Source organism: Rhinolophus ferrumequinum (assembly GCF_004115265.2).
Source record: "Rhinolophus ferrumequinum isolate MPI-CBG mRhiFer1 chromosome 5 unlocalized genomic scaffold, mRhiFer1_v1.p scaffold_110_arrow_ctg1, whole genome shotgun sequence".
Classification (NCBI taxonomy): Eukaryota; Metazoa; Chordata; class Mammalia; order Chiroptera; family Rhinolophidae; genus Rhinolophus; species Rhinolophus ferrumequinum.
Window position 1 is genome coordinate 1,638,180 of NW_022680355.1, and position 288,358 is coordinate 1,926,537.

The 288,358-nt window shown below is 42.2% G+C and overlaps 2 protein-coding genes across 3 annotated transcripts in view; both read right to left on the minus strand.

Moving 5' to 3' along the window:
* Positions 1-26,351: 26,351 nt before the first annotated feature.
* On the minus strand, positions 26,352-142,537 carry FAM171A1 (family with sequence similarity 171 member A1). Its single transcript, XM_033100772.1, has 8 exons — positions 142,308-142,537; positions 77,124-77,351; positions 71,491-71,583; positions 59,741-59,899; positions 55,234-55,410; positions 31,766-31,882; positions 28,835-28,949; positions 26,352-28,270 (listed from the first exon to the last, which is right to left on the minus strand). Exons 1-8 carry the CDS (start codon positions 142,402-142,404, stop codon positions 26,569-26,571), a joined length of 2,688 nt encoding a protein of 895 aa, XP_032956663.1. The 5' UTR covers positions 142,405-142,537; the 3' UTR covers positions 26,352-26,568.
* Positions 142,538-241,585: 99,048 nt separating this feature from the next.
* The window catches only part of ITGA8 (integrin subunit alpha 8), a 193,911-nt gene continuing 147,138 nt past the window's right edge, over positions 241,586-288,358 (minus strand). For both annotated transcript variants that reach the window (XM_033100690.1, XM_033100689.1), the window contains exons 24-30: positions 280,304-280,409; positions 277,889-278,047; positions 266,834-266,962; positions 262,472-262,585; positions 255,283-255,384; positions 246,476-246,598; positions 241,586-244,802 (exon numbers count right to left, since the gene is read on the minus strand). In XM_033100690.1, the coding sequence (XP_032956581.1) occupies positions 244,716-244,802; positions 246,476-246,598; positions 255,283-255,384; positions 262,472-262,585; positions 266,834-266,962; positions 277,889-278,047; positions 280,304-280,409 (820 nt within the window). In that variant the 3' untranslated portion in view covers positions 241,586-244,715. The remainder of the gene's footprint in view (positions 244,803-246,475; positions 246,599-255,282; positions 255,385-262,471; positions 262,586-266,833; positions 266,963-277,888; positions 278,048-280,303; positions 280,410-288,358) is intronic.

The following is a 288,358-nucleotide window of genomic DNA, read 5'->3' on the forward strand; positions in this document are numbered from 1 at the left end:
TACGTGTTGTGTATTTTCTCTGTAGGTGACCGGGAGGGTGAAACAAAGGTGTGTTTGCTGTACATCAGATATACAGCAGAGACCTTTAAATATTTTATTTAGTATTAATCTCTACAATAGCTCTGTGATGTAGAGATTACTCTCATTTTCCATGTAGGAATCTGAGTCTCAAAGAGGTTATGTAACTTATCCACTACAGTGTCTTAGCAAATTCTTATAGCACTTAAGGTACTGTGTGGCAGTGGCTTGTTTTCTTGTTAGAGCAGACGCTGTCTACACAATGTGCCAGCCTCTACCTGTCATGAGAACCCACTGGGCCCTGTCAACATTGCAAACGCCAGCTACTCCTCACTCTTGTCGCCTCTCTCGCAGCGAGAGGTGGCACTATGACCTCGTTTTGTCAATTAGACATACAGGTGCCTCCTGGGAGCCGTCGGGGGAATTTTAAGATGTGCTGCATTCATTGACCTGCAGCAATATGATCCAGCCACTTGGCAGAGGGGAAAGATTTGAATGACCTGGTCCTCAGGGGTCACAGAGCCTCTGAGCTCTCGGCTTCTTGTTGGGGGAGGAAAATGATCTCCTAGTGTTTGGATTCCTTGTATTTGGGTATTGTCTTACTTGCAGCTGAGAGCATTCCACTAATAGAGATAAGACAGTCTTACTTGGGTGCCTGAATTCTCACCAAGCACTTGTGGGGAGAGGTCACTGCCCACAGGTCACCCTGCACGGAAGTGATCCCTAAAAGAGGGTGTGAAGACCAAGTTAGGTTCTCTCTTTCGGGAATTTGACCTGGAAGTAGAGGAAGATGGCCGTGCATTTGGCAGAGAAAAGAGACATGAAAACAGAACAAAGAGAAAACAAAAATCAAACAGAGGCTGATAGGAAAGCTGAGTCGTGCCAAGGTGGATCTGTCCATTTGAGTGAATATCATCCGTAAACGCGCGATGCCCGAGGGAGGATGAATAACCAGAGGGGAGGGATCACAGCGTGAACCACTTACCCCCATTCACTTCGCACTCTATGATGCTGAGGTCAGTGCGACCCCAGGAGACGGACTCAGGGAAGTCAGAGCAGCCTAGGGCCTCTCCACCATCAGTACCGTGCTGTTTCCTTGCCAAGTCTGCAAACAGACCAGCACATTCTTAAGTCACTTCAGACTTCCATGTCATTCATTGTCCCAACCACCCCCTCAACCTGTACCTAGGGTGCTGCCAGTGTCCTAAGCCAAAGCAGCGCCCCGTTCTCCAGTCATCTCTGTGCCGCCTGGCAGTAAGGCCTATTCTTTCTGGGTTGTTTGCTTGCTTCGCTGTCACAAGTAGTTGTAGAGGAAGCTTCCACCAACCTGATATAGGCCGAGACATGTCCTGCAAACAAAACAGCCTGCCTAACACAACCCATCTGCCTCTTGTACTAAACCCCTCTCTCCTTATGTAATAATCTGCTCAGGCTGCCATAACAAACGAAGTGGCTTAAACAACTGAAATTTATTTTCTCACAGTTCTGGAGGCTGGAAGTCCATGATCAAGGTGCCAGCAGGGTTGGTTTCTGGTGAGGCCTCTCTTTCTTGGTTGTAGACAGTCATCGTCTCGCTATGACCTCACATGGCTTTTCCTTGGGGGTTATGCAGAGAGAGAGGGAGCAAGAGTGAGCTCTGGTGTCTCTTCTTATAAGGACACTAATTCTATTGGATCAGGGCCCCACCCTTTTGACCTCATTTAACCTTAATTACTTCCTTAGAGCCACCATCTCCAAATATATATATATACACACATATATGCATATATGCATATGTGTGTGTGTGTGTGTGTATATGTGTGTATATATGTATATATATATGTGTATATATATATATATACATAGTGCCATATATATATATATATATATATATATATATATATGGCACTATGGACTGAATTGTGTCCACAATTCAGTCCATAGTGCCATATCTGGTTCAGCTTTTAATCTTCCATCAGAGCACAGTCCTGACGTACCGTATTTTCCAATAAATGCTAGTTCAGGGAAGTCATGAATGAAATGACAGAGCTGGGATTTTAATTCAGGTCCTCTAACCACCAAATCAAATGCTGGACACCCACAGAGAGTTAAAGGAAGAATAAGACATGATTTGCTCTCTGGGAACTTAACCTTGTTATGGTGGCAGGCCAAACAATTTAAATCAATTATATTATGATGAATCATGCCATGCTGAGTGGGCCCAGCTGGAAAATATGGAGGGGGTTTCGGGAGGGGTGGGGCATGAGCTGGCCCTAAGAGGCTGGTTTGCTTTGGGACTTTGGGGAGCAGACAGGAGGAAAAGGAAGGGCACTCCAGCCAGAAAACCTTAGGATCTGAGATCTGAGATGGAGGTCCGAGATTCAGCATGATAGTCCAGGATAGAGGGAGGAGACCAGCTGGGCTGGACAGAAGTGCACTCTGGGGTGAGAGTTCAAGAATAATTGGGGTGGGAGGGACCAGACAGGAGGACAAAGATGTGGAGAGTTTTCGAAGATTCTGAATGAGAGGATGACATCTTACAGTCTAAAGCAGAAGTGTCCAAACTTTTTTCAACGTTTTTCACCAAGGGCCATATGCGGTAAAATACACAAACAGCCGGGCCACTCACTCGAGGTGAAGTACGTATTGCCTCACCTGGTTTATTTAAGTCAACTAAATATAGTTTTGGAATTTGCCGCGGGCCAATTAAAAATGGATTGCGGGCCGCAGTTGGCCCGCAGGCCGGTTTGGACACCCCTGGTCTAAAGGAACATTTCTACTCAGACCAATAGTTCTGATATTTTAACCAACCCTTTAAAAATAACTAGAAATATGTAATCCTTTTCTCAGTAAAAGGAATTACTTCATGGCTATGATAATCAATGGTGAATAACTTAGGGAAGACTTTTTTCATCATATGGATTATTGATGTGGCTGCGATTTTAAAGGTGGAAGTGCATTCAATATTCACGACGAAATTTCAGGTGAATTCTTTATACCACTAAATACAGCTTGTCACGTTTTTTTTCAATCAGTATATTGGATTGTATAATACCTGCAAGTCATGCTTTATGCTGTAACTTGCTCATGTTTCTAAAAGCATTTATTCTTCTAAAATTATGTATGCCAAGTGAACTCATGGACGTGTATTTCAGCGATCAAGCCCAACTCCAGAATTTTCACATATATTTCAGGAGACAACTCTAAGAATACAATATTTTTCAAAAGAGAATAACATGAAAGACTGCATGTTCAGCTACATGCGATTCCTTAGCAAAACTATTGAAAACCACACCTACTCTTGGGAAAATATCCAGACAGTGTGATAAAATGAACAACTCTTTAAATGTTAAGAAATTCAAAGCCTGAAGGGCGCTACACTCCCACTCTCCACTGTCTACAATGTGTCATCATGTCCCCAACACCCACCAAGGATCTGCCCATGGAGACAGTGATGTCTGAAAATTATTGTGAGACATTTAGAGCTTTTAATCCAAATTTAAGTAAGTCAGAAGCTTTTAGGAAGTGTGGGTATTTAAGAGAGCGCCTTCCTATGTGTGTGTATGTGTATGTCTGCGACTCTTTTAATGATGTCACCTTAAAAGAAGTTGGTGTTTTTAGTTTTTACAAATGCTTTAAGAAGATCCTTTTGGATGATATCACACAACTTTCCATATTTAGTTGGAATATTCATTCTTCTATTTATTCTTTCAACATCTGAATGTATACCATTACCCCAACTTTGGGAATATTTAGGGCTTAGGAAAATATCTATTGGGACTGTATGAGTCAAGCTAGATGCCCCCTCAGTGTTCAGTTTAACAGTTAATTTTGGATCATATGGTCTGCACCCCCATTATTTCACACGAAGTCATTTCTTGCTTTCACTATTTTTCCTCATTCACATCAGCATTCACATCAGTTGCCCTATATGCCAGTCTCGGCCCTTCTCCCTCTTTCTTTCTCTCTCTCCCTTTGGGGAATGTAAAAACAAATGATGACAGGTGTCACTCTACCTTTTGGAGATCCTTCAGGAAGTAGCCCTCCCTGGAGGGCAAATACAGTGTAATAGAAAGTGAAGGTAAAGTTGACTGTGAAGCTCAGGCTTTTGTTTGGCTGTCCTATGGGTTCTTCTGCTGTGGCCCAGAGCCTTTGGCTGCTGCAGCTTCTAGCAGATGAAGAACAACCTGGTACTTACAAGTCCTTCTGCTGCTTTCAACACAGACCAGCCTGAAGGAAGGGACAAAGAGAACACGTGTGGGTTCAGGGAAGCAGAATTTCCAGTTCCCTTTCAGACTTCTGGTGAGCCATCCTTCATTCTTAGATAAGTACAAGTGACACTGAGTGGCTGAGGGTAGACAAAAATGCTGGCTCCAACTCACCACCTGTCTCCTGCCTGAGCATTCATGTTCCCCAGCCAGGCCCTGGCTCTGATTTGACACCTTGAATCTGGACCGTTCAGTCAGGCTCATTTAATCCCTGGCTCTGAACTGCCTGCTTCTTCGCTTACCCTTGTCTGGCGTCTTACCTCTGGCTTTGATCCTAGATTTCAGAACCTGATACTGCTTCCTTCCTTCTGATCTTCTAGCCTAGATTTATTCCCTTTGCTGTTCTGGATTCTCAACCTTGGTTTCTGACAGAACGGGGCTGGGAATCATAACCGGGTCCTTGGTGCGTATGTGGGTCCGCGGCTCTCTGTGCAATCAGCCATTGGACCCAGCCAAGCTGATGCATTTTGGGTCTTACGCTCCAATATCCTCCAGTCCTTTAGGCGAGGCACCCCCTAAGTAGCTGCAGTTGGTCACAGGCTGTACAAAGTCTCAAAGGAGCCCTTCGTGGGGATTATCAGCAGAAGCCTGGGCAGAGAGAAAGTGTCAAACAGGTGGCAGAATGCCTGCTGCTTCCCTGGTGGCATCAGCCCTGAAGGCCATCTTTCTGTTTCCACGTTCCGATCAGGAGTGATAAACAATGGCTCCTCTTGCTTGTGGCGCCCCCTGGCGTTAGGCTTATGCAAAGAAGGGACAGCCTGAGCCTGCATTGGCCCCTTCCCACTCCTGGCATCCGGGGTTTCCCTCTTTGGATGTTATGCCACCACCATCCCAAGTTTCTACAGTCCCTGAAGACTTTTCATTTCAACTCAGCTTTACAAAATAATGCCCTCTACCCACAGAGTGCCCCCATGCTCCATCTCTACCCCCATAAGACATGATATACAGGAGAAGGTCTGACCTGTCCCCCTCTCTCAGCCCTTCTGTTGCCCACTATGGCCGGAATCTCAGGACGCTGACTCACCTGTCCCACCCCATCTTGCTGAACGGGTGGTCAGACGTGGAGCTGGAGAAGGTTTCAGCATCCCTTGGAAGATGGTTACTAAGAACAGAACTCTCTGTTCCCACAGGTGCCCTGTGGGAATTCTGTTCTGCCGTCAATGGGAAGGGTCTATCTACACTTGTGGTTCTCCCAGGCAACCCTGTCCCCGGGAGAGATTCTGTGACTTCATGGACAGAACCACTCCTGCTTTGATTTCCCCGTTGACTCATAGCAGTGGCCTACTCCCTGGTCTCATTTCTTTCCGTCCTCACGGTCATTTTGTTTCAGAGATCTTATAGACCTTTCTTTCCATGTGGATTTTGGTTTTCTTTTCCCTGTAGCTAACAGGCCCTTCCACAGAGCTCCCTAACTTTAAGTACTGCGGCGAACGGATTGGGTGTGAGTCTCCACCCAAAAGGCCCTAAGCACCTTATGTAGATGAACCCAGGAAGACAATTTGCCAAGCCAAAGGTAAAACGTCCTACTAGACCCTTCTCCCAGGCCAGTGGCAGCCACTTGCCTTACATTTATGCAACTTACATGATTCTTCCAAGAATTAAAGAGGTCTAGCTAGGTCTCTACCTCCAGTCATTGCAAGTAAATAGGAAATTTAAATAACATGTTCGGCCTTCATAAAAATTTAGGTATAATGCCTTTCTTTCTGCAGCTTACCAGGGAAGGGACACCAGAGAACCTATGAGATCTATATTCCTATTTTTATGTTCAAGTCCTCTCTCTTTTAACAATGTAAAAACTGTTCTCCTTGTCTGCCTGTGAGTAGAATAAATCCTTTGTGCTGTGGGTAATTAGAGATGAGGAAAGAAGGTTTACTTTCATCAAAATTTTCTAAATTACCTGTTGTACTGATAGCTCTAATCACACCTCACTTTCTTTTTAAATAATTGTGACAGTGTGAGCTATCACATAGCATATTCTGCACACCTCTATTGTGGCATTTCTCCGAGTCGTAATGCATCACGGTGACTTCTGGGGACTCACGTGGATAATCCACAGACGTTCAATTTCAGTTCGCTCTCCCACACCCAGCGACTGAATCAAATGAAGTGTTTTTAATACGAGGCTTTAGACACATAAAAAGCCTATTTACGAGGATGTGAACAAAAGGACAAGATAAAAATTGCAAATGAAAAACACTGGTCCAACTCTAATTTCATAACCCCGGCTCCACCAGAGAAGGGTCTCAGGGGCTGGACATTTCTCCTCAGGAAAGATTTGGTGGGAGAAGAATGCAATTACGTGAATGACTTTCTTAAGCCAGGACTTGGCTGCCCCAACTTCCACTCTCTGCTACTGTTTTTGTTCTTATGGAAGGTTGAGTTGGATCAAGTTGGCTCTCAAAATATCATCTGAATAAGCAAGACGTCACTGCAGCAGCCCCCACACGGGTTCAGCTCTCTTAAAGAATTCTTTTCCCAGCCCAGGTTTCAGAGCATCCCACTGGCCCTTCTTCCCTCAGGCTAGTACAGTAGGTGGGAAGCCCTTGTCTTTTATTGCCCCATTTATTTTTACACAGAGGTACAATATTTATCAATACCAGACCTCAATACATCTCTCTGTACCACGTGTGCTGACCAGTGCGTTCTATGGGATGTCCTAAAGCCTTTCTGCAAGAATGAGCTTTGTGGACAGACTCTTGTCACCTTTATCTCTGTATCCCAGGACATCCCTCTGTATTGTTTGGTGTTTATTGCATAATTGGTACTGGAGAAATAACTGCTAAGCAGTCAATGACATTGCATGGATGAAAACAACACACTGTTATTAGGAATGTATCTTCTACTCCTTCAGCCTTTGAGGGGGTAGCTATGTGCCAGAGGAATCATTAGAAAAGCTGGAGATACAGATGGACCAAATCTAAGTCTTATTCGATAGGAAATGATTATTTAACAGATTTTACCCACCTTCTCCAATGAAGGAGGGAACAAGGAATAGTCAATGCAAATTCAAATTAAAAATAGGAAAGTGTAATTTACGCATAGATACTTTTCAGAGCTCATTCCCCCAAATATCTTCAGTGTTGAATGCTCTGGAGAGATTATGTCAGGGAATCCATATGAGGGGCAAATAGCACGGGGAAAATTGTACCAGCTATTCCAAGTTCCTGACATACTGTTTTTGAAGGTCCTTAAATAATTCTATCTTTAGAGTAGAATAACCATTTTTAAAGGGCTCACCTTGGGCTGGTTGGTCACTGTTGCTGTTCACAGCTGTAAGTTGCCTATATGTGGACAGTGAAACCAGCCTCAGTCTAACCATTCATCAAATCTGCAAATGAGGAGATTGGACCAAGTGACCTCTGAGCACCTTTTGCCTCCTTGTTCTGTGCCAATCAGACTAGATCTGGAAACAGTGATTCTCTCTGCATGTTTTTCTTCTGTTCTTCTGAGTTACAGCTTGGAGGGCTGTTGCTGAGGTTAAGCTTTTAAATCCCTTAAACGGCTCAATTTTGGCAACTCTTGTTCTCCCTCATCCTGACCTTGAGAGCCAAAGTAGATATCTTGCTGTCACCCCAGAAGACGCTGAGGGATGCAGGCTCCCCGTGTCTTTTCTTCTTTGGATGTGAGCCCCACTCTGCATGCGGTGTAATACCCTCCTGTTTTAGGATTGCTGTTGTTATCCTCCACTTCCTCCTTCTTCCCAGTTCTCTCCTTCTGATACTTTTTCTTTTTAAAGCATAACAGAACAACTACTAGCACAGAACAAATCCTTGTTGCCACTGTCTAGGACAATCGTTTTCAAACATTATTGTTTTTTTGTAAAAAACGAAACCATTTTTGAAACAGTAATTGCACCAGGCCCCTAATATCTAAGTCGGTAAAGACTGGAATATCCTCTTTTGCCTTTCTAACTCACGAAACGTCGGCACACTTCTGAATAATTTTGACACCAATTCTTAAGGTATCGAACAAACGGAAATTATGAAAAAACATAAGCATCAGTAAAGACACTTTTCTTGCTTCCTTCGCTGTTATGAGTGGATGGTAAGGAAACAAGGACAATGTATGCCTACTTTTAAGAGTTTTCTTTGGGTTCCTCTGTTTTCCCATTCATATGTACGGAGGCTTCGTGACCCAGGTCAATCAAATAAAGAAAAAAGAAAATTGGAGTAAGAAGCCAAGGACCGAGTCATATAGAGTGCTCTGTTTATGAGAATTAGACCCAATTAAAAGACTGATGAACAGGAAATGTCCAACATTACACCAGGAGGTTGAAGTTAAAGAAACAAACTCTACTGAAGTATAACAAGAATAGAGTCAACATCATGAGCTTGTAACCAAAGCCAGAGAGCACGTCTAGCATAGTCTTTCAGTCTGGAACTTTCTTTCTGTGAATTAATGGCCATGCTTCCATCTTGGCTTCTGCCCCAGGGGAATTCAAAATAACGACCTAGGATGAGGAGGCCAGTTATTCTGTGCCCTGCTCCTATGCTACAACCCACCATCTATGCAATGAGATTTTGACTCTCTCCGATACCTGTGTTTAGGAGAAGCATGCCTCCCGGGAACCCTGCTTATCTCTTCTGCAACATTTCCTCTGCTGATTTGAAGTGAAGAGTTTGACTTTTCCTACCATGTCAGACTCCAGATTTTGACACTGTCAGATATCTTGAATTACAAGCTCTTTAAAACATTTGCTGACCTCCCATTTTAGCAAAATATTATTTCCTTTCTCTGGTAGCCTGAGCATGTCTCTTTCTTATGGGATTTTATGGAAAGCTGCAATAACCAAACAATATACTCCAATGTCTTGAATTTTCCTGGACGTTGTGTTAGATCTTGGCAGGCACATCTTCTGAGTTCCAATTTATTGCCACTACGTAGAAGGACTGCCAACTTCCTAGCTCACTATAGAGTTGTTCTCACTATTTTCCACTTTGCTTACTTAGCCAATTTCAAATTTTAGGCTCTCTAACTTGTAATTCCCTTCTTCATGGAAAACATGTTTTACACATCAAGATGGAGCAGAAGACACAGTTTAAACAGTCTTAAATAATAAAAGGAATGTATTAGGAATGCATTAGATCACATTTCAAAAGTCCAATGGCATTGGAAGGCTTCAATCAGGTTTGGTTTGATCCAATTACATTTCTCTGTGATTCTTTTGGCTTATTGCCCTCCTGCTTTTTGTCAGTTGCATCCTCTGACTTCCTTTCTGGTAGCAAAAAGACTCTAGCAGTTTCTGCTTTCACTGTGCAGAAAGAGAGTTTAACTCCAGTCGGTGAACAAGAGCCCTTAATTTCATTTTCATCAGACCAATTTAGACCACATGCTCATTCCTCAACAAATCACTTGGCAAGAAGGATGTGTTTATGCTCATTATTTTGGGCCCAACGAGGGGGTCACATCTGCAGTCGCGCATACTGCTCAGCTGCTACGTGAGGTTTGTAGAGGAATGGAAGCAGGAAGGCCACCAACCACGTGCACTATACCCCTTGGAGAATCTGTGGATTAACCAACTGCTGGGGATAGTGTTGTGTTCCACACTGTGGCTGCCAGAAGGCCACTCTTGTGACCTCGTGATAGTGTGGGATGGGAGAGCAGAGTCCAGAGAGCGGGACCTAGCAGGCAAGCCCAGGGGTGTCCATTACACCATGAGAAACACACATTCTCTTGCTTCGCCTAAAGGGCACCTAAAAACACCATGTCTGCCAGCCAAACAGGTACTGAGTATTACTGTGAAAAACATCCTCGGAAGAAAACAAAAATCTTTTAAAATAGTACAAAAACCTAAATATTGGAACTTGAAATCATAATTTGGTGGAAATCTCAGTCTGCTGCCTGCCGGCTGATCATTTCTTTGACTGTTCATCAGAGCTTAAGGCCAAAGGTTTTCTAGATTGTGATGAATATGGATCTCAGTCTAGATGCTGATAGAAGGGACCTCTATTTCTTTATTTTCGAGGGTACCCAGATGTGATTCTGAGACCCAGACCCCTGGATTAGTGGAAATTCAATCTCAGTCTTTATGAGACCACTTCCTCTCCCTCAAGGTTGTGCAAAGATGCCCAAGGGTCTTAACCAGCACCTGCACAGTAAGGTGCTAGGTAGACTCCTCTGGTGTATCTTTCCTCACAGGTTTCTCCTGGACACTTGGGGTCCAGGTTTACACGGCCTCTCGTGATCTAGTTGCTGTACTGCCTCCAAGTCTTGCCAGGACAGGGGTGTCTTGAGCAACACTGGCCACTCTGGAGTTCAGGCCCAGAGTCTTTGCACGTACCCCAGCCATTCCTTGTCTTGTCACACACTTCGGCCTCCTTCACCGCTTCTCCCGACTGTCAATCTTTTAGTCCCTAAAAATATCATCCCTCCTCCTTATCACCGTCAAAGTCAGTCTTTTTTAAAATTTTTCATTTTTTTTATTGGGGAACAGTGTGCTTTTTCAGGGCCCATCAGCTCCAAGTCAAGTTGTTCTCTTCAATCTAGTTGTGGAGGGTGCAGCTCACTGGTCCATGTAGGAATCGAACCGGCGACCTTGGTGTTATGAGCACCGCGCTCTAACCAACTGAGCCAACTGGCCCGCCCTCAAAGACACTCTTAACACAATGTTTTTACATTAGCTGATGCCTTTACACAAGATAGGAGCCCAGGTGCGCCAAAGAAATGGAAGAGATTCTGCTACATGGGCGGAGAGTGGAGGAGAAAATATAGGTCACAGCAGTGTAACCAGGATGCCAAAGGAATCTGACTTGTCACACAATCAAACACACCTTAACCTTGCTTTCTCTCCTGCTATCCTTTGATGAGGGTAGAGGCAGTTTCCTTTGTTCATTCGTTAAAAACGGTCAGGTTGGTGACATTTCTGGTCACTCTTCAAGTAACCACCATTCATATAGACCCCTCGGTGACAAAATGAGTTTCCACTTATTCATCAGAATGCTCAGTCCTGTGAACAATCGGAAGTTCTGCTGTTTTTTTCCATGAAATCTTTTCCCTTCTCCCGAGGTGGGGCTGGCCATAAAGAACATGTGGTCAGAGAGGAAGGTCCTGGTCCGCGCCTCTTCTCTTTGGACTCCAGCCTCTTTTCCTTCATAGACGTTTCTGCCTTTCCCCAGGGTCTGGCCCTGGGCATGGGTACAGGTGGCTGGAGTTCATGGCACCGCTTTGTCTAAAGAAATCCTCGAAAATGCTCCTCCCCCTCTCGCATGCCCCTTTGATAAGTGGCCTAAGAGTCGTGGGACCAGTTCCCAGCCATTTCCTTTGGAAGTCCTGCATACCCATACCCTGCTACCCTGGCATCAACTTCTGGCGAAGTCCTTGCCCTTTCTGATTCATTCAACGCATTCTTCACAAAATGAACTCATTCTTCTTTTTTCAATTACAGTTGACATTCAATATTATATTAGTTTCAGGTGTACAGTCTAGTGGTTAGACATTTCTATAACAACAAACTCATTCTTAAGAGAGTAAAAGCAGAAGTCTATAGGTTAATCTGCACTGGACCCCAGGATGTCTCTCCACCTCTGCCACATGTGGCTGCCACATCATTTAGCAAGAGGCGTCCCTCCTCTGTGCTGCCACGTACGAGGTTATCCAATTGTCCGCAAATTCATCCTAGAAAAAGTGTTACATACCTCACTACTGAATATCACTACAGTCACCTTCGAAGTACTCCCCTTGGGAAGCTATGCACCGACGCTAGTGCCTAGTTCACCGTTCAGAGCAATTTTGGAACTCTTTTTCTGGAATGGCCATCAGTGCTGTTGTCGTATTACCCTTGATGTCCTGAATGTCGTCAAAATGTCTTCCTTTCAATATTTCCTTTATCTTCGGGTAAAGAAAGAAGTCATTGGGGGCCAGATCAGGTGAGTAGGGAGGGTGTTCCAATACAGTGATTTGTTTACTGGCTAAAAACTCCCTCACAGACAGTGCCCTGTGAGCTGGTGCAATGTCGTGATGCAAGAGCCATGAAATATTGGCGAAAAGTTCAGGTCGTCTAACTTTTTCACGCAGCCTTTTCAGCACTTCCAAATAGTAAACTTGGTTAACTGTTTGTCCAGTTGGTACAAATTCATAATGAATTATCCCTCTGATATAAAACAAAGGTTAGCAACATCATGGCAACAAGTTCACGAACCTAATTGTCAGACCTCGTTACAGGCAGCTGATGTTCCACGTTAAAAAATCCCACAGCATCATTTTCTCCAATGGCCAGAATTCGTTTTTCAAAGATGCTCTCTTTGATCACGACTGTAAGATCTCAGGCAGTTCTAAGGGTGAAGCATGTTGACTGTACCTATTAGTACCTATTAACCACACCCCCGATCTTCAAGGGGTCCAGGGCTTCCATCTCGCGTGAAACCTGTATTGCTTTTTCCCCTGTAGTTTTTCCCTGTAAATTAGCCTAAATTCAGTCACCCTCAGGGTGGAACAGTTTCATATAGAGACATCAATGTCTTACTTCCATCCTGTCTAGTTACACAGTTAATATCTCCAATATGTGTACTTGTGTCCTCAACAAACCTGTAAGTTCTTAGGAGAAACAAGGTGGGCGCTCTGCCTTCCGTAGGAAGGAGCCCCAACTCTCTGGGTCACCTAAGTTTTATGGGTAAAGTGACTGGAGCACCTTCCCCAGAAGCAACTGCTACAGCCACAGGACTTGGGGGTCCTTGGACTGGTCAGGAGTCCCTCAGTCTGAAGCAAGAATGGAAATTTCCTATTCACGTCCATTTTAAAGAACTTCAAAACCATATCGAGGCCGATTACACTTGGAAGGGGGAGCCAGATAGAGTCATCATCCTGTTATTTATCTCTGTTATCAGCAGACTAGGTATGAAGAGAGGACAGAAGATTTCATCTGCAGATTCACACATTGAAACAATCAGGAGTGACTTTATCCAAGGACACAGATAACGGATAATCAGACCCGTGAGTAATCTCACCGAGAATGTACTGACCTAATCCAGCAAGGGTTTCTGGAATCCTCAATTCCAGGGCAGGTCCATGTTATTATAGGCCTCAGAGGACAGAGGGAGAAAAAAAATATTGAGTCATATGGAGGCATTTTTCTAATGATTCCAAAGGTTATTCTCAAATCAAAAAAGTTATTGTTACTATGGTGTTCCTGAAAACCAAGAGATTCAGACTTACCATAGATGCCATCATCTGACAGCTAATGTCCCTAGGATAAAGTTAAAACTTTTTTTGTGAAAAGATTCCTACCATTTAGTTAATTAACACACCCATCACTTTTTTTTTTTTTTTGGAGTGAGAACATTTAAGTTTTACTCTCTAAGTAAATTTCAATGATATAATACAGTGTTATCAACTATCACTACACTTCCCATTAGATTCTCAGACCTTATTCATCTTATAACTGAAAGTTTGTACCTGTTTACCAACTTCTATTCCCCCTATTTCCTGTTTCTATGAGTTTGACTCTTTCTTTCTTCCTTTCTTTTTTTAGATTCCACATATAAGTGATACCATGCAGTATTTGTCTTTCTCTGTCTGGGTGATTTCACTTAGCATAATGCCCTCAAGGTCCATTCGTGTTGTCACAAATGGTAGGATTAAATTGTTTTATTCAATTAAAATCAATAATTAAGGTACAGCTGACAAATTCAAACTGTTATGAGGTGGTCAGCTCAGCTCTACATCTTCCAGGTGTATCTATCTGGAGGCTCAGGCATGAACAAAAAACATCCAAAGAAATGCAGCTTGGGAATCTGGAGTTGGATGCTGGCAAACAGACGGAAAGCCAGCCTCCTTCTGGCCTGATTTCTGTTGCCTCCTCTCCTCTTTTCTCTGAAAACTCTCTCTTTTGCCGTTCTAAACTGAGTGCAAGTCTCACTTCCTCCTTGGACCTTCCAGGCTCCCCTTACCATCTTAGCCTTTATCTACTTAACCTTTCGATTTTGGTTAAGTCTACTGGGCTTTGTCTCAGCAGAAAAGGCACCTGTTCCTAAGATGACAGCTGTAATTGACATTGACATAAAAGCTTGGGTCAGGTGAGTTGGTGGTGTATTTATTTTCTGTCCTTTGGGCTTATTTTATGGGTATGTGTTAAGGCAATAGGCAATCATAAAATCAGTCACAAATGGATTTGTCTCCATGCAAATTCATGGATGTATCTGCCAACGCGTTTAGAAGGCTTGATGCAGGGCTTAAAAGAAATGCCAAAGCTGAGTTAGTTAAGAAAAAAAGGGAGATTTAAAAAAAACTAATTAAAAAGGCAATTAAATCAATAAAACCATGGGATTTAAAAGACAAGTAAATCAATCTAAATACTGACTGTTAATCAATTTCTTTATCTTTGCTTTGATGGAAATCTCTGTTCTCATTCCCTCCTTACTATCAAAAGCAGAAAATGTGTTTTTTGTGAACTGAGTTAGAGAACGATTTTGATTACCATTCACAAAATTCATGATTCTTATGTACCATTTCTGTATTCACCATGGGACAATACCACACTTCAGAGGTAGGGGAAGTCAGTTCTCATCTAAATACAGAACACAGAGAGCATCTAAAATCCAGCAACATGAGAATTTGTTGCTTTGTCCTGGTGACTAATAATTGCGATCGTGATGACTTATGAGTGTAATAATTGGGTAGTATGAGTTATCTAGGACTTTATGATGAAAATTTTCGTGTACTTCAATGCAAGCCAAGTTAAAAACTTCTGGAAGTATATATATCCCAGTTTATTTATGTTTTCAAACACTGGCATGCCTTCAAAGGTCTCAGTTGTAATGTGTCTGCATAATTTAATGCAAATAGAGATCCCAATTTCACTGACTAGGTTATTTCAAGAGCTGAGCTGCCAGGTGTGGAGGCGCTCAATTAAGACCACAAGCCAAACTGAAAGTAACAGTCAAGTCTTTCATCACTTACTGTGACAGTATAAGCAAGAGGCTGAACAGGAAGAAGCACCAGCTCCCGCCAGGAGAAGGTCAATGGATCGGGACTGACTCAGAGGTCATCGTACTGCAGAGGGTCTGGCATTTCATGGACCCAGGAGCCGGTGGGAGGACAGTGCACCAAGGTTGGTGTGGGGAGGGCAGCATCCCCATGAGTCCTGCTGTGTAAAGCTTTGTAACCGCCTATGGTTGGACCTGAAAAAAAAATCACACATTGATTTTTAACCAGGAGCAGGACCTCTCAGTTTATTGGGCTACGCGTCTGGCCTCTAGGATGTTTCATTTCTGGGTTCTGTTAATAGTGACAAAGCAGCTTGATCTAGCTAAAAACAAAGGGGGAATTTCCTGGAAGGGTATTGGGACATTTTAAATAATAGAAGGAAGGGGATGAATAATAAGATTATGGGAATGACCGTGATACAGTTTAGTTTTGGAATCAACCAGAATCAGTCTTGAATATCGCCAGGACTCTCCTCTCAGCTCTTCTCCGTGTCAAGTTCATTCTCTCTTATTGTGGCCTGGCTGCCTTAGGCAAAATGGAGACTTCATTGGAAAGTTACTGGGGTGGCTCATTTAATGAAAATAATATGACTAATAACAACATCAGAGTTTCATATATTTTAGCTTTACCACTAGCCCTACTTTTCCTAGTTCCAGTTTTTTTTTTTTAAAAAAAAAAAGCCATAGGAGAACTCTGATTGGCCCCTATTTGGATCAATCACTGTGGATGTGGACCAATCACTCTACTCTGATAGTAGAGATGTGACCATTGGGCTCCACCCTATTTATTGGGCATCATTCCTAAAGAAGAAGGAATATATTAGCCAAATAGAGGCATATGTCTTTCAACACATGAAAATAAATGTCATTTGGTACTATGTCTAAAAATGTAAAGGAAGAAGGATTCTTGAGAAAACTTAGCAGTTTTCGTCTGCCAAAATACCTATTTTATAAATAGAGAAAACACCAAAAGTCACTACATGGTTCAGTAACTTCGTTTTTATAACTTTTTACTGAATTCATGTATCAGCCAGTGGGTTTTTTTTGTTTGTTTGTTTGAGCTCTTACATACACTCTCTCTTCCCCTTTACACACACACACACACACACACACACACACTACTGTGTACATGTGTCTCTGGAAGTAAACATGCCTTTTCCAACCATAAGACTTTCTTGAAGGTCCAAATTTCATTCTATATGTTCAATGAGAAAGTCAAGTTTAAAACAGTGTGTGGTATTCTTAATAGACCAGACGGAATGACTGTCGTTCTAGTTATATTAAAGGACAGCGGATGCTTACGGGCTTAAAACTTCACTGCAGTTCACCTTGGCTATTTATTGATATACTGTCTCATCCCAATAATAACTCAAGAGGAATGAACTATGGAATAATAATCTCTCAAAAAAACAACTGTCTTTCCTATGAATCCCTCCAAGTGTTCTACCACCAAGCATCCTCTCTGCTCTGTTGTTCTTTCTCTGAAGATGCCTCTCTCTCCAGCTTTCTTTTACCTCCAATCCTCTTCTCTCATGCAAGACAATGAAAACCTGTCTTTCTGGCCTCTTTCAACATAAAATGTAATTGATCTCCAATACAATTTGAGCTATTCTCTATTTCCAAGTAGTTATTTTATATTCATCATCATTTATGCTCCTTTTGTGTGTCTCCTGATAGCAAACATGAAATTTTCCACTACTAGGCATTTGATCTCACGTTAACCTACTTTCCCTACCTTCTCTGGCCTGTAAGGGGTGACAAATGTCATAGAAATCCAATATATCCCACCTTGGGGAGTAGGTATCAAGTTATCTTTCTAAGGCTCACAGGATCACTTAGGATATCAGTGACCACCACCATGTTCCTTGAAGGAATTTATAATGATGTTATGCTATTTATCAAATCATTAGCATTCCAGGAAACAAAATTTTTAGCTTTCCATAAGAAAATAACACTATCTCATAAGCATTTCAGACTGGCCAGGTACTCTGTCTCTCTAGTTTCGTTGCCTGTGAAATGACAGAAGTACTGATCTCACAGGTTATGGTGGGGATTAAACGAGCTGATCCATGGGAAGTGCTTAGAAACACCCTTGAAACATCTGAGTACTCACTGGTTGCTGCTGTTCCCATGCCTGCAGTTAATCTCTGTGACGCAGGGTGCAGTGGGGACAATACCTCACTTCTGGGCAAAGCATCTGGGTTTCCATTCCATTCTGGTCTTTACCACTATTTGGGCCGTACACTTAATTTCAGTCTTTGTATGCAAAAGTGGATTAACATCACCTGCTTGAGTGATAGGTAGAGCAGAGAAGTTGTGAGACTCAAAACAACATAACACATTATGAAAGCAGTCTATAAACATGAAACCTGCATGGGTTCTTATTACTTGGTCTTTTCTAGTTTGGTTCCCTTGTACAATTCTGACAGCGTTTCCAAGGTGTGGGTTTTCCAACACCACCAAGCAATTTTCCAACACCACCTGGGTGTCTTCCAGTTTAACTCAATTCCGACACTATCTACCTGGAAACAGCACAGGATCTCACAGGTTAAGGGCTCGGTTCCACAGGCCACCTCCACTTCAGATGCCAATTGCAAATCCAGGTTGTTACTTGTGCTTCTGAATAGATAGATGGCTATAAATCAGAGGCCATAAACCCCCTCCTTGGGTTCCATAAATTTACTAGAGTGGCCCACAGAACCCAAAGAAACATTTTACTTACTAGATCACCAGTTTATTATGAAAGGATGTAACTCAGGAACAGCCAGATGGAAGAGATGCCGAGGGCGGGATGTGGGGAGGGGCCTGGAGCTTCCACGCTTTCTCCAGACACGCCACTCTCCCCAAATCTCCATGCGGTCACCAATCCAGAAGCTATTTGAAACTCCCTTCTTTTGGGTTTTTGTGGAGGCTTCATTACATAGGCACGATTGACTAAATCATCGGTTACTCTGTATGGATTTGACCTCCAGCCCCCTCGCCTCTCCTGAGGTCACGAGGTGTGACTGAAAATTCCAACCCTTTGATCACGTGGTTGCTTTCCCTGGCACCCAACCCCTATTCTTAGGTGCTTTCCAAAGTCACCTCATTAATATAAACTCCGGTGTGGTTGAAAGGGGTTTGTTGTGAATATGAAGACACCTTTGTCACACTCATCACTTAGGAAAACTCCAAGGGTTCAAATTTTCTGCATGGAAATTTGGTGAAGACAAAACCTCGATGTTCCCAATGAAAGGTGCTGGATGAAGACAAAACATATTATTTCTTATCGTAAATCACAATATCATACCTGGTTTCACCTGCCTCCCAAATCTCCCTTAACTATGAAGTTCCTCACTTAATTTATGCTAGTTTGAGTTTGGGTTCTGTCATTCGCATCCACAAGAACATTGCCAACTGTAGATAGTGACATGACTGGATGGTGCATTGCGTGTGGGTGTGGATGGTGAGACCGAGGTGGGAGACAGTGAGGGCTGTGACAGCAGAGCGGCTTAGAAACGGGGTGGGGACAGAAGGGACAGGTCCGGGAGGTATTTAGCATATGGTTAAGTCTTTATGTAAGTATTTATTTTACCTTACAGCAAACACAAGATTTCTAGATCAAAGGCAGACCAACATTTACTTACAAAGTATCTTCACGGTATTTCCTGATCCCCATTTTGTCCCTTGTAAATACAAAGGCATACAATGAAGGCAGATATTCTTTTGCACATATAACGGGCATCCTTGGTACATGAAAGGAACCTCCAAACTATGAATTTTGAGGCTAGCGTAGGTACTACAGCACAGCTGCCATCCTGCCCTCCAGAGAGGGAGAGAAACCTTAACTTTTCAAACAAATCCTCTCTGGGAAGAGAAGGGAAAGGTCCCTATGTATTACTACGATTGTACATGAAGATAAACGAGTGGCAATTGAATGGCTCTGGGGGAGATAAACCTGTAAACCTCACTGGAGTAATCCACTATCTGTCTTCCAAGAAACGGTCACCCTTCACTCACCCTTTAATTGCCAGTGAATTTTGCTCAGAAAGTCCTGGCCTGTCAGGTACATGAAACAGCCGGCTTGTTTCCCAACAGCACTGGAACTGATAGGAAGTGGTGACTGAATTGGGGTGGGAAGGTTGACATTGGTTTGTTGGGTGACCCTGAGGTTTCCGGCTGAGGAAAACATGTATGGGGGGCTATTGACTGGGGTAGCAGATATGGGAGGAAGGTAGAGCTGGGCTGGGAGGGACGGAGAGAGATGCACAGGATGTCGGATGACTCCATCTTGGGACAAATTGCGTTTGACATGCTTAAAGGTCATATGGACAGAGATGCAGAATCAGCAGTTGGAAACTCAAGTCTGAATTTCAACAGCGGATCTGGGCTGCAGACACATCCCTGGGTGTCCTTCACAGAGTGTCGTGTGAGACACGGGGACTGTGCACTACGTGAACAGGACACAGGACAGAACCCAGGGTTTGTCAGCATTCAGGTATCAGCAGGCAGCGTGAGCGCAGCGGATGGCCCCGGTCACGTCTGCCAGGCACATGCCCCTTGGCGTGGGGGGCTGTTATTGACTATGGTTGTCGCCTCCCCACCCCTGGCTGCAAATCTAGGGCAGTGCACCTAACCCTAACCCTGGAAACAAAGGGGAAGTCCATCATTCCTCGAGGTTCCCAATGAAAGGTGCTACCAACCTGTAAAGTATCTTCCGCTTTTCTAAAGCAGTGGTTTACAAGCCTGTGTGCCAGAATCAGCTGGGGGAGTGCTTTTGAAAATATCCCAGTGCCAGGTTTCACCTGCAGATTCGGATTCTGACATGTCTGTGGGGGCCCCACCGACTTCAGTATTTTTTCGACCTCCCCAGGTGATGCCGATGTGTCTCTGGGTTTGAGCACCGCTGTTCTGCAGGGACAAGCGTATGAGCTTCCTACAAGAGCAACTAAATAAGGACCGAAGAGGCTCCTGTGGCGTTTTACAAAGGAATTTACGGTTGCAGTCAGTAGCCAATCAGTAGCCAATCAGTAGCCACGGCTGTGGGGCGCCTGCCCTAACCCGAACGCCTGTGAGTGGCGCCTCATACAGGGTTCTAGAGCAACTTGTAAGGCTGCACCTTCACGGAGTCCCGTGCTTAGCACTGAACACTTCATGAAACACCCTGCTAGCAGAAAGGGAGAGGCTTGTAGAAGGCAGGTAGGCACCGGAAAGAGATTCTGTTGTTTTGTCTCCATGTTCCTACAAAGCCATGGAGAAGCAGCTGGTGTAACAAAAGCTGACCTTGGTTACACGGTAGCAACAGGATTAGGGAGCTGCAAAATACAAAGAATGATTCAGAGGAGCCACGAATTAGAGTTGTGCCACAGTTTCCAGTTTCCGAGGAACTTGAATGTTCATTCATTTGAACTCAACCTACGCAGGTAGGTGAGCTGAGCAGAAGCCTCCAACCTCTTCTACAGCCGTAGAAATTAGTCACGTGTCTGATCGCTGGAGGCAGGTCTGATGCCCTGGTGATCCGAGTCCAGGGAACCATCCAGGTCCAGGGTTCTTCCCAGAGCCCTCGAGTTTTAATAATTAGGGTGGCTTACAATGCCTTATCCTCTGTTATTTACTGTACACACACTGTGAACAGGTGGAAGAGGGTGTGGGAGAGCTGGCCAAAAGTGCAGGGGACAAAGAGGCCGCATGAGGTGTTGGACACATACAGACCCAGGTGTCAGGAGATAGGGCCCTGTCTTGTGCTATGGCCTGAACGCTTGTGCCCCCCCACCCCCCCCCCCAATTCCTACGTTGGAATCCTAATGCCCAAGGTGATGGCATTAGGAGTGGGGCCAGGAGGAGGTGCTTAGGTCACAGGGTGGCGCCCTCACCAATGGCTTCATGCCCTTGAAAGAGGCCTCACAGTGCTCCCGTCCCTTCCACCAGGTGAGGATACAAGGCGAGGCGACACGGATGAGGGCTCTCACACTGGCTCCCTCACCCTGGACTTCCAGCCTCCGGGACTGTGAGAAATAAATGTTGGTTGTTTATAAGCTGCCCCATTTATGGCATTTTTATTATAGCAACCCAAAGAGACTAAGACGCTCCATGTGGTCACTCACTGGCCCTGGCGGGAGGTCATCTCAACACTTTGACTTCATTTTCTTCCTGTGTGAGATTATCAAGGCTTCTTCATGTTCTATGCACCTTCTCCGATGCTTTAATTCCTCTTCAACCTGCGGAGGTGTAAATGGTCTTACAGGAACGATTAGCCACTTTACAGGAACCCAACTACCAGCATTACACAGGTCAGTCACTGTGAAGAATAACAAAAAATTTACCAGGTATCTTGGTATGTATTTATATCCACAACTTTGAAAAGACAGTTTTCGGGAGCAGGTTGGGGGGACGCTTGCAAATCTACTTCCCCTAAATATCTTAGCTGGCGCTCTCCTATGGCTATTATGTCCTTCTCCATCGCTCACCTTCTTCTAATTACTCTTTGGAAGAGGTTCTCCGTGAGGTTTAGGGTTGTCATAAAAGTCCCAAAACGTAATTGCAACTTGCTTTAATTACGGTGTCAACATAGCAAACCAGAAGTCGTGGAATTTCAAAATCGTTGCAAAATCCCTACGCATGACTGTCACTGCATACTCATTTTGATCCCCTTGTCTTCAGATTATAGAGGTCCGCAAAACTAAAATCTAAAAGATGATGAACACGAGAAAGCGTACAGAGTTTATCATACTTGTGGCCTGATTATTTTTAGCTTTACGGTCTATTTCCTTTTTGGTACTGGTCTCGTTTTCTTGGGCGCTTTGCTTCACTGTTTTAGCGTTTATGTCTGTTCGTTTATACTAAGTAAACTCACAAAGCACAGACAGGGTCTTTGTCATTTAAGTGATGCTGCCTATCCCCTGGCCGGGTGGAGGGCACACTCTGTCATCGATTCCTCCCAATTCTGAACCACGAGAAGGCAGGTGGTCGCCCCAGAAAACAGCGCTGGTCTTGCACCCGGAGTCACGATACAGTCTGGCGAGCGATGTCCACTAGATGTTTCTGTTCTAATTAGGGGTTCCACGTGAAGCTTCAAATAGCAAGAGACCAGGTTTTGGAGTCAGGCAGACCTTTGTACACATGCTGCTACCGTGTTGCTAGTGGTTTTCTGGAAATGCCAGGAATTTTGCGAGTCAGTTGGTAGAAAAAGCCATTACGAAAAATTAAATTTTCCCAGCTTACAATGAAAGAATTGTATTAAAAACAAAGGTGTTAATTACTTAAAAGTCATCAGATCCTGATTATTTACTATCCTTGATTCTCATTATTCACAGTAGTTATGTTCTTTAAAGTGGCGTGAACGCTGAACGAGGGAATACAATGCGAGAAGCACTCCTGGTTCCTGGGGAAATACAGGGTTAGGTGCCTGAGAGCTTCTGGTCACATGATTTGCATCAATCCATCAATACACAACCTTGTTTTATGTACATTTCTATTTAATGACACCTATTTAACACATACTGTTGATACTGTGACAGTGAACTCAACAGCCAACAGCGCTCTACCTCACGCCTGAATGACGCTGATCTAACACGTGTCTTCTCTCCGTGGGGCCCATCACAGCCTTCCTGTCCTCAGGAACACCAGACGGCACTTCAGTACTATGCTTGCGGGCCACCGCAAACAGCAAAACCACCAACAAAAGCACAAAAATGCAGGAAATGTGGCAATGAATAGACTGCAAAACAGGATACTTGTTCACAGTCTGAGAGCTGAAACAAGAAGACAGAGTGTTGCTGGTTCAGCCTCAGCTGGGATCAAGCGTGTTTGGGCAACTCAAATGTTTCGTTGCTCTGCACGGCTGTGAATGACTGCGAAAACATGGCAAGGATTGACTTTGGGGTTACAAATGAATTTTAGCAAGTAGGATTTGCACATAGGGAATCCACAAACAATATCTCTTGAGGTTATTGATCTTTATTGTATCTGTTTGGTGGAAACCTAACTGTGTGCTACAATGTGTCTCTTCCCAAGTCTTGAGTGCAGTGATGTCACTCTAGTTGTTTGAAACTGGCCACATGGGAGTATTTACACCATGGAAACTGGCACTGCCACAGACCGAGGCTGGATGTGTTGATTGTCTAGATTTAAGATACTGATGGAGAAAATGTCAATGCAGATTAAACTTAAAACTGTACAATGTCTAGACCCATTGCATGGCAAGTAGAACAAAAAGTTGAGGAAATATTCTTCCAGTATTCAGAAACTATTATCTGACTCAGCAAAGAAGGCACACCCTGATGGTTGAATGGGTGACGTTCTGACATGTTGTTTGTTTGTTTCATTTGTTGTTTGTTTCATCTTAATCTTTCATGTACAAAAATATCCACCAATGTTCATGTCAAAGCTAAAACCTTTTGTCAAGTGCCATAAAAGGTATGACAAAAATCAACACGAGCATTCTGTGAGAACAACTCTCAAATGGAATTTACAATTATGTATTTTATTAAGATTTGTCAGTTGTGTCCTTCCCATCCTTTACCAGGGACATTTATAACTTCAATGTGTCCATTTCCAGAGAGCTGGCTGTTTAAGCAGCATAATCCTGCTCCTAGTGACGTGGCCTCAATTACTTAACCCCAGGCCTCAATTGAGCTAGATGTAAAACAAAGATAAATAAATACACCTTCCTCATACAGTTTTGAGCATTGAATGCATCATGGCTCCCAATATATCCTTTACAGGGCAGATACTTGACAAATTGCCCGTCCCCATCTCCTTACCTGGAGGACAGAAGCGGGTCCGATCACCCCTGGGCACACCCATCCTGTATTCCCAGAGCTCGCCCTGGACAGCTGTTTGTCCACACTGAAGTCTCCTTAATTAACAGGCAGGTGAAAACTCACCACTAGGTGGCATAAGCAAGATGCCTTTGATGGCTTTAGTGCTTCAGACAACAGAATTGATTTGGAACACTGTACATACGTAACCCTCACCAGGCTAGAGCACAGATCAATGAAATGTTTACAGTCTGCAGTCATGGCATTCCATGCAGATAATTCGAGTCTGGTGATCCATGCCGGCACCCTGAACGAAAATGTTAACCTCCCAGCCTCATTTTGACAAGTGTAAATAAAACGAGTTAAGCTCCGCTGGCAGAACCAAATTCCCTTTGGCAAACCTAGGTTCACAGTGTCGTCTGACCACGACTGGCTGCTCTGCACTTTCCATACTCATGGCAGGTATGTCCAGCTTAAGGTGGAGTCAGAAAAGTCCTCCAGCCCCCAATCTTCTTGCCAGATCTCCCATAAGCAGTACTGACGTGTTATTCTGGAAACTGATGCTGGAAGGAGGTGACGCACTGGCAGCAAGTGTAGGCAGAGCTGCAAAGAGCTGAGGAGCTCCAGCATTCCCCTCCTCACCTCGGTCTGGACCTGGGGACTCTCGGAGAGGCCACTTACCTTTCCTTTGGAGGGTAGGTGACAAAGGGTCCCTCCCTGAAGTCTCAGTGAAGTCTGCAAGGGTTCACCTGCCACCTGTCAGTGAGAATGTTCAATTCCAAACGGTTCTCACCTGTTCAACCACACACTTCCATCCACTTAGACGCCCCAGCACTGTGGGGGAATCTCTCAACCAGTTTCCCACTTAAAAACAAAACACTAAACATCAACATTTTAGAACTAAAATACTAAAAATACGCCTTATTAGTTTTCTGTCGACATGAAATTCACAAATAAAGATTTTGTAAGAAAGGTGTTACAGTATCATAGCTAGCTTGATTTATTTCCACCAATTTCTTCTCTGTTCCAACATCTCCATTAATGATTTTGATGAATAGTTTTACACATCTGGGGTGGTCCTGGTCATTCTAATGAGGTCTCTCTGAAGCTGTTCCAAGGTGGATCAATACTGAACATAAAAGAAAACATCGCTTTCTCGTGAAGTACAGATATCGCTCTCTATCTGAACACAACACAATGTTACTTTGTGTTCTTGAATGAAACTAAATGCAGAAGTGGGTTTTAAGGACTTTAACCATAGCATACATTCCTGGGTGTCTGTGTGGTGGTCTTTGGATATAAGTCTGACAAGGAATGAACCTCAAATTCTTAACAACTTTGAAACACATAATGGCTCAGAATGAATGAAAAGGACCACAAGGAAGCCTTTTTTTTTTTTTTTCTTCAGAGTTTATTTTGAACTTTCATTTTTGGATAACCAAGCAGCTCTTTAAGGAGAATGCACAGAAGAGTCATTCTGGCACTTTTGGATAGCACATAAGATTTTTTTTAATAGTCACATTCAGTCCACTTGCTCAGTCCTTACTCCGTGTTGGGAGAGCAAGATTAGCCCATAGGATTCCAGAGTTAATATGTAACCGTATATACAAACAGCCAATAAAACCATAATGTTGGCTCGTGGCCAAAGGGATGGAGTAGGGGGGAATCTTTAAAGTGTCCTCTAGTCTATCTTAGCTAAACAGAATCCACATCACACAGGAGAACTAGAGAGTACACCGCACTGGAATGAGAATTCTGCACATAAACGGGCACTTGGCAGCATGCAGGTTAAAGAAAAGGGGTATCACTTAATAACTTTATAAAATCCAGGCAGTTCCATTACAGGAATTAAGAAAAACAAAGAGGAAAAAGTGAGGGACTATCTGTGGTCACTGTAAAAAAGGCACTTGGAGTTTATGGGACCAGAGTTGAAGGATTCTCAGCTGATAAAAAATTTCAGTATGATTTCTTTAAAAGGCTTGGATGTTAGGAGGTGACACGCAGGAGTTTCTGAAAGAAGACACCGAAATAAACCACCGAGAAGCAGAACAGATGAAAACAAAGGAATAAAATCTTGATAACCAAACTGGGTTTAAAAAAAAAAAAAAAGAAAAAGAAAAAAAAAGAACCCCCCCACCCCCACCTTCCGAAACAAAACCCAAGCAAAGCAGAAATCTAAGCAAAGTAAGAGCACGAAGAGCGATGCATAGCTTTCCTTTGAGGTGATGCATACCTGGAGACACTAAGTGCCAAGCTATTTTCTCAATCGTAACTTCACAGGAGCGTTATCGTGTTAAAACTGATTCAAGCAATGCAAAGAGTTTCATCTGTTCCCGGAATCTGAAGGAGAACCGAGGTTAGCGTCAGAACCCAGCAACCTCACTTGTGGTTTTTCAGTGTCCTGGGGGGGACACATCAAGCTCGCGGAAGGACGCTGACACACTGCGTTCGGCCTCTTCCCTGGCGGTGCGGCACCCATCACCATCATGCTTTCTTTGGAGTCCTGTCTGTAATTCCTTTCTCAGCAAATGGTGACGCAGGAAACGTCCACGGCCACTGGCTGTCGTTGTTCAACTTCTTCCACAAACGCGGAAGTGCTTTTTGGCAATTTTGTTAGATTCCACGGCAGGGTGGCTCTGCAGTCACTCATTTAATGTTAAACGCCATCAGGGGTCGCTCCTCCCGCTTCTGCCACGGGCTCTTCTTGTCCTCTCCTTGGTCGTCGTCATCATCGTCATCGTCGTCCTCGGGAGCAGGTCTTCTCTGATCGGGGCTGGCTAAGGGCTCTGGGGGGGCGTCCGCAGTTCGTTTGGTCGTCTCCTCCTGCAGGCTGGGCAGCTGGCCGCCGCTTCTCCGGCTGGAGCTGTCCAACAAGCATCGCAGGGCACTGTCGTCGGGGGTGCAGACGGTGGTGCCACACTCACTGCCGCTTTGGTCCATGTCGTCCAGATACACGAGCTGCGTGTAGGTGGTGCTGTCCGCCGCCCTCAGCTCCTTCTGTGGATGCTCCTGGACGGGCGGGTGGTTCTGCGGGAGAGACAAGGGATCTCCTCTTCCCTTCCGGGCAGATTTTGGTTCGTTCATATCCACGCCCGAGTCCAAGCTGGCATCGTTACTGCCGTTCCTTCCAGCTCTTTGGAGATCAATGTAGGAATGTCTAACGTGGGCGTTGGACCTGCCGTCCAGGGAGACGAACCAGGCCCGGGGGTGTGGGAGTGGCTTCCCGCCACCGAGTTCCATCAGAGCCTTTTCCGTCAGGAGCTGGACCTCGCTGTTCATCTGGGCCAAAGCCGCATCGTTCAGGGAAGCTGGGATGGACAGAGACTCCGACATGGACGCGTTCTGCGCGCTCCACTCCCGGCTGCCCGCATCCTGCAAATGCTGCTGAGAGATGGCCTGGCAGGATAAGGGCTGGGCTTGGATCTGAGAGGAGGGGTGCGGGAAGATCCCTGTGTGAGGACTGGCGAGCTCAGCCTGTAGCCTTCCGATTTCCAGCTGCTGGTCTGCGGGGACGACCAGGGGCTGGCCCACATAGGACTGCTCCCCGGGGAGTTTCATATAATGAGCGGGGATGACCAAGGCGGGCAACACTTTCCTGTAAACGCTGTCATTGACCTGATCCACGGAGCTACAGCAGATCAACTGGCCGGGCCGCGGAAAAGACGTGGGTCTTTCCAGGTGGTCTACGGAGCGCGACATCATACATTCAGTAGGTCTGCGGTCCAGCAGCTGTTCTTTTTCGGGAGATGAAGGCGCGGGGTACATGTGTTCCTGAATGGTGATCTTACTTCCTGTGGAGATATGGTTGACGGAGGCCTGACCATCTCTGTCTTGCTTCTCGAATAAAGGCTGTGACAACATGGCATTGTAACTCCTCCTGTAGTCACTGTGGCCAGGGGACTCATAGCCTTCTCTTTCCATAGATTTCCTGGACTTTAAGGGAAAAATCTCCACGGACTTACGGTAGTCTTTTCCCAACGTCCCACTTGGTGTCAGGTTATCAAAGGAGATTTGGCTTTTATCCTCTTCCTTATGAGAGAGGAGTTCCTCCCGAGAACTGAATTCTTGGGAGGTGCTGTAGGAAAGCTTCAGCATGGGGGTGTGCATGTCCACTTCTCCATTGGAAGACATAATTTCTAAATGGACCCCACTCATCAGCTCCTTTGTGCCTGGGGCGTCTGGGCGGCCGTGGCTGGTGACAGAGAGTGGGCCCGGGAATTCCGACTCCCGACGGGAAAACAGCAAGTTGATGTGTGACATGGAAGTGGACTGATCTCTTTTGGAACTCTCCAGGGCTGCAGGAAGCTGCAGTTTCCTATGGTGCTGACGAGGTTTCAAGCACTTCCGCCTGCGATCAAAGAGACAATCCAAACCCAAAGATTAAAGAGTCTCGTCATAGTCAAGTTTCAAGTAAAACCCTAATTCTCAATTTCCATAGGAAGAAACAAGACACAACAACGAATTGGCAGCCAGAAGCCTGCTAACCCCACCCGTCACCAGAGCAGCACAATCCGCAGATTTCACCCTCAGGCTCTTGTAAGTATATTCTGCGGTCTTCATTCAACAGTGGTTAACCAAGAATTGACAATAACATTCTCACAAACCGAAGAGAGGAGGCGTCACAGATAGAATACTTCTGCTTTGTCCTTGAGAATATCATCTCTTAATCAGTGTTTAGGAATATTCTGAATGAATCATAGGACAACTGTCAAACTTTATTTTATAACTCTCTTTCTAAGCAACGTTGTACACAGCATGCCTCACGTGTCCTGTTCATTCTTTTCCAAGTTAGATGACAAGTGCTCTCAGTTCTTAGACCTTTTCTCGTGAGAGAGAAAAAAGACCTCCATATCAAAGCTTGCACAAGAAATTCCAAATGAAGAAAGATACTGCCAAAATGGCAAAACGTTACCTGCAATAATATAAAAGGAGACACAGCAGCACTAAAAGTATGAAAGCCATTCCTCCTAAAATGGCCAAAAGAAACACCGTGTGATACGTGGTAATGTCCTGGGTGACAACGGGACCTAAAAGGTCAGAAAAGAGTATTTTAGATTTGCAAAAATCTTTCAATATAAAGAGGGATAATGAATGACAACATAATGTTTTGCTTAACTCTTTCCGCCTGGGGCCTGGAGCAAGGGCCAGATGAGAAAACCCTTTAGATGATCATCACCATGTCACTCAGTGAGCAGGGATGACCGTTACCATAGCAGCAGTGGCCAGCAGCGCTCTGAGGACGCAAACACTACATGCAGTGTGTCACGGGTCCCTCCTTAGCCGAGAGCCACATTTGTTCAGCATGCTAAACACGTGCTTCTTAATTTTTTTAAAAAATGCATGCATGATACTATAAGGAGTGGGATTCTTCCTCTCAGAGAGATGGCCTGACTATCAGGAGATTTTATACTGCGGGAGAAAAAAAGAAAATCCCAAGGTTTTATGCTCACTTTCCCTAGGTAGTCATTATGACCGTGTGGAGAGCCCTTTGCCGAAAAACATCAGTTGAGGTGTATGAAAGAAATGTACTATGACAAAAAACATCCCCAGCTTGTTCCAGGGGTGTCAAGTATTTCTCAAATGCCTTCCTCTACAATATCTTTTCAAAGTGACTAACCTGACGTGGCCACCAAGGGGGTTATCAGAGATAAACAGACTTTCTTTTTCATTTACATTGTAAAGAATCCCAGGAGGTACTTTAACTTAAGACTGTTTGTGTTCAATAGTTGTAAGAATGTATCTTAATGTCACTGGAAACAGATCGATAGTGACAACGGAAACCTCCGCAAATTACGGTATTTGGGCTCTTCCTGGTGTCCAGGTAACCCGTCAGTGCCCGAAGGTGGGAAGGAAGGAATGCGGTTTTTCTGTTGTTCCAGGGTAGCATGGTTCTGATTACTGTATACCGTAAACACCCATTTCCTTATTGATTGTTGAAATTCTAAGGGATAGATTTCTTCAAAAATTTTTGGAAGGAGACACATTTCGTTAAGACCTTGATAAACCCAAGGAGGTTTACTAGTTTTTCAAAAATAGTGAAATAAGTTCAAAAGATATTTTGAACTACTCTCTCCCAAATATAATTCACTACAGTGGGGTGGACTTAATATTTACAAAAGTTGGAAAAATATCTGACAGCTATATCCTGCCTTAATCATTCAGAGAAACAATTTTTTACTCAACCTCCAGAGGCATAGGCAAAGCCTTGGCAGGGATCACCAAGAAATCTGGGGTACACATAAAAATCATTTCCAAATAACTGAAGCTCATTTCCTTTACATACTTAAAATGTTGCTATTTTAACTTATGCCAATGGAAATCTTTACAAAATTCACAGCCATACTTCATTTCCTTTTTGACCAGAGAATTAAAGAGGAAAGCCCTAATTATTTTCTTGGTGGTCTTGGGCTCATTGAGAGCACAGCATCACTGTAATTTGTTTTAATAAAAACGATGGCTGTGAGGTTACCAACGTGTGTGTTTCTACATGAAATGCCATCAGGGGGGCCCTGCAATGTATACTTTTCACAGCTTTTTTTCCTCTTCCCTCACTGCTAGGAAGCTTGCGGACCCACACCCAGGAGTTCTTTCTCACCTCTTTACAAAAGTACCTATTTATCTGTTGCACGGTGGGAAAACTGAGAGCCAAGGTTTCTGAAACAGTTAACTTTAATGCATGGGCTTTGTGGCCTCTGCTTCGGTAGTGAAGGAATTTCTTTTCTTTCCTTCCTTACTCTTCGTCATTTTGTAGATATTTCAGATTTGGAGACTGAGCCATTTCTGTACCTGGTTCATGCCTATCTTGCTACAAGAATACCATAAAGGAAGACGCATACTCTCCAAACACAGACTAATGTGTACATTTTCTGAGTAGGGGAATATAAAGCAAATGGTGACAGATTTTTCAACACCCATCTAGGAATGGCCTCCATCAAATTAGTTACTTTGGGAATCTCAGTGTTCATTCCAGTGACAAGTCCATGGCTAAAACACTTTGGACTCCCATTTTGGAACTGCCTTTATGGTTAATTTATGAGACACCTTTTAATCGTAGCACATTTTGACCTAGGCTCAATCATATACTTTATTCACCAGGCTGGGACTCTTAGACGTACCTAAGACAAATCAAAGGGACCCCTCGGAGCCTAAAAATTTGCCACCAGTGAAAAGTTTTACTAATGAAGGCAGTCCGAGTGATACAGATTTAAAAGACATTCTAAGCAACGGCAGCCATCAAGGGAAGAAATTCTCCCTAGGTGACTATTTTGAAAAACAATTCTGGAATACTCCCTGGGATAAACTAGGGCACGCAGGTTAAAAAGAAATAAACTTCCAGTCACACTTTGAAATATACAAGTTCATTCACATTTCCTGAATGGAGATGAATTTTCTTCTAGACACAAAGCAACTGATTGGCTTTGAAGCCTTTGGGAAATGCCAAATCGAGCTTTTTGCCCCAAGGAGCCGTCCATGATGACTTTCCGTGAGTCCCTGTGTCGAATGCCTTTCCCTACATGTTCTCTTACATCCGGCCACAGCTGTTTTCAGGAATTAGGGAGGAGGTCTGTATCGCCTCTGAGGGCTTTAGATTAAGAATTTCCTAGGGCAGCTGTCTGAGAAAAACAGAGACCCAAGACAAGATGATTTTCTACGCATTATTCTTATCCTAGATGGGAAAGTTCCAACCAGAACTCCTCCCCCATGAAATACCTTAGTTTCATCATTTGGCTTTTCGGACTCTTCAACCATTTTTGAGTTAAGATGTCATGTCCCCGTAGAAGTTATTTTCAAAGTGTACTCAGCCGGATCCCTCAAACACATCCTGCCCCATCACGGGTGTTACCTGGGTTGGGAGGAGACATGGCTGCCACCCAGTACCCCAACTGAGGGGCAATGTATGTCCACGTCAGCTGGCTTCCTTCCTGATGCACCAGGCCCAGACCGCTCTTCAGCCACGTTCCTGTGGGTGCAGAAGAAAACCCAAAACTTCAGCTGTAGGCATGCTCAACTCCTATTTAAGATTTCAGCATATTGTACGAGTCCCCTTAAATGGCATCTTTACAACCCGTTAGACAGTCAAAAGGGTCTGGTGGACACCTAGAGGCTGCACACAGCTTTCTGTAGAGGTTCTTTTCAACTCCCTTCAGGGGCAACTTTCGCTTTTCAGTTTTTCTTGGCCTTCCCCATTAAATTCCCTTTAGCCACTTTATCAAACATCCCTGCTTCCACACACACAGAATTTCGGCACAAGCTTTTGGAGTTTAATAGGAGAATAAAGGTAGCATGATTGAGGTCGGCGTAAGTGGAAAGAGGAGGGGGAAATCCAGCGCTGTTTATACTCTTTACGTTCAAGCAAGAGAATTTCCTCTCCGGAATCAGACTGGCTACGTAAGGATTAATTAGGCCAGGGTTTTTTGTTTTGTTTTGTTTTGTTTTTTTTAAATATCGATTCCTCGGTCCCACCTTTGCAAATTCTGACCCAGTAAACCTTACCTAGGTATTTTTAAAGGCTTCCAGTTGGTGCTGATGCTGGGAATACATCCAGGTGTGTACCCTGTCTTCAAGTTAGTAGTTTAACTAGTCTGTACCATTAATGAGCCCCTACTATGCACTGCCCAGTCACACACAGTAGGTGTGTTTATATACAGTCATTCCTTTGTATGCACAGGGGATTGGTTCCAGGATCCCCTGTGGATACCAAAACCCGCGGCTACAGAGGGCCGACTGTACATTATCTATAATTCCCACAACAACCCTTACAGAGCTGGACTTCCTTTCCCTTTCTGCATGAGGACACTGAAGACGGGTGAGCTGTATAACATTTCCGAGGCCTCCCAGGGGTGAGGGGCAGAGCAGGGGACCCGAGGTAGATCTGTCCTCAAGGCGGGTGCTCTTTCTTCCACTCTCCCGTGCTGCATCTCCTATAAACCTTCCAGGCATTTGAGGACTTCTGCACTTTGCACGGTTTCTAGGAGCAGACCCACTGCCCAAGGCCATTTGGCTGTCACCTGTCTCACGCGCTTAGAGACAACCTTGCTTTGAGGCCCATGACGCAGGCTGGCAGCAGAGCCAAGGGAGAGCGCTGGCCAGGCCCTCCACGGCCGTGTCCACACCCGCCCGACCCACCAACCAGCATGGAGACATCGGTCACTTACTGCTCTGCCTCAGGGCCCACAATGCTCCTGCCCGACTCAGCTGGCTCCTCCGGTCATCCACCGGAAATGGCCATGTGGATAGCCCAGTCCACTTGGGAACGAAATGCACCAACTGTGCCCTAAATATTCTACCCTCCAGGCTCCAAATCTTTGCCTTGCCTGTGTACACACATCACTGAGGTAGCAATCGTGGATTTTTTTCTTCCACCATAAGAAAGAAACAATAGTGGGGGCTGCTTCTAAGGCCTATCAGTTGCCATAGCAACATTTAAATGTAACGGGTGGAAAGGTGCGTGGTAATGTCTCCAAGCTCGCACACCTCCTCCTCTGCTCAGACAGCAGCTGAACAAAGGAGGAAGACGAGAAGCTGGGCGTCAGCATGCGCCTTGCAGCATCTGACATTCCCATGCAACAGGCTGAATCATGGCTCCAGACGGTTTCAGTTCAAGTTAGACGAAAATACAAGTTAGATGAACATAACTCTAAACTGAGTATGAGAGCCAGGGTGCCTAATTCCGACTCTTTTCTGAAGAACACGAACCCAGAAATGATTCAGCCACTCAGAGCTTCACTTACTTCTCCAGGGCTCTGGAGGGAACAAGAGACATTTGACACAGGAAGTGAAAGGGTTTCTATGTTAGGTAAAAAAGTTTCCCTGAAGGGAGAGAAAGGGATTTTGTGCAACCAGCCCTTGGGGACCCAGTACAGTTTAGCTCATGACTTGCACACCACACCCCACTCCCACACATGCTCTCTCCCACAATAAGAACCCTGCCAGGATCTCCACATCGGCCAGGAAGTGGCCTTGCATTCTTTGGTTTACAGTTCTCCCCAGATTAGAGCCTTGAGTCACTGCTCTTTGAATGGAGCGGATGCTGGGTTAGGCTAAAGGGGACCCAGAGGGAAAGAGCTGGAAGCTCAGAGTCCTCATTCCTGCTCATTCAAGGGCAAACCACCTAAGTGGACCACTAAGTTGCTTCTGCCTTCTGTAACACAAGCTCATCAATTGGAAATACTTTTAAAAACACTCCCCGTTACACTGGGGACAAGCCTAGCAGGTGGACACACACACACTCGACCCAGCTAACAAATCCCAATGCCCAGCCTCCAGGGTCCTCTGTCTGACACAGTGGTGGCCATGCTGGTGGCAGCCAGAAAGGCCAGTGACTGAAGGACACGCAGCTGCTCTGGGAGCACGGGGAGGAAAGAATGCCACCTGAGGTGGGTGGGCCAGGATTCTGGATGAGTCGAACTTTGATGAACAGGCAGGACTGTCAGTTGGGGGGTAGGGGTAGGGTGGGGGGAGCACAGAGAAAGAGGAGGAAGGAATCACGTGGACAAGGGCTTGTAAAATGAAGGGGGGGTGGGATGGAGGCACAGGGTGGAAGGGAGGGAGGGAGCAGCTGGGTGGGAGCTGGAAAGGAGTGTAGTGTCTGCCTGCCAAGGGCTGGGCAGGGCTTCCAGCGCCATCAGCATTGGGAGGCCACTGGGACCTGTAAGTGGAGGTGCCACTGGACAGAGCTTGGCTCACCACCTGCCCCTCTGCCAGGCCCCACCCCCAGCCCCTCACTTCTTCCCACGTCAGTCCTCATCCTGCACTTTGACCAAAGCCTGCAACTTTGCCGGTGATTGTGGTTCCCACCTCACAGTTTCTCTCTCTTCCAAAAAGAATCTAGCCATCTTTCAAGATTCAAGTCACGCCACGTGTTTTCCCAAGTTCCTCCAGCACTCAAGCATCTTCCACACCCGGGCACTCCTAGGCCACAGGTTCCTGCATCGTCGATTTTCCAGAAACATCCATTGCCTCAGTTGCTAACCTGTTGTCCTGTCTTACCTCCTCTATCAGACTGCAGGCTCTGCAAGGGCGGGCCCGGTCTGACAGTCCTTTGTCTCCTTGGTGTAGGAACTCAGTAGTACTTAAGAATGAGACACAGCCAGATGTGCAACCCCCACAATACCAGATGACCTTCTGTGAAAAGCTGGATGTGGCCGGCAGGAAAGACCTGACGGAAGTGTGGTTCAGATCAGGCTACTGCCCTTCCCAACGAAAGGGAACAGAGCCAGGGGGGAAAGAGGCATTTATTTTGGCCTAAGTTTTCCGTAAAATGTACCCATATTCAGCGAATAAAGGATGCTGCTGCCTTGGGATTCAACAGTCATGCTGTTATTGGCAAAAGCCATTTCCAAGCGTTCTGTGCTTTGTGAGAGGAAATAAGCTACAGGGAACACAAGAATGTATGAATTGTGTACTAGAAACATGCTTCTCATGACTGAAATCCTGATGCTGCAGGATGAGGACACTTTCCCCACCTGAGGAGCTGGCACACATAAGGAGTTCGTTGTACTCACGGCTTGGGAACTAGTGCTGGAATGTTCCTTGGTGATGCTGACAGCAAACAGGTCTCTATACAGTTTCTTCTGTTGGGTGAGGTTATGTGACTAGTGGACCTGTGGCCAGGGTGCTAAGTGGGGGCCCCTCTCATCCCCCTGGGGGCCCCAGGCACCGCTCAGACAGAACAGGGGAGGGACCAGACTGCTTCTGCTGTGTGGACAAAGGGAAGCTCCAGCTGGGAGGCCTCTGCTTGTTCTCCTCATCTGCCCCTGGCGTCCTGGCTGGGGCTGCCTCTGCACACTCCTAGGTCAGAACAACTGCCCGAAGGGATGTCCTGGGTAAGCCCATCTGTGGGGACAGAGCCCCAAAAAGCAGTTTCCAGGCTCTCGGCCTCACATAGAAAGGTGCTGGCTCAGGTAGTAAATGGCCATCGACTGTGATCAAATGGCCATCAGCTGTGGCTAGTTGGCCGTCAGCTGTAACCAGTGAGCCACTGGCCACTAATATAACTGCCGTGGCTACACTAGCAGCAAATAGGGTTGAGAATTGTGTGGCTCCTGGTTCCTGTGTCTCCAACCCAGCTGCCAGTGAGAGTATAGTGGTGTGACTCCACTACCTATGGCTTTGTGGGTGTTCCTTTTTGGCCTCACCGTGTCCTGCGTTCTTATGTGGGGAGCAGGAGCAGAGACCCCACAGGCCGCCCTGCATGACACCATCTCCTCTGTGGTCCACACACAGAGCAGCCCTGGCAGCTGCTCCCTCCGTCCCCCTGCACCCGTGCCTCTCTCCTTGTTTCAGCCCAGCCCTTCCTCATCTCTTCATCCCCTTTGGAGGGCTTCCTACTGACCCACTCCACGTCCTCTACACAGGTGGGCAGTGGAGGCAGCTGCTGGCACATGTGCTGTCCAGCTGGGTCACCTGATGAAGGTGCGCGGGGAGGACCTTGCACTTCCTCGTGCCCCTGCCCCCCCAACTAGGTTTCCTTCATGCACAGCTGCTCCTGCACAGAGTGGGGGTGGTCAGCTGTTAAGTGGGTCTGTGGGGAGTAGGCTGGTGGCCACGAGCGCCCCTTTGCTCTGTCCAAGGCCTGTGGGGTGTCTGTTACTGGGACTGTATGTGAGTGACGGTTATATAGCTATCCTTCAGGAGTCACTAAAGAGTGAAATTCTGCATTACTGAAATTTCTAGAACGTTCATTTTTCAAATAATTTTTAAAGCATTTGAACTCTTTAATGGGATCTTCAGCAGAAATTAACATTTAAAACAGATAAAAGACAAGCTGCATCAAGGTGAAAAGGAATCCCCTCTTCCCCTATGGCAACCCCCAAGACATCTGAACACGGTTTGGAAGCAATTCTGTCTGTAACTTGGGTCTTATTTGCAAATTGGGAAGGGCAGTTTCATGGAACTCTAAAAAGGATTATTCACTCCTGCCTTATACACGAGAATGTAATTTTGATTTTTCCTAACTCAGGGTCACGTTACGATTAAGTACAATGCTAGACTCTAAAATACTGATGGCGTTTGGGCCTCACGGAATGGGTGGCTCTTACACTCAATCCCCCCACCCACGCCCACGTGTGTCTCCCTTTTTGTGCTGTTATCAGTGCGTCTGTTATCAGCTCTGCTCCCTCACCCCCAGTAACTAACTCCCCAACTCCCCACCTGGGGAGACAGGCTATTGGGAATTAGATAACCCACCTCATTAAAACTGTCTCGGGGAGAATGTCCACAGGCAGTGCGAGGGGTTGGGAACAAAACCAGACATGGAACAGTGGTATTCTGAGTCCAAGGTCAGTATTTTCCTTTTTTTCCTTCAACGCGACACTCACAGATCGGTTTTTGTCGGAATGGTCACTCTCTAGAGGGAAACCTTACACAATGGAAAGATTTAGAGATATTTTCAAGAATAAATACTTTGTTGAACAATCATCCTGATCTCTTGAAAATGAGTTATGTATTCAGCTGGCAAGGTTCGTTGTGTACAAAGCACTGTGAGTTCTTCTCTTGGAAGCTCCCTTTCACTACAGTGATTATTACACTCCATAATTGACAGGCAGAAAGGATGCGCCTTACACTGCTCTGTACGAGCTGATGGGGTCTCTCAGCAGTCACCAAGGGTCCTGCTTTCTTGCTTGGTTACCAAGCAGTAACGAGATCAGCTTTTATTTGCAAAATATAAAGAAAAGTGAGTTTAAAAATGTAACAAATGGCTACCAAAATGGAAAAGGACTCTAAAATACAGAAAAGGGCCAAAAACGCCCTGTCTAATTTCATTATGACCTAAAGGGCTCAGATTTACCTGGCTTTTCCTGCCTGGAAGTCCCTATTTTAGCAGCCAGGCTACCTCATCTCAGCATTTGGTAACAAGCAGAAAAATCTGTTATTAGGAGCACGATTGATTTTGAAAAGAAAAGGGCAAGTGAAGACCCACACTTTACTAGATTACAGATGGAAGTTGGCACTTTGCACAGCAGCCAATGTACAGGGACACAAGTTATTGCTCTTAAACTGAGATTTGTTACCATGTCGGACGGACCTCAGAACACTGGGCAGATAAAAAGGGTTATACACTGGGCTATAAACACCAGGCTATAAAGGGTTAAGTGGTTGCAGGGAAGACTTCCCTGGATGCAAATTCTAGCTTTGCCACTTTCTGGCTGTGTGAACTGAGGACTTGCCAAGGGTGGCACAGGAGAGAACATGAGGGTCCCTGACGACATCACTAAGCTCCAGGGCGTCCTGGAGCCCTGTTTCACATCCCTTTTGCCATGTAAACAGTGGACATCCTCCAGGTCCAAGCACTTGTAGTTGGGTGTTCTATTTCGTGCAGCCAAAAGAGGATGGCGTGAGTTGTACTAGATCCATAAACTGGGACACCTGAAGACATTCCACAGCCACCCAGAAAACCCGTCTCAAAAAAGTTCTGTTGAGCCAAAGGTGAATATTCACCCTGTGAAATCTAGATAGCCATTGCTACCTACATTTTCACTGTGAAATAATCTGGAACATTTACGGTGAGAAGTGAGACACATACATGCATGACACAGGCATGAACTCAGACAGTAGGAGCCTATGGCTCTTGCCTCTCAGCAGTTGGCTATGGCCGGTAACCATCTCCTCGCTAGAGCTGTGGTGACTCTGAATAATCAGCATGGCACAGGATGGGCACTGGAACGCTCCTCTTAAGACGTATGCCCCTCTCAGATCCATAGATAATAATAGGTAGTTATTATTATTATTATTATTATTATTGTTAATTTTAATCGTAGGGTCTTTTCAGATCGCTGCATATGCTGAATTTCTCTACAAACCAGATGACTTACTTTTCTGGGCTTTCGTCTGTATTATCTTAAGCTATAATCTCTACTATACTTGTCTACCAGCTGTACCTACAGACGTGTCAAGGTCGAAGTCTTTTTGATCGCATGCTTGAACAAAACTGGGACAGTATCACTCACTAAAATCAGATTATAAGAACCCATCGGCCCTAAGCCACATTCCTCAGTGTAACAGAAACAGTGGCCATTTCTACTTCGGTATTGTAGAGTAGCCTTTTCCCCCCAAATTAAAGTCTATGCCTTTGAATAGCTATGCTTCCTTCTTTGGAATTACTTTTCCATGAAATCTGTGTGGAAGAAACATTCCTTTTTAACTACATAGCACAGCATTTACCTGCTGGTCAATTACCTACTCAATCCTGGGCAAGGAATCAAACCGGAGAGAAAAAGTTATGTACAGATGGATGGATTCTTACAGATTCAGGCAAGTACATGTCAGGACTGGTTTAAACAAGAATAAAATTAAGGGCAACTTGCTATAACCAGTGATCTTCTGTTAGAAGCATAAAATCACAGCTATGTTGAATTATTAGAAATTAAAACAAGAAACGAATCAGTCTTCAGCTACACCATGTTCCCTGGGTATTTTTAGGCTAATTTTTGAGAAACAGATCCTTAAAAATAAATGTAATCTAAGCAATCGACCCCCTTCCCCACCCCTTTTAGGTTTTAGCTGAGTTATCACAAGACGCACTAAAACAAGTTTTAGGAGAGAACAAATTCTGGCCGAGTTATAGAAAGCGTATGCCTTAAATCGGTAGCCAGAGGTAGTAGGATATATAATAGTATTAATAAAATTTAATGAGAGAATGCTGAACTTAGAATAGGTATATATAAATTTTCCAGCAAGTAGTATCAGAGTCCAGGCTAATTTAGGCCCATATGGAGGGAAATTTTGTTCATTACCCACTAAATCCCATATCCATTCTGCAATTACACCTCAGAAGGGACGGGGTGGGGAAGCAGACCAGGATTCCAGGAGGCACGGCCACAAATCCCCAGCATTAGAGAACTCGCTCAAAATGAGGGGTAGTGTAGTTCTCTAATGCAACAGAGAAGTTTGCAAACGTCTGCACAGATGCGGCAGGGTGCTCTAAGTCAGTGCTTGTTAAAGAGCTTGTTACAGTGGGGATCTGGTTAAAACACAGGTTCTGATTCAGTGGGTCTGATTCAGTGAGTAAAGTAGAAGATTCTGTGGTTCCCACAGCCTCCCCATCTGCTGACCACACTTGGAGTGGCAAAGCTCTAACTTATGTGCGTCTGTGGGTGTGGTGATTCTTCACAAAACCCTGAGACCATTTCCCGTTGTGTTGCCCTGGTGTATCAACTGGACGGCCCGCACTTGAAGCAACTTGGGAAATATTTCTACTATATTTAAAAGAAATGTCCTAGTCACTCGTCTGACCACAGGCCAGGAGTTGGCAAATGAAATTACAGCAGGTTCTCGAAGAACGTCGGCTGTTTCCATGTCTAACGTTGTTGAGATGCTGGAGGAACTTAACTCTTGTTTCTGTCACTCAGCCTCTTGGTACAATTGGTTTCAGTCAATGTCCTTTTGCTTACGTTGCAGTTTCCAAGAACCTATGGAGGATGGCATTAGGGGAGAACTTATCGTACCTACAAATGTCACAGGTAGGGCTCTGAGTGAGGAGCCGCATCTCTGAGTGAACTGGATGCCTCAGGTGTGCTCAGATTGGTTCTCACCTTACCACCTTTGTGTTGAATATTTTTTCTGCCCAGAACGTTGTGCCCCAAGACATTCCCATGTTAGGTACCTTATTTAGGATCTCAGCCCCAATGTCACCTCTCCAAAGGCTCTGACCAGCCCATCACTCCCTCTGGCGTCACTCTGTTGAATTGTCTTACAGTATTTATGCCATCTGAAGCAAGCTGGCTCATGGAATCCATTTAGAACAAAAGCTTCAAAATGACATGGACCTTCCCTGACTTGTTTTGTCGTTGTTTTATCCCAAGACCCTGAAACAAAATAACATCTGGGCCAAAGAAGATGGTCAATAAATACTGGCTGAAATGAGTGTATTGTTCGATTTTTTAAAAAAGAGAAGCCTAGCATTCCACAGCAAATCTTCCCAACTTTTAAATGTTGGCAGTAAATTAAAACACAACCAACAAACAAATGCCCCCAAATCAAGCGTGTGGGCCAAACTGGACACATGTGGGAATGGGTGGTTGGTCTGCACTCCCAGATTTTGTCCATTATTCTATTAAAGCCGCATTAAGTCTTGGCACAGAAGCAGGAATGCACGAAAATCTGATCTACTAGAAAGGGAAGGGGAGTTGAAGCTGAAGGAAGTCGGGTTCTGTGTCTCCCCTTCTCCACTCCCCAGCATCTGTGAGTACGCACTGAGGGCTGCCCTGGGCTGGGGCTCAGCTTCCTTGTGATGAAGGAAGACTGTAGCCCCTCCTACCTCCCAGGTTGTATTGAGAATAGTGATGAAAACGGTTGGTTTACAGTAACACCTGTTTTGCTAATAGACAAGCTCAGCTGGAATGAGTAGACAAAAAAATGCTTTTGCCAAATGACCCACTTCCCACCCCACCCCCTTCATTTAGGCACCCTTCACACAGCACGTTTGAAACAGCCGGGCTGCTGCGTACAGCTATCGCAGAGCAAGCAAGAACGAAGCATGTTCTGTGCAGACTGGGTTTGTACTATGTGTGTGTTATGTGTATGTGTGTGTACACAAGTCATTTTAAAGGGGTGATTCAAGGGATGGGGCAATGTGGGGACAGAGCCAGGAGTGCAGTTTCCAGGCTCTCGGCCTCACGTGGAAAGGTGCTGGCTCAGGTAGTAAATGGTCATCAACTGTGATTGGATGGCCGTCAGCTGTAACCAGTGAGCCATTAGCCACTAATATAACTGCTGTGGCTAAGCTAGCAGTAAGTGGGGGCTAGCAAGAAGATGGTGGCTGGCTGGCAAGCGCGGATTGCAGTTAGGATGGCGGGTTGCGGACAGTGTGGCTCCTGCTTCCTGTGTCTCCAACCCAGCCGCCAGCGAGAACATAGTGGTATGACTCCCCTACCTATGGCTCCGTGGGTGTTCCTGTTTGGCCTCACCATATCCTGCGTTCTTATGTGGGGAGCGGGACCAGAGACCCCGCCTGACACCCTGCATGACAGGCAAATAGAAACAAAATATTCAGAACTTAAACACGCCTGGCAGTTTGTTAGATGCTTTAGGTACATTATCTCTCTTCAGTTTCACACAACCCTGAAAGGCAGGTATTCTAAGATCTCCTTTTTGAGGCTAGAAATGTCAGGTGCGGAGAAGTTAGTGAGGTGCCCCAGGACAGGCCCACCCCTAACATTTGCAGAACTCAAGGCAAGAGTTCAAACGGAGTCCATATCCATTAAATCTAAATAGTAAGAGTTATAAAACAAGCGACCACACTGTTAAATAATGTGTCCTCTCCTCCCACCAAAACTTTCTAAGTTCCAGTGTAGAGTTCTTAGATTCCTCAGAGTACATGCGAAAGCGGCGTTCATTAGCTTACAACGGACCCTGCTTCTCAAGTCACCCCCAGCCACATGACGCCCAGCTCACATGTCCAAGCTCATTTCCCAGCCAGCAGCCACTCCTTGACCATGGCTCTGGCCTGGGGGTGTGCACATGTGGAGAAATCGGCCCTTGGGAGGTGGACTTGGGGGAGAGGGTCTGGAAGCTAGCTTAGGCCTGTTTGGGCAGGGAATCCTGGGCTCTTAGGTACCAAGAGGGTATTCTAGAAAGGGAGAACTTTCTAGAACTTTCTAGAAATTTCAGCTTCCAGGTGGCCACATCCCTTTGGATCAGTGGACCCCTCATCCCAGGGGGAAAGGGTACAGCTGGATGAGAGCCAGAGTGAGGCCCTCTAAAATGAGGGTCTTAGGGCCGGGTCCCTCTTGCTTTTGTCCAAAGGGCAGAGCCACTAAGAGGTGAAATGTTATTCTAAAAGATAAAACGAACTATCTTAAAGGTTTTTACAGTAATGTATATTTTTCCAAGATTAAAATCTTGAGTGTTGACGAAACTTTGCCTAAACTAGGTTCCAGGCCAGGACTACCTTTCATACCAATGATTTCCAGACCTGATTAATGTATGAAACCACTTTTAAAAGAAAAAAAAAAAAAAGAAATTCCCACACAATGTGTTGAGCTTATTTAAAAAAAAAAATCATAATGGGTTAAAGATGCCCTAATATAAAAGAGCTTAGCTCATACAAAAGTATAAAACCAAAACAAAGTGGTAAAAGAAACAGGCTGTAAAATTTCAAAATAAAATTCAAATTAAAAACATCCATTCAATGTACTACCTGATGACATGGAAGTGAAGAGAACTTGTCATTTGCAACATAAATTTTCCTCTTTGAACACACTTTGATTTCGCATTTCCTTACTAGGTGAAGGTTGTATCCTTTATGTACGACATTTACCGCTGCTCAGTTCGTATTAGTCCTATTCTATCAATAATCTATTCATAAAAGGAAATGCACGCTACAAAAGTATCTGATGGTTTTTAAATTCTGTATTGAGAGGGCGTGGGGGAAGGGGAACTGGCTGAGGGTGGTAAAGGTACAAAGTTCCCCTCCACAACTAGATTGAAAACAACCACTTGACTTGGAGCTGATGGGTCCTGGAAAAACACACTGTTCCCCAATATCCCCCAATTTAAAAAAATAAAAAAGAAAGAAAAGGTACAAAGTTCCGGTTGTAAGATAAGTAGTGAGGGTGCAATGTCCAGCGTGGTGAGTATAGTTAACGCTGCTCTATGGTACATATGAAAGTTGTTAGAGACTGCAGCCTAAGCCTAAGAGTTCTCATCACAAGGAAAACCCTTTTTTTCTCTTCTTTTTTTGGAGTGGTATCTGTATGAGATGACGGATGTTAAATAAAGTTATTGTGATAAGCATTTCATAGTATATGTAAGTCATTATGCTGTACACCTTGAACTTACACAATGTTGTATGTTAATTATATCTCAGTAAGACTGGAAAAAACTCTGTGTTGAATCCAGATGATGCAGAATATTTCTCATGTTGAGTTTTAAAAGATTTTTATCAAACCCCGAACCCCAGATTTAGAAATCCTGGTGAGCAATTCCCAGATTCCAAAGAAGCCCTCGGGGTCTGCAGGCCTCCAATGGAGAAACACGGGACCTTACTCAGGAGAGCCGGGACATCGGGCCCTTTGTCCATCCCAAGTCCCTATCCTTGATTTCCTCCCTTGTCAAGTGAGGACACCACCACCAGTTGCTATGAAGTCCAAGGGCGCTGGGTTGTGACCAAGGACAAAAGCAGAGTGGGTTCAATTCAGACGGACAACCAGCTGATCTCCCTTCCTAGTGAAACACCAGCTCTGCATACCAGCGGACTAACAATCCTACTTTATTCCAGTTAAAAGGCATCACTTATTCTGAAGCGTAAGAGTCATTTGGAAATAGGGAAACAGCAATGTCGTTCAAAATATGGAACAACTGATACAGCATGGGTATCACCCCGTCAGACTGGATGCCTGGGACATAGCAGGTACACGGCAGTCCTGGCTGAGACTGGCAGATTCAATTCAAAGCCACGAGGATGTCACTGTACCTGTACTTCTCTTTTATATCAGGCTCCACCAAAAACGCACCAACTAAATATGGGTGATGACGATTAGAATGATGACGGCTAACATTTATGGAGCCCTTTACTGAGTGCCAGGCACCGTGGTACATGCTCTCCATCCATAATAATTCTATGAGTTAGGGACATTGACTATTATTATTCCCATTTTAGAGGTGAGAAAACAGAGGCCCCCAGAGGTTAAAAGACTTGCTCAAGATCACACAGCTAGTAACCTGGGGACAAGCCAGGATTCAAGTCCAAGCTGTCTCAATGGCTGGGCTCCATGCTGCCTATCTCCTGTACACCCCTGCTACACGCAGTATAACCCGTGCAATATTCAAATCTATCAAAAATACTTTTGCCTTTTAACCACCCATGTCAGTGGAGATAGCTGAAAACAGAAGACATTTAAAAAGTATTGGGTTCTGAAGTCCATCATGGCAACTTTATTTTCCTAGTTGTTTTCCACCCAGGCTGATGTCAGAATGAGCATGTTAGTTGCAGTACTTAAAACCCAAACCAAGTAGTGGCAAAGCAAGAGGGCTCTGCAGCAGCCACAGGCTGGGGCATCCGACAGGTGGATGCCAACTTGCCACAGGTAACCCACAAAGTGAATATGCCGTACGTGGTGGTTCAGAGCTGACTGTTGTAACACAAGACGCATTTTCTTTCAGGAGGAACATATTGATCCACACACTCTAAGACCACAGAGCAGGCAACAGTCATTTGTAAGGCTTGCCAAAAATGGTTTCAGTTCGAGTCAGGCATGAGAAGTTCCAGTGCTATACGATATGACACTTTAGGAAAATGACGTCTCTAAAAATAGGGTTTCAAAACAAAAGGGGCCCTGAACGACAACCACAATACAGTAAATGTGATGGTATTATTCTCTACAAATTCTCATTTTTGGGGGGGAGGGGGCTACAAACACAAAAGGCTTAACAGTTCTTAGGAATGGATTGATATTACAAGATTGGTTTTTTGAGTTGCTAGGCAACATCAGAAAACAAATGTCTGTGGTCTGAGATCACGCTTGCATTCGTCCTCCCCACGGGCAGCGCATGCGTTCCGCGGCCTCACTCCAGTCCTTGGACAATGGGAATGGAACGTCGCAACTGTAATGCTAATGGTCCATCGTGGCAAAAAGATACCAATCTGTGTCTCGAAAACAAGTCATGGTTTGTTGGGCACCTGGCAGCCAACGTCTCTGGCAAGACAATGTTTTCACTGGACTGTCATCATTTACCCAAATTAAGTCCTACGCCTTCAGTGTTCTCTTCTGTTCATCACTTCAATCAGCTTTCTTTGCAGGTAAATTTCCCCCTCCTTCATATCTAATAGAAGCCCGATTCACTTTTACGGGCAATTTTAATATCCGGGGAAAAGAACGTAGAGACTTTTCCTGAGAGTTATTTCTTTGTTTCTAAGAAATAGCCTTCACTGTGAGAAGACCTATTTCAGATCATCTTTCTTAAGGATATAAGTGTAACCACTTAGATAGGTAAGTCTGCTTCCTTCTTTGTTTAATACCCTTAACTATCAAGTCTGTTCTTTTTGAAAAAAATTAAGGATAATGCGTATGGTTCTAAAATTAATATCACAGTGTAAATACATATTTGTTAGAGAAATGAACTCCCTTCTTTTGTTCTAACTTTTGCCCAGCCAATATAAGACAGTTCATCCTTATAATTTAATCACTACACCTCAGTATTGCAATGTCACCTTCTATCTGGACACATGCTGATGATATGTAGGGAAAAAGATAAGCTAGTGATATTTTCATTTTCTTACAGTTACAAACATAATTTAGTGCTTTAAGAACTCCCGCCCTTTCCTCCCTCCAAAACACAATGAAATGGAACAAAATCTGAGATCTATATTTTAAATCAATCTCCACCTTCAAGGGCAGGCTGGCTATGACTTACCTAAAAGGACTAGTTCAGTGAGCCCAGCATCAGCAGAAATGTTCACCATCAAAAGCAGAGACAAATCCACTACAGGCCAATTATGAGTGAGTACCCCTAGTGCCTGATACATATGCGCCATACATGATAAGAAGCTGGTTCAGTAACCACCATTTCTATAGCAACCCACGCGCACTCTGCAGGCTGTTTCGGGAAGGCAGTTCAAACTGGATTCTAAAATGCAGCTTCACTTAGAACATGCTTTTATTCCTGTCATCTCATTAGAATGAGAGGATTCAAATCGAGTAACCTAAGTTATCGTTAAATGGCAGAAACTCTTCACATACAGAATCTTAAATCTTGATTGCTTTGCTAGTCGATGTCCATCGGTCACTTTAAATGCAAACCACTGACCTGGTTTGCTTGTTCATAAGGGACCATTCCCCAGGGCAACAAGTCAGATAGCAGTCTGACAACCCGGAACATCGTACAGCCATCTGCTGTCCCAGTTACAGGAGAAAGAAAGTAAATGCTTATAAAAGCAAGCTGACATAATCCTCTCTTACTGTCCAGAAAGCCTCAGCTAAGATGCATTCACTATGACCAACAGAACTTCCTTTGGGTCGTACTGGCCCCCTGGACACGACTGGTAAGAAGGTGTGTATGTCCACTTTGTCCCATCCCCTTAGGCACGGTGACACCCGGGACACAAGAACTGGCATTGTATCACTTTTCAAAGGAGAGAGTACCATTAGAGGATCACACACGAGAGATATCTACTGAAAGGAAAAGACACAGAGACTCACTAACTCATGTCCTCTCTCACACTACAAATGAAGTGGCATTTTAGCACGATGGCCCCAGCACTGCATGTGAATGCAGCAAAAGTTTCCATTCTAGCACGCAAGTTGCACTTCTTAAACAAACAAACAAACAAACAAATAAACCGAAACCATTTTTCCTGAGGGTACACGTTATAATCAGCCAATTCGTATTATTGTAACATACTAGACAAAATCCAACTTTATGTTCTAAGAGAGTGTTAAATCTATTAGATCACCCTCCAATGAACATATGAGCTGAAATATGGAGATGCTAATTTTTATAATGGGAAATTCTTCTCCTGGTCCAACAGAAAAAATTAAAAGACAACTGTAGCCATTAAAAAAAAAAAAGACGACTGCGATAAATGGGTACATCAAATACTGACTCCACGCTAACGGTGCTTGGAAGGGAACACCTCTCTGTTTCTCTCCTGAGAGTAAACGTTCACTTATCCAGTAGTCATGGATTGATGTATTCCAATTAGTGTTAAAGTGTGGATTTATTTTTCAAATAGACGTCCCATGGAAATGAAAGAACTTTATCTTTCTTTCCAGAGTTTGAAATCTTGCCATATAAAGAAGGTGTTATCACTATGAGCATCAAGAGTCACTCTGGCTAAATGCTGGAGGGCCAACCTGGGTAACAGGAAAGTACGAATTGTGACTGAGTCAGGCCCCCAGTTTGGCCCTACAGAGTGTAATGTATTATACAACCGCATTCTTATACTAGAATGGTAAGAAGTTCCCTGTTGAATGCATTTTAGATCAAGGATCACAACATTTTTCTGTAATAGACCAGAGAGTAAATGTTTTCCACTTGTAGGGACATACAGAGTGTGCCAAAAAAGTGTATATATATTTTAAGAAAGAAAAACTGTACTAAAATTATAATACTCAATATATACCAATAACAGAAGATGAATACAAGTCACGTTTGACTTCTGCAATGACAAGAGGTGCTCAAAGTGGTTACCATCAGTGTCCAGACACTTCTGATTATGGCGAACTACTGCTTGAGCAACACTGACCAATGTGTCCACTTGTATACATTTTTTTGGCACGCCTGGTACAGTCTGTCACAACCACTCCACTCCGTGGGTGTAGCGAGAAAGCACTCATATAGCCCATACGCAAACAAATGGGCATGGCTGTGATTCAATATCTTAGTCCCTTTGGGCTGCTACAAAAAAAATATCATAGACTGGATGGCTTATAAACAACAGAAATTCATTTCTGGAGGCTGGGAAGTCCAAGAGCAAGGTGCCATCTGATTCAGTGTCTGGTAGGGATCTGCTTTCTGGTTCATGGATGACACCTTCTCACTATGTCTTCATGTGGCGGTAGGGGCGTGGGAGCTCTCTGGGGTCCCTTTTATAAGGGCACTAATCCCATTCATGAGGGGTAATCGCCTCCCAAATGCTCCACCTCCAAACACTATTACATTGGGGATTAGGTTTCAACATACAAATTTTGTGGGGGGGATAAAAACATTCAGTCCATAGCATCCAATAAAATGTTATTAGGGAAGTTTACATTTGAATTTCACTTAAACTTTTTTGTGTCATGAAATTCTCTTCTTTCGATTCTGTCTTCAACCATTTAAAAATGTAAAAATCATTCTTAGCTTTCAGGTCATTGTTTGCTTACACAGGTGAAAATTTTTAACAGATTCACAAATTGCTATATCTGGCTGTTAAACACTTTGAAGTTGCAATTACTTAAACTTGTCTCAAAGTAGATAATTTAAAGTGTTAAACCGGTTTGAAGTGATTATTGTATTTGAGTTAATCATAAATAGCAGTTATTAGGTTGCACAGCCATGCTCATTTGTTTGCGGTTTAACTGCGGTTTCAAAGGTTAAAAATAACTGCAAAAGCCGCAATTACATTTGCACCAACCTCATAGTTTGTTATATGCTTAAGACATGTTCCGATTTTTCCCCTAATCTGATAATATTGCCTTGGAACTTTTCATTTCACTGAAATAATTTAATTTTTACTTAAATAATATTATTAATTAAATATAATAATAATAAAAAAACCCCGTATGAAATTATATATATAGGTTTCTATTGAGTTTAGTAAGTTAAAGAACATATGGTTTCTTTGAAATGTCCATCCAATCTTAAAGTTTTCAGAAAACATATTTTAAATCATTTGATTATTTTTGAATGACTATCCAAACGCTGGCTTTTTCTCTGTACACATGCAATCTGTTTCAGCCGGAAATTTGGCAGTTATATTTTTCACAGTAGATGCTAAGTTAAAAAGACCATTTCAATGGAACTAGATCAACTACACAATGAAGATTTCCAATGCAAAAAGGCTGAATGCCATGCAGATTATTTCCAAGGAGAAAACAGAAAATTGGATAACTTCCGAGCCTTCACTGATTTGTATTTTGTGTTAGTTTCCTGTTGCTGCTGTAACAAATTACCACAAACATAGGGACTTAAACAACACAAATGTATTCCCTTATAGTTCTGGAGCTCAGAAGTTTGATTTCATTGGGCTAAAGACAAAGTGTAGGCAGGACTGGTTCCTTCTGGAGGCTCTTAAGAGAGAACCCATTTCCTTGCCCTTTTCCGCTGCTCACGGCTGCCTGTTATTTCTTAGCTTGTGGCCACTTCCTCAGTTTTCAAAGTGCATCATTCCAATTTCTGCTTCTGTCACCACACTGCTGTCTCCTCTGATTCTGACTCCTCCTGCGCCCCCTCTGACAAGGACCGTTGTGATGACAGTGGGCCCATCTGGACAATCCAGGAGAATGTCCTATCTCCAGAGTGTTAACTTAATCACATCTATACAATCCCTTTACCACACAAAGTAATAGTCACAGGGTCCAGGGATTGGGATGTAGAGATGTTTGGGAGGCCACATATATCAAAAAAAAATTTTTTTAAATACATGTGTGTTATTTGTGAGCTGTATACAAATAAAATAATGAGAGCAGGCTGCCCCTTCTCCAGACCTGTGCCATACGGTTATGACATGTGCACGTATGAATCCCTAGATCAGAGGAGTCCAAACTTTTTTCAATGGTTTTCACCAAGGGCCATATGCGGTAAAACACACAAACAGCCGGGCCACTCACCCGAGGTGAAGTACGTATTGCCTCACCTGGTTTATTTAAGTAAACTAAATATATTTTTGGAATTTGCTGTGGGCCAATTAACAATGGATTGCGGGCCGCAGTTGGCCCGCGGGCCGCAGTTTGGACACCCCTGCCCTAGAGAAAGCTTCACTGAACAGTTGATCCTTGAACAACTCGGGGAATTAGGGGTGCTGATCCACTGCAGAGTCAAGAATCCTCGTATGACTTTTGGGTCCCACAAAACTTAGTAGTCCCTCGGGATCTACAGGGGATTGGTCCGAGGACCCATTCAGTTACCAAAATCCGTGGATGCTCAAGTCTGTTACATGACATGACGGAGATCAATGCATTCAGTTGGCCTGCCACATCCGCCGAGTCCCCACTACGGACTGAAAATATGGTTTTCAATCCATGGTTGGCTGAATCCACAGATGTGAAACCCAGGGGTACGGAGGGCCGACTGTGTATTTACTGAAAAAAAATCTCCATGTAAGTACACCCATGCAGTTCAAACCCAGGTTGTTCAAGGGTCAACTGTATTAGGAACATAACCTTTTATACGCCAACCCTATTCATCCATATTCAAATACAGTCATTCAAAAAAGAGGTGGTAGGAAGGAACAGAGGAATAATAGCAGCAACGATGGGGAACATCCATCATAACTGTCCATTCTCGGAACAAAAGAGCTCAAAGCATCTTCCTTTTATTAAACACACACACACACACATACACATATATGAAGATAAATTATTTGTATGCAGTCTTCTTAAGTACAAACATTACATTGTAATATCTTAAACTACCTTGATTTTGAAAACATCTAAATGATCCTCGTCTGATGCAATCATTCGAGGAACATTTTAGTTGGGTACCTAGTATGTGCCAGGAACAGTTCTTGATGATCAGGATTCAAAAATATTGAAGTAAGACCCAGTGAGGACACAGATAATAATAACTAGGAAACGGCAGGACCGCGTCCTTCTACGCTCCTAGGACCCCTGCAATACGGACACTGGGCCGAAATGACTGCATATAAGGGATGGAGCAAGAGACTTGAAAGGAGAGATTCTGCTCACACGAAGCGCCAAGCTATGAGGGAGGCCTCAGCAACCCCAGGGGAGGGTAAATAGTGTGGTGCGGTAGACGAGAGGGTGTGCAGAGGACAGTGGCCGGCAGTGAGACGGATAGGCAGGCAGGGCAGCTCTGAGGACAGGGGTGCCATGCGGGGAGGGTGGACTGCCTCACACTGAGCCCCTCCCTCTGAGACATTCTCCCATGGGGCAGTGGGCTGGGGTTTTGAAAGATAACTCAAGTAGCAACACAGAAGCACTAGTGGGGAGGAGAGGAAGAAGGCAGCCAGGCAGTTGTGGGAACTGGCCAGGAAAGAGGGAAGTCTCTTAACCGAGGCAGAGGTACCGCAAAGATGGGTGAGCTGGAGAAACCCTGATGTGACATCAACACGACTTTGCGAGGGGCCAGGCATGGCTGCAGCTGAGGTGCGGAGGGGAAACAAAAAGAATACACTGGAGATAATGCTGAGGCGTCTATTGCGAAGGTCTGGAAGATGACACCCTCAGCCAAGAGAGGAAACAGAAATGAACCGGAGGACAGGCTGGATGAGGGAGGCGATGAGTCTGTTTCAGTCATGTTGAATCTGAGTTTCCAGTGAAACAGACGTCTACTAGACAGCGAGACACACAGATAATACGGCTTGGGAGCACAGGTAGTTGTGGGGTGTGGGAAGCAGTCAGGTGCCCCAGCGACTGCATAGAAAGTGAGCCAGGGGCTGGGTGCAGGGCAGAGCCCAGGGGCTGGCAGACTAGGAAGACCCAGGGGGACACTGAATCTAAGAGCCAAGGGAGGAAGGCCCTCGACAGAGGAAGGAAAACCATCAAATGCTGCAGAGACGTCCAAGAGGACGAGGAGGTCACCTGCTTTCACGATCACGCAGCTGCTGATTTTAAGAGAGTGGGGAGGCAGAAGCGGGACTGCAGAGGGTCAAGAAAAGCAGGCGGCCCGTGGGGAACAATTCTTCAAATAATCCAGGCTCAGGGGGATCTGGGAAAGCGGCCTGGAGGGGAAGCCTTCACCAGACCATGCACTTAATAAACTCTTAGGGCATACTTGCTACGTATACCAGGCACTGTACTAAGCTTCTTACAAATATTAACTCATTTACTCCTTCGTGTGGTTAATGTGTCAACTTGGCTAAGCTGGCGTCCCCAGCTATCCGTTCAAACACATCAGGATGTTGCCATGAAGGTATTTTTAACATGAAATGAACATTTAAATCAGTAGACTGGGTAACACAGATTACTGTTCATAAAATGGGTGGGCCTCACCTAATCAGTTGAAGGCCTTAAGAAAAAGACTGACCTCCCCCAAGGAGGTCTGCCAGCAGACTACCTTTGGACTCCAACTGCAACATCAACTCTTCCTTGGGTCTCCAGCCTGCTGGTACACCCTGCAGATACTGGACTTACCAGCCTCCCCAATTGCACAAGCCAACCCAATTCCTTCGATCAATCAATCAATTTCTCTCTCTCTCTCCCTCCCCCGATACACACAAACACATACACATATATACACAATGTATCATGTGTTCTACACACATCCTATTGGTTCTGTTTCTCTGGAGAACTCTAATATGCTCTTCAAAAAAAAACATTAAGTCCTATTATTATCCCCATTTCACAGTTGAGGAAACCATGGCACAGAGAGGTTAAGTAACTTGGCCAGGGCCAAACAGCCAATGGGTAGCAGAACTGGAATCCCAATCTAGTGTGCCCCCAGAGTCCCTGCTCTTAACCACACTCTAGACTGCCTCTCCACAGCACTGACCCAAGGGTGTTTGGGACCAACAGGATGGGCCCATGGAGACAGGTACAATATACATGACAATGAAAATTAACAAGTGCAGCCTTGTACAAACGAGAAAACAGGCACAAGTGATTCTCCTAGATGGGACTTACAGTTTTACAAGTAGCAGAACCCAAGTTTTCAGGATACAACATGCAAGATTTCCCCTTTTTCTTTCCTGCTTTCTCTCCATTCTTCTTTATCCAGGTCCTTTCCTCCTGTCAGAATTCCCATGCTCTTCAGAGATTCTCTCAGTCACACTCCCTTCAAATTGCTTTCTCCTGGGAGGCCCAGGGCTCTTTATGTCCTGACCGTGACCACAATGCCTCAGAAAATCACAGAGAACACACACCAACGACCAAGTGCCCTTCTTACTTCGTGCAGGATATGTTAATGTGGCAGAACAATCCATTTAACAACGTCAAGTTTAATACATCTGGTAAAATCGATGGATCCCACACAATTATGGAATCTGTTAGTAATTATTCAGAGAGTAAAACAAAACAACCCCTTCCACCCCTAAACCCCAGGCATTTAGTTCCAAATATAAATTCCTATAATTTGACTACTCAAGGAATTAGGTCTCTTTGAAAATACATTATATATATAAAGGCTCTCAATAATTCAAATTGCGTTATTTGAAAACTGGTATTTTCCAGTTTTGACTTTCACGGGATGGGAACCAAAGTGGTACAGGAACCAACGTGCCAGCAGAATCCTAAGCGTAAGCATGTACTCCCGTATTGTTATTATGAGTGTCAGCTATAAAACTTACCGGAGAAAAATCTGGAAATATGTATTAACAGTTTTAGAACTTTATGCATTTTTAAACCAGCAATTCCACTTCTTCTAAAATTTTATCCTAAGGAAATACTCATGGCCGTGCATAAAGATTCAGCTACAAAGATATTTATCACCGCATTGTTAAGAATAGTAATGTTTTCCCTAATTGTAAGAACATATCCATATAATGGAATACTATGCACTCATTAATATTAACATTGCAGAATAATAGCTAATGCTATGGAACGACGTTCATGATAGACAAACGCGTTTTTTTTTTAAAAGCAGATACAGAACTGTACATAACACATGGCCCCGTTCCTGTTACCCATAAATTTTGTGGAAGGCGGCCTCTAAGCGGGCCCCAATGACACGCACCTCCTGGTGTTCACACACCCGTGCACTCCACCCCGCACTGCCAGCACTGGGCTGTGTGATCAACAGCATATGGAAAGAAGTGATGCTATACCACTCTGACATTAGGTTATAAAAGACTGTGACATTCATTGTGCCCACTTGTGCTTTTTTTCATTTTTAGCTTTATTTTTTATGTTCTCTTGGATCACTTACTCTGGTGGAAGCAAGCTGCCATGTTGTGTACAGCCCTATGGAAAGGCCCATGGGGCAAGGAAGGAAAGTCTGTGCCCAACAGCCTGTGAGGAGTGGAAGCCTCCAACAACCTGGGAGTGAGACGGAGAGTGTGCTCGCTAGCCCTGGCTGAACCTTGAGATGAACGGAGCCCTGGCGGTCAGCCTGTCTGCAGCCTTGCCAGAGACCCTGACCCAGAACCACCCTGCGAGGTTGTGCCTGGGCTCCTGACCCTTCCAAATGGTGAGATAACAGGTATTCACTGCTGTTTAAAGAGGATGAGTTAGGGGGCAATTTGTTACACAGCAATCGATAACGAATACATCTGTGCATAGCAGATGACCAGAAGGACATAATCCAAAATACTATAGTGGTCTTCTCTAGGTGGTGGTTTTTCTTTTCTTTTTCTTTGGGTGGTTTTTCTTTTTTTTTGTATAATGGTGGCAATGTTTTTCTTTTTTCAGAAAACAGAAAAAGAAAACCACAGGACCAAGAGAGATCATATGACCTTCTAAAGAACAAAAGGATACAGAAGAGCCAATTTTAGCTCTAATAACTTTTAAAGATTCTTTTCAAGTAAATTAGCTTAAATGTGCAAAAAAAAAAAAAAAAGAAAAGGAAAGAAAACAAACCAAAAAGAACTCCACAGAACATGCCTGAATGTCACGGTAGAGTTAGCTTTACCCACCAGAAACCACGCAATGCTGTGGGAGCAACCGGATTCAATACCTTCAAGAAAAGGAGACTTGCACAGCACAAGCCTCTTGATAGGAAAGTCAAAGAGTAATGAAGTAATCTGTTAGCCAGTGTCGGCTCAGGATTCGGGCTTACCCAGCTTCTGGTCAAAGCGCCATGCTGCAACATAGGCATTGTGCCTCAGGCTGCTCTGTGTGGCCAGGGGCACGGTGACATAAATGGGACCATCCACCAACACCGGTGTTCCATCGCTGCTGAGCAAGTGGACGCTGAGGGCTGTGACTGGGGTCAGGTCATACCTGGTGCCGTTTCCTGGAAGCAAGAGGCATTTTTCCATCACATGCACACCAAGGAACTACATGGGGCTGCAGAAACTGCTCTTGAAAAAACAGGAGTAGCTACGACCATTTACCGAGCACCACACTTCCCACGGGCCCGGGACTGCATGAAGCACCACACACATAATCCTCCCCACCACCTTCCAAAGGTGGGTAAAAATCCCCATTTTGCACATAAAGAAACTGAGGCTCCGGGAGGGTAGTCCTGGGGGCCGGTCTGAGGGGGTTGGTCATAGGGCTGGGATTCAAGTTCAGGTTGCCATTCTAACTACTGTGCTTTGTTCTCAAAAAGGGCCTCAAAAGGGAAGGAATCGTCTACAACGTGACAGGGAGCTAGGTGTGTGTAGAAATCCCTAAAATGGATTCCTATACAGGCTGGGCTCCATGTACATGTTAAGTGCTTGGCAGGTTACCAAAATGAAACCCAATATTTGCAATTAGAGACTACTGAAAAAAAAAAACACGGAGATTTCTTCAAGAAGTGCCTGAAAATATTACTTAACTTCTACTAAAAAAAGTACACTATTGCAAACTTGGGCTTAAAATATTTATGAGTTGTTTTAGCTACCATTGTTATTTTGATCTGTTTAAAAGGAATTTAATATACCAATTATTCTGCATTAGAGGCCTTTTATCCAAGCCAATGCTTTAATGCCTGCCGACTTTACAGATAAATTAGGGCATGCTTATGAGAGAGATATTATATTTATACACATACTCATAAGCTATCCATTTTAAAACAAAAACTTTTCTCCAGTGAAATATAATATCCCATAAAATGTATTCTGTCATAATTTAAAATCTTTCCTTGACAAAATGACAAAAATGCAGTGATAAAAAAATTTAAGCTACATTAGAACACAATCAATAGGATTTCTTATTAAGCTACTTATATACTTACCTACCCATCCACTACCTGAGCTAATGCGAACCTCCAATTAGGACTAAATTTAAACATTTAAAGCAAACCTAGTCAATTTTAGAGATTCAATAACAAATTATAGCTACGAGTAAACCCTTCATAGAGCAATTTCTATACAGCTCATGACAGTACTACCCTTTATCATTTGTACCTGTCTCTGTTTTCCAATGTAGGGAAAGGCATGGAAATGGGGATTTGATCCAAAGAGGTCCATAGATTCAAGTTCTTAAACCTTTTAGTCTGGCCACTTCCTTTTAAGGTAAAGAAAATCCAAACCCAGAAGTTACCCTACTTCTGGTCAAAACATCTTGTGGATGGAGACCTAAATGTGCTCACTGCCCAAAGGTAACACAGAAGCAAAGCAAGGTGCACAATGCACCTGTCTAGGGTTCTGTTATACATTCCAGGTGAGATAAAACTTAAAACCAAGCGAGACTGAGTAACTCACGAGACGTTGTATAAACAACTTAGAAATGACATTTCAGTTAGGTAGTGCTGCCTGTTTCATCGAACCTGAGACAGGAAGTCTGAGGAGGGGAGCAGCAGGCAAAGTACCTAGGAGAGCACCCCAGACTCGTCATGCATCCTCTCCTCCTACTTCACTCCGCCTCCTGATTCCCAGAAGTGGCAACCCTGTCGTCCCCACTCATCACCGTTCGATTCTCCCTTCCTATTATCTTGCACACTCCTGGCCCAGGCAGTCAGGGTTCCGGTACCAGATCCATCACTAACTGCTTATGTGGCCTTAGGCAAGTGATGTCACTCCTGGGCCGTTTGTTTTACTTATCTGCAAAACTAAGGAGGTTGGTTGGACTAGGTGCTTTCCAGTGAGTCTATGGAAAGAAACCGACTCAGCTCTAAACATTCAGAAGGAAGAACAGCCCTGCAGGAAAGGGCCAATTAACTTAAAGCAACATGCATGAGGTTCATGTGATATAATGTTCTTCTAAAAAGTCCTCGGTTTGAAGACACTGCAGGCAATTCTACCTGCTTGCTGAGGCTTCTCCTTTCTCAACGCCCCACTAAATGCCTTCCAAATGACTTTCCCTCTGCCCTCCTACTTTCTTTACTCTGGGAAGATTTCATACTTTGAAGGGCTAAATTGTTTTCCCTGCAGTCCTTGTTATGAGACTGGAACTCTGCACAAAACAATGAGCTCTGTGTGTAAAGAAGTCTTTCCTTTCTTTTCCACCCTGGCTCCCGTCATGTCTGAATAAAGATAGGTGTCAGGCCAAAGCAACAGGATGGGGGCGGAGAGGCGGCACCACTGGCCTGCGCTCGCTCGGAGGCCTCCAGCTCGTCACTTCTAACAGGAGGGGTTTTGCTCAGATTGCATGTAGGGTTCTGTATGGCTTGGCACTCTGTTATATTACCGACTTTTCTGCACTTCAGGGAAATTTCACCCATGAGTCATTTTACTGACTCCTCTCCGTCTTCCTGGAGTTACAAGCAGAAGTAATTTCTAGAAAACAGTCCTGGGCTTTCTTAGCAGCCAGAGGGGAGAGGGAGATGCTGAGCAGGCACCGTGTGGGCGGGGCTTCCCCGAGTGATGCCAGGAAAAGTACAGAACGCGGCTGCAGCCTCCACGTGGCTGCGCCCCTGTATTTACGACACTGGAAGCTCCCTCTAAACTGAACACAGCTGCCCTTGGGATGCTCCACGGAAACGGAAGCACTTTGGTCTCCAATCCCCTTCACTGAACTCCAGCTATGACCTGTCATCTCACACAGGCACATGTGGTCCAGGCTCTCACTCCAAGCTGAGATCTCTCCGATGCGGTTTACAAAACAGGAGGCAAACAAGAGTGGGGCACAAGAGCAACTGCACAAAGTGACCCGGACATGGGGACCTCGCTGATGAGCTGCTGGGGTGCAACACGGAGTTCATGCCCCCACACCCTCGTGGGTGCGAGCAAACAGCACGCCAAGAATTCTTCCTAGGCCAACTTATCAGTTAATGTGGTGGAGAAGTGGAAAACAACCTTCCAAAGACCTTCTCTCTTCCCTCTGAAATAACAGTGACTTTAAAAAAAACCAAATGCTTCTAAAATCAATAGTCCTATGTCTCGGCGTTCTTCCCCGTCATCTCAGATTTCATTACTTATTCAAGAGCTCTTGGAAATGGGGCACAGAAAAAATGAATGAGCTCCAGCAATGAGGTCGTCCCTCCAAGTTGGGGTTTCACAGTTGTGTACCATTTTGCTGGGGAGACTGGGTGGAGGTTTCACAGTGGTCTCAGGTTGTACTTTATCAGATTCCCAGAAACACGCCTTTCTCCCAGCGCTGTACATTTAAAGCAAAAGTTAACACTTTTCCCCAATATTGTTTACTTAAGATGACCACCATGCATCTGTCCAATGGCCAATCGCTGACTAGTCATTGCATCATCCCATAAAAATTAAAGAAAGAAGAAATATTTCTGAAAACAGGTACTGCAGAAGGGGAAAAGGCGAACGACAAATCACCAGGTCACCTTGATCTGCGACCAGTCATTTATTAATATTCTGCAAAATAGATCAGACATTTCAGGTTTAAAAGCTTTTTCAGAATGATCCGTTTATTTAAAGCACAGGACCATTAAGCGGTGGTCAATGAAAGTGTCCCTGGGAAATGCAGTAACTCCCTCAGCCATCAGGATTTAATCCACAACAGCCTCTGGTTTTCCAGTTCATGTTGCGACTAGTCCAATGTATCCGAGAAAAGAAGGGGACACGAAAAAGACTCAGGACTTTAGAATCCACCATTCTCCGGTCCCCAGAAGGGCCGCGGTCTGTGCCAGCGCCGAGTGCACTGAGGAATGGTGCTGCTGGGCGCGAATGGAGGCGGGAGGCTCAGAACCTCAGGTCTCTACCGATGAGGCTTTATTACATTGTTCTGGCTGTTGGCATTTAGTTTCTCTATCTTTTGGGGGTGGAGAGCACTGGATTGCTCATCTCGAATCAGCCCCACTGCTACCTTCCCTCCCAGCTGTGACATGTTGGTGGGCGGGGCTGTGCCTCTCTGCACATGTTCCAGGGGCAAGTGGGAAAAGGCCAAGGACAGAGGGCAGAAAAAACTCTAACTCTGATTTCACGTAAAAAAAAAAAAATACAACTCCAATTAAAAAAAAAAAAAAAGGAACTTCTCTGAATTAAATATATTTAGTCCACCAAAGGAGAGCCCAGAAAAGGTGCTTCAGGCAGTTGGTACCAGCAGAAAGGCTCGAGGAGACAGTGACTAGAACTGAACTCTGCGGTGGTACAGAATTCCTGAAAGAACAGTTTCAATGCACTTGAACTTGTAGAAAGAGCTCCCCATTCTGCAACTTCGGGTCTCCCATTTAGTACGAACCCTTCCAGCCACATATAAAGATTCAAACACAAAAGAGAAGAGACTCGAATTACCTGTTCCGTTTCCATCTAATCCTCGCAAATACGGGAAACTGTCCACCTCGGAAGGGGAGCCGGCTGCAGTAAGGAAAGCTGTCAGGTCACTGTAGCTGGTGTTCTCAGGCAAGCGCAGAGCTCTCCTTTGGAAATGGACACGAGGCTGCGGCCGAGCACCTGCAGAAATTAACCTCTGAGTTACCCCCCCAAGGAGCAGTTTGTTTTTAGAAGATGCAAAACCAGGAAGTGCTTCTCTAAGTTTTCGGCAAGGCTCCTCTGCCCCAGCACCCAGCCCTCCCCACTCTCCTCCCATCCCCCATTCACACAGGACACTGAATGGACAAGGGGCTATTATAGGGATAGAAATAATAGCCCATTGTCACATTTGTTTTGACACAGGATGTTATTTAGGTTTTTAACAAAAAGCTTCCCAAATGCTCTTTGTGGGCAGTCTTTTCACTGCACAGGATTTGCCTATGGATAGGGGTAACATTTGGGGAAGCAGAGTCCATGTGAGTAAAACAAGTAGATGGCAATCTCTTTACACCACCAAGGCAAGAGAGCCCCTTGGACACTGTTGCAAACACATCCTTCTCTATGTGGTTAAACTCCACAGACCCAACTGACGCAGACCCAGGGGATTAAATGTGCAGCCTGGACAAGAGTTGCAAACAAGAGTCCAACAGTAGCGAACGCTTTTCTTCCTGCAGAAGCTGCCATGTGGCTGGCATCCAGTCAGTTCTGACGGGTGTATCCTACTTGTGGGAGGTTACGTGGCGGATTTTATCACGAGACTCTTGCAAGGATGTGCAGGGCTATTCCCTTCAGCAAACCCCACTCCTTTGTGCAGAAGGACGGCTGAGCCGACCGGCCCCACTCCTACTTGTGACGTCATCCGTCGTTTGACTTTGCTCTGCATGTTGTTTTCATTGTAAAACCTGAACTTGTTTTCACCCAATGCTGGGGCGACAGTCACAAGACGTAAAGGTGCTCAGTCCTTTTGCACAAACCCAGCAAAACATCATCAAGTCAAAAATTCATTGAAATGGAAGTTGTGGCATTTATTAACAACAGTACGCATTTCTCCTGATTAAAATAAAGTGGTTCTGCAGAGACAGTGGTCTGCCCTGCCACGGTCGTCATCCTGTGTCCTACCCCAGGCTGAGGCAGACCGGGTGCTTGGCTGGGGTCTCCCTCTCTCCAAGCCATGTGGTCTGGCCCAACAGGCCGGCCCACTGATGGTCTTTCTGTCTGTTCCAGGGTTCCTTTTCACTCAGGACCAGAAACCTTTAAGGAGGCGGGGTGGGTGCATGCACCTATCTAGAAGCGCTCTAGAATAAGGGAATTTTAGAGCCAGAGGATCGACTAGCCCACATCTCCTCCTACAGCTGAGGTCAGAGAAGCCCAATGGCCTGACCACCCCCCACACACACGTGTGGGGCAGGTTGCCTTGACCACGCACAACTGAGGTGGTCATGATGCTCCCCAAGTCCCTAACAATCACTGATGACGTTGCTCAAATGACGGGTCCTCCATTCCACACACACAGGCCCAGCTTCAGGGCCATGCGAGCCAGCGGCCCAAAGTCACGTCAGTCCTGTCTAACCTCAGTCACCTGCACTGACACTCACTGGACACATACATCAATCCAGACCCCCGGTGCCCTTTTCGTCACCCCTAAAACAAACCTTGGTGATGTACCAGCATCCACAGATCTCTACCTTTTGAACGTCCAAGTCTCCACTGTCCAGTCCTCTTTTCCTCTGATTTCTTAGAATGCTGCTGTCTTCCTGCTGTCGTCTCCGTGGTTTGCACCGAGTTCAAACCCTCACGCTTCCCAGGAGCGCTCCATCCCAGGCTAGGAGCACGTGGCATGTCCTAAGCCCTTCCCTCCACTCCCACACGTGCTGTTTGCCTCTTCTGTGCTGCTTCTCTGTGTTGTCCTTGGACACGGAAAGCCAAAGCCTACCCTTGCATGTTCTTCTCCTCGTCCCCAATGACATAACACCGTTCATTGCTTGTGTTGTATTATTTTTCTCAGTGATAGTGAACTTTTTGAGACTTAATTTCCCTTTCTCCACTGTGCTCCAATCTAAAAATGCTGCTGATGCCTGGTTCTCCCTCAGCGGGCGGGGAGACAAAGACGTCACTGAGACAAAGAAAAGAACAGTTCAGCGTGTCAAGTGTAACAGGGCAAAAAGGGGATTTGTCCTCACGAGGGCCGAGGCAGAACGCAGAGTCCAGGCTGGTTACCCTGGAACTGGGGGGGACACGTGCACCCTTCCAGGCCTTAGGGAAAGGCCCTGTGAGATAAGAGGGTTGAGATCTTCGTGTAGGCTCCCTCGGCAGGAAGGAACAGAAACCTCCTCACACCAGACCAGGGAAAAGGGAGGTTGCTGAAAGGTGAAGAGGAGTCATGCTGAACCTAAGGATAACAGCCCAGCCTGGCCTTACGGGGACTGGTCTGGGGCCTGGACACCACAAACCAAGGCTGCTCCCCAGCTCTCCGGGGCCATTGGCCGTCTTGTCCCAATTCTGTGTCTGTCTCTCACGTACCTTCTCTCATTCTCTAGCATGCCACACATCTCAGTGGGAGATGCCCTCCTCTCCCCACCTCTGTTCCCTCTCTCTTCCTGCTGCCTCTCTTCCCGTTTTGTGCAGGAGAGCTTGGTCCCTGGCGGGATATCCGGTTCTATCTGCTGTGGCTGGGGGTGGGAGGGCACCAAGGGGCCGTGCTACAAGCGGATGTGGCCGGCCCAGCTGATGTGACACACGCTGTGACCTGGACCTGGATACCTGTCCCCTGAAGGACCAAACATGCTCCCCCACTGAGCTCAGGCAAGACGTCTTCCTGGTAAAATGACCAAGGACACACCTGAGGAATCTAAGGGTCAAGGCTCTTCTAAGCTGTGGTGAAAATAAAATTGAAAGTGGGTATGTGTGGGGTCGGGGAGCGGTTACATCCTTAAACCTATCTTCATGTATTAAAGCTGCTAAACCCCCTACCTTTCAGGAAGGGAGGTGACTGGATGGAGTGTGGACAGTGTGTTGGTCGTTGCTGGAAGCCTCCCTCCCACATTCCCCACAGCAGCTGTTTCAAACTTCCTCTGCTCTTCTCAAACTTAGGGCTCCACCACCAACTCCCAACATGCTCAGACCCTACTCTACTGAAAATCCCGGGGCCACCACATCCTTTCTCCGCACTTTAAAATTGTTCTTCCCTCTTCTCTTCTGTCCCTGCTCTCCTCTGAGGGCAACCCAAGTACCCTAACTTTTACTTGTTTTATTGCAAGCCTTGGCTCAGCCAACTATTTTTGTCTCCGTCAACAATCTACAGGCTTTTCCTCCCCAGCCAACAAACACACCCATGCCTTGCTCATCTAGAAAAATAATAAAACATGACTTTAACTCTGTATTCCCATAAGCGAATGCCTTCTCTCCTTCTACTCAAGCCCCAGTGATGCAGCCTCTACCCCCAACACACACTGCCCTTGGAAATGTCAGCTGATGACTGTATAATCTGCAGACCCCATGACCACATCTTAGCCTTTGTCCTCACTGACCTCTTCACAATGGTCAGTTCTGTTCCCGGCCCCCGCCTGGGAACCCTCCTTGGCATTCATGGTCCCGAAATCTGCTCTCTCCAGACTCCGCCCCCTTTTTCTTCTGCAAGTACTTTTCTCTTCCTACCACGATGCCGCAGTTCCTCAAAGGCTGCCACAGATGTCTCTGCTGTTTCTGGGCTCCCTCCTTCCTGACTCCCTTCCAGTGTCGCCACCTCAACTGTGACCTTCCTCTCTGGCCTCTCTGCCGAGCTCCACATCTGTGTTTCCTCTGCCTTTTAGACACCAACCTGGATGCCCACGGGCACTCTAAAATCATCATCTGCCTTCTCTCATAGTTAACGACACCCCACTTCCCCCAACACCCAGGTGTGATTCCAGGTTGTCACCATCATTTTCCTTGTTATTCTGCAGACTCGCTCACGTGCCAGGACTGGCCAGTCTTCCCTCATCAGCATTTCCAGCATCATCTTTCCCTCGCCTGCTGCCTTTACCCTTCACTACCCTATGTTACCCCTTGCTTTAACTACTGTAAAAGCCTCCGTATTGGCTCTGTGCTTCAGAGTTACCCCTTTTCATCTTCTTCCACAATGACTGTTCTAAAATTCCACTCTGATCACGTCCTTTCGCGGCCCAGAAACCTTCCATGGATCACCACCACTTCCCAAATTAACAATGAGAGATCAATGTGGACCCAAACTACTATTCCACCTGTGCCATGAGAGGCATAGTTCAGTGCTTAGAATTTACAAAGTTCATATATATAATGTTATTTAGTATTTACAACAATCCTATGAAGAAGGAACTCTATCCTTTTTGGGTAAGGAAACTGAGGCACAGAGGTTAAGTGGCTTGCCCAAAGTAATTGTTTGTAAAAGGCAGAAACGAATTCTTTTCATTCTAACCTCCATATCCCTTCCTGGTGCACCATGCCTACCGCAGAAGAGATGCTCTACTTACCGCCAAGCAATCAGCTCCCATCCTCTGGCTAAGCGTGACTGTACCGCTTTCTGCTTCTACACACACGCCCAGCTCTTCTCCACGTCGGAAGCTTCTTCCCATCCTCTATTTGCACATCCTACCCCTCTTCTACACAGGGGTGCATCCCAAATGCCACCTCTTCTATGTAGCCTTTCTTGATCCTACCCCAAGCTCTAAACTCTATCTGTATCTCTCTGACAGCACTGATCTTTCTGTGCCCTGTATTTTGTTTACTTGCATAGGTGCACATTTGCCTGATCAGAGAACCATGAGAAGAGAACACGGGCGGCGGAATCGCTTAGCTCTATGTTTCCATCTTTCCTCTGCCACCTTCTAGTTGAGTGATTCAGGGCTTTGGGTTCTTTATCTTTAACATGGGTATGACTGATGCCCGTCTCACAACACGATTGTGTGGTGCTAGATCAGAACATGTGTGGATGACGCTTCACGGTGCCTCCTGGTACATACCAGGTGCAGGATAAGCAACGATTTCCCATCTCCTCTCCTCTTTTAGACTGAAGATCCTTAATAGCAGGTATTCTGTGAAACACAGGACACCGTGTCTGTAGATAGTTTGCCCTCTACAAAGGTCATAGAATGGAATGTAAAGCTGAGTTATACTGGGCAAGGCCTATGCCCTAGTAAAGGTCTGTCTCAATTCTGACAAGGTCAGGGTTCCTCAGTCTCGGCGCTATTAACGTTTCGGGCCAGGTGGTTCTCTGTTGGGGGACAGGGCTGTCCTGTGCATTGCGGCATGTCCAACAGCATCTCCGGCCTCTACTCACTAGATGCCAGAGCAGCTCCCAAGCTGTGACAACCCAAAATGCCTCCAGACATTGCCGAACGTCCCTGAGGGGCAAAACTGCACCATACACACTTAGTGGACACCAATGCAAACGACACATACGGAGACGTGAAGAGGAAAGGCCAGATGCCCTGCCATCTGGAACTCAAGAGCACAGAAGGTAGTCCTGGAAGCAGATTAATTATCATAGCGTTTGCAGCGCTCACATGAGAGAGCCATGCTAAAAAGTACGGGAGAAACTTTAAGAGAAAGCCAGCCACCAACTGCCCAGGAGAAAAGAACTTCAGTAGGAGCTCCCTGTGAGCTGTGTCTGAGGCCGTACGGAGGCAGATGGAAGAGACTGCACATCTGAAAGCAGGTCTCATGTGTCCGGAAGCCTGAGGACTTCTGTGCGAGCCAAGTACAGGTTACGTGGGTTCCCGGGGCAAAGGAGGGGGATGGGAACAGCCCGGGACATCCTGGTCACTCAAGAGTCTGGACTTGAAGTGGCCGGCAGGGGAGAATCTCCGGGGGTTACTGGTATGGGAACAACATGACCCCGCTTGTTTTTACCCAGTTTGATAGCCAGGTGGGAAATGCCCGTAGGTGGAGAGAGTCAGTGTGATCAGCTAGGAAGGTCAAGTGAGAAATGATAGAGTTCCAAAAACAGACAGTGGCCTTTGGGATCGAAACCGAAGAGGTGGCTGGAGGTGAAGGCCGTTGTTGGAATAAGGGAGAGGCAGAACAGTAAGAACCTGGGAAGGAGACTGAGGAACCATGAAGAAGAGATGGGCGGTGGGAGTCCATGAGGAAGCAGAGAGATTCAACGGGAAGGAAGGCTTAGTTTACAGAGCGGAGAAGGCAGGCAGGACGAGGACCAGAAAGCAGCCACCGCAGCTGGAAACTTGGCCCCTGCTGCCCTCAGCATGAGAAATTTCTAAATAACGGAGAGGCCACGCAAAAGGGAGCTAAAGGTGTGCGTTGCTGAGGGCTGACCTCTCCAAAGTTTGGGTGGGCAGGGGAAATGAGGCAACTGGAAGAAGAAATAGGGATTAAGAAGGGTTTCTCTTGGAATGGCAGACCTCACAATTTTGGGAGCCGAGAAAGAACTAGAAAGAAAGATGACAGATTCGGCACACGTGGAGGGAGATGTGAGAGGAGGAGATAAGGACAGGAGCCCGCGTGAGTGAGAAGGGGCTCCTGGTGGGGGCAGGAACCCCAGGCAGGAATGTCACAGTGTCCGCTTAAAGAGGGCAGAAGGAAAGCCACCGAAGGCATCTTTCCCTGTGAACAACTGGCAAGGTCATTGCTAAGCGGCAGGGTATGAGGTGGGGAGGGGATGAAGCAAGTGGTGTGAGCGACTTACAGCAGCTGCCCTGGGGAACAGAAGGGGCGTCTAGGGGGCAGTAAAGAGAGCAGGAAGATGCCCAGCAGATGGAGACCACCGATTTGGGGCGTGCCAGTTGGCGTGAGCACAGCGCGGCCAGGCGCTGCCCAGGGCGTCTTTATGGCACCTTCTTATTTACCGTCATCACATTCTGAGTGGACAACATGCCCTTTTCTCATGAGATAGCATGAAGGTCTGCAAGACGCTCTGGGAGCCACAGCTGCAGGCTGGCTCTAATCCCCCCTGTCTAGTCCCCAGCATTCCACCAACTCCAGCTTTAATTCACACCTTGTAATTAACCACCTTGAGGTTTAAATGTTGGCATCACCACCTAACGCCTCCCCACAAGGTTCCAGCGTGAATGTATTTCTCGGCAAAGTCCAAAACACTCCCAGAGGAAATGATTCTTCTAAAACAATTCGCAGGTGTTCTCTCCACGCTCACCGCAAAGTCTATAAGCAATCTGCAAGTATTTTGCAACAACCTGTGCATTTTCAGATACAGCCTCTTTGGGGAAAAATCCCTGCAGGTAACCAAGGGCCTTGCCCTTCACCACCCTGTCATCATATGACTGCTCCAGGCTTTCTTTACAAAGCCATGCCACCCATAACCACACAGATTTCCTTATTTTTAATATGAAAGGATCACTGACCACTAAGGCCACTTCCCCTGGAAACATGCATTTATTATGTCCTCGTATGTCTGAAGGCATCTACATAATCCTACCTAGTCTGATGGGAGAAGAATTTCAGGGTGTGTGTGGTCAGCATTCAGATTCCATACACACAAAGAAGGAAACAGGTGGGCAGGCTTTTTATTTTTTATTGTTTAAGGAAAACTCCCATCAATCATGAGTTTGTTCAATTTAGTTGTACACATTTCAAAACAAAAACTTCAACGGAAGCATCAGGCATCTGACTGATGAGAATTACGGGCTCCGTTCTCTCCTATCTGGTCTCCATTTCCCACCCCGTGGCCTTCATTCAAATCTCTGACTTTCGTGTCAAATAAACCCAACGGTAGGGCATCTAAAACGATGCACACGTGTGCAAAGCGTCACCACGGAACGGCTACCATACAACCTCCTCTGTTTCTCAGGAGAGTTTGACATATTATGCCATCTGAGCAACACACTAAAAATTCAAATGGCTTATAGTACTTCCATTTCTCATCAGGCGGGAATTCCTTTTTTTTCCCTCCTCTGAATCCATTAAAGAAAATAAATGCACCTACACTTGACCAGTTTGAGAACAAAAATTTAATGCATCATTCATAAATTCAGTTTTATATTGGTTTTAGAGAACAGAACTGCAAAGACCAAAAACGACCTACATACAGATAGCTTTCCTTCCAACTGGTAAGAGAACTTGAAACAAAATCGTCCAGTATTATCCTTGGCAAGTCTCACCTTGACTGAAACAAGGAAAAGCACAGCGAACAAGAAGCCAACCCATAAAGTAGGATTAAGTTACAAAACTAACAAAATTCCTGTAATTTTCAAAACGTGGAATGGATGAGATTTTAGAAAGGGAGAAATGGTTCTCAGTTTCTGGTTATATACAGGAGGGAGTGATACACGAGACTGAATACATTAACTGTCACCAAAACTACCTGAATGATTTATAAGTCCTTGGGCTTATGAGGTGACCAAGCTCCTTGCTCCTTAGAGAGAGAAAGAGAGAAGCAAGTGCTCAGACCCTGTGTGTGCGTCTACATGTGAACTGTACTTGTACGAGCAGCCACCACAAAGAAAACAACTGGCCGTGACATGAGTAATCTAGATAGGGAGGGCAAAAAGCAGTGAGATTTGGCTGTTTTCAAAAATGCTTATTTCCGCAATCATTCAGTAAATTGCTCATTGGGTACCTATCACAAGGCAGGTGTGGGGCCAGGCCCTGCGCGTGCTACGATGACAAAGACACACCCCCTGCCCTTCAGGTTTTAAATTTTAGCTAGGGAGATAAGGTATTATAGCACCAAGGATGGCAGAAAGGGATCTATCTTAATAAGACACAGAAGCTCCCGCTGGAGGGTTGTTTGAATCCACTCTTCTGGTCACTGAGAAGGGCGTCGGGGGCAATCGGGGAGAGAGAGACGTGTGGGATCCAAGGGTGGGAGTCAGCGGGATGGAAGGTGCAGGAGGGCCTGGTTCTGGGCTCGGGCAGCGCTGGGACGATGAGCCAGGACTCTGTGGTTTTCACTCACATGCTGTGTCAGTGACACGATGGCATTAATCCCCCGTCTGCTTCTCTCTGATCTGCTGCTACCAAACGGCTCCCTTTTCTTACTCATACTTTCTGTTCCCTTCTCACTTGGGCTCGTGGGTGGCCTGGCATGGTCACTGATCCACTGCACCCCAGGACCACTCAGCTGAGCTTCTCACCTCTTCTAGGTTCTTAGTTCAATCCCAGGAAAAGGAAGAGAGAGAGAAGAGCTGATGGCTGCTCTTTTCTCTCCCAACCGGGTCCCAGCCCCTAGCCAGACTGTGGACTGGGTGCCCCTGAGTCAGGGTCATTTGGCATAAGCCCGTTGTCAGCTGAGGCTGCAGGGCAGGCCACCAGCATGACTCACATCTCCTGGGAAGACACAGGAAAGACCTCCTATACACGGAAAAAAGTGCGTAAGTGTAGCTTGTCTGTAGCAGAGACATTAATTACAACTGCCAGTCTCTTGTTCCCAGTGGAAAATGATGGCAAGAGACGAACAGTTCCTGTTTTAGTGATGAACATGAGAAGGAAGCAAAATCTTTCCCTCACTCCAAAATAAAAAACAAAAAACAAAAAAACCCAACCACGATCACACCCCCATGTTCATTTCTCACAGTAGCCAAGACATGGAAACAACCTGAAGGTCCATTGGTCCATTGATGGGATGAACAGATAAAGAAAATGTGGTACATATATAAAATGGAATAGTATTCAGCCATAAAAAGTAGAGCCTGCCATTTGTGACATTATGGAGGGACTCTGAGCACATTATGCGAAGTAAAATAAGTCAGACAGACAAAGACAAACCCTGTGTGATCTCACTTATATGTAGAGTCTAAAAAAACCAAACTCATAGCTATAGAGAACAGATCCCTAGTTAACAGAGGTGGAGGGGTGGGGCGGGGTGCAAAATGGGTGAAAGTAGTCAAACGGTACAAACTTCCAGTTTATAAGGTAAGTTCTGGGGGTGTCATGTACAGCATTACAGGAGACTACAGTTAATAATACTGTATTGTGTATTTGAAAGTTGCTAAGACAGTGGATCTGAAAAGCTCTCATCATAAGAAAACAATTTGCAACTATGTTAAACTGAACCTACCACAGTGATCCGTTCACAGTATATACAGATATCATCACATCACTATGTTGTACACCTAAAACTAATACAGTGGGAGCTGTCAATGATATCACAATAAAGCTGGGAAAAAAGAAAACCATTCTCTTTTAGTTGAGAAACAATAAAAGCAAAGATTATCAAAGAAAAATTGGAGGTACCACAGCCAACAGGCTTATTAGGCCGCGGTGTGGCTCTAAGGTGAAAGAAGGCGGAGGCCTCAGGTCTAGCTCTGCTGTCTTAGGGGCAGAATGAAGATAACTTAGGGCTCTCACTCTGCAGATGACATGAACATCTGTATTTCCATTCCTGTTCCCTCTTCCCAACTGAAGCCGCATATGCTGCTAGATGCTTCTCCTTATTTTCAGTAAATAAGGAGAAGCATCTCCTCAGAGCAGTGGCTGCATGTTCACCTCCTCCTTGTACGTTCCCACGGCTACTCAATAAAAAAGGAATAAATGACTTCACCTCATTTGCAAATGGCACATGCATATGGTTAGGTTAGGTCAAGAATGAAAGTGTGCAAAATGGCATTAAAATAAAGGAGTAAAGGAAATAAAAACTAATCTGGTGAAGCACGAAAGGCCAAGAAACTGCATGCTCAAGGACCATGATTTAGGTGGCAGAGAATGACCTCAGCACAGAAATATGGTTGACATAAGCGTTATTCCCAAGTCTACCCCCAACACCAACTGTAGGGCAAGTCCCTCAGGCTTCCTGACGAGTGTCTGCAGGGGAGATTAGAAGGGGTGAGGCCACATTTACACACATCGCTGCACGTGACAGGGTTAAAAAAATGAGGGGACAAGAGAGACGAAAAAGCCACTCTCGAATGCTCATGAACTTTTTTTCCCTTTCATGTTTTTCAGGGGGTGGTTTTTGGGGTGAAAAACTCCTAACGTTATATTTACCATCCTAACCATTTTTAAGTGTGCAGTTCAGTAAGGTTACGCATACGGACATGGTTGTGTGACAGATCTCTAGAACCTCTTCATCCTGCAAAACTGAAATTCTAGACACTCGAATGCTTCCAATCCTTTAAAGGGTGACCCTGTCCACTGATCAGTGAGGCCCACACAGGGTCCCGGCTCTGACCTCACGAGTTGAATATTCTCTCCTTTGGAGAAGAGAAAGATGTGGTATGGACAGATTGGTGGAGCCCCTTCTTTTCTCTCACACCCTTAAAGGCTGGGCCAACCAGAAACAAGATCACAGCCAATATTGGGTTGAACCCAAATTCCAATGTATGGTGCAGTCATGGAGACAATGGATATTATGCCCCAACGGTGGATAAATGTGCTGCCATCACTACCTGACAATAAGCCATCCCTCACAAGAGTTTAGTAGTCGGCCCCAAAGTTACTGTCGCTTCTCTTTTTATTTCTTTTTTTTTTTGCTACTTATTTTATTTTTTTAACTGAACTTTACTTTTCAACTGTAGTTGACATTCAGTATTATTTTACATTAGCTTCAGGTGTACAACATAGTGGTTAGACATGTATACAACTTACAAAGTGATCACCCTGAGAAGTCTAGTACCCATCTGGCACCATACATCGTTATTACAATATGATTGACTATATTCCCTATGCTGTACCTTACATCCCTGTAAGAATGAAATCTTACTATGTGTGACAACGTGGATACAGGGTATTGTGCTAAGTCAAATAAGGCACACAGAGAAAGACAAATACCATATGATTTAGCCTCTCTTTTTAAATATTCAACATACCTTGGAATCCTGAGACTATCTGGACAACATCTTCATACACCATCAGAGTAGCAGACCGTTCCGGAAGCAGGCCAAGGCTCAGGGAAGAAAACACTGCGGAAACAAAAATGGATGTAAGGGTATTCTGACATTGAAGTCAAAATACCCACTCTAATTTTGGTATCCCCTGATTTCAAATCAATCAACAATATTGATTTTTCATACTGTGACATGATAAGAAATATATATTTGGTCTTTGCCTCCAGTTCCTCACATAGAATTCCTAAATCCCTTGGAATTTCCTGAGTGATGGAGGTGATAGAAGCATCTTTTGTTCCAAGGGGACGACTCTGGGTGGGCTCCTGGATGGGGGCTGGTCACCATGATTGGAAGCTTGGCTTTCAGCCTCACCTCCCGTCTCTAGGAATGGGAGAGGGGCTGGAGATTGAATTAATGATCAATCATGCCTGTGTGATGGAGCCGCCATGAAAAGCCCAACCCTTCTGGGTTGGTGAACACATCTACATGCCAGGAGGGTAGTGTACCCCCGCTCCACAGGGACAGAAGCACCTGCGATCAGGTAGCTTCAAGACCTCACCCCATGTATTTCTTCATCTGGCTGTTTATCTGGGTCCTTTACAATAGCCTTTATAATAAACTGGCAAATGTTTATTTGAGACACAGTTTCCCTGAGTTCTGTGAACCATTATAGCAAATTATGAAACCTGAGGTAAGGTCATGGAAACCCGATTTATAGCCAGTCGGTCAGAAGTACAGGAGACAACCTGGGACTTACATCGGAAGGAGACAGTGACTTTGGGGACTGTGGCTTACCTTTGGGGTCTGCGCTAACTCCGGGGAGGTAATGTTGGAGCTGAACTGAATTGTAGGACATCGAGGAGTTGTCCAGAGAGTTGGAGAATTGATTGATTTGAGAAGAGAAAACCCCACTCATTTGGTGGTAGAAGGGTGAGTAGAGAAAAACGGTTTTTCCTTGAAGCATGATTAGCAAGACTTTCAACATGTCACCAGTGTACTACAATCGCTCACATAAAAATGGCTTACCCTGCAATTGTCAGCTATTTTTATTCAGTAAAAGTTTCTAGTACGAGTAAAGCATCTGAACCTCTTCATATAGGAATATATTAAAAGTTATAATTACACACTATAAAAACGTAAATATGTAACATTAGATATTAACATTAAGAAAGACTTCAAAAATATGTGCGTAGGTTATTGTGTTTCTGATGGTAAAAGAATATCCTCCCCCCATCCCTGCCATTCTGGGAACTAATAAGATGACAGAACTTGTGCTATTTTAAAATACTGGCTTAAGTACCTCCTGTACTTCCAATTAAAAAATTCACAAAGCTTACAAGTTTCTGGGTAAAACATGAATTTATGAGAAAGCCAATAAAAATATTATGGAATAATAGTAATCACTGACATTAATGAACCCTTCCTAACGTGTCAGACATTATTCTAAGTGCTTTAATTTGAGTAATTTATTTAAATCTCAAAACAACTCTATGAAATGTACGTATTATTAACATGCCCATCTGACAAGTAAGCAAACAAGTTTATGGATAAGGAATCAACGTGTCCAAGATCCCACAGCTGAGTCTGTCCTCAGCCACCATGCTCGGTGGACTGAAATTCAAAATCCAAGCCTTTAAGTTTAAAGAGGAGACAAGTGAGTCCTAGGAAGGTAAAGTGACTTCCTGGGAAACTATTAGGAACCAGAAACATCAAGTAGTAAGAATATCAATTCCTTAGCACTGATGGCTCTTAACTAACAGTGCCCGAAGGAACCAGGGAGCTGGCCTGGAACATGACCCTCTAGGCAGTCAATTTATTGAGCTGCCACTATCTACAAGGCCCAGGGCTAGATCTGTGGAGTAGATCAACGCTGGAGGCAGAGTGTGCCCTCAAGGGTTGTACATTAGAAGGGGATGAGGACACACAGCAAAGTGCTGTAGGACAAGCAGAATGTGGCAAGTGCCATGAGAAAGCCAGGAAGGTACCCTGGCACTGTGGAAAACAGCCTGGCAGTACCTCCAGCGATTAAACACAGTTTACCATGGGTGCTGGCAACTCCATTCCTAGGTATATACTCAAGGGAACTGAAAATATATGTTCCCACAAAAACTTATGTATGAATGTCCAGAGCAGCATCAGTCGTAATAGCCCCAAAGTGGAAACAACCCAGTATCCGTCAACTGATGAAAAGAAAACCAGAATGTGTTCTGGCCACACAATGGAGTATTGTTCACCCATAAAAAGGAATGAAGTGCCGATTCAGGCTACAGCACGAATGGACCTTGAAAACATTACGCTCAGTGCAAGATGCCAACACAAAAGGACACGTATTATGGGGTTCCATCTATCTGCAGTGTTCCTAGAGGCAGAGGGGAGGTCAGCGGTGGCCAGGATCGGGAGGGAGTGGGAAGTAGCAAGTGGATGGTAATGGGTACGAGCATTTTTGAGGGTGAAGAAAATATTCTGGGATTAGACAGGGGTGGTGGTGATACAACCTTGTGAACTGCACACTTCAAAATGGTGAATTTTACGGTATACGAATTCTATTCCAAATACAAAAACAAACAAACAAAATTTGTTTTTTAAAGAATTCATCTTAGGGGTTCAAAGCTGGCAGAAAAATCCACACCGGGTTGGGGGAATTGGGGCGCTATCGGGTCACGCATGTGAGCCACTCCCCTCCATTCTTTGGGTGGGCGCATGGTTTTGACTCTCACCACAATACTGCTCAAGACCCCAAATTACACCTCCACCTCCCAACGCCTTGAGTTCCAAACTCATTTCAAACGAAAGGCCAAACACACATGGCCTCCCAGAGGCAGTTCAAATCCAATCAGCGCTAAGCTAACTTCTCATCAACGCTGACCCCAACACTCATCCTTTCCTCCCATCTCCCTGCCCCCTCCACTACCACCCACATGCAACATGCGTCTTGCCTGAGTCCAAGCTTAGGGAGAGGGAGGGATGCATACAGGGAAGGAGGAAGGGGGTTTCTTTTAACCAACTGCATCAGTTCAGTCAACTTTAGGGAACCACAGTGCGTGCGGCAAGTTTCCGAACCCCATCTCCCCAACGGCTCTATCCACTCAATCATCAGCCAGAACCCTACGATTCAACTGACATTTATTCTAATTTGTCCTTTCCCTTCCCTCTCTCCCTCCATTCCTCAAGGCTTTACGGAGTTTGGCCTGCTAAGTATTTCTCAGGTTTGTCCCCTTTTCTCTAAAATGTTCCTAAACGATCTCTTCAGTTATAACTCTGTCGAATCCACTTTTCATAGTTCACAAAGCAGTGGTCTCAACCTGTAGTGAACACGTTTATCCGTAAGTATCTGGGGGTTGGGAAGACTGTAGGAGTTGCTTGCTAAAATGTAGATTCCTGAATCAACATCCCCGATTCAACAGTTGAGTCCTGGAATCTAAGTTTTTATAAGAACCCTCTGAAGCTACTACCTAGTCATTCTCAAGACTCAGCTCCCCTCTCACCTCCTCCCATAAGTCTTCATTTATTCATCTAAATGAAGGCTCCCTCCTCAGCAGCCCCTACCTACATATACACGTCTATGTATCAATATTTATCCTCTTCGACAGAAATGGTTTCAGTGGCTGACTTCACAACTAAATTATAAACTTCCTACGGGTAAGTTCTGTGTCTCTAGAGCTGTCTTCTTTGTGCCCTGGGCAGTGCCTGGCACACAGTAGGTGCTTAATAAAGGTAAGTTGAACTAAAGAGAACTTTGTGAATAAGGGTGGACATCAGCGCTTGATAACACAGATCCAGCCATGCTTAGCTCCCGTGTGTCCCCGGGGCAGAGGCGACCCTGATGGAGTGTGACTGGGGTGCTGAGGCGTGGAGATGAGCACTGACAGTGGTGTTTCACCAGGCACTGTGCTGGGTGCTACATACATATTTACCGAGCACCTACTGTGTTGTAAGCAGTGTTAAGTTAGTTAGCGTATGTTCACTGCTTTTTGAACAGAACAACTCTCTAGGAGGTGGGATTAGCTCATTTTACAGAGATTGGCATCAAAGCTAGAGGGGCTCAAGCACAGACTGGGCACCAGAACCCAGGTCAGTTGGTTTTCAAAACCCACCCTGGTTTTCAGCATCTCCTGCCAACTGTCAGCCCATCCTTGTTGCTCACCTAACGTTGCCAACATGTAATGTGGTTCAGGCACTAGATGGAGCGTTAGGGGAGAGGCCAGAAGAGCCCTAACTGCTGTTCCCCACCGACCGTATCCCCAGCTGAACCTGTCAGGCACCATCCTGCCACTTGAGGTGGACCGACTACTCTGAAGTGCTGAGTGGCAAAATGATACTGTGATTTAAAATAAGAAAGATGTATTTGGTGTCGGCCCCCATTTCTGGTACAAAGCCCCTAAAATCTTTGGAATTTCCTCAGTGTGATGAGAGCAATAAAGGTGTCTTTTGTTATGTATAATAAGCCCCCTTTCAACCATGTTAAAGTTTATGTGAATATAGTGGTTTTTGAAAAGCCCCTAGACAACCTACGGAGGGGGCTGGTTGCCAGGGGAACCAACCACGTGATAAGAGGATTGGAACTTTCAGCCCCACCCCGACCTCTAGGAAGGGGAGAGGGGTTGGAAGTTGAACCAATTACCAATGGCCAATGATTTAATCAATCATGGCTCTGTAATGAAGCCTCCATAAAACCCCCAAAGCATGGGGCTTGGAGAGCTTCTGGGTTAGTGAACACGTGGAGGTGGTGGGAAGATGGCACACCTGGAGGGCATGAGAGTTCTGTGCCCCTTCCCATATATTTTGCCCTAGGCATCTCTTCCAGCTGACTGTTTCTTTAATTGCCTTTCTAATAAATTGGTAATCTAGTAAGTAAACTGTTTCTCTGAGTTCTATGAACCACTGCAGCAAATTAACTGACCCCAAGGAGAAGGTCCTGGGAAACTGTGATCTACAGCTGGTCAGTCAGAATCACAGGTGACAACCTGGACTTGCGATTGGCATCTGAATTGGGGTGGGGTGCGAGGGCAGTCTTGTGGGACTGAGCACTTAGCCTGTGGGACCTGACGCTGTCTCCAGATAGTGTCAGAATTGAGTTCAATTGTATGACACCTGGCTAGTGTCTGTGAATCTGTGAATTGTTTGGTGATCCACATATTTGGGGAGCAGAAGAACCTGAAGTGAAGGAGAGTACTGAGAGCAGAGGAAACACACAGGAGTGTTCTTCCCTTGGCAGGTAAGATGCGGCAAAGAGAAGGACAGTCTCACCATGACTCCCCTCGTCTTTGGCCAGCTTTGCCCTGAAATCCAGGAAGCAGAGCGAGGAAGCTCCATGCCAGAGCACTGGCCCATTCATCTGGCTAGTAATAATCAATAAGGCTCAGAACGGAACGCTGCGGAAGTGAGCAGAAGACATTCCACGGCTTTGAGCCCATGGTGTGCATTTAATATGGTGGAGCCCCAACCAGCTTCATACGTGATCCCACCTGGTCTCCACATAAGGGGACTCACAGGTAAAGTAGAGACTCAATAAATATTTTCCTGTCTGACTTCCACTTTCAAAATGGTTTCTGGGTGTGGCTCCATCACTAGCTGGACCATGAGCTCATTTCAGAGAAAGGTTAAGACCATCTTACCTGGTAATCGTATCGGCTTCCACGGGGCAGAGTTTGGCACGTAGGCGTGCTTTGTGGCGGTGACGATCAACTGGCTGCCCAGCTTATACTGGAACTTGATGAAGGCGACGCCATCTGTTCCCGAGCTGCCAGAAGCGATGGAGACCTGGTTGGTGAAAATCTCAATGAGTGCATCCGGCACAGGCTGATGGGTGCTGGCGTCACTGATGTGAACCTTCAGCGTAACCTCTGGATGAGGAAAAAGCAACACAGAACAACGGCTGTTAACTGGGCGACTTCAACAGCGATTCTGCTGTAACTGCGATAAGAGGTGGAAAGTGCGGTATGATAAGGAAACCTAGATCTACGTCCAAAATATGAGTCATTTTAACCGGGGAAAATTTTCTTCTTAGAGATCCTGTTTTAGTTTACACGGTTTCCTATTTTGTTCAAAACCAGTGATCCTCATAAGCTGCTTTCTCTTCCTTCCACCCTGCTCGTACCAATAAATAACTGACATCAAAATCCTATCCCTTTAAGACATTGCGCAACAGACAGAATACTCTTATCCTTCCCAGCACTGCCTGCAAACACAGCCCCAGGAGGCTCCAGCTGTTACAGAAGATGCTAAGATTGGCAGCCATATTCTTCAATGTCCCAGTGAACATGGATACAGGCAGCCCAGGACTGCTGTGCTGGTAACCATAAAGACTAGACTGAAACAGAACCCACAGAGCGGAAGATGAGAAGTGTAGAAGGAGAAAAAAAATTAAAAAGTAAACGTTTGAAAAGATCGATCAAGCTGAGTTATGAATCCTGGCAAACAACAGATAACGATGTGAGCAATGGACAGATTCAAATTAATGTTAAAAAATCAAAGTGGAATGGATCATTTTCATTTATTTATGCAAGAGATGTTTATGAAGGCTGCTACTCTGTGCCTAGAATTGTGAATAATTGCAAAATACAGCCGTGAAGAAACGGAGTAGGTAGGCAAGTGCTATGCCAGAGGGACATTTGGTGCAGGCACAGGGGGCACTGACAGAACAGCATATGCAAAGGCTCAGAGGCAAGAAAAAGCCATGCTTCCTGGAGAAATGGAAACAGGTTCTGAAAGCTGGATGGAGAGTGCGAGCGATCTGCGGCCCAGCAAGAGACAAGGCTAGAGAGGTAAATGGGGGCCAGATCACTCATGGCTCCATGAGCAACCTGAAAAGATCATTCTTTATCCCAAGGGCAATGGGAAGTCAATCTGGCTCTGGGTGAAGGATGAACTGGGGGAGAGGTGAGACAAGACTGAGCAACTGGTGAAGAGGCCTCCGTAATCAGGAAGAGATGACAAACCAGATTCCAGCATCACAGGGGACATCAATGAAAGGATTATATTCCAGCACAATCAGAAGTGTATCCTGCTCCAATAAACCCCTGTCCCTTAGGTGTAAAGGGAGTGGATGGTACCCACTGACATAAGTGGCCTGACAGTAAGGGGAGGGCGGCATGTGGGAGCTGCCCCAGTGGGAAGTGCCCAGTGGTCCATGCTCCAGAGTTCTACTGCGATCCACACTCTGGTTTTCAGTCTTAGCTCTACCAAGTTGTAGCCACGTGACCTCGGGCAAGTTACTCATCCTGTCCAGATCTCAGTTTCCTCATCTCTAAACTGGAGATGATAACAAAACACATTGCGACATACAGGTGGAAACATGTATCTCAGCGCCTTACTGAGCAAGCCTAAACACAAGCGATTACCATTTTGTTATGCCAATCACTATGCTTGAAAGCATAGAGTCTGAGGGTGTCAGGCCGGGGCACAGACAAAGGAGCTGTAGGGAGAAAGGTATGAAACAAAGTAGAGGGACAAGACAACTCTCCCAGGGGTTAACTTTATATAAAAGCTCTTCCTCAACGGGCAACCACATTGCGAAGAATTTCTTTTGCTTTGAGGACCTCTGCCCTGGTAACTTGCCAGCTAATGATACTAGAGCATCCTTTTCAACATTGCGAATTTCAGTCAATCATTATCTCACCCTCTTATTCACATACTGACTTAATACATATCTTGACTAGACAACAGGCAAAGAATTCTAGACCTAGGTGCTATAGATTTGTACAAAGTAAATGTCTCAAATCCTTTCAGAGAGAAAAAAAAGTGCTACAGAAACTGAACTATAGGAAGAGAAAACTAATGCCAAGGAGGATAAACTCAACATCATGATAATCAAGGTTATGACATTACGAAACCTATTCAGTTAATTCCCTCCAATCTTCTCAGTGTCATCTATCTTGATGCAGATTTGCAGGATGTACTCCACTCCTGTGCTTTCTTATTTAACTCCATCTTCCTCATCCCCAGGAGGTACTCGAAGTTGTTACATAAATTAACTCAGCTTTCATTAAAATGCACATAGAAATCTTCTAGAACAGCAAGAGTGGGAAGGTGGTTTTGTAGGGCTGCATTGATGATTTATGTAATTTTATGGTAATGCAACATTTACTAACAATTGGGATTGCAAGGGTTCTGCTCTCTCTGCACTGTTTGCTTAGATGGCAAAAGCAGCTGAGATTTGGGAAAAGCTAAAGGATTCCTATGTAAACAGAGAAAGTAGGAGTTCTACTGTAATCAACATTCTAAAGTTTACCACTTGAATTTTTTCTCATACAGGAAGCCTAGTTTATATTCTGCAATTTGTATACTTTGGAAGAGATTATTTAGCTACTTCTTTTGGGGTGAAAGGACTTAAAAAAAAATCAATATGGCTAGGTAATTATTACAGACCGCTGGGGTATAATTTTTTTCTTTTGTTTTGCAATTCACCTTATTCATATGATAATATATGATGAAAAGTCCTCCAGTTCAATAGCTCTAGATCTAGTTCATTGTTAAAAAAAAAAATAGATTTTCTTTTTAGAGCAGTTTTAGGTTCACCGCAATATCGAGCAGAAGTTATAGAAATTTCCCATTGGGGTATCGTTTTTCTAGAGTAACACTTAGAAGTAGATTATCCATTCAACAGCGAACAAAATTATCCCTACCAGGGGAGTGACCTTAGGACTAGGTGAGTGAGTCACTATTTAGGAACACTACTGGTATTTTGCAGATAAAAGGAAGACCCTATAAATGGCCCCAGACCTAAATCGCATTAAGATGTTTCTTTGTTGGCCAGTGAGAGCTTTGGGAGCCTGCTGAGCTGAGGGACCGGGTAACTAAATCGAAGCTGGAACATCATCCCTTGACTCCTTACGATACACACCCATCGCCAAGTTCTGATTTTAATTCCAGAATACATGTCTCAAAGCAGGCCTTTCTCTCCCAGCCTCGTTAACAGTGCCCTATTTCAGGCCCTCGCCATGTATCGGACCGCCACTCAAGCTCTTCACAGAAGCTGCCACTGTCCTCTGACCCCTGAAATCCCACTGAAGCCGGAGCGAGGTATCTGAAATATTGATCTGACCACTTCCTGTCCCCCTTCAAATCCTTTTGTGACCCCACCAAATGTGGCTGAGGGCCAGATGTAGCTGGCTACCTGTTTCAGTATGGTCCGTGAGCTAAGAATGGTTTTCACACTTTTAAATGATTTATTTTAATCCGAAGAATAGTAGTTCATGTCACATGAAGACTACTTGGAATTCGAATTTCAGTGTCTATAAAGTTTTACTGGGACACACCCACACCCAGTCATCTACATACTGCTTAAGGCTGTTTTCGCGATGCAGTGGTGGCCTTCAGAAGTTTTGACAGAGACGATATGGCCTGCAAAGCCTGAATTATTTACTTTCGGTCCTTTAAAGAAAAACACCTGCCAGCCCCTCACTAACCGTTACACAGGAGAGCATAATGGAGAGGGGTCCTACTTTCAATGGGGTGGTCAGAGAAGGCCTTTCGAGGAGGTACCCCTGAAGCTCAGGCCTGAAGGATGCACAGGAACCAGCCCCAAAGGCGCAGACAGAGCTGCGGCGCCCAGGTAGGAATGACCTGGTTGCCTGAACGGTGAAACTCAGCGTGGGGAGAGCTCATGGCAGAGGCCCTCCCGCCTCGGATGGGTGGTTCAGACCACGCACTTCCCACTGCCTCCCAGCGTCTCGTGTGGTTGCTGGGCCCCTCAAGTGTAGTGGCTCTCGTTTCGTAAAAATCATTTTGATAACCTCAAGGCTGGGCCTGGTACCTAGAGCCAGCAGGTATCAATAAACATTTGCACAAGGAATGAAAGACTGTGGAGTGAAACCAACCATGCCCCAATACAGCATGGCCAGTAGCCACCTGTGGCTGCTCAGTACCTGAAATGTGTCTAGTGTGACTGCAGAGCTCAATTCTTCATTTAATTTTAATTAATTTCAATGTATAGGCCCACATATGGCTCGTGGCTCCCATATTGGACAGACAGAATGTTTCCATCCCTGGAAAAGGTTCTATTGGACGGTGGGGACCATGCATTCATTCCACACTCTCATCTCAGAGTCTGAGTAAAGAAATTCAGGGGATGAGAAGAGTTCAACAAATTCCCAAATAAAATACGTCTGAGTGTCCTGTGCGGCCGAGTTTTGGCGGCCCTCACGGATTTGACCTTCCCTTGAGGTCCTTGCAGTGACTTAAAAGGCTCTCTGTGACCTCTCCCCACCCAAACTACATCACCTCCAGCCTTCACGCCCTCCCCCACCACCCCCACCGCCATCCATGCAGCTCACTCCCTCGCCTCCTTCAGTCACTGCTGAAATGTCACCTCCTGAATGAGGTCTATACTGACCACTAGCTAAGTTTTTAAACTTTTATGATGAAATTTTTAGAACACAGATAAAGACAGAAAGACTAGTATGGGGAAACCCTCTTCACGGATAAACATATTTCAAATAATGTGTTTCCCCGAAAATAAGACCTAGCTGGACAATCAGCTCTAATGTGTCTTTTGAAGCAAAAATTAAAATAAGACATGGTCTTATTTTACTATAATATAATATAAGACCAGGTCTTTTATATAATATAATATAATATAATATAATAACACAACATAACATAACATAATATAATAAGACTGGGTCTTATATTAACTTTTGCTCCAAAAGACACATTAGAGCTGATTCTCTGGCTAGGTCTTATTTTCAGGGAAACACGGTACCAACTTTCTACCGTTTTTGTTTCATCTACTCAACTTTCCACCCTCCCTCCATCCCTCCCTTTTCAATTTTTTTACTGGAACATTTTGAAGCAAATCTCAGATATCATATTTGGTCACATTATTTCCCCATAAATATTTCAGTTTACAACAGATAAGGACTTTAAAAAAAATATCCAAAATGACATTATCATACCCAATTCACTTAACAACCTCTTTATATCATCTCATACCTAGTAAGCATTCAATTTTCTGTGTAAAAAAATTTTTTTAACAATTCTGACCATCCTATCTAAAATGTCAATCCAACCCCACCCTACATGTCTGATCTTATCCTGCTCTACTTTTTCTTTTATGCATGACACTTATCAATTGTAGTATGATTATAGTTTGTGTCTTTATTAACTCTCTGATTACCAGAATGCAAGATTTTTTTTAAAAATGGCATCTCATTGTTCTTTCATTTTTTTATTTATTCATTTATTCACAATTTAATTTAATTTTTTTTTAAGGAGGGCACAGCTCACAGTGGCCCACGTGGGTCTCTAACCGGAAACCTGGTTTTATTAGCACCACACTCTAACCAACTGAGCTAACTGGCCACCCCCAGAATACAAGCTTTGAGAGAGTTGTTTTGTCTGTTTCTTTTTTCTTCTTTATTCATATATCCCAAGCACATATAATAGTGTCTGACACATAGTAGGTACTCAATATATATGCCGAATGATCAACTAAAACTTACAGGCATTTCTGGATATCATGTAGTATGTGACCTAAATATCCCTGGGTTTCTTTGTTGTTGTTGCTCAATTTATTTCTTATTCATTATTGTTTTAAATAGATACTATCAAAATTCATTTGAAAAGCATTAATCAATTCAGATAACTAATTAATTATAATTAATCAGAAAATATTTCTTGATTAGCTACTGTATGCTTAGCATGATACTAGGTATCATGGGAGATTAAAAAAAAGAAAAACGATATGGTTCTTGTTTTGAAGGCGTTTACAGTTTTTTGGAGATAGACAGAGTTAGGACCAACCCATGTGCCAGAGAGCAAAAGGAGTGAAATTGGGTAAGACAGAGTTAAAAACATAGTTAAGAAGCAACTAATGAGGCCTGGAATTTATAAACAAAAACAAAAACAAAGAAAGTAAAAAGATCTGAGAGTAGCCTAGAGGTCGAGGTGATATAGAGATGATATTTAAAAATTTAAAAAAGGGTTCCCATGCGCCATACTGTTGAACTGGAAAGGGCACTAGCTGTACAGGTACATACGACATGACTATTGGTTCTGATTGTGGGTGATCGAGTTCACTTGGGGAATGCTTCTTGGAAGAGATGAAAATGGAAGCTGAGACTGGAGGGAGAGGTAGCCCGGGAAGATGAGTCTTGGCGGCCAATCCAGCATCTTCTGAACAGCCGTCCTTCATGTGAGTATGTTCCCACATCACACATTTAGCCAAGGCAGAAGACAGAAACTTGTTTGCCCAGCCTCCCTGGTAGCTAAAACGCAGGGAGGCTGGGCTCCGCCACTCTGATACCTTCATGCTGCATTCTGATTTGGAAAACAGCAACATAAAGCAGCAGTTGCTTTTTCTGGCCAAAGGGGACCGTGGAGGAGGCATCTGGTTTGGGGACTGCTGTGCAAGCTGCCGTATCTCAGCAGGAGGGAGGGAGGCTGTCCCTGGCTCAGTCTCACCATATGGCTGAGGCATGGTTTTGGCTGTGAGCCTCGTCCTCCCAGAAGTTCTATGAGCTAACCAAAAGCTTTAATATTTTCTAGTTAAACCAGCTCGAATGGATACTGGTGTTGCACTCCCCAGGTTCTGTGCTATCCTGGCATGGCACTAGATGGCTGAGGACCTTTTCCCTGAAATTGCACCACCTGGTTCTCCCATCCCATGGTCTTCCTCTTCAGTATCTGATGGTCCACCTCCCTGGGCCACGAGGTGCCCAGAAATTTGGTCAAACATTACTCTGGGCCTTTCTGTGTTTGGGGATAACATGAACATTTCAATCAGCAGACTGAGTAAAGCAGATTGCCCTCCCTCATGTGGGTGGGCCTCATCCAATCAGTTGAAGGCCTGAATAGAACAAAAAAGGCTGACCTTCCTCTGAGTAAGAGAATTCCTTCTGACTGACAGCCTTTGAACTGGGACATCAGCTTCTTCCTGCTCTCAGACTCGAACTGGAAGATCAGCTCTTCCTGGGTCTCCAGCTTGCTGAGTCACCCTGTAGATTTTGGGACTTGTCGGCCCCCATCATTGCATGAGTCTATTCGTTATAATAAATCTCTTTCTATAAATGCATTTATGCATCCTATCGGTCCCGTTTCTCTGGAGAACACTGAATTACAGAGTCCCCATCATGGGTTCCAATTTTGTCTCGGTGGTTGGAGTGTGTGCTCAGACCTCTTCTCCTTACACACTGTCACTCAGCCCATGTTTTCCTGATCAGGAATTCAGTCACCGCCTCTAGATCATTCTCAAATTTCCTTCAGTCCGTGGTCGACTCAAGAAGGAAGAAACAAGTGCTCAGGAATTCTTCCTCCAGCATGAGTCAGGACTCCTTTGCTCTTGGCAAACGTGAAGTGTTTGGCTCTGTGGGCACAAACTAGTCCATTCTAAGTGGTACAAAGAACATCTGCTTTGTGGGTAGAAAACTAAACATTGTCGTTTAACCCAGCATTATCTTTTAGTCGTTTCCTTTCTACCTGCCAGATTTAGAACTAAATGCAACAAGGCAGTTTCAAATTGTTGCTTGAGAAAGAGCGCCTCTAAATACCAAGTTTAGAGCAAACATAATGGCAGGGCCATGAGGAAGGAATGACAGTCCATACTCCACAGGCGCACGGAACGACTCCCCTCAGTATGGAATAAAACTGCCTGCAAACACAGGCCACTGAGAAAGCATGCCTTGTTTTGCCTTCTCCCTCTTCATCTTCAAATAATTTATAGCTTGAGTTCTTTTTCTACAAATGACAGAATGTACTTATTTTGTAACTTCTCACCCAAGCTCCAAAACCTACAATTCTCAATGTCTCTCTTACACTGTTCCTATGATCTCACCTAAAAAAGTTATCTGATACAATCCCAGTCCTCATGATGGGTGGTAGCCGGAACCACTCAGACGTAGATTTAAAGTACAAAATGAAAACATGATTACTCATCTTGGAGGAAACGTCTCCAAAAAATTCTAACCAGTTTAAACTAAAAGAATGCTTTAGAACTGTTCAAAAAAAGTAAGAGTTGAAGCAATTACTGGACATCAAAATGATGCTAAATACAGCTAGACCAAAAAGAAAAAAGGAAAAAAAAAAAAGAGCCGTGGTTCCAACTTTCAAGAATTTTTCCACAAAAATCAATGAATACATATAAACCTAACAATGTCCTCATTTCAGTCAGATCTAGTAAAGTATATAGCAACTATAACATGGAAATGTAAATATGGTAAATGTTTTTATAAGCATCACACAATATCCTCCATAATTAAACAAGAAAATTATGATGAGGCTAACACTGTGGTGACAAGAAAACCCACAAGTATTTGTAAGAAAATCACTAAAAGAAACCATTTTTAAAAGGCTTCTGTTCTGTTGGTGGTATAAAACTTTCACAAAGGCACAAAGCGCCCTTAGGAGAACTTGGAAGAATCTGGAGCTGTGAAGTTAATGAGCAATATTAAGTACATCTATAAAATTAATATACACACTTTAGCCAAGCTCTAAAGATCTATTGGAAGATGCTAGTGAAATGGTTGCCAAGAGAATCTGGTGAAGGAAAAATTCTACGTATGTGTGTGTTTCCAGATCTTCTATCTACAAATATGCATTTTTAATTTTTAATAGATTTTTGTCTAGGGCTAGGTCAAGTGCAAAATTACATGGCATTTCATCGGAATTAAAAAACCCTCAGATATTCACTTTTTTTTTTTTTTTTTTTTTTTTTAGGCAAGTCATTTTTCTCTCTAGGAAGAGACCAGAAAGAAAGTGCTAAGTGGGAGCTAGTAGTGAGGAGGCTGACTCATTAGTGGCTTTTAGAATTAAAGGGGAAAACCAGGTCAGAGGCAGGGCTTGCTGGAAGGCTGTGAATGGCCCAAGTGTGTGAGGCTGTCCGGCCCTAGGAGTTGTATGAAAGAAGATGAAGGTCCTTAAAGCAGCTGAAGCTTAGTTAATGTGGTGAGTAAATTATACATATGTGTTTATCTTTTCAAAGAAAGAGATAGTTAACTATAGTGCACCTATTATTAACATTTTCTTTTCCGTTTCAGAAAACGCTGCAGTATTGGAGGGTACTTCAGGGTCTTCGACAGGAGTGCCCATGACGACTGGGGAGTGGGTACGGAATGATTCATGGCCATACTCTGGACCTGGCTGCCCGGCTCCCCACGTATTTGTTGTGTGGTCTCAGCCAAGTGCATCAGTCTCTTTAAGCCGCCATTCCTTCATCCAAAAAAACAGGGATTCCAACTTCTTTGAAAATATTGTAGGATCTCTTGGAGGACTGGCAATCATGTTTGTAAGGGATCTGCTAGCACAAGGTTTTTCCTGATCTTGCCTCCTGGCCCTCACGCCTCTAAATTTCCCTGGTGACACCAAACCACAAATCACCACCATCTCTCAAGGGGAAAAGCCTCTCAATGGAAGAGAAATGAAAAAGGAACGCTAGTGTGCTTTTTGGAGCACAGGGCTGTGGACAACCTGTATTTGAGCCTCATGTCTCCACTTCCTGCTTAATGCCCTTAACTAGTTTCTCATCTATTAAAAAAAAAAAGGAGGTAATTCTCCCCCCGCTCACCACCAACCATCTCAGAGAGCTAAAGTGAGATAGTGACATGCTTCGCATACAGGACAGCACACAGGGAAGGTTTAATACCTGTTCGCCATTTTAGCATTAGCTTATTGCTTCCCAATATTTGACTCAAACGAGGATCACCAAAGGTCTTTAGAAAGTTTATAAAGGCCTCCTGAGGGGTGGACCGCACATGACTACATACAGTTCATGGAAAATACGTCTTTCTCTTTCATACCCACCACTGACACAGGGACACAGGGAGCTGGGGGAACAGCAGAAGCCATTGTTAGGAGAGACTTCTCCATGGGTCTCTGCATTTCTGCACGTTCTGTGAACAAGGCACTGACTAACCTTTGGGGTGGACTCTCTTCAAGAATGTTTGTTTAGTGAATATCCATGCAAAAAAGGTAGAGAGCCTCCCTCGGAAGCAAAATATAAGTCTTATCACAATTTCAGTGTGTGTGTGTGTGTGTGTGTGTGTGTGTGTGTGTGTGTGTGTGTTGTTGGCCACCAGCTGGATATCCTACAATTCAATTCAATTCTGACACTAGCTCCTTGGAAACAGTGTCAGATCCCACAGAGGAAGGGGTCAGTCCTACCAGACTGCTGTCCGCTTCAAACGCCAATCGCAAAGTCCAGGTTGGCACTGGTGCTTCCAACTGACAGGCTATAGATCAGAGGTTCCCACAACACCTTCCCTGGGTTGGATTAATTTACTAAAGTGGCTCACAGAAGTCAGGAAACATTTTACTTACTAGATCACTGGCTTATTATTAAAAGGCTCAGGAACAGTCAGATGGAAGAGACGCATAGGGCAAGGCGTGGGGAAAGGCATGGAACTTCCATGCTTTCTCCAGACACGCCACCTGCCCCAAATCTTCAAATGTTCACCAACCCGGAAGCTCTCCAAACCCACCCACCCCCTTTTTTGGGTTTTTATGGAGGCTTCATTACATAGGTACGATTGATTAAATCATTGGCCAGTGGGGACTGATTCAACCTCCCCTCTCAGGAAGTCTCTGGGGTAGAACTGAAAATTCCAACCCTCTAATTACGTGGTTGGTTCCTCTGCTGACCAGCCCCCATCTTGAGCTGTGGTCCAAAGGTCACTTCATTAACCTAACACAAGACACCTTTACTATTCTCGATCATTTTGGAAATTCAAAGGGTTTCAAGAGCTCTGTGCCAGAAATGAGGACAAAAACCAAATATATATTTCTTCTTATAAATCACAATATCATCGACAGGCATGCCTATTGCCCATTATAAAAGATTTGGTTTCCCAAGCTCAGAGTTTGTCTCCTGTAATGTAACCCATTGCATATGCAGTCGTCAGGTGGCCCATTTTGAGTTGCCCTATGGGAAATGGGGCTCAAGGAACTGGGGTAAGAATGCCGGTATTCTGATTACCGATATTCTAGCTACTTTGCTTGTCTTTAGACAAGTAAAGAGTTGACAGGAGCGGGCTTGTGAGCTGGCTTGTGAGCTGGCAGGACGGGACAGGCAAAGATTTAACAGGAGCGAGCTTGTGGGCTAACAGGAATGAGTTTACACATTAACCGCTTGGCTCTGACTCCCCAGGCCAGCACTGCACCTGACGAGCACCTTACATCCATCATAGGTAGGAACAGAACAGGTCCCAATCACAAGGGCCACCCCCTGCACACTAACAAATACCCATCATAGATGGGAACAGAACAGTTCCCAGGAGAAGACAATCATAATGGCAGCCCCCCTGCAAGCTGACAAGCACCTACATCCTGCATGGAAAAATATAAAACCCCAGCACTTCTTCTCATTGGGGCAGCTCTCCCTATCGGGCTCTATCCTGGCAAAACTCCATTTGCCAGTATCTCTCTCTTACTCCTCTGTCTCTGCAGCTGTCTTCATCAAACTGCTCTGGCAAACTTCTGCCAATATCTCCCTTACCCCTCTGTCTCCGCAGCTCTCCCTCTCAGACTGCTCTGGCAAAACTTCTGCCAGTTCCAAACAGAACTCTCTTTCCCCCTTTTTAACTTTCAATGGATCTTTTCTTTGGATACTCTTGTAGAGTCTCGTAAATTCTTTTTACATTTGTGAATAACCAGGGGTTAAGGCTACATCAGGACAGCTCCCGCTACTGCTGTGAATAATAAACAGTACTTTCTCTTTGACCCAGAAGTATTGTGTCTTCTACCATCGTCTATATAACTGTGGCAAGCTGACTTATTAGCTGGCTTACAAGTAGGGCAGAATTTCAGACCCTTCAAAAGTTTCTAACAGCCTCCAAGGACCTCAAGAAGTCCAGGAATTAGGAAAGCATTGAGGCAGGAAAAAAGTACAGTAGGGTCCTCGGAGAAGGGCCGAGAGCCCGAGGGAAAAAAACCAAGAGACAAGGCAAGTCCCAAGATTTGGGTAATGCCTTGGGGCTCGTGAGGGTTCTTTTTACAAGTGGACTTCTAAATTCTGAAATAACCCTCTATCAGGGATGAGCAAACTTCCCTTTTTCTCTTGGCAAATTCTAACCATTCTTACTGCTCATACCATAATTACCCTCCCAACCCCCAAACACATACACACCAGCCACTCTGTTCTACTAACTTAACATGGTCATTCCAGTATGTTTCACATGGGCCCAGCCCCACAGGACAATAGGGATAAAAAAATGCTTCCACTCCAAGCACTAGTGAGCATTTTGTTTGTTTTTAAAGCACTGATTATTTTAGTTCCCTTTCAAATCTTAAGAGTTGAATGGCCATATTTAGGTCATCACATGCAAAGCCTGATGAGTAGAATTAAAATTATATGCTAATTGGGTTGGTAGTTGCTATTCATTTAACATTTGAAAATGTATATTTGTTTAGTGAAATACCATTTCTCCTTTTTTTCAGCTGTTTGATTAAATTCTGTATTAACGAGAAACCACTGTAAAGTATGCGCACTCCTTCCTACATGTTACAAAACCTTATAATGTTCTGATTACCACCAATATTTATGAAATCCAATTTATAGGTTTTCCAAGAAATTTAAAACTTCACAACACAATTTAAATTTCCTGCTTCATCTGAGGAGGGGAAAATCTGACTATTCTGAACAACAAAGCACTGTTCCTTGTGATTTTTTTTTTCCATGTTGAACACCAACATACAATAGTTTCCAGGCTGTTTAAGTTTATAGACTGATCATTATTTTTTGCCAAATGGATTAATATTTCACTTTCCAAACTTTATAGCTCATATACAAACATCAGTGTCAATAAAGGGATTTGATTTTCCGCTCTTGTCTTGAAAAATGAGCTCCACATTCCTCTTTATTGCCAACTCGACTAATACTTGTGCAACATAGAATGGAGATTTACTTTTCCAAGTTGCAGTAGAGAAGGTCTGCCATGCTTCGTCTTACGCGTGTAAGTCAAGGCTATTTTTAGCTCTCTTTCACAAGGGCATTATTAAATGTCACCTGTCAAGTGGGTCACAGACATATATTCTACACTGAATAATCATTTGGCTTAGACCAAGAACTCAAAAGCTATTAGAGTGGCAGGGCCAATGATTACATCCCAAAGAGAGCCCACTGGCCAAAGTGTAGACAGAAAAGTCCACATATGAAAGAGATAAAAGTGAAGTCTCAGGGCGGCCAACTGCTGATCGGCCTAGCCTCCCTGGTTCATTGGGCAGGGACAGTTCACCGGTGCACTCAGGGACATTTCCTGGGACTGAAAAGCGCACCTTCCCACTGGGAACGTGAACCGAAAGAACCTGAGAATGGGGGAAGAAGTCCTGGGAAGTGTCAGAGGCTGCTTCCCCACAAATAAGCAGTGGGCTGGCTCTGGGCTGTGCTATAATCTTTCATCCTTCACTTTAGAGACGAGGAACACAAGGTTGTCATTCAAGGTTACACAGCTATATAGTTTGTAACTGGGACGGGGCTGTAAGGGTGAGTAGGTCTATTAACCGTGTCTTTCCATTCGGGATGTCTGGGGCTTTGACAGTTCAGGGCTTTGCTGACCTTGGAGGGACTGCCCTTCCCAGAACTAGTGAATTCTTAGGATAGCAAGCTATTACCTGTGAGGGCTCTGCTGTAAGCATGCCTTCATATGCAAAGTGACCCATAGTTTCCACACCCCAACACCTGCTCAATGGGGCTCTCTCCCTCAGGACCACTGTCCCCCTGCCCTAATCCCCTCAGGGCAAGATACTAGACAATTACCACAGCTCCGATGCCCCAGAGCCTGCTGAAATTATTCCAAGTAGCCAGTCCTAAGCCACCTAGCCTGCTTACCCTGCCTCAGCCATAAGAAACGCTCTCGCCCACCTGTCCCCTGCTCCCTTTGCCTCCTAACCCACCCTGGTACTTCCCCATGTGCCCTCCATGCCACGCCCTGTCCTCCAGGGAACAAATTGTCTTTTCAATGACAGCTGTCTCCTGATCTGCTGGCCTCGCCATCCCCGAATCCTAATAAAATCTGTTTTAAAACAGTAGAGGACTCCAAGTTTTCCTGGCTGAGGATAAGATATGAACAAAGTATTGGTACACACCTAGTTCGAGTTATACTTGCTCTGAGGAAGAACTTTCTAAATGTCTTGGCTGTATGAATAAACAGTATGTTGCACATCAGAGAAAATACTTCAGCAGTGGGAGGAGAAAATGACTTGTGAGCGAGGACCAAGAGGGGCTCAGACCAGACCCGAAGAATCTCTGTGTTACCTTCCAGACTCTGACAGGCGTAAAATGACCTAATGTAGCAGAGCAGTGAATGAGACATCACAGACTTTCAACAGCAGAGGATCACTGAAGATTTCTGGGCAAGGGAGTGAAGCGATTCATCTTAAAACAGTATGCAAAATGGACTGCCACAGAGGGAGGCCGCAGGCAGAAGGAATAATGAGGAGATTCCTGTTGAAGTTCAGTCCCAAGACTTCAGTGAGGGCTTCTTCGTGCATATGTACATATGTGGGATGGTAAGGACAGAAATAGGAAAAAGGGTAAACTTGAACTTGAACCGGCTGCCTGACAAGCATGGACATTAACCTGCAAAGGACCCACCTAAGCAGTGTACAGTCCAGACATAATATGATAAATATATCGTGGGTGTCACGTTAGTGTGTAACTTTACTGTACATTTCTTGCTGGGGCCAACCTCCACATTGGGATAAAGCCCATTTATCCGAATTATTTGATTCAAAAAAGACTACACTATGGAATTAAGTGCAGGTGTTTCACTGAGGCTACAAGTATAGTATTTTTGGTTTTCCTTTGAAAAAGTCATATTCAAAATATTTTCATGCAGAGGAAAAAAATGTTTAAATCATGCTGTCATTGATACCAGTCAATTTAATTTATTTAGCTTTTCCAGGATGAAATGTTCTTTTTTTTTTTTTTAATTTTATTGGGGAATATTGGGGAACAGTGTGTTTCTCCAGGACCCATCAGCTCCAAGCTGTTGTCCTTCAATCTAGCTGTGGAGGGCACAGCTCAGCTCCAAGTCCAGTTGCCGCCCCCAATCTCCAGTTGCAGGGGGTGCAGCCCACCATCCCAAGCAGGAACTGAAACGGCAACTTTGTTGTCGAGAGTCTGCGCTCCAACCAACCGAGCCATCTGGCCATCCGGCTGCCCTTCCGGAAGCTCAGCGACAGCTCGCTGTCCTCAATCCAGCTGTGGAGGGCGCAGCCCACTGGCCCATGTGGGAATCGAACCAGGAATCCTGTCATTCAGAGCTTGTGCTCCAACCAACTGAGCTACCCGGCCGCCTGAGATGTTCTTTTGAAGTCCACTGTCAAGACCATCTGATTTGGGGTGAACACTCTTAAGGATGAACAACCCCAAAAAAAGAAATGAAGGCAGTCGTAGGAAACTGCAAGCTAAACAGAACAATCTGCACACACAGAGTAAGCAATGACTTCCGGATTTCCATTTTTTTGCCCAATTAGGTCACATCTATCTTCTCATGAGAACTGAATTCAGCAAACATCCACCATGGCTACATTCCCGCTAGGTCAAGCTTTCTAGAACAAGGCTTTCCCATCACGCCACAGGGACTCTGGAGTGAACCTGGAGACCCTTTCCAAGGCCTCGTGTTGTGACATTTTGTGGGTGCAGACACTGAGATCCAATGTACTGTTGAGATGGTCTTTGTTGGGTGATCTTAATTCTGGCTTCCAGGAGTGTAAGGAAGACCCCGCCCTCATACCCTCAAGAGGCAAATACTTTGACTTGTTTTTCAGGAAGCTGAGAATCAGCATAAACTCTACAACTTCCCACTCGCTTGTCTGGAGCTGTTGGATGCCATATACCTGGGCTGTATGGGGGATGAACCTATGACCTTGGTGGAACACAAATGGGGTTCTAAAACGCTTGAGCTAATGGGCCACACACAGAATTAAACAGTTAAAACTTCATTCTAAAATAGGAAGGGACTTGCGACCCCAAAACAATAACATCCACCATCACAAAATGTGAATATATTCTTCCAATACTGTGACGGTTCCTTTCAATCAACCAACCAGTGAATTTTGATGCTTATTTAGGAGCACAGAGACAATGGGGGAAAATGAAAACTTTTACATTTAATGGAGTAAACATTTTTGTCATTTTCATGCTGTCTATATTTGCACATTAATCTTTCAAAATCATTGCTTATTATGCACACAATCCATTATACACTATGTCCAAGTATACAGAGTAATTACGATTTACTTAGGAAGGGTGTGTACTGTATTTAACCAGAAAGCAAAACTGTTACCTCATTGTAAAAGCTAATAAATGTTAGGGAGATAAAGTCTTGTAAATAGACAAACATCTGCTAACATTTAGATTTTAAAAGCAGAGAGTTAGTTTTTAAAGATATGGAACAGTTCAGACATGCTATCTCAACAAAGTCTATTTTGATCAATATTTTCATAAGTAACTGCTTTAGCTTTTCAACTTTAAAAAAGCAAATATAATCTTAACACAAATAGCTATTCCTTATTGCAAACCTAGTCCTACTTTAAAGTCTGAACATTCTGTTTTCTTGCTCATTTCTTAGTATTATGTAATTTGTAAATAATAAATTAATGGATGGAGAAAACTGACACACAAATATAATACCCATCAGAGGGAAGCAGAAACCAAGTTTACCTTATTGCCTAATGCACATATTTACTAAAATAACCAATACTCATAGCACGTGAATTTAAATCCACAAAGAAAACAAAGTATTTGGAAGGGAAGAATTTAACACGTAAAATCTCATTTTAGGACTTGAAGAAAATCAGCATTTTTTGTGCCTTCTTTTCTGCAAGGTGAAAAACCACTTAGTAATTAAAAACACAGGAAAACAGAAAATACTGCGAACACTTTAATGTAGAAAACTTTCAGTGACCATTAAGTTATTTTTGCTTAATGACAGAGTCAATCTTTAATTAGGAGGAAAGAAGAATATAAAAGGTACGTGTAATTTCTAAACTCCGATCTCTAACTTTGGCAGGTCTCTGGGGTTAGTTCTTAAGTGATAGGTTTAAGTTGTCTTTTGGATTTAGGACCCACCAGCCTGCCAGTAAAAGAGAGTTGAGCTTAACTAGCCAATTGCACTTGATAGTTAAAGATTTTTTCTGGCCTTGAATGACCCAATGCATAAAAGAATGACCAGCTGCCAATTTCTGTTGCAATGTTTGCAATGGGGGTAGGTGTGGATTGAGAAAAAGAATTTGGTGCGAGAGGAAATTGGTGGGAAAGAGTAACATAAAATTGCTAATTAAAAAAAACGAACCTCTTATACATGTACAGTTTTATATATTACAGTCTTCAAATAACTAGCACATAAGTTCTATTATTTGATCTCAGTAATAATCTCATGACATAGAGCAGGTAATGTCCTTGGTTTATAGTAAAGGGTAGTATGACTAAAAAGCTTAAAGATGCCCTAAAGATGGCAGAGAGTTGAGATGTCAACTGGTCTGGCCTTGTGGCCCAGCAGTGCAGCACCATGGGACATCCCCCCACCGTGCCCCCCGCCCCCCAGGCTAGCAGCCTGACCCCTCTCAGCTACACCCTACTCTAAAAGCTCTCCCCAGCTGGCCTGTCTTTACAAGAAAACTTCCTTCCTGTATAGAAATCTGTTGGGTCTAAGCATGGATCCTCCAAAGGTCTTCTCCTTCCCTCTCTGCTTCCCTGTGCCTGGAAAGCAGCTGTGGCCGGATGGACCTTAACCACCAGGGGCGAGAGGGGAGGGAGAGAGTCCCTGAGAAGGGACAGAGCTGGGCCTGGGGACCAGAGGGATGCAGGGAGGTCGGGAGGAAGCTGCCCTGAACTATTTCTCTTCTGAGCCTCACCTCTGCTTTTCATGTAGGTATAGCCCACAAGGTTCTCCCCAGACCGCCAAACAACGCACCTTACAATTACGGCCTTCCTTTCTGTAAAAGGGGCCACTTCTATTACATCCAGAGACGAAGCATTTCTGTTTGAAGACTGAGCAGGAGTTTGCGTTTTTCTAAGCACCACAGGGGACTTGGGTGCGCCTTCTGCCAGCACAGGTATAAACATCTCAACGTGTGGTTTCAAAATTTTCCACGTGCAGTTAATATTTCAGTGAAACGGAGTGGAGGGAGAAGACAGAAAAGGAAGTTCAACCCATACTCCCTTTTAAATTATGTTGACCCACTTGGTGCAAATGTAGGTAATGTTTAAAGAACCCGTCTGCACGAAGTAACCTTGCCTTCTCCGTATGATTTTGTTTCCTCCTTTAAACGGATCTGATCTCCCTCCTGCCATTAAGAACGAGGAGTAAATATGGCTTAATCTCCATCCATCCTGGGACTCCCTTAAATGAGCTCTAAGACACTGCTCTGGGGGTGCGTAGGCTGAATTCCTAGGCACTGATTTCTTCCTCCTCTAGGAGGAATGGAAATACTTGATACCAGGGAGAGGAGACTGTGTATAAGACACTCCTAGCTCTCCTCTGTTCTAGCCTTTCCCATGGAGTCAGGGGAGTCACTTCCAAGCATTTCTCATGTGTAGGAAATATGGCCTGATAACAGCTGAATCTAATGGTGTCCGGACAGTGCTGGGCTAAGGAGGTATGGGTACCCCGGGGACACCTAAACGTATCATCCTCCACAGCTTACCGAGCACGATCACACATATCACCTCACTCTATCACTTATCTGTATTGTGAGGTATGCGGTATGCACCCCATTCTTACAGACAAGGCAATGCACAGAGAGGTTAAGTCAGCTGCTTGAGGCGTGCAGCCGTACACGGCAGAGCTGGGATTCAAGCTCCACTGGCTAAGTCGGGTGCACTTCCTGTTACACCAAAGCCACCTGAGATTCAAGTCTAGGCTCTGCCTTTCAAATCCCACCCAACCAGAAAGTTACCCCAAAAGGAGACAGAAAGCCCCTTGCTGACAGAAGTGTGCCTAAAAGAAGAATGGGAAAGAGTGTTTGCAAGTTGCACACTGAGCAGCAAGGTTAGAAACGGCGGCCATGCTCTTACTGATATGTCACCCTCACCCCAAAACCCTCATTGTCACCTTGCTGCTGAACTCTGAAATTAGTCCGTTGCTACGTGGGGAGGTTTCCAATATGTTTTGGCCTTAGAGCCCTGTCTTTACAATGCGATGCTGGAGCTAAGTAACGGTGGAACTTGCTCTGGCTGGAGCTAGTGGGGTGAGGGTGGGGAGAGCAGGTGGCCCTGACTGCCACCTTTTCTCACATCGCCTGCCTTGCCACACCTGGAGGGCTGTACCACTCAGGCTGAGGGCCACAGAAGTGCCCTCTGCAAATTGAACTGTGACTTTGTTTTTTTTAAAATTTGGCACCAGGATGTAAATCAACTACGAATCCAAGTTTGGCACTGATTTCGTCCTGGCATGGCTCTGTCTCTCTACCTGCAGGGGAGAAGGCTCTGGTCTAGGGAAGCAGCCCCAAGAGTTCTGGAGCCTGACTGCACTTGAGGCGAACGCTTCTTCCTCTGTGGAAACACCTGGAATTCTTACTCCGAACAGCAGGAGCACCTCCTCTACGCTGCTTTGCAGCCGTGGCACCTTCTCTCTGTCCCAGCATTCAGCAGCTGGGGCACGGGAATCAGGGAGACCCCAAAGCCTCAGGTGGGAGAGCTCCAGCATCCGTGGCTGAAATGCCCCCAAGTGTCCGCCACTAGCTTCCCAGCCCCGGGCAGCGGCCTGTTCCATGACTGGGCAGTGCTGAATACAGAAAATCCTTCTTTGTCCTGACCTAAAATGTTCCCTTCTGTAACTTCTCTCTCCCTGCTGTGCTCAGTGGGGCCTCGGGAGGCAAAGATGAACACTTAGCCTCCCTCCGAAAGCCCCAGCCTGGCAAGAATTGGGATATGACCATATCTAACCCACAGACTGCCTCTAAATCAACAAGATATACTGGTGAGGGTTAGCTTTGTCATAATAAAGGAACTGACCAATTTCAAAACGCAGGAGACCTGGGCACCTGCAGATCTGCACTTGTGTGGTTTTTGCATATTTCTAGTCTTTTATGATTAAAACACATCCAAACTAAAAGGAAAATTAAGGTGCATAAATCAACATTCCCAGGCTAAAGAAAAATATAGGCTCCCGGGGTAAAGATCTCCATTCACAATTTACATTGTCATCCTTAATTTGGAAAAAAATTTGCATACAGTGTATTTCTGGGAGCCACTTCAGGATTTGCAGGAGTGTGGGATCCCAGGAAAGCCTCCACGTTCCTGAAAGAGGACGATTCGTTTCCTGCCGGAACAGAGGAGAACTTTGCTGAGTCCACAGTCTGAGCAAGAGGGAACTGCTGCTGTCCTCTGTCCTCGGTCCCCAGAGTTCAATACAATGTCACACGGGGATCTCGTCTCTCTTCCCTTTATCTTTCCTGAAGTCTTTTCTGTCTCCTGCAGATATTTCCTGTGGACAATGTGCTTCCCCGATCAGACCCAGAGAAGCCCATTTCCACCGCCAAAACCCCATGATGGAGGGGTGGCATGCCAAGAGTCTGATCACATGGTATATGGCAGGACAAACCACCACCCTATGCTTGGAAAGGATTTCAAAATAGGAGGCCGCATACAATGGGATAAAAACACAGCCCTGAAGGCACGCCATCATAACTCGGATCTTGACATTGGCAAAGAAAAAAAAAAATAGGAAAGAGAAAGAGAAGTCCATTTGGCATGTTTTGGAATTATTTTATTTAGCTGATTAACCAAATATTCATTTTTTAAAAAATAGTAGACCTCGGCACTTGCAGATTTTAACTTTTATAGTTTTGACTGTTTGCAAGTCTTTCTGAGGCAGGCACTGTGGGGAAAACTATCATTTCCCTGGGACAGGAATCATGCTCTCTGTATAAGGAAGACGGTTTCTGGCCAACTACACAACCCCACGGGCGTCATGTGGCACGGAGTTCTCTGTGAGTACCAAGTGATTTCTGGAGGAAACAGTTCAAGGGACCCCGGCACCCCTCTTCATTTCTGGGGCCAGGCAAAGAATTTCACCCTGACCCACAGAGGGTGAGTGAGGCCCCAAATGGCCTGCCTTGGTGGTGTGGCTGGGGTAAAGGTCAGGGAGCACCTCGTGCAATGTTTCACTCTCCTGTTGTATGAGCACAGGTAGGACAGGCCGGAAGCTCCTGAGAGCTGGCCCATGGCCCAGCCTGCAAGGCTGCAGCAGCAGGAGGCTGGACCAGCTCCGTTCGGGCCCACCTCTCTCTCCTTCCTCTGGAGTCAGAGGGCGTGCTGGGGATTGAACTTGCCTTTCCTCATATAACAATGGAAAATTCTGACTCCAGTTTGGAATTAGGAAAGAGGCCTTTTTTTTCTCTCTCTCTTTAAATCAGCTTTATTGAGATAAAATTTAGATGCAAAAAAGTCCACCCATCTTAAGTGTGGCGTTGGATGAATTTTGACAGATGGGTACATACACCACAATGGAACCACCACCGCGATGCCTAGAAACATAGAACGTTTCCATTACCTCCCAAATTGCCCTGGTCTCCTGGCCTGTTGTGACCCATTAGATCCACCTCAAAAAGAAAGGCAGAACGGTTTCTACCCTGGAGCTAAGCAGCGCTGCCGTTTACTCGCTGTGTGATGGGGGCCAGGCGTCTAATCTCTCTTTGTCTCGGTTTGTCCATCTGTAAAACGGGAACAGTAAAGATATGCACAGCACTGTACTTTGTGTGTGAATGAGATGACGGGTAAGTGCAGAGTATGTGGATGTGTGTCTGGCTAGACTTCCCTACGTGTCAGCTGCTGTCACATTCATCGTCACCATCCTCACTGTTATCATCATCAGAAATGGAGGAGCTGACTTCTTACGACTGATTTTCCCTCTTTGGGAGGGCGCTTGTGACAGGCCCCTGGAGCAATCACGTTGTAATACTGAATTATCCCACGCTTCCAACAGACTTAGCACATAGGCAAATACATATTTAGTCACAAAGGTCTTAGGAAACACTCCTCTCACATAAGAGTTTATTCCAACTAATCAAGATTGCTGAGACCTTGATCACAACAGGCAACCATCCTTATTTATTTCCCTCAGACTATCCTGGGGTTCCCCCTCAGGCCCAAGCTCAGGTCTTAAGAAGCTCTCATACTCTTAAGGGGATAAGGAGGAAATAATATTCAAAACATTGGACTATGTGTGTCAATTATATGGTGTGGTAAGTACAAAGCACTTAGATTTGTGTCTGGCATAGAGCAGAGGGCTGAGGATTGCACCTTTTCCCCCGACGATCAATATAAGGTAGAAAACGAATACAGAAAAAATATAAAGCAGCAGAAAGAGAAAAAAATCCCACACATGAAACCCCACCTCCAAGAGGCAACTAAGTGTACATTTTGGTTTCTTTTCTCTCGGGTTTATTTTGTTTTTGATTTTTAGCCATTTTTCTCTACATAGCAGGAAGCTTATAGTATATGTACATTTTTATTTTTTACAGGTAAATCAGCATATACCTATTTCCCTTGTCACTAAAAATCTGTGTTAAAGATTACATAACATTCCATCTTATGGATTATGCCACAGAATTATTCCCTAATTTGGACCTGTAGTTTGTTTCCAGTTTTCATTCCTATAAATAATGCTACCAAAAATTTACCTGTTTTGAACAACAGACATGTTTTGGTTTATTGAAAAGCTGTATTTTCTGTGTAGACCGTCTGGGCTGCCTGTGGAATGTGCAGGTACCACAAGGCCCAGAGGACGGCTTCCTTTCTCACCAGGCCGCTCACTCTCCAGGCTTTGCAAGGACAAGCTTTGGTGTCCTTCCAAATGGCAAAGTTAGTATTTGTGAAGTGAGGGGCTTCTTATGGCCCTGTTCTTGGCACCAGAGCTTCCCGCTAAGTGATGCAGCGCATCCGACACCTTTCACTCATCCCAGCCTTTAGGACGGGCTATCTCGATGCTAAGTGACTGAGGCAGGATGGATACCTCCATCCAAAGAGGAACTTTTCACTTCTTAACACCCAATCGCTGTCTTTTCCAACCCTCAATACGACGGAAGGTCTAACCAGAACCACAGGAAAAGCTCCAGCTATGAGATACCATTTTTTACCTAAAACTTTTGATTTTCTGGTAAAAATCAGTTAAGGTTGATGACACACAATGTGGGTATAATTCTGGCAAAATCGGTACTCAACGCTCATTCCTTGATGGGAACCAAAAATTAGTATAACCCCGGTGGCAGTATCCCTCAAAATCACAATCGCACACACGCTTTGACAGAAAATTTGACTTTCAGGAATTTCTTCCACAGACACACTCATGCATTCCCTGACACAACGTAAAAGAAAAGGTGCCCGCCTGGGGGACACAAATATTCCACCACCATTTGAGATACTCAGTGTCTAGTCTAAAGAGAGCTGTCTAAACAGATTTCTTCTGGGGGAAACTGAAGAAAAATTCCAAGGTGTTGACAGTTGTGTCGGGAGGAAAACCAGGCCTCTAAGACTCAAGGAAGCAGGAGAGAGGAAGGTTATGCCAGACAAAACGAGGAATGTGTAGAAAGAAAGATATACATGCAACAGGAAGGCCTGGGCAGAGGCCGCACGAATGGCGGGGACGGAGAGCAGAGCAAGATTCTGTCTAGAGAGGTGAGGCTATGGCCCACGGCAGAGCATCTTAATGCCACAGCTAAGGTCTGCAGTTACCCTGGGGGCCTGTGCTCACCAAAGTGAAGTGTGAAAACCGCTTACATACACTTCTATCTAAAAAAGAAATCCGGTTGTACTAATATTTTATACCGATACTTAAGACACGATTTATACATACACACACACACACAACACAGTTTCAGGGCACATGCTCCATCGTATTGTGAGAGGGATGCAACCAAAGAAGGGCAGAGACACATGATCTCGGTGACGGGGAGACTGGAACTTTCCGAGCAGGAAAGTGACATGATTCAGTTTGTCATTAGCAAGGACACCAAAGAGCTCGAGACTCCTCCTCCTGAATTCCCAGAGCAATGAGTCTGGAGAAAGAAAGGGATCAGGGACTCCTCCCGGTGGAGCTGAGGTCTAGCGTGGCCCTTCTGAGATGGGCACGGTGACGTACATCAGTGACCAAATCCCACAGCCACGCAGAGACGGGTCATGAAGCTGGTTGTGTATCTGTGGGCAGCAGGTCTACACAGGAAAAACAGCTAACTCCAGCATTTGGTGCCCAGAAATCCTTTCACCTTCTTTCAAGCAGACCTGTCACTCAAGACAGTCCTCCTGTGGAAAAAGGTGAATGGATTCCTTTACAAGAGGCTGGCATTAACTCCCATCAAGTGCTAAAACAGGTTCCTATCAGGGCTTTCAGAGTATCAGCTCCGTCAGGTATTCTGAGGAGTTCTGAAGTGCATTATTCTTCCTCTGTTAGAGTGTGCTTAAGTTTACGTCCTTCATTTTCTTCTAAGTGTGCTTAGTATTTTAATTCTCTTCCCATCCCTTTAAGACTTTCTAGGGGTCTAAGTGTGGCTACTGGGGGAGCACAGCACCCTAACCCTTACCCTGGGGTGCGTTGAAACCCTTACTGTTTTAAGATCACACTTGTATTCTCTCTCTTGCTAAAAGCAAAAGATAAAGGCAGTCCCAAGCTATTCCTGAGAAAAGAGTGACATCCTGATTTTGACGGTCATAAGGGGACAATTCAGAGTCTTCTCGGTGGTTCCAGGAAAGACAAAAGGCTGCCGTGGGGACAAGAGGGAAAGAAGAACAAGAAGATCCACAGAATCACCAGTGGACATCCACGCCCACTCTCACTTCCGTTTAAAGGAGACAAGGTGTTCAGAGAACAACCAGGAAGGCTGACAGGAGGGTGACATGTCTTCAGGGATACAGCTAGGTTCAAAAGGATGGTGGAGACTTCTGGAAACAGCACACACACTCATTTCTATATTCAAGCCTGTGAAGGGGGCATATATTGAGCTGAGTTGCAGCATCTCTGTGTCTCTTTTCTGTCACTTTTTCATTCCAGTAGAAAGCCCAGGTCTGCCAAAAAAGAAAAAGGATACATCTCCCCCTGAAGGAAAAAAAAATAAGACACGGCTGGAGATTTTGAATGCATATGAGGGAGACTCTCAAAAGTGGGATGGGGGAGACCAACAAAAGCGAAAACAATTCCTTAATCCAAGAACTCAAGGAAGGCACAGAACATATACAAAATTTGTTTTACAACACTCTTCACCATCTGTAGCCCTTTTGATTAAAGAAATGGGAACAGCAGGTAAGAATACTTAAGTTTTCATATTAGACAGACCATGGTAGGCCATACATCAGGAATCCTCTTCTCCTAGTTCTACCTAAATAGTTACAGTAATATTGTGCCGTGTGTGGAAAATTATCACTGAAAGCTATGAAAGAGTTTAGGTAATTCAGTCAACTTTTTGTTTGTCTAAATCTAACGGTTTCTAGGTAACATATTTGAAAAGAGCGTTTAATCGTGATGTGATGTGGTCGGATTTCTGTGTTGATCTTGGCATTCCAAGTTGGCATCACGGTCACGGCCACGCTCGTTTCCCATCTGATTGTTTTGTGGCCTGACTCAAGGTCATCATATAAAAGAATGTCCTTGTATGTTCAAGTTTGCTACTTGGGAAAGGAAGTTCAGCAAGTGCATATTCTTTCAAATATATGAAACACAATATTAAGTGCTTTAAATAAGAGATAAGGTAGCTCATGTGATTTCCGGGTAGGACAGTTTCTCCTTAGCTAGAAAATGAGGGTAATCTGAAACTCCGGCAGGACCCAGGCCCTCATTTCATAACAACAAACACAGATCTGTGTCCAGGGGTCTTAAGCAACAAGCTCTTCTTAGGTGGGTTGTCTCTCAGCTCACATTCCTAAAAGGACGCTGCTCAGAAGGACTTCTTACAAACCCAAGAAAGCCACAATTTCAGTTTCAAGTCTTAGAAGCCACCAAATAGGTTGTTTGTTTTCCCTTTTTTGCACTAAAACTATGACGCGATTTCACAAACAGTGGATGTTGTACAACTTCCACTAAAATAAAGACTGTTTCTGCAAACATTAAACCACAAAGAAAAAACACAAACATTCTGAATTCCCTAAGTCTAAAAGTTAGATATATTCAAATCCTAGCATTCCCCATCAGAAACCCAAACCCTTTAATGAAAATGGGGGGGGTGGGGGAGGGAAGAGGCTTCAAAATCAAAATGGTTTGTGCTTCAAGTCCAAAAGAAAGACCATGTTGACTGTATTTCATATCATCATCAGCTCATAAAACTACACAGACCCAGCCTCTCTAGAAGATGAATGTTTAGAATAGAAATTGACCTGATAGTCGCTTCCAGTTCTGTAATTATGCAAGGAATACATATAGCTGATTTTTATCATGCATTATTTAGCATGTCAATGAGAAACAAATAATAGACACTGCGGCTGACTATCAGCCAAGACAGCTATATATATATGCCAAGGTGCAAAATTTTGCAGGAAATAAAACTCTAATGGTTATAATTCCTTTCACATAAACATTAACTGTGTCTCTTTATGCTCCAGTGGTAACCTGAGGTCTGAGACAAGCATGGGTTATTAGATCTTTTAAAACCTTCACAGAGATTAGAAGGCTGCAGAAAAATACCACTGGGGGTTAAAACCAGCTTTCTGAAATTGTTCTAAATGGACAAATAATGCTTTGCTGTCTTTGACAGCTGTTCAATAACAGAATACAGCTGGAGAGAGAGTCAGCTGCCAAGAGATTTCTATTTGGTTCGCTACCAGGTTTTCTTTTCCAGAATGCTTTCCAATACTCGAACAAGTCCTGTTTATCTTCAGTGCGTTATAAAAGATAATTCTTATTTTAATTCTTTTCCATCACGCTTCCCCCATACTAGATAACGTAAACTGGGTAGTGAAAGGAGATAGCCTTTGGGTGAAGGGTAGTCCACTCACTCAAACTTTAGCTGGACAGAGGAGGAGACAGGCTGTCTACCTTTCAGTTACCTCCACTAGGACACGGCACTGATTCAAACGCTGATCCCTGTTTGACACAATTAGTCATTATTACTGTTCATGTTTCCACTGAAAAGCATGAGGATGGCAGAACTCTACCAGAAGCAGCAAGTAAGCTATCTGCCGAGTGGTCTCCCACGGTGGAGTCACGCTGGCAAATGCATCTCAGTGTCTGGGGCTGGTCTTCAGCCCAGAGAGAGATGTTGCCCCAGACAGACCCACCTTTAACAGGCTGATAAGAGACTGGTGTATGAAAACAAAATACCAAGGTCGTAATTTGCAATGCAAAAATAGACCTCTCCTAAAAATGGCAATCTTCTCATCAGATAACGAGTACGTTCTCTCCCTTGAAAGCAGACCAACCCAAGAAGTCGTTTATAATCAGAAATTTACTAGGCAGGCCACACAGAATTTAAAAAAGGAAGAGCTAACTACAGGATTCAAAGGCGAATGGCATCAGGCTAACTAACCCTGCTGCATACACCTCCGCAATCCAAATACACCACGGTATCATCTACCCTCTGTGCGATGATGTTACTTAAAGTGAAAGGGAAGGAGTAATACAGCTGGAAGGAAAGAACACGGTAGCAGGATTGCAGTGTGATACAGTACCTAGTCTAGTTTCGGCAATTAAAAAAATTCTTAAACACAGTGCCAAGAGTTGAAAAGGGATAGCCATGCACTTGCCAGGAAAAGCGTCTACTTTCAATATTACCAAAATATAAAGGTGGAAAAGTCCACACACACAGCATAAACCATTTCAAAAACTGACAGGATGGCAGTTAACCAGTTTTGCAGGAGTGCCGTCACGTAACGTTGAGCTTGAATTCTTGAAATTCATAAATAAATGGCAAAGTGAATGACAGCAAGATAAAGCTGATTTTTAGTCTCCACCCCAAGATGCGTAAGAGTTGAGCTGGAAATTGACATACATAATGTCTGCTTTGCGTTAACAGGGAATTTAACACCTAGGCGTCGACTTGTCACATGTCCAACTGAGACCCACCTAAAGTTATTTAAGCAGAGGAGCCCAGCCCACGCAAGGCAGGAATGGGAGACCATCCCAGGGCAAGGCAGATCCTTCTGTAGCTCTCAAATGGCACACTCCTCTTTCCATCTTTGGGGGAAACATTCTTTATACATTGTAACCAAATATATTTGATTCTCATAGCCTAACATATTGTTACTATTCCAAACTTTAATCATAGTCTCCTGGCAGCCAGCCATCTCTGCTCTGCACTAAAGCGTTTGTGGCGGCATTAACCCCAGTCAAGCTCTGGTCTCATGCACCACCCTCTATGCGCACACCCAGCTGTGAAGTACTGTTTGTTTGCAGTGGTGGTTTCACTCACATTACACACATCCACCCAAGGAATAGTGAAGAGGTTTCCAATCTACGTAACCACCAGTGTCTATTAAAGACTTCATGCAAGAGGGAGGGGGGAGAAAAAGGAGTCCACAAAAAAGAATAACAAAAACACCAAACCAGCCCATTAATATCCTTGCTGTCATGATAGGAACCACAATTTAGTCATGGATTTAGTAACAAATTTGCAGGCAGACCAACCCGAACTAAATAAAGGCCTTTCCACTTCTAATTGCTCTCTGAGTAAAATCTGTACAGATGCATTCCATCCAGCATTTGTCCTCCACATCCAAGGACTCAGAACAAAACGGAACAGCAATGGAAGTGACAAGACATGAGAAAAGTTGTAAGTACATCACATAACACATCTGTCTAAAGGGTCAACGACTAACGGGAAAACACTGGTTAAAACTAAATAACAAGATGTGCTCGTCTCTCCTTTCCTCCCCTTCTGACAGCTGGTGGAGTCTCGTGTCACCTTTCTTACAAAATGCAAATCCAGACAGCACTCGCCACAATTGCCAGTTTCTCTGTAAGCGGAGAGGGAATTTTTGAAGACACTTGAAAACCAATCTGATGCAGAATCCTTCTAGCTTTTAATGACTGCCCCCCCACAATCTTTTTTACAATTATTACACCCAAACCTGTCTTCAGTGGCCGGCCTTGATTGCATCTTTCCAAAACTTCAACTTAGTTTCACAAAAAGATAACTTTCTTTTCACATACTTACATGGTTTACGGAATATTTAATTAAAATCAACCAATGACAAATAAGTTCAACTGGTGGTAACAGAGAACAAAATTCTCTCTACAAGCCCTGAGTTTCCAGGCCAGCACCGGGTGATGAGCTATATGGGGGGGCAGGGGCCCTGCTGGCTAGGCATCAGGCAGCCTCGTGTTCCCTTGGGGACACCGGTGAATCTGAGCGTTCGTAACATCCAAATCTACCACTGGACAGGGTAAAGATGATTGCTTTCTAAGGCAAAATGCCTCGTGTTTCTTTCCAGAGATGTCACCAGCTCATCCTTCTGCTCAAGACCCCACAGCAGGTAACTTGTCTCCTGCATCGTGTTTAAACCGCTTCCTTTGGCTCCCAGACCCCCAGACTCTGACCCGATCGGCTTCAGTCCCCCCCTCTCAGGCACTCTCCTCTCCCCACCTCCATTCCAACTTCCCTGACTGCCCCTAGTGGGCTGTGCCTTGGCTCCAGCCCTTCTCCTGGCCTTTCCTCTCCATTTTGTCCATCCCACCCCCACTGCCCTTCAAGGCCTGGCCCAGTTCCATCTTCTCTTTGCCCCCTTTCCAGGTTCTCCTTCCCCCAACACTGTGTACCCCAAATGCTTAGTCTATGTCAGGGTTTTCCACATGGAGCTAGAACTCAGGGTTCCCAAAAGCTTACTGTGTTCGGTGGGAGCCATTGAGTAGAATTAACCCATACGGCTGGCTTAGTCCCTGAATGTATCCCTTTTCTTTTCCTCCTCTCCAAATAACATGCTCACTTTCGCCCATGGCAGGGCTCGGCTTCCACGTCCAACCCGTGGGAAGTGAATGTCCGGGACGGACGCTGAGCGTACATGCTGAGTGTACAAGCTGAGTGTACATGCTGACCGGGCAGAGAGGAGTCACGGAACGGAAAGAGGAATTGCTCTGACAGTCCCATCCTTCTGTCTTCTCACATTCATTTTCACCTAGTTATTACTTCAGACTCCTACCTGTAAACTACCTTACTGATGAGACATATCTAAATCAAATTGCATTATTAAATACTCTAAGGATGTCCATGATTAGGAAATCTATGATGAACTGGTTCAGTTAAAAAAAAAGAATCATTTTCCACTGTAGCTAATTACCCTCTAATTTATCTGTTGGGCAAGTTTAGGTTCTTCTATTTTATGTTCTACCAGTAACTGGTACGAGTTACCTGGTCTTACTTCTCCCGGCCTCTCCTGTAACCCGCAATTTCATTCATGGTTGGTTTGTTCAAGTCGGCACAGTAGGTAATTCAAAGTAAGTCTCAAATGACTGCCTCCGGTGGAATTGAGAGTTTCCTACTATTCTTGGTTTTTTGGTCAGGATGACACAACCACACACGGTGGTTTTTCACCACTAAAATGTGGCAACAAAGGTGTATGAAATGATTGACCATCTCTCTCTTCTCTGAAGTTCCGATCAAAAATTAATGGAAGCTCTAAGTTTCAGATGAAGCATTATTAAAATTGTAGCATTGTATGGTGGTCAAAAGCACTGCAACCAGAATACCTGGGTTCCAATCCCAGCTCTGCCCCTTGCCAGATAAGTAACCTGGGACAAGTTACCTGTCCTTCCCAGACCACCTACCTCACAGGTGCTAGGGGACACACAGCACTCAGCACAGAGGCTGGCACGCCCTCGGTGCCCACTGGGTCCTAGCGCCTACCATTAGTTCTATGAGGATAGCCAAGATTATTACCTATGGCCGTTCCCTCTACCTTAGTAAGGAAACTTGCCTCAGAACAGCCCAGATCAGGATAACTATGTGTGCACTGCTGAATTCTACCAGTACTTCGGCACCCTGTAAGAAAATCTTTTTCAAAACAATAAATATTAAGTTATTGGTTTCCATCAGGAAGTGGGCTGTTCCAAACAAGAGGAGGCAGGTATCTTAGAGTTGAATCCTTTGAGCACAGAAACGCTGATGCCCCTAAGAACTGCTGGAGTGGCTTTCTTTGTCTGTACCTCACCCCTCTCATAGAAGGCAGCAGCATAAGCCTGCTGTTCTCGCACTGCAGTGCTGTAGGAGTCTGGCTGCTTCCACTCGGTTGAGGTCATTATTCTTCTTTCATCGGCTTCCTGAATTTCCTCACTGATTTGTGTCCACAGTTCCTGTCTAGCCCCAGGGATTTGGAAACCTGGTTTACAAACCAGGCCCCGGCTTTGGCACGCATCTCCACCACACGTTCTAGAATCTGGCAACTGCACGTATATCCCCAGGGCACCAGCAGACGTGGCCACCGACTCCCATGGCTGAGCTGCTCCTGGTGAGAGATACGTCATCTGGAAAATATCCAAAATCTCCCTGTAAAGAAGGTCAGTTACACAAAGAACCTGTGGCACAGAGGTTAAGGACTTCGCCCTTGGGCACGCAACAAATAAGAAGCCTTGGCAAAGCCACTGCTGCCGTGAGGCAGCGTGACCGAGACTGATAATGGTTCCAGGTGGAAGGAAGTCCTCAAGTGCAGTGAAACAGGAAGAAAGGCTGAGCATCACGTTTCAAGGGTACAGAATGAAGCGAAAACCCAATTACGACGTTTTTTTTTAATAGGTAATCCTTTGTGAGTTTAAAATATATGTATAGTTACTCAAATTAGTAAGAGTGTATCAATAGGAGTCCTGACCAACGAGCCATAATGAACAGATGGGGACCTCTGTTGACTGAGAGTCCCCGATTTCCAGTAGGGGCTCTATTTGGCTCCAGGGGTGACATCCATGAACTAGGTCAAGCCAACCAGCACAGCCCATCCACTTTTGCCACCGTGATTTCTCTCGGGCACATACCTGAGCAAATCCAGTAAGAACAAACGGCAGAGCTTTTTCTGGGGATGCTGGGAAGAACAGGGCTACATATGGCTCTATGACCTACTAGAAGCCATTTTAGGATCACAAGGGGGGAATCCTTAAAGTTGACCGCATGGAAAGCAAAGCAGGTGGAGAAAAGAAAGCAGGACCTCGATGGTATTACCAAACCATATCAAGATTGGCCTGATGCCAGCCGTGTGCCATTGGGCGTTTACATTTCACAAACCAAATACTCCCTTTATCGTTTAAGCCAACCTTGAGTTGTGCTTCTGATTACTTGCAATCTAAAGAGTCCTGTCTCAGGATGCATTTAAGATAGGCACTTTTCTTTACTGCTTGGGATGGCATTGCAACTCACTGAGCATGTTCTGTAGGTTTAATTCACTTAGTCAACATTTTCCCTCCCTCAGAGATGGTTGGTATAAACAATAAGCTTCGATCTCTTCCAGTTGAATTATTTTTCTATATTATGAAAATCACAATTCCCTAATATTTCTAAAGTACACAAAGCCATTTCTATGGGAGCCATGGAACGAGCACACGGAAAGGAAAGAGAAAAAGCAGAAAAGCTTCTGTGTAAGAGTCCAGGGGAGAGAGTTGACAGATATTCAGATTCCACAGATTAGCACAGAAACTTCGTCATTCTTAATAAGATCACCCTAATAATAAAACAAGAGCAGTATACCCATCGAAAGCTTTTCAGTTAATTCCTTCTGGCACAAATATGAATGCCACCCACAGGCGGTCTTTTATGAGCCTTCTCCAACTGTTGCCTGTGGCAGTGTGTAAGCCTCTACAGCAGGATTTCACAGACATGATTGTACGGACCAGGGTGTTCATATCGAAAATGAAGAGACTGAGGTCTCCAAAAGGTGAGTGCTTTCCTCAAGATCCGGGTCTTCCACCGCAAATGCAAAGGACCTACCATACGACCTTGCCTCTCTTAAACAGTTTTCGAAGTATCCCGACTATGAAACAGAACAGACAGACACCAAAGAAATTATCCGCAGACATCGTAGAACAACAGATTAAGAAACAGGCACTCTCGACAACCCACAAACAGACTAGCCAACACCTGAGTATTAAAAATGGGCTCTAGAAACACCATCCTACATCACACTCCCAGCGATCATTCCTTATCCCCAGAGGGCACAGGGCTTGGGTTGGTGCCCGGAATACCCCACACTCAATAGTCAAAGAGATGTCGATCCCAGCACTGATTTTAAATTTTTTGAAAAAACACTATTAAGATTCAAGAGCTCCAGTAATCTGATCTGTTTTAATTTAGAATACCTAAATACCTAAATTATCTGTTAATAATTTAGAATACCTAAAACCCAGTACTAGCCTTTGTATTTTAAGCTCACCTCTTTAGAGACGTCACCAAGCTTTAGAGACATCTGCTGTGTTCCTTTCTAGGACATGAGAGCCAATGCTTGGCTTACTTAGAACTTCCTCAGCTTCAGTGATGCCTAACGGTTGGTTCCCTTTTATTCTTTTTAAGCCAGAGAGTATTAAAACTTCTCTGCGCTGCCTGGATGCCGTAGAAAAAAGGTCACATTCCTGCATGGAACAACATTCTGAGGAGGGGACTGCTGGCACAAAGCTCTCTTTTCTGTGACATATAAATGGTTGTCCAGTCTTATCGCATGCAAGGAGTGATACAGCTGTAAAGTCTTCATACGCTAGACAGGACTTAGCATCCTGGAATAACTAACGTCACTAAGTAACTAATAAATCACGTCCCGGGGGTCCTGAGCATTCCAACTGCTCTGTGTCTTCTCCCCCTGCGATCTGACTCCATTTGTCCTCTCCCTCTGACCCCCTGCAAACAGGTTTTCTCCAAGTTCATCCGAGGACTGGGTAGGCTACGAGCAATAAACTTCAGCTAATCTGTCCGGATATAAGTAGGAAAAAACAGTGTGGGGTCGGTCATTTAGCAATCTTACGGTATTTATGTTTTTTTGGTTTTTGTTTTTAAATGAACAGAATGTATTCAAGGATGCTCCACGCAAGCTGATCTAACCCTGCCTGACATCTGTAACGCAGAGCTGATCACAGAGCTTGCGCACCGTACATTTTTCATTTTATTATTGGAAGCCCCACATGAGACAAGCAATGCATGTCACCATTCGGTTCTCTTCCTGCAGCCCCAGCGGCTCACCTCACAGCCCTTAAACCCCCACACTGAGCTCCCGCGAGAACTCGGTCCGCTCCCAGCATCACCTTCCTTCCGGGGCTCCCAGCCCCTGGCATCTGGGACCTGGGGCCGCTCATGGTTTTAAAACTCTGTCCCCTGGCTCCTCCTATAGCGTTTCAACCTATCTTGTCACCCTTTCTCTGCTCTCTGGGAAATCCATTTCCAAGCTCAAGGTTGGAGAATCACTAGCCCAGGTTTCCAAATCTGCCCCCTGGACCCCCAAAGCCTTTTCTCAGCTCCTGATTTTCCAGTGTGTTCCCAACCCTAAACACAGACATACGACTTAACTCACCCAGATGTTCCAGCTCCGTGATTCTGGCCTCGGCAAGATGAAGGTTTCTCCTTACAGAAGCCTCTGAGGAGTGGCTTAACTGCAGTCAGGTTTATGTGCAGTGCCTCCCCCTTTAATGAGAAATACAGCTCTAGAAAAATGGAAAATATCCTCTAACCTTGGATTTTAGAACTTGGTTCTGTGACCAGAAAGGAGACACGACCACCTCCTTGCACACCATGTACTGGCTGGGAAATATATCTCCTCACCAACCCTGTTCTGGCAACAAGAAAGCTGAGGCTAGCATCTCTTAACCCTAAGTAACTGAGGTATAAAAACGCCAATGAATGAACATTTGGTGGTTAACTACTAAAGTTATTAACTTTACTTTTGTTTCTAATCTGCTGGAATAGTTCACTAAAATTAACCAATGCAACAGTGCATTTACAGAACATTCAAGATATATTTAAAGAAGCCAAACAAAAGTAAGATATCAAATTCTCTGAATGGTGTTTCCCAAACTGTGTTCATAAAACACCAGTGACTATTGGGGTTGGGGGCACGGGGTGCACAAATACATCTGGAGGACCTTGGGTTACACAAAGATCATTTTCTGGAAAGTGGCAACAAATTGAGCTGTGAAACCCTACGTCTTGACGCAGGCCCAAAGTGGTTCCCCCCATATCACTGTGTGTTTCCAGAAGGCTTTCGAAGGTGCCTCCTTCCCCAAATGCCGGAATACACTTTCTGCCACAGAACTGTTCCTGGAAGGCTGTATGACTGAGAATCCTCCACCCAGGAACAGTGCCTTCCAAGGTCCCTTGGGGGTTCTATCAGGTCCGATTTAGGATATACAAAAAAATAGGTTTCACCTCTGTCTCTGTGGTAAGAAATCAACACACACACTCAAACATGGGACCTTATTAACAGTCCTCGCATTTATTTTATGAGAAAATAATACAAATTTGAAGTAACAATAGGCCAAATGGGTGGTTGCTGGCTGAGGAGGGAAGGGGGCCCAAAATGAGTGAAGAGGGTATAAAGATAGAAACTTCCAGCTATAAAATAAGTCAGTCCTGGGATATAATGTACAGAATGGTGACTAAAGTTAATACTACTATATTATTAATATGCATTTGAAATTTGGGAAGAGAGCAGATCTTAGAAGTTCTCATCACAAGAAAAAAATTGTCACTAGGGTGATGGATGCTAAACTAGACTTACTGTGGTGATCATATGGCAAAGTGTACAGGTATCAAACCATTAGTTTTCACCTTAAACTAATACAATGTTATATGTCAATTATAGCTCAACTTTAAAAATATGTTAAAAATAACTTACACTAAAACATGCTGCTTCAAAAAAATCTATTTGCTTAATGGAAAGTTTTGTTGCTAAAAAAAAATGAATAAAAAGAAAATCATGATCCTTAAGTATCTCGTCAGAATTTTCACACACACAAGGAAAATAAAATATAGGATAAAAGAGATTATTAAACTTTAAACAGCAATTACACATCTACAAGATGTATGCTTCTATTTTAGCAACAAAGTGGAGATTTGAAAAATTAAAAGGCTAAACTTGTGTGAATCATTGCCTGAAAGTGAGGAGGGATTTTCAATCTCTTTTCATCTGTGCAAGAGACTCCAGAACATATTCTGTGTGTGTGAAGGTTTCAACAAAAGCTAACAGTGTGTTCAACTATACTTTATCTTTGTTTCCATCAAAACGGAGTCCAAAAATATGTACACATGTATAGATATACTGGTCTTTTCTCTAAGAGAGATTAAAAAGTGAAGGAGGAAGTAGGAATACATTCCTAAGATTGATAAAGGTTAAGTTCTGAGACTCAAGTTTCTGACTTGTTGAAGGTTTCACTATTTACCTGGACTGGTGAGAGAGAGAAATTCTTTTAATCTCCACAACTGCCCTCGGATTCTTACTCAACGATCAGGAACTTAATACAAAGCCTGGTGTCAGAGGTCCAAAGGAGTGACACCTGTGAAATAGCTTCCATTTATTTATACATGAGTCAACAACACAGCGTTCTCAGGGAGTGGGGGATAATGATGAAAGGACTTTATTCAGAGTATGGTACCCTTAAAAACAGAGTTAAGAGAGAGGGAGACGTACAGAGATAAACCAGAATGCAAGGCCACCATCTGGGGGGCCTCTGTCGCCCCCAGGTTGACTGGGGTCATTGCTGTTTTGTGTATGTCCCTCCTCAGGCAAGGCTGAGCTGAAAAAGACCCAGCCTCCTCCCTGTCAAAAAGAACGATGTAGTGCAGGGGATCCTGCCAACTTCGCCATGTGTCATGCAGGGTGTCAGGCAGGGTCTCTGGTCCCACTCCCCACATAAGAACGCAGGATATGGTGAGGCCAAAAAGGAACACCCATGGAGCCATAGGTAGGGGAGTCATACTACTATACTCTCACTGGTGACTGGGTTGGAGACACAGGAACCAGGAGCAACACAATTCTCAACCCTCACTGTGCCGCTTGCAGACTCAGCCACCATCTTCTTGCTAGCTCCCCCTTTTTTCTTTTTGCTACTAGCCTAGCCACGGCAGTTATATTCATGGCTAATGGCTCACTGGTTACAGCTGACGGCCAACTAGCCACAGCTGCTGGCCATTTGATCACAGTCGATGGCCATTTACTACCTGAGCCAGCACCTTTCTATGTGAGGCCGAGAGCCTGGAAACTGCTTTTTGGGGCTCTGTCCCCACAAACGAAAAGGAGGACCAACTACGGCAGTTTCAGCAGTAAAATATATTTGCTGCCCACATGCAAAAGGGAGAAAACTCTGGCCTGATACCCGAAGACCAGTGGCTGCCAGTACATGGGGGCTGTGGCGTCTGGAAGACTGCAAAGCCATATGCAGAAACACTTTTTGTGGACTGAAAAAAACCCGAGTCACATGTAGTTCTTTGATATTAAGACATAACTTTTCTACACCGTGTTACTATTTCTGAAACGGGGATGTGTTTTATAATCAACGTGGGCTCATGATGGGGTGGAGTCGGACCAGAATCAAGGAAACACTCCCATTATTTTCAGCTCTACAGGAAGAGGTTTTAGGTAACAGAACACCAATTAATGTAAGGTGTCAGAACACTCCCAGGACCAACACATTTTCTCTATTCAACGACACTATGTATGCAGTGGTTACGGGAGTATCTAGAAACCGTTTTGATAAAGGAAAAAAAAAAGGCTCTCAAATTCAAGGATCTGGGGCAGAATCACTGTCTGGGGCTGAATTTTCTAAACACGATGGAGACGGACAGAATCGCATCGACTTTCTCACTCCGCCCTTGAGCTCTGGTTGGATTTTCTCTGAACAGACCAAGCTGTGTCCTCCAGGGACATGCGCAGTCTGACTGCTCTAAAGGTCCATGCCCAGTGCACACCCACAGGCAAGGGGGGAAATTCATGCTGCAGGTAAAACCTTCCCCTGATTTTTTTTAAGAAGATACAATTTTTAAATCCCGTAGCTGACTATCCCGAGAACTGCAATCTTGGGTTCCCAAGTCAGCACCGAGCAATCTGAGGAGGGGTGTTCCAGAGGGGTGGCCGGTTGCTCTGAATAGATCTGAGTGTGGGTGCCAGGACCACATCCAGGCTTCCAAGTGTTAAGCTCAGAGACAACCCACCAGCACTGGGCTTGGCTAGAGAATTCCTGCAGCTTTTGTTTCTGGGTCCTTATATGGGTGTGTGCTATGGACTGACCTGTGTCCCCCAAAATTCAGATGTTGAAGTCCTAACCCCCAAATGTGGCTGTATTTGAAGGTAGGGCTTTGAAGAGGTGATTGATTAGGTTAACTGAGGTCTTAAGGGTGGGGTCCTAATCCAATAGGATCAGTGGCTTTGTAAGAAAAGGAAGAGAGACACAGATCTCTATCTTCACCCCACTACCTCCCTAACCCCTGTGAGGACAGCAAGAAGACTGTTCACAAGCTGGAATCAGCCCGAGTCTTGATCCTGGACTTCCAGGCTCCAGGGCTGTGAGAAGTAAACAGCTGTTGTTTCAGCCGGTCTGCGTCTGGTATTCAGTTATGGCCGCCCAAGCAGACCAGCTCAGTGTGCTAGCAGAATGTAATCATACTTGGGTAAGGTGAAGCCACAGCCCTGTGCAGGAAGAGAGTTCAGGTTCTAGAATACACTTCCCAGAGGCTACCACAAACACGCTGGAAATAGCTAGATTGAGGATCAGATTTGCTCCCAGTAGATCTGTCTTTGAGAAGGTTCAAAGCCCTACCTTGGAGGAAAGGCACACGTTAGAGGTTAAGTACACAGGGCGTGGGGACTGGGGCTGCATTCGAGTCGCAGCTCTGCCACTTAGATCATGCAACCCTGGGAGAGCCGGTGCCCCTCCGTAAGTCTTCCTTTTCTCAAAGGTGAAACTCGAACAACCCAGCAGCACCAGTTAAGGATGCTTTTGGCGGCAAGTAGTACACACCTTGGCTAGCAGTGGCTTAAACGAACGGGGGTTCGTATTTCTCAAAGAACAAGATGAAGCCTGGGGGCACTAGTTGCTGGCCGGGCTCAGGTGCTCAGCGGGGTTGTCAAAAATGGGGGTTTCGTTGAACCAGCCTCAGTGTGTTGGCTTCTGGGGGCTTCCTAGTCAAGAGGCTCCTAGCTGGAGCACGAGTCATCATCACAACAGTGGCCAGGAGGAAAGGAAGGGAGGGGGTGGCCCAGCTCCCTCTCCTCACTCCTCCTGCCACTTGTCAGGAAGCAGCCCCGGCTCTCACACCCCTGGACTGGTCCTGTGCCAGGGTGACACCCACCCTGACACCAGAACAAATCCAGGGTTCTGCGAGCAAAAAGAGGGAGAGCATAGACTTTCGTTAGTGTTCAAAGTGAAAAGTTACATGTAATATGCTCAACACAGTAAATGCTGACTATTAATAAGCTTCATTTTCCTCTTTTACTAGAACCCAACTTATCTGATAAACTAATTTCCCTCAGTGAGATTACTTGATATATAGTCTCTATACACAAAAAAATCCAGGTCTCTCTCTAGGAGTCAGAGTAGGACTAATGGGAGGATGAACTCAAAGGGAAAAAAATGTAAGCAAATGATATTTTATCTGTAGCTTTGTACTAGAACCTCAAACTTTTCTGACATTCCTAAACCATAGTTGATATCACCAGATCCCTTTTGGGTGGCCCCCAACTGAATGGGGTACCCAAAGAGTATCTTTAGTTTAAATACATCAAAGGCCTTTGGAAATTTGGGCGGAAAACCTAGCACTTTAATTAGCAGTGGGGGGGGGCACCCTCTTTCAAGGTTGTGATGGCTCACTTATCAGGGTTTTAAATAAACTTCTACTGAAAAAAGAAAACATTCTTCTTAGCAAGCATACCACATAAATGGTCCCATTAAACATCTTCATTGAAATACTCACTTTGGAATTAATCCTAAAGATCTGATTCAGATGAATATGATCTAATCGTGAAAGTTTCAGATCTACAGAAATGAAGTGTTTGCCTGGATCTCACGTGATCAAAAAATAAATTTAGTACAAGTGAAATGCTAACGGTTCTGTATTCCTAAAACTGGTATCTCTCCAAACACTAGCAGAATTTCATCTTGATCTAATTCAGACCTGGAACAGTTGAGAAAAGTCACTATTTCATATGCTCTTTCACAATAGGTATAAAAATAGACTTGCGATATGCATGTCAGACTGAAAAATGAATGCTGCTTTATAAACAAAAGCAATTAGCAAAATCATTAATTTTGGTGCTGCTTTTGCTTCTGTTGTCATGACTAATGGTCTGTTTTGACATCTTCTGCCTTTATTATACTTGTTAGTGCCTATAAATAAATAAATTCATAACAGAAACCTCATATTTCATATGCATTTTACCTGAAAATGCAATAAAGGAGACCAATGACATTTGTGAGGAATATAATCTGACAGAATTAAGATCCCTAGAATCCAAATGTGGCATACATTTTCTCCTATAAAACTTGTAGTTTCAGCTAACAAGCATCACCTCCTAAAACCACTTTACTTCCATTCCCAGCACCAGCAGTGACCTGCCTTCTTGCGATTATATATTTTAAAAAACATTTAATTTTAGAAGAGTTTTAGGTTTACAGAAAAACTGAAGATAGTATGGACAATTCCCAGTTTCCTCTATTATTAATCTCTCTAATATCTCACACTATTATAGAATGGTACATTTGTTACAATTAATGATCAATACATTGTGATTAACTAAAGCCCATACTTTATCCCGACGGCCTCAGTTTTCCCTAATGTTCTTTAACTGTCCCAGGATCCCCTCCAGGACACATCACATTTCGTTACCATATCTCCTCAGTCTTCTCTTAAACGTGACAGTTTCTCAGACTTCCCTTCTCTTCAATGACCTTGACGGTTTTGAGTACTAGTCAGGTATTTTGTAGAATGTTCCTTAATCTGGGTTTTTCTCATGGTGAGACTGGGGTTAGGTTTTGGGAGGAAGACCACAGAGGTGTCATTCTCGTCACATCGTATCCAGGGTACATAGTTTCGACATGGCTTAATCCTGTTGACGGTGACCTTGGTCATCTGCCTGTTTGTCAAGTTTCTCCACTGTAAAGTGACTTTCCCTTTTCCCAGTGTCCTCTTTGGAAGAAGCTGACGATGCACAGCACAGACTTAAGGGGTTCGGGGTTCTGATCCCCCTCCCCAAGGGCAGAGAATCAACATCAGTTCTTTGGAATTCTTCTATACAGGAGAGTTGTCTCTTCTTCTCCATTCATTCATTCATTCATTCACTCACTCATTCATTCATTCATTCCTTCGTTCCAGTGTGGACTCCTGGATACTCAGAGTTACTTTTTAGGAAGAGGCAGGAAGGGGTTCTATGGTTGCTTGTGCGTGTGCAGAGGCCAGGAAGGGCAGAGGCCATTGTGATGGACACAGGAGAGCCACCAGCGTCCCTCGTAACTACGAAGGCTTTCCTCACACACCAAACGTGGCCCACCATACTGAACTTCCTGCCGCAATAACATTATAAAATCCTGGGTGTTGCAGAACTGCGGACTCCATCTGAGCAACCAAACTGCAAATCCTGAGCCCAACGTCCAAAGTCCCCGCTGTCCCTGTTTGTGTCCACCCTTGCCTTTGTCCTCAACCCCCACATCCAAGCAACGTGCAAATCACACGTGTGACACTGAGTTGGTGTCCTATCAGGGGACTGGCTAGGACGGGCAGACTCATGTACACGGTGGTGCAGGCAATAAATGGGCTTTCAGACTGGACATTTAGGATAAATACTTCTGCAAGTCCCGACAGTGAGGACATCTGGACAGTGAGAACTGCGGAGGGAGGGGCATCTATCTAAGAAACATGGAGGTAACATAACGGAGGTTGTAGCGAGTGCTAAGTGAGCCCACAGAGGATGTCATTCAGAGGAGGTGACAGCTGAGACAGGGCTAGAATAACAAGGGCAGGCTGTGAGAAGAAGGGGGCTGGTTCTAATTCACAGCCATATCAACATTTTCAGTGTACATAAAGTCCCTGAAAAATAAAGCCTAATTTTGCGTATGCCAGTAGATCATAAACTTTTCAGGTAGCAGAACACCTAGGAGTGAGAGTGAAATTTGCACTGATTGTCTAGGTATGTCAAACTCAAAATAAGTTTACAATCTCAGGTAAGACATAATTCCTCTTAGAAAAGGTTCTAATGGAGATAAGCAAGCAGCATGGACTAGAAAAATGTATCGAAGGAAAAATTTTCAGCTATGGTATTTTCCAATACAAATGGGGAAAGTCCCCAGATATTCCATTTTTGTTATCAAAGCACTTCTGCTTAGCGCACAAAAAGTCCTATTTGGGAACTGCTGGCTTATCCTACTAATTTGTGTAACAAAGCCTGTTTTCAGCTAACTGAAGGATATACTTTAGAGGACACTCTCTAAATCACCACAAAATCCAAATTACCAAAAATTAAAGAGGCTTCACAAGATAAGTTTTAAAAACTTTATTCCAGAGTTTCCTTATTTTTTTCCCCAATTGCTGACAATAGCCATTGTTCTGGTTTTAGCTTGACTAAGCATTAATGGAGATTTACGATCAGATAGATACATGTAATTACTTATGATTTAAATGTGGGAGACTCTGCTCATAGTTTAAAAAAAAAAAAAAATCAATCTGCCTTCAAAGCAATGGGAAGAAAGTACCAAAGAGAGAAAAGTGATACCATTGCAGCAGAGCAGAAAGACAAGCTGTGCCCAAGTTAGGGCACAGACGTCACCACGCAGAGCTGGAGATAACCCCAGTGCTTCTGAGGATGCAGGCACATCACAGGGGCCAAGGGACCCTCTGCAAAGGCAAAGAGGTCAGGACCACTGCCCCAAACGGGAGGGGTCCACAAAAATAATGATGATGAAGAAGGGGGAGGAGGAGGAGGAAAAGGAGGAGAAGGAGAAGGAGAAGAAGGCACCCCTCTGCCCCAGTCTGGACTGCAGAGTCTGTCACTGTTAAAAGCAGCTCAGACAACACCTTGACCGCAGTGTTGAATCCCAGGGGTTATTTACTGGATCCATGGCCCCACCTCCAGAGAGCCTGGATCCCCTAGCTCGAGAGGGCCCAGGAATCTGCATAGTTAAGAAGCATCCCAGGATGTGGATGAAGGAGGTCCTCAATGACACTTGAGACACCCTGCCTTGGGGCTACACACTTGAGCTGACCTGCACCTCGACCCAGCCCACCCCATTCTAGGGGCTGCCCCTCACGACCTTTGGCAGCAGGACAAATCTGTTAACCTAATTAGGTGGCACTCTGACCGGGAGAGGTCTAAATCAGCAGCCTGGAGCTGCCATTTATGCAGGACCATTAGCAAGTGCCACCTCGCCAGGCTTCTATCCGTCAGCACTTACGCTTCATTATATTCAGCTCCACACTCATCATTCTAACCATCCCAGGTTGACACCACGAAAATGACACCAACAAACTGCACAGCAAGAAGGATTAATGACAAATGGAAAATTAGCATGAACACCCCTCCTGTAAAATTTTAACTCTAATCTGAGGCATTCCAGTAAGTCAGATCTGATCCCCAACCAGTCCCACTTCCTGGTGATTTTTAAAATGCAGGGGGCATACACGTGGGTTTCAGATCACTTGGGCCACTCCGGAAAGAGCTTGGCAGCCCCACCTTTGAGCCACGGCCCAGAATTAAACCTGCCTGTGTTTCCTCCATAAGCAAAGGTTCTGTCACTCACCACTCCTCGTCGGCCCTGGCACTCGGACAATACTTCCACCCAATACACAATGCGGACACTCAGCAGTCTCCACTCTCGCTGAATACCAGAATCCGAGGGAAAGCTCTGGAAAAGTTACCTGTGGTCAGGCCCCACCAGGCCCTGGACTCAGAATCCCTGAGGTGTGTCCTGGGCATCAGTGTGGCGTTAAAACACTCCCAGGTGATATTAAGGTCCACCCAGGACTAAAACCCATGGGGATACTTCTGTTCCTTCCAAGATGGGAGCACCTTGGAGGTGGACACGGTCCCCCCCCCCCCCCGCCCCATCCGCTTTGCCCTACAAATGGAACACTTCATAAACGGTTGCTGATCTGGACTGAACATATTTCCCTGTCAGGCAATTTCCATTTCTATACCAGGCACGGAACCTCAGGGATGGAAGACGGGGCTGCCATCTGTGATCTCATCTTCCCAACTGTACACTGTGACACTGGTGTCACAGCTGCAGGAGGTGCAGTGAAGGAGGGAGCCGAGCCGCCTTCTCCTCACTGTCCCTTCAGCTAAGGCAGAGATGGGCTCTAGAAGTGGGGCTGAGATTAAAGCTGGCAAAGGCAGCAGCTTTCAGCAAATACGGGGATGGCCCTTTGAGACATCACCGTGACTGAAAATGGAAGCTAAAAATGGGTCATCCCAACAACGGCCTTCTGCCAGTAATAGGGGTTGCCAGACGTAGCGAATAAAAATGCAGGATTCCCAATTACATTTGAATTTCAGATGAACAATAAATAATTGTTCATGTACTTATGTCTCGTGTAATATTTGGGCATACTTATACTAAAAATGTATTTCATGGTTTATCTGAAATGCCAGCTAACTGAGTGTCCTGTATTTTGTCTGGCAACTGTACCAGTCCTAACCTCAGAATCAATGGTCTAGCTTGGCTGCTTTGTGTCAGGAGAAACAGGGGGTGGTATCACAAGATAAAAACATGGGAAAACCTTGTGTTGGTCCCCAACAGCATACTTGGGTATTCACAGGAGCAGGGACTATCTAGAATAAGATGTAAGCAGAATATCCCCTTCTCTCAGTGACTTTCAAAGAACTGAGTTCTTCAGTTTTGAACAAAGGATGCAGCAGAGTGAAACTTTGGTTGTTGGCCACAGCTGAGCAAATTCATCCAACAAAGGAAGCATTCAACTCACTCTTTACATCACACACACACACACACACACACACACACACACACACACACACCCCCCAAAACATCAAGGAACTATCTGTACGAACCAGGAACAGTGATGAAATTTCATCCGGCAAATCTTGGAATGATGAAGCTCTAGTCTATAATGAAGTTTTTGGTCCTGGGAGAGAGGGAAGAAAGACACACAGTAGAAGAGGGAGAGGAGAGGAGAGAAGGAAGAAAAGTGGCGTAATCGAATTTGCTCTCTCAGCAAACACTGGCTGAGGACCAGAGCAGTGGGAGGCAGCTGTGGCCTCCAGGAGAAACAGATGGATTACGGATGGGTACCCACCACCTCTCAATACACGGCCATAAGCGTCCAGACAAACTTTCCTGCTATGCCCTCAGCAGTTAGAATAGTGCTTAGAAGCGCTCAATAAATATTGGGTGAATACACAACAAAGGTATCACACAGACTTGGGGAGGGGACAGGGGACCAGAGGTGGCCTCCCTGAAGGGGATGATGCCTGATTGCTTTAGGAAGAGTGAACATGAGTTCGTCGGCAGGAGGAACGGCCCGTGCCAAGGCACAGCAGTGAGGGTGCTGCTCTCCCACGAGCGAAGACAGCCCACAAACAGCTAAAGCACAGTCGGTGTTCAGGAGGGAGGTCTGGCCTGGGGCTGAGATCTGGACGTCCATCCAGAAGACAGCGGAAACTGCAGGCCCCAGGAAGAGAGGCTGCTCTACAGGGTTCAGGCATGGACTGCGAGGTCACATGCTCCTCTCAAAGGGAAGCAGAGGAGAGGAGGAACCCCCAGGCGACGAAGAAAGAGCTGGAAAGACAAGCGCTCATGCAGATCATCCTTCTCCTGGTTCCTCAAAGGTCTTCTGGGGCTCAGCAGGCAGCCAGGACTCTCCAGGGAGATACATTACAGCCCACTCAGGAATTCCGCTGCCTCAGCAGTGCCTGCACCGCCTTCCCACAGCGACCAAGCAGAAAAGGGAGCTGGGGCAGCGGGCAGAGCCTGCCGCTATTACCTGAGTGCGGTACAGAAGCCACGTCTTTTGAACAAAGCAACTCAAAGATCTAGTCGTTCGTTACTCCTTAGGAAAAAGAATGGAAAAATAAATCAGGGCCTTGACACCTATGAGTAACAATAGTGAACTAGTCAACTATTATTTCTTTAAACAAGCCCCCACGACCAGGCAATAAATGACTTATTCAAGATGCCAGGTGCCCAATACTAAAAACTACACTAACATAAACTGATGAAAAATGTGTACGCGTTACAGTTTATAACAGTCACACTCGACTGAAAAAGAAACAGAATAAAAAGGTAGTTCGTTATCAAGTGGAAACTGGAATCAGGGCAATAGCAATATTTCTGTTGCTCCCTGAAATAGTTGGTTTTTTTGGGGGGGTGGTGGCACAGCGACACATGCAGGGTGAGTGGAGGTGGCCCACAGGCAGATTAAAGACAAACAAACCAAAAGTCCACGATGAAGATGACCGAGGGCTTTGGAGAGTTTTTATTATGTACACAATAAATACATATTTTAATAGTATAAAGGTGCAACCAAGTGAAGACTTACCTAGAAAAAGACATGCAATATCACCTCCCAGTCCTGTGTCCACCCCAACACTTGAACGTATTCAACACGCTACCTCTCTTGAAGCTAGGCTTCGAATAAGGTGGGAATGAATGTTCTAGGTAGCTTTCTTAAGCTGAGAAGTTAAAAATCTTCACCTGTTGACGGGTCGCAGCAGCATAACCAGGGCACAATCCAGTAGCCAGATCCAATGGGACTGCCTCCCTCTGTCTCTAAACATTAGGATCTGATGTGCCGTGGGGGCGGGGGGGGCCCTTCCTGTTTCAAGTGTGGCCCACCGACCAGAAGCACGGCTAAGAGATGCAGCATCTTAGGGACCACATCAGACCCACAGAAGCAGAATCCACGTTGAACGAGACCCGCCAGGGACTCGTATCCAGGTGGAGGTTTGGGAAGCAGTGGTTAGGACAGCAAGCCCAGCGGGCTTTCTATAGGGCTGCCCCCCACCCAAGGCAATCTGGAGACCAGGCAAGTTATCAAGTGCTACTTTCATTATATTACATCTCGCTTTATAACATCTTTCAGTTTTATTTACCGTTTCTCTAGAGTAACAGCTGTTTCCCGTTTCTTTATCCACAAGCCTAAATTTTCAAAGTAATTTGGCTTCATGGTACCATCTAAAGAAACGTCAACTTTAAATTATGTACATAAACAGGGTAGGAGGAAATGGAAAATGTTTTTCAAGTTCGATGTTAGGTATAATAATAGGTAATTTTTTTTTTCTTTTTCTTTTGTGACAACTGTTAACTGGCTCATTCGCAAACCAGTGTTTTCACAGCAAATTATGAAGTGACCTAGCACATTATCTGGAAAGATGACATGGAATTAGGACCACACGGAAGGGGTGGGGATGGCGCCACAGAAAGCGCAGCGTAAGACCGCAGGCACACAGACAGGTGTTCTACAACAGGCCCAGGTACCTCTGCTTCCACCTGGAACAGCAGTCCCGCTAACTGCATCCCCTTCACTGCAAACTCTAGAAGAGCGGGGCTCATCCTGTATGACCTGACAGGTAGGAGGAGGTCTACGAAGATCCGCGAAGGAGTAAGTGAATACATGAATAGCCCATAAACCCCGGTTCCTCCTCCATCCCTCTGCCATTTTCCCTTTCCATCCCTGCAAAGGTGAGAGCATGAAAGAAACCTTCACTCCACTCCCGATGCCAAGATGCCTCTCCCACCAGAGATGTCTCCCCCGTGGCTTCCAGGAGGACCACAGACAGGAGGGGCTTTTTCCCTCGGAGAACTAAATCGGTCCCACCCGCACACTGCAGTGATTGGCACCCGCTTATCTCTAATACACTGTTAGGACACTTTTAGGACTTGGAAAGGTCAATGCTGTACATTCAACAACATTTACCTATGCTAAGATCTGGGTATAAGGGGTTATTTTCAACAGTTTTTCAGTCTCTTTCTTCTGCGGCTGAAATGGACTTTACAGAGGTTGAACTTTCTGTACCATGTTGGCTGCTGTGATGTGGACACTTTCCATTCACCCAAATGAAAAAGCAAGAACAAGAACGAGGGAAGAAAGTCAAGGAGATCGGTCACAACGACGGCAAATTGTGTTCTAAATAAATGACGTGAGATTAGTCGAGGAGGCTCGGGTTGGGGAAAGTTCTGCTGGGAAAGCCGGACCCTTTAATGTTGGAACATCTGGTTGAAGATTAACCAACCAAGCAGAATAAATGGGAAAAGAGGCTTGATAGGAATTTAGGCGAGGAAGATAGATCAGACATGGCAACCGGTTCACAGACTTAGAATAACACCCACGACTCATTACGCCCCAATGGTCTGAGCAAGCTCAGCAACTTCACTGATAATTTTGCAAAAAAAGGAAGGAAGGAAGGAAGGAAGGAGGAAGGAAGGAAGGAAGGAAGGAAGGAAGGAAGGAAGGAAGGAAGGAAAGAAAGAAAGAAAACGTAAAAGCTCTTTTTCCCCAAAATGCTTTAAAACTAAACTCTGGAGGCTCGGTGGTGGGTGATGTCATTATTCTCCTATGCCCCAAAAGCTACAATTCCCGTGGGAGGTGGTGTGCTGCAGGAAGCACCTTCCTCCCCTTCTCTGCATGATTAATTCTTAGCCTTCAAACCCCAGCTCGAAAGCCCTGTTAGCCTCCCCCACTGCCCCGTTAGTCATTCCCTCCTCTGCACCCCTACACGCTTTGCTTGACAGCGCTTTTTGTTTATCTGTGCTTCCCCCACAGGAGCCTGAGTTCCTGAAAAGCGGGGGCTGGGTCTTAATTATCTTTCGATCCCCATAACTTGGAAGCTGAAGAAGTGACTGATCATGCCCACTTTCCTTATAAACACATGAGCCGTGTTTGGTGGGCAGCTTCACTGCGGCGCAGGAACTGGGTGGCTCAGATTGGAGTTCCTGTGCAGAAATCAGGACTGAAACAATCAGTGTGACCGCCTGAAGCAACCGAGAGGCATGCTGAAAGGAGGAGGAGGAGGACGCGTGTGGATTTCCACTGCCACGCTGCACCAGCACAGGACTTCAAGCCGCAATGTTTTTTTTCATGCCTAAAAAGGAATCTCTCCAAAATACCTCTCAGGGTTATGAGGAGCAAAACAGATAATGGATCTGAAAGCACTTGAAAATCTATAATGGATCATACAAATTTGAGATAATAATATCAACATTGCAGTGGTGAAAGGTATGAAAAGCAGAGACTCTTTGTTGGATTTGTGTGTGCACATGGATGGCTAGATGGGTGATGGATGGATGGATGGATGGATGAAGGTCGTCTCATCAGCCATGAAGCAGCTAACGGGAAGATAAGGTTAGAAAGTGTCTAACTTCAACTCTTGGCAGTTCACTCTCTTGTGTAAACATCTTAAAGATTCTGAGTTTAGAAATGGGCAGGTAAGAGGAAGGAAAGCCACCCCCCAATGGACAAAATGTTATCTAACCAGTGCATATAAACAATACCCCTGGTCCGGAAGGTAGTAACTCCTTTTTCATGTTTACTTAGCATTTATGTAGGTAATTTAACATGAATTGATTTAGAATGCATGTTTAATATTTTATGCGACATCTAATAGATTTCCATCAAGACATCAAAAAAAACATCATTATAGGCAATGATTTTATTTTTCAATTTGAAGAGGCAAATGGGGTTCAAGACGGTAAAAAGAAAAACTGTTTTAAACAGTCGTGGGTAAGTATACAATAGGCGCCTTTTATCAATGTTAACTCCAACGAAAAACCTAAGTTACAGCAAAAAATCAATTCTAAAGAAACTACAAAGTGTGCCTTAAAAAACAGTTTAATAGTGGGCTCTGCCATGAGGTGAGTGAGCTCAAGGATCACTTTCTGAGTCTCCTTTCGCTAGGCCGTCTGTAAGTTTATAGGAAAGGGGAAAACGCATGCATGCAAGTATATGCCCTGTGTGCCCAGGGAAGTCTAGAAAGGAGAGACTTTATTTCGCTGCAGCCATACTGGTAACATTTGGACAATCCCCAGACTTAGGGTGCCTGGAGAGCAAAGCCACCTTTTAAAAGGGCTCCGTGTGCTCAAGCAGATGGGCTGTAAATTTGACCAGACTGCAGACACTTGTGCTCCACCCTCACCAGTTGAATGCATGAACTTTTCTCTCCCTTTCCCACATGCTCGATCACACACTTAGAAACATGTGCAGCAGATGGCAGGTAACAAAGAAAGAGACTGATCAGCCGAGCAAGAAGTGGAAAACCTTGTTCTAAAGGAGGCAGCTAAACACCAATCACCTCCAACCAGTGAGTAGATGGGAATATGTAAAATAATAAAATGATATTAAACACAAGTAACTTATTCTATGCCATTGTTTTAATTCATTTTCTTTTTATTTATTTTTTTTTTTTAGATTTTTATTGGGGAAGGGGAACAGGACTTTATTGGGGAACAGTGTGTATTTCCAGGACTTTCTCCAAGTGAAGTTGTTGTCCTTTCAGTCTTAGTTGTGGAGGATGCAGCTCAGCTCCAGGTCCAGTTGCCGTTGTTAGTTGCAGGGGGGCGCAGCCCCACCACCCCTTGTGGGAGTCAAACCGGCAGCAACCTTGTGGTTGAGAGGACGTGCTCCAACCAACTGAGCCATCTGGGAGCTCAGCGGCAGCTCAGCTCAAGGTGCCGTGTTCAATCTTAGTTGCAGGGGGTGCAGCCCACCATCCCTTGCAGGAGTCGAACTGGCAACTTTGTGGTTGAGAGCCCACTGGCCCATTGGGGAATCGAACCAGCAGCCTTCAGAATTAGGAGCACGGAGCTCCAACCTCCTGAGCCACCAGGCTGGCCCCTCTATGCCATTCTTAAGAAGCAGATAATGGCTTTCTGTATTACAATATTTGGAATAACAGACTTACATTTATCTTATGCTATTCTGTTTTCCTAGCTCAGAATAACCACAGATTTCCTTAATATACATATTTAAAAAATCGATACAATAATAGTGCAACCAATAAGTCCCAGAGGATGACTTTCTGACACATTAAACACAGAATAAATGTAAGGCTCTGAGGTTCCACCTTCAGGAATCAGACTGAACAAATGTATCTCATGAGCAGTAAAGCAAGAAAATGTTCTAAATTTGCAACAAACAAACAAAAACACCTGTCCTTTTATTAAATCTCTATTTTAATATAAAGAACAGAAGGGCTATTTATACTACTACTTCTGTCTGTGTAGAAGTCCAAAGAAGTCAGATAAAGGACCTGGGAGAAGTACTTCCAGTAAAAAGGTAACTGTATACAGCATGGCCACGTGGTGACTCAGAATTCATGCTAGCATCACCGGGCATTGCCCTCGTCAAGCCACTTCAGGTGTGTGCCTTCTGAGCAGGAAGGTAGAGTGGAAACGAGTGGGAGAGAGCCACCCCTGTCAGCATGAGCATACCTCACCTGCCAGGACATCTGTGTTCATGGAACAACAGCAGTGACAAACCCTGCCACATGTGTGTTCTGTCTCACACTGCTCCTAAGAGCTCAGCACAAGAATTAGAGGGCAGTGGCCTTCAGCGGCAATGAACCTGGCAACTGTCTCCTTACTAGTCTTAGGAAGAGGCCTAGGGAAATTCTGTGTCTAATACATCAGTTCTTTTTCCACCATAAAGAGAAACTGAGCGGCAAGCAACCGCTGAAACAGCACCACTGACCAATCAGAAATGCTGTCATTACCTTTTGTTCTACAACAGGTACTGCTACTCAAATACTCCTATCACTAAAACTTGCCAACAGCCAGCGCGTTAATGGCACAAGCAGAGGAAATAAGGAGACAATCATGTATCTTGTCTCAATTTCCAAATGGTGTGTATGTCCAGTCTTTAGGGGAGCTTCGTGTGTATGTCTAGTCTTTAGGGGAGCTTCGTAAGTCTCAAAGAATTTTTTTTTTTTTTTTTACAGTAGACCATCTCCTGGTATGCTCAACGCAGATTTGAATTTTCTGCCTTCCGTAATTGAGGTTTAGAACTTTATCATGTTTTTGAAAAGGCTATTAGAATACTTAGAGGAATTAATACACTCATGACTCAAATGGGTTAATGAAATGTCCCAAGTAACTTCTAGAAGCTTCTTAGTCCTTAAGAGATTCTGGCACTTGTTTAAGTGTATCAACTCTGGCACCTTCCAGTTGGCATATACATTTTGGTTTTCTTTAGGGAGAACAGACATTGCAACGGTCCTAAACGGCCTGTAGCTGTGCATCAGTAGTATGCAAATATTAGACTCTGAAAGGGTTATTTTTATTTCCTCTTCCCTTCCCATGCCTTCTCCACCTTCTCCACACATGCACAAGCATGCATCACACATCATGGCTTATCTGCTATGTGATAAAGTGGTTCTACCTGATCAGATAAGATATTCATTAAGGAAACAATGTGATTGACTATATTAAAGAAAAATAAAAGTCTGCATTAAAACATTGTTGTAAAAAACAAACATACTGATGAAACCTCAATTTTGATTTCTAAAAGTGTTGCAACACTCTTCAAAACCCAAAGCCATTTATAGCTGACAAGTAAAATGTATGCACTATATTGTCTGTCTGTCTGTCTATCATCCATCCATCCATCCGTAAATCTGCCCACCAAAATGGCTAACATTAAAAAGACTAACACCACCACAGGTTGATGAGAATGTGGAGTAATAGAAATTCTCACATATTTTTTGGTGAGAGTATAGAAAGATACAACCAATTTGGAAAAAGTTCTAGCAGTTTCTTATGAAACTAAACATTCACCTACCCTATCGGCCAGAAATTCCTCTCCTCAGTGTTTTCCCAAGAGCAATGACAACATATGTCCGCAGAACAACTGTAAAAATGTTCATAGCAGCTATATTTACAATAGCCAAACACCTGAAAAACCTGTGTGTCTATCAGTAGGAGAACAGATAGTGTAGAACAGCCATACCATGGAATACTATTCGGAATTAAGAAGAAACAATCTACTGATAAAGGCAACAAATGGATGGATTTCAAGAAACATTATGATGAATGAAAGAAGCTAGAGTATATACTGTATGGTTCCATTTATCTGAAGTTCTAGAACAGATAAAAAAAAAAAAAATCTATGGTGGGAAAAAGTCAGAATAGTGGTTGCCCCTAAGGGGTAGAAGGGGTTTACAGACAACAGGCACGAGCCAACTTTCTGGAACGATAGCAGTCTTCTATATCATGATGGGATTTGGGGTTGCACAGATGTACGTACGCATGTCAACACAAGATTTGTATATTTCCTTGTATGTAAATTTTCCTATGAGAAAAAAATCGTAAACAAATATTAAATACTAATTAATGACATGCATGCTGCAGTATTTGAAGAGCACTGACATTTGAGACATATTTTAAAATACATCAAAAAATAAGATGGATTAATGGATAGATAGAAGGATGAATAAATTACAGATAAGTATCATAATAAAGCAAGTTTAGTAAAATGTTAGTGGTAGAATGTAAGTGGTAGGTATGGGTATTCACTGTAAAATTCTTTCTCTTCTTTTATATGGTGGAACATTTTCATGAAATAAGTCAGAAAAAATTAATAACATAATAAGATCATTTAAAAATTATTTTTGGGATCACTGCATCAGCAAAGAGGAACTAACCAGCTTTTTTTTTTTTTTTTTTTTAAGCGTGAGAAAGATTAAACTTCTGCAAGTTCAAATACCAAATAAATACGAGGGAGTATATTTCACACTTACTTCAGAGTCAATAAAGCCCTTGCTTGATGCCAAAAGGAGAGCAAGGGCATCTCAGTATGCTTTACATGTCCAAACGGACGGTTTTACAAAGAACCACTTCCTTCCCTTGCCCCAACTCTCCAATGGATGGGTTCAAACAAGTTTCTCTTGTTATATAAACAGTTGGCAAATTACTAATGGACTTGAAACACAAGCCAGAAGATTCCCTCACTCTCAGCTGGCTGTAACCCTCAATCCCACCCTGTTCCATCAGACCTCCCTCAAGCTCATCGGAGCTACTTGTGCGAGCTTCTTATCCCCTCTGCACCTCTGCATGCCACAGCACCACGCAAAGAGCTGTGCTTAGGAGCTCTCGCTCAGCAAATAACTGTTCAAGGTTGCTTTCTATGGTTCAAATGCAAACAGGGGCCGCACGAGTGGGCATTTTTGCCTTTCTGCGTAAAAACATCCAGGCCCACTAAGAACCCACTTTTGATATTGGTAAAACGCCATGATGATTAAAATTGTGTGAAATTATAATTTAACCCTCCAAGTCGCCCTCTAGATCTAGTCTGAGGGTAAAGTCCAGGCAGCTTGGTGTCACACAGGTGGACTCTGCCACTTACTGTGTGACTTCGGGAGAGTGGTGCAACCTCTCTGAGCCTCACATGCCTCCTCTATAACGTGAGACGGGTATTTACACCTCACAGGATTGATGTGAGGGTTAAATAAAATAATCCATTCAGGTGCTTAGCATTGCCTTGGCACGTAGTGACGTGCCCAATACACGTTAGCTAATCGTTATTTTTTTCACATCTAGGTGAATGAAGCTGAGAGTGCCTGTCACAATTATACTGATTTAACATTAAGGGTAACAGAGACATCATTAATATTTACCATTCAAAAATGAAGTAAGTCACAGTCATCGAAATGTACTTCATTTCCAGGTTCTCAGGGTCAAAATACAAAACCTCAGGACCACTTCAAACACAGCGTGTGGTACTGCATAAGCTGCCTTAGGTCTTCCTTGCATGTGAGTCCCTAGAATTTAGAGTTTAGTCCAGAGAGTCCAGATCTGAAGTCTCAGGGCAGGAAGGGGCAGAGAAGGCCCTGGTCCAAACGCTTCTCAGGACTCCCCGAGAGGACACCCTCGCAGTTCTCTTCCCTGTTTTCCTCAGTCTCCCTGACGGGAGTAGATGTGCCCATTGGAGCCCGAGTGACCCCTTACTCTACATTACAGCAGCAGCAGGCAAAATGAGCCCCCCAAAGGCGTCCATGCCCCCTGGAACCTGAGAATACATTAAATGGAAGGGACTGCAGAGGTAACTCAAGTTATAGACTTTAAAATAGGGAGATGTTCCTGGATTATCCGGAAGGCCCAATCTAATCACATGAGCCCTTAAACGCAGAGAACATTCTCAGGTTGTAGTCAGAGAGACAAGGCACAGGGAGATATACAAAAGAAGTGATGGGTGAGGACGACGTGCTGTTGCTGTCTTAGCAATGGAAGGGACAAGGGGACAAAGAACACAGGTGGCCTTAAGGAGCCTTAAGAAGGTGGCCTTAAGAAGAAAGGCACCCACTGACGGCCCTCCCTCGGCAAGGACTGAATTCTGATAACCTGGGTGAGTCTGGAAGTGAATTCTTCCCCGGAACCTCCAAAAAGGAGCACGGCCCTGCTGAACCTTCATTTTGGTCCCGCGAGACCCTCAGCAGAGACTCAGCTGTGCTCAAACTTCCCACTCATTGGAAACCATGGGGCAGCAACGGGTGCTGCTTCAAAGCTGCTATATTTGGGGTCATTTGTGAAGGCAGCAATAGAAAACTAATGCAATGGCCCTTCAAATATTTGAGGTTCCCTAAACGGTCTCCCTATATCTTTTTTAGTCTAGAGCACACATTCTCTGGGATGGACCATCTTTCATAAACAAGACTGGGAAGCTACTTATTTGTCTGCCTTGCTTTTAAGAACGACAACAATGTGCATGGAATTCCTCCATCTGATGAACCCGGTTCAGCTCTTCTGGGGCTGAGCCCGTGATGACTGAGAAGGTGGTGCTAGAAGGGCCGTGTGAACACAGGGGCCTGTAGCTCCAGCCCAGCACTCACGAACGTCCTGGATGGATCATTTGAGGCCAAGAGACCTGGTTTGAAGCTCTCCTTTCATGTGCTGTGGAGGGTCAATCTTCAATTTGGTATCTAGGACCACACACAGTCCTTCGGCAGGACACAACAGGATTACCTCCTAACCTGCTTTCTAGAAACCACGCGTTCATCAGGACAGCCCAAGCTCACCCCAGCAATTTGGGTAACCAAGTCACACTCTCCATGCACTTTTTACTTAACGCATCTTGTAGTCACTTAAAAGGTCTAAGTCTTTTCCTTATTGATTAAAAACAGAGGTTTCTTCCTTGCTATTCTGTAACTTTGTTAACTTGAACCCGTATTTACTGCCTGCGGAGTTTTTGTTTTTACTCTAAATTTTGCAACCCCATGCTATAGACTGAATGTTGGTGTCGCCCCAAAATTCATATGTTGAAACCTCATCCTTCATGTTATCATATTTGAAGGTGGTGCCTTGGGAGGTGATTGTGTCATGAGTGGGGGGCCCTCATGAATGGGATTAGTGCCCTTACAAGAAGAGAGCCCACAGGGAGCTCCCTCGCCCCTTCGATGTGAGGCCACAGCAGAAAGACGGCTGTCTGGGAAGCAGGATGTGGACCCTGACCACACATGAAATCTGCCAGCACCTTGACCGTGGACCTCCCAGCCTTCAAGCCTGTGAGAAATAAATTTGTGTTTTCTAAGCCACCCAGTCTCTGGTATTCTGATATAGCAGCCCGAATGGACTAAGACACCCCCTTTCACTTTTATCTCATGAGGAACATATGATCAATTTCCCAGCAATGTACTCATCCAAATCCCTGACACAATATTATTAACAATAAACTATAAATTATAAATGTCTAATAATCAAATAATTAAATTAAGAATAAGCAAAAAAATAATAAAAAGTTAATATTAAAATATTAAGACCCAAGTTACATGTGCTTTAATTATTTCTGTTAAGATAAATTTCCATTAGAAAATACTTCTGGTTGACCCTTCTCTCCGAAAGGAGATACAAGCGATAACGGGTACAAACAAACCAAACCACAACCACTTTCCAATCCTACCAGTATAAAGAGGAAGAGAGAGAACCTCATCCACTAAGACTTTGCTATTAATTACTGTTTTGAAATCAGAAGTCGTACTCATCTGACTCACCTTATGGATTCAAGATAGCTTTCATGAGTGTTCAACATCTTTAATTCAGCTCAGTCAAAACTGCACTAAAAATTACATTACAAATCTTTTCCCCAATATGAATTTAATAATTTTTCTATTCAAATTCCCATCTCAAAAAGTAAGTCTAAGCAAACAAAATGTTCATCTGACTTGGAAATAGTCTTTCCTACACTAAGATTATGCTTTTCTAGCCCTGTGGGTTACAGCATAAAACAAAATAGTAAAACAAACCAATCTTTTATAAACTCAGTACTCACTTCCAAGGTATCTTTTCCTAAGCCAGCTTTTCCTACGCCATTTACCATTTCCCACAATTCCAAAAGATACTGCCAGTTCCGATATTTGAGAATGTGTTTCTATGTTTTATATAAAAGCAAGGGTTCGAAAGATTCGACGAACATATTAAATTCATATTTGATCATCAGATCTTCCCATTCAATTTAAGTAACATGCGTTTTAACCAATTGTTTCTGTAATTATTATTCAGAGCGTCAACTGACATCGGAAATCACCATAGAACCAATATTTTCCAATCCATGCGGTAACTGCTTCAATATCTGATCACTAAGAGGACATCTCTTACAACTTTAGGAGCACTAAGCGATGGGCTGAATAGGTATACTCTATGGAATAAAACTTCCTATGTCCACTAGGGATAAATCCTTGGAATAGCCAGAAATAAACATCCCAGACAACTGACAGCTGGACTGTAGTCCTTCACGTGTTCGTGGGTTTTAGCTTACTCAAGAAAACTCTTGCCTAATTACAGTGATGTCCTTCTGACTTTATGAATTTATTTTTCCATTTATTTTCCAATTGGAATGTAAAATATCATGGGGTATGGACTTCTAAATAATCAAGCTTACGGAAAAGTATATTGGCCCCCTCCACGGCACCCCTTTTTGTTTAATAAGTATTTAGCATACTGCCTTCATATAGCAGATACTCAATATTTAGGATTTCAAGAGCAGAAAAAAGGAACCTAGCTGTAGGTAAAGGGAAATGAGGATGTATAACAGTTATTCAGGGAACAATGGGTGGAATGTTCTGGCTGGAAAAGACGATTTATACGGGTGAAGTTTAGGAGATAAAGTTGGAAAAGGCACGGGAGAAAAGGCAGGAAGACTGTAAAGGCCAGACTTAGTAATTTAGACGGACTTTGAGCAACATGAAAATATTAAATGTTTTTCTGCAGGAAAGAAACATGAATAAAATGGTGTTTAAAGAGGGACATCATGGGAGAAAGCTTGAATTGAAAGAACAAACTAAAACAGAAAGGGGGAGGAGAGACCAGATGGCTCAGTTGGTTAGAGCTCGAGCTCTCAACAACAAGGTTGCCGGTTCAATTCCCTCACGGGATGGTGGGCTGCGCCCCCTGCAACTGGATTGTAAACGGCAACTGGACGTGGAGCTGAGCTGCACCCTCCACAACTAGACTGAAGGACAACAACTTGGAGCTGATGGGCCCTGGAAAAGATATACTGTTCCCCAACATTCCCCAATTAAAGAGAGAGAGAGATGCTATCTTCAACATCTACCTTACGCCCTGAGGACTAAGGTATGCGGGCTAAGGTATGCATGACAGCGAAAATGAAGAGAACTGAATACATGAATGTTTACGAGATATGCTGGGACGACAAGCATGATACCTTAACATGTGGTAAGGTCTTCAGCCATAAAACAACTGAGTGATTCCCTCCATTATTTATTTACCTCTTGGCCAAAGCCCTGAAATAGAGAAGGTTCAAGCTTCTCTCCATTCTTGGATTCATGTCCTTGGGAAGAGAATCGAGTAGGATACTTCCTTCTCCTTCTCCCAGCCCATGAGGTTTGAGTTCCACACTAGACCACTGTATTGCCAGTGACCCCTTCAGCTGCTGTTCTGGGACCTGCCCAAGTCTCACATACCTTCCCTGTCTGGATTACACTGAGCTTAAATCTTTTGCTCCCAGTGAGATGGAAAGTGCACAAGACCAAGCAGTTTCACTCTTCCTGTGTTCCTAATAGGTGTGGTGTCAAGGACGACCCAGGAGTTTCCGCAGCTTCTGCCCTCCGCCTGCACCGGAGGGTCTGCAGTTGTTCCTGTGGGCCTGGCCAGGTGCCGGTGGGGCTCATCTGCCTAAGAGAGGCAGAGCTCTCTATCAGAGGGCATGTGCTGAGCCTCCGAGAGGCCACTCCAAGTTGGGGGGAAGGTCCCCTACCATTTCACCAGATGAAGGCATTGGAGGCCTATGGTGACATCCAATCACAACACTCTTTTACCTCATTTAGTACCAATAGATATGTTTCACCAAAAATTAGAGCAAAGCTTAAAAGCAAGCAAGCAAGCTTTCTAAAAGTGGCTTTTGGCAGGGGCTTAGGCGCTCCACGGTCTCGCTGTAGGTGTGAATAATCCCAACTCTGGAAGGAACACAGACGACTCACACACATCGCTTTTAAATAAAAGTCACAGCTCACTGATCTCATCTGCAAAAATAGAAATACGTACTTTGGTGCTTGTGGTAAGGGTCCTCAAGGACCCACAACGTGGCTCCAATTTGGCAGAATTTTGTCGGAAAAGATGCAAAAGTTCCATGTTCTTCTCTAGCTGTTACCTTCAGTGGCTTGGTCCCAAACCATAGTCCACACTCTATCATTACTCTAACCGCACAGATGCACCTCTTTTCACAGTTCTCGGGTCTGTATGAGTTTTCTATTGTGACGATAACAAATCCCCGTAACATAGTGGCTTTAAATAACATGGAATGATGATTTTACAGTTTTGGAGCTCAGATCAGCATCATTGGGCTAAAAGTGAAGATGTTCGCAAAGGCAGCATTCCTTCCGGAAGCTCCAGGGAGTGGGGTCCATTTCCTCTCCTTTTCCAGCTTCTAGAAGCCGCTCTCATTCCTTGGCTCATGGCCTTTCCTCCACTTTCACAGCCATCCCTGAGGCATCTGTAATCTCTCTCTGACTCTGACTCTCCGCTTCTGTGGTCCCACTATCTCTGAGTCTGCCTCCCACTCGTAAAGATCCTTGTGATTACACTGAATAATCCAGAATGAATAATCCAGAACAATCTTCCCAGCTCAAGAACCTTAACATAATCAGTTCTGCAAAGTCCCTGTTGCCGTGTAAAGTAATATATTCAGAGGTTCCAGGGATTGGGATTAGGGCATGGACAGCATTGGGGGGCATTTTTCTAGCTGCCACAGGGTCTGTGTGGCTCGAAAGCACCCTTCTCTCAGGTCACCTCACTTCTCTCAGCCTGGGTTTCCTCGTCTCCATATCAAGGAGTATCAACTTGACCTCCAAGACCCTTCTGATACTATATAAGTACATCTATCTTCATTTCTAAGACATCTATATAAATGTGCTGCATAACTGCACCTGTAAGATTACCGACTACACAGATTATAAAGTAGAGAAAGGACACGCAGATTTCAAGTCTCGTTGACAGAGAACTTAAGGTGAGCTGGGCTGGAGAAGGAGGTTGAAAGATGAGGAGTTTGATATAAATCGATAGAGCTAGGATACAAGGTCAAGGAAAGAGAAAACGTGGAGTCGTCCACATAAAAGTGTTTAATGAACACAATCTGTAAGGATTAATAAATTCTATCAGGGGTACGTGAAGGAAAAAGGGTAGATATTTTCAGACCGACGAGAATCTGAGAGAGGAAGAGGAGATGGCAAATCATTTCAAGCAGAGGCTTGATCACAGGAAGGTGGAATCTTCTTAAATACGCTGATGGAACTGTTTAAGGGAAATTATTATAAACTACTTTCTAAAGGGGCTGACTGTGTCAAATTTTACCTATTTACAAATTCCATTTTACAAAAATCATGCTTTTTTTAAAATGTAGGACATACTATTGTATCATATTGCAGACTTCCTTTTTAAAAGCAATTATTTCATATAATTAATTGGTATCTTAGAGTGCTGACGCTTAATTTTAAAAATACGTTCGGTTCCATGTTTGCTGGTCCTGAACAATTTAGGTAGGGCTGTAGTCTCTAAAAATTCTGAAGTCATATTTGGTGATATCAAGAGAAAATGACTTGTATGTAATATTTCTCTATGACTTGATCAAACTACAACAGCATTATTGAAGTATATTATAATTTCCATTAAACATGTTTCACAAAAGGTACAAAAGGTAGTTATCACAGGACAAATTCTTCCAACCAACTAGATTTCTGAAAAAAATTTTACCCAATTTTTCCTTCAGTATACAGCATTGTACAGGTATGCTGGTGTCTGTCCAACTTATTTCCATGTGCTTTTCTAGTAAGCAGTGTTTACTAAAATTACTAAATTAGTATTTCTTAACAATAAGAACGATGTACGGTTAGATTTACAGAGCTATCATCACTAATTTGTTCAAAATGAAGAGTTCATTAAAACTTAGAAAGTACTTTCATTTTGCAAGCTATTAGTTTAGAAATCTAGGCAATGGCTTCTTTCTTTTGGTTAGGATTTTTCAGCTAATGAAATACAAACTTTCTTTGCTGTAAATCACAACATATTATAAGACAAGTAGAAACAGGATACAAAAATAATTCATAGTCATTTCCAGGACTTTGCCAGAAATTCCCTAAGCTTTGCTGTTGCTTCTGCATAGGGTTGTCATACCTGGCTTGCGAAGACACCCAGCCACCTCTGCGAGTCCAGGTCCTACAGTTTCCCAGGATGTGAGCCCATGAGTTTTATTGAGATGATACGTTCTTAATATAATGACAGCACAAGTCAGCTTTGTTGGCTGACCCTCCTGATATCTTATATGGCTTTATGGTCTTTCAACTGATCAGTGTTCCAATAATGGAAATTTGAGTTTGGCAAAGAATAGACTTCTCAGAGCGGAGACAGCCAACCATTCACCTTAAATGTTATGGCAGATTGTAGCGTCTCTGAGATGAACCAAAAGTTAACACACCATTGCAAAATTAGATAATGAGCAGCAAAGTCAAGATCATACAATAGAAGTCTGAGTATGAAGTTCTTAACCTAGCTCTAACTTTCTTTTGGCACATGAAGAGTGCTGGGCTTCAAAAGTACATCCCTGTAGAGTACATCTGCACAATTTACTGCTCTTCAAGGAGAGCCCCCCCGCCCCCCCACCAAGCCAGCCTCAATACACAGTTTGTAAGAGATGGAGAAAGTGAAAATTAGTCAATACTTTGGAATAACAGTTTCTGTAAAATGTCCAGAAAAAAAAATTAGGTACTATAAACACTTTAGAGCAACTTAGATGAAACACTTAATAAAAACATTCCATCATGATCTAGAGCTAGTTCAAATCCACGATTAGCACAGCCTCTCTTTGACAACTAACTGTTGACTGGGAAATCCCTTTGCTGATTCAAAGCAGCTACAGTAAGAAGAGAGAATCTGAAGCCAAACCTTAAATCTTATCTTGAATATATAAACAGCAAAGTAATGCCAAAAAGTTTTGCAAGATGTTAGTTTCCTCGGATGAGGTACTAAAGATTCATTTAATAAAGGTGTCATTCAGTCCCAAGAATCGAATTGGAACAGTATGGTATGTGATCTGTGGGTTGCAGGTCTCCAAATTTTTCCCAAGTAATTCTAAGTCCTATTGGTGCACAATGTCCACACACAAGCTTGTACAAAGTATGTTTCAAGTAAGCTTCAACAGTAAGAGCAAAACTTTTACAAATTAGGTTTCAGGAAAGGTGAACATTGAAGTTTTCTTCTTAAAATGCGTGCTAAGAATGATGACTGCATGTTGCACTACAGTATATGCACTAGCTGTCTTCAACCCTTCATCCATGTAGCACACCGATCATGTGCAAAACAATTTACAAACTGCTGTGGAAAATGCAAAGTGAAATCAGATGTAGCATTTGTCTTCATCCTGTATGCGATCCAAGAGAGTAGAGAAGACATGAATTTAAACACTGTTACAAAGTATCAAGATGGTCTGAAGAACTCAGTGAGGCAAATGAAGATCTTAGAAATGAAGGAGATCTTAGAATGTCACAGGAGGTATTGCCCATTCCCATAAAAATGATGCTATCTTAAAATCCAGATACCAGATAATGAGACCCCGACTTCTGCTAGAGCTCCTGGGTTCAACTCTTTAAAACGCCATCCTTCTCCAATCAAGGAAGTAACCTAGGCGGACAAATATTCCAAGATAGGTCTTCCCCTCAAATCATCCCTTACGTTAAGATTCTCTTAGCCATGGCATGAATATCCTCACAGGTTGATCATTTCTCTCCCACTTCACAGGGCATCCCACTTCTGAGAGTTGAGTTACCTGATCTGATTTTTAGCAGCCAGATCTCTGTAAAATGTGGTCTCTGCCATAAACCTAATCCGTTTTTTTCATGACCTTTTTTTTTCTTTCCAGTTAAGGCCAACCAACCCTTCCCCTATTAAACAAGTGCATGAACTTAAGGCTTCTATATATTGCGTTTCAAGTGCAAAACAAAAAATTCAACCAGTTCTTTGGAATTAATGGCCCCCCTTGAAACGCAAGTATCATTCATTAAAACAGCTGATTCAAAGAGCAAAGAGGATATTAATGAAAGAGGCTACAATTCAACACTGATGATCTAATATCCTAAACATTCATTTCCTATATGAAGAAACACATGGGTCTTTTTGAACCTCGTCAATGTCCGCCCTTCCATGATATACATTACCAAATTTATACACAATTCATAACGCTCATATTATACCACAGCTATAGAAAAAGCAATGCATGAAAGAGATGCCAGGAAATGGTACAGCAAGGGGTGGATCTGAAAGCCTTTCATTTGGCATGTAGGTAACAAATGAAACCCATCAGACTGTGGGAAGAACGTTCTTCCCTGTCACAACGTCAGGGAACGCCATCCAGATTCCCTGTTGCCCTATTTGTTCTAAGGGAAGATGGTTAGCATGAGGATGGGGGTAAGGCAAGGTCTGAGCAAAAGGACGGTGGATGGCGCGCTCCTAGTTCATTCTGTCTGCAGGGCTGCCTTGACAGGACACATACCTTCCTGCAAGGAAAGGACATGGGCAAGGAGGGGGGAGAGGGGGGGCGGCGGTGTGGGGGGGAGTGGGGTGTCCAGGGCTGCAGGGGGAACTGAGAGGCCCGCGGGAGGCCGGCTGCGGTGTCCTGTGGGGATGCTGCTGCCCCTCTGCTGAGGCCTCACTCGCCCTATTGAAAAGGCCGGCAACAGAAGCACTCGGTTTTGCCCCCACAGACGCGTGCGAAGGAAGCTGTGGGGTCATTCCCAAATAAATCCGTTATTTTAAAAACAAAAGACAGGCTCATGGCCATTCTCAGAAGTGACCACATTACTCGCAAGGATGGAAAGCAGATTTGCAGAGGCCAAAGATTAGACAAAAGGCAAGAGCTGGCGACAGACAGACCTGGAAATGATTTTTCTTTTTTTTTTTTAAAAAGTGATTAGGGCCTCCTAGTTCCAATTCTTTCTCCCCTTCCGGGGGTGATTCCTGGGCCGCTGAGCAAATCCCGTAAGGCCCGGAGAAGACGTCGGATAGAGAGGAGGAGGAGACCCCGAAACTTTCCCGAACTAACGTAAGCTAGTGGCGGGCAGCGGCTGCGGACCTCGGGGTTCTGGGATGCAAGGGGCACCCCAGGGACGGCGGCCACCCCTTCGGCCACCACAACAAAAGGGCCAAGCGCAGCCTCCGCGCCGCGGCTTTTAGAACCTGAACTCACAGAGGAGATTGGGCGGCGGTGACCCCGGGGCCACCCCTGTAGCCAGGGCGAAGGAGGAGATGGAGCCGCGTGTCAGTGTCACTGCATAAAGGAAAGGACCTTCGGATGCATCCGAACGCGCCATCCAAGCAGCAAAGCTGGTGCCACCCGCACCCCCACCGGTCCCCCACCTCTCGGGAGCATCTGCTCCGGGCCCCTCGGAGTCCCAGGGCGGCGCCGCCTCCTCCGGAGCGCGGCGCGGTGGCTGCAGGCCCGACTCCGGCGGCCGCGACACAATGCGGCCCGGAGCCTCCCCGCCGCCGCAGCCTCTGCGGCAGGCCCGTGGCCCACACAAAAGCTCGCCCGCCGGGCCTCACCTCCCGGCTCCGCCGCGCACCCACCTTGAGCCCCGGCACCCGGCTCCCGCAGCGTCTTGGTCACCGCCTTCCAGACGTGGCAGCCCAGCAGGCAGAGCAGGAGCGCCGCCGACCTGCTCATCTCCGCGCCGCGGGGCCCCGGCCGGCTCGGCCTCGCCGACCACCGGGATGGAGCGGCGCGTCAGGGGCTGCCGGCCGCCGCGCCAGCCTCCATGTCGCCTGGCTCCGCGCGCGCCGGGCCCACCGCCCGATTGGCCGCGCCCCCGCCCGGCGCGGCGCCGGGCTCCGCAGCCCCCGGCCGCTCCCTCCTCCGCACACCCGGGTGGGTTCCCCGAAGCGCCGCCGCCGCGGTCCCGCCCACTCTTTAACCCCTTCGCGCCCCTCCCCGCCCGCAAGCTGCGCCCAGTTCCCGGGCCCGGGTGCCACCTGGCGGCCGCCGTGCCGCGGCGCGGGGTGCAGGAGGCGCCCGAGCCCCGCTTGTGCCGCGCGGCGACGCCCCTTGCTTCCCGCCCTCGCTCCAGCGAGCAGCCCCCAGAGCAGGGAGCGAGATCTTTGCCACCCGGACGTCCCCCGATTCCCGGTTGCTTAGGAGGATGAAACACCAGTCTTTCAGGGCTGAGGCCTTCACACCTGGCTAACAAGGTCCTCAGGAGGCATTTCTGACCCAGGGTGTGACCTGCCCGGGTTTCCTCAGTGTAAGCCATCCCTGCAGCTATTTTTGTCCCAAGCCACCTATGCTCCCAAGTAGATTTGACACCCAACCTAAAGGTCCGTGGGAACCGAATCCTAAGCCTGTATAAACTGTATGTAGCAGCCCGTCGGTGCCTGCGTATTGACAGATGAACACTCCAGGTTGAAGGGTGGGGAGGAAATTTACATTGATTGAGGCCCTAGGTACCTTGTCTTCACTTTTGTTTTGTCTTCACTGTAATATGATCTAAGAAGTGGGTGTTGTTATCTCCATTTACAGATGAGAAAATAGAGGCTAAGGAGCATTAAAGGAATTTGTCCTTAGCACACAGCTGGTCAGTGGCTGAGCCAACGTTGGCATAAAACAATGTCTGGTTCCAAGATTGAAGCTCTTCACAAAAAACCCTGGCTTCCCTTAAGCAGAGGTACACCCACCTCCACTCCAATTTCCATTTTCTCAGTTCACCCCTGTCTGTGCATCTTCTTCCACACAACCCTCATATTGCTCTGACTCTGTCTACCCCCTGTCTAACCGGTGCTATCTGACCTCTTCTGGGGACCCAGGCTCTAAGGAAATCCACTGCAGACTCACTGTCTGTCTGGGGCTGCCTCCAGAACACCAGGCTAGAGAAGGGTTGTTACTGTAATTTTATTAACTGGGCATGAAAACCCGTCAGGCACTGTACCAAAAAGAATGAAGGATGGCACTTGCACAGTTGGCTTATAACAGACAAATTATTGTGAGACACAATAAAAACCAAGAGGTGGAGAAGCCCCTACGTGTTTTATTGTCACCCTCAGGACCAATGCTCCAATTACTGCAAAGCGCACACCTGCACAGAGTGGCAGGTAGTCAGGAAGGAGGAAAGAAAACCCACGATCAGGGACTGCCTGATCCCTCCTCCTGACTTCCAGCCTCAAAGCTTTAGGGTAGTTCCAGAGGCCCTCAGAGCCAGGAGAGGGAAGCGAATGGGATGACAGTCTAGCTCAGCCCTCAACTCCAGCGGGGGTGCCACCTCACAGGGGCACAAAGAGTCCACACCAGCTACATTGCTGGGTGGAGGATGGCTTCCTGGAGCAAGGTGGTTCCCAAGTTTTCAAGTCACTTTCTTGGGGTAAGGAGTTGCTTTTAAGGGAAGTGGCATTAAGCCCATCCTTGAGTTCAAACTTTTCATTTCAAATATTTTGAGGACTGCCTTTGTCAGGAATGTTGGTTAAAAAAAAAAAAAAATCAAGAACCAGGTTGATTTTTAGACCACTTAGGACTCCTATAAAATCCTGAGAGCTGAAGTGTCAGGTCCAATGAGGGAAAGAAGGACACTATTATATTTAAGTTCCTTAGAATATGCCACTCTCACTGAACTGGAGATATGTCCTCATAACTTACTTGTGTAGTATTATTATTTTTAGTTCACAGATAAACAAGCTGAGGCTCAGTGACAAATGATTTGCCCAAAATATCTCAGCAAACTCAAATTCCCTCCATCCATGTTACCCCAAGAGTAAATTTCATGCAAATGTTTCAAGTGACCTCCAGCTGAGTCCAAATGGTTTTAAAAACCTGTTCTAATCCCAGAAAGGTCTGAATCTAGTGAATAGTATCTAGTGAATTAGGTTTGCCAATGTCAATTTCCTGATGTTGATAATGTAGTCTAGTTCTCTAAGATGTTACAATTGGTGGGAGCTGGGTGCAGGGTGCAAGGGGGGTCTCTCTGTACTATTTTTATAACCTCTCATGAGTCCATAATTATTTCAAAAATAAAAGGTTTAAAACAACAACAAAAAACCCTGTTCTATACCATTGTTTAAAAAAGCTTTACTGTTCACTGGTGTTTGTGATCCTAGTGTAGAGTTCTAGAACTTTTAAGAGTGGGAGAAGTCTTAGCAAACACCAAATGATTAGTTGGATCAAGTTTAGGCCACAGTCATGACTACAGATGCTCAAGCATAATGGTTGTTATTATTATGTGCGTAACAAAATTGTTGTGGATGACAAAATACTTTAAGAGAAGCTTGTGTACCTTTATAGCAACATTGAGGCTTTGATAAATAGTTTCAGAATGACCACCACCCTGCTCTGTCCCATTTTGCAGACGCCCATTGTGAAACAGAAAGAAGTTAAATATTTTGCACAATACACCCTGCAAACCAGTCTCAAAGCAAAGAAGAGGGCTGGGACGCCCATGAGCATTCTGTCCTCATGGAGATGTTTTCCAGTTACTTGGGTGGGAAGCTAAGGAATCACAATTCTGCTAAATCACACAAGTTTACTTGCGTGTCTGCCTAGATTATGTAAGATAAGTAAATAAGCACACTTCTCCTTTCCTGGAATAAAAGAATATGGCTTACCTTTTCTCATGTTCCAATAAGCAGACTCCTACTTAGTAACTGTGGAAAAAAAAAAAAAAATCACTGCCTGAGAGGGAGTGTCCGCAGAGCAATGGAAATTAGAAGTGTTCTTTCCTCCTAGAACTTTTCCTGGAGCTCTTACTAAAATCTCACATTGTTTAACTGGAGATGAATTTGATTCCAATTTGCAAGTTCCTTGCCAAAAGCCGCCATGCCATATACAGAACTTTTCCTGTCTGCATTTTCCAGAGACCTTGATTTTGTAGGCTTGGGTCAAGGTTTCTGAGCCCAAGATTATGTGTTCTATTGAAATCTATCTTGAGGTTGGTGCCCATGTGATGGAATTTTAATCATCTGAATTTACTTCAAGAGGCATTTTCCTTCCTTCTCTCCCCTTTCTCCTCCTGGCCCCCTACCCCCCCCCACCCCATCAGCTCCTGAGTAAGAAGCTGCCTCTGAACAACAAACTTTTTAGGAGGTTTGCACAGATCAGGAAGTGTGTCCCTGACCTTCCTACATCTGTTTGCTGCTGCTTTTATTCAAGTTAGATAAAATGTAGCCAGAGGTGGAAATTGTAAGGGCTCAGCATTTTTGCAGAACCTGTTTGCCACCCATTAGAAAAGGAAAGAAGTAAAGAAATGATTGAAAAGGAATTGCTATGCTTCATTTAACCATTACACTCCAGCACTTTCTCCTCTGTCTGTGGCTTAGCATTCATACGTCAATCCATGTGACTTTCCAACAAGCTCTTTCTTCCAAAGACAGCCTTCATTTTATTTTTTTTTCCTGTAACCTCCTTTCTCTCATTCAGGTTCTCAGCCAGGAGTGGCATCTCATTAAGGAAATAATTCAGTGAACGAATGTGTGATGTCAGTTTCGTGTGAGACATTACAAGTGTACATTAGCCTATAAGAGTGACTCTCCAGGAGTGTGATTTCAGAACCCCTGTGTGGCATGCTCCGCAGTGACTACAGGAGTCCAGGACACATCCCACGTCCTGGCCGTGTTGGAAAGAATATCCGGAGGCTAGTGGCGTACGGAGAATCTGGTCGCTCACTGATACATTTCAGGCCTGTTCCCTTAGAGCAAGGGGAAGTTTCCATCTCAACCCTTTGCTGGCCATTGAATGACTGTCAGATGGACGAGGAGAGCTCAAGGAGAGTAGGAAAGTAAGCTTCCATATCCTAAATGGAAGAAATGTTTATTTGTGACTACTGGGTCTGCCTTCGGAGACTTAGAAAGACATCGCAAGGCAGACAATAGAAAGTTGTTGTTTCAGAGAAAACTTAAAAGAGTTAAAGGGAAGAACAGCATAGAGAATCTAGTGAATAATGTTGCAACAACTACATATAGTGCCAGGTGGGTAGTAAACTAATTGGGGGTGGGGAAATCACCACGTTAATTATATAAACGTCTAACCACTAACACCTGAAACTAACATAAAATAATATTGAATGTCAACTGTACCTGAAAAAAAATTAATTTTTTAAAATGAGTCAAGGAAAAGACAGCAAGATAATAGAAAAAAATGGAGAAGGTAATTAGCATGAATCGAACTCTTGTTTCGTGGCTCCTTCTGTCCCTGAAACAGGGAGGAAAGCTTCCTGGTGGTGGAGGCTGTAAATTCCGCCCCTCTCCTGTCAATTTTCAGGGTAACTCTTGAGTGGTACTTTCTTATTCTTTTCCTTTCCTTTCCTGATTAACTTTGAGGCTACCTGCCGTCAGGCCATTTCTTTTAATGCCCTAGTCCTGTTTAATTGTTAAACAAGGGTCACTGCCTCCCACAGTCCCCTTCATTACAGGCCCCATAAACATGGAAATGGGGGTGAGGAGGTGATTTGTCTGGGCAAATAATACAATAGGTTTAGAGGCATTCGCTTGGACTACACATGACTTTGGGAGATCATTTTCTGTATAAAAGGGTTGAATAGCCCTGTATGCCTCTGAAGTTCCCTTCTGATGAGTCTTAACCAAGAGTCCATTTGGTTGCTGGTGCTTTCTTCTATTTTCACCTTGTAACGCGGTACAGACTTGTGGACAAAAAGAAATTCACTGCTATATATGTTCAAGTTTCATAAAGATTTTAGCAAATATTTTATAGCTGTATTTTTCTGAAATCTTCAAAAAGTAAATTAAAAAAAGAGACACCCCGCCCTCACCCCCCAGAAAAGAAAAATCAGCTCAAACTTCCAACTTTCCTGTTTGGGAAGTACTGGGTGAAAACCAATGTTTTTCTTTAAAAGGAGAAAGGGAGGGACATTTTTTCTTCATAATCCTTGAAAGGTCTGGTATTATGTCTGAATATGAGTCCTTGGTTTTACAAATGCATTTTGTGTCTCAAATGTTGATTTTTAAGTCAATGGTACTTCTTATGCAATGTTATAAATTCTGGTTGTTAATTCTGCCCAGTAATGTGTCTAAATGCAGGACAAATAGTTCCAGCCTAAATATGCCTGAACCCTATTTATATTTTTGCTAAAGGATTGTTTATTCCTGAGAATATTGGGGTGAGCAGAGGGAGAGAGACTTTTTACTTAGGGAGCTGTAGCGCTCGGTGTGATGGTTAATTTTATATGACAACTTCACTGGGTCCATGGATGCCCAGAGAGCTGATAAAACATTATTTCTGGGTGTGTCTGTGAGCATGTGTCCGGCGGCAGAGATTAGCATTTGAACTGGTGAACTGAGTAAGGCAGACGGCCCTTTCCAATCCATGGAGGGCGCATGGAGGACATCCGTCTTCCCCGGCCCTCGGTCATCAGAGCTGCTGGTTCTTGGGCATTGGGACCATGGGCTGGGACTTACACCATCAGCTCCCCTGGTTCTCAGGCCTTCGGGTTTGGACTGGAACTGTACCACCGGCTTTTCTGGGTCTTCAGTTTCCAGATGGCAGATCATGGGACTTCTCAGCCTCCCCAATCGTGTGAGCTAGTCCCTCATAGTCTCTCTCTTTCTCTCTCTCCTCTCCCTGTGCCCACCCCATCACTCTCAGGAATATACATACATATATATATATATATATATATATATATATATATATATATATATTCATACATCTTATTGGGTCCATTTCTCTTAGGAACTATAGGTCTTCTAATGATTTTGAAATAGACACGTAATAAGTTAAAACCTTTAATAACTATGGTCTGAAAGAGCTTTTCCTTCTTTTGAACATTGGTTAGAGGCTCCATCAAGAAGGGCTCAGTTAATGGAAAGAGAAAGCTCTCTAGCTTTTAAAGCAGAGTGCTGCAGGGTCAGGTGTTCCCAATATCCATGGAAGGGCTGGAGGAGGACCGCCTTCCAGAGAAGCACTGCTTCCTGGGAGCTGCCTCCGCAGGCCCAGTCAGCAGCGTGGGGACGTGAAGCCGCAAAGAGATCTACACTATTGCTGGGTCCAGGTGCCAGGAAACAGGGCATCTCCCTACCCTCCTGCCCGAACTTCCAGGCTAGTGTTGGCCAGTGACAGGGAGACAGCCCTGCCTCACGTTTGCCTCCCACATCTCTACCAGTGTATCTAACTGGCAGAACCCCAGTGCCATCCAGAAGCCTGGCTGCGAGGAAGTCTGGAGATGTCATTGAACAAAATACCCAACTTCTAGAGAGAATGATGGCGTATCAGAAGGAGGAAGCATAGATGGTGATCACCAGTTTACTACGTCGTCACACAGCCCTAGGACTTGGAGCTTGGATGATCTCGAGTGGCTGTCACTCCAGTTCCAAGTTCAAGGATAACTAGAAATAGTCAGTGGCCCCTTTACAATGGTTCTGGTATCTTTTCTGCACTTTTGAATGTAAAATGCAATGGTAGAAATAATGGAAGGCTAAAACTCAAAAGAACTCGAAAGAACTGGTCCATCCTCTTTGGTTCACCATTAAGAAAGCAGAAAATGAAAGCAGGATTGGGGGGCAGCCTAAAGTCACCCAACAAGGCTGGGTAAGACAGGCTACATTCGCAGAAGCGAGGAAGGTCCAAGATAAGGTACCTCCAGGCCTAGCGCTGAAGGTATGGTTAGGCAGGAGAACCACGGGAGGAGTGAAGGCACCCACTGGACCCTTGTGTGTCGGGACAATTCTGTGATTGACGTTCCTTCATGTCACCTCCTCAAAGACCCTTCTGATCACCCCATCGAAAGTAACCCTCCTTCTCTGAGTTATTGTCCATCCTGTTCTTGTCTTAGTAACACCTATCACCACCTGAGATGATCTTAATATTAACTTAGTTATTCAGCTTCTTACTGTCTATCAGCCCCACTCTCACTAAAATATGAGTTCCATGAGAACAGGACTTTCGTCTAGCTCACTGCTATATTCCCAGCATCTAGAAAAAAATGTGTGAAGCTCAATAACTATTGGTCAACATGAAAAATTATGTCTTACCTTGAAGAACTATTTCCTTCCAGTTAGTCTAAATATGTTTCTGCTACATTGGATTGATACATGAATTAGCAAGTATTTATTGAGTCCTTACCCTGGGCCCCAATTTTAAGGTAACTCAAGACCCTCTCCAGTCTGACACGCTCCGCCATGTTTCTGAACTTCCCTCTCAGGACCACTTTTCAGAGACCCCACTTCAGACCAGCAGGAGGCGCTCCCTGAACCCTGAAGTGAACTTGAGCCTTCCCCCCTGTGGGATCTTTCCTGATGCCGACCCTCTAATTCCCTCCTTTTTTTCAAGGTGAGGTTCAAGTTACACCTCTGCTACGACCTCCAAGTCCACAGTGCTCTTTGGCAGGTAAGGTTCATTCCGTCCATTAACTATTTTGTAGAGTCACTTATTATAATACCCGTTACCACGTGTTGGAAACAACTGTATTATACATTGCCCCAAGCACATGCAGTCTGTCTGTAACAGTCAAAACGGTAACATCTGGTGCTGCTATCTGGGAATGTTTGTGTAAACGTTTGACCTCTGAAAGTACACTGCTCTTGAGTTCTGACATCACTATTTAGGGTGAAGGTTTATGTACGCAATAATTCTCCAGAATCTTCCCCTCAAAAGAGGGCAAACTTCAGACATTTAAAATAAACTCAAAATAGTATACGTCAAAATCTGAGCGCATGGTATCTTTTCCACAGCAACAATCTTCTCTTTCCAATGTAAAAGCTCTTTGAAAGAACCTTCTCTTCTACATGGTTGTGGCTCCCTCAAGGTCCCAACAATGCCTTGCTGGGAGTTGACTTTCCACACTGCCGCTGACTTACCCATTGGCTGGTATGAATACATTTGATTGATTGGAAATAATTCAGATGAAATGTAAGTTATCATGGGGAATGCTATATTTTGGTGTACAAATGATTCAAAAATTCTTCTTTCAACTTGTAACACCCAAGAAAGGTGTTACATAACAACAACATTTTTGTCTAAATAAAAATATTTTCTTTGCAGATAGATGTTTTTGGAGTCACCATTGTGCAAGACTCAGACATTGTCTCCCCCACTCCATCTGTCCAAGTATCTGTCCTTACCTGGGGTGAGGGTGCTGCCAGATCTAGGAACGGTGGTCCCTGAGGAGGATGGTTTGTCCCCCTACCAACCCAGGGATGATGGAAAACAGAGACCTAGAGAAATTTAGTCACGAGGCAGGAGTACTTGAAAAACCTTACAACCGAGAGACTTTCCCTTCACCCACCCCCAAATCAGTGCTTTGCTAAGAATCATAATTCAATTCCAGAACTGTTTTAAAATTTGAAACTCTGGAGAGAGAGGCGGGCTTTTCCAGCTGGAATTAATGAAAGGAGAGGATAAAAACTGGCACTCTCTGGCAGCCATCGTGCCACCGTAAGGTAAGACCCTAAGAATGGAGCCCAAACAGAGCAAAGCAGAACTAAGAGGTAGAGAGTGTGAGATGAGTCCTGGAATCCAGCCAGCATCTATAGCTAGCTCTCCTTGGGACTTTCACTTGTTGAGTCAATAAACTCTTTTTTTTTTTTTCTTTTAGCCATCTTGAATTGGGCTTTTTGTATTTACAACCGAAAGTATCTGGCCAACATAGTTGGAGCACTGAGGTAGTGGATGGCCACAGTTTGATGGTTCTGGGTGCTACGTGCAGAAGGAGGTGACATCTACCTAATTTCCCAATGCCCATGGACTGTGGTTGTTATTGCAGTGAAGAAAAACTTTCTAGAAGACTAGACGCTTTTGGGAAGGCACTTTTAGGATATTTCTCATGTAGATAAACATTTGAGAGATACACAGCAGCAAACCCAGAAACTCTGGACATGCTGGTCTATCATTTACTTCATACTGGGCAAAGAGTCCTTAAAATCATGTCAATTTTTTGTGTACTAGAGCCTAAATTTTTCTTATGTTTTGAAACTTAACCTGCCTACCATCGTTTTCTTTTTGTTTGTCACAGACACTGACAGTGACAGATCTGCCTTTTCACTTCCATAGGGGGAACTTGAATGTCTCTGGTGCCCAAATATTCACCATCCACTGCGACCTGTGAGTGCCTTCTGGGTAACTGAATGGCCAGAACAGTCTTTTTGTGGGGTCGATCACAAAAGCCAGGCCTAATTTGGTAAATAGTTTAGAATTCACCATTGTTGAAAACTCAATTTTTGAATATGAATGTTATCCTGGCCAACAAAAACAGAAATCGCCATAGAGGAGTTAATTAAACATAATAAACAATTCAGGCGGAACAGGAAACTGCTATTTTTCCTGTCTCCAAAGCTTCTATTACAGGGGAAGGAAGAGCTAATCAGCAAAGAACCAGGAACATGAGAAGGATGGGAGACTCATAGCAAGGACTCAGTGTTTGGCACCGAAGGAAAGCGAAGTCACATTTAATGCCCTGTGGGTCTCAGCCCACGCCTGGGGGGAGGGGCAGGGGGTGAAAAACGGTGTGAATCAGTTATTTATAGAATTTATCACATAAAATGAGAGTTATACTCACAAGTGGGATTTGCAGGTAGTGCACCAAAATATTTTTTTCTGGTGACAAGTTCATACATGTCAAAGAGCTTTGAAGACTGAAAAATAAAAATATGGAGAAAGGTATTATGTGGAGAAAGTAGGGGATAGGTGAGGGAGAGAAGGAGAAGGTGGAGGAACACCAGGAAGAGAACTCTTCCTCCTCTTGAGCTACAAAGTTAAAGATAACTCATTTAAGAAACCAAAAAGAAAACGCACGGCAGTCCAAAGATGTAAATTACACCGAGACTTGTACTAACTTAAAAAGATTTATTATGAAAGTGGACAGAGGCTCTTCCAAAGATCCAAGGCCCTTCCCTCCCACGCAGAATCACACGAGGTTAATGATGGGTGAGCCGAGCATGAAACAAGGAGGGAACCACCTCGTTCCACCACTCTCTAGAATTTCACGCATCACATGACATTTGAAATGTGCTGCTGTCAGTATATCGCCCTTTGCTGGTATGCGGAGTCTGGGATTAGAAAGTGGATCCTTTGCTGTTTTCCTGGAGCTCAGGCCTTGTGCCTCTCCCACACAACCTGAAGATAGCTGCTCACATCTGCTGGGTTCCTCCCCCACTGAGCACGCCATCTGTCCTGCGAAGGACAAGGGAGGTGTCCTGGCTGGGAGCTGCGACAGGCAGAACCCCGCAAAGGACGGCAGAGTTCAGCTCATCTATGAGGAGGAAACCCTAGAAAAACTCCTCATGCTGAATTGGTTCGTGTTAAAAGTAGGGTTAAGCAAAGAAGAGGGATAAAAAAAATATTTCCTGTAGTTTTGACTTGTCCTTAAAATATCTATTTGTGCTGAGGTCCTGAGAGCTATAAGTGGGACAATTATAGAGAAGGGGGCTGGAGGGAAATCCGAAGAAGAAAAAAGACAAACTGTGATTTTTCCATTTTAATAATTTATTGCTGTGCCAGAAATGCAGAAAGATGCAGGTAAACTGGAGAGGACCTGATGGGCAGTAAGACCATTTGAGAGGGAAAAGAATATCAGTTTTCTATGGTTGACCAAAAAGCAGTTAAATGTGTGCATTGGAATGAAGATGGAGATGCATACTGAGTTATGGTAAGAAAATGAAAACAATATAAGAAGAAACAAGAATGTTTAAGCAAGTTTTCGAGATTGCAGTAATTCAACTAACTAACTGACTAACTAACTAACTAACTAACTAACTAACTAAGTAAATAAAATTGAGATGTGAAATGTAGGTTTAAACCTCCCCAACCAAATCAAAATGGAAGCCAAAGCTCAACTGGTTAGTACATTGTGAGTTATTTTTCAAGGAAGTCATTACAGCACTCAATTCGGATTTTCTATCAGTTCAAGAACTTCTCCCTTCTTGGGAGAACTGGAGGCAGAGACCTTATTTGCACGACTTTTGCCAAGTTACTTTCTCTTTCAGACTAACTTTTCTCACTTCTGAAAATTGGGGTGAAAATAGCAACTACTTTAGAGGGTTGTGGAGGTGATGAAATGTGACTCTGGATGAAAACAAAGCACTTTGCAACCTGAAAGCTCTAAACAAATGATAATACCGATAGTCAGCTCCTTAATATTTCAAATTTCCTTTGTGCCCTTGGAGTCACTTCCATGGGGTTCATTACTTTTAAAGTTAGGGATTAGGTGCTCACTTTAGATGACCTTAAACATTGGCCACTGGCAGCTTAGAAACACCAGCACCCTGAACTAGGCATTGGGGAAATTCTGAAACTAAAAATCACCACGGGCTGTCTTTAGGTGGCTGTCACAAGTAAACCACCATGTCTGACGCCAACTAACGATATTTATAATAAGAGGTGAAAACAAGCATTGAAAGACAGTGCGCTCAAGCCATAGGGGATGTCATCAAAAGCTGAGTGGCGCTGATAAGTGTGGGAGAAGGGAGGGTACCACCATCCCTCCAGTTGCTCAGGTCCCAAATTCTTCAGTTACAGGGAAGGGGTGTGCGAGTCACTCTTCCATAGGTACAGTCTCCATTTTGTAAGATGAGAAGAGTTCTCTGGATGGATGGTGGTGATGGTTGCATGACAAAGTGAATGTGGGTAATGGTGAATGAAGACTGTCAATTTTATGATATGGGTACTTTGGCACAATTTTTAAAAATTATGAAAAACCCCCACGAGTCACCTTTGATCCCTACATTCATTCACTAATAAGATGAGATCACCTAAGGAGAGATTTTGAGAAGATGGGAGATGAAGTTCTGAAGTCAATGAATGCTGGCATAACCCTTTTGACTCCTAGGCTGGTGACCTGGAAGCAGAGGTGTTTCTGACTCCCAGGTTTTTTCTTGCCCAGGTGATGCCTCCAACACAGCTTCTGTCCCCAGAGCCTCTGTACCACCCCCACCGATCCAAACCTCTGGCCCAGGGCTAGTAAGTAGTTTCACTTCTCGTCCCTCAGGTTGGCTCTGGGGGAGAGGAGTAGAAAATAGAGGGGAAAGAGATTTAGAAATCTAAAATAAAGAACGAACAACCCAGGATTTGTTTCCTCAGCAAACTGGTGTGACTTGCAGTGATTTTCCATGCATTTCTGGACAACAGGAAGACTTACCATGATTTTATAGACGCTGGAGACTCATATTTTGGATATCCTGCCCCTGATGGTTTCACTGTTGCACAGAAGCAAAAACAAAACAAAACAAAAAACAAGGGAGTACTCTGGGAGCAGGATTAAAGATTTTGGCCAGAAATAATTTCCCAAATCCTTTGTCAATAGGTGATGTATAACACAACATTCTCATCCTGGCAGATCCAAAGCTAAAAATGAAAACAAAATAAACAAAGTAACGGCAGACCAGGAAACCAGTATGAAAACTTCCCAGACTTTATTTTTGGAAAGCATCTTTATAGAGAGGAGCTACAGGCTTTCACCTTGACACCTGCTGCTAACACTGGCGGCTGCAAAAGCCGTAGACACTGGCAGTGGAAGAAACCTTTGTCTTTCCATATGATCCACAAGGAAGCAGGACATAAAGGGGGTGGTCCACTTACGGTGGGTCCAGAGGCTGATCTTGTAAGAGACATACAAGATCTGTCATGACAAGTCACAAGGCCAGAAATGCTGCGACTTGCAAATGGTTAATTACCTTTAGAGGGAGGGTAAATTGCAACAACGTTCCAGGGATGTTGAAAAGTTGCCTGTGTCTGTGTTTTTTAATTGCTTACTCTTGGTCCACTAATTCCACTCAGGAATTCTTCTTGTGAGAATAATCGGTCAAGTCCAGGATGTTTTCTTACAGCATTGCTTATAATAGCAAAGGAAAAAGTTGGCAATCACTTAAATATTATATTGATTAAATAAATTAATGATATCCCTATACAATGGAAAACTATGAAGGCATTAATATGACAGTAGAAGTTTATTTATTGATTTGAAAATATCCATATAGCTTGGCAACGGTATCAATGCTTCAAAGAAAGTATATACACTTTAACGCCTCCTCTCTCAAGAACTAATTTGTCTTCAAATAATAACAAAACAACTACAGGATATTCAGCACAATAATATTAACCATATAGTGTTTATTGTTATAAACACTGCTGTGACATGAAGCTCTATTAATTGAGACTGGCTAAATAGATTATGATGGAACTATATTGTGGAATATCATACAGGGATTAAAATTATGCTGTAATTTATCTTTGTTGCATGGAAAGCTAACTGCAATATTAAGTGGGAAAATCTTATAAAATAGTGATTAGTGTATAATTTCATCTTAGTAAAAACATCTATAGAAAAACTGTGTGTACGTGCACTCACATACACACTCTTAAATGTATATTTGTAGTGATCTCTGGGTTGGGGGATTTTTAACAATATTTTCTCTTTTTTATGTTTCTTTTCTAATGGGACTGAATTATTTTTATAGTAAGAAAATGCAACAATGCCTTTTTCATGATTTTGTTTTTTTAAAAAGCATACAAAGACAATATTTAACAAGTCATTCCAAAAGAATGTTTTTTCCCATTACCATCTCCTAAGGAGCCTTTTTAGACACTTTTTTCCCCAATCACCTCCACCGTGAAATTGTAATACCATAGATATATTGCATATCTGTTCGTGTATTGTATATACATCTGCTTTATACAGAAAAAGTGTCTGATTTTTGGATCCTCAAGAACCAATCCCCACCGTCCACTTTGGAGGAAAGTGTCCCTGTTAGAATGTTCTTCAAGGAGAATAAGAGTTTGTGTACAGAAACTTCCTTAGTCACCCGAAACTTACCTGGGTGCTCTGTTTCATTTCTTCATTTGCATGTATTTTATTCTTTTTCATATACGTACCAGCCACCTCCTCGATGTATTGTCCACATTCTCTTCAGCAGCCACCTTTTCTGAGAGGCTGAAGGGAAAACATGTGAGTCTGCTGGACTCACACACGCTGCCCAATCTTGCTACCTGTCCTTCTTAGCAGGTGTCCTGCCCCATATTTCCACCCCCCCCAGTACAATTTCTAATCTCCGTCTGAGTCTGCCTTCCGGAGAGATCTGAAATCCACAGGGCAGGCCTCCAGGAAGAGCAGGCTGCGACCCTCAGGCCTCAGCTGCCACTCTATCCACAGGCAGCCTTTCTTCTTCCTCTTCTTCTTCAGGGAAATCGCCCTTTGTTCTTATGGCCTTTCCACTGAGTAAATCAGGCCCACCCACGTTAGCAAGGATCATCTCCCTTATTTAAAGTCAATTGATTATGGACCTTAATCACATCCTCAAAACACCTTCACCGCAACACTTGGATCAGTGTTTGAATAACGGACTGTAGCCTAGCCGAGCCAACACATCCAACTGACTGACCATCAGAGTCCATCCTTTGTCAAGTTGACACACATACACCTCTCCTTAAACCATGCTGAGTCTTTTTCTTCCTCCCCCAGATGCAAGGGGAATTTCAGCCCACCTTTTCTGAGAGGCTGAGGGTTACACATGAGTCTGCTGGACTCACACATGCTGCCCGATCTTGCTCCCTGTTCCTTCTTAACAGGCGTCCTTGCCCCATAACCCGTCCTCGGTACCATTTCTGCATTCTCATCTCCACCTGAATGTGCCTTCCCTGTCACCCAAGCCTATGGCCAGGCTCCACTCCAGTTCGTCACCAGTATTAGAAACAAAGGCATAGTTAATTGTTGCCTTCTTTGCAATGATTCACTCAGAAACGTTGGGTTAAATTTCATATTTTTAAACTCAGAATATAGAAATACATTTAAAAAAACCGACATTTGTTCTCCTTTCCACATCTCCCAGGGAGAAATGATCACATCCAGAACTTTGAGAAATTCCCTGTGAATCTGGGGGAGGAAAGTAAAAGTGAAGGAAGAAGGGAAAAGGGAATGAATTATCCTGAAGCAGTTTCTCTTGGCCTCACCAGGGAAAGCCACAGAATTTGCCAGAAGACAATCTTCCTGAGGGATTAACTCACTGCTTTTTCTTCCCCCACGCTCTATACCTTTTCCTCCATTCATTGTACAAACATGCTGCTCATATGCTCTCTGACGTTGACAGTTGTGAGTTATTTCTATGAATGGGGTTGGAGGACCCAATTAATGACACTAAACTCTCTTCTGAACGCTGAGATTAAGGATATTCACAGGAGAAGGACGGGGATCAGTGTATGAACTTTATTGCTACAGATGGATCTGCGGCCAAGTGGGCTTCTTGCTGTCACTTCCCCAAGTTGAACAAACGTGCTGGGTCGCAGGCAGAGGGTGGGCTGACTGCTGGCTACTCCCACAGGGGTGGGGCTACGCAGGCGTGCATTTTGATTAGAAGAGGCAGGACTAAAAGGTGAGTGATGCAGCTTGCAGAGAACAACTGCCCAAGATGAGCCAAAGAGATGTGCCCTTTATGAGTAACCACTTTTACTGGGTTCACTGGTCCTGAAGAAAACATGGAACCCTACCTTGGTCTCCCATCACCTCACCAGACACAGCAAAATGCCAGTGAGAAGTGGAGGGCAAGCAACCACTTCCTCCCCACTAGTTCCCTGGGGAGATGGGTCTTGGTAGAATTTCCTATGTTATGCGTCAGCAAGATTTTTGGAAAAGGAAGAAAATGATTCCTCCTGCACATACGAGTGTTGCCATATAAATTTTATTCATTCATTCACTCATTCATTCATTCAACATTTATAGAAGTTTTAGTATGTGCCAAGTACTGTGCTAAGTGCAAGGGGTCCAAACACAAACAAGACATAGTGCTCTGATCACCGTTTTGTAATGTAACATCCCACCTACCCAGCCATTATCTCCCAATTCTCTGCAGCACCAGATGCTAAGCCTACACATAATTAAAAAGGTTAGAGAAAATCGTTGGCAGCTTGAAAGCATGCTCATTCCTGTGATACAAAAACAAAAACCAAAAAATCCAAAGTGACTGATTGCACAAATATGGTATCCCAGAAACGCTGAGTTCCAGAAAGAAGACATACAGAAGAAAACTGAGGGAAACCTGCTAACAGAAGGGAAAAGTTGAAGTTGATGGGCTAGCAGGAGAAAAAGAAATAAAAACTAGTAAAAACTTAACAACTAGTAGAAAAAACAGAAAGCTGGACTCTTGCTGGAGGGGACTTCTATTGTTTCCAAACTTTATTAATCCCCTTTTCAACACTGTAAAATAATCTATATATATGTATATCTATATTTATGTGTACATATAGATATAGATATCTATATGGTGTACATAGAAACCTATATCTATCAACCTATCTATCTATAAATTATGTATGGTGATTATCCTAATACCAAGAAAAGGCTAATTTATATAGAGTATTTTAATTTTCTAAGGGAGCATATAATGTTTTAGGAAGTTTCCTAGGAAAACTATTTAAAAAATAAGAGCAACTTTCAGTTTTGTGGAATATGTGGTCATCTAAAGAACTTCGTGACTGAGCTGAAAAATTAAATGTTACTGTACACCATGGGGTTGGTCTTCTAAAGTTCTCATTGTCTTGTTGGAACAAGAAAGGTTAAATTAAAAATAAGCCATCAAAGTAACTAGAAGGAAAATAGGTACATTTTTATAATCTTGGGAGGGTACGGGTGGGAGGTAGATGGAAAGTGCTTTCCTCAAATGTGACAAAACTCTAAAGTCATAAAGGAAAAGTTTAATCAATTTGATTACATACCTATTAATATTTCTGTGTGACTAAAATTCCTGCTGGAGCTGGTTCTTATACCCTTATCAGCACTGAGTCCTGAACATTTCAATTATGGAAAAATACTTAGAAAAGAATAGAAGGAAATATAAAAATAAGATCACATGGCTACCTCTTGGTGGTAAGTATGGGTAATTTTTGTTTGTTTACATTTACACTCAGCAAAATTTCTGAAATGAGAGGATTAATAATGATAGCATGAATTTCTGAAAAGGTAGCATTAATGGGGTAATAAAATTTTTACTTTCTGGGTAGATTAGATTGATGTGGGATTAAAAACAAAGTGTTTCAACAGCTAATTCTTTTCACAGTCTTCAAGGTGATTTGGCAGCAAAACAAAACAAAACACAAAAGAAAAATTGGTGACAGAAGGCATGAGCCCATATTTTTAATAGGCCCATTATTGCTGAGAGACCACTTCTATAGCATTAAAATACTTAACTCAACTAAGATGTTCATAAAGTTTCCTTAAATAAACTAAAACAATTGCAAGGTATACGAATATCCCACTAAACCTGACACTGATATAAAAGTAAAATTGATGGCTTTTTCTTTATGGTTCCAGTTGTTTGGTGGAAATTAGACTTCACGTCATTTGGGAACATGTTTACTTATTAGCATCAAAGAAATGCAAATTGAAAATAAGGTCATGCAAATTAAAAATATATTCTTTTGTTGTTGGAAGATGTGTGGATGGGCCCTCTCATCCTCTAATCACAGGGTTATAAATTAAGTCTACCTTTTGGGAAAGCAATTTGACATAACAAATCGATATATATATTATCGAATCCTAACTGTACAAGCAATTTATAGAGCAAGGTCTGAAAAGAATACCTTCCAAATGTTAGAAGTAATCATCTCTGAGTGGTAGGAGTAAAAATATTTTAATATTCCTTTTAATTTTTATAAATTATTTTCGTAGCTAACAACTGGAATCAACCCAACTGCCCACCAACAGGAGAAAGGATGACTAAACTATAGAATATCCACAGAGTAGATTATCATAATGTAGTCAAAACGAACTACTGTAAAGACATACAATATGGTTACATCTTAGTAGTATTGTATTAAGTGAAAATTAAGGGCACAAAGATTGTGTTCAGCATGAATTCCTTGTACATTTAACAATATTGAAAAACACTGGAAGTGTAAGCGTGGGTATTAGTCAGGGTTATGACTACATTGGAAGACTTTTGAGCAAGTTAACCCACTTTTTAAATGAAGTGTCAGATTGTGGTTTCTGGGGTGTCAAAATAGGCTTCAGCTTGGCAGAGAGGAATTCCATTTGCTTCTGCTGGTGCCTTTTTAGAAGAAAATTCCTGCCGTGTGTTTTTCCAGACCAGACCGTAAATAGAGTGAATTGATGTCCCAGAGCTTTGTGCAGGGCTTCCTGTGGACACAATGATGGGGGGAGGGTCCCCCCTCCCCCTCTTTACTCTCACAGTCCTCCTTCCGTACTGCCTCTGCCAGGACAATGCCTTTTCTCACTGACACTTTCCCTGAGGCTACAGCACTTCAGGATCTGTGAGCTGGTACAGGGGGAGGTTGTGACCTGACTTCCTGCCCTGCATGAACTCCTGGCTTTGTCACTTATCTTCTCTGCTCTGGGTCACCTGTTATCAGTAGGTGCCCCAAGGTGACATATGGCATCCATGTCCACTTACCCTAAAGGGACTTGTGTTCCTGCTTTGTTCCTGGGTTTAGAAATCTATCTCATTACCTGGTAGGTGCACTTATGCACAAAAATGACATTTTTATTTTTGACCTCGTATTTTTAGTATGAAGGTTTCAGCCTATCTCGTCCACATCATACATCCAGGAAGTGAAGTTCTGCTACTTATATACATACTTTTTAAATTCTGATGTTTGTATGACTATGCACACCATGGACTTCTGAAATACTGACTTAGGAACTGAGGAAACGAGCCAGGGGGATCGTGAGCAAGAATCAGTGGAGTCCAGAGTTAGTAGGTGGTTGGGAGAGTTGGATGTCAGCCATGTTATGTGTGTGCATACCCTTGCATGTGTGTGTGTGCGTGTGTGTGCATGTGCATGTGTGTGCGTGTGTGTGTGCGCTCTTGTGGGAGTGATGGAGGAGGAGCGGGCATCTCTGCAGCAGGAAAGCAGATAGTGGATGTCAAGTTCTGGCAATTGTTGCTGTTCCATAAAAGGCAGCACCTGGGCGTGTTGCAGTCACCACCTGAGTGAATGGCATTGGAGCTCGGGAGTCAGAGAGGAAGACTCTACCATAGCCTCAAGATGGGGCCAGATGAAGTCACCTAGTTAGGAGAGGTGGGAGTGCGTTTGGGAAGGAACAAGACAGAACGTAGCAATGGAGAGACAGACGAGTGCCAGGGAAAACATACTGCATTGGGCATCACGACACGTGGATTCAAGCCTTGGTTCTGCAACTAATGAGATCGCTGGCCAATTTCTGGACCTTTTTGGACCACAGTTTTCTCAGATGTCAAATGAAGGCTTAACCACAGAATCTGTAGGGCCCCTGCCAGCTTCGATATTCTGATTCTGTGATTAGATACGGGAAGGCCAAGAAACGGTGGCTGCAGTTGTTTCCTAGGTACATGACATGCTACCATTTTTTACGGTACAGTATTTATGAATGTAGGCTGAAGGAATATATGTGGGGAGTGATATAGAATAAGATATAGAATAATGATAAAGACTCCTCTCAGGAGTCTTTTTTTTCAGATTCTAAAAGTAAATTTTAATAGTGTTTTGTCCCCAAAATGCATTAACTCAAGTCTGAGTAGACCAATTCATTATTAGTCATTTAACAAATATTTATGAAGGCTTGATTACGTGCCTGGCTCCATTCTAAACGCTGAGGATATGCAGTGCACAAGCCTTCACGGACCCTGCTTTCTAGTGGGAGAGCACAGCATTTACAGGCTGCGTCAAATTGTTCAGCAGCTATTAATGGCCTGTAGTTCCGGCATCCTTAGCTAGAATGAAACCTTCTTAAAATTGGGGGTCATGACTTATACTTCTGACCCCCAAGTGGCCTGCATTATAATGATAAGACATTAGTATCCATACAAATCAGGCTGACGAAATTATGCGTATTATTTTACTTTTATCTAACAACTATTTGGGGAAGAGGGTAATTAACATCCTTTCCCCTTAGATCCAATAAGGAGACAAAGATGAGCAACAAATTAGTATCAGATGAGAGCCCAATCTCCTGACTTTTAGGGCACTGTTATTTTTATAAGCTTGGCTGCATTGAGCTTGAGATGTCAGAAGAAACCTAGGCTTTAGGATGCTGGTGAAGAGCCTGGACCGTAACTATGGAAAACAGTATGGGGGTTCTTCAAAAAGTAAGAAAAAATAGAGCCATCACGTAATCCAGCAATTCCACTGCTGGATAGTTATTCAAAGGAAATGAAGTCAGGATCTCAAAGCGATATCTGCATTTACATACTCATCGCAACATTATTTACAAGAGCCAAGCCATGGAACCAACCTCAGTGTCCCTCAACAGACGAATGGATAAAGTTGTCTCTCTCTCTCTCTCTCTCTCTCTCTCTCACACACACACACACACACACACACACACACACACACACACTGGAATAGTACTCAGCCCTGAGAAGGAACTCCTGCCATTTGCAATAATACAGATGGACCTCGAGGTCATTATGCTAAGTGAGTGAGACAGGGAAAGACATACACTGTATGATCTCACGTGTATGTGGAATATATAAAGCCAGACTCATAAAAAAGAGAGTGAAATAGATGGTTCTCAGGGGATGGGGGTTTGGGAGTTGGGGAGCTGTTGTTTAAGGGCACAAACTTGCATCCAGTAGACAAATAAGTCCTGGAGATCTAATGCACAGCCTCGTGATTACAGACAACAGTATTATATCATCAACTTTGAAGTTGCTAAGAGACTAGATCTTCATTGTTCTCAGCACAAGACAGAAACGGTACTTATGTGACATGACGGATTTGTTAGCTAGCACTATGGTGGTAGTCAGGAGGTAATCATATTGCAGTATACAAATGTACCCAGTCAGCACGTCGTACACAATGGGACATGTAATTATATCTCAGTTAAAAACACCACCATGGGCTTTGGAGTCACACAGTGATGCGTTCACCTTAGTTCATTCCTGGGCCTTGACTTGCTCATCTATAAAACTGGATTAACGATCTCTCCCTCTTAGGGTATTGTGACAATTCACAGGATGGTTGCCAAACTGTTAAGAACGTTAAAAATTATTTATTATTACCTTTCCCGAGTTGATGGAAATTCAGGAGCCGATGATAAAAATGAGTGGTACTGGGGTTAGGGTGGCCGCGAGAGCAAGATGATCATCGCTTTGATTCTGTCCCTTTTGTCACTGCTTATCTTTGCTATTTGCTTTGCACTCAGAATTTAAATACTTCCTCCGATCTGGTTTATGATTTCTCCTAATACTAACACTTGTGAAGTTTGGACCCTATGTTGAGGTATATACTTCATTGATAATTGATATTACTCTATTGGTCCTTTGCATTTTTGTTGATCCCAGAATACCTATTTTAGGTTTTAAATTTGTACTGGACAGAGATAAGATGTACACACTCAGTCTACTTTGTTTACTAACTGCTATCTCATCCCATGTATTGGCTTTCATTTTTCAGTGTTCCTGAGTCACTATTTCTTTAAACATATTTTCTGCAGGAGTATAGAGTTGTAATGTCTAATAAAAGAGAATTTAAAGAATTATTCATTCACTCATGCATTCATTTAAAAAGTTGCTGCTGAACACAGACCATGCTAGACGGAGAGTAGGAAGACAAATAAGACAGTCTTCTTTGCCTGAAGATGCTCGGTGCTTGGTAGAAGAAAGGAATAAGGAGATATGCAAAAAAGCTTCCCAACTGGAACAAATAAAAACTACAGGAAGATTGTTATTATTAATTTCTGTCCTTTTCTAAATGAAACCTTAGCTTTGCTAAATCAAATGCCATTTGATTTAATGTAATTTAATTAAACGAATACATCATGAATACCTACTAGGGTGAGTCCTTGGGGAATGAAAACAAATTCCCTGTCTTCAAGGAGTCCGGAGGGCTGGCAATGTGGATTTAGATATTCCTATACATCCAGGTCTGCCCCATTGATAATTGACAGGGTTCTTGAATAAATCAAATGTAAGGAATTTAGGGTACCAGGTTTACTCAGTCTTTCCTGGTGCCTACACTTCCTCTTTCTATTATCCCCAATTATTCCTGAGATGGCTGAAGACATTTAATTGAAGTGCTAGGATGTGTGATTACTGGTCTCTAGGTTTCTAAGTGGAATTCCCCTTGTGCTATCCTCTATGAAACAAAAATATTTAAGAGTTGCCTGGCTTTGTGCCTTGATGAATAATCATGGAGATAAGATGGATTTCTCTGAAACGGAAAATATTATTTATACTTCCTGCTAGACTTGGCTGATAGTTTTAGTAGATGCTGAAATTCTTGCTGATTTCTCGTGAATAGATCCTTTTGTTTGGATGGCTCTCCTTATGGAAACCATTTTTATTTTCTTTGGAGAGTCTATTATAAGCAAAATTACTTGTTAATATTAGAATAATTTCTTATTCCAGTGGGAAGGGAAGTAACAGCCGATCCCTTTCTTTTCTGGCATCTCAATTTTAAGAAAAACTACAGCGCCTGCCCTAAATTGTAGACTTCATCTTTGGAAAACTATAAGACACCAAACATTTCTATTAACTTGTGGGAATTCAGCATGCTCAAAGCACTATTTTTATTACAGGGAATTTCCTGTTCTTTTCTAAATTAAAGCACGGGCTTTCCTCTTACACCAAAAACTTACTCCAATTTTTTATTTCATAATTTGGTTATAAAATGTACATTGCTTTATTTATATTGTTAGATACTTCAATATTTATTTTAACTCCTTTTTATATGAAATCAAAGCAACTCTTTCGATTCACTTACACAAATGGTAACTTGTGAATAAGAGGAAGCGAATGAGAAAACACAAACCAAATAACACAAGATTGTTGTTTTGGCAGTTCATGTTGTCATCCCCGAAACCTGGTTTCTTGAAATTTCCACTTTTCAAACAATACTAAGTTTTCCTAAATGGAACGTAAGGAAGGTTCTTCACCCAATTCCAATGGGGGGATTACCCCCAACACACACCCACACCAATGCTTAGACACAATTGGGTGTAGTACAATTCAACTCAATTATGACACTCTGTACCTGAAGACAGTGTCAGATCACACAAGCTGTGGGCTCAGTCCTACAGACTGCCTCCCTCCTCTTCAGACGCTGCTCACAGCTTCAGGTGGTCACCTGTGCTTCTAACTGACTGGTGAGAAAATGGAGGTTCCCAGGATCTCCTTCTTGGGGTTGATTAATTGGCTAGAGTGACTCACAGGACTCAGGGAAACATTTGAATTAGTAGATCACTGATTTATTATAAAAGGATGCAACTCAGGAACAGCCCGAGGGAAGAGATGTACAGGGCAAGGCATGGGGAAGGGACGTGAAGCTTCCACGTCCTCTTCAGGGTGACTCTTCTAGCACCTCCACATGTTCACCAACCCAGAGCTCCCTGAACCCCCTCCTGGTTTAATGAGGTTTTAATCAGTGTCCTCCTCTGTACTGGTCTGTGCCGGCTACCACAACACAATATCACAAACTGGGGGGTTTAAGCAACAGAAATTCATTTTCTCACTGTTTTAGGGGCTAGAATTCTAAGATCCAGGAGCCAGCAGGGTTGGGTTCACTGAGGCCTCTCTTTTAGACTTGCAGATGGCCGCCCTCTTGCTGCCTCTTGACATGGTTGTCCCTCTGTGCATAGGACCCCCTGCTGTCTCACCGGACATTCTAATCTCTTCCAATGTGGACGCCTATCAGATTGGATTGGAGCCCACCTTAACAGACACAGTTTAACTTTCTTACCTATTTTAAGGCCCTATCTCCAAGCACAGCCATGTTTTGAGGTATTGGGGGTTAGGGTTTCAACAAATGAATTTTGGACTTATGTGAAGTTAACAAGATTGCTGGATACAAGTTCAGAATATAACGATCAGTTGCATTTCTATATGCTAGCCATTAATAAGAAAATGAAATTAGAAAATGGAATTTACAATCACACCCAAAAATGTAAAATATATAGGAATACATCTCAAAGATGTGCAGGGTGTCTGCACTGAACACTGTGAAGTGTCTCTGAGAGAAATTAAAGAAGACACAAAGAAATAAAGGAATATGCCACATTCCTGGCTTGAGACTCAATATTGTTGATTCATCCCAAATTGATCCACAGATGCAACATAACCCAATTAAAATCCTAGCAAAGTTTGCTTTTGATGAAAATCGAAAAGCTGAATCTAAAATTTATAAGGAAATGTAAAAACCTAGAATAGCCAAGCCGTCTTTAAAAAGAAGTACATAAATGAACACTTATACCACTCAAACCCAATTTCTTACAAGATTATAGTTTAACACAGAAACCCAATTTCTTATAAGATTATAGTTCTAACACAGGGAAAGTGAATCAGATTAGTGGAACAGAATGAGAATCTAGAAACAGACCTAAACATAGAGTTACCTGATTTTTGGCAGAATCTCTACTGAAACTCAGAAGGAAAAGGACACTCTTGAAATGATGCTCGATACAGGGGATATCAATTGGGGAAAAATAAAGCATTATCCCTATTTCTTACTAGAGCCCAAAAATCAATTCAGTAGGATTATTTTGATAGGTTAGAAATAAGCTTTAAGACAATAACATAGGATAATATCTTCATGACCTTCAAATAAGGAACGATTTCTGAAACAGAAAATTGGACTACATTAAAATTAAGAACTTTTGTTCACCATTCGGAGACCAAAAAAGCAGCCTGACAATAGCACACAATATTTACATCACATATAACTAATCGGTGGCTTATTTATCAAATATATTAAGAACTACCACAAATCAATAAGAAAAATACATACATACACACAACCCAATAGTCAAATGGGCTTGAGTAGGCCCCTCAAAAAAAAAATATCCACATGGTCAATAAACATGTGTTCATTTCATTATTAAACAGGTAAAGTAAAATTCAAATCACAATGTGGTGTCACTGTATCTATATCAAAATGGTCAAAATTAAAAAGACAAGTGAATGGATAAAGAAGTTGTGGTATATGAACACAATGGAATACTATTTGGCAGTAAGAAAAGATGAAATAGTACCATTTGTGACAACATGGATGGTTCTTGAGATTATAATGCCAAGCAAAATAAGTCAGACAGAAAAAGTTGAGAAGCATATGATTTCACTGATATGTGGTATATAGAACTGAAAACAACAAAGGAACAAGACAAATAAATGAAGGAACAACAATTCATAGACACAGACAATAGTTTAGTGGTTGCCAGAGGGTAAGGGGGAAAGGGGGGCTCTAGAAGAAGGTAAATTGGATCAAATATATGGTGATGAAAGGAGAACTGACTCTGGGTGGTGAGCACACAATGTGATATATGACGACGTATTACAGAATTGTACACCTGAAATCTATGCAACTTTACTCACAATTGTCACCCCAATACACTTTAATTAAAAAAAAAAAAGACAAGTGGTATCAAATATTGGGGAGGAAGAGGGGTGATTCTATCTCTCTTTCAAGTGAAGCATGGTCATTTCCTACGACTAGGAGCCGTGTCCTGGTTCCCTCCCACCAGTTTTGGCTTAATGCATATTTTCTCAGAATGCTATTTGTCCTAGACTTTTTCATTTTGAAACAAAATTTTGCCATTAATAGTTGCATTAAAATAAAGCAGGAAAGGGTTAGTGGCCTTTGACTTTCTCCTTCCAGCTTCTGTCAGGACCTCGTCCAGTCCTGTGGGACTTAACATGCAATAGAGTTTATACCTTAACAGAGTTAAATCTTAAAGGCAACCAGAGATAACACACTTTTCTCTCTCCAACTCTTTCTTGATGCCATATAACTAAAATTTTCCACTGATGGACAGCACGCAGAATGCTTTAAAAAATGTTCGGGACACAAAAATCTGGGGAGAGCTATCTTTTTATAATCTTGAATTGTAGTAAAAGAAGTTCTTGACACTGCTGCCCTCTGCTGGCCATTTGGTATAATACCAGACGCTGATTAATATGATGGTGAATGCTGCTATAGGTTTGCTTAAAACACCAAAGATAATATTTTTGTGGTGATAATACAAATACAAATTTTGGTAGAGCGTTGTATTGAGGTAAAACAGTATTCTTATTAAATTAAGAAAATACGGCGTAGCAATGTAGTTGGAATGGGTTGTGGTGCACACATAATTTGTTAAGATGCCAAAAAAGATGTGCTATTCTTTTGCACATCAAAGGACATTATCAAAAGAGTGAAAAGACAATTCACAGAATGGGAGAAAATATTTGAAAATAATATGTCTCGATAAGAGACTAATATCCAGGTTATGTATAGAATTCTTATATTTTAACAACAACAAAAACAACCCAATTAAAAAAATGGGCAAAAGTCTTGATTAGACATTTCTACAAAGAATATATATATATATATATATATATATATATATATATATATATATATATCTTCTTTTCTTGTGCTTATTGGCTATATATATACATATATATACACACACACATATATATATATGTATATATATATGCTCAACATCACTAGTAATCAGCGAAATGCAAATAAAAACCACAATGAGATCCATTTCATACCCGCTAGGATGGCTATTACACAAAACGAAATGGAAAACAGCAAATGTTGGTGAGGATGTGAAGCAATTGGAATCTTGTGCATTGCTGGTGAGAATGCAAAATGGTACAACCTTTGTGGAAAACAGTATGGCAGTTCCTCAGAAAGGTCAAATACAGAATTACCATATGATCCAGCAATTCCACTTTCTAGGCATATGCCCCAAAGCATTGAAAGCAGGGACTCAAACAATCGTACACTAATGTTCATAGTGGCATAATTCATAATAGGCCAAAGGGGAAACAACCCAAATGTTCACCAGTGGACAAATGGATGACAAAGTGTGATATACACATACAATAGAAAATTATTATTCAACCTCAAAAAGGGATGAAATTCTGATGCATAGTTTAGCACTAAATTAATAAATAAACCAAACACAAACAGAAAAAATATTATGTGATTCCACTAATATAAGGTACATATAGTAGACAAATTTATAGAGACAGAAAGTAGAATGGAGGTTACTGGGCGGAGGGGAGATTGGAGAATTACTGTTTAATGAGTGCAGAATTTCTATTTGGGATGGTGAAAAATTTCTGGAAATAGTGGCAATGTTTGCACACATTATGAATGTACTTAATGCCACTGAATTGTGTAGTGAAAATGGTAAATTTTAAATTATGTGTGCTTTACCACAATAAAAAATGTTCTAGTCTACCAACCTAAGTAGAAGCTATACTTGTTCGAATTTAATTTATCTGTACATACACACACACGTGTGTGTATATATTCTCTATTTGCTACCCATTATTAATCAAGTTTTAGAAATATTTCAACATTTTAATATTTCTTTGTTAATATACATAATGTCCTGCAATTGGTATTGGAAAAGAAGACTCTATATTTTGGTTGAATTTTGTTCCGAATCTATTGAAAATCTTAATCAAAATTTAAAAAATCGAGCACCAAAAAACTGTAGCTTTTGAAACTTTTACCAATGTGAATTACTGAAAACCAAGCATGTGATCAGAAATGCATTGAAATTTATCCCTGTAAAAGCAAACAGGGATTGAACAAATTAAATAATTTGAACTCAAATGCTGTACCAGATATAAATTTAAAATTGTACTATAAACCATATTGACATGTTTGATAGAGTTCTTAATTTTAATTGGATATGTTTATAATCTGACCAGAAATGAATGGAATTGAGACAGCCTATAATTTTGCTGTAAATACACTTGACAAAACAGCAAAACAGTTGAAAAATTTTAAATAGTCAACTTATTTAATAACTTTTGCTTACAAAAATATTTGCTGAGGAAAAGTATTCTGACTAGACACAAAAAGATAGTATCTGTGGAATACGTTGGGCATAAATATTTACACATTTCCAAAGGACAAAAAATAGAATTGAGATTATCCCTCATTTAGCAGACTTTGCTCTGAGCTTACATGGTACCTCAGAATCTGTAGAGAGAGCATCTGCATGAAAAATACATTCTATGGAGTAGAGTCCGTTGGAGATCTCAACCATCAAAGGCACTTAGCATGAAATGCAATTTTGATGAAATTATGCAGGCAGTTTTACGAAACATTAATAAGACCACATTAAAATATATGTTTTTCATAAAAAATAATAGATATGGTGAAAACTCTAATTTATGTACATGAATATGTACCGAGAATATTGTTTTTGAAAAAGTATATTCAGATTAAAAATTCATTTTTTAGAATTTTACTTTAATGTACATAGATATATGCTATTTTAATATTTTGTAAGGGATTCTAGTTTTGAAAATCGCTTTTTGAATCAAATCTTTTATTAAGCTGATTTGGTGGTCAATAAATAAATTTTAATTATTTTTAATATCACCCTTTACTCTCAAAACGGTCCCAGCTTGGATGACTAAAATATATGGTCACTAATTTCTTTATTAGCTAGTGTGCATTGTTTAGATGTTTCTCGAAGATCAATATACAAATGGTCATTTTCAAAAGCTTTATGTTTTGTATTTCTTAATGATTTTATAGAAGGATGTGGATATAATTGAGCTGTATTTATACCAAATACCTATAAGTGTGACTATTTGTTTTATACTTTTAATTTTTTCAGAAGAAAGAAGATGGAAGAAAATTTTAAATTAACCATTGGCGATAGCATTTGCAGTGAATTTTTACTTGAGGTTCAAATGTTGGATTAGTATTTTATGTACCATCATTTGGATACTGAAATATATTGTCTGAGATTTAGAATTTAAGATTAAAAAAAGTGTCCTAGTAAACGTTTCACTATACAAAGCCTAGGATAGAGCCTATTTCCAGGGCCAATTTTACCAATAAATTCAAATGTATTCAGGGGAAAAAAAAAATATATATATATAGTCACTCTATTAAATAATTCTACTCCTAGAGATAGGCCCAGCCAAAATGTGTAACTATAAGCAACATAAGAAATCTGCAAGAATGTTTTTAGATTATTTGTAATAGCCTCAAACTGGAAACAACAAAATAATCACAAGTAGAATGGATAAGTAGATTACGGTCTCACCTATGGTTGCACATTTGGGTCACCTGGAAAGTTTTCAGATCACGTTTCTAAGGATTCTTCCTTCGGTCTCAAGACATCTTGCTAACACTTTCCTTAGTATGTTATGAGAACCCTGAAGTCCAAGCTTTCTTCTTCACTATTTGTCCTGGTCAAGGCTGTTAGATGGAGACAGACATAAAACTGAGTGTGAACTCAGTTCTCTGAGCAATCACTGAGGGCTGGGACTGGGCTTTTAGTATTTTGATGTCCCTCTTGACTAGCTCAGTAAATAGAAGGAACAGGACAGTCTTGTAAAGAAGAACTTACATTTTCCTCACCAAATGACTCCTATTTTGCTTTCCAACTTCGAACGTGACTCCTTCCTTCACACTTACCTGTGACAAAGTCAGCAGCACCTCTCGGTTACCCCCCTGGGCAAAGAGGAGGAGAATTTCCAAACAGGGCTCAGGCACAGGAGAGGAGGGTCTGCAAGGAAACTACCACTGCCCTTCCCCAGAGCTGAACTTCAACAGGTGCTGCTGTTGCTTCCTTCCCAGTCTTCATTTACTTTGTAAACTTTTACTTTTTTTAGAATTATATAACTGAAGTTGGAAAACATCTTAGGGGTGATTTACCATCCCTTTCAGAGATGGAAAAATTAATGTTTGCAGAGGTGACATGATTTGCCTTTTTGTACCTGCTCAGTTGTACAGTGAAGACCAAGTGGAGTGCTGGAGCCCGAGCACCTGCAGCAGCTTCTGGGAGCGAATGAGCTCCATGCCAGGGGAACTGCCACGCTGGGAGAATTTACACCGCAGAACTAGGCAGATGCTGCAAATCAGGTCTCCTCGCCTCCCCCAGGAGGCTGTTTGTTAAGCATTTTCCAGCACAGCCCTGCCTAGCACCTTAAATCCCACTTTATGCCACACCCTGCTGAAGTAAAACATATTTTAAGACTCTTTTTGTGAGTAATAGTGTAGTACTTTGTAAAAACATAAAACCTCACTGTTTGAAATATCTTTACAGTATTGCTGTATTCCACGTTCCACTGCTATATTTTAGTATTAACGAATAAAATAAATACGTCAATTATAAAAGTTCTTCTGAGGCATTGTACTTGTATTTTACACTTCAGCCTATTTTTTCTATACCTTGGGACATTTCCCAAGTTTCTGTGTAATATTATGGAGGGTGCAATAGATGGCGCTGCTACACTGGTTTTTTTGTTTTGTTCCTTTTTTTTTCTTTTTTTGGGTAAGATTTCAGAATTGTTGCTTTCTGAGACACTAATCAGAAACTTGTAATATGCTTAGAAGCTTAGAACAGGGGTTAAGAGGGAAACTCAGATCTCTTAACCAAGTTCCAGGCAGGTACCAACTAAGATTTTAAATTTCCTCTTTAGAAACTACAATTCTGTGTCTTGAGTAAATAGAGATATTGTGAAAACATCCATTCCTTGGGCATTTATCTCTAATACCTCTCGCTGAGATGCTGAAGGTACTCTGCTATTATTTTTTTCTCCAGGTCTTACAATTTAGATGGTAGATGAATCCCCTTAAAAAAATTTTAATATTTTTTTACATACAAAACAATGAAGTCCGGAGAAGTTGTGTCACTCTGAAAATTGAATTTTGACTCCCAGAAAACTACCTTTCTATTATTAAAATATCAATGACACTATAAAAAATAAAGTAAAATCTATCTGATGAGTGAATGAAGGTGTGACAAGCTGGCTGGCTACAGTGTCTTTCCTGCAACCCTCAGGTCCGTTACTGGAGCTGGCTAATAAGCATTATCTTGTTCAATTATTTTTTCTTACTAAATTTTAAGGGATACAAAATAGGATAGATAATAATATAACAAATATATATGCTCCTACCACTCAGCTAAAGAAAGAAAAGATCGTGGGTACACTTGACCGCCCTATGCATTCCCACTTGCATTCAGTACCCTTCCTCCCTAGTATTTAGAATTAAGTTTTTCCATTTGTGTCTTTGTCATTCATCCCATTGACTTTACTCTTTTGTAACTTGTCTTTGCTCTTTCAACATTACGTTTTGCAAAACTATCCACGTTGATATCTAGTTTATTCATTTTTACATTTGCACATTGAATGAATTGTTAAACCATTCTTCTAATGATGCACGTTGACCTTGCTTCCAATTTCCCAAGTATTACGGACAACACACATTCCTGTTTGTGGGTGAGATATTCCTATAAACCTATATATTCTATGTACCTTAAACATTTCATAACAACAACAAAACATAGAACGTGACATCTATTGTCACTGCAGCCAGTTTATCTTCCCATTTCCTTGTTAAAGGTAGCTTGTTATTTCTTACAGGAGTCAATGATTTGAAAATATTAGAAGGCAATAGACTAGGGGTCAAAAAGCCTTTTAGTGTGTAATTCAGCCTCCCAGAACGTCAGTTTTCTAAATACTGAGGAGTGGAATAGTAGGGTCGTAGATATGCACATCTTCCATTTGACTTCGAATACCAAGTCTCTGTGTTTGAGAACTTTGGCTGTTCATCATCCTCCCAATACTGTTCATCTCCCTCCCCTTTTCTTTTTTTTAACTTTTTGTTATTGAAAATTTTAAATACATACAAAAATAGAATAAAATGATGAACTTTCAGGTTTTTACCATTCAGTTTTAACAATTCTTAATTCATGGCCCGTCTTGAATCCTACATATCTATCTGCCTACACACGCCTTCTCTCCCAGATTCTTTGAAGTATATCTTGTCATTCCAGGATATTGATCTGAATGATAAGGATTCTTTCTTTCAAATAATGGCGATACCATAATCACACTTAAAAATAATCATTCCTTAATAACACAAATTAACCAATCAGGGTTCAAAATTTCACAATTATCTCATAACATTTTTATGGTTTATTTGACTCACGATCCAAAATAAGATTACACAAATTGCAATTGGCATGTGTCTTAAATGTCTTTTAAAGTATGGATTACTTTCCTCATTTCTTTTCCCTCCCCTCGATACTGATTTACTAGGAAACTGGAGCGCTTCTCCTACAGAGACACCCACACTCGAGATTTTGCTGCTGATTGTTCCCAGTTTGTCTAACATGCTTTTCCGTCTCTGTATTTTCCAAAAATTGACATCCAATCTTGAGCAGATTTATGTTCGAATTTTTGAGTTTCATCGTTTGCAAAGTGCTCTTGTGTGTCCTTTCAGGGTCTCTTTCCAATCAAGGACTTGGGTTGCCCTGTGAGTATGAAGGCCATGTTTCAAACAATGAGAGGCAACATTCCCAGTTATTCACGTACGTGTTCTACGTGATTTTATCCTTCTGTCTTTATCTACATTCAACAGTAATCTTAGAAGGGAGTTGTAAGATCGAGACATTTCCTGCATCAAAATAATTTCTAAGCCAAAAACAACTCCTCATGTACTTTGGATCCTGCTCCATATGCATTTGGTAATCTAATTTTATTTTTTCATCCATCCAGTGCATTCAGGATTGGAATACAGAAAACTTACAAATTATCTTTCATTGTTCTATTTAATTACTCAAAAACAAACCAGATCGCCTTCCATGTTTCCAGGTTATTTGACTGAATTAGGAGAAGGCAAAACAAAGAGAGTGAGAGCTAATTGCTCCCGGCAAAAACCCAGAGAAAAATAAGTGATAAAACATTTTCTCTAGGGGCTGGCCTGGTGGCTCAGGTGGTTAGAGCTCCATGCTCCTAACTCCGAAAGCGGCCGGTTCGATTCCCTCATGGTCCAGTGGGCTCTCAACCACAAGGTTGCCAGTTAAATTCCTGGAGTCCTGCAAGGGATGGTGGGCTGTGCCCCCTGCAACTAGCAACGACAACTGGAGCTGAGCTGCGCCCTCCACAACTAAGACTGAAAGGGCAACAACTTGAAGCTGAACGGCACCCTCCACAACTAAGATTGAAAGGACAACAACTTGACTTGGAAAAAAGGCCTGGAAGTACACACTGTTCCCCAATAAAGTCCTGTTCCCCTTCCCCAATAAAATCTTTAAAAAAAAAACAAAAACATTTTCTCTAAAATCCACAGTCTTGGTGACAATGTGCTATAGGGAGAATATGCGGTTTACAATATTGTTGAAATTTACTTTATTTATTTCTTTTTCTCTTTAAATTCTGCGTGGAGAAACTAAACCTGAGAAACTGAACAAACCATAAAGGAAAAGAGGAGCTTTTGGTTTAATCTGATATAAAGCTCATAAATCTGGCATTTTCATGCTTAGTGTAAGTATCTAAGGGATTTCAAATTATCATTGAAAACAAATAGAAAAGAAGGAAAGCTTTCTATTATGTTTCTAAGCCTTGGGATGGAGTATGGGGAAAAATAACGCACATGTATTCCCTTTATAAAGGCAGGCATGTTTGAGTAGGGGAGGTGTGTGCTGATACTAGCATTCTTCTTGCTTTTTGTCATGTTATGCAAATTTTCGTATACAGGCATATCTCAGAGATATTGCACGTTGTGTTCTAGATCACCACAATAAAGTGAATGTTGCGGTAAAGTGAGTGACAGTTTTTGTTTTGTTTCCCAGTACATATAAAAATTATGTTTATATAACACTGTAATCTGTTACATGTACAATAGCATTATGGGTAAAAAGTAATGTACATATCTTAACAAAATACTTATTGCTAAAAATGCTAATCATCATCTGAGCCTATTGGAAAAATGGCACTGGTAGACTTGCTCAACTCAAGGTTGCCACTGACTTTCCGTTTGTAAAAAAAATATGCAATATCTGTGAAGAGAAAGCAAAGTGCAATACAGTGAGGTATTTCTGCATGTAAATACATTTTGTGGGGAGGGGAGCGCTATTTGAGTCAGTGCTTCTCGTAGTCATTTAAAAAAAATGATCATTTTTGATTATCTTTATTGCTCTTGTTCAAATTCAGTTCAGTGGAATATCCTTTAAAAATAAAATCTAAATATCGATCAGTAAATAATGAGATGTCTGATTGATTAAAATAAACTATTGTTTACTTTGGGATCGATAAGAGTATGTGTGGACACACAAAGAAAGTATTTTGCAGGATGGCCATATTAACTTGTTACAACTAAATGTTGGGCTTTCTAAAACTATAATAGCTAAATTATCGAACAGTTTCATGGATAGTAATTATGAACCATCTTTGAACACAAAGAATTCACGAGTGGTAAGCCATCTATCTCACAGACAACTGATAGATGTAGGGAAGTAACCAGACAAAGGGCACACTTACCGACGGGGCCCATTTCCACCAGGCAAAGCAGAGGAAAGGCTAATTGGAAGTGCCAGATGACACATAGTGCATTAGAACTGGGAGAGACTCTAGAAATATTTCATTGATAAGAAAACCAGGGTGTAGAGGGGATAATTGAGCAGTTCAACATCTCATACCTCGTTTGAGGCAGAGCAGGAAGTAGAACCAAGAAACCCTGAATCTAAGACTCTTTTCAATCCATGCTGATGATGTATTAAGCATAAAGGACAGCAGATACAACCACTGTTATGACCAGATAATGGTGGTTCTAAATGAATGCTGTAGTATGTTTATGGTGACAGATCAGAGCACAGCCTTCAGATATAAGACTGTATTAAAACAACGTTTTTCCCATGCGTTTTTAATTACACACTTGAAGATTACAGCATCTTCAGCAGAATTATCTTTTAGAATGGTGGTAAACAATATACAAAGACATACACACGTTACAATACGAATACTTCCGTTTTGGGAGTTAGCCACCAGAGGGTGACAAACTCTCTCCTTTCTCCATCTAGGATGAATGTTATCTGATCTCTCATTGAGATAACTTACTCTCTGGGAGGATCGGGCCCCTTTCTGTCTGTTCCCATTGCCTGTGTTAACTCCCGTCTTTGTCTGGGCTGTGTCAGAGCATCCTCTCTGTTCTTCTGGTTTCTAGTCTCCCATGGTGCTTGCCAGAGAGGTATTTATCACTACACAGCTTTCCTGTTTAAGATCCTTCTAGGACACAATCTCTTCTGGGATTCTGTGGCATTTTGTACACACCTCTGGTGCAGTCATTTATCACGTGGAACTGCGATGACTTATTTATGTGCTTGCTTCCACACGAGCACATGAACTTCTCTCCGATGAGACCGTGCCTCCTTTCTTGTTGTTTTTGGTAGCCTTGACTCCTAGCCTGATGCATAGCATAGACCGATTAAATGAACAGCCAATCATAGTTAAGGAACTCTATTTATCGTGTGTTCTCTTTTGACACACACACAGGAGTTTACTCACTCTTATGCCTCTGATTCACACAACATGAGGCTGAGGCTGGGACCTGAAGTGCTGCTTCAACGGGGGCACCCCTTGTTATACCCACTTAAAGAGGGCTCTGGAGTTAACCACCTCATATGTTTCCACATACGTTTACATACTTAAAAATATTGAACCCCTTTCCAGGGATTAGTTGATAGCTGAGAGGAAGAAGGAGATCTGGGCTAGAGACTGTGGGGTGTGAGGGGTGCCTGGGAGAACATGAGGGTACTAACAAGGTGTGCCAAGGGGTGTTCCCAGTGAAACACTTAGGTCGTGCTGGACTCTGGTGGGCCAGTTGCATCCTCTCATCGTCCATTTTGACAAAATGTTCTAATTCTTTTTTACCTGGTAACACATGCATATGATATAAAGAAACTCAAGTAGTACAGAAGGATAAAATCAAACTTGTTTTCAGCACGGCAAGCAACAATCTCTTGTTTTATTTTGTCTGCTGCATCTTTCTCAGTTTTCTTTTTTCTTATTTAAAATATCTCCCCGCCCCCACCGCCCCCGCCAAAGCTTGGAATGATTTTCATTTCAAAAGGATTGGTCTATAATCATCATAGTTTTAAAAGCTTTGCTGATCAGAGTTTTGAAGAGGTCATATCTTAGTGTGGTTAAGCAGTCATTCATATTTCTATGTATCCTTCTCAACTCTGGGTGTACAAAGCTCATCAACACACTTACTCAAATCAGCAGTGGGCAGCTGGGATAGGGTGTGTGCCAGAAATGAAGGTGGCTGGTGAATCAAATGTCCGATATTTGCAGCAATGAGTTACAAAATGAAAGATAGACTGAACCCCTCAGCGTTGTTTATCTGAATCTGCAAACTTTTCCTTTTCCATCTTGCTGGCAAATGATGTTCAGGGTGAAAAAACTCTGAGGTTGAACAAGATGATTATTCTGTTTTGTCTTGACATGGAAACTGTGCTGAGACTGCTATGAGTTTAGAAGAAAACATGAATGTTTTTGCCATATCTGAATAAATCTCAGTTGTATATGTTCTTGAGACAAAAATATTTTCATGGAATGTTGATATTTCAAAGATGCAACATGAAGAGACTTCTATAGTTTGGATTTGAATGAGTATGATTACTTATTATTTACTCCATTTTGAAGATATACATTTTTAAAGGGTGTTGACAATTTAAATATTTCTAAATGCAGTCCCTGTTGCATTATTTTAAAAAGCTGTGGAAATGGAAAAAGGATTCCAGACTAGAGGCTTGCTGAAACATTGGGGAAATTCCAGGCATGTGATAAAATGATTAGAAAATATTTTGAGACACAAACCAAGAGAACCCAATGCGTAAGGGGATTTTTATGACAATTTGAGGCTTCCATGGCACATTGACCTGAACAGCTGTCATTTAAGATGAAGGTACCTAGCATGCTGCTTTATGCAGATAGGTGATCAGTAAATATTGCTGTTGGTGAGAAAAAAGTTTATTGTGGAGAAAAAGGGAATTTTGTGGCTGAAGAAAAATAAAGTTGTAAGGCAAACCATGTCCAAATGTGTTAAATGATTTTAGAGTATTTTTTGAAATATAGGTAATCGGATAAAATATTTTCTTCAAATACACAATAAGAATTTGAAGTGATAATCTGAGGGGATAATTTAGTTAATTCTGGCCTAAGACACTTCAGATTGAAATAAAAATGTAAGTTAATTCACATTTTATTTACCTGAAATGTTCAGTGATTCACATAAACCTGGTAACAGCATGTGTTAGAGAAAATGATTCAGACTTGGTACTGAATATTGACTATGATTTCTGAATGTTCACATGTTGACTCTTCTTGAAGAAACATGTCCCTGTTAGATTCTTCCATTGGGACTCTTTCCTTGGGAACATCTCTTCTGTTCCAGTGATTTACATGAAGATAACGCCCTGCTGTTTTTCCATTTTAAGTGAGCAAAACTTGCTGTAGGAAAGTCCAGAATGAGAAAAACAAGGAGAATTTAAAAAGCATACCTCCCTTATTTTAGAACTTTGCACTGGATTTCCTTTGATGGTCAAAGCCCAGCTGGCCAACCTATCTTAGCTTGTTTTGCCTCCTCTGATTTTGTTTGGACGAAAGAAGAGAAGACAGCTGACAGAGAGCTGGATGTGAAGTCAGCAGCAGGGAGAGGCAGCAGAGTTGCCTCCTGACCAGGGAAGTTGCCTTTCTTTCAACATAGGACACGGAGCCTCCCTGCAGGCAGATCCCACACAGGTCTGTTTGAGTTCTCACAGAGGTGGGAAGGATTCTGTTCCCTTGGCGTTTGCATTCATTGTGTCGTCTCCAAATCTCTGGGTAGCATTAGACAAACTCCCAAGAGTGAGCTGGATAGAACTCCAAGTGACAGAGTTCACTGCCCCCAGTGTGGTGCTAGAATCACAGAGCTCGTCTACAAGGGAGGAAAGTCGCTGAGTGATATTGGTCACTTCCATGGCGATATGCGGGGTGTCACAGAAACAGTCCGTCTGAGATAGACACAGCTCTCCCCTCCTTCCAGAGAAACAAGCCAGTCCGAGGAAACCATCGAATAGAGGGTGAGAAGGAACATTCAGTGGGAGAAATGGCCAAACACATGTGTGGCTTTGTTTTGTTTTCACACAGTAGAGCTTATAGAAGTGAAAGTAGGATAAAAAGAGGTGAGAAGGGAGAGGATTCATGCTTCCGTGGCAAAGAGCTGTCCTCGTAGAGGTGAGGCTGTGAGGTTAGTCAATATTATTTTACACCTTTCAATTACTTAGCTAATTAAAAAATATGTCCTGAGCTGCCAGGCAATGTTCCAGCAGCTAGGACTACAGAAGTGAAACACCAAGTCCCTGCCATTATGGAATTTAGATACCTATCTATCTATACACACATGTATATTATTATTTATATATAATAATTCATATGCATAAATACATGTTATTTATATATAATATTTCATTAAGAGAGGCAAACAGTAACCAAGTAACCAATTAAATAAATAAATCGACCATGTAAACTCAGCTAGTGATAGGTGCTGTGAAATAAAATAAAGCCAGGTCAGGGAATAAAGAGGGGTGTGTGTGTGTGTGTGTGTGTGTGTGTGTGTATTTTAGATAAACAGTCAGGGACAGCTTCTAGGAGGAGGTGGCATTTGGAACAGAGAACCTGGCATGAGGGTTGAACGAGTTATGTGAATAATTTAACAATAAAGCTGGGAAGTGCTTTTCTTTTCCTCCAGCTCAGGGTACAGGTTGTCCGCAGAGCTGGGACCACAGGCCCACTTCTGGAAGGGAATTAGAGATCTTCTACTGCAGTGACATGGTGAGGGGATGGGGAACGGGAGAGGGGACTGACGTCTGAGCAGTGGCTGGGCTGGGAAGACCAGACCCAAGATGGGGGGAAGCCTCTAGTTCCCTTGCAACTGTGGCCGAGGCTATAAGCTGGGCTGGGGGTCTAAGGGACATAGTTGGCTCTAGAAGTATAGGGCTTGAATCCCGGCACGGCTACTCCTGAGCTGGGTGACCTGGGCAAGTTACTTAACCTCTCTGTGCATCAGTTTCTTTATCTGGAGAATGGGGTCAATGAAGGTTTCGCGGTCACAGGGTCGCTGTCAGGATTACCTGAGCTAATATAGATGTAGGGTCTTTAGGACAGTGCCTGGCACATAAGAAATGCTGTATAAGTGTTGGTTGTCTTAACATATTGCCCTCCTTAGGGACGCAGAGCTCTCTCCACTCTTCCAGTACCTCTACTCAAAAGGGTGATTAAGCAGAGCCTACAATAAGGTCATTATTTTACCCTGTTGAATTCAGTGTCTTCAGGGCCTACGGGTTCCCTGCAGCTTTCCTTACTGATCCTAAACACAAAAGGGCTGATTGTTTTCATCTGCCAGTCAATATGGTATCCTAAAGGTAAATGCCATGACTTCTGGCAATCTTTCCTGGCTCTTGGAGAGGATTTCTTCCATGGGGATGGCTGTACACAATTTTCTGGCTTCTTTCTGCCTAGAGCTGAGGGGGAAAAAATGACAAATTTAATCTTCCTTGGGAAATCCAGCTACATTAAGCACCTGTGTCTTTAAATACACATACGGAGAACAGTTATTTAATAGCTTATAATAAAATAAAAAGGAAATAGAGAGTACCCATCTGGTCATGTCACTTCTCTGCTTAAGACGTTTTAATATTAAAATCGGCCCATTGCTTACTGGACAGGATGCAAACTCTGGCTTGACAACTTCCATGCTCTGCCCCTACTTACCTTTCTAGTCCCATTGCTTCCCAGTCCACAGGCCTCCCTGTAATTTCAGCCTCACAGACCTTCTGTTGGTTTCTGCAGCCAGCCAAGCGCTTTCTGGCGTCCAGTTCTGCTGTGTGCTTTCTGCAGCCTGGAGCACTGCCCCCGTCCCCAGCCCCTGCTCTCCTTTACCTGGCCAACTCTAATTCATCCTAAAAGTCTCTGTTTACTCATTCCTTCTTCAGGGAGACACTCCCCGGTCTCCCAAATCTGGGTGAAAGGCCTGTTACTTCCTCCATTACTGACGGTATTAGATTGTTACTCACAGAGGTCTGGGAACCTCATCGCAGGCTGGTTTCTCATCCAAATACACCCTTAGCGGCAGTGACAAGGAACGGATGTGTTTGTTGACTGAAGGCACATCCTTTGCTTTCTAGGAGTTTATAATTTGATGGGAGTGCTGAAGAAGACATGGCACACACACAGAGAACTGCAAAGCCATCGGCTCGGCCAGTCCCGCCATTGAGTAGACTTCTAGGAAGACTTTGCCCAGAGTTTGTTAGAGCACAGGGGACAGGGCAGAGTGTTGAGAGATGAGGCTGGAAAGGAAGCAGGGGTCCAATCATGACGGCCTTTGTCAGTGAGATGAAAGAGTTTGGATGTCATCAGAGCACAATAGGGGACAAGGAAATGTTTTAAGCAGGGGAAATTGGTTACCCTTTAAGCTAACCACGACAAAACAATTTCACACCTCTTATCTGCAGAGGCCAATCCTCCCCAGCTTCTTTTCTCCTAAGTGGGGAGGCCTAAGTTTTTAGTTCCAGATTTCTCTTATCCCACCCACCTCTGCCCCTTCTCAGCTGTGTGGCTTTATGCAAGTTAGTCTGTCCTCCAAACATCAGAATCATTCCACGAATCATAGGAGGAATAACAGAACCTACTTCTACGGAATTGTGAGAATTAAAGGAAATATAAATGCAGTACTTGGCACAGTCACTGGAACAAAATAGCCAAGAGAATTACAATGACCGCAGTCAGCAATGGCAGTACTAGCCGTAGCAGTAATAATAGTGGTACAGGTATTATTGTAACACATAGAGTAAAGGAGCTGCCCACAGAATCGACACTCTGGGAACTGATAAAAAGCCTCTTATTTTGCAGATGCCATTTCTGAGAGCAGACCACTGTGAAGTCTCCTTCTCCTGGTCCCTCCTTGACTTGTCCAGGTCTGACATCCCATCAGCAGGGAGCTCATAGAGCTGGAGGACCCACTTCACCAGAATGGGATCTGGAGAGGAGCAAAGGACAGAGGGACCTGGGGGAAGGCAAGAAGAGATTGAAAGTCCAAGGGCAAAGAGGTGTTTCCTCTGATAGGCAGAGGTTAGCCATGTTCCTCCCCAACACACAGCATGCACCCACAAGCCCACACACCACCAGTGAAAATGGGGAAGAGGAAGCTTGTGGAGAGGGGAAAACCAGTATTCCCAGATCTCCCACCTCCCCAGTGGACTATGGAATAGGATAAAATGCACTTGAAATTGCAGTTAAAAGACCATGGTATGCATTGTTCCTCACCCCATTTGAATATGCGCAAAGTGCTACACCTTTCCATTCCTGCTCTTTCCAGCACTACAGGGGTGTCATGCTAAGTAAGATATGTCACTATTACCACTGCTGTAAGTACTTCAACCTGAACGTATGACACCCTCCATTGAGGTCTATGGGAGTTCTGGATTTCCTTGGGTGATCAAAGTGTAGATGCAAGGTGTGAATAATGGAGGTCCACATGGGGTCAGGCCTCCCTGGACATGTGTTTCTATAGTGGAAATCAATTTTATCTAAATAACTATTAGAAAAGGCAGTCATTCTTGTATATTAATTAGGTTGCACACCTCTGAGGCTCTATTTTCTGGTAAGTCCCTGTCACGCGAGGTGTCCGGCGGGGTGTGTGGGGTCTCTGGTCCCGCTCCCCACACAAGAACGCAGGATATGGCTAGGCCAAAAAGGAACACCCACGGAGCCATAGGTAGGGAAGTCATACCACTATGGTCTCACTGGAGGCTGGGTTTACACGACGTGCGACCTGCTGTCCGCTTTGCTACCAACCGACCTACTCTCCTCCACTCTCCTTCAGTCTCCTCCTCTCTCCTCCTCTCTCCTCGACTTCCCTCCGTAGCCGCGGCAGTTATATCAGTGGCCAATGGCTCAATGGTTACAGCTGACAGCCAACCAGCCACAGCTGACGGCCATCCACCACCCGAGCCAGCACCCCTCCACATGAGGCCGAGAGCCTGGAAACTGCTCTGTGGGGCTCTGTCCCCACAGTCCCCCTCCCCCTTCTCTCCACTCTCTTACAAAGCCATTAATCGTTTACCTCTGCTATTTAGACTTGCATCTTTTTTTTTTTTTTAAAGAGATTTGCACAGAGAGAGATGATTGAAATGATTTCAGCCTTTTTTTCCCCCTAGGAAGAAGAGAACAAAGTATTTAGCCTCGTGTCCATTTCAGCTTGATGTGATTATGCAAAATCCTGGCTTGACACATCCTGGCTTGACAGATCCTGGCTCGACACATTCAAAATCAGCTGCCCATACTTAGAGCAAATGGGAAGTCACTCACAGATACCAGCACGGCAACTGGCTCTGCGCTCAGCTTTCAGAAACAGCTCTCCCTCTTTTCCAAATTCAGGGCAACTACTTTCGTTGGTTGGGAGGGAATTTCTAGGAGGAAAAGATACATGGAGTCTTAAGCAAGACTTAAACATCTCTTTCCAAATTTCTTAAATTCCGATTTTATAACTCAGCTTACTGGGGGCTATTCTTCCAACAACCAAATTGCTTATGCGTTTGTGTTCCAATTGGCTACTGAAAAATCAGTGGATTCCTGCCCTTTCTTTATTTTCCTATTTTAGACTTAAAATAAATATTTTAGCATTCCTCACTGGAAGGCTTCGAGTCCTAAAGAGTTACTGGTCTTCCTGTTTAATTCTCCTGTGTTCTGGGAAATAGGTGAGATTTGAATTTTAGTGATACAGATGTGGCAGACATCTGAAGAGGTGACAGAGCTTAGTTTCTAAAGGGTAGTCTGCAAGACTTTTGTTATTCTTATTCCAAGTGTGTGACCACGGAGCTCGGCCCACGTGAATATCCCAGACCAACAAAAATGACAGTTGAAGTGAATTGTCTCCAATACAAATGAAGTTCTTTGCCCAGAGCCATCTGCAAGCTGAAGTATGTTGATAAGCACTCCATAAATTGTAACATTAACAACACATCCTCCCATTTTAGAGAGAAACCAGCACGTACCAACTGCACAGATCACAGTCTCAGGTTTTCAAGTCTGGAGAGCAAAGGTTATAAACAGCTCTCCTTTCTCCCTGAGCTAGCTGCTGAGCAAAAGGAAACTGGCAAAAACAATGACAATAGTCACCGAAATCGCTTCCAGTTTTTGCAAATTATACCACCTACAAGGGGAAGCCAACTGTGCAAACCCTTTCCAAGCCACAAAGCCATGTCGTGTTTAGACCATTAATCACTGTTCCCTAGCACCAGAGGACCCTTTGGTTAATGGTGTTATTTCCTGAGCCAGGCTTCTCACTATCAGCAGGCAGGATTTATGCCTCATTATTCTCTTGGCTAAAGAGTTCCTCAAATTTCATAAGGTTTTCCTCTTCCCACAGGATGAGGAGGAAGACGACAACTCCCATTCTGAATCGTGCTTTGTTTTTTCCTTTGAATTGTGACTGATCTATGTTCTTTTCCCTCTTTAACCATCGCCATAATTGATGGGCCTCTGGATTTATTGGTTCAATTAAGGTTCTATCTACATGACACTAACTGATGGGTTTGGTCTAGTCCCTGACAAAAAGTAGTGAATTGGGTGGTGAAAAAATTGATCCAATTGCTGATCAATTGATCCTGTCAGAGCAGCCCCCGAACTGTGAGTAAATAACCCAGGGAACACTCTTCGGCAGTATTATGAAAAGGAAATCTGGAAGCTTTTCAAAATATCTTCTTGATGTGATGCCTTCTTTACCACACGTCACTATGGCAGAGCAATTCTAGTCTTGTTTTTGCCAAGTTGATGTTTTTGTATAGCTGGCTACTATTTCCCGTTCACCAGGTATCAAGGTAAGGAAAATGTGAGTTTTAAGAGTTCGGTAATAACAATCTCTTTCAATACATGTCTGAGTTACTCAGCTCTGATGTCCTAGACTATCCAGCCTTAGGGAACCATTCAGCTTATTAGGTTAGAAAAGCAGTTGATTAAAACCAACACAAATACCATAGCAGAGACGGTAGGTAGCCTATTGATTTATCATTTCCTTAGCCTTCCTCTCTAACAGAACCCCCAAATGTTAAGGTATTACGTGGCAGTGTGCTTGGTGGGCCCTCCTCAGACCCAGGAGTGAATGTTGACATGACGAGTCCACTGTCCTTGCCACCCCAGTTTTAGGTTTGGACTTGTGGCATAACTTTAGTCAACAAGGCATAAAAGGGAATCTGCTGGGAAGATTTTGAGAAAAGTCAGTACAAGAGGAACAGCTGTCCTTTTCTGTCTCTGGATGAGCTTCTGTGAGGAGGTGACTTTGGAAGCTGTTCTAGCCATCTTGCCACTATTGGTGGGAGGAGAAAGGTGGGGTAGATGTTCCAATAAGCTGAGGATGCAGAGCAGAAAGTAAAAAGAAACTCATACACTGAAGAGCTGAATTATCCTGGAACCACCTTACCTTTGGAATTTGTTGTTGTATGCGATAATAAACCCCTTGTTGCTTAATGGACCATTGGTTGAGTTTTCTGCAACTTACAGCTGAAAAGCATTCTAACGGATATAAACATGAAACCATGTAATATTGCCAATGGAAGCATGAAGTTATATGCTCTGAAACCTTGAGCAAAATCAATCTTCATGGCTCTAGTGTGAGTTGAAGCTTTGCCAAAAAAAAAATTTTAATTCTGGATTAAATATCAGGAATCAAGGGAGAGACTCTCTAATTCACTGAGGAAATTAAATCTAGAATTTTAATGTGAGGGCAAGAATGATATTGATGCTCCCTGTCAAGACTAAAATATGCACATTATGCTAAATGAAACAGCCAGACACAAAAGGCCACATGATGATTTCACTTATATTAAGTGTCCAGAATAGGCAAGTCCAAAAGAAAGAAAGCAGATTAACATTTGTCAGGGTGCGTGCGGGGGTGGGGGGGGGTGGGGGGTGGGGTGGGTGGGAGGAGTGGAGAATGACTGTTAAATGGGTGTAGGGTTATCTTTTGGCGTGATGAAATGTTCTAGAACTAGATAGTGGTGACAGTTGCCCAACCTTGTAAATGTACTATATGTCACTGAATTGTACACCTAAAATGGAGAAATGGTAAATTTTACGTCGTGTATTTTATCACAACAACAAAAGAATTTAAAGAAACATGAAGTAAGCATAGTGTGGCAATGACATGAGAGAGAAGCATTCCTGTTCATGAACTAAATTCATCATCAAGCCTTTGAAAATGTTTACATCTTAAAATTGTTGTTTTATTCCCCCAACATTTTAAGATGAATTAAATGAAAGTTATTTACAAAATATGTTGTCAGTTAATTGACAATTTTTAATTAAAAATTTGTATTGAAATAAAGTTTTTTAAAAAGACAGTAAATACAGTAGTACCTTGGTTTTCGAACGTCTCCGTTGACAAACATTTCGGTTTACGAACACCGTATACCCGGAAGTAAATACTTTGGTTTTGGAACACAACACGGAAGTCGAACACGTCACATGGCTTCCGTCGATGCAAGATCCTGAGGCCTAGCTGTCGGCTGTTTTCCAGCGTTGCAGAACTCAAACGGTCTTCTGGAACGGATTACGTTCGAAAACCGAGGTACCACTATAAATCACTTGTTTTTGCAAATGTGTTATGTCCTAAAGGTTACCAATCAGTTATGAAACATGTATTAGTTACATATATACACCAGGACTGACCTAGGCACTGAAAATATGAAGCCCTTGAGTTGCTTAAGAAAAACCTGTCTGAAAAGAAAAATTTTAATTCTGTAATCCTGGATTACAGAATTTTGATTCTGTAATCCTGCAAGCCTGTTTCCTGGATATAAGCCATTCCTATAGAAATAGGAAGATTTACCAGCTCATGATGGAAGAAGGTTAAATATTTCACTCTAATTGGAAGTGAATATGAAATTTTGATTGCTATGTTCAAGCTCTAGACAAAGTGGGGATCAATGTTGCCAATATTTTATGTAGTGTGTTAGGGTAATGCATTGCTTTTCTTACAATTCAACGTAGTTGTTCAACATAGAAACAGCAGCCTACGCATTATCCCTGATACACTGAGTGTTGCTGCACTTGTCAATTACACAATTGAGAAGACTAAGAAAGATATCATTGTTATTTAACTGAGATGAATTACATAGTTGAAGCATTGCTGTTACTTACTTTTCAATGATCATTAATAATTTTATTTCCCCAAAACATTTCTTTAGGAACACAATTGACAATTGACTAAAGTTAAGTCAATAAGGGATGAAAAGATTGCTTGGAGAAGTTGTTCTTTCAAATTGGGCTGGAAGTGTGAGTAGATTTTACCTCATACTCTCAAATGTGTACTTGGTTTCACTATCTCTCTCAGAAGGCACGTTATGGTTTCTTAAATGTGGGTCAATTTTGAATGGACACGGGTCATCTTTGTTCAATTTTTCGGTGTATTGATTCAGTCTCCAATCTCTTTCTCTTCCTCTCTTTTTACCTCTCTCTGTCAAGATTCTTAAACTGAAGAAGGCTGAAGGAAAATCAACGTTTTGCCTTGGATGTAGAGCAGAGAAAACTATTCTGATGCAAATATGCCTGTAATGGACTATGCCAACTCCTTAAATTAAGGTACAAGTGATTTAGAAGAGATCTCAGGGTGAGGTCCTTTTATAGAGGTTAGAACTCCTGTAGATAAGCAAACATTTTCCAGTAGTTAAAACCAAAATTAGGAATCTAATTAGGAAAGACTATTTTGGAGTGTCTTTATTTCTCCTTGTTTTGCCACAGAGGTGCTATGAGGTTGAATTTCTGAGTTTTTGTTTATCAAAAGGGAACACAGAAATCTCTGAGAGTGAGATTCACACCCAGTCTTTTAGTAATTTTCCAACAGGCTACACTGGACTCTGGTCATAAATCTCAACAGAAAATGGTTTCCTTCCCTCTGTTGGCAGCCAGCCTCATTTACTCAGACCATTAAGAGGTGGGCAGCACCCTCAAATCTTTGCTGCCCCTCTCTTCTGAGTCACATGATCCAGTCCAGCAGGAGAGAGTACAGCTGACAATCTTATGTTTTCTCTTGCGTAGGAGCAACCTCCCTTTGATCTCAACCCTTGCCTTTATGGCAGTCAGCCACATCCCGGAAGGAAGGACAGAATTAGGGCAAGTCATATTTATTTTAGAGGAACCAAAAGGGGCAGGGAGAACATTCAGACACGAGCAGGTATGCCATGGAGCAGAGTGGAGCAGAAATCTGGAAAATATAAGGAAAAAAAGACACTCTAGAAAGGTTTGAAAACCCCAAAGTATCCTCTTTCGGAGGGAACAGATACACTATCAGGAAGGATACGCAACCCAAGATGAATTACTTTTATGAGATTTTGAGACGGCCAGGGGACGGGTGGACAGAAATCAAAGGATTCGCCTTTCTCACTGGCATGGTTTCCAGTCCCCTATTCTCTGCTTGTTGTGATAACTGGACTGGACTCGTGTTTTATTCCTCGCAGTGCCAACACCAACACTGTAGCAGGGATACACTCTAAATAGGGCTTTCTCCCCAACAGCTGCCTTGTGTCTTGTTTTGAGAGCATAAACTTACATAAATCAACAAGAAAGTCTCTCTGCCTGTCTCCCGGAGCGAAGGGTAGCCCTGTGACCTCCTCGGGAAGTGGAACTGAAGCCGGCTGCACGTGCACGAAAGAAACCCACTCCTGGCCCTCAGTGAGCTATCTGTTCACTAGAGAATGGAAATACCTCCTTTGGGAGACACAGAAGGGTAGACATTTTGCTTTTAGACAAGGTCAGGTTTTTAAGTTTGTTTTCTCTCTGACAGTAATCAAATACCTGATTCTTGTTAAGAAAGTCTTCATTTGGAAAATAATTGCTGTCCTGGGAAGGTGCTATGCAGGTTTTATGTATGTTGTCACTCACCTCTGATTTAAAATTTGGAGACCCTTCACAAACCTTTGAAAGTATGTCTTGCTTCCTACTGTGATCTAATTTGGTTGGGCAATCTTTTGCTGTGTCAGGACTGGTTGAGACTGCAAATATAGCTAAATGAATTTTTTTGCCTTGTGGTTCTCTGTCTTGAATGAAGACGATGCAAATTGCTGAATTTGAGTAAGCTGCCTTGACTTGCAGTTGAAGGAATCCTTCCGTTATAAAGTGAATGATTCCTGTGAATGACATTTCTGGAAGAGTTCTGGAAGACTACTGGCGACATTTTGTCATTTTGCTAAATAGTTTTAAATATTTCCTATTACTTAAACACCCTCACATTTTTATTTGAGTAATATATAGAAATAGATCTCTAGAAATACATCTAACATTTAATTTAATAAAATAACATGTAGGTGAAGCGCTTGGCTGTCCCTCTTCCTCTATTCTTGGTAACCATGAAGAAGAAGTATTACTAACGCAGGACTCATTGCATCCTTACGGTAGGTAATTTCTCTGCTTTACATAAAAGTATCTGGGTATGCAGTCAACATCTCAACTCACTACACGCAAGCACTAGAAAGTTTGATAGGTTCCACCAAAAAAGATAGTTAGCTTTGTAAATGTACCGGTTGTGGGGTTCAATTGCATAGCAAGAACCCACGATGCTGTTTTCTTTTTTGTAGTGCTGATTGCGTGTATTTATTACAATAACATGTACTTACTGTAGAACATTTAAACAATTCAGAAAACAATAAGAAAAGAAGAAATATCATCAGCAACCCCAATTTCCAGGATAAGCACTACTAAAATGTGGCATACGTCCCCTTCAGTTTTTTTTATACGTACATATATAATTATAACATTTAGTATGTACTTTATAGGTAATTTTGTGTCTTATTGGCTTCATAACCATGTAGTGCTTTCAAATTATTATTTAATTTTCAAGAAAACTTTTGGCAATTATCTATTGCACTAAGTTTTCTGATAGAATATCTGTATATTTTAGTAGGTTGGTCAACATTTGTTTCCACTGCTTCAGTCTACATTATTCAAAGTTAAGCTGTGTTTTCCCATCAACTCCTTGCACATATGTGTCAAGATTTCTTCCACCACTGCTATTACTTTACTAACATTCAGTCTCCTGTTTTTCGACCCTTTGAGAACCACGGGGCTTATATAAACTGCTCTCCAATCCTTAACATCTCTAGCAAATATAGCAAGTGTTTCAACATTTCAGTCACTGCTGACTTTCTCCAATTCTTATGAACAACGTGGTATCTAGCTTCTGGGATTAGTTTATTTAAGAGCTGCTAAATATTTTATAGCTAATTCTGTTATCAAGGCTGTCACCTCTCTAAAGTGTCCTTCAGCTGGGAAAGACCATCTTTGTCTCTTTTCCTCTAAAAAGAGAGCAGAAAATGAAACATTGGACCAAGCTGTTCTATACCATAAACATTTTCATTATATCTCATAGAATTTGAGAAAATTTCTTTTTTTACATTGACTTATTCTACATGAAGTTAAAATATCTAGATAAAAAGGAAAAATTCACTCTACTAGAAAGATTTGGAGATTTAAAAAAAAACTTTCCAGAAATTTCAAGATATCTGTGGAATTCATATAATTTAATGTAATAAGATGAGTGAATTTTTCACACTTTTTCCCCAATGTACATTTTCCCAATGTCCCCAGTGTCACTGTGTTCACATAATTGTTTTTCTTTTTTTGCATCTTTTCCTGAAGATATCATGTTGTCATGGCATTTTTGTGGTTATGAAATAGGGAGGCTCAACGAGTGTCATTCCTCGGGGTGCAAAGTAGCCTATACTCTCCACTCTCATAATTGAGCTTTCATCCTCTGGCTGGATCACTTGAGGGCCTTTCGATGTCAGGTTGGGGGTGTTATTGTGTATGGGGTGTTATAAGGGAACATTTGACGGTAGATAGATTAAAGCAGTGATTCTGCCACCTGTGGTGTGGCCAATATGTGTTGTGTGAGTTCAGTCATGTCTGCTTTTTTGATCAGCCAATCCGGGAATAGGCAGACCAAATGGGTTATGAAGAGAGTTCAACCCAGGAAATGTGATCTAGCTGGAGGTAGGAGCCCTTCCAATAGCACGAGGAGTTACAAGACTTAGCTTGTAGGTAGTCATGGCTCTGCCATTTAGCTGTGTGGCTTTGGACAAAACACTGTGATTTTCCTGAGAGTCAATTTCGTGGTCTGTAAAATGAGAATATTTATACCGTTCCTAGTTTTTTTGTTTGTTTGTTTGTAGTTTGTTTTGCTTCTGGTCTGTGGGTTACTGGAAAGCTGTTTTCATTTTACTTGACTGAATTTTTTGTCTATTCTGGGCACTTCATAAAAATGAAATCAAACAATATGAAGATTTTTGTGTCTGGCATGATTTCATTTGTTTTTTGGCTGAATAATATTCCATTATATGCATGTACTACATTTTGTTTCCATTCATCACTTGATGAATATTTGGGTTGTCTCCACTTTTTGGCTGTTAGAAATAATGCTGGGGTGAACATTCACGTACAAGTTTTTCTGCAGGTATATGTTTTAGATTCTCTTGGGTATGTACTTAGGAGTAGAATTGCTGGATCCTATGGAAACTCTGTTTAACTTTTAGAGTAACTGCCAAATTGTTTTCCACTGTGCCTGTAGCATCTTACATCCCCATTGTTATGTTTGAGCGTTCCATTATCTCCGTGGCCTGCCAACAGTTGCTATTGCTTGTCTTTTTGATGTAGCCATCCTAGCGGGTATGAAGAGGTAGCTCACTGTGATTTTGATTTGCATTTCCCTGACGATACTGAGTATTTTTTTCATGTGCCCTTTCGCCCTTTGCCTATGTTCATTGGAAAAATGTCTTCTCATGTCCTTTTTCCATTTAAAAAATTGTGCTATTTACCTTTTTATTGTTGAGTTTTAATTGTTCTTTACATAGTCTGAATACTAGACTCCTATCAGGTATACGATTTCCCAATATTTTATTGCATTCTGTGGGCTGTCTTTTCACTCTCTCGGTAGTATTTGTGATGCACAAACTTTTCAAATTTGATGAAGTCTAGTTTTTCTTTGGTTGCTGTGTGTTTGCTGTTATAAGAAAATGTTCTGGAACCAGATAGTGGTGATGGTTGATATACATTATAAATGTACTAAATGCCACTGAATTGTATCCCTTAAAATGTTTAAAATGATACATTTTATGTTAGGTCTATTTTGCCACAAGAAAGTTAAAAAAGAAAACCACTGCCTTATCCAAGGTCACAAAGATTTACAACTGTTTTCTTCTAAGAGTTTTAGATCTTTTATCCACTTTGAGTTAACTTTTGTGAATGGTGTGACATAGGAGTGCAACCTCAGTGTTTTGTATGTGCATATCCAGCTGTCCCAGCTCCATCTGTTGAAAATCTCATAGTGTTTTGTCTATAATGTTATTACATCTATTACATCATTTATCACAGTTTGCTTTATATCTAAATTATTTGTATGTCAGTCCCCCCAGTAAACTGTGGACTTACTGCTTATCTCTGTATAATCCTCTCCTCTTCACCACACACAGCTCCCAATTGCATTAAGGATGCTGCATACAGTATGGTCAATGAGTTATTGATCTGAATTTTTACATTACAGAAAGCAAAGATAACCTTGGTGATCTGAAGACTTTTGGGGCTCTTTCTCTGTAAGAGCTGCTTTCCTGCTCAACAGTTGTCAGTTAACATTTATGTAATAAAAATGTTTGTACTACGTGTGCATTGGGACTTTCAGGAGTCAGGAATAAGCCCTTAATTCTTCCTTGATTTTAGAAGCAATTGGAAGATAGGCTCAAGAGTCAAGTCGGTGTGTAGAAAAGAATTTCCCTTTGTTGTGGGGCTAAGTAATTGGGAGAAAGTGGCTTGGATCTGTAGCCACATGGGTTTGCTAAGGCTTTACCTGGAATTAGGTGTACTTTTTTACAGAGCTACTGGCACAGCTCCACAACCACAGATTTCCCACACAGGGTAGACTGCTTCCTCTTAGCTGAGAACAGCTCGGGGCCGGGGTGGAATGTTAAGTTACTTCTCCCAAATTCACTGACCACATATTTTGTTTAGGGTGGAAGCGGGTGAGGGACAGAGAAAAGAAAAGTGATGGAATCCTCTATGCTTGTAGTCTTTAGTAGATGAGCTCTGCTCAGTTGGGAAATGTGAAGCAATGTCTGTCATCCATAAGTATGCACCCTTTTCCTGGGGAGAAGAATGAAAAAAGGATGAGGTAATAGACCAGGAGTGTTCCTTTGATGGAGGTCCCCCCATAGGGAAACATGTAGTGTATCAGAGAAGAGTTCCATTTAACGGGGGGTTCAGGTGGTGTCTCATACCAAAGCAATGCTCTTTGGATTGTCCCTAAGTTGTAATCCTAGGTTCAGCATTGAGCTACCAGAGAACCATATATTGCTAGGGCTAGAAGGACATTTTGAAGTTAACTATAAATCTTTCCTTAGCTACTTTTTATTCCTACTAAATTTCATTATAAAGTTTGTGATTGACCTCATGAAGGGCAATATTTCCCTGTATTCATTTAGCTAAGAATTTTCGTTATCATTTCTTAGCACACATCTTTTTATGTCACTTTCTATGTTAGCATATAACAATCCTTCATTTTGTGAGGGATCCTAATGTCAAATGAAGTGAGTTATGCGAGATCAGATGTGAGATTATGTCTGGAGTCTACGAGGCTATTCAGTTTATATTTGTGAAAGTTAAGGAAGTTCATAATTCTGTGTTTTATGAAGGAAGCCTCCCTTACTGTAATTTCCTTAATCAAACAATAGTTATATGGAGATCCAATGCCTTTTCTGTGATTTTATTATTATTTTTTCCTAACCTTTTAACTTGAAGTTTTTAAGAGACACTCACTGGAGTCAAATGAACCTACTGTTCCTATTCTGAAAAATGTATTCTTCTAAATGGGGTCTATGAAATAATAAAGTGATGTATGAAGGTTACACGTGAATGCTGGTTACACCATCCAGACCACGTCCTGCTCAAGGGAAGACCCTTACCAAAGCCCTAGGAACTCATTTAAGCTCTTAGAGGGAAGGGCTATATCTAATATTTGGCCCATTAAAGGAGCAAAAGGAGTCTGTGTGGAATAGCTTGTTTGACTTATGGACCTTAAAGGAATCCTCTGCTCTGGAGGAAAGGAAGAGAGGAGGAAATGAATAGAAAAACCTAAGAGAGGAAGATGTTGTGGTGTAGGAAGGAGAAACTAAACCGAAAGAAATTGAGGTAGTTTGGAAACGTATCTGCATGTTCTCTGACACACCTCCCATCGAGGACCTGACCAAGATGGTCTTTCTGAAGGTTCAAGGTTTTCCCTATCTCTTGCTCAATAGCTTCTGATGTCTCCTCTTGACTTTTTCTGTAGAGTTTGTGAGGCTAATCTTTCTACAACACAACTCTGATTATACTATTCTCTGGCTCCAAAACATTTACTGTTTCCCTGGACCCAGCAAGGGTGATGCCCTGTCAGCCCAACTTCTTTGGCATCCAATTCTCCCACCCAATGACCAAGATCCTTCTCTGTGTGGGCTGTTTGTAGTTGCCTCCATGCCTTGGTTCACGCTGTGCCTTTAGACCACAGTGGGGGTACTTTATCCCTTCTCTTCCTGCCAAAATCGTAGGTATCTTTTAACTTCCAATGTGATTCCCTCATAACAATTTTCTGACCCCCCATATGCGCTTTCCTTTTATTTTAAACCCTATACGACTGTTAAAATGTGTCATTTATGATACTCTCAAGTCCCATCTCGTACTTTGTTTATTTTGTATACTTCTTCTCACCTTCCTCTGACTATATGTAAGGTCTTGAGCGCTTAAAGAGGGCTTGACTCCGATTTCCATCCCAGGAAAATTCTGGTAGAATGCTTAGCACCCAAAAGGTTCTCAAAAATTATTCCTTAAATGAAATTCGCCCTTTCTCCTTTGATACTTTATGAAAATGCCGATATTTTTGGAGAGACTTTATTCCTTCCTCTCCTTGCTTTCAAAAACGATTTTCGCAAAGCACGCTGTTTTATTTTTAAAGAAATGTATTTTCATTCACCATTGAATTTATCATTGATAGATGTGATGCATGCATAGTTTGAAAGCTAGAATAAGCTTCTAACAAAACACTCCACAGAAACAAACAACTCTCAACTTTTAGCTCTTTCATATGGTTTTTAACAAGAGGTGCTGTTGGACTCCAGTCCCCTTTGATATAATCATATGAATATAATCATAAAGCACTATAACCTTAAGAAATGACTTAAAAATAACAACATTTAATATTAAAAGCAGAAAAATTTGAAAAATATAGAAAAGTAACTTGTGACCTTTAGATGTCAGAAACTTTCCTTGGGACGAATTGGAGCCCTGAAAGGTAGACTCAAGTGAATGTTTTTGTGTCCTGACCTAGTTGCAAGGATAGTATGCAACAGACTCTTGCTATCTATTTCTAGATTGCTTTGCAGAGAATTTACACCAAATAACACCGAAGGAATGACTCTAATGGTGGAAAATTTTGGCTCCTCAATGAAATGATAATTTTGAGTTATGTGTTAGGAACTATTTATTCATCATGCTCAAATATCCTGAGACTAGAGCCAGTAAGTTTTATATCAACACTGTGTAAGGTTTTAGAGCATAGTGCCAAGAAAAAAAATATATGAGTTCTCAAATAAGGAATTAGCGTTCACCTGTATCACTTCCCTAAGAATAAGTTAGTCATACATTATGAAATCTACCAAGTAGCTAAGATGGCACCTGTTGAACTAACTTTTTTCAATGGCAGGTTTGTAGACTTCTGGCTCAGGGAATGATACAGTGTTTTTAGATTTTAACAAGGCATTTGATGAGACTGATTATAATATTCTCATATTACATGAATATTCATATTAGATGAAATGGAGGGACGTGGTGACTTCATAAGAGAGATGTGGTTTCTGCACTGTTGAACTTAAAGTCCAGTGGAGTCATAGGGAAATCGCTTTTAGTTTAACAGTAAGACTCTTTAAGCAGAAGTAACTGTCCCAAAAGGAAAAGACACAGAGATATTTGAGTGCAAGTTGAATGGATACTTGCCAGCAAAGGTGTAGAGGGGAGTTGAGTATTGGAGATGTGTTGGAATTCAATGTCCTTTAAGGTTTTGTGGATTTAATCCTTACGGTCTGTGATGCTTGCTATAGCTATCGGCATGTTTGGAAGAGATATGTCCTCAGTTCCCAGGTATAACTTGTGCCACATAACCCAGCCAGGTTCTCATGGCCAAGTCTCCATGTGTATTAAAGAGACTGTCAATGGTAAGTGCAAAATAGTCTCAATCACAGGAAAAACCTAATGAAACACGTGTCCTCCTGACAGTTGACTTCACATCTCATACTAAGGAACAGGACAGCTTGTGTGTGTCACCCATTTTCCTGGATGAGTCACCAGCCCGTCAGCAGGGAGCAATCTAGCACAGTCCATGGAGGTAATCGTGTTCTGTTACCATCGTAAACTGATAAAGGTGGTTATACCTATGGGTGAAGGATGGACTCAGATACTTTGTAAGGTTCGTGCTTGGCTAGTGATTCTAAGACACAGTGACTCAGTGACCCAGAAGAAATGAGGATTTCCCATTAAGTCAGGACTCTGAGCCAAAGTTGGCCACCCACTGTCATCAAACTCCCCTGGGGGGAAGAGCGACGTTTTCTGCCTCCCAACCCGGCAGCAGCAGCTGTGGCTCCTTGGCCTCAGAGCTTCTGCCGGCTGCTCTCAGAATGCTCTGGGAGGAAAGAGTTGTCCTGAACTTTGCATGTGGCTAATAGCGTTCTCATGACTTTCTCACTCGAGGCCTGCCCCATCACCCCTGTGATTAGGACTGGAAGTTTGGAGTCTGGATGGCTGGCTTCCTGCAGACCAGGCTGGGAGGCTGAGAGGCTGAGCTACAGCCAACAATTCACTGAGGTCACTAGGTCGGTGTTCTCCTCTCCGTTTTCCTGTCCCCTGAAGCAGCATTTTGAATAAACGTCTCTTTCCTCTCACAAACCAAGACATGAAAAATACTTCTGGGGTCCCTCTCATTGTCTTCCAGGTCCTATTTTCTGTACTCTTTTCTTGCTTTCTCCCAGATTTCTATCCTTTTTGGGGGTGTATCATCATGACTAATAGGAGTGGGGCAAACAACATGAATACTCTTCCATTTGGGGAATTGTCTTAGTTACAGGAATTTTTTCTGTGTTTGGAAAGATTCTGTGTTTTCCTAAAGGTCTTTTCCTTGCAGCCATCAAGATTTAAAAAATTCCACCAAGAAATATTTCCATTCCCGGTCATGCTTGATATCATGCATCACTTAGAATTGGATGAATGTAATTAAAACAAGCAGGAGATTCACATACACGTAGAACTATCAAGACCTCTGAACGCCAGCACAGGAATACAAAGTGGGTGTCTGCCATTAACCACTTCTGTTCTGTTTTCCCACTTTTATTGACTCCATCAATGGCTACATACGTTCGCACAATCGACAATTGCTAACTACAGACAGACCCCAAGAGTTTTGAAGATGATGATTTCTTTAGGACAAATAAACATAAAATGTTTGGAGAAAAAAATGTTCTTAAAATGTAAATAACATTTTGAATACCAGTCTGGCTGCTGCATGATTAGAAATCATTCTGTTTTCTTGTTTACTCTAAGTTCATTACTTAGAAATCTTTGAACCTGGGAATTTAGACTAAGACATCTATTCTTTTAGCCTTCTCGTTGGGAGTCATCTAGACGCCTTTTTTCTTTTTTACTATATGTGTATGTCCAGAGATGGGAAAAGTTAGTATTTTTATCCTCTGGTCTCCTGGTTCATTTACCTGAACTAAATGGCAATGATTCCATTCTCTTGCGTTTAAATTCATTAGGAACATTTCACTGTCCCCATCCTTATTCAAGCTATCATTATTTCTTGCCTGAATGAGGAAGAGTCCTTATAACTGGTCTCACTCTTTTTACTCTTGTTCCCCTATAGTCCATTCTGCACGTCATAGCATGAGAAATTAAAAACAAAGCGAACACTCCCCCTCCCACCCAGGAATTAGATGATGTAATTCTCCCTTTTAAAACTGCCTAATGGCTCTCCACCACCATTAAATCTGAATTCCTTACCATGTCTTACAGGGTCTGACCTGCTCTGGCCCCTGTTTCTCCCCCTGAATTAACTTTTTAAACAAAATTTAATGTTTGAGTTTTAATAAATGTATTATCTTGGCAACCATCACCATAATCAGTTTTAGAAAATTTTTAACACCTCAAAAAATTATCATGAGACTCTTTGCTGTCAATCTCTACTCCTCCCTCCAGGCATGAGGCAAGCACAGATCTGCTTTCTGTCTGAATAAATTTCTCTTTTCTGAACATTTCTTATAAATGGGGTAATAAATACACTATGCAGTCTTTTGCACCTGGCTTCTTGCATTTAGCATCACGTTTTTGAGATTCATCCATATTGTAACATATATGATCATTTTGTTCCTTTTTATTGCTGAATAGTTTCCCATTGTATGGGTATACCACATTTTGTTTATTCATTCCCCTCTCGATGGGCATATGGATTGTTTCTAGTTTTGGGTTATTATGAATAATTCTGCTGTGAACATTTACATAAAAGCTTTTGTGTGAACACATGTTTTCATTTTTCTTGGGTACATTCCTAAAAGTGGTTTTATGGGGAGCTGATGTTAACTTTTTGAAGAAAATGCCAAACTGATTTCCAAAGTGACTGGCTGCACTATTTTATGTTCCCATCAGCAATGTATTATATTAGGATGTCAGTTTCTTCACCTCTTTGCCAACATTTGATATTTTCTCTCTGATGATAGCTATTGTAGTGCTTTTTCTGCATTTATTGAAATGATCATGTGAATTTTATCCTTTATTCATATGCTACATTATTACATTTATTGATTTTTGGATGTTAAAATAATTCTGCATTCCACGGATAAATCTCACTTGGTCATGGTGTATAATCCTTTCTATATGTAGCTGAATTCACTTTGCTAATGTTCTGTTAAGGATTTTATATATATATATATATATATATATATTTATTGGGGAGGGAGAACAGGACTTTATTGGGGAACAGTGTGTACCTTCCAGGCCTTTTTTCCAAGTCAAGTTGTCTTTCAGTCTTAGTTGTGGAGGGCGCAGCTCAGCTGCAGGTCCAGTTGCCGTTTTCTAGTTGCAGGGGGCGCAGCCCACCATCCCTTGCTGGAGTCGAACTGGCAACCTTGTGGTTGAGAGGACGCGCTCCAACCAACTGAGCCATCTGGGAGCTCAGTGGCAGCTCAGCTCAAGGTGCCATGTTCAATCTTAGTTGCAGGGGGCGGAGCCCACCATCCCCCTTTCAGGAGTCGAGGAGTTGAACTGGCAACCTTGTGGTTGAGAGCCCACTGGCCCATGTGGGAATCGAACCGGCAGCCTTCGGAGTTAGGAGCATGGAGCTCCAACCGCCTGAGCCACCGGGCCGGGCCCTTGTTAAGGGTTTTTGAGTGTATATTCATTAGGGATGTTTGTTGATTTGTTTCTTTTTCTTGTGGTGTCTTTTTCTGGCTTTGGTATCAGGGTAGTTTTCTCTGCTCTAATTTCTGATAGTGTTTATGAAGGATAGGTATTATTAACTTTTTCTTTGAATATTTGAGAGAATTGTTGGCATGAAGTTGTTATAATATTCTCTCATAATCCTCTCATTTTTGTAGGATTGATAGTAATGTCCCCCTTTTCCTTCCTGATTTTACTAATTTGTGGCTTCTCTCCTATATTTTTAGTTAATATAACTAAGGTTTTGTCAATTCAGTCTTTTTAAAGAAACATCTTTTAGTTTCATAAATTTTTCCTGTTGTTTTTGAGTTTTTGATTTTATTGATTTCCACTCTAATCATTATTATTTCCTTTCTTTAGCTTGGTTTGGGTGTTTGCTATTCTTTTCCTAGTTTTATAAAGTAAAAGCTTATGTTATTGTTTGAGATCTTCTTTTCTGATTTAGGTGTTACAGTTATAAATTTCTTTTTAATTACTACTTTAACTGCTTCCCATAAATTTTGAAATACTGTTTTCATTTTCATACAGTTCAAAATACTATAAAAGTTTCCTCATGTTTTTTCAAGTTGTTGTCCTTTCAGTCTTAGTTGTGGAGGGTGCAGCTCAGCTCCAGGTCCAGTTGCTGTTGCTAGTTGCAGGGGGCACAGCCCACCATCCCTTGCAGGAGTCGAAACTGGCGACCTTGTGGTTGAGAGGATGCGCTCCAACCAACTGAGCATCCGGGAGCTCAGCGGCAACTCAGCTCAAGGTGCCGTGTTCAATGTTAGTTGCAGGGGGCGGAGCCCACCATCCCTTGCGGGACTCGAGGAATTGAACTGGCAACATTGTGGTTGAGAGCCCACTGGCCCATGTGGGAATCAAACTGGCAGCCTTCAGAGTTAGGAGCACGGAGCTCTAACCGCCTGAGCCACCGGGCCGGCCCTATTCTATCTTTTTATTTTGAATATCTTTATGTCAATGAACATAGGTGTGTCTCCTGTAGACAGTACATAGTTTGATCTTGCTCTTTATTCAATTTGGCAATCTCTGTCTTTTGTATAGGGCATCTAGTCCAATTTCATTTAATGCCATTATTGATATGGGCAGATTTCTAACTGCATTTTGGTGTTTGTTTTCTATTTGTCCCATATCATTTTTTCATTTATTCTTCCTTTATGTCTTTTTATGTAAGTAAATATTTTTAGCTACCATTTCAAATCACTTGTTGATTTTGTTACCATATAAGTTTTAGTTATTTTCTTAGTGGCTGTTCCAAGATTTATAATATGCATCTTAATGTAGCACAATCTATTTCAGAATAATACTAACTTAATTCTAGTAAAATATAGAAACATTCCTTCAAAATAATTCCATTCTCCTCTTTTTTGTGCATTATCACATATTATATCTTTGTTATAAGCCCAACAAAAAGTATAATTATTGCTTTATAGAATCTTTTGCCTTTCAAATGATGAAAAATATATATAGTCTTTCAGATTTAATCACATATTTACCATCTGCAGCACATTTCACTTCTTCTTGTGGATTTAACTTACCATTTGGTGTCATTTTATCCCCCCCTACAGTATCTCCTTTAGTATTTCTTGCAATGCATAACTGCTAACAACAAATTCACTCAGTCTTTGTTTATCTGAGATTTTTATTCCACTTACATTTTTGAATAGCAGTTTTGGTGGATATAGAATTTTTGGTTGACAGTTCTTTTATTTCAACAGTTTGAATATGTTATTTCACTGTCTTCTGGCTGTCAAAAGACAATGCTCCATGGATAGTTTCACGTTTCTGCATGATCAGGGATTTCTAAATGAAGAGCTTTGGAACTTGAGTTAAAAGATGTTTGATGGCAAACATGCTTTGGAAGTTTAAGGTAGAAGATTCCAGAGAGAGTAGGAGATATCTTCACTGAAGACAATTATTGTTTATTCCAAAGGGTAACATAAACTTCTCATCCTCATAGAGAGGATTTGTTTACATTCCAGAGTGAAGGCTTCTCCTTCCATCCCGTCAGGTGCAGATGTACCAGAAGTTCCTATATGAGTTCTGTCTCATAATTTTGGGGATTGCTCTCCTGTAGTACAAATCTTATTGCAAGTGCAGGTAACATTGGCATTCATCTCACTGTCCTGTGGGGAAATGGGAAACTGATATAAGCTGTTCTGCAAATAAAGATCTTTAGTTGAACCAGAGGTCTTCTGTTTTTGTTTATATATGTGTACACTGAGAAATCAGCCACAATAGATTTTCCCCTGTATAAATTGTTTTTCTCTTGTTGCTCTCAAGAGTCTCTCTTTGTTTTTGTCTTTCTGCAGTTTAATTATGATAGGTATAGGTGTGAATCTCTTTGTGTTTATGCTACTTGGGTTTGTTGAGATTCCTAGACCTGTAGATTAATATTTTTCTTCAAATTTGTGAAGTTTTTGGCCATTATTTCTTGAAAAAAATTTTGTCCCTTTCTTTCTCCCTTCTCCTTCTTTAACTCTCATTACATGTATGCTGATACACTTGATATTGTCTCTCAACTCTCTGGACCTCTATACTTTTCTTCAATCATTTTTTCTCTCTGTCCTCAGGTGGGATCATATTTATAGCTCTATCTTCTAGTTCATTGATTCTTTCTTTTGCCATCTCAGATATGCTGCTGAAACCCTCTGGTGATTTTTCCCCCCAGTTATTCTGCTTTTCAACTTCATAGTTTCCATTTGATTCTTATAATTTCTATATTTTTACTGAGATTTCTTAGGTGCTGAGTCATTGTCGTACTTTCTTTGACTTTTTAAAATATGATTTCTATAGTTCTTTGAAATTTCATAAGCCAGCTTCATATATTTACTGTTGTATCTATCTCCAGCGCCTAGAATAATTCCCAGTATACTCGCATAGTACATCTCAATAAGCATTTGTTGAATGGATGAGCTAATAATGAAATTTAACTTTATCCTCTACGTATGTGTCTCTTCTCTATGCATGCCAGAAAGTCATTTTTGTTTTTCTTGCTCTGAAAATGTTTGCTTCAAGTGTTCGGTCTTAAAATGGAAGCTTTTTCAGGGAGATCACCAGTGTCTTAATAAACAATAGGACCCTTTTTCTCAAGCATGAGGCAATAGCAGATAGACAAAGGAACAGGGAACTCACACTGTGTTAATGATTGAAAACAAAATAAAGGAGATCACTAATCCATTTGAGCATATTTATGCGTAATATTTATTGCAGAAATGGTAGGAAAACCACCTTCCTCTGAGCTGATTGTTCTGTTCTATTTCTTCCTCCTCACCTTACCCTTCCCCACTCCCAAACGCTGGCATATAAACAAATGCACATCTCACCAATCTTGGTTGTAAGAGAGGTTTGCTGTAAAGACAGATAACATGATGTGGAGACACCAATAGAATGATTAATAGAACAAGCAGAGAGACAAAAGAGAAGTTTAAAGGACACTGTAAAATGGTAGGGCACTTAGATGATTGTCACGATTCCTTGCAAAAGGTAGGACGTTTCATGTTTTCTGAATGACAGAGACAAGGGAAGAATAAGAAAGATACATGAAAAGTTGCTGTCATGGGAGTGGACAGAAAATTCTATGGAGGGCCACAGGAGAGAGGCCTGATGTCTTTTTCTTGGTAGAAGGAGTGTGGGATGAAAGCAAGAAAATTGTTTCCAAGGGAGTCAAGCTTGATGTGAATTCTGGAGGATAAGCAGGGTTTTCTGCACTTGTTGAAGAGTGAGGGGAAAGATACTCCAGGCAGAAGGAACAGAGAAATAGCAGGGAACTAACAGTCCACTATATAATTGCTTTTCAACATTGATCTTCACGATTATGTTTATTTAGTTCAATCTGATAATTAATTATGTTAGCTTTGCACATGTAGCAACTGAGCATGAGAGAACGAGGCCTTCAGGATACGTGGTGAGGTAAGTCATACTAAAGTTAAAGTATCCATAGATAATACTGTGAAAGAACAACACACAGAGATAACTGAATGATGCTTGCATTGACATTTTATTATAAAATCTCTATTAAGCACACCTTTGCAGAGATGATTTCTGTAACATTCCTACATGATTGCCATATATATATATTTCATTTTTGTTTGCCCTATAGATTGTTATATGTCTACTCTATTCATTTAGTAGAGATGTTACTGATACATTTGACTATTAAAATAAGAAATAAAGATAAGGAGTGTGGGGAAGTGTGTTCAGAACAGTCTGACAAAGTTTGATCCAATGAGGAATTGTAGTCCAAGACACCTCGAAGTCATTGCAAAACCAGCCTGGCCTTAAGCAGGGGCTGAGAGTTAGGAAAAATCTGTACTGCCATTGTCTTCCAGTAACTGCTTCTGCTCTATCTCTATTAGTCATCTGACTGCAGTTAAAATAACATTTATGGTTTTCTGCTTAACACTCTAGAACAGACAATCAGGAAGCCATGAAGTAGAGACAATGGGTAATCTTAAAATCAGTGAGATGTCCTAACCAGCCTTCCCTCTCAACTTGCTGTAATTGAGTGCAGGCAGAGCAGATAGAGCATTAAGCTACTCCATCCTCACCCTGAATATGTGAGTGGAGCTGAAGCATAAGATAAGAAGTTAAGACTCTTAAAGGGTCTCTTGTGTAGAAAGGCTTAGAAGTGGTGTAAGGAGAGACAGTTGTGGGTGCTGCTATTATAGTATATCCAACAGCCTGAAACTCCCGTGAATTTGGGGGTGGGGGCAGGGTTGGGGAAGGGCAGGATTAGGATAGTACCAGACATCCTTCTTCCCTATGCAACATTTTGGGTTTTTTTTTCTTTAAGGAAGGAACCCTATCACACTTTCTCTCATTGCTTTTTCCTTAGTTACCAGCGATGTTGCTGACAAGGGGAACTCAGTGTGGATATTTGGGGGCTCTGACTCATAAACCAAGTACACTGCACCACACTCCATTTTCATTTTAATGTGTAGTCTTCGGGTTTAACCCCCAGTTGTTTTCTTCTTTGCAACATATATTGTAGTCTTCAAACACTCAGACGCTGCCTTTTGAGTTGACAGATTACAGATCCTACTCTACATCTACCCCCTGCAAGGAGTATTTTGAGAAAATGAGCTACACATGGTGTCCTGCTCACACGATCTCAGCTGACTCCTGGTGGCAGGCTATCTGGGGGCCGCCCTCCCAGGAGATTTGGGTTAGATAGTTACCAAGTCTTCCAGACTGTGGTTTTGAAACATCTATCTTTGGAATGTTTCTCTTCTCTTTACCTTTCTATGTTTCTATAACCATCACTTTTTAATCGAGACTCATTACCCATGCTTGGATTTTGGCACTGGACTTACTAGCTAGTTGTCCTGACTCCCTGCTTAGAAATCAAGAGGCTTCTTATTTTCATATTAGGAAGTACACACATCCCTGCCTTGCTCTAATGACCTTGGAGGACCTCGCACTGGTCCTCCAAGAATGTGTCATACCGGTGTTCCTCCTCACAGACCCCTGATCTGATGGGGCCAGAGTCCCCACTGTCCCCAGGACATTTCATCCTAAAGCCTTGTTTGCTGTATTTTATTATTTTATTTTAAATGTTACTTTATGGAATGTTGTTTTCCGTCTCTTCTGTCGATTCGCATCTTACTCAGGATCCCATCTTCTAGAAAGCCTCCATGGACCTCCCTGCTCTCACTCCCCTATGAATTCCTCTTGGGCTTCATCACTATCCCAAGAGCTCATTGCAATTTCACACTGACTTGTATAGCATTGGCTTCTACTACCCACTAAGTGTTTTCAAATCTTGGTTTTCCGATTTGAAAAATGTTTTTTGACGATGATAATTCTATTACATGCTACTTTACTGTGTTTAAAGTGTCCCCAACAGTCCTGGGTCTGTAACAATTCTCAATAAATACTTTTAGCTTGATTAATTCTGCATTTTCCAGCACCGAAGTAGGCTGCAGTCAGTTCCACAAACGTAGCATTTGTCCCTTGTTCACATTCCCTCTGAGATACTTTTAACATCTTTAGGGAACTGACAGCTTTGGCATAAAAGGGGCAGAATAAAGTTGCGTAAGCTATTCACCTGGAAATCCTTTTTCATAATGCAGTCACTCTTCTGAGCAGGGTTCTTTGGTTCCCTCTAAATGCCACTGAAATATTCTTCCGTCATCCCATCTCCTGCCTTCTAGGAGAGCAAAGACCTCGCATATGAAAGAATTTCCACCTGAGGTATGGTGTTGCTTTCCCTCCATTGTTCCCCATTGCCGTTTCAGTCAAAACATGTACACTGAGTTTTTTAAATATTTTCCTTAAGGCATTGTCACTATGCATGGATTCAAGCAGACCATGTAAATGTACAAATATCATGAACTCTGAAACATAACTGTAACATTTTGATATCATATGGGGTATCGTCCCCACAGTGAGTGAGAATGTTGGCCCCAATATCCATCACACTGAATACAGTCCCAACTTCCATTTTCCTCAGTTCACTGGAATTCAGTTATTCTCTTTTATAGAACTGGAGGTGAAAATCAATCAACTTATAGAGAGTAGGAAAATTATCTTTTCATAGAAAGAACAGTTTCATTAACCCCCTAAAGAATACTGGTCTTTGGTTTCCCTATTATTCTGAACAAACCCAGTCAGCTGTTTTTCACATCCTCCCAGGATTTTTAATCTGCTCCGGTCTCACCCATGCTTTCAGAGGTCAGCATTGCGGATATTTTTCTGTTGGAAGTAGAATTTTCCTGGATTAAAACTTCACACCTCTAATTCTACTTTCTTTCTTTCTGTGTTTCCTTCTAATTTTGTTTACTTTCCCTACTTTTCATCTTCTCTCATTAACAAACATGCCCTATGCTCAGCTCTAACACAACCCAATTGAGCTGCATCACCAATCCCACTTCTCAAGAAAATTACATGATTTCTTTGCTTACCCATCTTACATTTAATTTCAGTTGAGGTTAGAAAAAGATCAAGTCATTGAAACAATAATTTCACACTAACTAATACCACTGGGCCATCTGATTTGATTGTATTGTCCAAGTTAAAGAATGTATCTTAACATTAATTTCTCAGGGGTGGATAATGCCTTTATTTCACCTGTAAAACAACAAATCATTTCTGAAATAGTCTCTGGAGACGTACATGGGCAAGGTAAATGTATTTGAAGAGAGTTCTTTTGGAGAGATCATTCATAACATAGGATGTATCCCAAACCCCCAAACTTGGTTAGGAGTATCTTCTTTCTCCTTTATCATTCTTTTGTTAAATTCATGACATATTCAGAGTCCCAAAAGCCTTGGTCTGTTTCATAATCCCTTAAGTCACTAACTCTATCATTTCCCCTCCCCTGACACCCACCACTTGATTTCTTCCATTTTAGGAGATTTGCACTAGAGTTTAGATTTGGAAAGAATACTCTTGGAAGGAAGGGAATTACATCCATACCAGAGGGGATAAAATTCCTTACTTCTTAGTGAGGCTATTTGTAACCTGGGATTAAAGTTGATTAACAACAAACGCTGAAGTTTCAGTCTAAGTTTACTAAGAAAACCCCAAATCTTGTCTGACGGGTGTACGAAGAATGTGGGTATTAGCAAGAGATTTATGTTTAGAAATCGAAGTTCCTCTGTTGCAAAGTGGCCTCCTCTTAGAAGGGAGGAGAGAGGGAGTCTTGTGTACTGGTAATGCATTCACGGGTGACTGCAGAAACTCAACAGCGTTCATCAGGCTGAAGAGATGGGCTCATTGGTTCCCCAGGCAGGCATCCTGCCTGCTGCCTAAAACCAATAACCCTGTGTCCCTAAGCCTCTCTGTCCAAGAGCATGTTTTGGTTGTCTGGTTGTTTGTTTTGGAAATGTCACAATAAATCACTGAAGAAAGGATATTAGAGAAAGGCTACAAATTCTTTGGGGACATAAAGCCTCATGCATGTGGCCTCTGCGAAGAGGAAATTGCTATAGATAATATTTGCTTTTTCTATATTCCCTGAGGACAATAAAATAGAAATGGGAACAAGAGGTAGAAAAAAAATCTGTTATTTGTTCGCTGAGTAAAGCGTTCTATTTTAGTCATTTTGGTCAAACAAGGAAATGGGGACACTTGATCCTGAGCTGATTCAGTGCCCTGGGACCCAGGACTTAGATGGTTCCATCCGGTGGGGTGAGACACCCCCCACGCCTCCAAGATTGGCCCAGCTCTTTTTCTGGGGAATTTGGCAGGGCTTTCCTGCATCAACTATGTCTCCATCCATCTCAGCTGATGCAACCTGAGGCTTTTTGGGATAGAGTGTTTGGAGACAGTTTTGTAGTCTTGGCTGAGGGAGAGAAAGGGTCAAAGTCAAAGCACCTTTCCTTGCAGAGGCATGACCTTGTCTGTGCACATGCGGGGGTTCTCTCCTTCCTCATCTCTGAGCATCGCTCTGTAAGGGTTTTGGCTCAGGCATAACAATCGCCACAAGAATCCGTGAACCAGAGCCAAATCTGACATCACCCACAAGATGAAACACTCCATGTGCAAGGCCCGCAGGCAGAGCCCATTGCTCAGGGGACAGAAGGGGACACTGGTTGCATCCTAGGTGGTGACCCTCCCCAGGACCCACTGCCCCTCACCCAGAGCAGGAAATGTCTGCCAAAAAGTCCCTGAATTACTCAGAGCTCATCAAAGACAGGACTCCACTTCCCCGGAGAGCTGCTTATTTTTCCTCTTAATTACCAAAGCATAGGGGTGTCTTTTCTGAAATGTTGATTTGGAGACTCTGAATTTAAATTTGTGAGGCTGCCTCATTCAGCTTGCAAAGGAGATTCTAAACAGCACAGCAGGAAGACCTTTGAATTCTAGCACCCTCCACCTGGGAGAGGTTAGCAGAAGAGACAGGTCAGCGGAACTGCTGACACTTTCAAAGGAATTATTAAGATGGACAAAGACTGACAAACAACCATGAAAGGCAGAAGCCACTGTATTAAAAATAGAGGATTTTAGCAAGAAACGGTCCCTTAGCCATCTACAGGGGTCACACTGGGATGAAAGTGATTAATTGTACTTTAAATCTCAGAGGAAGATTCCTCTAATGTTGTAGATGACAGAAATGGAGAATGAACTTTATTATCTGATATGAAGTAGGGAGTCAGAAGTTGCTGAAGAGATACATATGGCTGATAGGAGGAAGAACCAAGAGCAAGTTTAAAATAAACCCAGGAAAAGCTTATTGAACAAAAAACTTTTTTTTCCTGGTCTACAGCAATACTACTGGTCTACAGAATATTACTCTTTTTCGACTGTAATTGACATTTGTTTTTAAAAGGAAGAAAACAACAAGACAGGAAGTATAAACCAGGTACCCCGAGGAGCTGAACCCCCTGGGCTGCCTTCTGTTCAGTCTTTCTATTCACAGGTGTAGTCCGTGGATCTATAACATGCCGGGTTAGTCTGGGTCCTCTGAGAAGTAGATGCCAAGAGGAGATTAATGCGCAAAGATCTCTATAGAGGTGATACCTGTGTGAGAAAATGCAGAGGGAGGCAGGAAAGGATGGAGAGCCAGCAGATCACAGCACAAGTCTGACACTGAGTGGGGTTGAGAGGGACGGAAGGTTGGGTGGAAACGTCCAAGACCACGATGCGTTTCAGGAAAGGCTCAGCAAGGCCGTTGGGGGTCCTTGAGGCAAAGCCAGGTTCCGCGTCTAAGAGCAGTCACAGGTCTCTCACTGTCCTGCTGTGCTCAGTCCCTGTGCAAAGTGGACCTGGAGAAAAATGCGACGATGGATAGCAGAGCATGCCGTTGGACCTCTTGGTCAGTTACGCTTCCTGTAGTTGGAAGTTTGCATTACAAATTCTCACGGTCTCCACAGTTACTATGAATTTTCGTAATAGCGGTACTATTTTCTGTGGAATTGGAAGGAACTTTGAAGATCATTGTTCCAGCTTTCTCATATTGCGTATGAACAGACACGGGCGAGTGGTGCTGGAGGACTTTCAGTACTGGGCAACCCCGGGCAATGGAGCTGATTTTCTCCTTAAAACATTCCAGTGTCCCAACTCTAGTGCTCTTCTCACTGAGCCACCAACACTCATAAAGTAGGGGGTGAGGTCACAGTTCTTAAAAAATAAAGTTTATATTTCTGATGATAAAAATGTGCACATTTCAGAAAATGCCGAATATAAAGAGAAGTACAAGAAGGAAATATTTTACTCAGAACTTTGTAACCAAACTCTCAAATTCTTAACTTTTTGGTACATTTCTTTACAGTTTTTTTTTCTATACAGTTTTTTATATATCAAAGTTTATATTCTATAAAATTTTATTCTGTTTTTTGTTTCACAATGCATCATAATGCAGGCGTCTCCCATGCTATTTTATAAACAATTTAAGTGACTACATAACACATTCATCTTTGATTCAGTTATTATGAACTATGTAAGAAAACAAAGGAAAATTAAAGTTCTTCATGATCATTGAAAGAAATGTTTATGAAACTTACTGTTTCAATCTGGGATATTAGACCATGTCTTCTTACCTTCTTAATATTTTCTGCCCCATTGCTTTATGGAAATTTTGTCTGGTCTCTGCATGGATGGAAAGATTTGGGGGCTACAGGTTAGGGAGAGAATGGTTGGGAATGAGGGGGAAGGGAAAATTTATGACTCATTCCCCAAAGCAGAATCTGCATGTGTAAGGATGTTACAGACCCTGAATCTGAGTCCAGAGGATGAGTTGACTGACACTCCTTTCTTTAGTCAGGTCTAGGAGATATCTGTGTTTTCATAGGAAAACACTCGTGAGCAGCTCATTGTTTTCCTTAATGCAACTCTGTGTGACTTAGTGTAAATTACTCCCAAGTTCTGGCATTCAGCTATTATCTGTCAATGTTTCTCTCTCTCTGTCTCTCTGTCTCTCTGTCTCTCTGTCTCTCTCTCTCTCTGTCTCTCTCTCTCTCTCTCTCTCATCTCTCTCCCCCTCCTCCACCCCTCTTCCTTTCTTTTAAAGGCAAATTGGGAGTGGTTATAGCTTGGCTTTCATTGGTATTTTTGTTTAGCACAGTCATTCAACACAAGATATGCCATATATTTGCTGGGTTCTGGAGATACAAATATATAAAGATACACAGTCTCTGCCTGCAAGGAGATCAGAGTCTGATGGGAAAGGTGGATAAAAACAGATGATTACCACAGCAAATAGAAATATAGCATTATATATATATATACATATATATATATATATACACATACAGGATATCATAGGAGGAACACCTTGGGAAGATCACCTGTCCCAGCCATGTGTGTGCAAGCACGTGCGAGAGCATACACACGTGCGCACGCACATTTAATCTTGTTTTAGTTCAGGTTTCCTTGGAAAGAGAATCTTCAGTAAAATATTCTATGCCAATGTTTTACCTGGAGTTTAATCCCAGGAAGGCAGGAGTGAAGCACAAGGAAAATAAATCAGAAAAGAATTGAGAGCATCATCAGGGGTGCATTGCAGAGCTGGGTATGACTTGGTATTAAGCATAAAGAACTGCTTGATTTTGCAGGCCCATCTTCAGACAGGCCACATAAAGAATTACGTGTCAGAGAGGAGACGAGTTTGTCTACCATTTTCCCTCCATCACAAGTTCTCCACACGGGGCAATCTTCTCCACATCTGGATTATACACATGTGGGCATTCAGGGAGTCCTGCGGAATCTCACACACCAGAACCAACTGGGAGGTCCCTTGTCAGGAGGTGAGAGGCCCCGGTACAGGTGTTGAGGGGAGATGATGTTGGTTTGTGCCCATGGGAATATGGTTGCCATGGTAGCAGATGTGCAAAGAGTGCCCATGGGCCTTTGGTCAGATGCCTCAGGGAGAATCTCAGGTGGTGCCGATGCAACTGATGGAGCAGTGCTTGTGAGTTGTGTCTTCAAGAGTAAGAAAGTTATATCGTCATGCGTTGTTTAAAAATGGGGTACGTTCTGAGAAAGGCATTGTTAGGTGATTTTGTCATTGTGGGAACATCCTAGCGTGCACTTACACAAACCTGGATGGTCTAGCCTACCACACACCCAGGCTCTATGGTACAGCCTGTTGCTCCTAGGCTGCAAGTCTGTACAGCATGTAACTGTGCTGAATACTGGAGGCCACTGCAACACAATGGTAGGTATTTGTATATCTAAATATATTTAAATATAGAAAAGGCACAGTAAAAATATGGTATATAAGATAAAAAATGGTGCACCTGTATAGGACATTTACCATAAATGGGGCTTGCAGGACTGGATGTTGCTCAGGGTTAGTCAGGGAGTGAGTGGGGAGTGAACGTGAAGGCCTGGGATGTGACTGCACACGGCTGTAGGTTTTATACACACTGTACATCAGGCTACACTCCATTTATAAATAAAAATCCTTTTGTTGATAGTAAATTAAACTTACTTTCCTGTTAACTTTTTTACTTTTTAAAATTTTTTTAAAAATGTTTTGATTCTGGCAAGAACACTTATCTTAAACCACAAACACATCATACAGCTATACAAAAAAATATTTCTTTATTTTTGTCTTTATTCTATGTTGATAGCTGCGAGTAATGCATCGTGCTATGATGTTGTGATGGCCGTGTACACTTTATGACACCTGCTGTGACTTTAAGATGTTACCATGGCTATGGCTTTAGAATGGCTACAACTTTACGACGGCTACTTTACCACAGCTGTGACTTTAAGACGTTACCAAGGCTCTGATGTCAGGACCACCTAGAGGTTACCACGGCCACAACAGCACCAGGCAATAGGAATTTTTAGATCCATTATAATTGTGGGGACAGAGCCAGGAGTGCAGTTTCCAGGCTCTCGCCCTCACGTGGAAAGGTGCTCACTCGGGTAGTAAATGGCCATCAACTGTGATTGGATGGCCATCAGCTGTGGCTAGTTGGCGGTTGACTGTAACCAGTGAGCCATTGGCCACTAATGTAACTGCCGTGGCTACGCTAGCAGAGAATGGGGGCTAGCAAGAAGATGGTGGCTGAGCCTGCAAGCGCAGAGTGCAGTTAGCAAGTGAGGCTGCTTGGCAGAGGAGCGGATGGCGGGTTGTGGATCATGTGGCTCCTGCTTCCTGTGTCTCCAACCCAGCTGCCAGTGAGATTATAGTGGTATGACTCCCCTATCTATGGCTGTATGGATGTTCCTTTTTGGCCTTACCATATCCTTATGTGGGGAGCGGGACCAGAGACCCTGCATGACACCCAGCATGACAATAATCATATGTGACCACCATCGTATATGCTGTCTGTTATGCGGTACATGACTGTAAAGGAAACATCTGAGTGGGAAGGCTATTCCAGATGGAGGGAACGGTGAAAGCAAAGGCTCAGTGGTAAGACACGGCCTGGAGCAGGTGTTGTCAAAACCCGGCAAACTTGTTTGTATAGATAAGGTTTCACTGTGACACGTCCCCGTTCATTCCTTTATTACCTGGGCTTCTGTCATGCTACAATGGCAGAGTTGTGTAGTTGTGACAGAATCTGTATGGCCTGCAAAGTTTAAACTATTTTCTGTCTGGACCTTTACAGGTAACGTTTGCTGACCTGTGGCCCAGAATGTACAAGGAACTGCAAACAGTTTCCAGAACAAGGAGTGAAGGGTTGTGAGCACAGGCTGAAGAGTGAGGCAGGGGCAGATGATCAAGGCCATGTTTTCCAGGTAAGGAACCTCTGGATGATTTTAATCAGCCTCCCCAGATAAGGAACCAGAGTATGAGGCCGCTTTGGGGTCTACTTCATCACTTCTGTGGAATTTTCCAGCATTAAGTACAAATTAGACAATTCAGAATCACTCGAATATGACTCAACTAGGGAACACATGAAATCATCTTGGGGGTAGTGAGTTTTCTTCTCTGCAGCTCTTACTGGTTTCACCTGGGCCAGGCCAGGTGCCTGTCCCATACGCACATGGTCCCTGGGAGTGCAGACCTGCTGCTTCCTTGATGAACTGAAAGATGTCAGCCTCCATGCACTCAGCATAGGGAGATTTAGAGTGAGAAGGTGTACTGGCCATTTGTGGGGACAGAGTCCCAGAGAGTAGTTTCCAGGCTCTGGGCCTCACGTGGAAAGGTGCTGGCTCAGGTAGTAGATGGCCGTCAGCTGTGGCTAGTTGGACATCAGCTGTAGCCAGTTAGCTATTGGCCACTGATATAATTGCCGTGGCTAAGTTAGCAAGTGAGGTTGTAGTTAGCAAAGGGTTGGTTGGCAGAGAAGTGGATGGCAGATTGAGGATCATGTGGCTCCTGCTCCCTGTGTCTCCAACCCAGCCGCCAGCGAGAATATAGTGGTATGACTCCCCTATCTATGGCTCCGTGGGTGTTCCTTTTTGGCCTCACCATATCTTGTGCTCTTGTGCGGGGAGTGGGACCAGAGACACTGCATGACACCATTCTTCCTGCGATGAGAGCCCCTGACCCTTCAGGCATGAGGGGGCCAGCTTTTGTAGCCATTTCTGAAGAGAGAAGGGCTGGTATTCAGAATTTGAGTAAAAATGCCTTTTAAGTCCTGAGGGGCTGTCAGTATCAGGAGAAGTTAAGGGGGGCAAAAGATGGAAAGTGAGACTCTCCTACACCTCTCAGAGAGTATCTTTCCCCCAATCCCGTCCCCTCCTTTGCTCCTTCTTAAAAACCTTGTGACTCTGAGAGGTGACTGATCTGGAGGACCTTGGACCCTGGGACAGAAGAGCCAGTGGCTGACGCTGGCAGGTCAGGAGCACGGTGTGGAAGGAGAACTAGGCCTTAGCGGACCCCGTATAGCAATCGAGGGTTTGGGCTCCCACCAACGCCTTCTGGTCCTTTTGGACTCTCTACAAAAATAAATAGAACATATTATATGTAATGACCTGTGTGAAGAGGCTGAGGAAAGGACGAGGCCCGGTGAAATCGAAGCTGAGGGATCCTTCCCTTCACACCGCAGCTGACCAGCAGACACTGGGGAACAGAGTCTTCTTGTTCAATGCACTGTTTCCTGGAGCAAGTTCATAAAATGGTACCATGGGAAGGAGATGACACTCCTGACTTAGCCAGGAGCAGGAGCTCCACAGGAGTTTCTAACTGAGCCCGAGAAACACCAGGTATAAGATTTTGGCCATTGTGGGTAGATATCCCACCTCCACAGAAAGATGCCATAACCTCTCCATAGAGTGTTTGATGAATTGCAGATAGAGTTAAACAATATAGTGGGGTTTGGAGAATGCCTCCAGGAACTCTGAAGCACTGAGAACGTTAATGGGAGGTGTTGACATGGTAGTTGAACTTATTACCAAAAATTACCTTATGGACAGTGAAGAAGTCCCAAGTCTTGATAATTATTAACTGTTTATTGCAAAATTCTAACGGAGAGAAGACTGATAAGCCATTCAGTGTCTTGGGAAATTCGATCAGAGTTAAAAATTAAGCCCACTTCCTGTTGAGGAATGGTTAGAGAAGTTGCCAAAGGCTTTGAGCAATAAGGTAAATGGTGTCTCTAAATTGTATTTGCTATTGAGAATACTCCTTTGGGTTAAATGCCAATTAGGTTACTGCCGTAGTGATGCATAAATAATTTAAGTTATCCAGACATCGCTTTGGTTTCTTGTCAAATCATAGAAAATCTGTGAAGTGGTTCTTGCTTTAACAAAGTGGGAAGAGGATCAATGGGTTACTGCTAAAGTTGCACCGATAACTTGCAATAGTGTTGATTTCCCCCCCCAAACGTGTAGTATCAAATATCTCCTGCCTGTATGGTTTTCATTATTTAAAACTAAAATATGAATAATTCACTTCTGAAAAGTAAGATCAGCTCTGAGAAAAACAAAATATCCTTAGCTGTTTACGTCATCATCATGACCCCTTTAACCTCTTTGTCTTTTTCAAGTGTGGGAGGTAAAGCAAGTGAAATGTAAATTAAAAGTGTTTGGTACAAAATGTGAAAAGATATTATAATACATTGCATGACCTTAGATGTGCGTGTTCCCTTAGTTAAAAAATGTATCACACACATATTATGTGCCAGCCATACAGCACAGGTGTTCCCCACTGTGTCGAGGATGCAGTAGTTTCTGCCCTCCTGAAACTTACAGGTAATAACACAACAAAGAACTCGTGTACTATTAAATCTCACCAAGGCCAGTAGGGGTTGGTGGAGACAGCCTTGGATGGGACATTAAGAAACATATGCTTGTAAAGTAGCTGTTACCACCACAACAGCTATGTGTCTTCAGGAAAGTCAGATCCTTTAGTCCCAGGCTCTGTTCTGTAACCTGAAGGGCAGCGCCAGCATCGATCGTCCAAATCTCCTAAATCGTCTAACAGATTCCTGGGTCTAATAGATGTTCCACAAATGTTTGCTGAATGAGCAGACCTCATATTCTCTTACATTTCTAGCACTCTATTCAAAGAGTATGGTATTACAGATTACTTTTGTCACCGAGAGTCAAGCCTGTGTCTCTCATGTGCCAGCTTTTAGACGAACCCCTTAAGAAAGGAGTGCAGGAGAGGTACGTCCCTCCTTCCCCCTTCCACACACATGCTGAAGAGGCCAAAGGATCTTTCACCATGGCCCAGACACTCCTTGACCAGACACCCCCCGCAGCTCTTCTATTAGTGCCTCCATCTATCATGACCTTGACTGGTCATCTAGCACCTCTTCTTATTGTCCCACTGACTAGGGTCTAATCCCAGGAGCCCCGAGGCAGATGGCCCTGTAAACAAATAGTGGGTCCACTGCAAAGGTGAAATCCCATGTTAGAAGTAAGTAGAAGAAATTTTCATGGATGGCAGTACGATGAAAGAGGTAGGTGATCGGTACACTTTGGGCCAATGAAGGGATTCCCATTATGTGGTAGCCGTGTCCTCTCACGTCTGACCCCTCCTGTACTGGCTGAGGTGACCCCAAAAGTACAGGGATAGCATCTATCTTGCACATCATTGATAATTTTCTTAACAGTGACAATAATATTGTGATTATGTGAGAAAATGTTTTTATTTTTAGGACATACATGACTATATATATATATATAGGGTAAGGGGTCTATATATATATATGGGGTAAGGGATATAGATAGATAGATAGATAGATAGATAGATAGATAGATAGATAGATACACACACACACAGAGGGTAAGGGTTACAGTGTCATGATTGCTGTAATTTACTTTCAAATGACTTGCAATATCTATTTATTACCAATTTGTTTACCAGTCTATCTCGATAACACAAATATGGCAAAATATTAACAATTTTGGGTTGCAGATGGAGGGTCTATGCGTGATCATCATGCTCTTTAGTATGTCTGAGGATTTTCATCCAAAGCATTGTAAGAAGTGATACAGCAGATGTTTATGACCTTGAGGTGAAACGTGACCCCGAAGGGTCATCTGTTTCAGGCTTGCCTCCCACCAGAATTGCATTGAACCATGAGTGTTGGAGAATAATCTTTCCTTCAATAAAGCATTCCTCTGTCTTCTTTGGCAGCCTATTCTGTATCTGTCTTTGCTGTTAAGAAGTTCTTTCTTATCTCTGTTTCAAATGGTAACTGAAATCATTGAGGCTCTTGGCTATTTTGGTATCTTCTGGTTTCTGAGCAGGTGCTAGATTTTTACTTTGTCTTCAGAATTCAAATTTCCATAGGTATTCTTGACGGGCTGGTGAGACAAGCTTCTCTCCAGTGTGGTCTGATATTTATTTATCTGGAAACTCTGAAGGGAAACAGAAAGCAGCGCTATGATGCTGAGCCAGCTGTGCACGTGTCCCTACCCCTCACTTATTCACTGCTCGGAAAGCAGGCCTTTCCTTCTCTGACTGCCCTATCTGAAAAAGCACCTCGTTCTTGTCTCCCTGTGTCCTCAATTTACCCTAAAAAAACAAAACCGTTGGTCATTGCCTGCCATTGTTTGTTTGTTGGTTTGTTTGTTTTACTTATTGCCTGTCTTCTCCACGAGAAAGTCTGCTCTGTGAGGGTGGGGCCTTGGTCTACACCAGTGGTTCTGTAACTAGCATGAGCATCAGAATTTCCAGGAAGAAATTGTTAAGAAAACGTTTCTGGGGCCCCACCCCCAGAGTTTGCAGCCTAGTAGATCTGAGGTGGAGCCCAAGAATTTGCATTTCTAACAAGTTCCGAGGTAATACTGACTGTTCCTGGTCCCAGCACCACATTTTGACAACCGTAGGTCTATTATTCGCCAATGTGTCCCAGCATGTGGAATAGAAAATGCTCCGTAAGCACTGGCCGAGTGGATGAAGGAATGAATGAGTGAATGAGTGAGTGAAAGCTGGCTTGCTGGTCTGATCACTGGACTCTGTAAATGGGAGAACTTTTAAAACCAAATAATACTCGTAAACAGCTCAGAAACTACTGCGTTTCCCACGCTGGAGGCTTCTGACTTGGGGCCCCTGTGTAGGCAGGCTTTGCTAAAAAGAGGTGTGAGCGAACAAACTCCTTGTTTTAAGTCGCTCTTACCCACTCTTGATGAGGAATTTACCGTAGGGATGTTTAGGAACATTTTAAACTTTTCAGGATAATGTCATGGAGGATAAATTCTAATTCCCCTAGTGCCCTTATCAGAAGGAGAATGTAGTCAGTCTAACGAGTGGTCTTTATCAGAACAGTCCAGTGGTCTGAATTTGTAGGATTTTCTTCTTTTTTGGCTTTGGGGTCTTCCTAAGATGCTTTTCCTTCCTTAGAGGTATTTCTTTGTTGTCAATTCCATTCTAAAGGATGTAGCATTCATTGTAAGAGTGAATTCTTTGGAGTTGCATACTTAGGGTACCTGGGTGGCCAACAAGGAGCCTTCTCCAATTGTATTTGATCTCTAGAATCTCAACCAGAATAGCTTTAGCTAAGTGCCCCAAATCCTTTTCCTGAAGCTACATTTGATTGTTTGTTTCCTGTTGATATAAACAAAACACACTGTCAGCTACGCAGACAACTGGGTGAGTGAACTGAGTGCTGGAGAATAAGAACAGAACAATCTTAGGTGTTATTATTAGCAATGTGTTATATTTGTGTAAAACGATAGTTTCCAAATGACACAAATGATCTCATCTTTCTTGGAATTATTCTGTAGTGGACAGTTTGGTGTTTAAGGAACTCTGGGTGAATGGAGCAATTTGTTTCCAGATGTACATTTGTTGGTCAAGATTGTGCATACATGCCCTGTGGTGAAGATAAGCTCTAGTCTGAAAATGCACGAGTGCACAACATGCGTACACACACACACACGCACGCACGCACACGCACGCACTCACACTCTCCTACCTCAGTACATGAATTTCCACCCTGGAATCTAGGCTGAAAGAAGCGGTGCTGCCCTGGGTGTGCTTGGTCGGGGGAGTGGGAGTCTGGTATGTTTTCCAGGTTCTGTTTGGGTGTCAGATTGAGTGGAGATAGAGTATCCATTAATTTAGCAGAGCATCTGGGATCTTTAAAGCCAGAAAGAGCCATACAATTTATCAATCTTAATTTGCTCATGCTGCAGTTAGACAGAGAAGATCTCTGGGAAACTCTGACAGAACCCAGATGTTCCCCATTCAGCTGCAATCACACACACCAGCAAAGCCGCACAGCTCCACCCCCGACTTCCTCAGCCCCCCATAAGCCTGGTCCCTTGCACTTTGGCAGGCTGTACTAGTGCCTGCACAGTATTTAGTAGCAGGAACACACTAAGTCACTTAAGTATCCTGTGGTGAGTAACCGTGCTTGCAACAGCAAGCTGCCCTATTGTCAGCTGTTGGCGCTAGGAGCCAGGGTGAAACTCAATCTAATAAATATTTGTGTTCTTAATTAGTGGATCAAGAGGGAATCAGCCAACCCACACAGTATTGGGGACACTCTCAGATCTCAGAATTGCTCTCCTGTGTCAGCTGTGTCTTGATGGCCACTGGAAGAGTTAAAACTTATGATCACCCCATTATTTTAAGTTCCTTGAAGGTAGGAGCTGAATCTTATATGTCTTATATTTTCCTACAGTTTCTCCTATAATGCCTTATATAGCAAAGCTCCGTCAAATGCGCATGGCTGAATGGAACCTTTGGACTCTCACCAGCTTACCCACTTTTTACATTCATCTTCTTTTAAATTTCTTCTTGAAAATGAGGTTATTAGTTCCATAGGAGTAAAAACAAACAAAACAAATTTCTCTGTTCTTCAGGTTATGGATTTCCTGCTAGGTACCCTAACCTGGACCAGATTCTGGGCATACAGAAGTAGATAAGACAGACAGAATTCTTGGCTCCACACACTTTAAATTCTGGTGGTTGAGACAGAGAAGGAAGATGCTGTTACATACAGAGTGATAAATGCTACCGAGGCAGGGAAGGGGGATATTCTGGATGTTAGGAAAGTGCACAGTCTACTCTCGGGGTCAGTGAGGAGGAAGCAATATTTTGATTCCTAAAGCATGAGAAGGAGTGAACCAGGTAAAGATGAGGGGTGGAGCTTGGCGCACAGTTTACAAAGGAGCGTGATAGTTTGTTGTCGCTGCAGTTGCTTTAATGAAAGGAAGAGAAGGAGTAATTTTCCTTCACTTTCCTGGTAGTGATCCTACACGTGGAAAGAGGAGGTGGCTTTGCTTCTGTGACATCTAGGCACAAGATTCTTGACATTTGCATTATTCCTTTTTGCGTTTAGCCTTTACATTTCAGCAGGCCTCAGTTAAAATGTGAATGCTCCCAGGGAGAGAGAAAAAATATCATTACCCATTAGCAACTTGAAATGAATTAAATGATCTCTTTGTATGTTCTAGTTACCTATCTGGACTCTGAGGAAGTGAGCAGCAAGGATGTTGAATTTCCAAGGCATGAGGTGAGGGTTAGAAGAAGGAGGGAGAATCAGAGAGGATAAAGTCTTGAGGTTCCTCAGTGGGATTTGGAGAAACACTGTTTCAACACTATATCAAAAGTAGGTCTTACTTTTACTCCCCTCAGAGGTCCCATGACCAAATAAGTTGGAAAAAAAAACATAATGAAAGTAAAAGTTAATTTATAATAGGACGTTTCAGAGACTCTATGATGCCAATACGCGTTGTGATTTTCTGAGATGTTATAACATTAAACATTTCCTAAGTGTATTTGACAATGGCACCCTCTTGGCAGAAAACTTTCTGAGATTAGTGTTCTAGGCAACGCACTTGGAGAAATTCTGGCTTGGTTATATGGAGTGATTGGAAAGAAAGACAACTCCAGGAGGGACCCCTGTGTCACTGCAATGGCCAAAACGTTATACGGTAAAGGGTGCTGGGTTGACTCATTTTTACCAAAGATCAGCCTTATTTCTTGCATGAATACCTGTTTGTGCCTGATCTACTATAGAGTTTGGGATATTTCAGTTTTGTAAACAATCTTCCATGCATGTATTAGATTATAGTTGTGTACTGTGCTCTCTAAAGTGAGGCAGACCCGTAGAGGGTCTGAGCTCTCCTGCACTTGCTTTCCAGCAAAATGCTCTAACTACGTCTGTAAATGTCTCATTCAATCCATCTTGTCCACTTGACCTCTTTTATCTTGCTTAGCTTATCTGTTCATCTTGGAAACACACACTTTCACCAAGCTGACCATGACTATTTATATACATTTGGAAGACATTCCACTGGAAATTACTCTCAAAAAGTTCTGTTCAGCATAGCAAGCAAGTGGTAATAGGACTCTACTGTTTCATCACTTTGTTTTCCTTAAGATAGTTTCCTGCAGTGTTATCAGCCAGCTAAGGATTAAGAAAATCTCCTGCAGGCATTCTGAAACTTCCTTCCAACTCATTGGTTTCTTCTGGAGGAGGAAACGTTTAAGCTCTTTTTTTGCTAAAAGCTGAGAAGGCAAAATCTAAGAAAGGGAAGAAAGAGGGGGAGAACATTTTTTTTTTTTAAATTTCAACTATTTAAATGTTGGCCACGCACAAGAGGCTGTGCTATACACTGCAAAAAACTGTGGAAAAGGGTATGAGGTGGCCATGTGGTCCTTACCATCAGGAGGCTGACATGAGAGGAAAACAAGATATCTGCATAATTGATGAACTATGGGGCGGATAAAAGCAAATAGGAGATAACAACAAAATGCTCCAATACTCACACTCTGGAGTGAAGGGAGAGTTTTCTGTGACAGCTTCATGAGAGAGGTGGCATTGGAGATAGCTTTGATGGAGGATGGGCTTTCACCTTGGAGACAGTTGGGGATGATGTTTCACAGGAAGGGAAGAATGAGAGCAAAGCTTGTGGACATAAGGTGTGTTCAAGAAGCTGTAAGCAAGCGTTTGGATCTTAACTCTTGCTCATCCTGTAATATCAGATAGAAATCATTTTAACTCCTCCTCTGCCTCCCACCACCTTTCACTCAACAGTCCCCAAGTCCGGTGAATTTTATCTCTTGAGCATCTTTCAAATCCCCCACTGCTCCATTCCCACTTTATCTTTCCTGGCCTTTCTTCTTGTGATAAACCCCCCAACTGGTTTCCCCCTTTCCTCTTGGGCTACCTCCACTCTATTCTCCACACTGCCACCAGAGAAAATTTTTGGAAAGGTGAACCCTACATGCCTTGCAAAGCAGCCCATGGCCATCAGGATGGAGTCCAAATTTCTGACTGTGACCTGAGCTCCACAGTCAGAGGGACCTCGGCTCGAATGCCAGCTCTGTCTTTACAAGTTATGTGACCAGCTGTATTAACTGGAGCTATGTAACCAAACTTCAGTTTCTTCACCCCAAAAGTGGTCTTTATTAGGAGCCATCATTCATATTCTTGGTCCTCGTTCCCTGCCAGGTTCCCACATGCATCCTGGCCCCAGCTTCAAGATGCAAGTCCCCAACTGTATGTCTCCTGGCCGTACCTCTGTCCTGTGATCCTCTCCTGGTCAGCCTTCTGCCTGTTTTTCCAGACTGCCCCACCCCAGCTCCCACCCTGCATCCCCTCCTCCATTCTCACTTCGTGGGAAATCTGGAATCCTCTTTTCTGTCCTCCCTGGTCCCCAGCACCTATTTTCTATGTTCCCATCCCCACTACCCAGTATATACAAGTACCTCACAATGTTATGTGCGTTTCTTTTCCCATACCTGTCTATTTCTCCAGGATAGATTCCCAGAAGTGGAATTGTTGGTCAAATGATGTGAGTATTTTGAATTTAGATACCCAGTTCCAGATTGTGTTCTTGAAATTGGTATCAATTTTCACTTCTGTAAGCAGTGGATCAAAGGGCCTTATTTCCCTCTGCCTACCTAACCCTGAGTAGGATAACTCTTTTTAGTCTTTGCCCATCTGATACATGAAATATGATATATCATTGTTGTTTAATAGGCCTTTCTTTGAACTCTAATAACATTTCATGTTATCTGTATTTTTACCTTTGTGAATTGCCTCTTTGTTTTTTTTTTTTTTTGCCCATTTTTTTTTTCTAGTGGAGAATTCCTCTTTTTCTTATTAATTTCTGAAATGCCTTTATGTACGCACCTTTAAAATGATGCATTGCAAATATTTCCCTTAACTGTTTATTTACCTATAAATTTGTCTCTGGTTTTTTTTTTTTTTTTTTTTAACCATAGGGAAGTTTAAAATCCATCAATCTTTTCCTTTGCAATTTCTGAGTTTTTTTCATACTTAGAAAGACATCCCTCATGGTAGGGTTATAAAAAATATTCTATCCAGTTTTCTTGGAATATTTTTATGGGACTTTTAAAATATTTAAACCTTAAACTATTCAGAATTTATTTGGTGATACAATGTAAGATAACGATTGATCTTCATTCTTCACCACCCCCCAACTGGTAGTCCATTGTTTCAACAGTACTGGGTAACAACATTTTCTCCATGAATCACCAATTAAAAATATTTGCATCATGTAATAAATTCTTGTGTGTGTGTGTGTGTGTGTGTGTGTGTGTGTGTGTGTGTTTGTGTTTTTGGACTCTACATTCTTTTCCATCGGTCTGTCTTTCTATTCCTGTGAGAGTTCTACACTATTTTAGTTCATGTGGCATGATAGTATGATTGATAGCTGGCAAGTCAACCCTCAACAGCCTTACTTGTTGTAATTTTCCTATGGCCCTGACCTTGTCACCATCGAATGAAGAAAGAAATCATAACCATCTTCATCCCAGGACATGGTTGGATGCTGGTGAACTGAGCAGATTTGAATGTCCTGAATTGGTGTGTTCTTTTAGAAATCCTCACGATTGGAGGATGGCCTTAGATATGAGGATGTTTGCAGAGCCTGGGGTCTCAGTGCTGGCCTGAACCCCTAGGAGTGCCTGTACACATCTGAGCTATTCCTGTAACAGCAGAGGTTCTAGATATTAGGTATATCTGAGGTGTGAACAAAAATTACAGTGCATATTTAAGTTAAAAAATGTATTACAGTAAAAGACACATTGCTCCAGAACTTCAATTCAAAAATCTCTATGCACTCCTATGTTTATTGCAGCACTATACACAATAGCTAAGACATGGAAACAACCAAAATGCCCATCGGTAGATGATTGGATTAAGAAACTGTGGTACATTTATACAATGGAGTATTATGCAGCCATAAGGAAGAAAGAAATCTTACCATTTGCAACAACATGGATGGATCTAGAGAACATTATGTTAAGTGAAATAAGTCAGACAGAGAAAGATAAGTACCATATGATCTCACTTATTTGCGGATTCTAAAGAAAAGAATAAGTGAATGAACTAATCAGAAACAGTTTGGGAGACAATGAGGAAAAACTGAGGGTTGCTAGATGGGCGGGGGGGGTGGGGGGGTGGGGGGGAGGGTGAGGGGATTGGAGGGCAGTCGGTGACCACAGGATGGCCACGGGGTTTGAAAATCAATCTGGGGAACGTAATTTGGTGGTTACCAGAGCGTAAGGGGGTTGGGGGGTGGGGGATGAGGGTGAGGGGGATCAAATGTATGGTGATGGAAGGGGAGCTGACTCTGGGTGGTGAACACACAGTGTGATTTATGGATGATGTGATACAGAATTGCACAACTGAAATCTATGTAATTCTACTAACAATTGTCACCCCAATAAATTAAAAATAAATTAAAAAAAAAAAAAAAAAGACACATTGCTATTAATCCTTCTCAAAATACTCCCTTTCTCTTTGAACACACACATCGCATCATTCTTGCCACTTTCTGAAGCAGTTCTGGACGTCCTCTTTTGAGAGTGTCTTTTGTTGTGCTATTGTGGCTGCCTTGATATCCTGAATCGATTCAAAATGTTTACCTTTTGTGGTCATTTTGACTTTGGGGAAGAGCCAGAAGTCTCATAGTGCCAGATCTGGTGAATAAGGTGGATGAGAACACACTGTAATGTTTTTATTTGACAAAAATTGCCATATAACAGAAGCGATGTGTGACACAGAGTGTTGTTATGATGGAGGATGAATTACGGCACACTGTAAAACACATCTTCTCTCAATCATAGAAGGCTGACTGCACTGAACAAGTTGAAACTTGTCACAAACTGTTACTGAGGTTCGATACACTGCTTCCGGTATTGAAGGTGCCTTTCCATTGGGTGGCACTCAGCAGCAGTATTCACCATATGTTTTGATCATACTGTGTACCTTCTAGAAATGGATGATAGTGGAAAGCAAGGATAGCAGTGAGGGAGGGCCAGTAAAAGAATGGTATGAATTTGAACTCCGTAGTCATTCTGACTTATTCTCAGTACCAAGGTGGTCCCTGCAAAAGGAAATGTCCACATTTATAAAATTGGGGTAGCTAAGCTTATCTATTACTCTTAAAATAAGAATGTGGGAAATGACGGATTGCAAACATGAACATTGGTGACTAGAACATTGTGTGAAATATTCATCTACAGAAGGAATGAAGTATTGTTTATTCATACCATGAAATTGTTCAATATTTTTAGAGCCAAGAGGAGAGGAATTTTGCCCCAGTACCTTATATGGGCCCTGTTCCTACCCTTTATTGAAGTGAGAGCACTCGAATCCACCATGCCTTCATTCATACATTTGTGTGCCTAGCCACCGAAACTGTATAGCTATCTTAACTCAATCCAGTCCCACAAAATACCATTTGCCAGAAACGGATCAGGAAAGTAGCAAGAAAGGTTTAGATTAAGCCTGTGAAGAAGCCCTGCTATAGAACTGTTACGTGAGGAAGGGAAGTTGTTACACAGGTCAAATTCCTCTAAGCCAACACTTGGGTTAAATCTGTGGTCTGCACTTTCCTAGTGATCAGTGGTTTTCCTTTAAGTAGGTTATCCCCTTGGTGTGTGACGATCTTCTATTATTGTGCATTCTTGTGGTCACTCAATTTAATCTATAAATAGAAATTGCATGAACATTTCTTCTGGGAATTAGGAGCAAATCAGCTCTAAACTCAACTTTCAGAGGTGACTTGTCAAATTATGGCTATACTGGGGGTGCTAAAAACATGTATACACGTGACTGTATTCATCTTTTGTTATTGGTATATATTGAGCATTACAATTTTAATACAGTTTTTTCCTTTCTTAAAATATGTATACATTTTTTGGCACCCTCTGTACTTTCTCCTTCATTAGAAAATGACACATTCTGAGTGGTGGTGTCATTAGGAAATGTGTGGTATATGGAATTTCTCAAAAATGCTGCTGGAGTATGAGGATGTCTTCAGGCACCTTATTTCTGTTCTGAGTTTACAAAATGAAACCCAGATTTTCCTGCTAGAGATGCAAACGGAACTACTACCATGTAGAGGCATGGCAGGGCTGAATGAAAATAAGTACTTCATTACATTCCGATTGTGTTTTAGTAAATTCTATGTCCAAATTCTTGAATAAAATCAGTTCTCAGGAATGGAAAAAAAATCAGACTTTGTTTAACTCTTCTAGGGTAAGAAAATATCTTGCATGACAATCAACAGTCCAAAAACCCAACCTTCCCAAATCAAAATGAGATTGACTATGCAATGAACACATCAATGCATATTTGGTGTTTGGTTGATTTTGTTTTGTTTTTTGACTGGCAGCTTGTCTTTGTTACACAATCCCAGGAAGAAATGAGTACCCCCTTAGTGGTGATCACAGGCATTTATTGTGTCTAGACATATCAGACACAGAGATAAGCTCTGGTAGCCCAGAGGCAAAGGGAGGGTCCCTGACCTAAAGGCTGACAACTGAGTAGAAGGAGAAATGGACATAGAATGACTGTCTATGGTACTGTGAGAAAACATAGGAGGGCCAAATGACCAAGATGAGAGATGGGGGTGAGGGTCACAAAAGGCTTTCAGGAGGTAGTGATGTCTCAACTGACTCGACAGAGAAGTGGCAGTAGGCCAAGGGAAGGATGGGGATGAGAAAGGTGCTCTGGATAGATTGAAGAGCATTGCAAAGTCATGGAGGCATGATAAGGAAGCCAGTAGAGGGAGATAATTGGGTGCTTGTGGGAAAGGGGCCATGCGAGAAGAAAATGGGCAATATTGGTGTCGTGAAGAACCTCATGGGCCATCATCTTGACAGTGAGGCAGAGCCCCTGAGAAGTGGGCAAAGAAGTTGGGGTGGAGGGTAGGCAACACATGATCAGATTGGTACTTTGGAATGAGCAGTTTGGCAGAAGGGTGAGAAAAGGAGGATGGGAAGAGATTCGGTAGTGAAGGTGATTAGCAAGTTGTAGTAATGAATATGAGAAAGAAAGCAGGCGTGGACCAGAAGAGTGAAACAGAGATAGATAAATTGCTTCTGATTTAACACATGCTTTTGATGGTGGGATGATAGAGAGGAGTCTAAAATGATTCCTTAGATGTCTGGGCAACTGAAAGCAGAACTGTTGACTGAGATAGAGAATGCAGAAGGAGGAGCAGGGGAGAGTGGGTTCTGAAGGGGGGAGGATTCAAATGGGATGTGTGGTGTTTAAGTGTAAACAATGTTTGTGTATTCATGTCTATAGCTCAGGAATGAACTCTGGCCTAGAGATATTACTCCCTCCCTCTAGCTCCTGGTAACTACTATTTTACTTTCTATCTCTATGACTTTCACTACTCTAGAAATTTTGTATTAGTGGGCTCATACAATATTTTTCCTTTTATAATGTGGTAGCATGTATCAGAATGTCTTTCCTTTTTTAGGCAAAATAGTATTCCATTGTATGAATATACCACATTTTATTTATCCATTCTTCTGTTGATGGACATTTGGTTTGTTTTCACCTTTTGGCTCTTGTGAATAATGCTGCTATGAACGTTAGTGTGCAATTATCTTCTTGATTCCCTGCTTCCAGTTTTTTTTTGGCATATGGATTCCTGGGTCATATGGAAGTGGAACTACCATACTGTTTTATACTGTGGCTTTTTACATGCCCACCAGCAATGCACAGTTTCCAATTTTTCCACATCCTCACCAGCACTTATTTTACATGTTTAGTTTTTTGATAATAGCTTGGCATCTATTCTCTTAATTTTTTTCTTTTTGGAGCTTTTGACAGAGACTGCTCTGTGTTAACCAAACTCCATTTCCCCTTTTCTTGGGAGTACACAACTAGACTACATTTCCCAGCATCCTTTGTAATTCAGCAGGGCCATGTGGCTGACTTCTGGCCAATAGAGCTTATCTGCTGCTCCCAGGCCTGGCCCATAGAAACTGGCAAAATGGAAAAGACTCCAGGCACCCAAGGAAGGGCAGAGTCATAAGAAGGAAGGAGCCTGGTACTGGGCACACACTGACCAAGAATTCCCATGGTAGACTGTTACGTGAATAAGAAATAAAATTCTATTGGGTTGTAAGTCACTGAAATTTGGGGATGTTTGTTATAACAGTTATCGTGTCCTAACGCAGGATCACATGATCTCTCAATCTTTTTTTTCTCAGCACTGCTTCTTCATTTCCTTAACGGATTAGCTTTCTTTGCTTCTGCATATGTGAGGCAGAAGGTAGCCACCCCTAAGTCTGCATGTCTCCCCTAGCCTTCTTGTTGGATTATTAGTAGAGATTACTAGCATTGCTGAATTCCCAGACCTCAGGATAGAGAACCCGACAGGCCCAACTGGAGGCAGATATCCTCTCCTGTGCAAGTCTGCTATGACCTGATGGCAGGGCCATTCTATACAAACTGGTGGCTGCTGTGGGATCTCCCTGTGGGAAGGAAGCCACGGGTTTAACGGGCACCCCTAAGGGTATCTAGCACAATATTGCTTCTTGAAATGTGGTCTAAGGCTTCCCGGATTTAGTTTCACCTAATGAATCAGAACCTCAGAGATGGATTCAGTGAAGAACCTCATAGGCCATCATCTGAGGGTGATGCCTCTGAGAAATGGGCAAAGAATTTGGGATGGTGGGAAAATAACACATGATTGGATTGGTACTTTGGCGCCAGAAATTTGCATTTTTAACAAGCTCTCCAGGTGATGTTGATACTCACCGACCTTGGAGAACCACTATGTTCTGGGACTCTCAATGGTACCTTAATGCCTGGTCTTGATGAACATTTATGCAAAAAATAATCTGTGACAGTTAAAAGTCCTACGTTAAAAGTCACGAGAAATGGGCCTGCCAAAGCTCCCTTTGGTTTAAAACTGTATAGTATTTCTTCACATTTAATAAAAGTCTCTTGAGGTGCTTTCAGTTTCTTTTTGGTTATGTACTAAGGGTGTAACTGGGCATTGCAAGCTCAAACGCTTTTAGGGCCTAGGCAGGAATCATAAATAAAAGCTGCAAAAGGACGTAAGTCAAATAGAAATGATGGGACCTATGAGAAAATGTAGTTTGTGAGCCCAGGTAAAAGCTTCCATATTCACAACTATGTTGAGTACCATGGTCAAACGAAGCACACATCTCCAGGCTGTGCTGAACAAGAAAGTCTGTACATTTGGGACCTTTGTTAAGTAATCTCTTCTTCCTTCCAAATCAAATGATTCCAAATCCTTCATCTTTATTCACATGACCTCTTTACCAGCAGTCATTTTCACTACTTGTTTTCAGACCCCCATGCCTCTTTTTTAAAAAGGTAGAAAAGGAAATTCTGCCCAAGTTCATATGGTAATATGAAAGCCATCAGTACTGAGAAAAGGTCTTTGTTTTCAAATGTCTTCATTTCTATTACTATGTTATCAATGTGTTTGTTTAAAACCATGGTTGTTTAAATTTTGTTATTAAGGTAATAGATAAGCCTGAAGGAAAACTTGGAAAAGACAGAGAAAAAACAAGCAACATGATCTCATAATTTTTCCATCCAAAAGCAATCACTGTGAACATTTTTCATATTCTCCCAGGCTTTTTTCTATGTAATGTTAGAAAAATCATTTATTGTTTTAACTTCGCTTTGTTCCAAAAAGGATTAAAGACAACTGTAAAAGTCACTTTTAAGTGGTTGCTTATGTTCATCCACATTTATGCAGACATATATATATATATAAATTACATATATATAAAATTACAATCATGTTGTCTGTGTGCATGTGTCCATGTGTATGCATTTTTTAAAGCCATGTGTCTTGGAGATCTTTCCATGTTGTTACTTGTGACAACAGCTACCATTTCTTGAGCACTTTATATGTGTCAGACGCTGTTCTGAGAACTTCACATGTGCCACCTTATTGAATTCTCACCAGGAAGTGGGTGCTCTTGTTAAGTCTCACTTTCAGGTGAAGACCTCGACACAGAGAGGTCAGAGCTTGGTGTTCACGCGGATAGTAAGTGATGCGATTGGGACATGATATCCGCCAGTCTGACTCCAGAGTCTGCAAGCTTCACTACCACGTAGTAGTACCGCCTCTCAGGCTTCTTAACTATGGGCAGTGTTTCATAGACTGTACAACAAGTGTTTCATAGACTGAAGGACAGTTTTTTAAACTGTCAATACTAATTGACATTGAGGTACTCTCCAAAATTTTGCTTTTACAAATAATATTACAGCGCTCTCTTGGTACTCATATACACTTATGTCTCTAGAATAGATGTTAAGCCGTGGGCACTGCTCGGTCATCAATTGATGGATACTTAATATTTTATTATTTACTGCCACCAAGCTCTACTAATTTGTATTCCAACCCAGCTTACAAGAATACTGTTGTCAATACATGATAACAATCTTTTAATTTTTGCTAATGTAATGGGTGAAAAAAAAAGACATTAAAAATGTTGCATTTCCTTTATTACCAGTGAAGTTTTGTATGTTTGCCAATCATTTTAATTTCTCTTCTGTGCATTGCCTATTAAGAGCCTTTGCTCATTTTTCTAGGAGGTTCTTTGTTTCTCTTATTGATCTTGGGATTCCTTTATATATTTTAGACAAAAATTCAGTGATTATTTCAGGTAGCATTAAAAAGAATGAGCTAGGGCATGGGTTAAGAGCATGGCCCCTGCTAGGCTGTCTGGATTCAAATCTTGGATATGCCACTTACTAGCTATGTGATCTTGGCCAAGTTCCTCAACCTCTCTATACATCAGTTTATGTGTCTGAAAAATGGGAAGGATAATAGTAGTACTATTTCACATTGTTGTAGGACTCAAAGAATCAGGACACTGGAGAACAGTAGCATGTGGTACCCGACAATAAGGACCACAAGCCTGTATTGCCTGGGTTGCTGCCCCCTGGCTTCCATCTGGGGCTGCCTGATGACAGGTATTGGTGGGAGGTCAGAAGATGGGATGAAAGAGAGATCAGAGTATTTATTCCTCTTCCTTTTTCCCTGTCCAGTCACAGCTATGCCCTTTATAAATAACTCTTCTTTTAATGCTCTTCAGTTCAATCCTTTGTTCTATCCAGAATGTTCTAACAGTATCCTGCTGGATTTTGATTAATATACCTTAGCAACAGGAATGAAATGAATGAAAATGTAAAACAACAAAGTTTTACATAGGAGGAAGGCATTTAAGGCTGACACATATGAAATAATTTGGTAGCAATCCAACTCCAAATCTGTGGATTATAAGGAAACATAATGAATAAAGTCTATAGTTGATGGCCACTCTTATTTTGTTGCTCATTGTGGGTGAAAGTTAACTAATTATTTCAGCAATATGAGATGCTTAGTTGAGATTTAAAGTTTGGTCACGTGTGGTAGCATAAAACTATCTTCTAGCGTGAATAGTTGTGTTATTTCTATGGGAGGAGGAAAGTGAGCTGGGAAAGGAGGGAGTAGACAGTGCTGCTGTCAACACATAATTAAAAGGATTTTTTCAAGGTCATGTTTTCAAGGGACCTATGATTCTTGTGAGATTACAAGGATAAAATGCAGTTTGAGCTACAGAAGCATTATAAGAATTTTTAGTGATTGTATACAGAACCCTTTGACCTGTACGAAGACTTGCCCCATGCTTTAAACTCCTTTAAAATGGACCTCATTATAGCCGTGTGAAGGATTGTCACATTTTTACCCATCTCCTATAAATAAGAACACTATGGCACAGACTTGGTCAAGATGACATAGCAGAAAGATTGAATTGAAAACTTCAAGCTCCTTAGGTCGTGGCATATTAGTTACAGACGAGTAACATTTAAACAGCGGAATCCTTTCTACAGAATCATGATTAGCTCCTTATCTAGCATTCACGTGACTCATGGAAACTGTCCCCTTTCTCCCCTTTCATTTATTCTGAGTAGTTTTTCACATCCTACTAATTTACTCAAATGATATTAGATGTGAAGTGATTAAAACATAAATACCCTTGAACTGCTGCTCTGGCAGGAATGGGCAGCATGAGTTGGGTGGTGGTGTCATTTAAAATGTTATATGGAGAGTCATGGTCACCCTGTTTCTGTGCCATGGACATCTGTTTCAGCTGGGACTCTCAGCAGGATGTGGCATTTCCCATCCACCGTGTTTCAGCCAAGGCCATCCCCTCTGTTTAGTGTCCTGACCACTGAGGGGGTGTGTAGTAGACACAGTCTCACTAGAAAAACAGAGAACAGTAGAATCTCCAAGATGCAGCCAGTATTTTTCAAGCTAATTTGAAAAAGAAAGAAATCTTCCATATAGATTGATTATAATTAAGTATTTAAATATTACTTATGGGTCCTCTGATTTATGGTCTGTTCATCCATGGCTGTAGGATTCAGCATACAAAGTAGATGTCGATAAGCCTAACACTTTTTCAGGAGAAGGCTAGCAATTTATTGAAGCACTTAAAGATGACACACTGTAAAGTCCTGTGGATATAACTTTTGTCATAAGCCACGGGTATGTCCATTGGGTCAAGTACTATTTGGGTAGAGAGGTGGCAAAAGTGTGAATATTGTAGCTACTAAGGAGCTTGCTGTAACACTTATGGATATCCTCAGTGAAGAGATTTATTTGCCTCAACTGACTCAATATTGATGGAGTTGTTTTTTTTTATTGTGATAAAATATATATAAGATGCAATTTACCATTTTAACCATTTTTAAGTGTACAGTTCAATACATTCACATTGTCGTGCAACCATTACCACTATCCATCTCCAGAACTTTTTCATCATCTCCAACCAAAACTCTGCTCCCATTAAACACTAACTCCCCATTTCCTCCTTCCCCAGCCCCTGGCAACCACCATTCTACTTTCTGTCTGTATGAGTTTGACTAGGTACCTCTTATAAGTGGAATCATTCAATATTTGTCCTTTTGAAACTAATTTTTTTACAAAAGGATTTATTCATTAAGTTAACAAATATTTGTCGAACCCTTAGTATGTGCTAACCATTGATCTATGTGCTAAGGATACAGTGGTGAAAACAACAGACCCAGTCCTTGCTATTGGGGTGGGTGGCAGACAATAAAGGAATAAACATCAAACAAACAACATAATTTCATAGTAGACTTTGAATACACTGAAGTTGAGATTCCTATTAGATGTCTAAGTGGAAATGTTGAGTGGGCCATTGGATGATGGATGAGTCACCGGGCATGATTGAAGGTTAAGAATTGAAGCCATTGTCATAAAGGTGGTATCTGAAGCCACTGGCTGGCAGAGGTAATCTAGAGAGAATGTGAATACACCAAATTAGAGAGCCTAGGATGGGGCACTACGAAATGCCAAGATTTAGAAGTTGAGCAGTGGAGAAGAAGAACACCCAAGAGACCAGAGGAATGAACAGTGAGAAAGAGTATAGGAGGATGGGGTGACTCAAGATCCAGAAGAAAAGAACATTTCCTAAAGGATGAAGTGGTCAGCTGAGCTGAGTACTGCTGAGAACTGGAGATGAAGGACAAAAGATGGCCAGTGAATTTGGCGTCAAGAAGACCAACGGAGGACCAGGCAGCTCCAGGGAAGTGAGGGAAATGGAGATGGCAGCATGGACCACTCTTTTGAGAGATTATGTCATGAAGGAAAGTCAGGGAATGAGAGATGGTTCTTGAGAGAGTACTTCTCAGTAAGTGAGAGAAGTTTATGCCCAGCTTCCAAGAGTCAAAGAACCCATTCATTCTCTATTTTGGAGGAAATGCCTCAGGAATTGCTGCCTTTGAGCTTATTAATAAATTCACGTATGAACCATCTCTTGGAACCTAACTTGTTTGTAAATAAAGAAGCTTTACTAAACTGTTCTCTCTCATCAAATCTAAAGAAGAGTTTAAAACATTTTGGCAGGTTTTTTTTCTTTTTCTGTAAACAAATTGGGGCAGCAATTGGCATAATAGGTCATGTTTTAGCATAGATAAAATACTGCTTTATCCTCAGATGGAAACGTTTCCATTTCAAAATGATTTTATGTGCCAGAATTATTCTTTATTATTAATCAAATGGTGCTTGTAGACAGATGAGAGAAGAGGAGAAGGGATGACAAATTCTCAGATGTTTCCAACAAATGCATGATACTCGAGGGGCATTCTTGCTGGCAACACTCAAGGCCATTAGTCACCATCCCTTAATGACTCAGCTTGGATTATCAGGTTGCTAGTCTGGGAGTAAGTGAAGTACCAGCAGCACAGACATCAAAGAGGAACAGATAAATAAAGACCTTAAGTTTTTGAACTGTTTAAAAAAACCACTCCACAAAATCTTACCAAAAGCTCTAATAGTGCTCAATAATGAACTGCTGTGCAAGATTTAGAATTTCTCCAAGACCTCCCAATTTTACTTAATGGTATTCATCCTGATCAATAAATTCAGGGCAAAATGTGGTTTAAGAGCACGAATACACTTAGATTTCCTCTCTGAAAGCACACGGTATTGTTTCTCTCCAAATAAAACCACACCATTGGAAAACCCACACATTTTCAAGCTCAAGCACAATGGCTGCAAGAGGGAAGCTGTCCCATTACATCGTCCCAGCTGCTTCTCCAGCCACATACCTTAACTCTCTCCAGATGTAACCCTTAACTCCTTCTCCCTCTTCATAATTTTTGTCTTGAGTTAAACACAGCTAAACGATATTTTTTTTTTCTCATGTGAACTCAAAAGCTGGAGACACAGAATTGCAACTTCAGTGATAAATACTTGGTAGAGTGAGGTTTTTCTCCTGTCCGTTGGATAGACATATAAAGGTATAGGATTATGAGGAAAAAAGAATACTTAAAGTTGAGTCAAAAGGACTAGATTGAAAAAAAATATAACCATAAAAAATAAAATCTTGGTTCTAAACCAAAAAAGACAATTTACTTGTAACAACTATCACAGACAATAGTATTAAGGATGGAGGTGTGTGTGTGTGTGTGTGTGTGTGTGTGTGTGTCACGGGGGTGGGGGGAGACAGTCCCTAGGTAAGTGGCTAAGGCAATTTAGGCAAGGGCTTGTTCGGGAAGTCACAGGATGACTGCAAGAAACAGAAGCCTTGGTGGGACATAACTGACTGGATGTGAGGAAAGAATCCACAATGACACAAAAGACCCAGACTCTAGTGAAATATAGAATGAGGTAGGAAATGATGATGTGGTTATAAGTCCTTTTCTCTGATACTCAATGCCTTGATGACTGTAATGGCTGTGACTACTGTGAGGGGACAAGATTGTGATGGGTAGTATCCAGGGCGTGACTCAAGAGAAGTGCTCTGGTCACCAACGATGGGAATGTTGAATGAGACTGGAATTCTTAAAATTTCAGATTCACAAATTGCCAAGCACAAAAGGGACTCTAAGTTTTACAGCGGAAGCTATTCGTGGGCAGAATCCAAATAGCAGGAACCTATATTCCACTTTAGGGTGAGGAGTCCAACAGAATAACTGTGTGTGATCAAGAGAAGTTTATTTTGATTAATCATCATGTGCTTGTACTTAGCTGGAAAAGGTGAAAACACAAAATGTCAGGTGTCTGTGAGTTGGATATTTCTTCTCAGTATATGTGTTTACTTGACTGGAGAAGGATGTAAAGTCCAAAGGAGGAATTTTTAACCATTCATTGAGCAATGTCAGCCTTGTATTAATACTGTCATTATAGTAACAGTTCTGAACGAAGGCCTCTTTGAAGACGGCAACACTTCACAGATGTGAAGGGTTCCTAATATACTAGTTCCCTTGTTTATCGCCCCATCCATATATACCTATTATACTTTCCTGTACAATTTTTTTAAATGCTCAGTGCACATATAATATGTATTCATATAATATGTATCTATTATCACAGATATAGTACTTCATTATACTTCAATCATGACATGGAGTCCAAGAGGTTTTTTTCCCTTTTCTGCATGGGAACCCTCCTCTAGTGTGTATTAAGGAGAATTATCCTGTGATTATCTCAAGACCTCGCATATGACCGAGTGGACAGTAGATGCGGACGAAGATCTTCCCTGCTCCCAGGTCACCATGGGCCCCTCTTACCATTGGGAATTTCTGGCCATGGCCTCCTCAGTGTGATGTTGCTCCTCCCATATTAACTATTAGTGGAGGTGAGATTTCAGGGCGGGTCACACTTCCCCTTATTTGCCTGCACCTTCAGCCACTGTGAGTCAGGAGAAAGGAACTGCATAAAGTAATGTTGAGACTGGGCTCTGGATTCAGGTGCCTACAAGCTTGTCTTGCTCTCAGAGAAGCTACTTATTACATATATTATTTCTCTCTAGTCTACAGGTTGGTAGGAAGTAGCTAATCTACGTTGGGTTTGGGTGGGGTGGTTCTGTTCCATTCTCCTCTTGGGCCAAAGAGGTTACCCCATCATGCCCTGCTATGGTAATGGAAGACTTACTGGAGATGAAGCTTTATTAGGCATGTGTTTTTGCGAGCCTCTGTGAATATCCCACTGTTCACAGCAGGTCACATGGCTGAACTCAGAATCAAGGGTAGGGAAACATAGGTGGCCTTCTGACGGGAAGAACAGCAAAGTCATGTGGCAAAGGGCATGGATACAAGGAAGAGTGAAGAGCTGAGGCCATCAGTGCAGTCTACCATTGAAGGGGAGATCAAATTCCACTGAAATGGGATCACTGAAAGGCATTGCAATGTAGGAGGAAAAGAAGTTATAAACTTCACACTAGACAGTACTTTCCCGTTGTCAGTGGGATGAAGTTCCTTAGAGGGATTCCTGTTTCCTTCCTTGCACCCCTGTCCCCGATTCTGTCGCTATACAAAGCTTCTCTCTTCTCATCGCCACATCACAAATCTCAGTCCACCTCCAGAGAGGCCAGCGCCTTCCTTTTGTGGACAGTGCACCTGGGGATCAAGCCCTACAGCCCAAAGAAAGGGACTTCCCTTTAGCTTCCCACTAACTCAGTGACCAACACTCTTCAGGTTCCAACACGTGTGGACCCTACTCTGTTATATCACAAAACGCACATTTATTCATACTGTCCATGAGAATAAGGGGATTATTTCAAAGGAAAAGGAAAGTGGAGAATGAATGTGGGTGGTGGTGGTAGGAAATTTCAGAGCACAGCTGATGAGTAAATAATAGGAAGAATGCAATGGTCTTAATCTAATTATGTGCAGGAAGGCAGTGAGGGAAAACAAATATTTATAAATCTGTCAAGTACTGGGTAACACTAGTATGTTACCTGAGTGAGTAGAAATCAAAAGACTGATATAAAGATACTCTCTTTAAACTCTTAAGCCTATTCCTAATTCATATGTGCTTTGTCATCTTTCGTTCACATGTCAAACTGTCCTATATGATACGTAGATACTTTTGAAGGAGGATATTGTGAGTTGAATTATGTCCTTTCAAAAAGGTATGTTGAAATTCATACCTTCAAAAAGATATGTTGAAGTATCTCAGAACGTGACTGTACTTGAGATAGGTTTATAGAGGTAATCAAGCTAAAACAAGGTCACTAGAGTGAACTCTAATCCAATACGCCTGGTATCCTTATAAAAAGGGGGAAACATGGACATAGAAGCACAGAGATGATAGACAATGTGAAACATGCAGGGAGAATGCCATGTGAAGAGGGAGGATTGGAGTGGTACATTTACAAGCGAAGGAATGCCTGAGAGAACCAGAAGCTAGGAGAGAGTCATGGAAACAATTCCTTCCATAGAGCCTTCAGAGGAAGCATGTCCTGGCGACATCTTAATTTTGGACTTCTGGTTTTAAGAACTGTGTGGCAATACATTTCTGTTTTAAGCCACTCAATTTGTGGTACTTTGTCATGGCAGCCCTGGGAAGCTAATCCAGAGGAGAAATATAGAGCTTTTAAAAATTAAAAATTCTCATAGCGGTAAAAATAGTTAAATATGCTATTTAAGTGAACGAAAGTTGAAATCTGGAATTTTAAAGCCAGGGACGTCTACTGATTACAAACAAATCCCCCCTAAAGGTTGGCTAGCAGGGCAATTTGCTGATGACTTGGTTGTTTCTGCAACACAATACACAACCCAAATAAACAACAGCACAGAAATTCTAAGAACATTCTTACTGTGTCATACCATGGTACCGATAGAATGAAATTCAAGACTTTATTGTCCAGAGGTACTAGTGTCAGGCTACATTTCCATGTGGATTTTGGCCAGCAATCATAAATAACAGAGAACTTGCTCATAAACAATTCCAAAAGGCAGTGTGTCAGGCAGATGGTATTTTGGGAGTGAGGGTGGAGGAGAGTTTAACATGGGAAGCAATGCTGTGCCTTATGCCCCCCGGCCATTCTGAAATCACCATTGACTGAAGCATCACTGGGGTTTTACTCAGTGATGGTTTGACTCAGGTCTCAAGTGAGTCCAAAGTTTTAATGCTTTGAACTTCTCACGCTAAAGAAAGCAATCTTTGAACGTCATCAGAGTCCTGAAGGAGAAAATCGGCTGTATTTGAGGAAAAGAACTTTAGATCCCAGGTAGGTACTGTCTTAACATTCATGGATATCATCCGAAGCTTTTCATGTGTTAGCTCTTCCCGAGGGGCCAGGATGATGGGTTCTATAGGGGTAATCTGTGAGTGTGGTGAAAATTTCACAGAGGAAGTATGCAACTCGTAAGGGAATCCTACTTTGTCACAGAATTCTGCAAGGGGTGATCCTGATCTCATTTTACCCGCTCTAGGCACCCAAATCTCAACTCAATGTTTAGAAAGTATTGACACAGTTAAGTGTCTCCAGATGAAAAGGCTGGAAGTGACAAAGATATCAGCAAAATTTGTTGAGAAGACAGTTCTCATTGCATACGTTCAACTACCAAGCATTTTACTACCATAAAAGGCAGAGTAAGCGTTTGTTTTTGTTTTTGTTTTTTGTTTTCTCACTATGAGCACATGCAGGCTTTAAGCAGTGGGGCTGGCCCAATATGGATCGTTCCATGTACTTCGGGGAAGTCTTGCTCCACTCAGACTAGTTTGTACGGGGGTGGTGCTTTGATCTTCACCACCAATATTACTAAATCTTAGATTTGGTTTTGCATTTTTTCACCTGGGATACACAAGAACTCCTGGACCACCATAGCCTCTAGCTATGTCTAGGCTTTGAAGCGTTAGTGCTCTCTAATATGAAGTGAAGGAGTCATCCTACTGCACGCTTTAGGCTGGAGGGAAAGCACACAGACACTGGGTTCTTCTCACTGGGGTCATGAATGCCGGCCACCAAAGTGGCAAGTATTAATAACTTAAGGAGTGTGACCAATAAGTTGGTCTATATTGAATGTCTCATAAATGTGAGAACTCAAAATGTGTACATTAAATGGACTGAATTCTAGTGAAAAACCAATGACAATAAAGGAATATTTGAAAACAATTATCTATTTTAAAATACTGACAGAATTATGAAGGAAATGGTATATTTAGGTTAATGCAAATTGATCTGGCATCCTCAAGAAACAAATCGTATGTTATCAAGAACTACAAAAGTCTTTACATACTTTAACCAAGGAGTCTCTCTCTTGTGAGGTTCATTCATTGAAATAACCAAAAAGAAGCCCCATGTATCAAAGTATTCAACTCAATGTTACTCTTAATATATGAATCTGTGAACTATTCTCAGTAGAAGGGGATAATTAAATAAACAATGGTCTGCAAATTGAATAGGACATTGGGTACCTATTATAATATTGTATGAACACTACAAACAGGAGAATATAAAATGTGTGTACCCTGGGGCTTTGTAACGGAGGCAGGTTACAAAAGTTCACGATCCCATGATTATTACTGCGCCCATATGTACATTCATTCATTCTAGAAACGTTTTTGAGCACCGAGCATACACCAGATGTTGGTGTGAAGCATAGGAGACACAAAAGTGAAAAGATACGGTTCCTGCTCTCATCGAGGGTCATTTCGGCTGGAAGAGAGTCATGCAAACAAATGGAAATGTGTAGTAACTCAGCAAATGCCATTGACAGACAGGAGGTGCCTTTGAGTTGCCGAAAGAAAGATGCAAGCGAAAGCTTCATAAACATTTATATGCAGACAAAATTTGAAAGGCAATGTAGAGAAATCAGTTGTATAAGGCTGGGGCGGTATTAGAAATAAATTTAAAAATTTTAAACATTTTTATTGAAATTTAATTTGCGTACCATAAAACGCATCTATTTAAAGCATACAATTCAATGGTTTTTTAGTATATTTGCAGAGTTGTGCAAACATTACCACAATCTAAGTTGAAACATTTTCATCATCCCAAAGGAGTGTCGTATTTCCACTCTTTCAAATTTCTTTCCCTGTTAAATATTTTTATAATAAAGAATCAAGTTGTAAAGACAGAAACCCTTCATGTCTGCCATTGTGGGAAAGCTTTGCATTGCATGTGAAACAAACTACAAGTACATCATCATGTCTATAATTTTCAATTTTATTAGTGACAGGTAAGTAGGTACAGGAAAATCTTCACAGATATCTACAAATGCATTTAAATAAAACAAGAAAAAAGAAAGAGTTGAATCAAAATAGTAGGGTTTTAGTGATGACTAGTCCATGTTGTATATTTACTGTGTAAAACCGTCCAAGTTTGTAAAACTTGATTTGCCCATTTCTTTCCACATCTTAAAAACCAGCTGCAAGAATTTGAAAAGGGCTATCTAACATCGAGAGAGACTGTAAGGGAAGTACGGCATAGTTATGAGTTAGGGGGGTGATTGGCATTGCTGCGTCAAGCAGCAGACACTCAGTGCATGGTTAGAGGACTCTCCGTGCAGAGGGGGTGCTCTGAGAACTGGAAGGTTCACCTGACCTCAGTGTCCCCCTTCCTCCATTTGCTCCCACCTTTGAAGTGGCCGAGAGGGCCACTGCATGTCTGATGGCCCTCTGTGAAATGCCTGTAGCTAGTAGTGCTTGTCCCTTTAGAAGGGACCACTCTTGGCTGAGACTGTGCGGAAGACAGACTTTGCCTTTGGAGTCCTCAGATCTTGCTCTGTTCTGGGTCCCGAACTTCCTCTTGGCCCCTCTAGTGACTCTAGTATCTGTACGACCCGTCTCACAGGGTCCTACGTGAATCTAGCCTGAAGAACTTGAAAGTTCCTTCACAACTGTTAGCTTAGAAAGCAATGGGTGTGTTTTCTCAAGGACCTTTTATGACCTAAAATCCTGAGTAGCTAATCTCTATTGTTCAAAAGTCAGGCACTATAACAAGAATTAGGGCATTATTTTGGGGCAGAGAGAACTGTCCAGGATCCCCCAAAGCACATTCTCTAGATGGCCACCTCCCTATAAAAGCCTACCTAGACCACTAACACCTAAGACTGGAGGCTGGTGTGGGACTCTCAAGCTGTTTGAGGCAGGTTTGATTATCTGAAATCTACAGGCATTTCACAGAGGGCCATCAGACACCCACTGTCAGCATACACACTGGGAGCCAGACCTCATTCCTGACGGACTTGAAACCGCTACCATGACAGGATTTAATTCATAAGCAGGAACAATATGAACTTCATCAGTGTATTCTCCCATGTACCTTTCATTTGGTCTCCAAAGAAGTCGTGCAGCTTTCGCCAAATGGCTTGTCTCCAAGTTAAGGCACAATAGAAAATTTAGTGTCTGTGAGTTTGGCTCATCTTTCAAATAACGTGTAATGGTTGAAACTGGGATACACATTTTCCAATGGCTTTGTAAACGTAAGGATTTGGGTCTGTTGGTTCTATCATACTTTATATTCAGGATATGAATTTTAAAAATAACTAATGCCAGTGTAAACATGCTTTAGGTACATAGGTCTATAAAATATTGCACATAAATATAAAATCCGTTCAGCATTTCTTCATAGTAATTTTTCATTATTATAAAAAGGATACAAAATTGTGCAGACTATATGAATTTGGCTGGTCAATTTTACTTCAAAAATGATAATATTACATGTGATTATGGGTTATTTACAAGAGTTTTAAACATCAAGTCTTTGTGACGGTTAAGTTCAAGGTGATGGGAAAATAGTTTCAATACAGATTATTTTCCAAAGTCATGTACTATAAAGATTAGCAGTAAAAAATGAGTAGTAAAGCTGGGCTAGCAATCCTAACATCCTTAGGAATCCATTTTCTAGGTTTACCTCACATCTGTATAACTCGATATTTCCTTCCTATTTACATTTAACATGTCTTTTCTGTGTACGTAAGTTTGAGGTATAGCAAATAGGTATTTAATCTGAAGCTAGATATTGGTGTTGCTTCTTATGGATATTAAAAACAATGTTCATCCACAGTGTTAAATTCATTTTTTTTTATTAATGGACTCTAGAAATTTTACCATAACTTTTAAACACCACACAGGGTTGAGAGTGCCTTGAAATTTGTGTATTGCTAATTAAGTCAACAAAATAATTATTTTTTTGCAAAAGGAACTATAAATGCAACTTCTTGCAAAGCTGAATTAAGCAGATGTGAGTTCCTGGAAAATGTGAATAAAATTTCAGGTAGAAGGCAGCAACGTACTAAGTGAAACTATATTCTAATACCGATTTGCTTTTCTTTAACACTGTCTAAATCTTGAAGAAACTCTGTCAAACGATTTATCTGCACAAAACGCTTATCTGAGAAGGAAATTTAGTGAGTGATTTCAAAAACCAGCTAACCAAATCTTAATTTCCAAATCCTCTAGATGACCAGAATATCAGCCTAGAGAAATGGAAAATAAATAAATAGTTATCCTCGCTTACAAGATTATCTTTGTCATTTCCAAAGTACTTTCACAGTACCAACAACATATGCGTGTCTCCCTGAGCCGTAAGGTCATTAGAAATGTTTATTTTCCATAGGGAGGTGTCAAATATTCCTTTGGATACAGTAGTAGTGGAAGGTTTGGTCCTAGTTCACCTTCTAAACTCTATTGTGATTCAGACATTTTTGTCTCTGCGCCATAAAGTTAGATTTACCTGGAAAGCAATCTCAGTTCCTGTGCCCATTTCAAAGTGCCTGCCAAATACAGAACGACTCAAGCAGAGAAATCTGCCCCAGGATTGATTGTTTCTATGCTGTTGAAGGTGTTTCCTTTCCCAAAAGGGTCTCTGGGCTCCGTGGCAACTTCTCCAACGCGTGGCACAGTTGAAATGATCTTTTCCGGGGCCCTTCCATTTCCTAGGACACTGGCAGGAACAGGAAAACCTTTCTTTAACCCTATGTTCCTTCTTTTCTATGAACAGGACCAGTGTTGGAGTTTTGTGGTCTTTGGTTTTCCTTTTCATGCACCAGGGGTTTTCTCATTAGTCAGTTGTTCCCTGTCATTCATATCATCTTGCGGGGGCCTTGCTCTGTCAAAGAATCCACACTACGGAGAAGAAAAACAGGGTATACAATCAAATCGTTCTGGGAGTTTGGGAAACCCGTCATTCTAAGGAGTTTCACTTTATGTATTTTCTAAGGAACTTGGAGCTCTGTGATGACAATCTTCCCGATTATCCAAGCTAGGAGGTGAAATCAGAGTGTTCTTCACTCGCAGTGGAATTCATTGTGTTGGACAGCGTGTTTGTGTCTCCCTCCTGCCATGTACTGATAATAGGAGACTGTCCCTGTTTTACACAAACCACATACGGACCTTATATAATTTCCTGGAATTACAGCAACATGGCTCAGGGATTCCCTCTCTGCTTTTCTGCCTGTTTTCTGGAGCCAGCGGCAGTGCTAACTGCTGACCATGGAAGGGGGATTCTCTCCTGAAGGGCACGGTGGGCCTCAGGGGGATGGACGACAGGAGGAAGTGAGGGGCTGCTGGCATATCCCTCTGCACTTGGTGGAACATCTCATTTATAAAGGAAGATTAGATTGGGCATTTATTTCAATCCTGGAACACCTCAGGGGCTTTGCAAAACTTAGCCAGCAACTCAGGGAAGAGGTGATTCTAGGATGTTCATCCTCCTGAATTAGTATTTGGTTTAGGAGACTATATCTTTTCCTAGAAACCTGGAACCTCCATTCTTATTTATTGTTTCTTACGTGGGAAGCCCAATTCCCTGGGTTGGCCTGTTAATTATTCAGTCATCTTTCTTTGTAGGACTAGTGCAGTGTTCTGTCAATTGGCACATACCACTATAACACTTATGGAAATACAGTTACTATAAATAATAGAATAAAACTAAAATCTATTTTCTAAATGCATGTGTGGGCTCCAGATGGCACAAAACAGCTGATAATGGCCAGGAAAGCCCACATTTAACTTAAAAGGCAAGGTTTTCTCAGTTTATAGGTTTATTACGCATGCTGCATATTGTTTTAAAATAAAAACACACTATGATTTTTGGAGAACCACAACAATAGTGGTTAACTAAGATGTGACTGGATTAATTACTCTGATAGTCATGTAATTGTGACATTGTTTCTATTTTGGAATGGAAAACTGTGAAACTTGGCAGTGGTGTGTGTTTCGGGGCCAGAAATTAATTCCTATTGTAGATTTTTAGAACAAACTTCAGTAGAACACATGAGACAGTAAGTTAAGACTTCCTAATGGAGACAAACTAATTGGCAAGATAAAAAGTCCAAGAATATTATAACATGCGTGATCTTTTTACCCTACTTGAAAGTCCAAGTATCAATTAATTACTCTATTATTGTATCTGTGTAGTACTTATAGAGAAAAATCTCAAAGGATGTCTGATAGGACGATGTCAATAAAACGCTTAAGTTCTTGGTTAATTAAACAAGAAAAACATTACTCTAAACATTATAGAAAAAAGATCACAGGTTTAGTTAATAAAATCTAATTCTCTTTATTTTTATTTATAGGAAATCTCAAGATAAAAGCAACATTAAACACCTTCTTTTTTCTTAACTGTCAGCTACCAAAGCATATTGTTTGCCAAAGCAAACAAGATGCAATGTTCCTTTTATAAAAACCCCCAATTCACACCTCCATCACTGTCTTTTTAAGATGCTAGGTATATCCTTCTAAACCCCTTTAGTAGCCTCTTTACTCAAAAAGGAAAAGACAGTAAATAAACTTACCTTCCATAAAGCTAAGGTCAAAATGGCCAGAACCAATAATCCAAGAAGTATTGCTAGTATTATGACCCATAATGGGATGGAGAAGGAAACATTTGGCGTTGCCCAAATAACTGATGTCTTAATCTGAAATGGAAAATAAAGCAAATGAGCTTTAATTTAAAAATGGTTTGGTGAAATAAAGCAGAAGTTATCAATATACTATTGGGGTAGTTCTGAAAGGACCAATATAATAATTGAAATCATCCTAAGGGAGATTGGAGGGGTTACAGCACTTGAACATGGAATCTTAAAAAAGCACATTTTCAGGTCTCCCAGGTTGGGTGAAAGTCTAATTACAGCCACTTTTTGGTGTTTGGCTTATAACAGCACAGAAACCCTAGAAGAGAATTGAGGTGGACCAGACACCAACAAGGTGGAAAGGAAATGACCTTAAATTGGGCTGGACCTTATACAGCAACAATGGTTAAAAGTAGACCCTACAAAAGGCCAAGTGTGTTCACTCACGTTTCTCTACCAAACTGAGCTAACTTCATGGAGAGGTGAGCCTGTGAACAACCACAGGTTGTTGAATGTGCAAGAAGGTTAGAAATCACTTCATTCAATCTCCCATTTTACAGATGAGGAAACTGAGTCCCACAGGGGCTAAGTGATTCACATACCTAATCCCAAGGTCCTGTACTCCATCAATAAAGGTGGAGGCTAGCCATCTTCCATTTTATGGAAGAAACTACAGGAAGTGAAGTGAACACTAACAGTCTTGATGCTTTGGAGACACCTTCAATCCTAAGTCAGTTTTCAGATGCGATTGGAATGCATATCGTTCTCCACTATTGCAGGGGAACTTGGAGGAAAAGGAGACCTTCCCAGTAAGACCTCACACTCAGTGCCTGTGAACCCTTCCCCTTTCTTCCCCTACCCCCAATGTGGGCAGAAGCAGCTCTCCTATTGCCCATGTGCTGGGGACCTCTGCCTCTGGTCTCCATGTGCTGGAGACCCAGATAGCAAAGAAGCTGCAGACCCCCAAACAAAACCAAGGGAGACCCAGCCATGCTGCTAACACCTTTTGTCAAGGAAAAGAGAAATAAATATGTTCTTGGATCCAACACGTTCTTCATTGAGGCTGGCCTATCTGGTTATAGACAGAAGTAAGCCTTGCCTCAGCCAAACTGGTTGAAGTGACCCTTAGTTTGAACTGTGTTGTTTGGAAGGAACATGAGTCTAGTCCTGAAACACGCTCCGGGACTCTAGTCCATAGTTGTCTAACCCACCAGTCAGGGGAGGAAGAACTAATGACGAAGGTTAGTGGTTCTGGAACTTTGCCCGGCTGGAAACATGAATATTTCCGTAGACTGCACTCTAGTATTGGGCCCTGACCCTGCTCACTTCTCTGCTTTTGCCTTCTTAACCAGATTTTAGCATCCTGTGTGTGCTCTTCTCAGCTTGCCGCGTTTTATTGCTCCTTTCATCTTGGTGCACTTCCTCTATGCAGCGGACATACTGATGACTTAATTCATGCAATTCTCCCGACCCAAATATTATTTATATTTAGACCAAACTACAGAATCAAGAGTCGTAAGACTGCGAGTCATTCCACATGGACACCAGTGCCAAGAACTGGGTATACATGTGCTCCCTGAGACAGAGGTTGGCCGTTTCCTACTCACTCTTAGACTTTCTTCCTGTGGTAGCTTGCCTTGCTGGTATTGTCCTGATTGCATCCAACAGATCAGCAGGAAGTGTAACATTCCATGGCCACAGTGGCATTGCATTCACCCCACAGGCCACAGCTTTCGGACAGGACTCATGGTAAACTGAGGTCTGACAATTAAGTTTGTGAACTTGTTGCAACGATGTTGCTAAGCTTCTTTGACATCAGAGAGATTATTCATTATGAATTTGTACCAAGTGGACGAACAGTTAACCAAGTTTACTATTTGGAAGTGCTGAAAAGGCTGCGTGAAAATGACGGAAACGACCTGAGTTTTTCTCCAACAATTCATGGCTCTTGCGTCACGACAAGGCACCAGCATACACGGCACTGTCTGTGAGGGAGTTTTTAGCCCATAAACAAATAACTGTTGGAACACCCTCCCTACTCACCCGATCTGGCCCCCAATGACTTCTTTCTTTCCCCCAAAATAAAGGAAATATTGAAAGGAAGACATTTTGATGACATTCAGTACATCAAGGATAATATGCCGACAGCTCTGATGGCCATTCCAGAAAGAGTTCCAAAATTGCTTTGAAGGGTGGACTAGGCGCGGGCATCGGTGCACAGTTTCCCAAGGGGAGTACTTCGAAGGTGACCGTAGTGATATTCAGCAATGAGGTATGCAGCACTTTTTCTAGGATGAGTTTGCGAACTTAATTGTCACACCTCATATATATTGATGAAATGCATTGCTAGGACTCAAAGCAGTTACAGTGCCACCCGGATTCTGCAGCCTGAGGAATTTATTTGAAAACGACCCTTCACGTATCCCACGTGAGCAAGTCATGGACTAGATCACTTCTTAAGTCTCTTTATGTCTCTTTCCCTTACTGAATTCTACCTGATAACATACACGAAACCAGTGTACAGTCCTAACATTTTAGGATGCTTGGATGAAAAGCACAAATTGGTGTTTTAAAGTGACCCTAATGTTACTCGAAGCAGACTGACACAGTTTTGGTCATGAGAATTTCAGGATTTTGAAACTCAAAGGCACGGTAATGATCATGAACTCAGGCTAGTTACAATGCCCCAGGAGAGAGAAAATCTGGAGCTATGTAAAATTCTGAGGTTTCTTATGTTTTTTTGCCCCCTAGTCTCTAAGTCCACTCAGGATACAACACAGTTTCGGTCTATCTTTTGTGCATGTGTTCGAGATTGCCAAAAGTAACTCATAGGTAATTTACAGTAATACCGGCAATGATGCTTCTCAATTTTCCCTCTCCTGATTCACCTAATTAATATCTTAAGACACCTCCTGCTGTTTCATGTTAAACATAGGAAACAGTCCTGTAACTAAAAAATAGCTAATGGAGTTGAAATAAAAGTCATAGACTGTTCAGATTGTTAGTTTAATAAAAAGAAATGGAATGGAATGAGAGAATTGCCACTGAGTACTTTACTGGGTTGCTTTGCCATCTGGCTCATGCCGGTTTTGATGTATTATCTTTAAAACTGGTCTATCTGTAGAAAGGAGCAGGGAGGTCACTGACAAAGAGCTAATAATATTTGAAAGTTTTTTTTTCTTTTTCTTTTTTTGTAGCAGTGATGGAAAGGTAGAAATAAAGCATTACATTGAACAGGATATGCTTACTTGGGTCTCTTGAAGCAGAAAACAGCTTTCTAGGTATCATTAGGAAATCGACTGGCTTTTTGTTTGCATTTGCTTCCAAAGACTGACAACAGCATCTTAGCACAGTCTGGGAAAGGATGATCACTGGTGTCCTTTTCAGTTCCAAACTTCTGAAGTTCTCATCACCACAACTGTTGTCAGTCTGCTTCCAAGCTGTCTCTGTTCATTCAAAAAATATCACTTCATACCCTTTCCCTGCATACTGCAAATGTTAGGATTGTGCATGTCGTATATATTTCCTGTATGTCATCACATGTAATTAACTAAGAGGACAGGACATAAAGAGTTTTAGAAGTGCCAAACTCAGAGCGCCTCTGCTTGCCATGCCGGCTGCCTGCAGGACGCCATGTGGCACTGAGCCTGCCCAGTCTTCTCCATCTAAATGGGTGCAGCTTCAGAGACCTTCCTTGGCCCCAGCTGTTTTCCTAAACACATCCAGGTTTTTCACTGCATCGTCAAGAAGTCACTACATGAAGGACAGTGGAAATGCAGAAAACCAACAAGAGTGCCCCAGATCATTTTCCTCGTATTTCCAACTCAGGGGCAAGCTGACAGCTGCTTGAAAGATGTGGATGAAGAGTCAAATGGAGGGCATCACTGGAAGAGTCAGATATGTCTTGGGAAGAGAGGGCTTTCTGAGAACACACTGATTCAGGAATCATGTGACAGTCACGTCTGTAAATGGCAATAGGGCATTTCATCTGCAGGTGGAAACAGGTCAAGCAGAGCGTCTCCTGACACTCAACGCTCTATATAAATAAACTAGATACGTGAACTGCAAGGCATGCTTAAAAGGACAAGACTTAATTGATCACTTCTATAGGACCCAAATTTATTTAATTGGTATTGGTGCTGTGGAAATTACAAAAGGGCTTTGGGAGTGCTTGGCCAAGACATAAAATGTTGGAAAATAACTAAAAATTCGTTACTCCTCTAATATTTATGTTTTTTCTTGCCTCTCATTTGGACAAGCCTGCAAGAAGCTTACATTACCCATTGGACAAATGAGAAAAATAGGTCTTAATTTTTAGTTTCTAATGCCTAACCACTGATTTATAGTAAGAATTTTTCATTCATTTCAAATAAGATTTATTAAATAGCCCATGTTCTCTGAAGTGCTGTAAGTATCCTCATCACCTCTAAGCTGGAAACTTCTATAACCCTGCTCTAGATCAGGGCTGTCCAATAGAAATATAATGCAAGACACGTGTGTGATTTAAAATTTTCTAGTAGCCATATTAAAAGAAAGGAAAAAGAAAGATGGGGTATTAATTTTAATGATATATTTTATTCAACCCTAAATGTCAAAGCTACCATTTCAACATGTAATTAATATAAAAATATTCTTGATATTTTACAATTTTTTAGTTTGTTTTATTTTTAACTCAGTCTTCAAAATCCAGTGTATATTTTACACTTGCAACATGTAACAATTGCCAGAATTTCAAGGTTGAAGTAAAATGTAGTCTTACCAAACCAATAAAGCTGTGTTTAATGGAAAAAAAAAAATTTACACGGCTAGTTTTAAGTTTACATTTAAATGAGTTAAAATGAAATAAAACTATTTCAGGTCTTCAGTCACACTAGCCACATTCCAGGTACTCACTATCCACACGTGGCTAGTAGCTACATGCTGGACTACCCAGCTCTAGAACATTCTGTATGATCTCACACAATGGAGTGATTAACTGAATTACCCAAGTCCCTCTTTATAAGATTCTTTATCCAAGAAGATGGTTCCAAAGCACATAATGTGATGTATTTAGGACTAAAGGTTTACCTTACGAACATGGGCTTGTGATTATATATTGCAACTGCTTTAAGAAAGATGGCTAATGTTGAGTGACTGAAGCACTTAAAATTTAGGGAGAAAAATTCAATTGCATGCCAACTAATCAACAAACCGTTTACATTCATTCTTATGTATCAAGAACCTATAGCTATTTAAGGAAATAGTATAAAGTTTTAATAATTCACTTATTCTAATTATCTGCAATTTGAGGAAGTGGGATCCATAAATGGTAAGTAGTTTAGATTTTCTTAAAGTGATGCTGAGAAAGGAACATTTAATCTTGCCATCATCATGTCGTAAATCTTGTTGTTCTTTATTATGGTTGAAAGACCACAATAAATCTTTAATATGCCTACATTTTTTCCTTGACATTTATGATATGTTTTTGTATATTTTGACAAAATACCAAGGTAGAAGGAAAAAGCTCCCTTGAATTTGCAACTGTAATTAATGTTGACATCTGTATTTATATATCACAAAATCTTGTATAAACATACTTCAGTGGGGTCACAGGGATGTTTTAAATAAATGTACCATGACACACCTACCTACAGTGCCATTTAGAACAACATAAGAACATAAGGTAGACCAGCTGAAAGAACATTTAACAACGTTTAAGCAGCCCTTATTAGATAAGTAGTGCCTGTCATTAAGTTTGAACTCCAAATAATTGTTTAATACAAGAATTCCATTTTAAGATGCTAGAGTTTTGTTGACAAGTCTGAAAATCAAATAGGGTCACAGTTTATGGATGAGTTTTTAAATAAGAATTTTCATGACATATTTTATAATAGCCACCTTTGGAGTTAATACCAGACAATAATACTCCCTTCTAGATGTAAATTATGGAATTCAGCTTCAGTTGCGTGGCGCACAAATGTCAAAGTTCATTGGTAAGCAAAAAATAGTAATAACAAAAACAATGTATTTTTTTCGGCTACGCTGTAGTGATTCAGCATTCAGTCATATCCCTCTGTCTCTGTTTCATGCAACCTTTCCCTCATCTCCAAACATGACAAGTGTCACATCACATAAGGAGTTCATTTTTTACCAACACAGACACTAGGCAAGAAACAGATGGGGATTGCTATTTTTTTCAATATATAAAGCTTTAGAGGCCTCAAGAAATGCTTGAATTATGACCATGTTGAAAGGGAACATAAATGAACTAATCATCCCACACAAGGACCTAGGAAAACAAGCAAATATTCTTTAGCCTCATAACAGAAGAAGGAACTTAAGAGATTCCCCAGTGCTAGAGTATGGATGGGAGCTCTGATAATTTTCAAACTACTGATTCTAATGAATTCTATCAAAGTAAAGGAATTTTCTTCCTTAGGGCTCTTTTCAAGATAATAATGACAAGACTTTTGAGAACTCACTGTAAAAAATGCCTGCCAGCTCCAAGCACAGTTCTGTCCAACTAAGCCACAGAAAGACCATTTCTCTGTAGTGCAAAGTTACCTCCGTACACAAGATCTTCTCCAGTCAGGTATCGGGAGACCTGAAAGCACCTCTATTCCTGAATGTTTTTTCCATTTACAGCAAGACCTCACTTAATGTCATGGACAGGTTCTGCGACTTGAAACAAACTGATGTATAATGAAACCAACGTTACCATGGGCTAACTGACATCAGTAAGACTTAGGTTCTTATGGCATCTCATCAATGTCGTAACGAAATGACGCTGAACAAAGCAACGTTATTCGAGGACCTGGTGGTACCTTTACATACATGGTGTGGTAAGGCATCTCCATCAAATAACAGGACTGTTTTTCAAAAATGCAGTCAAAAGGATGATGGGGGTGGGGGAAGCACGTATCTGATCATTTTGTGGATTTTCTGAGATGAGTTGAGAACAGCAGGCTGTCACCTGTGGCCAACAGTATGGAAAGATGCAATACAGTTGATAGAATCAACTGTAACATATGTTTCTGTTAATGAACATGTGCTCAGAGACAACAAAAAGGCCAAGATTTATCTCCCTTAGAGCTACGAGCCTTTGAACCTCTCTGGATGAACATTCTATATTAAAAACCCAAAGCCTCTACTTTCTAGGTTGAACATAAATCCAAACTATAGCAGACATCTCATGAGAGAAAGAGAGGTGAGCTGAATGGAGAAAGACCTGGTAGAGTTTGCTTTCAAATGCCACCAAAGTTTACTGAAATAGTCAGACTATGCACATCTGTTGACATTTCCGATTTGGGCTTACTTGACTTAGGCAGAGAAGGTCAGACATGTTGGGGAGGGTTACTATTATTGAGACTTGAGACTTACCCTGTTCCAGGCGCAATGCTAAGGCTTTATATACATAATTGCATGAATTATCTCAATTCTTTCAAGTGAACATGGCCAACAGCCTGAGCAAAGTAAAATGATTTCTGGAAGCTTTCCTAAATAGAGCGGGGTGAAGCCAGGGTAAAGCCAGAGAATCTATTCTGAAACTGTGGATTTCCTCTCTGCTGCCTGCCTGTGCTAGAGGTTCTCAGTCCTAGTTTCACTTCAGAATTGTCACCTGTAGATCTTTTAAAGCAGTGGCAAAGCCCCGCCTCAGATCTACTCAATCCTGATGTTTGGAGTGAAGACTTAGCATGTATGTATTTTTAAAGTTGCATGAGTGATGACTCTTTTGCATACTTAGGGTTGAGAAATCACTAATCAATGGATTAGTTCAAACTACTAAAAGTAGCTTAGGCTAGAAAGATGAAATATTACAACTACATTTGAAGACCTGGGCTGATAAGAAATTATGGTAGTATGAATGGATGTACCATCCAAAGCAGTGCTTCTCAGATTTTACTGTGAACATGGTGTCCCGAAGCTTTGGACAAAATGCAGGACTGGAGTGAGGCCTGAATTTCTAACAATCTCCCAGGTGGTGTTAACGCAGCTGCAAATTTCACCTTGAGTCACAAGGACCTGGGGACCAGAGTGCACGTGGGTATTGTGAATATCTATGGAATGACCAAGCGATCAAGGTTGAAATGTTAATATTGTTTCCCAGAGCCCTGGTTGTGACCACTTTCGCTGTAAAGGCAGAGTTTTGGTGACTAAAACTTCTCAGCCCCTCTCACCCATTCTCCCCTCCTTTCTGCATGGCCTTATCTGGGTGCTGAGGCTATTAGCAGTTGTGCTGTGACAGAGATTTGGGTGTCAGTGACACTTAATAGTTTCAATTTTAGAAAAATAACATTTCATTCAAATGAAGCTCATACTATACATTTTCCCCTCAGCTAAAAATTACGGTTCTTTACATAGAAAGGAAAGATTACTGTCTAATATCATGCAGCTGGTCCCTGGCAACTGGCTTTCGGGAAGAGAGACTTCCCTCCCACTCACTCACATTAAAATTAAACAATTGGTATGATTTCATCATAATGATCACTGCTACCTGGACTTCTTTGAAACAAAATGGCTGGATTAAAAAATGATATTAGTCCTGCTCTGTGATTCTTTTTGAGGGGTAAAAATTTACATCGAAAGTTTAAAAATTTGATCAAATGACACTAAGGAATTTGCAGACTGGAGTAAGAAAATAGTGATCCGAAGAGGGAAACTTTCCTCAAGTCAATGTAATAAGCACTTAAATCCAGCCCAAGCTGAACAGTGCTTTAAAAAAAATTATTTCAAGGAAATTACTTGTATCTTTTTATTTTTCAGATACTCACTGCTATGCTTCCTTCTGGGAGTTTTTCTGGCTGATCTTTATAAGGCATCTTCTTAACTTCAAAGGACACCAAGGATGCAAGCGAATAGGGATCATTTTTTCTCTGAAATTAAAAATATTCATTTAAATATATTCCACATAAAGACTTTAAAAGTTATACTGGTAGCCACCCAGTTGTTTTCAATGTTTTCCATTTCCAAAGCAAACTTTCCTCCTTCTTATTTTTTGTCTTTTACTTTTCCCCCAACCAGCCATCTGTTTGGAAATGGAAAACACTGTCCATCCATCTATCCATCATCCATCCAGAACATCCATCTGTCATCATCCATCATCCATCCATCATCCATCCATCATCTATCCAGACATCCATCCAACTGTCCACCCATCATCCATCCATCATTCATTTATCATCCATCCAGACGTCTGTCCAACCACCCATCCAACCAACCATTCATCCTCTTCCTATTTCTAAGGAGAATTTGTCTTATTAACAAATACCTTGGTACGATAAAATTAAAATAAAAAACAGACAGAGTCCTAAACGGGAGTAAGCAGAAGAATTAATCTAGTTTCTGTTAGTGAAGAACAAAGGGGAGACAAAGTGGGCCACAAAATTCTTGTTATTTTATAGAGGGAAATATTTTAGGGAAGAGACTGGTACTAAATGACAAAGAAGTTGATCACATTTCATCTTATATAGAAGACCCAGAGCAGGGTCTCTCAGTCTTAGTACCGTTTAGATTTTGGGTTAGATGGGCTCCTAACCTGTGCAATGTAGGATGTTTGGCAGCATCCCTGGCCTGTACCTGCTAGATGCCACTAGCACCCGTCCCCCAGTTGTAACAACCAAAAATGTCTCTAATTATTGCCAATGTCCCCTTGGGGAGCAGAATTCCCCTATTTAGAACCACAGGCCTAGAGCCATACAATGTTTTTGATAGAACTTTGCAGCAAGAGTTCTTTTTATTGGTTCTCATATTAACTGTTGATTAAAGTCAAAGGAAAATATTTAAGAGTAAGTCAAGAAAAGCCATTTCAAGAATGGTTTTTCTGTGGTTTTCCTCCGTTTACTTGAGACAATGATTAGATCTATCCAGTGGTGGGCTGAAGCTGGCTCATAATGGCTCTTGAGAGATCGTTAAAGTTTCAGGAATTCTGAGTACCAGTTGTTAAATAGAGCCATTACTAAAATTTAAATTATATAGATGTAAACTTTAGTAAATTATTTTTTAAAAGGCAATAAAAACTCAAAAGTCAGTCTTTACTAATTATTTTATTGCATTTTACTACCATCTATGCTCTTGATATTACCGTGTTTCCCCGAAAATAAGACCTAACTAGAAAATAAGCCCTAGCATGATTTTTCAGGATGACATCCCCTGAACATAAGCCCTAATGCGTGTTTTAGAGCAAACCTTAATATAAGACCCCGTCTTACTTTCGAGGAAACACGGTATTTATATCTATTGTATCTCTAAGGGGAAATACTACATGATGGTGAGCTGCAGGAATCTCTTCCCAACTCCATGTTCAGTGATGTCAGGTTGGCAGCTTGAAATTGGCCATGGGGGGGCATTATTTGCACCATGGGAGTCAGCAAATGCTATATATCGGAGCTTTTCTCCTCCCAGAGAGCAGTTTATTAAACATTTACCAGCACTTCACCATCTAGAATCCAATGCTGGGTTTCTTGAGACCAGTCCAACAGGTTGGATTGTAATAATTTTGTTAAAATTTTTTTTTACAAAGTTTACTTTTTTCCCCTGTGGCCGATTCTTTTCTCCCTTCAATGAACCCCATTTCCTCTACATGATAAGGGCAGGCCAGAGTATGCAAAACTTTTATATACTTAAAGGCACTATATCTTTGGCTTTTTCTTTCTTTCTAACCCTACATTCCAGGATAAGCAACTCTATTCATTTGAAAAAATTCTTTTGGTTGTTATTCTTCTGATGTTCTTTTATTTCCTGGCATTTTCATTTTAACTAAAAGCTCGACTTTTGTTGTTGTTGTTTGAGTGAGAGTGTTTTTTAAAATGTAGAAATCTTTGTTCATAAAATCTTGTGTGTACTTGGTGACTTAAATCTACTCTCCTTACCACACTGGCTGGAAGACACAGAAGAAACATGACTTTCTGGTAATGAGGTTCTGTGCCTGAGGATTATAATTACACACTCAAATGTGTGTCCATGCTTTCAAACTTCCAATGAACACGTGTTCTTTAGTCTTCAAGTTCAATTAAAAAAGTGACAGAAAATAATTTTCTTGTTCTAGAAGTCATGTCTTTGGGAAACAAATCATGGGAGAACTCCATCTCTGTGTGGATACTTGATGGAAAGCTTTTGCCCTACGTGATTCTGCATTTATGAGTATGAAAATGTCTTAATGAATAAGAGATGAGATTTGAACTGTAGACTGTGGAGAACCATGTTTCTCTGAGGAGACTTTCTTTCACCTTCTTCCTTTACCCACCCTGCTCTTGGCCACCGTTTGATTCCTCCTCACACTTTCCACTCATCACCCATCTTTATGGTCATTTCCGGGGGTTCGCAAACCACCGTGGTTTGCTGAGCTTCAGAAACACCCAGGATCATGCTCAGAGATTCTGCTTCCATACTCTGGGATGAGACAATATTTGTCTTACATTGTTTGGTATTTTCACATTGTCGTTTAACTTTTTCTCTGTTACCTTTCTCCCCAACAAGACTGTACCAAAATGGAAGGCACACACTGTGGACTGTCAGGTTTATACATTCCACAGCACCTAGGATCGCATGCACAGCAGGGCGTCAGCAGTCCTGCCGGACTGACCACACGAATGGGCAGTGAGAGACCGCCATCGGATGGTTCGTTTCTACGAAGACCCTCCCACTTCACATAACACCCATCCGATAGCACCTGATAAAAGGTTTAGTTCTTTCAGTTATTAAATTGGACACCCTCCGCCATCGGTTACATTAGGAAGTTCAGGATGTTGCAGGGGAAGGTAATGTTATTAAATGACAGCTGCAGTCATACTGAGGGGCTACTGCTATGCTCCCACCTCTGCTGTGTATGTCAGCCACGCACAGTCTGGGGCCTGAACAAATCAGGGGGTAGGCAAATGGCCGGTAAACAATACAACGCACAGATTGATCTGTTCTCTATTTTAAAGTATTTTCCCAAACCGAGGGGCCTTCTACCCTTTTCAGTAAGAAAATGAATTTTTTTATTTCATTTTTCTAAGATGCTCTGGAGCTCCAAGAAATAAAAAATGTGAGCTTTTAGGCTACGATTGGCTGGGTCGGCATCAAAGATAAACTAATCCTGTGGCTACAGGTCAAAGGCATGGCACAGGTAAGTATTTCATTCATGAGAAACAATTATGAGCAGGGTCATATTATTGATTCCATGTTTCAAGTTGAATGCTTTCAGCCATGCTCTTTACATAACAACTATATTATTCTTCTGTTAAAAAAATGTCCTCTTCCACGGAGCAATCTCCTCATGGAATAGCAATCACTGCCATATTGTCGGCAATTTAGGATTGAACAAGCAGCTGCAGTTAATATCCCTCGACAATATCTTGGACCTTCAACCAGTCCCAACTAGTTATCAATCCTCAGAAAATGCCCTAGTCTTCTGTCATTGGCGCGTCGCTGAAACTGTGGTTTGCAGCCCACGGGCTGGCTCTAGTGTGCACTTTTGCACAATGATGAGCATGGTCCTCATAAAGGTTGCAGAGTTGGTAACACATGAAGTGGAGAGGGATGCTTTTGAATTGATTAAATACTTAGTGTGGCTGGTAACCATACGAGCTCCCCCACTCCCACCTTCCTGCCAATTCCTTCTCAAGAATGATTTTGAAACACATATCCATCTTATGTAGTCCATGTTTCAAGACTCAACATTTCACAGAAACATTTAACTGGGGAGATGACCAAACCTAAACAATTGCTGGTAAAACTTCAAGCTGAAGGGAGGCTGCTGTTTCAAGCAACAATCACAGACTAGGGGAGCATCGAAGATGAACCTAAATAAAATCTTTTCCTCACCAATTTGCATATTCACCGTGTGGACAGAAACAAACACAGCGCAGCAAATCATGTCATGCAAGAATTGTAAACTTTCTATCTGGGGTTAGGAGGGCAGTAAATGTTTACCTCCTTCTGGGTTGCATGATGAAACAATCAAAAAACTCCCAGACAGAGAGAGAGAGAGAGAGAGAGAGAGAGACTTTGCTCTGGTAGGACTTCAGAATGCCCCTGCAGGTTGTTCTGGTCTGACTCTACTTGTGCTAAGTATTTGTTGTTTGGAAAGTCCCTCCATTGCTATTGATTTCTTCCAGACTCACTAGGTCTTTTTTAACAGGAAAATGAAGATGCAATTTTCCCTCTCTAGCCTTCCTACTGGAATAGAACGTTATGGATAGAACTGATGCATGCTATCTAAAATCATAGTTTTTTTCTCTTGACAGTAGTGTTGCAATGACTTTACTCATGCTTCATTGAAAAGTTGTTCTCCCTTGTTTCAGTGGGATGTGATCCCCAAAGTGATGGAAGGAATGTACATGTCTGGTTATCATTTAGACTGTGCCGGCTTGGGTATGCAGTCAGACTCCTCTCCCCAACTCTTAAACAGGAAGTAACAGCAGAGCGACCGTGAACAAATTGATTGAATGCAAGTGGTACCTGAAGCAGTGCTTGGTGCAATAGCTGACGCTCCATAAATATTTGTTGAGTGAATGAATAAATAATGGTTTAACTTTTAAAAAAATATAAATTGTGTACTGCACTTCTCCTTTGGTCAGTCGTTAAAATGGGGGTAATTTTGCCCCCAGAGGACATCAGCGATGTCTGAAGACATGTTTTTGGTTGTCACAAGTGGGTTGAGAGTTGCTACTGACATCTAGTGGGTATAAGCCAGGGATAATGCTAAACATCCTATAATGTACAGGACAGCCCCACAACAAAGAATTATCCAATCCCAAATATCGATAGTGCTAAAGTTGAAAAAACCCTGCCTTAAGTTAAAAAAGAAAGCTACACAACCTTTTAAAAAACTAAAATTTCCTCCTGCTTATTTTAGAAACAAAATTAAATAAGAGTTTTGAGACTATGGAGGTATTTTGAATTAGAAAACATGAAAATCTAGAGCTGCAAAATTCTATATTTATTAGCTGGATTCAAAAGGATTTTACAATTTGATTATTTATGGCACAATGAACTAAATATTTTTTAGGAGCTAAAATACGGGCAAGAACGCACAGACTTGGTAGGAGTTTCATTTAGCTTCCCCTCTTTGCCCCCCAAATCCTTTCAAAACAAGAAGGTCACAAAAGAGTAGTATCATTTAAATAAATAAGAACAATTCATCTGCTTAGTATAAAAGAGATTTAAAACTTTTCACATGCACATAATCAATGGAGATTTCTGTGGCAGTGTGGGAAACCACACTATAGCCAAGCCAAAGCTTCAAGGAATCTACATATCACACGTCCCTGGAACTTGACTGAGATGCCATCCTGGCTGGAGCCCAGGCTGTGGGGTCACTAGATAAGATGGACTTTTTAGGTCGATCTCTCTTTTCCCTTCTAAATTGATTTCTATTTTTACTTTTCTGGGCATATGGCTTGAGTTGTGTTCTTGTATTCACCATCATTTCCATTAACTAATATTTACTGAGGAACTACTATGTTACTATGTGCCAGGCACTGGGTATATTGTAGTGAGCTAAATAGACTTGTTTGAATGTAAGTTGCTACCTGAAGGTCTTAGGGAGGCAGGTTATTTAAATTGTCTTCACCTAAAACATGGGAGATATATATATATATATATATATATATATATATATATATATATATACATATACATACATACATATATATATATATATATGTTATGTAATATTCCATACACATGTAATGGAATATTATTCATCCACAAAGAGAAGAAAATCCATTCTTTTGTGACAACATGGATGGACCTTGAAGGCATTATGTTAAGTAAAATAAGTCAGACAGAAAAAGATAAATACTGTATGATCTCACTTGTATGTGGAATCTAAAACCAAACAGAGAGAGACAGTAGAATGGTGTTGACCAGGGGCTCAGAGATAGGAGAAATGGGAGAGATTGGTCAAGGGTACAAACTTCTAGCTATACAACGAGTACATTCTGGGGATCTAATGTACGGCATAGTGATTATAGTTAACAATACTGTATTATATACCTGAAAGTTGTTAAAAGAATAGATCTTTAAAGTTATTACCACACCCACACAAAAATGATAACATGTGAGGGGATAGAAGTGTTAGCTGCCCTTATTGTTGTAATCATGTTGCAGTATATGTATGTATCAAATCATCGTGTCATATACCTTGAACTTAGATATGTTATATGTCAATAATATTTCAGTCATGCTGAAAAAACATTTGTCTTCATCTGATGGGAAAGATGACCAGCTGATTTTGGCTCAAATCTGCCACAGAAATTTCTTTTAAAAATTAAAGAAAAGTTAAATAAAATTTTTAATTTAAAATATTTTTTCAGTTTTATATCCCACATATGAATGAAATCATATGGTTCTCGATTATTTTCTGTCTGACTTTTTTCACTTAGCATGATAATCTCAAGATCCAACCATGTTGTCGCAAATGGCAGTATTTCATCTTTCCTTGTGGCTGAATAATGTTCCATTGTGTATATATACCACATCCTCTTTATTCAATCAACTATTGAAGAACACTTCGGTTGTGTCAATGTCTTGGCTACCATATGATTTCACTCATATGTGGGATATAAAGTGAAAGCAACAAATGAACAAGACAAACATATATGCAAAAACTCATAGACACGGATAACAGTTTAGCAGTTACCAGAGGGTAGAAGGGGAGGGGGGTGATAGAAGAGAGAAAAGGGGGCCAAATATATGGTGATGGACTTTGGGTGGTGAACTCACAATGCAATACATAGATGATGTATTATAGAATTGTACACTTGAAACCTATATAATTTTACTAACTAATGTCACCCCAATAAGTTTAATAAAAAATATTTTTAAAAACGAAAAAAGTAAATCTAAAAAAATTTTTAAATAAAAACCAGAAAATTTTTAAAAAATTAAAAATTGTTAAAAAGAAAAGCGTCCTACTGAGCTTTTGAGAAAAGTTTCCCGTGAGTAGCATGTATGTACTTCTGTGTTTTTTATTACCTGGAGAAATGTCTTGGCCCATAACCGTGATCTGACTTTCAGGACTGCACTTTCTCCTCCTTCTAGTCGTCCCACTGCACAGGAGATATGTAAACACTCGATATTTGTACAATTCTGCAAAAAACAACAACCGTGGTGGCAAATCAGTGTTTTTAGATTGTAGTTCAGAATCAACATTTAAGTCAATTTATTTATATCTTATGTCCTCAGAAGCCATCAGCTAATCCATAAATTAATAATTTAAATGAAGAACAAGTACATTGAAACAACCAAGAAAAAAACAGTTTCGTAGCAATGATGCATCAACTTCAGTGGTAATGTAGAGATAAAATGGAACATAAATACAACACAAAATTTAAGCTCTTTTCTAAGGACTTAAAACAAGCTTCCTGCAGCAGCGATTGAATTGTTGTTTCATTTTCTCAGAAGTCAGGAAGACATTTCTTGTAGACATTCACAACAGCTGACCCTGGACTAAGTAAAGTTCTGGAAGGCTTTCCAGGGAGGTCCCTGAGTGTATATTAATTATCTCAATGATCCAAAGTTATTAACCCACTGACAAGCATCTCTTCCATAACATTCTTCTCTTCGTCTAAAGTACTTCCTGGTTACAAAGCAGGGTCTTCCGAGAGTTCCATCCATGAAGTTGTTCTTAAACTAGTTTCTAGGATTACCCAATTTATAACAGGTAACCTTTAATATATGACATGCATGTTCCTGGAAAGTAGTCATTATAATGACATTCTACCTATCAAATCGTATTTTCTGACTGAATCCCAGTATGGAAATAAAGGGAAACTTCACATCCATTTTCCATGTGCTCATGTATAGGATGGCACTTCTCGAATTGCACTCCCTCACTGATACGAATTGATTGTGTGGACTACTGTTTATTTTTCATGTCTCAAGCACTGGGCACTGACCTATAGATGCTCAATAAAACCCAGCTTCTTGGATTTATGTGAAGTATTTTACTGAGACATTTCAGTTTAGTGAAATTGATAAACCACAGAGTAGTAACCTGAGGAATACACTGCCATGAGAACTTTTTTTGAGAAACTCAGAACTATCTAAAAACCAAACGATCAGTAATGTGTGTCTGATAAATGGCAGTAAGGTTAGATTTTTTTCATGGTGTTTCCAAACACAGGTGGCCCGGCTGCTCTTGTTCTACTGGAGTTGGGCACTGAGGTGCTTAGGGTCTTGTGCCTCCAGCAGGAGCAGGAATTCTCAAAGTTCTGCAGTTCACGTCACCTGTGAGGACGCCCATGTTTACCTATGTTCCATACTTGACATGCTGTGTATGGCCAATCCCACCCTCTGGAAGTGAAAGTGGCTGGGAGTCAGAGGAGGTAATTCTTGTAAACTCCCTGAAGATGGTGGGTCCTGGCATTACTGAGATTGAGAATTCTAGCTAGGTCTGTTGAGAGATTTTGGAGAAAGTGATGCTTAGAACAAATCTTGAAGGGTGAGACAGAGTTACCAGGACGTACAGGATGATGAGGACGTGGTTCTCTCGTATAAGATCGGTGAATGTTCAGGAAAGAGGAGAAAAGGACCTTTGGGGGTGGGGTGGACAGATGGCAATGAGATAGGGGAGAGAGAAAGTGTTGGTGGTAAAGAATCTTCCTATTTGTGCTAAGCACTTTAGATTTTATTCAGAAGGCACCGGGGAGCCCATGAAGCATTTTAAGCAAGGGATATGATCATGTTTGTATTTCAGGGGCCAGGTGGTATGGGAGGAAAGTATGGAGAGAGGAGAGTGGGAGGTGAGGAGGATGATAAGTGCTTGTTGCAAGAGTCCAAGTGAGAAATGATGAGGCCCTGAACTGAGGCAGTGGGAATGGCAAGAGGAAGATGCATTTTAGAGAAGTTTCGGAAGTAGAATCGATACATGGTGACTAACTGGAGGCTGGGATGAAGGACAGGGAGGAGAGGAGGGCGCTGTCTTGGCTTGGGGAACTGGGTCGATGGGTAGTGGCATTACTGGGATTGCGAATTCTAGAGAAGCAGCACCTGGAGATGGAGTTTTGGACATGTGGGGACTGGAGTGTCCATCAGACATCCAGATGAACATATCCAGCGAGCCCTCCGAGTCTCCAGCGCAGTGAGGGAGGCACCTAAGAATGCAAGAAATTTCCTGGAAAGAGCAAAGTCAATGAGAGAAAAGAGGAGGGGCTGAGGGTGGAACCCTGAGCTCCGGGGGCACTTTCGGATGGGCGGGAGAGAAGTCCATGAAATAGTCAAAGTGGGAACTCAGAAGGTAGGAAGAGAACTAGGAGAGGATGTTCTGGGAGAAGCCAAGGGAGCTGATGGTTTCAGGAAGTGGTCAACAGTACCGAGTGCTGAAGAGGGTTAAGAAAGACATGGTTTCTGTAAACTGAGTTAGAGAAAGGAGAAGGAAGCTGGGAGAGGAGATGGGAGTGATTAACTGCAAAAGCAGCAGGGGCCCAAGATGAGAAAGGCAAGGACATTCTTCGGCAGGGAGAAATTACATTTCAGTGTTACAGATACAGATTTTTCCTATGCAAATTGGAAATTATGAGCCCAGCACAGGATGTTGGCATTTTGCACTTTCAAATTCCTAATCAGAAATGTGATCCAGTAAGTTGTTTGTAACTAAACACAAACGGTGGGAGGTCTTATTTAGCTTTTGATTTTAGAATAAACTTTGCATAATCACTTTCTATCCAGAATTATTTTGACTTGAGGACATGGGGAGGCATATGATTTGCAATTTTTCAACCAATAAGAGAGAAAGGGAATAAAACACGAGTTAACAAAAACAGACATGGAAATCAAGGATTGCCTTGCTCTCATCTGCAAGTAATAAGTTTCTATGCTATTCAGAGGTTAGAAATCATCTTGCATTAAAAATCTTTAATGAGAACAAAATAGAAGGAAAAAAATCTTATCCTATAACAGATCACAACAGTTTACAAAAGAATTTTGGTTATTGATCTCCACTGTCTTTTGTATTCATGAGACACGCTGAAGTGGAAATTGAAAAAACATAGTTGAATCTTGATTTTCCAAACTGTTGGTCCCCATAGGTTTGGACATTGGTTCTCCAGAGGGCTTCCCCATTGCAACTGCATATTAGAATTCTATAGATGTTAATAATTTTCTTTTTAAAAAATATTTAAAAATTTTTAATGAGGTATAAATGACAGATTCAGATGTATAACATAATGATTTGATATTTATATATATTGCAACATGATCACCACAGTAAGTCTAGTTAATGTCTGTTACCATACTTAGTTGCATTTTTTTTTCTTGTGATGAGAACTTTTAAGATTTACTTGCTTAGCAACTTTTAAAAATACAGTACAGTGTTATTAACTATAGTCACCATGCTGTACATTACATCTCCAGGACTTAAATTATTGTTTTCTGTTCTATTATTCCTCCTGGAAGCTTTTTAAAAATAATAATATGCATAATTTTATAAATTTAGTCTAAACTCAATAGCATATTGATTCCCTGTGTTTATGTTTTTAAAAATGTTGCAGTATCATCGAATCACAGTCTGCCAACTTCCATAGATTTTGCCATGTAATTTCAGGGAGTTCTATTATAACAAACGCTCCTCTCTTGACTTATATTTAACTCATTAAGTCAGACTTGCTTGTTGTACTTTTCTATCCGTTTCCACATTTGAAACTTTTTATATTGTCAATATGAAATAAATAAATGTCAGAGCCTGTTCAAGACATATATATTTTTAAAAACCCATTCTAACCCTTTTACGTGGATAGTTCAGTGACATTAACATTCAAATTACAACAAGTGAAAGAATTGGATTCAGAATGCTGACTCAGGCATGCTGGCCCCAGTTTTGCAAAGTGCTGACTAAGCTCAGACTAGATCTATCACAGACTCCAGTGCTAAGGCTCTGTGGGAGTTTTGGCCAGGAAAGCGGAAAACGCCCTTCTCATCTCTTGCGGACAAGCAGAGGACGCTGACAGGTGTAAGAGTCCAAAAACCCAGGCATGGCACGGGCAGCCCTTCTTCAGCCTCACTTCAAACTCTCATCAGTGCAATGTCTGGGGACAGGCTAACAGTCGAATCTTTACGTTCTTGAAATACATGAACAGTCACATTGTATGTTTTTATCATTACTTCTCCAGTGTGGCCTCCGCGGCAGGTTGAGAGGGTGGAAACGTTACATTGCAAATACTCATTAGTCCCCATAGAAAAATCACTTTTATTTCTCACAATATGTCCCGCCAGAAAAATGTCAGGCGTATCTGAGCATTGGAGGAGAGTGAACAACAACACTTGACGTTAAAACCATCTGCATGTGGGAGTTCTGTGCAATCCGATCGTTTCCTCGGTTCTGTACCCGCGATGACTCACCAGGATTTTTGCGGGGTTCTGTCTGTGGAGCTCCAGCACAGGCACATCTCTTTTCCTGACAAGGTGAGGGATGGTTGAGTTTCGCAGAAAGGCGCTCAGCTCGGGGGTGTCGTCTGGGGGGTCAGCGGGCTGTAAACGGAAGGAAGAGATATCACGTACCCATGAACACTTGTTACCTTTTCATGAGCCTTGAACTCTAGGCAATTTTTTTCTCAACTCAGTATGATTCACGTGAAAATTCAGACATGTCCTGACTTACCAGCAGCCTGTTCCACAGCAAAAGGAACCATACCGAAAAGGAACAACCTTTCCATTCTCCAAGTAGAGGCATTCGTGAGGCTTGGGGAATGCACCTGGAAAGTTTATCTTGTGAGGATGAGATTTTAAGCAGACGTGATTTCCCCAGAGGATAGGAAACGTGGAGTGACTTTCCAGCCTGAGTCATTGTTCTCTCATTACTTTCCTCTCATTATGTATTGGCGTAGGTTAAACGGAGGAAAGTTCTGTGTGAGGAATGGATCCTGAGGTGACAGCAACATGAGGCGCTGACCGTGGGGACACAGCCTGACGTGAGCAAGGACCAGACTTCAGCATGTCTGAGCCCCACACTCCTGTATTTCTAAGAAATGCTGCCTCAGGAGAGAACCACATGCTAATGAAAATGACTTTTCCAAAGCATGCCCCACGAACACTGTGCCGTAATGGAGCTTGTTTTCAGGCCTGAGTTGGTTTTCCTAATATTCTAGAATTTAGGATTTTATCTCAGGCTCCAGGCTGGGTCCATCTGATGACGGAATACATATTTTGAGAGTTCTAATACATCACACGTAACATCCCATGAACAGTCTTTGTTTTAGACTAACTGAATACAGAAGCCTAATTTTCTGCTCTTTCCGCCCCATCTCCCAGAAGCACATCTTTTTCATACAGTTGTTCCTTGTCGTCGCAGGAGCTATAATTGTATGCTCATCTCTGTGGGATGAAAAAAGACAGTCCCACTTTGCAGATGCAGGATGACCCACAAAAGATGAAATGACAGGGTTCAGGATATCCTAGGAACCTAGAAAAATCTACTGGACAAACAGAGAGTCCAGAGTTCCCGGTCTGTCACACACAGCTGTGTAAGCACTGGCCTCGGTCTGCTTTCCAGCCTCATTTCTCACAAGAGCCCCCTCCAGCCTGATCCCTGGCATGTAGAACTGTTCCCCACTGCTCCCTGCTGCTCACCTGCCCCAGGTGGACCTCAGCCCCTCTTTGATGTGCCCCCAATGGCTGTTCCCCATAAGCACCGATTAAGGTGTACCTAAGTGCCTGATGAGTGGTCTAAGTTGCTCAGAGAGAAAACGGAAAACGAGAAGCAGGAAGTCACACAGGAGAGCCCAGGAAATATCAGAAAACAGGAAGGGGAAGGAGATACAGTGAGGAAAAAGAAGGTAGAAGACAGCAGACATGGGAATATGAATCGATGGAAGCCTAAGGACATGAAAATTGCAAAAAGATAGGAGTAACTAAGAATGCCAGATCCTGCAGAGAAGTAAAGAAGCGTTAGTACTAAATATATTCATTGAATTGTCACTTGAGAAATTATGGACATCTGATCCAGCAATTCCACTTCTTCGGGTATTTATCTGAAGAAAACGAAAACGCTAATTTGAAAAGATATCTGTATCCCCATGTGCACTGCAATATTTATAATTGCCAAGACATGGAAGCAACCTAAGTGTTCATGGATGGATGAATAGATAAAGAAAATGTGGTATCTATCTATCTGTCTATCTATCTATCATCTATCTACCTACCTCTGATGGAATATTATTTAGCCATAAAAAGGAAATTTTGCTATTTGTGACATGGATGACCTTGAGGACATTATGTTAATGAACTAAGTCAGACAAAGAAAGACAAATAGTGTATGATCTCACTTATATGTGGAATGTAAAATCAAACAAACAAACAAACAAAAATGGAGCTCATTAGATACAAGGAAGAGAGGAATGGTTGCCAGATTGGTGGCAGGCAGGTGAAATGAGTGGAGGGGGTCAAAAGGCACAAACTTCCAGTTATAAATAAGTCCTGGGATGTCATGCACAGCATGGTGACTATAGTTAACAATACTGTGTTGTATATTTGAACATTACTAAGAGAGTAGATCTTAAAAGCTCTCCTTACAAGAAAAGAAATTATAACTGTGTAGTGATGGAAGCTAACTAGACTTACTGTGGTGATCATTTGCAGGATGTGCATATACCGAATTACGTTGTGCACCTGAAACTAATGTAATGTTATATGTCAATTATATCCCAATTTAAAAAAAGGAAAAAAAGACAAAGAATTTATGGATGACCTTTCTTGAACAGGGAATTAGTATGGGTGAAAATTGAACTACAGAAGCTAAAGAGTGAATGGGTTTGAACAAATGGATAATCTTTTTGAAAAAGTATGAAATTAAATCTTTTTCTTATTCTCCTATTGAAGCAATCCCCAGTGGCTCAGAGATGAGACGCAGCCTTGTTTCCCGAATAAGAAAGCACCAAAACAAAACATGGATGTTCTTAGCAGTGATTTATAAGGGAGACCAACGATAATACTATAAAACTTTATGGGTTTATCTAGGTTACTGGTTAAATAAATTATGACATTAATACAAAGACTACTGGATGGTTTTTCAAATGGTGATGTAGAGCTACATAGTAATTTAGAAAGATACACAATCCGAGTAAGGGAAAAAGGCAGGTTACAAAAGAGCGTATATAATAAGATTGTGTATTTTAATAGAAAATGAATGTATACTTATCTTGTATATCTATAAATAAAAAAACATCTGGAAGAATAGTCGTTTAAATATTATCAGTGGTACAGATTTGATTATATTAAGCAGGCTTTGCTAATTTATTTTTAAGTATGATAATGATATTATTGATTTTTAAAGAGTATACTTAATTATTGGCAATATAGTGAAATGGAAAATTAAATTAATGCATAAATAAATAGGAAACCTAATAGTAAATGAGTGTTGACATTATCAGAAATTAAAAAATTTTTTTTTTGTTTTTCCACATTGCCTGATATATTCTTATGATGGACATTTAGTATTGTTTAACATGAAAACAATAACAACAACAACACTCACAACAAAAACCAACCCCATTTTACAATTACAATAAGAATAAAAGAGAAATAAGAAAATAGGGACAGGAAGTACAGCTTGGCTAAAAATGGAAGGAAAAAGGGGCTCGTTCTGGAAGAGGATGCAGAGCTAAGTTATATGCTTACTGTTTGTTTTGAAGATGGAGGAAATTTAAGTAAGTTTATAGAATCTGAGGAAGGAACTAGTAGAGAGGAAGAGGTTGGGGATGCAGGAAACAGGGGATACTTAATGTAGCAAAGTTAAATCTGGGACTGGATTTCGGAGAACTCTCCTTCCTCTGAAAGTGTTAGAAAGGAGCTGGGGATGAGGAAGAGACAATTAGAAGGTGTGTGTGTGTGTGTGTGTGTGTGTGTGTGTGTGTGTGTGTGTGTGTTGGGGGTAGGAGAATAGGGGATGGGGAAATGGGCCATTTGAAGATTCTCTTGCTTTAAGGTCACCTGCTAACAGTAATGCTAGAGAGGCTGGATAGGAGACACAAGTAATGAAGGTGTGGAGAAGCCAACGAAGACAGTGGGAGAGAGAGACCATCAGAATGGCAGGGGGGATTCCTCCAGATGCTGGCCGCCCAGTGAGCACTTCCCATCATCAGCCTAAAGGGTAGAGAAGCCAAAATACTGGGCCGTGCATGATGGAGATTTTCTGGGCAGGGACTTAGAAGGATGGAGAAGGGAGGCTAAGTAAGGGAGCTTGTAAAAGAATGTTTCAACCAACTCATCGTGGATTCCAGGCTTGGCAGGAAAGAAAGTATGGCAAAGGGCAGTCTTGAGAGTGGGGTGAGTTAACTAACTCAGAGAAAGTTTTCATATCAAGGAGGAAAAGTTCTCGTGGAGAGAAGCAAGAAAATTATAAAAACTGAAGATTGATTTGGAGGCTTGGATGTTGAATTGAATATTTCAGAGGTGGTGTCCTTCTAAGTGACATTCAAAGGACCGGGATGATGAAGGCATGGAAGTGAAGAGTCGGCCCCACACATGCCCACTGGAGAGAAGCGAATATTCCAGACAGTGGTAGGGCCTAGCTCAGTGAGCACGAGGGAAAGCCAGGCGTTGCTCAAGGAGAGTCTGATAGGAAAGCCTTAACAGCTTCAGGTTAGAATCTGAGCTTACATAGAAAATTGTGAAAATCTCTAAGATCCCCTTATATTTTCTATCATATAATCTCTCTCTCTTTCTCTTTCTCTCTCTCTTTGATCAAACTACAGAGAAGAGGTACTGGAAGGAACTAGGGAATGTTTCTTTATTCCCAAGTTGCAGCCTATTATTATTATTATTATTATTATTATTATTATTATTATTATTATTTTATTATTACTACTACTACTACTATTATTATTATTAGTAGTAATAGTAGTAGTAAAATAACAGAAGAAAACTCTTCAACTTCCTGTGTGATGCAGCTTGTGTACAGATGAACCTCCTATAGTGGTGGCCCCTGCTGTGTCATCATTCACAAATATTTACAAGTGGTCTTTCAGTAAAACATAGGACTTACTTCCAGCTACAGAATGAATATATCACACAGCTGAGGTTGATAAAACATGTTTCTTTTTTCAGTAACACTGTTTTGCAGAAAGAAGAAGGCTACCCTTAAACACTAGAGTCAGAAAGTCTTCAAATGGCTTGCAAACCAGTTTTCTCAAATGGTATTCCAGAAATTATTTCAAAACACAAAACAAAACCTCCAAACACACACACACACACACACACACAAACACACACACACACACACACGCACACGGAAAAAGTACTCCAAGAAATGTAAACAACAGTTAAAGCCTATTTTCCAAATGAACTTTTGGAGCCTGTTTCACAATTGATCGTGAACCCACAGGTCATGTTTTTCCTTAATCTGAAATCCTCAGAGGTGAGGGAAGCAGGCCTCTCAGCACCCATGTTAGGCAGACACTCAAATTCAGAGTAACATTTGCCAAGTGCTATGAGAAGCTGGTGGTAAACACTCAAGTGTCTTCTTCAGAACAAATATGAGAATTGCTCCTTTTTGCAATAAGGAAACAATTGTTAGTAAATATGGTTCTTTCCCCAGCTGTTACTCAGATTTTGACCCCAACAGGAGTTTTCTATTTTCATAACTCTTCACCAAACTCTTCACTCTGGTATAGGTTTAAATTTATGGGCTAAAGGGATACTGTGTAGCTGGAATGTACAGTACAGTTGGAAATGCAGCTTTTAAAGGAGAGAGTTGGATGAAATAAAATTAAGGGCTCTGTGAACCCAAACAAATGCAACACATACTATCTTTTTTGTTGTTTGTAATTTGTCTTTGGATTTCAGGTATTCCTAGTATTCAAGAGATGGCGGACTTCTCTCATGTAACTCTTCGCCTATAATTAAATTGAAGTAGAGACAAGCCCAGGGGTTCAGTGTACCATGTAATTTTCTTTAAGACATAAAGCTTAAGGATTTGTTGGGAGAGAAACCCATTTTTTTTTTAACATCCTGAAAAGTTCATGCAAAGCCTAACTAAAAGAATTAATTCCTTCCATTGGTAATTTTGAAGCTTTTCTTAGTTGTTGGACATGTGTTTTACATTTTAAAACATACATGAGAACCTGAAGACCATCTTACAGAGAAGGTAAGGGAAAGACAAATTGGCCCCGGGGAGTATATTCTTGTCGGTAGCCAAACAATTGGATCTGTAGGCACTGTTAAAAAGTAAAGGGTGAACGAAATTCTTCTTTCAGAGAGAGAGAGAGAGAGACAGAGAGAGACAGAGAGAGACAGAGAGAGAGAGAGACGAAAAGGAGAGAAGGAGAATAGAGTGAGTATCCCTGCATTCTGAATTAAGAAGAGGCAGTAAATAAGTGGAGGCAGTTATGAAGGAAGAAAATTCTCTTAAGGATAAGACAAAACTATGCAAATTTGCCAAGCCAAGCCACTGTCTGTGGGATCACTGATGTAACAAATAAAAAAACCATTTGCAAGGCTATAATCTTGATGAACGCTTTCTGTGTTTCTGCTTTCCATGTTTGTACTATTTGATTGTAATTTGGACTTCCTGTGGGAATGGTCTTGTTCAAGAGACGATTTCTTAGTCGGGACCTCCTGCTTTCCAGGCTCCAAAGACAGTTCCTCATACAACACTGGCTTTCTCTCTTGTGACGGTTGTCCCCGTGTAGTCTCTGTCGGAGCATTTCTACCTCGGGATTCTTCCTTGAACTTGGGCCCAGAGTGTTGTACTGTGATCTTAACACAAATTGAATTTGAGTATCTCGTTTGTTTCCCTCTCCTGAGAACAGTCTTACATTCTATAGCCCTTTCTCCACATCTCACACTTGGCTGTTTATTACAAAATTTTGCCAATTAAAAAAATCCTTTATTTTTTATGCCCTTCGGATACTTAATAATGTTTAGTTTTTCAATGTCATCTTATCTAGAAATCATATAGCCTGTTTGAAGGGCTCTCCAAACCTCAGGATAGACTCCACCGAAATAAGAAAATTGGTATTTTGAAACCATTATTTTACTGCCTTTAGAATAGTTGAGAAATACTTAACTCTACAATTTTATTCCAAGAAGGATCTGGAATGAATTAGATTTAATGGATTGGTCTGAGTGCTGCAGACAGTTGAATGTTTCAAAATGTTGTAGAAGGTAGAATGCGGAGAAATTGCCCCATGAAAGTCCTCTACCTCTTGACATGGACCATGAGGCAGGGACGCAGGACCTTCCTGGCCACCTGCTTAAGCCGCGAAGTTTACAGAAGACAGAGAAATGACCTCGATGGAGTGACACCATCACGGGAGGAACAAACAACCAAAGACAGCAGCAACCTTCTCCCTGACAGGCCCAAGGGAAAGCAGCAGTGAGTGTGCCCGAGGCACGGCCACACAGTCACGCCCGCTTGAGCTGGCTACCACGAGGGGCTAGGCAGGCCCCTCGGCTTTTCCGGAACCCCATCATCCGCTCATGATGCCACTGACCCTCACACTTGCATGTTCGGACAGTGTTGACAAAGCAGGCTAAGCGAATCCCCATGACACCTGTTATGAGGCAAGTCGTTAAACAAAAGAACGCACCGACTTCTCGTGGCATGTGAGTGTGTCCTGGCTGACAGCACTCCAACCCTAATTCAGTTGTTGCTGCTCTGTATTTGGGCACCAAGTGAGGTGCATGTGGCTGAGATCTCCTGGGCACCGTCTTCTTAAACAGCCACAGGGGACAGAATGACCATGGTAGTGAGTGGCTTTCAAAGGCAGCCAGTGTGTGCTTTTCAAAACTTGCCTGTATAACCAAATCGTACCCGTTATTATTGTGAAAACTGAACCCTGTTCAGGCCTTTTCGGACTTTGAGGCTTATGTGAGGAGAGTCACAGTTGGAATATATATTCAATTAATAGACGGATTGTATTTCAGAAGGTTTTAGGCTAGACGTTTGGCACTCAGCATATATTTATGTTTAGAAATGATGTTATAAATGGTGGTCCAGTTCTCAAGCCAGCTCACACACACACACAAAATCTATTTTATCCACAGGATGTCTTTGATGCAGCAAATTATATATTTGTAATAAAAAGGTAAAGCCAGGACAGTTGCTATATGAGTAATTTTAAAAGTAGAGAAAAACATCGTGTTAAGTACATTGTGTTAAACGCTGATACATTTAATTAGAAGGAAATGTTGTGGGCATGCTGCAGAAGCTACTGGGGAATTGTAAAGGTTTTCGAGTTGGTGGCACTGATTCCTTGGATTGGGTAGCCTAGAAAATGTTTCTGAGGAAATCTGACGGTTTCTTCTTCATAAGCAAATCTGCTTAGAAACTTGTGAGCACTGAAAAGAGACAGTGAAGGAAGAAGCTGCTTTCAATGGTAAGTGGGCAAAAATATAAATACAGGAGGTAGAAAGTAACTAAAAAAGTGCATGTGAACAAGAGAGAAAAGGATTTTGCTGAAAGGAAATCATCTGAGTGGTGGAAGAGGAAAACATGGTGGAGAACTCTGAAAATCTTCCAGAGGAAGCATCAGGAAATTGGGGTGGTAGTTCTCCCTCTGACAGGTCCACAGTTGGGATATTTTGGTGGCTAGTCCAGTGGGGACTGGAGCATGCTCAGAAAGGATTTGTTGAAAATTGACTGCTCACAGAGACAGATGTTTTAAGAGGTACTCCCCATTTATAAAGAAATTCAGACAGAAAAAGTCGAGAACCATGTGATTTCATTGATATGTGGGATATAAAACTGAACACAACAAAGGGACAAGACAAACAAATGAAGAAATAAAAACTCATAGACATAGACAATAGTTTAATGGTTACGAGAGAGTGGTACAGGAGGATAAAGAGGGTCAAATATATGGTGATGGAAAAAGAACTGACTCCTTCCATTGGTGAACACAATGTGATATGTAGATGATGTATTAAAGAATTGTACACCTGAAACCTATGTAACTTTACTAACAATTGTCACCCCAACAAACTTTAATTAAAAAAAAAGAGAGAAATTCGATAACCAAATAGTAAGGAATTTTACCATAGTCCACTCCTCAGTGGGTAAGATTTAATACTGGAATTTAATTCTTGCCTATGCAAATATATTTCTGCTTCCCTGATCCTTTTACTAAACCTACTTTCTCTCTACTACTTAAAGAAACATGTTAAAAAAATAACTATAGATAGTTAAAAATAAAACCATCTATAGTTGAATTAAAAAACAAACAAAAGGCAATTAGCTTTGATGTAAGAATCTGAAATTGATATTAAATTTAAAAATTTCCCAGGCCTATTCTTTTGAAGATAACAAGATATAATAAATAATTTGTTCCTGACTAATTTCCAATTCATATTTAAGACAGAAAATAGGCTTTGGCTTTGTTTGAGTTATCTAGGAAGAACTAAATTGCTAAGTAAATTACTAATGACTTCACCAAGAAATTATTTAATATCTTAAAAGGAAAATAATCTTCAAGTACTCTCAATTGTTTATAGTTACTGATATAAACTGACTATAAATTTTTAAAATGTATTTATTGGTAAAAGCTCTTTTAGACTCTCTGGGTCATGCTTATTGAATACAGGTAACAGTACTTTGAGAACCTGAAAGTAATAACATTTCAAGTGTCCCACGTATTCAGAATTTCAAGAATTCATGCATTTGTTATAATTTGTTATTTTAGGGAGCTGTACTTCATATTGTAATCAAATCTTACATTGATTTTCCACTGATTGAGAATTTTATAGAAGGACCATAATTAAGTTGCTTTTTAAAAATTACTCACCTCTGACAGATTTTTAATTAAAGTCTACACTTAAAGAATAACTGGGTAGCAGGGAATGCAGGTGCTTACTATTTACTACCACTCAGTTTGCATGAATCTGTCAACATTTAAGGCAAGTTATCTATTTGTTCTATGCCAGTCACTGTAAATGATTGTTAAATTGCAACAGAGAAAAAAAATACAACCAACATGGTGCACATTAAACAAGTTACATAATATATACAAACATATATAAATAGTGTCAGATACAAACTAAACATTACACTCAAAGAGCGTTAGAGACCTCCTGCATAATCACGTGCTCCAAGCATCCATGACGGAAATAGAGTGTATGTTAACTGCAGAACAGGATATGTTTTAATGATTTCAGTGTTACACAGTAACGTTTGAAGATGTTATTTTATAATAAGCTACTGTCTATGAAGATGATTTTGCGAAAATCATCTCAATGCAAAGCAAAGAGAGAGGAAATGGAAAAAAATTCCAGGGAGGGAGTATTTTAAATAATTTCGTGGAATACAAGTGGTCTTCTTTATTATTTCCCCATAAAGAAGGAAGCTGGTTGCCCCATAAATCTTTTAATACTGAACCCCCTTTTAGTCTTCCCCTCTCTGAACAGAAGGCATGTTGAGCTGAAAAAAGAAAGCCTTTCATAACGGGCAATGTCCCAGTGTCTCTGGTTGAAAGTAGAGGGAGACCTGTGTCCCGGACTGTTGAGTGAGTGTTTCAGGAAACTGCCCTCTGTATCATTTCTCATGGTGACACTATGTCCCTGCAGCCACTAGGGGATGTTCATTCTTAAATGAAGTTCTCTTGTGAGGACATCTGATTAACAAGGTTTTTTTTTTTTTTCTTCATTCAAATGTGACATTTTCAAGGGCTTATGCTAATTAATTTCTTTCCTTTCCAGAAGGAACCTAAAGCCAAATTTGGAACTTAATCTGGATGGGATCAGCTCTCTGGATGCTTCAGCTCCTCGTTAGCTGAAGTGTGACCAAACCAGCCTCGTGGATATCAGGTGGGCATGTGCCAAAAGATAGCCCCTCGGGGCCCCACCCTGGACCCTGTATCCCAGAGTCCCAGGTGATTCGGATACCCTTGAGAGTTTGACAGGCAGTGCTCTTGGCTTCTCTATAAGCATCACTAAAGAATGGGGTCCTGAAAATTCCAGTCTGGGGGTTCTCAGGGCAGTGAGATGGCCTTTGGCAAATTATCGCATTTCATCACTCGCTATTGGCAACAGCTGGAAAAGCTGTTTTGGCAAAGATCCGCATGACTTTTGGCAATATACCAAAAAGACTTTAAAAATAGCATTTTGTACAAATTCTGCAAAACATGACATGTCAATGATTTTAGTTTGGTTGTGCTGATAGTCAAACCATATATAACAAGTACATATTGAAATAGGCTAAATAAATAACAAGTCACCATGAGCAATAACACTAAGAGAAATTTAAGTTTTCTAGGAATGATATTTTAAGTTAGGTCTGGCATTTTAACTACAAAACTGAAAGAAAAGGTCTGGACAATTATCATGGAAATAACTTATAATTACTTTGCTTTCTTTTACAAGCCACTGTTCTTTTTTGTGTGTGTTTTGTGTTTTTGTTTTTGTTTTGTTTTTTTTACCTTACCTTAAAAAAAATAAACAAAGCTGCTGGTTATACCAGGCTCCTACCTTTATATCCTGCGGGTTGATGTCAGGATTTGTTTGACATTGTAGAGGTCCCAGAGTTTGAATATGAAAAATATAAAGGAGAAATTCATCTCGGGCAGAGAATGGCCAGCCCACCTCCAGAAGTGTGTCACTGATGGCACTTGGTCCAATATTGTGCAGCTACGAGCAAGGGACACAACATGTCACAGTACAACTCAGGCAGCAGGAGGAAATCAAACTCTACATACTCTGTACCCATTTATAAAGCCTGTAATTTTAGTTTTAAGTCATCTGGACTATGACTGTGGAAAATAGGAAATAGAGTTTCTGTAAGCAAGAGAGGGCTCTGAAAGCAAGATGTGTGGTGCTCAGGGAAGACTCTTCAATCTGTGAGGCTCTAAGAGCAGATTTCCTCCCCAAAGACCACATTAACCGTGTCTGATCAATGTGATGCTTACCTTAAATTTATATTAATTTACTCACAGTGCTAGAAATGCAATGTGAATTATATGCTTTCAAGACCTAGTTATTCTTTCTTTACATTGAAATCGCCTCTTTCCTGACTACTGACTTGTCAATTGCAACCATATGCGATGCACTCTCTTTCACCCTCTGGAAAAATGGCTATCCATCAAACGCCAGAGAGCCAGGCTCACCACAGTTCACTTCAAGTGTGCATTTCAAAGCTGAGCTCCTTCTGTTTTAATCAGCGAGTCACAGGGAAAGAAAGACTGCCTCTCATAAAGAGATGAACATTTTTAAACACATGAATCCTGTACTTGCAGGACACAAAACAGCTTGCAAAAAACACTAAGGATATTTAAATTATTGTGGTTGTAAAAAAAATTCAAAGTTAGCAGGGAACTTTTGTCTTTTTTTCCTCACAGTTCTGACAATTATCATGGTCCAATAAAACAATTTATAATTAGTTTTCCTTATTAGGTGGCCCATTTACTTCACATGGTCAAAGCAACATGGCATCTACTGATGACAGTATATTTTTGAGACATGAGATTAGCATGTAAGAAGCATTCGATGACTGCTTTTGGCTCTATTGATTATTACCCTAAAATTTTTTGATCCATTTAGCTAAGATTAGAAACAGGGTGGCCCTGAGAATGATTGAATTTGAATATGGTTTCAAACTTGAATGTTTAGGCATTCTTAAGTAGAAACCGGTGCACACGAGGTTTAATAAATTATTTGACAGCCTTTTTTTTCCAGTGAAGTTCTTAATCCAAGTGGCCTTGGGGACTGTGTTATCCTTTTACTATCAAGAGAGCTTAAGGCAAAGCTTTGATCCAGGTTTGGACAGGGCTTCTGACTGAACCACAGGTTGGGAGGATGACAGAGGTTTTCATGATGACACTGCACAGGAGTTGATACTTCTTTCCTATACATGTAAACAGTTCATCAGTTTTGAGATGGCTTTATTGTTAACTGTAGAGAATGCAGTTTAAGATGAAAGTCATAGCCAGAATTATTAGGTTAGTGGTATGAGTTACGTAGGAAATGGACAGAGGACATCAATCAAGAAGGAACCCCAAATGGAAAATGGCTTGGAACATCGTTTTTATCAAAATTCCATTCCTGGTCTCTTGAAAATGAACAGGAAGAATAACTATTCTCCACCGAGAGCACTGACTTTATTAAAAAAAAAAAAAAAAAAAGAACGACTACTAAACTAACACTTTACTGTATCTTGGTTTCTAACTGTACAAGATTTAAATGTTTCACATGATGTATCAACAAAACTCTTCCCTAGTCACGATTTAACATTTGAAGGGGTAAAAGATCATCAGGGTTTTTTTCATGAGACACTGGTTTGCTGCTGGAAAATAGTGTGCTAATCTATGGATTATTTCAAATCTCATGAATAGGCATGAATCAGTTATTCATGTCCAATTTGGGTTATTTGAACGAACAGTAAAATTATTCTTATCTATCTACCATCTACCCATCAAATATATTCCATATGCATTTTTTTGTGCAATAGTGAATAATCCATAAAATTTTCTGTCTGGTCCCTTCTGGTTGGTGACTTTCAGTTTACAAGGTAGGTGGATTTTAAGGCTATCTGAAATTGTAGGAAGAAGTGAAATAAAGTCTAGGGAGGTAGTCCCTTGCATGATTAGACCATCCAAGGATTAAAAAGAGAGGAAGTAAAGAACATTTTAAAAAGAACAACAGTAACAAGATAAAATGTTTCTCGCTATATAATGGCTCTCACCACTAAAAAGTAAGGGACTATATAGTGGTTACTTAACAGGACACCCCACCACCACCCATTGCAATGTGATAGCATAACAGCAAGAATCCAGGCAGTATGTAAAGCTCAGATTTTATATTGGTGTCTTTTAAAATGCTATCAAGAACTCATTAGTAAAGAGCATAAGAATAACCCCCAAACACAGCTTCAACAGAAACAACATCTACCTCATAAATATGTTCCACCAAGGGTCCAACTCCCTCCTCTTTGCGGGGCTCCTCTTCTGGTTCCCAGTCAGGAATGGGCAGAACGATCTGCGGAGGGTGGGAGACTCTGAAACATGGAATCATACATTAACAGCTGATGAGGGCACATGTAAAGAATGCTTCGCTAGGGTGCGGGAAAAAGTGGCTCTCAATTTATTTGAATAGATATTGCCTATAAGGAAGAGTACTGAAAGTGATGTTCAGTAAAATAACTAAAGGGATAGTGAAGGGTCTGAAACGTCCACCATCTGGCTCAGAGAGGGACTGTTTTACAGCATCTCATCTCTTGGGCACTAGGGGGCAGAGCAGAGAGCGTTCCTGAGTTGAGATGGATAATTTAATGTACACATGTATAATCACAGAGAGTGCCAAAAAAATGTATACACATTTTAAGAAAGGAAAAAAACTATTAAAATTACGCGGATGGTAACCACTTTGAGTACCTCTTGTAATTGCAGAAGTCACATGTGACTTACATTCACCTTTTGTTATCAGTGTATGTTGAGTATTACAATTTTAATAGTTTTCCTTTTTTAAAATGTGTATACATTTTTTTGGCACCCTCTGTATATACATTTATCTATAGATCCTGTGTGTGTGTGTGTGTGTGTGTGTGTATACAGTGTATATAATTCCTGCTTTAAGCCATATTAAGAAATGGGAATTTCTTTGTGAGTAAAAATCTAGAATTCTGTGTGGTGTGTTAAATGTCCAGTTGTGAAGAAATACAGTTTCCAGTTAAATACTTAATAGTAGAAAAATGACCACTTGTATATTCTTTCTTGGATTTGTTTGGCTTCCCATTAATTCAGCCATACCGTTCACAAGGTCAGGCCTAGAACCAAAACAAAATAAAGCCTGTTTGTGTTTTAGAGTTGTCTTATAGATAACTCAAGGGTTACAGAAAGACTTCAATGGTGTAATCATGTAAGTAGGAGTTTAATTTGACGTATAGGTGTGTTTGCCTGCAACTTACAACTAGAGAGTAAGCACTGGATGAATGAAATGCAGTACATAGCATTATTCCATATTAAAAGCTGACTACAAACCAAATCATTATTTTCACACAATATTAAAAAGGAGAATTCTCAAAAAAACCCACAATGGTTTCTAGAAATTTTTAGCTAAAAGATAGAATTAAAAGAATCCCTAGACTTTCAGCTAAAAGTAACTTCAACAAAAACACCTTTTTTGGCAATCAGGAATCTTAAATGACCTTTTCAGGATATCCAGTAATTAACACAGCCTATAGCAACTTCAAACGTTATCTTTTTTTCCCTCCCTGTGGTAATAATCTCTTTCTATAGGAGAAAGAAAACTTGATTGGGTTAAATTCTGACCCAAGGACAAATAATTTAATGTTTGCGTGTCTCTTATTTCCCCATCTGGAAAATTATGATAAATGTTTTGGGTTGTATACCACAAATAATTGGAAACCATCTCAAATGCTTTTGGTCAAAGTCAATTTGGCTGCATGTCTTCTAGGGGTGAATAGGAGAAGTACATTTTAAAAACTGAAAACTCATAATGTTACTAAATAGTAAAGTCCTTTACATTCATCCTCAATCTGTAACTATTGAATAAAAAGTGCAGGGCACAACATTCTCTACCCTTAGAGTGATTTATTGTGATGCACCCTTTCCTACTGATTCGATTAAATCATGTTTAGATCAAACATAGAGGACTTGGTGAGGAGAAGAGTCCGGAACATGGCAGGTCGTTTTCACCAGAGGAAAGCCCAGAGAGCTTGGGCTTCCCTTCCCACGGGGTCTTGATGACCTCACCACCCAAAGCTTTATTTTGCTCTTAGCTTCTTAGCTAAGAGAGTTGATTCCATGCCTACCTCCATGGTGAAGTTCTAGAAAAAACTTTCGTTTTTGTTGTTGTTGTTCTGATGGTCATAAATCCTGTAGAACTAGTCATAAATCTTCTAGCACCATAGAATCATAAATTTAGACCTTGGGCTTGTACTGTGGAGACATTGTGCTCAAAATCCCTCAATTTATAAATGAAAGGAAAACTGATGTCCAGAGAAGTAGGGGGTTATTTACAGGTGAAGACTATCGCTCTGCTTTACTCAGTACCATTCCCTCTATTTCTAATATACAGAGTATCACAGGGGCCACAAAGCTGCAGTGATTTTATTAAACACAATTTGAAATCTCCTGGCCCACTTCTGTAACAAAATCAAGTAAAAATATATAAAGAAAGTTATCACAGGACATTGCAAAATCATTTAAAAAGTATGACTCACAAAATTCACTTATCTACCCTCTGAAGACGTTGTCAAATCTGGGGAAACCATGGCAAAGAATGGCTCTCTAAAGATCCCAATTATGTAAGTGAAGCATTATTCACTGTCTTCAGTTATTGTTTTTAGAAAGAAAGAAGGGAAAAAGAAAGAATATTATTAACTAATTAACCTAGGACGATCACAGCCAGTTCAGTGCTCTAACAACCTTTACCGAATAGCCCTTATATTCTAAGATGAAGGATAGAGCACTAGTTCACCAAGACTCTTGAGTAATAAGAAGATTGGAGGTACTCATTGCTAACACTGGACATTAGGAAGGGCTTTGAGGGAAAGCAGTGAATTAGGTTTTTGATAAGTTAAAGTCTATCTGCTCTCAGGAAGTTGAAATCTGATGATGTGGTAGTAAGGTGTGAACCCTGTGTTCACAACCCTGTTCTCAAGCCAAAATGGCAGACTTCCATTTATTGTATGGACCAATGTTGGCTCTACCTGCTATAGAGAGAATTTATTCATAAAATGGTTAGTCACGATTATAGGCTTTCTTAATACAAACCCATTCAATCCTGATTATTTTATAGAAGATAAAATTATTCCTTGAGATCTCAGTACATGTGGTGCTGCTTCTTGTGGCCAAGTTTGCTTCCTCCAGACCTATGCTAAATGAATCCTTTGTACCAACAAGTGACATGTTAATCTGCTTAAAGACAGTGTTGACATTACCTGGCTTGGAAACAAATGAAACCATTCTCAATATTTTTTTACCATTCAAAGAAATAAATCCATTTGAGTTGATTTTTAAAATTATAAAAACAATGGTAAATTTGAAAAAAACAAAACAATACTGTCAGAGATAGTGTATGATACCATATATTGGAATAAACATCATTGGCTAAAAAGAAAATTAGATTTTCTTCCTGAAGACTGAACATGGAAGATTTTCTACACAGTAGCTATTTGTTAAGAATTAAACATCAGAACTAATATTTTTGCTGAATTTTTGGAGGAAAGAGTTTAGTTTGTGGAATGACTAAAAATAACTTTAATATTCTCTTAGAGGAAAAACTACGGTCAATTGTTAAACATTAATCTAGCAATTAAAATAATTGCACTCACATTAGAAGCACAATTTAAATTACAAGTTTTGATTATTAGCAAAATGAAAAGAAAAATTCCTACTTTTTTAACTTAGAAACATTGGTGCCATAAGTGCTGACAGAAGTACATTTGAAAATATTAATCTCATAAAAATGAATATGTGAGAATAAATATAGTTACATTAATCCCTTAGTTGCCTTGGACTGAATTATGTTTTATGGAATAAAAACAGTTCCTAATTTAAAATCAAACAGTTTCAATTTATTTTTGGTTAGCAAAACAAAGATTGGTCAAGTTTAAAGGAGATAAAAATTATAGATATACTAATTGTGATTTTTTTGAGATATAAAAATAAGATAGTAAAAAAATAATGCTTGATAATGCCTGTGTTTTCTCCTCTGATTTTTAAAATAGTGTTTTGCTCATCAAGAGAGGGATAGGGGAATTAAATTAGAAATGCACAAAAATAAAACATCTAGATTAGCTCCACATCTCTGTAAATCAAACAGGTCACTTCCCATGAGTTCAATCATGAGTTAAAGAAGAAATCTCAAAGGAAATTAGAAAATATTTTGAACTGAGTTACAATGAAAACCTAACATATCAACATTTTGGCGTGCTACTAAAGTAGTTGTTAGAAATTTACAGCACCAAATGCTTAGTAAGAAAAAAAGAGAGGTCTCCAGTCAATGATCTAATTTCTACATAGAAGAATGAGAAAAAGAATAGAAAAGCCAACCCAAAGTGAGCAGAAGGAAATAATAAGAACAAAAGCAAAAACCAATGGAATAGAAACAAAAGAAAACAAAACAATAGAAAACAAAAGCAAAAACATAATAAAAAGACTTTAAAAAAGAAAAATCAATGAACCAAAAAAACTGGTTATTTGAAAAGATCACTAAACTCTAGACAGACTGATTGGGGGGAAAAGGCAGGTAGAAGATACAACTTGCCAATATTGGGAATAATGAGGGGAACTCATTAGAAGTCCTACAGACATTAAAAGGAAATTGGAGAATATGAGGAACAACTTTTGAAACATGTGACAACTTACATGAAATATACAAATTCCTTGAAAGAAAAACTACCAAATCTCACTCAAGTAGAAATAGAGAATATGAATAGTTTTCTATCAAAAAACGAAATTGAATTGTTAAAACCCTTCCTACAAAAACAAAAGCCAAAAACCAACCAACCAACCAACAAACAGAAAAAATCCCCCCAAAACTCCAGGCTCAGATGGCTTCCCTGGTGAATTTCGCCAAATATTTAAGGAAGAAATAATAACAATTCTACACAAACTCTTTTAGGAAATAGAGCAAATAGAGAAATATTTTTAACTCATTTTATGGAGCTGGCATCCCCCTGTTTCCAAAATCAGAAAAAGATATTGTAAGAAAAGAAAACTACAGATCAGTATTTCTCACGAAAATATATGCAAAAGTCAGTAACAAAATTTTAGCCAGTTGAATCCCACAATATATAAAAAGAAGAGTCATCATGACTAAGTATGCTTCTTCTCCGGAATAAAAGTTTGGTTTAAAAGTCAACACACACACACACACACACACACACACACACACACACACACACACACGCACGCACACAGAGTCTAAAATATGATGTCAATAACATAAATGTGGGGAGGTGAGTAAAAAATGTAGTGCTTTTGGAATGTATTTGAACTTAAGTGACTATCAACTTAAAATAGACTGCTATAAACATAGGTTGTTATATCTGAATCTCATGGTAAGATTCCAAAAACCTATAATGGATACACACAGAAAAAAGAAAGGAATTCAAACATATCACCAAAGAAAGTCATTAACGCACAAGGGAAGGGAGCAAGAGAAGAAGAAAGGAACATATAAGAACAACAAAAACAACCAGAAGATAACTAATAAAGTGACAATAAGTACATACCTATGAACAATTACTTTAAATGTAAATGTATTAAGTTATCCAATCTAAAGACATAGGGTGGCTGAATTGATAAAGAAACATGACCTGTGCTTATGCTGCCTACAAAAGACTCGCTTTGGATCGAAAGACTGAAAGTGAAGGGATAAAAAAAGATATTTTATGCAAGTGGGAACACAAAGAAACCTGGGGTAGCAATACTTATCTCAGACAAAATAGACTTTAAGACGAAGACTGTAAGAAGACAATGAAGGGCATTACATAATGACGAAGGGATCAATCCAATAAGAGGAACAAACTCTTATAAACATCTACACACCCAACATAGGAGCACCCAGATACATAAAGGAAATGTTAACAGACATCAAAGGAGAGATTGACAGTTTCCACAATTATAGTAGGGGACTTTAACACCCCACTGACATCAATGAATAGATCACTCAGGAAACCAAGGAAACATTGGCCTTAACTGACACATTGGATCAGATGGATTTAATAGATATTTATAGAACATTCTACTCAAAACAGCAGAATACAAATCCTTTTCAAGTGTTCATTGAACACTTTCCAGGATAGACCACATGTTAGGCCACAAAACAAGTCTCAATAAATTTAAAAAGATTGAAATAATACCAAGTATCTTTTCTGACCACAGTGATATGAAACTAGAAAATTTAAAATAGAACTATCATATGACCCAGGAATTCCACTCTGGGTATTTATCTGAAGAAAACAAAGACACTAATTTGAAAAGATATATGTACCCCTATGTTCACTGCAGCATTATTTACAATAGCCAAGATATGAAAGCAACCTAGGTGTCTATTGATAAATGAATGGGTAAAGAAGATGTGGTACATATATACCATGGAATATTACTCAGCTATAAAAAATAATGAAATCTTGCCATTTGCAACAACATGGATGGACCTAGAGGCATTATGCTAAGTGAAATAAGTGAGACAGAGAAAGACAAATACGGTATGATTTTCTTATATAGGGAATCTAAAGAACAAAATTAACGAACAAACAAAACAGAAACAAACTCACAGAGGCAGAGAACAAACTGATGGTTGCCAGACAGAAAGGAGTAGGATGGATGGGAGATAAGGTGAAAGGGATTAAAAAGTACAAATTGCCAGTTATAAAAATAGTCATGGGGATGTAAACCACAGCATAGAGAATATAGTCAATAATATCGTAATAACTATGTATGCTGCCAGATGAATACTAAACTTCATGGGCTGATTACTTCATAAGGTACCTGTATATAAATGTCTAATCACTGTGTTGTATACCTGACAGTAACATAATATTGTATGTCAATGATTACTGAAAAATAAATTTAAAAAATTATCTAAGAAATTTAAAAAAATTCAAAACCCAAAATTAATCAAGTCATCACTTTAATGGACAAATAAGGGAAAACCATTTAATCATCCTCTTAGACACAGAAAATAACACTTGACAAAAATGAACACACATTTGTGTCAGAAATTCTCAAGAATATTAGAGAAAAAGGGAACATTCTCAACGTGCTAAAGGCATCTACAAACACCCTGAGGATAACAGCAGACTTAATGGTAAAAGACGGAATGTTTTCCTCTTAAGGTCAAGGCTGGATCTAAGAACCAGGGAAGGATGTGTCCTTTCACCATGCCTATTGGGTCTTGTACTGGAAGTCCTAGTCTATGCAGTAAGAGAAGAAAAAGAAATAAGGCATAACTACGTAGTAAACAATTTAACCTTGTCCCCAAAGAGGTCAGGCCTTTCCCTCAGCTTCTGAGAGGAAACTTCTAAGCTCTCAACATTTTATGCCGAAGATGAAGGAGTATCTTTGTTTGCCTGGGGGGCTTGGGACACACTGGATATTCTAACAATATGATTTAGGGTAGCATTTGCCCACACCAAAAAGACCAACAGTGTGATTCAGGATGGGAGGTTTGGTCAAATCATGGAAGTCAACCTGGAGACTAAGATCAATTAAGTGGTCAATCAATCAGTCATGCCCATGTAATGGAGCCCCCCCAAAAAAACCAAAAAACAAAAAAACACACAAAAAAACAAAAAAAACTGAACACTGAAGCTCAGGTGAGCTTTCCTGGTTGACGATACACCATGCATATACTATTACCCATCAGTATCAAGAAAGTAATACTTCCTGACTCTACAGAAGAGAACAACGGAAGTGCTCTGCTTGATATTTCCTCGGACTCTATCTTATGCACTTCTGCCCTTGACTGATTTTCCTATGTATCTTTTCCCTATAACAAGTTGTACCACAAGTATAACAGCTTTCAGTGACTTCTGTGAGTCCTTCTAAGTGAATTATTGAAACTGAGGGTAGATTTGGGTGGGTGTCAGAAGGTAGGGTGATCTCTTGCGGGGACTGTTCCCTGTAACTTTGTAGTTGGCTAAACTTTTTCACATACAGATTAGAAAGGAAGAAATAAAATGGTCTATATTATTCACAGATAACATGATCATTCTATAGAAAATCGTAGGAAATCAACAAAGAAGAAACTACTAGAATTTGTGAGTTTACCACGGTCTCAGGATACTACTGCATTTCAAGACTTGTTATACATGTGGCTCAGGGGAACAGAATAAGAGGTCCAGAAATAGACTCTCACAGAGGAACAACTGACTTTCAACAAAGGTGTCAAGTAATTCAGTGAAGAAAAGATGGTGTTTTCAACAGAGGGCGCAGCAACCACTGGATATTCACATGCAAAAAAATGAACCTT

Bases quoted from the DNA above. Each gene is read 5' to 3' on its own strand.
- FAM171A1 (XM_033100772.1), bottom strand. From the start codon at position 142,404: ATGAGCAGGTCGGCGGCGCTCCTGCTCTGCCTGCTGGGCTGCCACGTC. The intron at 55,411-59,740 runs GTAATTCGAGTC...TCTTGCTTCCAG, and splicing joins ATTAGATGGAAACGGAACAG to GAAACGGCACCAGGTATGAC. The intron at 31,883-55,233 runs GTAAGCCCGAAT...CTGCACCCACAG, and splicing joins GCGCTTTGACCAGAAGCTGG to GAACGTGGCTGAAGAGCGGT.